This window comes from Oncorhynchus keta, chromosome 36 (genome assembly GCF_023373465.1).
Source record: "Oncorhynchus keta strain PuntledgeMale-10-30-2019 chromosome 36, Oket_V2, whole genome shotgun sequence".
In the NCBI taxonomy this organism is placed as follows: Eukaryota; Metazoa; Chordata; class Actinopteri; order Salmoniformes; family Salmonidae; genus Oncorhynchus; species Oncorhynchus keta.
The window spans coordinates 20,480,682-20,724,474 of record NC_068456.1 but is presented as its reverse complement, the minus strand read 5'-3'; the positions used below and the strand labels follow the sequence as shown (position 1 = coordinate 20,724,474).

Here is a 243,793-nt window from a genome sequence, read left to right as displayed (position 1 = left end):
GGTGAACCAGTAATGATCATGCTGTTTAATCAGCTTCATATGCTACACTTGTCAGGTGGATTATCTTGGCAAAGGAAAAATGCTCACTAATCGGGATGTGAATACATTTGTGCACAAAATGTAAGAGAAATAAGCTTTTTGTGTGTATGGACATTTTCTGGAATCTTTCATTTCAGCTCATGAAACATGGGTCCAACATTTTACATATTGCATTAATATTTTTTCTCATCGTATATTTGGCCACATGGTAACAGGAAAAAAAACAGGTAGTATGCACATGCAGGCCGCCTATAATGCCACCTCCATGTTACAGTTCTGAGGAAATTACCCGCATTCTGACTGGGGCGGGAAATTGAATGCACCCTCTGCGGAATCTCCATAGTTACAATACTTGTCACATGACACAAACACGTAAACAGAATACTAGCCAAGGCCTACAGTAAAATATTTCTTATTTATTTTGCTGTCACTGTAAAGCTAGGTATAGTTCTTCATATCTGTAAATATACACGTGTGTGGGCGATGGATTTTTTTTTATTTGCCTCAAATATCAAACTTTCCGATAGATATCGGGAGGAAGAACATTCCAATTAATAAAATCGACTTGAGATGGGAGCAAGCGCCTCGATATCTCTCTGTGTAAGTTTGAGTAATTTCTTATTTTACAAGTCCTACAGTGCAATTCAGTATTGGATATAGCTTGTTAGTGAATAAAAGACAGGCAAGTGAAAACTGAATTGTCAGTGAATGCACCAGCCAAATTGGGAATTCTCAGTCAGCTAACGTATATCTGTTTTAAAGGAAATACATTCAACGTTACGTAACGTCAGACAATTTTCCCATTAGAGCAGACACTTTGTTCCTCATTCCTCATTGTCTCTTAATTGTGGAAATCCTCACTAAAAGTCCTAATTGTGTAGGCTTAATGTTAATTAAGGGCAAGTTAAGCAGTAACCCAGAGATATTACACTTTAGCATGGCTTTCAATGGCTTGAATAAAGGGTAAAACCATTTGTAATTCAATCACTTTTTGACAGCATCCCTTTTGATTTAAATAAAACTTTCCATACACGTTTGCCTACGGAAAACAAGTGTTCAAAAAGGGAATTTTTGGGCCTGAATGCCAAGCATTCAGGAGATAAAGGTGCTCAAAGTTTAACCATTTTACATACAAACATACCATGAGACATCCATGTCTTCCTCGCTGGAAAAGATAAACAGTTGAGTTTGAAATCATTTAAAAGTTTACGAACAAGGTTGTCAAACTATTTCATCATTTATTCAATTATTATAATTTTTAAATAAAAGTATGACTTTTTTTAACCATAAAGCTGCAATATGTCACTTTTGGGGCTTCCCGATCAAATTCACATAGACATTTCAGTTCTAGATATGTCATTCTCGTTGAAATCAAGTCTAAGAGGCGTTTGATCTGTTTTATGTGCGCTGTTTGTATGCTTCCCGTTCTTACGTTTTGTTTTTGAATCTTCTACTTTTGGTTTTGTACAACAACTTCAAACAGCTGAATATGCAATATTTTTGGTTATTGAAAATATATTTCTCAGCGGTTTAGATGGTACAATGATTATCTACACTATACTTGCTTGTTTTGTCACATAAACTGAAATAGACAAACTATTAGAATTTTTGCAACCAGGAAATGGCGGAGCGATTTCTGCATAGTGCATCTTTAACATCAATTATCTAAAAACGGGTAAACTTTCATATTCGCATATGTTGTAACTTAGACCCTACTTTACATCATATGAGGTTTTCGTGTTGTGCCCGACATGGTTCACACAACATGCTCTTGAATAAAGGGTGGGTGTCATTTCAATCACAGAAATCAAATTCATAGAATGGACCTATCCCTTCAGACCCATACAATTTAACTGGTCCACCATTGGATCTCCAACCATCTTTGTGGTACCATTTGAAAGTAGACATTTTTCTTTTATTCCCATTTTAGTAAATGTGTCAGCCAAAACTTGACACCCACCCTGTATTCAAGAGCATGTTGTGTCTCAACGATTGCATTGCACAAAACAAAAACCTCAGATGATCTAGAATAGAGTCTAAGCTACAACATGGAAATATGAAGAAGAAAAAAAACATCTGCGTTTACGCGTTTTCAAGTAATTAACATTTAAGGTTAACATTTTTATCTGAATTTGATTTATAATTTTTTTAATTCAAGAAATTATACAAATAGTTTGACAACCCTGTTTGTAAGATTTTAAATTATATAAATCTCAACCTTTTATCTTTTCCAGTGAGGAAGACATGGATGTCTCATGGTATGGTAGGGTTTATGTCAAAAAGTGATTGAATTCAAATGGATTTACCCAAAATTAAAAATGAGGAGTTACAATAGTGGATAGGCCTGTGGGATACCTGACTCTACTGTGTTGACGACTCCATCCAGTTGCCTCTTATCCTAAGCCTTAGGAAATTTTTATTTATTTATTTTATTTCACCTTTATTTAACCAGGTAGGCTAGTTGAGAACAAGTTCTCATTTGCAACTGCGACCTGGCCAAGATAAAGCATAGCAGTGTGAACAGACAACACAGAGTTACACATGGAGTAAACAATTAGCAAGTCAATAACACAGTAGAAAAAAAATAATGATAAGAACGACAAAAATGCCTACAGCTTAAAGTTTTGGTGTCTTTTCTATGCAGAGCGACTCATCTGCTGTGAGAATTCGGAAGCACAATGCGAAGATCAGCCCTGAGCCGACTGTTCCAGGCCCTGACACCAGTCCTGTCTTTGGGGTAACCCTTGAGAGGCTGAGGGAAGATGGACAGCTTGTTAGTGGAGTGCCCCACATGCTGCGACACATGGTGGATTTCCTGGACAGAAATGGTAAGGCATCACACTGACACACTGACACACACACACACACACACACACACACACACACACACACACACACACACACACACACACACACACACACACACACACACACACACACACACACACACACACACACACACACACACACACACACACACACACACACATAACACACATGTTCACAGTCCTTCCCCTGCCCTTACTCCAGGTGTGCAGCAGAGGGGTCTGTTCCGTCTGTCTGGCTCTGTGGTAAGGACCAGGCAGCTGAGGCTGATGTGGGACAGGGGAGAGAGAATGGATCTGGTGGAGGAGGATGTCTCAATTGTGGCCTCCCTGCTGAAGCTCTTCTTCAGGGAGCTGCCCAGCCCCATCATACCAGAGCCTCAGCGCAAGGACCTGGTTCTCAGCCTCACAGGTATGGCGATTGACCCTTCGCTAGGGCTCGCCCCAGAATTTGGGGCTGCCAATCGCAGCGATCCAATAGAGCTCGCCAGCTTGTAGTCCTAAAAAATGGAAATGTAGTAGCATTTTCTACTTCTGGTTCTTTCAGCCATTCATATGGATGAATTGAATGGGCAAAGAATCGGGTTTTGGGATAAACACTGAAAATAAGGTTAACACAACCTTTTATACGTTTTGTTCTCTGAGATACGATCAGACAGTTAACATAAACTTTATGAATTATGAAGCCTTTTTGTGCTCTATGTGCTTGTTTTGATTACATAAATGCTTCAAAATTCACAAAAAGTGATGTTAGCTGATGAAAATGATCTCATAAAACAAAATGTATAAGATCTCCTAAACCTATGTTTACCACATACCTTATTTTCAGGATTTATCCCAAAACCCTCCAAAAACCACACCTCTATGGATAGTAACTGTTGTCGAGTCCGACATCTCGGACAAGCTCACTTTTTAAAAGCATGGAAGCAAATAGAGCCCCAGAGTAGGGGTGTCATAATACCCATAAAACCTAGCGGTCAAACAGGGAAATGGTTCCAATCGTTTTTTCCACCACTAATTTTTCTCATAGGGGATTTTAGAAACACTTAAAATAAGGGCTGTGTTTCGTGTAGGCTTACCCTGGCGTGACCTTTTGATAATTGTGTAAATTTCGGACAAGGTGACATTTATCGTGCACAGATTTGATCACCCGTATCTCATGCTATATACTGTATGTTAAATCCAGGTCACAGTTTCCATATGATATGTGTGTTTCTGCTAACCTATAGCTGACATAAGTAGTGAGACCAGGACACACATGGGGAAAATCACAGATTGTTAATCTATCACAGTCTGACTTTTAGTCCCCACTGGATGGCAGGAAGCTTGGGCCCGGTGATGTACTGGGCCGTACGCACTACCCTCTGTAGTGCCTTGCGGTCGGAGGCCGAACAGTTGCCGTACCAGGCAGTTATGCAACCCGTCAGGATGCTCTCGATGTTGCAGCTGTAAAATATTTTGAGGATCTGAGGACCCATGCCAAATCTTTTCAGTCTCCTGAGGGGGAATAGGTTTTGTCATGCCCTCTTCACAACTGTCTTGGTGTGCTTGGACCATGTTAGTTTGTTGTTGATGTGGACGCCAAGGGACTTGAAGCTCTCAACCTGCTCCACTACAGCCCCGTCGATGAGAAGGTATTGAATTTTGATATGAAGTGTTGCTAATGTTCATGTCAAGATTTTATTTTATTTTCTCTAGAATGTAAGAATGAGGCAGAGTTGAACGCAGCTCTGAAAGAGAAACTCAGCAGCCTACCTGTCGACAACCACAGCATCCTGTCTTACCTCCTCCACTTCCTGTCAAGGGTGGCCTCTCACAGCCAATCAAATCACATGCCCGTGGAGAACCTGGCCACAGTCTTTGGACCCTGTATATTCCAGTGAGTCATTGCCAATAGCAACTCTATTCATCTCATCACAGATCACCCCAGAGACATTTTCAGGGCATAGAATTTAGGCAAACATTACAAGGGGGAAATGATCAGTCATAATTGCTAGTTGTCTTAATAAAAGAGACTAAAACATTATTCCACTGTATTCAATTGGTTAGTAACCTACACAACTTTAGTCCTAGTTCAGGTTAACATTAGTTTATAACAATTAAACATGACTTGCAGTTCCAATCCTCACAGATTAAATCAAAGTTTATTGTGCTTACACAGTTTTGCAAATGTTTATTGCAGGTGCAGCAAAATGCTTATGGTTCTAGTGCCAACAATGCAACAATATCTAGCACTACAATTACAATACACACATAATCAAATAGTAAAAAAAGAATAAGAAATTAAGACATATCAGAACAGTTGCACAATTGGGAGCTCGAAAGGGTGGAGGGGAGTTGACACAATTGAGGAAATGGGTGTGGAGTGGGGCGATAGAGCAGTGGCCGACAGAAGTTCTTGTACAGCTGTAGTTAACCAGTTTACAGAGCTCTGTAAATAATCTCATGGACAAAAATATTGGTCCCTGAGCGAATACTCTTTTAACAAAGATAACTGTAAAAAAAAGTTTATTGTAGCTATCCGTTTGCTGCATCTTTCTAATGGCAATTTGTCCCACTCTTCAGCTGCAAACTGCTCAAATTCTTCAATGTTTGAGTGGTGCCTTCCACCAACTGCTGTTTTCAGATATTGCCATAGGTTTGTGATGGTATTCAAGTCTGGACTCATCGCTGGCCACTCCGGAACAGTCCAGTGTTTATTCTTGTACCATTCCTGGGTACGTTTTCTGTGTGTTTGGGTTGTTGTCCTGCTGAAAGATTAACAACCTTCAACAGAGACCCAGTTTTTGGACACTGAGTTGAAAACTGCACTCCAAAACACCTGCTACCGTAATTTTATGATGTCTTGCACATTCAAGGCCCCCAGTGCCAGACGGAGCAAAGCAACCCCACAGCATTATCAAACCTCCCCATGTTTGATTGTTCTTTTCTTTGAATGCTTAATTTGGTCATTGGTAAACATAGGACAACCCCACTGCTGAGACACAAGAAGCCCTATTGAACTTTGCAAAAACCCACCTAAACAAGAATTAAATCCTGGGGAAATGTTCTTTGGACCAATTAAACAAAATGAGCTATTTTTGGCAGTACAGATCAGTGATATGTTTCCAGATTACCAAATTAAACATTCAATCAAAATAACACCCTCCCTACAATCAAACATAGGAGAGGTTCAATAACAGAGTGATGAGTCCAGATCCCATCAAAAAACTATGACGAAATCTGGAAACAGTAGTTGGTGGAAGGCACCACAAAACATTGAAGAATTTAAGAAGAGTTGGCCAAACTGCCAGTAGAAAGGTGCAGCAAGCTAATTTATTTTTTAGCATTGCCAAAGGCTGTTTAACTAATTATTAGCTCCAGGTTGGCAATAATTTTGTCATTGCCATTTGTTAGAATTCTCTTCATTAACATAGTAAACTTAAGCCCCCCCCCACCCCCTCCCCGGGAAAAAAAATAGGTTCTGCAATGTTGATAATCCAATAACAACGTGTTCAATTTCCAATTATTTTAGAAGAAACAGAATTGTTTCTTGTCGTTTGCCACCAATGGCGGGCCCATGGAGAAGTTCACCGGTTTTGTGTCAGATGCTGACGTTGAACCCACGTTGTTGCACAATGTATGGCAGGTAGCCTTGGAAGAGTGCGGTGAAGTCAACGAAGATGGCATAGGTATTTGTGACCAGATATGATTGGTTTTCCAATCCATTAGTGGTACCAAACGGTCAATCAAATCGATTCCAATCAGCATCCGTTCAATTTCGATGCTAGTCACTTACACGGGGTGGATCAGTGACACGCTTTCGAAGTTGAGTTTAAGTAGGAGATGTTTGGTTAGGGGCGAGGTAGCTTGAGTGAAACCTCGAAGATTCGTATCGCAATGTTCTGTTTTCAACCAACGTTTTACAGAGTCCACTGCCCTTTTTAGTTCATCCAGCAAGGTTTCAGATATGAGGGAAATTGTCGAACCCGAATCTATCAGAGCGTGACAGGTCAAACAGTCCTCCAGGACTGTTCTACGGTATGGCCTGTTCGAGTTGGTTTTTCTCGTCATATCCCCAACAAAATGGAGTGGGTTGGGAGAACGGAGCGGGTTGTAATCTGTGTCGATTTTCAAGACAGATAAGTTACCCAGTGGGTCCTCTATCGGAATGGGAGAGGAATCATCTGTTGCAAAGCTGCTCATCATGTGCATCTCCACATTCGTATCCAAGTCTGTAGACAAAACCTGCGGGCTTGTGTCTAGAACGAGCGGTTCCGGGACAGGGATTTGAGTGGGGGCGGGGGTAATGGAAATGTTTGCGTCCTCTCGAATTTGATGAATTTCGGTGGACTTGGTTTCCAATGATTTTACGTCTAGTCATGCTGACTTATCCTTGTCATCCATGTCAGATTTCGTACGATGTAGTACATCTCTTATCAGAGCTTCTAGATAATTTCTGTTACCGTTTAGATCATTGAACACTTTGTTGCCCCTGTTATCCTTAGGTCCTGACCCTTTGAGAGAGTTAGGCGCAGGGGCATTTCGGCTAGGTTGATCTCTACGGGACCTGTTAGATTGGGGACGTTCCTCGTAGCTATTGTTACGGCGGTGGTTGTCGGGGTGGTGGTTACGTGGTAGCCACCCCCTTTGATCTTCATCTTTTACCCCACATGTCCCCGATGCAGCACCTTCTAATTCGAGTGATTGTTTACACCTAAACTCGAAATTCGAGGGGTCCGGGCTCTTAGCCCAGCTTGCTTCAAAAGCGGTGCTTGCAAGTTGTCGGAGCGTAGAGATTGGCAACCCAACGTGAGCAGTAGGGCCCAAGGATTTAATGAAGTTGGGAGACATGTTTGACAGGAACAGTTGTTTAAATGGCAATAGATCTTCCATTCCGGTTTCAGTGAGCATGCCAAAGTAAGCTGAACGAAGCCGGTGGTAGTAGGCTTGTGGATGTTCATTTCGAGCTTGTCTGCTATTGTTAGCCAACGAGCTATCGTGTTTGCGAGTCTCAGAATCACTGAATTCTATTTTCAAAACCGTGGCAAGCATAGTCCTTTTGCACGTGTTGCTCTTGTAGACGGATGAACCATGTCACGTGTCTGTTGGACGTTCGTTTCAAAAGGTAGAGCCTGTCTGCATTCGTAGCATTTGGGTAGCCATCCAAGGCGTCCTCTATGTCTGCTTAGTATGTCTCAGTGTCGTTTGGCTTTTCCGGAACGGGGTCAAAGAGGCGTACATTTTTGACGATTTTGTCTGTCGCAATGTCTGCGTTTTTCTCGCATCGAAATCTAACATTTCCAGCCCCTTGGTATAGTTAGGATTTGCATCGTTGCTGAGGTCAGCGATCAATCTTTCCATGGGTGAAGGTCCACTGATTGGAGGGGAAATGGGTGGAAACCCGTTTGATGGATTGCTCATTGTTATGATTATCAGTTATTTCAATTGACGTAATGTTTGGGTTTTTGAGTTGGAGGCTGCAAACACAATTTAACTCAGTTTGTCAACATCAATGAATCATCAAGACTGGGTCAGTAATGTGATTTGGTTATTACTGAACTTGCCTAGAAGATTTAATTCATTAAATCGATTTTAATGATAAATCTAACCTGTATAGGGTATTTGGGAATTTTAACATTAATTCACCTGAAAGAGTTGCTAGCTCTAAGTTAACATTGAAAAGTTGAACTATGTCTCATTGGTGTCTCATATGTCATCCATAGTGACAGGACAAAGGAATTTGTCTGTGGCCTGAGATTTACAAGGGGCGTGGGGGCAATAAAACCCCCCACGTCTTCAGACCCACAGATCTCTCCTCCTCTGTTGTGGTTGAGAGAGATAATCTGTAGGGTTGTGGTCTCCTGTAACCTGACCTGATCAAGACAGTCATGACACATCCCAAAGTTTCACATTCTCTTCCCTCCGTTTACTCTAAAGTTGTGCCATACACTAGGGAGAGTGGGGTAAGTTTAGCTATTTTTTTACATTCAGCATCACTACGTCAAGGGAAGTATAGTATTCTTCTAATATAGACATCTGGATATATTTCAAGATGTTGAGATAATCAGAATTCATGTAAACATAAAGGTTTAGAAAACATCGCTTGTCCAAAGAAAGTGGTCTCTTGGAACAATTTACCCGGGTATGAGGTAAGTTGAGCATAGGGGCAGGATAAGTTGAGCCGCCTTGGGGTAAGTGGGGGATGGTGTCCTGTGACAGTGGGTGATGGTGCTTGTAGGTTAATGTTTAATTAATGGAATGTGGTATCTTGCATATGTGGTATCTTGTATCTCTTAAATGTTTGCCTACATTCAGATATAGATCTCTCTGTTCAATATCACTTACCCTTGCCTTTCTTGACCAGTTGTCAGGGACAGGGATGTTGCTTTGATGTGCTAATTTGTCGGAAAGTTCTCTGCATTTGAGGCTACTAAGCCCATGAAACTGGTCCTTGAAATTGTTTAATGTTTAGCAAGCTCAGACTCCATGTCTTCAGATAAGACCTTGTGTTCCTCTGCTACTCTGTCATAGCCTCTCTTTCACACAGGTACATGTTGGTTTTCTTTTTGTCAATGTATCAGTGTCATTCAGTCTATTTATTAATCCTTGCTGCTGCTCCAATGGACTTCTTCTTCTCTCACTTCCTTGGCTGCTCTCTCAAGAACCTCAAGGAAGGCTAGGCCCCTGCTTGTTTTATGTTTGTATACACGGGGCATGATGATGTCTGCTCTGTAACATTACAAATGCACTTGAGTTCATATGTATGACACATTGCAAAAATACTAGGCATAAAACCAACAAAATGTCATCATCATTTGTATAGGCCATTGGCTCAACTTACTCTAATGCAGATATTTTGACTATATTAGCTCACACAGCTGCAAGGATGCACTTTCATGCTAGGTTTAGAACCTCATATTGTATCCTATAGAGACCCCAACTGATGTATAAAACAATCTTAAAACAATTTACTTTGGTTTAGATACAAGCATCATGAAACCTATAACAATAAATTAATTTGACTTTGAAAATCAGTTTTTTTGGACCTACCTACCTTACCACTCTTTCCATGTGGTTTCTTCCTTCACAGACACCCTGAAATGATGACCTCTTCCTAAATCTTTGATCACATGATTCATTTTGTGGATGGTTTCCTAGAAACAAGTGGTGGCTCAACTAACCCTTTGGCTCAACAAAGCCTACTCTCCCCTATGGTTCTGCTGGACCTGAGCTCCCCCAAAAAGATAGGTGGTAACAGCAAAAACATTCTAAGAAAAACAAAAAGACGTAAAAAGAAAATGTTTCCAGGTAAATTGATTGATTGGACTTACTGTATATACAGTGCCTTCAGAAAGTATTCACACCCCTTGACTTTTTCCACATTTTGTTTTGTTAAAGCCTGGATTTAAAATAGATTCAATTGGATTTTTTTGTCACTAGTTTATACACAATTTCTAAATTTGACAAATGAGCAAGGAAAAACTGAAATGTCTTGAGTCAACAAATATTCAACCCCTTTGTTATGGCAAGCCTAAAGAAGTTCAGGAGTACACATTTGCTTAACAAGTCACATAATAAGTTGCATGGACACAATAAGTGTTTAACATGATTTTGAAATGACTACCTCATTTCTGTACCCTACACATACAATTATCTGTATGGTCCCTCAGTCGAGCAATGAATTTCGAACACAGATTCAACCACAAAGAACAGGGAGGTTTTCCAATGCCTCGCGAAGAAGGGCACTTATTGGTAGATGGGTAAAAAATAAAAAAGACATTTAAGGTCCCTTTGAGCATGGTGAAGTTATTAATTATACTTTGGATGGAGTATCAATACACCCAGTCACTGCAAAGATACAGGCGGCCTTCCTAACTCAGTTGCTGGAGAGGAAGGAAACTGCTTAAGGATTTCACCATGAGGCCATTGGTGACTTTAAAAAAATTACAGAGTTTATTGGCTGTCATAGGAGAAAACTGAGGATGGATATACATCATTGTAATTACTACACAATACTAACCTAATTGACAGAGTGAAAAGAAGGAAGCTTGTACAGAATAGAAATATTCTAAAATATGCACCTAAAGTAATACTGCAAAAAATGTGGCAAAGAAACTACATTTTGTTAGGGGGCAAATCCATTACAACACATTACTGAGTACCACTCTCCATTTTTTCCGGATAAAAAGTAAACGGAATGGCAAAATCCTAGAGGAAAACCTGGTGCAGTCTGTTTGCCACCAGACACTGGGAGATTAATTCACCTTTCAGCAGGACAATAACCTAAAACACAAGGACAAATCTACACTGCAGTTGCTTACCAAGAAGACCCTGAATATTCCTGAGTGGCCGAGTTACTGTTTTGACTTAAATCTACTTGAAAATCTATGGCAAGACCTGACAAATTGTTGTCTAGCAATGATCAACAACCAATTTGACAAAGCTTGAATAATTTTTTTAATAATAATGTGCAAATATTGTACAATCCAGGTGTGCAAAGCTCTTAGAGACTTACCCAGAAAGACTCACATCTGTAACCAATGCCAAAAGTGCTTCTACAAGGTATTGCATTCTTATATAATGAGATATTTCTCTATTTAATTTTCTATAAATTTGCTAAAAAAATCTAGAAACATGTTTTCCCTTTGTCATTATGGGGTTTTTGTGTGTAGAAAAAAAAAATATTTAATCCCTTTTGAATTCAGGTTGTAACACAACATGGAATAAGTCAAGGGGTATGAATACTTTCTGAAAGCACTGTTCTAGACACCCAAAGCACTTTAATAGTATGGGGAAGCTTACCTCATACAACAGCAATGTGTAGCACCCACTTGGGTTACGCATAGCAACCAATTTGCACTAGAACACTCACTACACATCCACTGGAGAGTTAGGAATTAGATTATGTCTCCACCACTGCCCTTGGGCATTTATCTTAAGACTAGAGGGAAGAGAGCTCCATACTGGCCTTCTAACACCACTTTCCAGCAACATCTGTTCTCCCATCCAAGGACTGACCAGGACTGACCCTGCTTAGCTTCAGAGGCAAGCCAGCAGTGGAATGCAGGGTGTTATGCTGCTGGAATGTTCCTGCCCGGCATTCAAGTTGCTTCCTTCTGGAAAGGTTGGATGAGCTAATCATATCTCTGAAATGTAGGACAAGTGGAGGCTGTTGAAAGGATTTGTTTTTTGGAATTGAAAGCTCACGGTGAAAACTTTGGAACCGGGTCAAGTGTTCAGCAATCCTTGTTAAAAGATATTTGGCTTTACAAGATAATCCACATTGCTTTTAGAATTTCTTAGTCTGAACTGTGTTGATTTTAATTTTCCACTTAGTGTTACCCAACAAGTACTCAACACTATTTTACGTTCCATGGCAAACTGCACTACATGTTGAATTTCACTAGGGGGAACTATTAAGTAGATTCACATGACGCTTACCTATGTGTTGTTTCCAGTTATAAAGTTTTCAGCAGGGCCGGCTCCAGGCATAAGCCACATAAGTGGCCCCCATTTACTGGTGAGAGTTAGAATAGTAGAATACACAAGGTGCAATTTTGAAAATGTGTTGCGCATCACCAGTTTTATCTTGTTATGTCAGTCACTGACAGTCACTCAATTCGCCATGGTCACAGATACCTTTTTTTTTTAAAAGGTAGGGGAGTAGGTCAGAAAACCAGTTAGTATCTGGTGCCTCATGCAGCGCAACACAACTCCTTCGCATAGAGTTGATCAGGCTGTTGATTGTGGCCTGTGGAATGTTGTCCCACTTCTCTTCAATGGCTGTACAAAGTTGCTTGATATTGGCGGGAACTGGAACATGCTGTCGTACACATTGATGCAGAGCATCCCAAACATGCTCAATGGATGACATGTCTGATGAGTTTTCAGGCCATGGAAGAACTGGGACATTTTCAGCTTCCAGGAATTAAAAACAGATCCTTGCAACATGGGGCCATGCATTATCATGCTGAAACATGAGGTGATAGCAGCGGATGAATGGCACAACAATGGGCCTCGGGATCTCATCACGGTGTCTCTGCATTAAAATGGCCATCGATAAAATGCAGTTGTGTTCGTTGTCCGTAGCTTATGCCTGCCTATTCCATAACCCCAACGCCACAAAATTTGAGAGAAATGTTGTTTTTGTGCATATGGAACATTTCTGGGATCTTTCAGCTCATGAAACACGGGACCAACACTTTACATGTTGCGTTTATATTTTTGTTCTGTGTAGTAATCATGGCAGAATACCAGCCGGGCATGCAGGGGGTCCCATTGATTTTTTTAGTTTCTCTCACTCAGATATCATTAACATGGCATACATCCTTGCAAATGTGTAGAATTACAGGAAATTAGCTTTAAAACTGCACACATTTCCCTCTACCACACTGCAAAATTGGTAGAATTGCATGAAAAAAAAATGTCTCTCTGCACCATGTCAAAAAGTGTAGAATTGCAGAAACTTTGCTTTAAAGCTGCAACATTTTCTCTATTCCCATGGTAAAATGAGTAGAATTGCAATAAATGTACTTTAAAACATATATGTTTTTAAATCTCCACTGTCAAGAGGGTGGCCAATCAAATGTTTTCCCTGTGAGGTGGGGGGGCCCCCAACCAAATATGGCCGGTTCTGGTTTTTACTCTTGACATTGAATTGCATGGAGATGCAAATCTCATTTTACAGTAATGGTGTGAATGAAATAGTTGTAAATGGCATACAATCGCTGAGTCTTCATTTCCTCTGATAAGCACAGCATTTTACTGAACGTTTGGTCTCGCTCTCTCTGTACAGTGTTCCATCAGGGCCTAGGATGCTGGAAGAGCAGAGTGTGTGTAATGCCCTGTTGCTCCACCTCCTGAGACATCAATCTGTTGTCTTTATCTGTCCCCCGGACCTTCCACACCTGCCTCCTAGCCAGGACACCCCATCACCACCCCCACCCCTCGCAGCCCTGTCCCATTTTGAGGTGAGACATGATAATGAATTCCTTTCTCCACAGTGATTTGTACTATCTCTCCTTGGCGTCTGAGGATAGGCTTACAGAGGTTCATAATGTTTTCACTAAATTAACAATAGCCCTGACTCTGACCTTAAACCTTCAAATGCTGTTATCTTTAAGAAATGACAGGATATCCTGCTTCCCCTGACCCCTGTGAAGACAGGTGATGGGTTTCATTATGCATCATCCCACACCAGTGAACTCTGTTTACTTTGCAACAATAGATAATATCATACAGTATTATGGCATATTTCCACCTGAAACTTACCCCATTGTTTTACCATAAAGGCTCAACCTTTTGTGTTTCCACCTCCACGGCCCAGCTCCAGTGTCTCACAGGGCCATGGCCTCAGTGGACCTGCTCTGACTTAGAGCCAAGGCCAGGCCACTGGTACTTTTCAGCTGGCATTTACATAACAATGACTAAGCAACTCACAAAGGGGTGGCAGGTAGCCTAGTGGTTAGAGTGTTGGACTAGTAACTGAAAGGTTGCAAGATCAAATCCCTGAGCTGACAAGGTAAAAATCTGTCGTTCTACCCCTGAACGAGGCAGTTAACCCACTGTTCCTAGGCTGTCATTGAAATTAACATTAGTTCTTAACTGACTTGCCTAGTTAAATAAAGGTAAAAAAGCAACTGTCTTGATAATGCAGAGGTTGTTTATTCTGCTCGCCCCAAGTCTTTAGTGTCACACTCCTGATGGAAACAAAACCATTAGAGCTGACATTAACATAAACACTGGTGTGGGGTAAGTATTGGTTGGAAATTCCCCATGTAAGTCACATGCCATTGGTGCTTATACAGAAAAACCAAACATCTCCAATAGTATGTTTACATAGTAATCAAGCATCGTATAGTGCTGTGTCATGTACGGTAAGAGGACATTTCAGGGAGTAATGTGTCATTATAGTCCCGGCTGCAGGAGAGACTGGGGGGTCCTCCCAGCACCTCTCGGTCAGAGGAGAGTAACAGTGTGGGAAGGTTTGACGGAGACAGCACCACATCAGAGACAGGAAGTCTTACTACCAACACACCCAGAAAGGCATGGACGCCATCTAACCTGAACAGGTACAGTCCCCTGCATAGTATCACCTGGACGTCTCTGAAAGAGCCCATATGAGAGCCATTCGAGAGATGGAATAATATGAAAGTGTAGAGCCAGAACAAAAGTGGTTTTATGTTGAGAATGTCTACACAAGGTAAGCATACAGTGTACCCGGGATGTACAACATTCCTTTCTAAATGGCCATGCCAGGTATGTGCATTTATGCAGTAATATATGGAACAATCATGCCACATTCTCTGTTCATTGTTCTGGATAATTCAGTCACACATCTTTACAAGCTGTGTCACACCTCTTAGAACATATCATTTGCTATATAACTCTGCTTAACTCTGATAAATGGCTTACATCATGTACTTTTCACTTGTCAGCTGAATGTAAAACATTGTCATTAGCAATAACTGTAAACAAGCATTTCTGAACTTTGACCTTACCTCAATGCACACTACGAAGCATTTATATATTTGTATAATCCTTTTATGAACTTTGGTAATTGGTATTGCAAAAGATTCAGCTACTATTCCTGGTGTCCACACAAAACATGAAACATGACATAGTCCTTCTGTGGCTCAGTTGGTAGAGCATGGCGCTTGTAACGCCAGGGTAGTGGGTTCGATTCCCGGGACCACCCATACGTAGAATGTATGCACACATGACTGTAAGTCGCTTTGGATAAAAGCGTCAGCTAAATGGCATATATTATTATTATTATATTATACAGAATATTAATAGACAAAAACAGCTCAAAGACAGAACTAAATTAAAAGGCACATGTAGCCTACATATTAATACATACACACAAACTATCTAGGTCTAATAGGGGAGAGGCGTTGTGCTGTGAGGTGTTTTTTTATCTGTTTTTGAAACCAGGTTTTCTGTTCATTTGAGTATCTCTTTATGATGGGCAGACCTCTCCCCGTCTTTACAACCATTGAATATATACATTTTTGACCATGACAGTTTGTTCAACAATTTGTTCAACAGCCACACCATACATTACTAGAATCAGCTGAGGTCTACAAGTGAAATCAAATCAAATTGTATTTGTCACATGCGCCGAATATAACAGGTGTAGACTATACCGTGAAATGCTTGCTTACGAGCCGTTCCCAACGATAGAGTAAAAAAAGAAATATATAAATAATAATACAAATAATAATTTATGATTCCATTTGAGGACTTCAGTTATGTACATTATATAATTTTATGATTGTTTTGATAACTTTATGAGTGCAGTGTCTGCAGAAACCGAGGCCACTCCTGTGTGTGCCTGTGGATGTTAGGCTTTGGTTCCCTGGATGTTGTCACCAAGCTTGTTATGATGTCTGATCAGCACTCTGGCTCAGGGAAACATTTGTATGGTGTCAGTTGATTTGCTCTGACATTGGTCACAGGAAGTGTTAGAAAACCCTCAACTGACACACCAGGGCTCTACACTGACCTCTTTTACAAGGAGCACGTGTGCGCCCAAAGGGAAAAATGTAGACACACAAAAATATTTTAGGTAATAAAGCTAGAATCCTAATTTTTCTGGGTGCACGGGTGGTACTAAATAAAAATTCCAGGTCTCACAAATATATATTTAGGCACATATAAAATGGTCATATTGGGGGCCTCCTGAGTGGCGCCGTGGTCTAAGGCACTGCATCGCAGTGCTAGGAGTGTCACTACGGACCTGTGTTCAAACCGGCTGTGATCTGGAGTCCCATAGGGTGGTGCACAATTGGCCTAGCATCGTCTGGGTTAGGGGAGGGTTTGGCTGGATGGGCTTTACTTGGCTGATCTTGCTCTACTGATTCCTTGTGGCAGGCCGGGTGCCTGCAGGCTGACCTCGGTCACCAGTTGAACAGTGTTTCCTCCGACACATTGGTGCAGCTGCCTTCCGGGTTAAGTGGGTGGGTGCTAAGAAGTGCGGTTAGGCGGGTCATGTTTCGGAGGATGTATGATTCGACCTTCGCCTCCTGGGCCCGTTGGGGAGTTGCAGTGATGAGACAAGATTGAAAAAGGGGGTAAAATACAAAAAATGGTTGCACTATAGAGCCCTGACTTTGTGCAGTTCCAAAACTGTAAGTAGATCCACATACCATGCTGCACTACTGTATGGGACCCGGGTTGACATTTATTATCATGAGTCTTGTTCTGGAGGCAGAACTGAGTGGTTTCTTCTTAGCTGCAAAGGTTATAGTCGTGGCCAAAAGTTTTGAGAATGACACAACTATAAATTTTCACAAAATCTGCTGCCTCAGTTTGTATGATGACAATTTGCATATACTCCAGAATGTTATGAAGAGTGATCAGATGAATTGCAATGAATTGCGAAGTCCCTCTTTGCCATGCAAATGAACTGAATCCCCCAAAAACATTTATATTGCATTTCAGCCCTGCCACAAAAGGACCAGCTGACATCATGTCAGTGATTTTCTCGTTAACACAGGTGTGAGTGTTGATGAGGACAAGGCTGGAGATCACTCTGTCTGTCATGCGTCATCACTCTGTCACGTGTCCTGTGTTGTGCCAACAGTAAAGCATCCTGAGGCCATTCATGTCCCTCACTCACAATTTGTCCTAAGAACACAGCCATGAATAAAGAATGGTACCAACACATCCTCCGAGAGCAACTTATCCCAACCATCCAGGAACAGTTTGGTGACGAACAATGCCTTTTCCGGCATGATGGATCACCTTTCCATAAGGCAAAAGTGATAACTAAGTGGGTCGGGGAACAAAACATCGATATTTTGGGTCCATGGCCAGGAAACTCCCCAGACCTTAATCCCAAGCATTGATTATGCATGAATGGGCTGCCATCAGTCAGGATGTGGCCCAGAAGTTAATTGACAGCATGCCAGGGCGGATTGCAGAGGTCTTGAAAAAGAAGGGTCAATAAAAGCCTTTGACACTTATAAAATGCTTGTAATTATACTTCAGTATTCCATAGTAACATCTGACAAAAATATCTAAAGACACTGAAGCAGCAAACTTTGTGGAAATTAATATTTGTGTCATTCTCAAAACTTTTGGCCACAACTATATTGTCAACATTCATGAAAACAAACATTTGCTTTTTGGTCTTAATTTAAGGTTAGGCATTAGGTTTAGCATTGTGGTTAAGGTTAGAATCAGATTGTATTATTATTTTTTATTATTATTTTATTATTATTTATTAAACTATGTATTTTTGCCCATGATTTTGGAATGAGATGTTTGACAAACAGGTGTCCACATACTTTTGGTAATGTGGTGTATATCATCAATAATACTATTTATGCCTATATAGCAGTTGCAATGTCATCAACAGATATTGTTTCAATTCAACCCAGGGTTCAACTAAAAATAGACAATACATATAAGCCTAGGGTTTCAATTATATGTTTGATTCATGTCTCCAACTAAACCAAAAATAATAGTTAAAGAAAAGGATTAACATTTACATTTTAGTCATTTATCAGACGCTCTTATCCAGTGTGACTTACAGGAGCAATTAGGGTTAAGTGCTTTGCTCAAGGGCACATCGGCAGATTTTTCACCTGGTCGGCGCGGGGATTAAAACCTGTGACTTTTCTGTTCTGGCCCACGCTCTTAACCGCTAGGCTACCTGCCGCTCCCATTAATTAATCCAGTGGCTCAGATGAAATTATTCTGCGTTGTCAACCAAACATATTTCAATAATGTTTTGTAATACAGGAAATAGCTTAAAGATAAGGCTATCTTACAAACTAATGTAACAGTGTTTATTCAACCTTAAAATTAGTAACACATCCATGGCCACATTTTGAGGTTAGCCTCCTGTAACTATACATGTCTTCTTATGTAATCATAGAAAGCGTGGAAGTTCAAGATAGCATGCAAGGGTTGCAGGTCTGTGGAGATCTTCACAATTGCTATAATAATCTGTGCAGAATCTTGAACTACATTTATCACTTATACTATGTACTTTAATGTAATCTCAACTACAATCCAAGTCATTTGGCTCTGCTATTTGATGAAGCACAGTGATAACACATTAGGTTGTATAAATACGAAATATCTGACATTGTATTCTCGTTTAACCTTTTTTTTTATAGTTGAATGTGCAGATAACACATTTAGATGACAACTTAACCCAAAATCATATGTTGTTTTTCCATTGGAATTTGGTTGTGCTTTTAGATGGTTGAAAGCATAGTGATAACACATTGGGAATTCAACAAACTTCCTCTTGTTGTCTTTTTGAGTTGGTGAAAACATCAACATGTCAAGAAAATATTACCCAAACTTCCATGTTGAAATGGCATGGTGTGCCCAGTGGGAAGGAACTGCCTATAGTCTATCTTAATTATACTGTTCCTCTTTGGATTAGATACATTGAAATATGATGTCTTTACCGGATTACCGTTATCATTGGCTTCAGTTTTAGTGAAACATGCTTCTGCCGCAACACATTCATTTGACATTTGTCCTGGTTAACAAGTAGCTGAAAACGTGTTCACACTTACAGGTGGAGGACACATGCAGAGCCATGGAGAAAGAAATAAAATATATAGTCAATGAACCTTTCTCAATACATCCAGTGAGAAAGATAATGGACCTATTGGCATCTGTAGCAGACTGTAGTTTCGGAATTCCCCTCCTACATTAATAGGACAGCAAAAGGCGTAACGCTCGCTCACCAGGACGTTTCGGGCTTCAATGACCTTCAGATTCTTTTAAACTTGTCCAATAAAAGTAGGAATTTTTATTGGGTGAGCGAGCGTTGCGCCTTTTCCTGTCCAAAGATGTCTACACATTTGTAAGTTGCACCTCTACTCACGTTGGTTGAGCAACAACTTCTTTCCTCCTACGTTAATAAAAATAGTCTCTGCCTCACTATTGGAAAGTGTAGAAAAGTGGAAAATTACAAATTCGTTTCTAAGAAAAATATACATAATACAGCCATCTGTTCAAACGTAAGGTTTCCTCACCGAACTGAAGAGGCCTTGCCCCTTAGCAAGTGGAAACATCTATTTTGGAGACTTGGATGTGGGTGCGAAGTATTTTGGATGCAGTGAGAAAGGTTCATTGACTATATTTTTCATTTCTTTCCCCATGGCTCTGCATGTTATTAGCTATGAGCGATTTTGATTTTGAGCGGTGTAAGAGCTAGTAGGAAAGAGAGTGAGACCTTGCTGTGTGTTTCTGCATGTTTGAGAGAGAAACTGAGGTAGTCTTTCAGTTTCTCTCTCACACTCCCTCTCTCTCTCACTCCCAATCCCCCTGTCTCGCTCTCTCTCACTCCTTCGCTCTCTCCCCTCTCGATCTTGATCTTGCTCTCTCTCTCTCTCTCTCTCTCTCTCTCTCTCTCTCTCTCTCTCTCTCTCTCTCTCTCTCTCTCTCTCTCTCTCTCTCTCTCTCTCTCTCTCTCTCTCATTCACTCCCCACCCGTCTCTCTCTCTCACTCCAACTCTCTTGTTGACATACATTGTGAATGGATACAGAGAAGGACCACGGTTCAGTGCCCTCTCACTGAGGTCTTATAATGATACGATCTGATGGAAGCTTTACTCTTCACATAGCTCCTTGTAATGCTCTATTATTCCTGTTGTAAATCAAAGAAAGCTTTATTTAGACAACCGGTATGTACAATTCAATGTACTACACCAGCAAAGGTTCACGGATGGTTTACCTCTCAACTTGTGCCAATATCTGAAAGTATTTACTGAAATCATGTTAGTCTCACAGTTCTGTTTTGAAAAGTACTATTCATATATTTTGTTTATTCCCAGTCATCAAGGATATTTGATATATTCCTTAAATCAAATCAAATGTATTTGTCACATTCTTCAGGTGTAGAATAACAGTGAAATGCTCACTTGCAGAGAGAGAAAAACAGAAATAATAGAAAAATAATAACACGAAGAATAAATACACAATGAGTAACGATAACCTGGCTATATGCAGGGGTACTAGGTAATTGAGGTACTGTACATAAAAATCTAAGTAGTGAAACAATAAAAAAGCTATAATTTTTACTGTAGATAAAACTATACTAAATATATTCACATCAGCCAAGTCAACAAACAGGTCACTGACCAGGTCACTGACCATCTCGAATCCCACCGTACCTTCTCCGCTCAGAGACACACTCAAGGTACTAAACGATATCATAACCGCCATCGATAAAAGACAGTACTGTGCAGCCGTCTTCATCGACCTTGCCAAGGCTTTCGACTCTGTCAATCACCATATTCTTATCGGCAGACTCAGTAGCCTCGGTTTTTCGGATGACTGCCTTGCCTGGTTCACCAATTACTTTGCAGACAGAGTTCAGTGTGTCAAATCGGAGGGCATGCTGTCCGGTCCTCTGGCAGTCTCTATGGGGGTGCCACAGGGTTCAATTCTCGGGCCGACTCTTTTCTCTGTATATATCAATGATGTTGCTCTTGCTGCGGGCGATTCCCTGATCCACCGCAGATGACACCATTCTATATACTTTCGGCCCGTCATTGGACACTGTGCTATCTAACCTCCAAACGAGCTTCAATGCCATACAACACTCCTTCCGTGGCCTCCAACTGCTCTTAAACGCTAGTAAAACCAAGTGCATGCTTTTCAACCGATCGCTGCCTGCACCCGCATGCCCGACTAGCATCACCACCCTGGATGGTTCCGACCTTGAATATGTGGACATCTATAAGTACCTAGGTGTCTGGCTAGACTGCAAACTCTCCTTCCAGACTCATATCAAACATCTCCAATTGAAAATCAAATCAAGAGTCGGCTTTCTATTCCGCAACAAAGCCTCCTTCACTCACGCCGCCAAGCTTACCCTAGTAAAACTGACTATCCTACCGATCCTCGACTTCGGCGATGTCATCTACAAAATTGCTTCCAACACTCTACTCAACAAACTGGATGCAGTTTATCACAGTGCCATCCATTTTGTCAATAAAGCACCTTATACCACCCACCACTGCGACTTGTATGCTGTAGTCGGCAGGCCCTCGCTACATATTCGTCGCCAGACCCACTGGCTCCAGGTCATCTACAAGTCCATGCTAGGTAAAGCTCCGCCTTATCTCAGTTCACTGGTCACGATGGCAACACCTATCCGTAGCACGCGCTCCAGCAGGTGTATCTCACTGATCATCCCTACCTCATTTGGCCGCCTTTCGTTCCAGTACTCTGCTGCCTGTGACTGGAACAAATTGAAAAAATTGCTGAAGTTGGAGACTTTTATCTCCCTCACCAACTTCAAACTTCAGCTATCCGAGCAGCTAACCGATCGCTGCAGCTGTACATAGTCTATTGGTAAATAGCCCACCCAATTTCACCTACCTCATCCCCACACTGTTTTTATTTATTTACTTTTCTGCTCTTTTGCATACCAATATCTCTACCTCTACATGACCATCTGATCATTTATCACTCCAGTGTTAATCTGCAAAATTGTAATTAATCACCTACCTCCTCATGCCTTTTGCACACATTGTATATAGACTCCCCATTTAATTCTACTGTGTTATTGACTTGTTAATTGTTTACTCCATGTGTAACTCTGTGTTGTCTGTTCACACTGCTATGCTTTATCTTTGCCAGGTCGCAGTTGCAAATGAGAACTTGTTCTCAACTAGCCTACCTGGTTAAATAAAGGTGAAATAAATAAAAAAATAAAAAAATAACCAAATAATTGATTAAAACACACTGTTTTGCAATGAAGGTCTACAGTAGCCTCAACAGCACTCTCTGGGGTAGCATGACAACTTCTGGAGGATGTCCTCCAACCTATCAGAGCTCTTGCAGCATGAATTTACATGTTATCCAACCAATCAAAGGATGAGAGAATGAATCTAGTACTGAAAGCATAGGCTACAGCTAGCTAGCACTACAGTGCATAAAATGTGGTGAGTAGTTGACTCAAAGAAAGAGCTGACATCTTCTCTGAGGAAGACGTCAGCTTGATGTTGAAATGTCAGTCACCTGTTTGCATCCTGTACAATGGATTACAGTGAGCATAAAGGAATCAATCTTTACCTTTTTTTGTTGAGTGCTCCAACTCCTTTTTACCTCAAATTAGTAATTTTGGAAAATGTTCTTGGCAAGCCATTCTCACAATAGTTGAACAGTTTTTAACAAATTAATTTACTGAAAAATGAGAGACAGAGAGAGATTGTGTTTAATTTTTTCACTTTTATGTAACATTACTGAGGTTGTGGATGCAGCTAGCTAGTTGAGCCTACTCAAACACCCGGCTCGAACAGAGAGGGATGCTATGTTAGCCAGCTAGGTCTGGACATCCAACACTTGAACTCTTCCAAGTCAAGGTAAGCTTTTGGTTTTATTAATTTGTTGCCACTGGGGCCTGCCAGTGTAACTGCTAAACTGCTTGCTGTACACTGTGCTGCATGATTGTAGCGGGTTTACTAATGCATTAGAATCTAGTAGCTATGTTAGCTAAGGTTTGGCTTGGAAAGTTTTTTTTGCCTGGTCACAGCTGTTGTGTTGTGCACTGAAGTTCACAAGCAAAGGGAAATGGTGAGAGGAGAATAGCGCATAGATAATATAATAATAATAATAATAATATAATAATATATGCCATTTAGCTGATGCTTTTATCCAAAGCGACTTACAGTCATGTGTGCATACATTCTACGTATGGGTGGTCCCGGGAATCGAACCCACTACCCTGGCGTTACAAGCGCCATGCTCTACCAACTGAGCCACACTCACTCACTAGATGCGAGAAGGAATTGTACAACGAGCAAAGTGATCATGCTGTTTGTATGTGGCTGCTTTGAAAGTGAACTGTGTTTGTTACGACTTTTACTTCCTCTAGATAGTCAAGTTTGATTGTCTTCTCTTCACCCCTGATCATTCAGCTAATTCTATTGAAAAACTTTTCTTAAACGGAAGCAAACAGAACAAAAACGGGGATAAACATACCTGAATTTGTCCAAGAGGCACTTTCATTTGCAACTGTTTGGACAAATGATTACACCCTAGATCATCTAGATGCAGGCAAGAGTGCAAGGCGGTATTGAATGTGTCACTGTCTGTCACCTTGATTACTCAAGTTTTGCTCTCTGAAAGTATTCAGACCCCTTACTTTTTCCACATTTTGTTACGTTACAGCCTTATTCTAAAATGGATCAAATAAAACATTTTCCTCATCAATCTACACACAATACCCCATAATGACAAATCGAAAACAGGTTTTTAGATTGTTTTTGCAAAAAAACAAACAGAAATACCTTATTTACATAATTATTCAGAAACTTTGCTATGAAACTCAATTGATTGATCTATATAAGGTCCCACAGTTGACAGTGTATGTCAGAGCAAAAACTAAGCCACAAGGTCGAAGGAATTGTCTGTTGAGCTCCGAGATAGGATTGTGACGAGGCACAAATCTGGGGAAGGGTATCTAAAAATGTCTGCAGCACTGAAGGTTCCCAACAACCCGATGGTCACTCGGACAGAGCTCCAGAGTTCCTCTGTGGAGATGGGAGAACCTTCCAGAAGGACAACCACCTCTGCAGCACTCCACCAATCAGGCCTCCTCTGTAAAAGGCACATGACAGCCCGCTTGGAGTTTACCAAAAAGCACCTTAAGTACTCTCAGACCATGAGAAACATGATTCTCTGGTCTGATGAAACCAAGGTTGAACTCTTTGGCCTGAATGCCAGGAAACCTGGAACCATCCCTACGGTGAAGCATGGTGGTGGCAGCATCATGATTTTGGGATGTTTTTCAGCGGCAGGGACTGTGAGACTAGTCAGGTTCGATGGAAAGATGAACTGAGCATTGTACAGAGAGATCCTTTGATGAAAACCTGCTCCAGAGCGCTCAGGACCTCAGACTGGGGCGAAGGTTCGCCTTCCAACAGGACAACAACCTTAAGCACACAGCAGTAGCGGAGAGAACAGTCTTTAACTTGGGTGGATGGAGTCTTCAACAATTTTTAGGGCCTTCCTCTGACACCACCTGATATAGAGGTCCTGGATGGCAGAGAGCTTGGCCCCTAGTAATGTACTGGGCCGAATGCGCTACCCTCTGTAGCGCCTTGCAGTTGGATGCCAAGCAGTTACCATACCAAGTGGTGATGCAGCCAGTAAAGATGACCTCAATGGTGCAGCTGTAGAATTTTTGAGATGCTGAGGGCCCATGCCATTTTCAGCCTTTTGAGGGGGAAGAGGCATTGTTGTGCCTTCTTCACGACTGTGTTGGTGTGTGGACCATAATAATTCCTTAGTGATGGGCTCCCGAGTGCCGCAGCGGTCTAAGGCACTGCATCTCAATGCTAGAGGTGACACTACAGACCTGGTTGGATTCCAGGCTGTATCACAACCGGCCGTGACCAGGAGTCCCATAGGGCAGCGCACAATTGGCCCAGTGTCATCCGGGTTAGGGGAGGGTTTGGCTGGGGGGGCTTTACTTGGCTCATCCCACTCTAGCGACTACTTGTGGTGGGCCGGGTGCCTGCAAGCTGACTTCACTAGTTAGTTAAACAATGTTTCCTCCGACACATTGGTGCGGCTGTCTTCCATGTTAAGCGGGTGGGTGTTAAGGAGCGCGGTTTGGCAGGACACATGACTCGACCTTCACTTTTCTCGAGCCCGTTGGGGGAGTTGCAGCGATGAGACAAGATCGTAATTGGATCGCAATTGTATGTTACAGAATAAACATTTAAAATAATGATGCACATTCATCCGCTTAACACGGGGTGTAGAGCCTAACTGGCTCTAAGCAACACGTGAGTTTCAAGTTTGGGGAAGATAATTTTCACCATAAAAATGCGCCTTTATAATAAAAGCATTATATGCATAATTGCATTTGCGGTCACTTTTGATAATGGTGTTTTCCCGCTAATGGAACATTTGCGCTTATAGCCTTCTGCCGTGTGCGCATTGCTACGCTTATAATGTGAAGAAATAGCCTAATAGTTTATCACATTTTAAGCTAAACATTTTGATCTGTTGTGTCAGCCTCATTGGGTAAAACATTTTTTTTGATGCTAGTGGTTGTATTTAACTGTCCCAGACTATGTTTGGAAATATTTATCTATGGCACAGAATAGAACATGTAAACTTTTGTACTATGGGTGGATTGACATAGGCTAGTGCTTTTGCTGTTCGTTAGGGCTTCTCATCTTTTTGGCTGACGAAGAATTTATGTGGATAGTTCTTCCAATATCTTCAATATGCACCTCGGAATTGGATAAGGACTTGTAGCCTGTGAGACAGACCCGATCACGTGATGAAGAGCCAAGTGAGTGAGAGGTGCTCTGGAGCTGGCAGCACTCAGGGAGAAGGGAACAACGGCATGGATTTTTTTAGGGTGCATTACGGCCACACAAAGGGGATGCCGCCGGGAAATTTGAGGCATTATCAATAGCTTGTCAAATTGTGAAAGAGAGACTGATGAAGTGTGTTCAGCCTGCTCAAAAAACAAAGCAGAGCTCATGCCTTTTAAGCTACTTTTTTCAAATCATCATTAGAGTCGCATCATGCAGCCTTATAATGTATTAAAAATCAAAACATAAAGCCCAACGTTTGTAGAACAACTAAAGTTACATCAATAACTCTAAATTAAGCATATAGGAGTACCTATTTCTTTGTTAACCGCTCCAAACAGAATAGCCGCATGTGTGCACTCCCTCAAATCATTTGGAGAAAATATCCTTTCTATTTTATTCAGCCTTGTTGAATTGTATTCTTCAAACTATAAAATAATGCCACGTAATTCTAACCAAATCTCGTCTGCTAAATGAACTAGTGTAGCCCACAGCCATATGGCATAGCCAGATCAGGACCTAAAATAAGGACAACTCAGACTATGCTATTCTGTTATTCTGAAATAGATTACATTTTCTTATAATCCTGTTTCTTTAGACCTGTCTAAAATAAATTAGTTGTAGGTTATATTACATGGATTTATTCAACTTTTTAAAATGTAGTTGTTACAAAGGTCTTCATCAGTGGCTTGTAGGCTATGTGTGGAAGCCAGGATATGCTAAATGTGTATATGTTAATCAACGGTCAATTACCGTGAGACCAACAGTTATTTGCTTGACAATCACCGGCTGACAAAATTTTGTGACCGCCACAGCCCTAAATAAGGTCAGGTTGAAGTTGTGTGTGTTTGGGAAATCATGTGTATCAGAGGGTAACTGGACCATACTAGAACTCCCAGTGTCAGCAGTGGCCTCAATCCTCTGCCAGATAGCCTAGAGGGGTATGTAAATAGATTCAGCCGCGAGCCGTTTTTTGTCAGAGTGGATGGTTGGCGGGCCGGAACATAATTATAATAATTTATACACTGAAAATTCACCACAACTAAGCACAAAAAGAGGTTGTGTTTGAAAATAACAATAATTGTATACCTTGATTACATTGAGACATGATCACGTCTATTTTTATATTCACAGAAGTGCTTGGGAACAGATTTCCTAAATTACACATATTTTTTACTGAATTCCTGGTGATGTTAGTCTATTTTGACCTAAAATCCCCCCCAAAAATCACTCGCAGGCTGCCTAATTGCCGACCCTTGACCTAGATGCTCACTTGACACATGGTAGGGTCAACACAAAGAGTTCACCCTCTTTGTGCGTGTGTGTGGTATGTGTGTTGGTTTGTGTGTTTGGTGTGTGGTGGTATGTGGGCATGGTCGGTGTGGGTAGCTACCCATGCTCCCAGTCCACTGCCACCAGCCACCCTCTCTGGGCTGGTTGGGGATCAGGTTGTCAAAGGACAATTTAAAGTCAGACAACACCATCTGGAACTAGCAGGAATGACTCAGAGCTGGTGTTTGTGCTTGTGTGTTTGTGTGTGTGTCTTACCTATTGGCAAAGGAGAGTCGGAAACAGTCAAGTTGATATCACCAAGGATTTTACAGATGCCTCTCATTACACCAGTGAGAGGGGCTTTGTAAATAGATAAGATATCATCATGAGATACTTTATATTAAGGGAGGATATTTGTTATAGAGCTGTATCCTAGTCATTTGCATAATGATGTTGTGTCTAGATATGTGGATCTCTTTGGCTTTTCAGTATGTAGTTTTTAGGAGAATCCCTCTACACAGACTCTATATTATTAAATCCCTTCTTTAGGAGAATCCCTCTACACAGACTCTATATTATTAAATCCCTTCTGTCCCTTGTTACATTGCATTGAGGGTAGTACTCAGCAGGGATTCTGACTGAGGGTCTGGGTAAGAGGCGTTGCTTTCTCTCTTTCTCTTTGACAGCCTCTGACCTACTTCCACCTGGGTTTCACAGCTTATAATGGTTTACCCTGGGCAGCATTACCAATTGCTAATTGCGCTCTGAGGCGAGTGGGCCATCCTTAGTGTGTGCGCATGCACACTGTGTGTTTATGTGTGACTGGGTTGAGGGGGCAGTACATCAGATGTACTCGGCTAGTTGGTTAGTTAGTTGGTTGGAATTGGTTGAGTGTCCTAAATATTCTCCTGTGTTTTCTGCTTCAGCATCCCAGGAAAAAGTAATTGAGCTACAGTGCTTTGCGAGTAAAGACTGAATATTTACAGTGAATAAAACTTGTTTGGTTGCATGTTTAAAAATTGCAATGTTACACTGCATTCCTAAAAATGTAATTGTTTGTGTAATTACTGTCCTATTTTTAGATTAGGCTAGATGACTGTTCTTGAAAAAATTTGTAGGATGCTTTCAAGACATTCTAGTAGCATTTCTACAATGCATACAGTATCAGTCAAAAGTTTGGAAACCTACTCATTCAAGGGTTTTTCTTTATTTGTACTTTTTTCTACATTGTAGAATAATAGTGAAGACATTAAAACTATGAAATAACACATATGGAATCATTTAGTAACCAAAAAAGTGTTAAACAAATCCAAATATATATTTTATATTCTTCAAAGTAGCCACCCTTTGCCTTGATGACAGCTTTTTTACACTTTTGGCATTCTCTAAACCAGCTTCATGAGGAATGCTTTTCCAACAGTCTTGAAGGAGTTCCCACATATGCTGAGCACTTGTTGGCTGCTTTTCCTTCACTCTGCGGTCCAACTCAGCACAAACCATCTCAATTGGGTCAGGTCATCTGATGCAGCACCAGCATTCTCGTTCTTGGTCATATAGCCCTTACACAGCCTGGAGGTGTGTTTTGGGTCATTGCCCTGTTGATAACAAATGATAGTCCCACTAAGTGCAAATCAGATGGGATGGCATATCGCTGCAGAATGCTGTGGTAACCATTCTGGTTAAGTGTGCCTTGAATTCTAAATAAATCACAGACAGTGTCACTGGCAAAGTACCCCCACACCATTACACCATATCCTCCATGCTTCACGGTGGGAACCACACACGCGGAGATCATCTGTTCACCTACTCTGCGTCTCACAAACACACGGCGGTTGGGTCCAAAAATCTCACATTTGGACTCATCAGACCAAAGGACAGATTTCCACTGGTCTAATGTCCATTACTCATGTTTCTTGGCCCAAGCAGGTCTCTTCTTATTATTGGTGTCCTTTAGTAATGGTTTCATTGCAGAAATTCAATTCAATTCTTGAAATGTATAAAGCATGTACTTGGGCTACAATCTGAGGTGCAGTTAATTCTAATTAATTTATCCTCTGCAGCAGAAGTAACTCTGGGTCTTTCTTTCCTGGTGCGGTCCTCATGAGAGCCAGTTTCATCACAGGGCTTGATGGTTTTTGCGATTGCACTTGAAGAAACGTTCAAGTTCTTGAAATGCTCCGGATTGACTGATCTTCATGTCTTAAAGTAATGATGGACTGCTGTTTCTCTGCTTATTTTAGCTGTTTTTGCCATAATATGGACTTGGTCTTTTACCAAATAGGGCCATCTTCTGTATACCACCCCTACCTTGTCACAACACAACCGATTGGCTGAAACACAGGAAAGAAATTCCACTTTTAACAAGTCACACCTGTTCATTGAAATGCATTTCAGGTGACTACCTCATGAAGCTGGTTGAGAGAATGCCAAGAGTGTGCAAAGCTCTCATCAAGGCAAAGGGTGGCTACTTTGAAGAATCTAAAATATATATGAGTAGGTGTGTCACGCCCTGACCTTAGAGAGCCTTTTTATGTCTCTATTTTGGTTTGGTCAAGGTGTGATTTGGGTGGGCATTCTATGTTCTTTATTTCTTTGTTTCTGGCCGTGGTTCCCAATCAGAGGCAGCTGTCTATCATTGTCTCTGATTGGGTGTCATACTTAGGCAGCCCTTTTCCCTCCTTCTGTGTGGGATCTTGTTATTTTATTTGTGTGCAGATAGTTTGCACAACGAAGCTGTTTTGTTGATGTATTCTTTATTGTTTTTATCTTTTCTAAAGTTTCACTTCGTTAATAAATTATGTGGAACTCAAAGAACGCTGCGCCTTGGTCTCATCCTTCCGACAACACCAGTTACAAGGTGTGTCCAAACTTTTGACTGGTACTGTATGTTTTGCTACTCAGTTGAGTTGAATGAGGTGAACTCAGTGTGAAGTTGCTGCTGCTAAATAAAATAAGTAGGCTAGACCGGGTTTGGTTGTCACACTTTTTATTTCTCAGCACCAGTATATCTTACCAGGCTTTTTTCAGTATTAATAGAAAGACCAAGGTATTGGTTTGAAATAGGGAAAAAAAAAATATCCTCACATCTTATTCCAACATGGTGTTAGGGCTGGGCGATATGGGCAAAATATTATATCATGGTATTTAAAAAATTGGACGGTATGACGGTATTTTTAGTTTTTGAATTATAGTTCTACATTTGCTTAATAAGTAGTGAGTGATCCTAGGGTGGCAACACATAAACTCAGCAAAAAAAGAAACGTCCCTTGTTCAGGACCCTGTCTTTCAAAGATCATTTCTAAAAATCCATATAACTTCACAGATCTTCATTGTAAAGGATTTAAACACTGTTTCCCATGCTTGTTCAATGAACCATAAAAAATTTATGAACATGCACCTGTGGAATAGTTGTTAAGACACTAACAGCTTACAGACGGTAGGCAATTAAAGTCACAGTTATGAAAACTTAGGACACTAAAGAGGCCTTTCTACTGACTCTGATAAACACCAATAGAAAGATGCCCAGGGTCCCTGCTCATCTGCGTGAGGAGGCATGAGGACTGCAGATGTGCCCAGGGCAATAAATTGCAATATCCGTACTGTGATACGCCTAAGACAGCGTTACAGGGAGACAGGACGGACAGCTGATTGTCCTCGCAGTGGCAGACCACGTGTAACAACACCTGCACAGGATCGGTACATCCGAACATCACACCTGCGGAATAGGATGGCAACAACAACTGCCCGAGTTACACCAGGAACGCACAATCCCTTCATCAGTGCTCAGACTGTCCGCAATAGGCTGAGAGAGGCTGGACTGAGGGCTTGTAGGCCTGTTGTAAGGCAGGTCCTTACCAGGCATCACCGGCAACAACGTCACCTATGGGCACAAACCCACCGTCGCTGGACCTGACAGGACTGGCAAAAAGTGCTCTTCACTGACGAGTCGCGGCTTTGTCTCACCAGGGGTGATGGTCGGATTCAAGTTTATCGTCGAAGGAATGAGTGTTACACCGATGCCTGTACTCTGGAGCGGGATCGATTTGGAGGTGGAGAGTCCGTCATGGTCTGGGGCGGTGTGTCACAGCATCATCGGACTGAGCTTGTTGTCATTGCAGGCAATCTCAATGCTGTGTGTTACCGGGAAGACATCCTCCTCCCTCATGTGGTACCCTTCCTGCAGGCTCATCCTGACATGATCCCCTAGCATGACAATGCCACCAGCCATACTGCTCATTCTGTGTGTGATTTCCTGCAAGACAGGAATGTCAGTATTCTGCCATGGCCAGCGAAGAGCCCGGATCTCAATCCCATTGAGCACGTCTGGGACGTGTTGAATCGGAGGGTGAAGGCTAGGGCCATTCCCCCAGAAATGTCCGGGAACTTGTAGGTGCCATGGTGGAAGAGAGGGGTAACATCTCACAGCAAGAACTGGTAAATCTGGTGCAGTCCATGAGGAGGAGATGCACTGCAGTACTTAATGCAGCTGGTGGCCACACCAGATACTGGCTGTTACTTTTGATTTTGACCCCCCCCTTTGTTCAGGGACACATTATTCAATTTATGTTAGTCACATGTCTGTGGAACTTGTTCAGTTTATGTCTCAGTAGTTGAATCTTGTTATCTTCATATAAATATTTACAAATGTTAAGTTTGCTGAAAATATATGCAGTTGACAGTGAAAGGATGTTTCTTTTTTTGCTGAGTTAACATTCTGTGATTTCAGTGAGTCTTTCTCCATTCTGATTGTTTTATACTGTTCAATTCAACTTCAACCAAAACAAATTTCAGCACTTTTATCATTTCTGCTTTTCCTGCACTCAATTGTAGTGGTGGAAAAAATACCCAATTGCCATACTTGAGTAAAAGTAAAGATATGTTAATAGAAAATGAATATTATTATATTATTATTATTATTATTATATAAAATGACTAAAGTAAAAGTGAAATACTACTTGAGTAAAAGTCTAATAGTATTTGGTTTTAAATATACTTTTGCATCGAAAGTAAAAGTATAAATGATTTCAAATTCCTTATATTAAGCAAACCAGATGGCACCCTTGTCTTGTTTTTATATTATTTACGGTTGACCAGAAGCACACTCCAACACTCAGACATAATTTACAAACAAAGTATTTGTGTTTAGTGAGTCCTCCAGATCAGAGGCAGTAGATGACCATGGATGTTGTCTTGGCAAGTGTGTGAATTGGACCATTTTCCTGTCCTGCTAAGCATTCAAAATGTAATGAGTACTTTTAGGTGTCAGAGAAAATGTATGGAGTAAAAAGTACAGTATTTTCTTTAGGAATGTAGTGAAGTAAAAGTTGTCAAAAATAGTAAAGTACAGATACATTTTTTTTATTACTTGAAATTATTTTTTACTTAAGTACTTTACACCATTGTTAAATTGAGATAATTTCCACACTGCCACGTAGGGCTGCAGGATATGGCCAAATAATCTAGGATTCATTTTTAACCAAACGTTGCAATTGCGATTTGACTTGCGAATTAGAGCAAAACTGTTGGAATCATGGAAATATAATGACTATTCAAATTATATAGTTTTAATATAATAGTGGACACTTTGAAGACAGTGTTGTTTGAGATGACAACGAATTAAAATGCCAGGGAGGAGTTATTGTGACAGGGTAGGTAGGATCTAGTGTTGATAGGTGTTTCCTTAGGGGACCCCAAAGGCTTTGGCTACATTGCATGTTTTCTCTTAGCTACTTCATGTAGCTAACATATTCTTGCTTTGCATATTCCTCTTTGATTTAGAAGATGCTGTTGCACAAACAACATGCTGATTTATATCTACACCATCACTGATGAGGCTCGATTAGCTAGCTACGTTTGTTCTTACTCAGTACATTTATTAGCTAGCTAGCTTTCAGCATTAGCGGCTAACAATTAACGTCTCACAAGATGTATGGTAACTTGCTAAGAAAAGACAAACTAGCTGTTTGCTGATGTAAGAAACACAAACTAATATAGAACACCAGTGGATATATATTAAGAAGCAAATTGAAAACAGCATTGTTGTCATCAACATTGTTGCATGTGCTGCATTGACCACGCAGACTGAACGCAAGTGTCTCGTGGTTGAGGATCATCAAGTGCGCTCCTTGAGTGAAAGGGAGCGTGGCTAGGTCTGTGTGGAATGTGGCACATAGACAAATCGCGGAGAGAGATGACTCAAGTAGCGAAGTAAACTATAACATTTGCCATTACACAAGGCGTATCATATTTAACAAACCAAACATTAAAATACCGGTATAGAAGGTAAAGTAAAAACCCAAACCGGTCCCTGCATCAATACCGGTAAATCATAAAATACGGTATACTGCCCAACCCTACATGGCGTTATAAGCCATCAAACATACTCGGTCCACTTGTGGCAACCAGACCCATCGTGGGGTTGGTTGTCAGTGTTTGCTAGTAGCTTCTTCCTGTTGTAATAGGAAATTAACAATATAGTATCTTAGAAATAGCCTTCCTTTGATTTAACCATATTCCTAACAAAATTCTGCATTTTATTCCTTGATAATCACATGGCATTTTGAGTAAATTTGCCTGTGTGGGTGTGTGACAGAAAAAGAGGAAATGATGGGAGCTTTTTATAGCAGAAGCACAAAGGACCTTGGGATTTGTTGTATCCTAGCAGTGGCAGTGTCCCTGAACAATATGGTTACAATGGATTGGATTGTGACAAGGGTATTTCCATGTAAAAGGCCCAATGAGCACAAACAGCTCATTTGGTGTCAAATGAGCTAAGAGTCAAGACTATATATTTTATTTTATTTACTAAGGCATACTAAGGCATTTTTCAACCGTTTTCTATCTTTAAAAAATAGGAATAAGCAATGGCTGTTGATTTCAGGTCAAATGGATGGAAACAGATGGAAAAGGGGCCAGATTTTGCAGATAATAAGCATTATGTCCTCCAGCTAAACACAAATATCACTCGTACCTTTAACATTGCACTTGTATGATCCCCTCTGTGTAGTCCTGAGACTTTGGACATTGGCTCGCACCTCACCACCCACACACAGCACCTGATCCCAGACCTGTTGGAGGATGTTGTGGATGGAGAACCTGGCTGTGTTCTCACCTGCTCCACTTATCCTGGACCAGCTGGGGAGCCCAGCCAACAGGAGGAGGAGAATCCTGGACCAGCTGGGGAGCCTAGCCAACAGGAGGAGGAGGATCCTGGACCAGCTGAGGAGCCCAACCAACAGGAGGAGGAGGATCCTGGACCAGCTGGGGAGCCTAGCCAAAAGGAGGAGGAGGATCCTGGACCAGCTGGGGAGCCTAGCCAACAGGAGGAGGAGGATCCTGGACCAGCTGAGGAGCCTAACCAACAGGAGGAGGAGGATCCTGGACCAGCTGGGGAGCCTAGCCAAAAGGAGGAGGAGGATCCTGGACCAGCTGAGGAGCCTAGCCAACAGGAGGAGGAGGATCCTGGACCAGCTGTGGAACTTAGCCAACAGGAGGAGGAGAATCCTGGACCAGCTGGGGAGCTTAGCCAACAGGAGGAGGAGGATCTTGGACCAGCTGTGGAACTTAGCCAACAGGAGGAGGAGAATACTGGACCAGCTGGGGAGCTTAGCCAACAGGAGGAGGAGGATCTTGGACCAGCTGGGGAGCCTAGCCAACATGAGGAGGAGAATCCTGGATGTCTCAGGGGAAGGTGGGTCTCTGTGGTGCTGTGGCCCGTCCTTTATACCTCCTGAGCTTTCCCCTCTCTGTCCCAGAGTCCCTGGGGGGGATTGAAGGTGATGTCACTTAGTTACCCTCCCCCATATGACCCCTGCATCTGTTCACTTACTTTACATGCAGTTTATGAATGTATTAATGCTTCATTGTGATGTCCTTACTGAGAAGATCAAGGTGATCCACCTTATCCTGCCTGCTCAAGTCTCATTATGGTAAAGATATTGAGGAATGCACTTCAGCTTGGATATTTCTTCCTGAGCAGGACAAGGTCACAACAGGAGGAAGACCCAGCTACCTCCTCCAGCATAAAGGAGGAAGAGGACGAAGAGAAGGAGAGGGGCACAACCCCTTTAGCCATCTGTGGACTCATGGACAGTAAAGAAGACTATTGCCAGGTGTGTATAGAGTTCCCTCTCTCTTCCCCTACTCTCTTTCTCTCTCTCTTTCAATCTCCCCCCACACACTGGCTCTCTCTTTCAATCTCTCTCACTCTCCCTCTCTCTCTCTTGCTCTCTCTCTTGCTCTCTCTTTCCTCAATAACAATGCAAAAGGCATGGCAAGCGGTACCAAGTCTAGGACAAAAAGGCTTCTCAACAGTTTTTACCCCCAAGCCAGAAGACCCCTGAACAGGTAATCAAATGGCTACCTTGACTATTTGCATTGTGTGCCCCCCCCCCGCGAATCCCTCTTTTTATGCTGCTGCTACTCTCTGTTTATCATATATGCATAGTCACTTTAACTATACATTCATGTACATACTACCTCAATTGTGCAGACCAACCAGTGTCTGTATGTAGCCTCGCTACTGTATATAGCCTGTCTTTTTACTGTTGTTTTATTTATTTACTTACCTATTGTTCACCTAATACCTTTTTTGCACTATTGGTTAGAGCCTGTAAGTAAGCATTTCACTGTAAGGCCTACACCTGTTGTATTCGGCACACGTGACAAATGAAGTTTGATTTGATTTGAAAACAAATGATTGGTGATTCACCCTCAGCTCAACACACTTTAAGTGTATACATGTATTTACCACTCTATATTATTCAGTGATAGACTAGATGTTAACGTCACACATCCAGAGCTATTTCTAATCCACAGTGTTATTATGACGTGCAACACGGCTCCCTATTAAGCAGTCTATAGAAATAAATAACTAGCTAATGAGCAAAAGTGCACATTCGCTGAGATATGTTTGGTGAAATATGAATTTGTTAGAATGGGTAAATTGCAGCAATAATTTATGCCAATATTCTCAGAGTACATAATGGTATGGTATGTTTCATTTAATGAATCTGTGTACAGTCTACTGATAAAGACATTGTCCGTATTGGGTTTTAGGATCATGACCCCTCCAGCTCTCAGCGCGTCAGGTGTGTGACAGTGAGCTGGCAGGCTCAGGACACCCAGAACCAAGACCAGCACAAAAACAGGTACAGTGGGGCAAAAAAGTATTTAGTCAGCCACCAATTGTGCAAGTTCTCCCACTTAAAAAGATGAGAGAGGCCTGTAATTTTCATCATAGGTACACTTCAACTATGACAGACAAAATGAGAGAACAAAATCCAGATCACATTGTAGGATTTTTTATGAATTTATTTGCAAATTATGGTGGAAAATACGTATTTGGGGCTGTTGCTGGGCAACACGGACTTTCAACTCCCTCCAAAGATTTTCTATGGGGTTGAGATCTGGAGACTGGCTAGGCCACTACAGGACCTTGAAATGCTTCTTACGAACCCACTCCTTCGATGCCCTGGCGGTGTGTTTGGGATCATTGTCATGCTGAAAGACCCATCCACGTTTCATGTTCAATGCCCTTGCTGATTGAAGGGCATTAAAAAAAAGTTATTTTGGTTTCATCTGACCATATGACATTCTCCCAATCTTCTTCTGGATCATCCAAATGCTAGCAAACTTCAGACGGGCCTGGACATGTACTGGCTTAAGCAGGGGGACATGTCTGGCACTGCAGGATTTGAGTCCCTGGCGGCGTAGTGTGTTACTGATGGTAGGATTTGTTACTTTGGTCCCAGCTCTCTGCAGGTCATTCACTAGGTCCCCCCGTGTGGTTCTGGGATTTTTGATCTTGCTTGGAGCCCCAGATTGAGGGAGATTATCAGTGGTCTTGTATGTCTTCCATTTCCTAATAATTGCTCCCACAGTTGATTTCTTAAAACCAAGCTGCTTACCTATTGCAGATTTTGTCTTCCCAGCCTGGTGCAGGTCTACAATTTTGTTTCTGGTGTCCTTTGACAGCTCTTTGGTCTTGGCCATAGTGGAGTTTGGAGTGTGACTGTTTGAGGTTGTGGACAGGTGTATTTTATACTGATAACAAGTTCAAACAGGTGCCATTAATACAGGTAACGAGTGGAGGACAGAGGAGCCTCTTAAAGAAGAAGTTAGAGGTCTGTGAGAGCCAGAAATCTTGCTTGTTTGTAGGTGACCAAATACTTATTTTCCACCATAATTTGCAAATAAATTCATAAAAAATCCTACAATGTGATTTTCTGTTTTTTTTTCTCATTTTGTCTGTCATAGTTGAAGTGTACCTATGATGAAAATTACAGGCCTCTCTCATCTTTTTAAGTGGGAGAACTTGCACAATTGGTGGCTGACGAAATATTTTTTTGCCCCACAGTACAAGGCTTTTAGGGAAGATACACTTTTATTTGTGTCAACAGATATATTACTTTCATGGTAATATCAATCACATGCAAGGGCTGAGAGAGTGGCCAATACAGTACAGGAAGTAGGAGTAAGTTATTTTGGTAATGATTTAGGGAACAAGGCACGTGTTCTCTCACTGCTGGCTGCTAGCATTGATTTACTGGCTGATTCCCAGGCATCACCAAGCCTATCCCAACATTCCCATCAAATCAAGACCAGTCTTTCTAATGATTGACTATAATGACTCATATGGTATAATATAATTATCTCAACAGAACAATCAACTTTCAATGCTGGTGTGCTATGAAAGAACCCTTAACCCGATCCACTTTTTCACTTTCATGTTGAAAACAAACAGATGATTAAGAACCATTTGAGGAAGGTCAGCAGCAACAGAGCGGTGGTATCTCTGCTTGCTAGAGGAGAGGGGAAAACTGTACTGATCCATCTACTGCTCTTCTGACCCAACCCAAATGTAGCATCTTTAATTCGGATTGGAACAATTTTTTGTCTGAAAACCTCTGCCATGATGTAGTCTGCCATGATGTAGTACCTAGTCCAGTGGAAGGTACTGAATGGCAGGTACTGATCTTGGCTCCTGAAGAGTCCACAAAAACCCATGATCTTTACACCTGGACTGTCGAAATCGACACAGAGCTTAGGAAGTTGTACACTCTTTTTCCAGATTTACATCCACTGACATGCATAAGGGAAACCTGTATGATGTCATTGTAGGTACAGCGAACGTAGGACCAAGATTCCAAATAATGGACCGAGAAACGAACTAGCCTGATTGTCATCATTACAGCGCCACAGAAAAGGGATAATAAAACAATTCTACAAGACAATCGTAAATAATGTATTCAGTTTCTGAAGCATTATCCCTCATTCTTAATATATTCTTAGCCCACTTCACTAAATAGGTATTAACTGATAAGAATATAAGGACATATAATAATGTATTTGACTTCCTTAGCGCTTTTCATTACAAAATAAATCTCAAAGCGCTTCAAAAGCAATAACCAATAAAAACTTGTGACAAGGCTACAGCAATTGTAGCTAGGTCATACATAGTTGTGTAGAAACAGGAGTTCTAAATTTGGACCAGCCAGACAAATCTGTGGCAATGCCTTTTTCTCTGTATGTTGTTTTGAATTCAGCATTGGTGTCCTGCAGATCAGATTCTCTCCACTAGCTGAACTCAGTGCTGCAGAAGTAGGTTAACAGAACACAGCAGTGCCTACAGTCATGACTCGGATATGATTCCAGTCCAAATAACGACAGTCATATCTAGTCACGAGGAACATTCAGCCGTCACCCATTCAGGGTGGCACAGCACTGCCTGTAATGTACTGCTGCTAAATGCAGCTAAATTCTTAATTGATTTAACTAATTGTTATTGTATGGAACTAGATTCTTCATTGATTTAACTTATGATAATTGTAGCCATCACCATTAATTGAAAAGCAATATATTTTTTATCACCCAGGGCTCTTAGGCTGCATTTGTAAAGGCAGCCCAATTCTGATCTTTTCTCCACTAATTGTTCTTTTGACCAATCACATCCGATCTTTTCAAAACAGATCTTTTTCAAAACTGAAAAAAAAAAATCCTAATTGGTTGCCTGTGTAAACGCATCCTTCGTCAAAACCGCTTATGATAGTCAGATATTATGATATCCCATTAAATATTATTTTAATATGCCCATTCTGACCTGTAACAAATTGAATCATATAACAGTTTTATTTATTTACTGTGATAGCTTTGCAGTTGATTTCTTTCAACGTAAAATGTTTAATTTTCAGCATGGCTCGAATGGCCGATGGAATAAACCTGTCTGACTCTGAAAAGGTAACTATATCCTCTGAAAGTCAAGATAGTATTTCATTTATGACATGAGACACTATATCAAGGTACATCCTATAATTTAGAATGAGAAGAGTGACAAATACAATGACAAAAACATGATGTATGGTTATTTTTGAACAGCTCAGAATATAATGGTTCACTTCAGTTCTCATATTAGATAATGAGTTAATTAAAGATATGTGTCTTTTTAATTCATACTACAGTATATATTTTCTGAAGTGGAATACTTTTGCATTGGCTAAAGGCTAGTGTGTGTCCATACTGGTTAGTGTGTGTTAGCGTTTATGCGTGTGTATGTGTGTGAGTAACAGCCCCCTCCCTCTCATCTTTCTCCTCTCTGACGCACACGGCGAGCGGGAGGTTCTAGAACATCACCAAATCATGATGTCAAACGAAACAAAATGAACCACTCTTTCCCCCACCCTAGCCCATATTTATGCATATAAAGACATTTTATCCTAGTACTGCTGCTCACACTGAGCTAACAACGTCAGCCTCTGCTCTCCAGTTAGAATGCTCAGCCTCACAACGTTACCACGGAGACGCCCCCCCACATCATATACCCACACGCGTGGTTTTCCTGACGTTTCCCTGGCGCTATGAATAATCCATGTGGAGGAGAGCTGGAGCAGTAGAAGGATCACTGGGAAAGCAGACAGACTGGGAAAACACATATATGGATTCTACTGAATCAGGGAATAGAGGAGTGATAAGGAGAACACACAGTGATCCTACGCCCGAAGGGATCTCACCGTTCTGAGGAACCGGAGAACGCTGTCGCACACACAGGGATCTAACGACTGGGATCACATGTGGACCCAGGTCTGATGAAGCCAAGGAGAGAGCTGAACTGAGACGAGCCCCATTACGTGACCGTCTTACACTTTGATAACTGAGGTGTGGGGCACACGGACACAACACAGGATCGCTTCCCCTCAGGACAAGCCCAGGGCCAGCATCAGGCTTTCTCCAACCACCTTCTCAAACCTCTCCACCCACCCCAGACAGAGAGTCAGCACCCTCCCCCAGAACCATAATTCTGAAGACATGTTCTGCTTCTGTTTCCAGAGCCCCTCCCTCAAGCAGCAAGCTCTGGAGGCTGAGCTGTGCCCCTCGCCACCCGGAACCCCTCAGGAGCACCTGGATCACCCCCCTTGTACTAAGGACCACCAGAACCTAACCCCATCTCTCCACTCCCTCCCAAAACAGGAACAGGACATCATCAGTACCTCACTGACAGGTAGGAGAACAGCACCTTCTCTCTCCATATTTTTATAAACCCTCATCTCCTTGTGAGCATATTTGTTATTCTTGCACTGTGTGATATCTTGTACACTATGATATATATATAGTGCTTGTTTCAGTGAATGAATCGCATCTCTTCATCTGTCTTCGTTTGTCTTATGGTTGGTATCAGTCTTATGGTTAGTATAGTATCAGTCTTATGCATGATATCAGTTTTATGGTTAGTATCAGTCTTATGGATGATATCAGTCTTATGTTTAGTATCAGTCTTATGGATGATATCAGTCTTATGTTTAGTATCAGTCTTATGGATGATATCAGTCTTATGGTTAGTATCAGTCTTATGGATGATATCAGTCTTGTGGTTAGTATCAGTCTTATGGTTAGTATCAGTCTTATGTTTAGTATCAGTCTTATGGATGATATCAGTCTCATGGTTAGTATCAGTCTTATGGATGATATCAATCTTGTGGTTAGTATCAGTCTTATGTTTAGTATCAGTCTTATGGATCATATCAGTCTTATGGTTAGTATCGGTCTAATGGATGATATCAGTCTTATGGTTAGTGTCAGTCTTATGGATGGTATCAGTCTTATGGTTAGTATCAGTCTCATGGTTAGTATTCGTCTTATGGATGATATCAGTGTTAAGGTTAGTATCAGTCTTATGGATGATATCAGTCTTATGGATGATATCAGTCTTATGGTTAGTATCAGTCTTATGGTTAGTATAGTATCAGTCTTATGGATGATATCAGTCTTATGGTTAGTATCAGTCTTATGGTGAGTACCAGTCTTATGGATGATATCAATCTTATGGTTAGTATCAGTCTTATGGATGATATCAGTCTTATGGTTAGTATCAGTCTTATGTTTAGTATCAGTCTCATGGTTAGTATCAGTCTTATGGATGATATCAGTCTTATGGTTAGTATCAGTCTTATGGATGATATCAGTCTTATGGTTAGTATCAGTCTTATGGATCATATCAGTCTTATGGTCTAATGGTTAGTATCAGTTTTATGGATGATATCAGTCTTATGGTTAGTATCGGTCTAATGGATGATATCAGTCTTATGGTTAGTATCAGTCTCATGGTTAGTATTGGTCTTATGGATGATATCAGTGTTATGGTTAGTATCAGTCTTATGGATGATATCAGTCTTATGGTTAGTGTCAGTCTTATGGATGATTTCAGTCTTATGGTTAGTATCAGTCTCATGGATGATATCAGTCTCATGGATGATATCAGTCTTATGGTTAGTATCAGTCTTATGGTTAGTATAGTATCAGTCTTATGGATGATATCAGTGTTATGGTTAGTATCAGTCTTATGGTTAGTATAGTATCAGTCTTATGGATGATATCAGTCTTATGGTTAGTGTCAGTCTTATGGATGATTTCAGTCTTATGGTTAGTATCAGTCTCATGGATGATATCAGTCTTATGGTTAGTATCAGTCTTATGGTTAGTATAGTATCAGTCTTATGGATGATATCAGTCTTATGGTTAGTATCAGTCTTATGGTGAGTACCAGTCTTATGGATGATATCAATCTTATGGTTAGTATCAGTCTTATGGATGATATCAGTCTTATGGTTAGTATCAGTCTTATGTTTAGTATCAGTCTTATGTTTAGTATCAGTCTTATGGATGATTTCAGTCTTATGGTTAGTATCAGTCTCATGGATGATATCAGTCTTATGGTTAGTATCAGTCTTATGGTTAGTATAGTATCAGTCTTATGGATGATATCAGTGTTATGGTTAGTATCAGTCTTATGGTGAGTACCAGTCTTATGGATGATATCAATCTTATGGTTAGTATCAGTCTTATGTTTAGTATCAGTCTTATGGATGATATCAGTGTTATGGTTAGTATCAGTCTTATGGTTAGTATCAGTCTTATGTTTAGTATCAGTCTCATGGTTAGTATCAGTCTTATGGTTAGTATCGGTCTAATGGATGATATCAGTCTTATGGTTAGTATCGGTCTAATGGATGATATCAGTCTTATGGTTAGTATCAGTCTCATGGTTAGTATTGGTCTTATGGATGATATCAGTGTTATGGTTAGTATCAGTCTTATGGATGATATCAGTCTTATGGTTAGTGTCAGTCTTATGGATGATTTCAGTCTTATGGTTAGTATCAGTCTCATGGATGATATCAGTCTCATGGATGATATCAGTCTTATGGTTAGTATCAGTCTTATGGTTAGTATAGTATCAGTCTTATGGATGATATCAGTGTTATGGTTAGTATCAGTCTTATGGTTAGTATAGTATCAGTCTTATGGATGATATCAGTCTTATGGTTAGTGTCAGTCTTATGGATGATTTCAGTCTTATGGTTAGTATCAGTCTCATGGATGATATCAGTCTTATGGTTAGTATCAGTCTTATGGTTAGTATAGTATCAGTCTTATGGATGATATCAGTCTTATGGTTAGTATCGGTCTAATGGATGATATCAGTCTTATGGTTAGTATCAGTCTCATGGTTAGTATTGGTCTTATGGATGATATCAGTGTTATGGTTAGTATCAGTCTTATGGATGATATCAGTCTTATGGTTATGGTTTAGTATTTCAGTCTTATGGTTAGTATCAGTCTCATGGATGGATGATATCAGTCTTATCAGTCTTATGGTTAGTATAGTATATCAGTGATATCTTTATGGTTAGTATCAGTCTTATGGTTAGTATAGTATCAGTCTTATGGATGATATCAGTCTTATGGTCTTATGGATGATTTCAGTCTTATGGTTAGTATCAGTCTCATGGATGATATCAGTCTTATGGTTAGTATCAGTCTTATGGTTAGTATAGTATCAGTCTTATGGATGATATCAGTCTTATGGTTAGTATCAGTCTTATGGTGAGTACCAGTCTTATGGATGATATCAATCTTATGGTTAGTATCAGTCTTATGGTGATATCAGTCTTATGGTTAGTATCAGTCTTATGTTTAGTATCAGTCTTATGTTTAGTATCAGTCTTATGGATGATTTCAGTCTTATGGTTAGTATCAGTCTCATGGATGATATCAGTCTTATGGTTAGTATCAGTCTTATGGTTAGTATAGTATCAGTCTTATGGATGATATCAGTGTTATGGTTAGTATCAGTCTTATGGTGAGTACCAGTCTTATGGATGATATCAATCTTATGGTTAGTATCAGTCTTATGTTTAGTATCAGTCTTATGGATGATATCAGTGTTATGGTTAGTATCAGTCTTATGGTTAGTATCAGTCTTATGTTTAGTATCAGTCTCATGGTTAGTATCAGTCTTATGGTTAGTATCGGTCTAATGGATGATATCAGTCTTATGGTTAGTGTCAGTCTTATGGATGGTATCAGTGTTATGGTTAGTATCAGTCTCATGGTTAGTATTGGTCTTATGGATGATATCAGTGTTATGGTTAGTATCAGTCTTATGGATGATGTCAGTCTTATGGTTAGTATCAGTCTTATGGTTAGTACAGTATCAGTCTTATGGATGATATCAGTCTTATGGTTAGTCTCAGTCTTATGGATGATTTCAGTCTTATGGTTAGTATCAGTCTCATGGATGATATCAGTCTTATGGTTAGTATCAGTCTTATGGTTAGTATAGTATCAGTCTTATGGATGATATCAGTCTTATGGTTAGTATCAGTCTTATGTTTAGTATCAGTGTTATGGATGATATCAGTCTTATGGTTAGTATCAGTCTTATGTTTAGTATCAGTCTTATGGATGATATCAGTCTTATGGTTAGTATCAGTCTTATGGATGATATCAGTCTCATGGTTAGTATCAGTCTTATGGATGATATCAGTCTCATGGTTAGTATCAGTCTTATGGATGATATCAGTCTTATGGTTAGTATAGTATCAGTCTTATGGATGATATCAGTCTTATGGATGATTTCAGTCTTATGGTTAGTATCAGTCTCATGGATGATATCAGTCTTATGGTTAGTGTCAGTCTTATGGATGGTATCAGTCTTATGGTTAGTATCAGTCTCATGGTTAGTATTGGTCTTATGGATGATATCAGTGTTATGGTTAGTATCAGTCTTATGGATGACATCAGTCTTATGGATGATATCAGTCTTATGGATGATATCAGTCTTATGGTTAGTATAGTATCAGTCTTATGGATTATATCAGTTTCATGGTTAGTACCAGTCTTATGGATGATATCAGTCTTATGGTTAGTATCAGTCTTATGTTTAGTATCAGTCTTATGGATCATATCAGTCTTATGAATAGTATCAGTCTTATGGTTTAATGGTTAGTATCAGTTTTATGGATGATATCAGTCTCATGGTTAGTATCGGTCTAATGGATGATATCAGTCTTATGGATGGTATCAGTCTTATGGTTAGTATCAGTCTCATGGTTAGTATTGGTCTTATGGATGATATCAGTGTTATGGTTAGTATCAGTCTTATGGATGATATCAGTCTTATGGTTAGTATCAGTCTTATGGTTAGTATAGTATCAGTCTTATGGATGATATCAGTCTTATGGTTAGTGTCAGTCTTATGGATGATTTCAGTTTTATGGTTAGTATCAGTCTCATGGATGATATCAGTCTTATGGTTAGTATCAGTCTTATGGTTAGTATAGTATCAGTCTTATGGATGATATCAGTCTTATGGTTAGTATCAGTCTTATGGAAGATTTCAGTCTTATGGTTAGTATCAGTCTCATGGTTTGTATTGGTCTTATGGATGATATCTGTCTTAAGGTTAGTATCAGTCTTATGGATGATATCAGTCTTATGGTTAGTATCAGTCTCATGGTTAGTATTGGTCTTATGGATGATATCAGTCTTATGGATGATATCAGTCTTAAGGTTAGTATCAGTCTTATGGTTTGTATAGTATCAGTTTTATGGATGATATAAGCTCTCTCAGTATTCGCTTTGGGTGGGTGTATCTCATGCTTGCTAGTCGAGTCACGATGCACCAGGATGCAGTTGGAGAATTGGCCCATATTCACAAACAGTGAAGGAGTGCTCTTCTATGATCAGTTTTGTTTTTTAAATCAAGATGAATAGGGGGGGTGGCTGATCCTAGATCAGCACTCCTACTCTGAGACGCTTTGTGTATACGGGCGGATATATTTTGAATATAAAGTAATATACACTGAGTATACCAAACATTGCAGCCCCCCTCTGCCCTCAGAACAGCCTCAATTCATCAGGGCATGGACTCTACAAGGTGTCGAAAGCGTTACACAGGAATGCTGGACCATGTTTTTAATATTTTTTATTTATTTATTTACTTTTACACCCTTTTTTCCCCCAATTTCATGGTATCCAATTGTTAGTAGTTATTGTCTTGTCTCATCGCTGCAACTCCCATACGTCCTCCGAAACACAACCCAACCAAGCCGCACTGCTTCTTAACACAGCGCGCATCCAACCTGGAAGCCAGCCGCACCAATGTGTCGGAGGAAACACCGTACACCTAGCGACCTGGTCAGCATGCACTGTGCCTGGCCCGCCACAGGAGTCGCTAGTGCGCGATGAGACAAGGATATCCCTGCCTGCCAAACCCTCCCTAACACGGACGACGCTAGGCCAATTGTGCGCCGCCCCATGGGCCTCCCGGTCGCGGCCGGCTGCGACAGAGCCTGGGCTCAAACCCAGAGTCTCTGGTGGCACAGCTAGCACTGCGCCACCCGGGAGGCACTTGCTGGACCATGTTGACTCCAATGCTTCCCACAGTTGTGTCAAGTTGGCTGGATGTCCTTTGGGTAGTGGACTATTCTTGATATACACAGAAAACTGTTGAGCGTGAAAAACCCAACAGCGTTGCAGTTCTTGACATGCTCAAACCGGTGCGCCTGGCACCTACTACCATGCCCTGTTCAAAGGCACTTAAATATTTTGGCTTGCCCATTCACTCTCTGAATGGCACACATACACTATCCATGTTTCAATTGTCTTAAGGCTTAAAAATCCTTCTTTAAACTGTCTCCTCCCCTTCTACACTGATTGAAGTGGATTTAACAAGTGACATCAATAAGGGATCATATCGTTCACCTCGATTCACCTGGTCAGTCTATGTCATGGAAAGAGCAATTCCTAATGTTTTGTACACTCAGTGTATAATATAAAATATGCCATTTAGCAGACACTTTTATCCAATGTGACTTACAGTCATGCGTATATACATTTTACATATGGTATTCCCAGGAATCAAAACCACTACCCTTGTGTTGTGAACACCATGCTCTACCAACTGAGCTACAAAGGACCAAAGTGAAGGACTGAAGTGAAGTCAGTTGTTTTTGACATAGACTGACCAGGTGAGTCCAGGTGAAAACTATGATCCCTTATTGATGTAAATTGTTAAATCCACTTCAATCAGTGTAGATAAAGGGGAGGAGACAGGTTCAAGAAGGATTTTTAAGCCTTGAGACATAGATTATGTATGTATGTCTGCCATCCAGAGGGTAAATAGGACAGGTGCACAATTACATTGCTAGCTTTTCTATCATTTCAAACCTGTTGGTCTTCATTTAATTTATGTACTTTTACCACTGTTGTCTCTTTCTCTCCTCCCTCTGCCCTCTGTCAGAAGCTAGTCCGGTCCAGAGGCCCTCCGTGTCTCTCTCTGAGGGCAGTAGCAGTGAGTGTCTGATGACCCCTAGTCCCAGTCCTCTCCTTCAGCGTCTTGCAGTGGGTGACTGTCCCGTACCGTCCCCCCGCAGCCACAACCTCAGCTTGGGCCATCGCTTCAACACGGACCCTGAAATGGCCCCCTCCCCACCCTGCTCACAACACATCAGGATGTATGAGACTGTGTCCAAGTGTTGTGTGTTTGTGTTCAGTTTTTGTGTTTGTGTGTGTGAGGTGGTGCTGGACATGTTTGTACGGTATGTAATGGATAATGGCCATTTACCATTCTCGCTCTCCCTCCCTCCTCAGGGCTCACTACACAGTGAGGACTGAACCAGCAGAGGGCGCTAACAAGGCCCCATCGGTCACGACGCTCAACAGACACATCCAGAACGTGAGGAAGAGGATCAGACGCTTCGAGGAGCACTTTGAGCAAGAGAGACAGTACAGGGTGAGACAGTGAAACCGTGAAACATTATTTACAACCCCATTATAGCCCAGATCCCAACCTTTTAGTTTCTGAATGAATCCATGGTTTGACTGATGATGGTTTTAGTGAAGACTGTCTCATAAAGATAAAGGAATGTATTTTCTTCTGCTGAGTGAGAGAATCAAAGCCACAGACAGTCATATCTCCTCTCCCTCTATGCCAGGCCAGTTTAGACTGTTCAAATCACGCTCTCTTTCTATCTCTCTGTCTGTCTCAGCTGTCTGGGGCTGAGAAGCAGACTTACCTTCAGTTTCCTTTCCTAAAGCGCAAAGTCATCCCAATACCAGCTGCACAGAGCCTTTGGAAGATGAAATCCAGCATTTTTTGTGAAAATGTTGTAGATTTTCAAAAAGTTCAGCTACAAAGGTGCAGAATTATGGGGAATTACTCTCCTTTTATGCATATTTCACCAAGAAATGTCATACACATCAAATCAAATATTATTCCTGATAAAAAAAAACCCATTAAAATAAGAATATTGTTTGCAGAGACAGTGAACACAATTACACACATTTCTCTTCTGATGAAAACAATGCGTTATATTCTGTGAACACTTAAAATAGCTTTTTTCCCCCACTGATGACATTTAAAGTTTTGTGAAAGGTGTTCTAAGATATGCCAATCAGGTACTAAGGCAAGGCAATTATCAGAAGTTCTGTAAATGTATTCAAGCATTTGATTATTGCTGTTCTGCTATAGATACGTTTCAAAGCAGATCCAAAAATTGCTTGTAGACAAATGAGAAAAACTGTAGACCGATTCAAGGACAAGACTTCACCTACTGGACGTTTACAACCATTACACTTCTGTCTTTTCCAGGGCTGTACTTCTTCATCTAGTATAGCGCATATATTTAGTGTGGCTCCACCTAGTGTTTATGGACTGATAATAACGATAGGATATAGTTTGCCAGATACAGTATGATGAACATACTTTTTTCTATGTGTAATATATTAATGAGGTGTGTGTTGTTTTTCTGTGACAGCCAGCACACAATGATAGGACTGCCCATCCTGAGGTGTCTAGACTGATGCGGGACCTCACCAAGTCTCGAAAGCAGCTCAAAGGTGAGTCCTTGACGAGGTGCAATCAGATGTGTTTAGAAACCCCTGTGTGAATAGATGCTGAATGTAACACCAAGACACACCACTTGGTGGCTGTAGAATGTTGTTTATATTCGTTATTTATGTCATTTTGATGTTTTTTTCTTTGTGGAGGAAGGACATGTATTCTGAATCTATATTGATATTTGTATGGCTGTTGTATATTATCAAATGGAACCTGTGTAGAGCTGAAGCTGAAACAGTATGCAGAGGGGCTCAGAGAGCAGCACAAAGAGGGAAACACAGGGACATGCAGGTCCACAAGTGAACCCAAGGGGCCGATGGAACACTACCACAACAGTAACAACAAACCCTCACTGGAGGAGACCATTGATAGCCTGATGAAGAGACTGATGGAGAAACGAGAGGAGGAGGAACTGCCTGATAACATCAAGGTAAAACCCCACATAATGGTAATACGATGGAAATGTGCGTATAGGCTGTGAAAGGACCTATTCTCTAACAAAGATTAGGCTACTCTTGATTAGCTCAAATCAAATGTTATTGGTCACATACACATGGTTAGCAGATGTTATTGTGAGTGTAGCAACATGCTTGTGCTTCTAGTTCCGACAGTGTAGCAATATCTAACAAGTAATCTAACAATTCCACAACAACTGCCTAATACACACAAATCTAAGTAAAGGAATGGAATAAGAATATAAAAATATGGATTAGCAATGACCGAGCATGATAGGCAAGATGCAATAGATGGTATAGAATACAGTATATACATATGAGATGAGTAATGCACGATATGTAAACATTATTAAAGTGGCATTATTAAAGTGACTAGTGATCCATTTATTAAAGTGGCATTATTAAAGTGACTAGTGATCCATTTATTAAAGTGGCCAATGATTTCAAGTCTGTATGTAGGCAGCAGCCTTTCTGTGTTAGTGATGGCTGTTTAACAGTCTGATGGCCTTGAGATAGAAGCCATTTTTCAGTCTCTCGGTCCCAGCTTTGATGCACCTGTACTGACCTCGCCTTCTGGATGGTAGCTGGGTGAATAGGCAGTGGCTTGGTTGGCTGTTGTCCTTGATCATCTTTTTGGCCTTCCTGTGCTGTAGGTGTCCTGGAGGGCAGGTAGTTTCCCCCCCGGTGATGCGTTGTGCAGACAGCACCACCTTCTGGAGAGCCCTGCGATTGTGGGCGGTGCATTTGCCGTACCAGGCGGTGATACAGCTTGACAGGATGCTCTCAATTGTGCATCTGTAAAAGTTTGTGAGGGTTTGAGGTGACAAGCCACATTTCTTCAGCCTCCTGAGGTTGAAGAGGCGCTGTTGCATGTTTAGTTTGTCTGGAAGCAAGACGTGTAGTTCGTAATTGTCTGTAGACCCTGCGACATACATCTCGTGTCTGAGCCGTTGCGACTCCACTTTGTCTCTATACTGACATTTTGCCTGTTTGATTGCCTTGCAGAAGGAATAACTACACTGTTTGTATTCGGCCATATTCCCAGTTACCTTTCCATGGTTAAATGCGGTGGTTCACGCTTTCAGTTTTGCACGAATGCTGCCATCTAGCCACGGTTTCTGGTCAGGGTAGGTTTTAATAGTTACAGTGGGTACAACATCTCCTATGCACTTCCTTATAAACTCACTCACCGAATCAGTGTATATAAATCGATATTATTCACTGAAGCTACACGGAACATGTCCCAGTCCCCGTAATCAATCTTGAAGCGTGGATTCCGATTGGTCAGACCAGCTTTGAATAGTCCTCATCACGAGTACGTCCTGTTTGAGTTTCTGCCCATAGGAAGGTAGGAGCAAAATGGAGTCGTGGTCAGATTTGCCGAAAGGAAGGGCGAGGGAGGGCTTTGTATGCATCGCAGAAGTTAAGAGGACAATCAATATGCTGATAAAATGATTTTGCAGGTTTTCCTACTTACAAAGCATGTAGAGGTCTGTAATTTTTGTCATAGGTACACTTCAACTGTGAGGGACAGAATCTAAAACAAAAATCCAGAAAATCACAAGTTATGATTTTTATGTAATTAATTAGCATTTTAATATTTGGTACAGGAACCTTTGTTTACAATTACAGAGATCATACGTTTCGTGTATTTCTTGACCAGGTTTGCGCACACACTGCAGCAGGGATTTTGGCCCACTCCTCCATACAGACCTTCTCCAGATCCTTCAGGTTTCGGGGCTGTCGCTGGGCAATACGGACTTTCAGCTCCCTCCAAAGATGTTCTATTGGATTCAGGTCTGGAGACTGGCTAGGCCACTCCAGGACCTTGAGATGCTTCTTACGGAGCCACTCCTTAGTTGCCCTGGCTGTGTGTTTCGGGTCGTTGTCATGCTGGAAGACCCAGCCACGACCCATCTTCAATGCTCTTACTGAGGGAAGGAGGTTGTTGGCCACATGAGTTCCTGTATGTTGTTACAATTACACCACGAGCGTGAGGCATGAAACATATACGCCCACCCTTCTTCTTACCGGAGAGATGTTTATTTATGTCGGCGTGACGCAAAAAGAATCCCGGTGGCTGTACCGACTCCGACAGCATATCCCGAGAGAGTCATGTTTCCGTGAAACAGAGTATGTTACAATCCCTGATGTCTCTCTGGAAAGCAACCCTTGCCTTAATTTTGTCTACCTTGTTATCTCTGGATTGTAACATACTGGACATTAGCTAGTAATATACTTGGAAGCTGTGGGTGGTGTGCACGCCACCCACCGGAGGAGGGTGTTATTCTGTCAGTGTAATTGTGGTGTTGTGTATTAGTTTGGTTCTGGCCTGGTTTCTGACTGTATTACCACTGCTGTGTTCTTGCAGGAAATGACTCCAGCTCAGATGGCTGTGGAGAAGGTCACCCTGCAGAAGTGTCTGCTCTACTTTGAGAGCCTGTATGGGCGACCGGTAAGACTGCCCGGTGTTCCTTGTAAATGTCCTATTTTGTGTAGCTTCTCAATAATTTTTTTTTTTTAACCATGTATTTGTGTGTTTTCAGAGCACCAGACAGGAGAAGACTCTGATGAAGCCTCTCTATGATCGCTACCGCCAGGTCAAACAGCAGCTCCTGTGTTCACCCACCACCATCCCTGTCATCACCACCATAGTGAGTCTGTCTCACACACACACACACACACACACACACACACACACACACACACACACACACACACACACAGTAACTACAGTCTCTCAGCCTCTGTGCTCTGTTTCCCTATAGGAGGAAGAGGAGGGTTCTGATGAAGAGTGTGTGAAGGACAGCACCTGGCTACCTCATACAGCGCTGCGTTGTGTGTCTTCAGATGAGTCACTGCGTCTGCCGCATAGTGAAGTGCCCAATATGCCCCTGGTGTCACCTCTGGAGGAGATCAAAGGTCTTCAGCCGCCCAGTGTCACCACGGCAACACTGCACGAGGCATCAAGGTATTCTCTCCCAGGTGTAACTTCTCTCGCCAGTGCATAGAGGTTGATTTGGGATTGGGCAAGTGAAGTGTTGAGGCCTTGCTGTATGTATTCAGTCCTCTCCCTGACCACTTCTATTGTACTGTAGGTCAGAGTTACTGGAGCAGCTGAGGGTGACGCGAGCTGAGAAGAAGAGACTCCGTTCAGCTCTCCGAGCCTTTGAGGACCACTTCTACACACAGACCGGCCGGTAAGACTCGTTACACTTCACTGTTTGCTTTTCCTTTAATTTTCTTTTAATAAACTGGAACATTTGGTTTTCATAGTTCAACAACACCTTGTGAAAAATAAAATAAAACATCCACCAGAAGAATTCAGCAGAATCACAACAGCGTGATGCACATTTACTGACGTTAATACGACACAAAGAAGTACTTGAGAGACGGAGAGATAGAAACAACTGCTCTGAACTATACACATATTTTGTACATGTAGCGGTTTTTGAAAGTAAAATAAAATGTTCCGATTACAATACTTACTGTACAAAGTTATCTGAATAAGGCAACACAGGGACTATACCAGTAATGAAAGCTGCAGCTTATCTGAAATGTTAAGTTAGTATTTTTCTCTTCCTCGTCTTTAAAGGGCTGCCCAGAAAGAGGACCATGGGCCCATGGCAGAGGAGTACTGCGAGTACAAGAACTTAAAAGCTAAACTCCGTTTGCTGGAAGTCCTGCTCAGTAAACGGGATACTCCGAAGACTGTTTGAGCCTCCTTCACAGTGGGACTTATTTTGAAACAGTTTTTTTTGGCTCACTTTATTGGATAATTTTTTTTCCAGAACAAATTTCAAAGTGAGATACCGGTACTTCTGGTCATGTTTCATGCGATGCTTACATGGTGATGCACTTTAAATGACTTTGATGTTGACTGACTCTCACTTTGGTTAAGAGTGATGGCAAGATGATGCAAGAATTGCTGGGCCACATCCAGCTATTTTTAGTCCCTTAACAAGTCCTTTGTTATTCATGACAAATTATACTTTTTTCTGCAACTGATGTAGCGAGTGTAACACTTTCATTTTAAGGAAAAAAGAGAACAAATATATATCACGGTTAATGTTAGATAAATGTTATTTTATGCTATTCTAAGCTATTTTATGGCACTTTATTGTTACTTGCATTTTGTTCTTGCCAAACTAATGTCGATATAACAGGTACGTAACGTGGTCTACTACGTTAAAATGCTGCTCTTTGAAAAGTGCAATCTTGGCAAGGGGGATATGTCATCCGAATACACAATCCGACAATCCTGTAGAATGTTTGTGCATGTCAATCCGTTTTTAGTCCCACATTGTACTATGATATGTTAAATAGTTCATTGTTGATATGATGAATTGTGGCAATTCAAGTTATACATTAACCTTGGAAAAAAAATAACTTGTGAATGTTGGCATAGTGCAAGTTACTCAAATCTGTGTTTTCTCCTTTTTGTGTTTTTCATTCAAAAATGCAATTGTTTACTAGAATCAGAGCTCTTGACATTGTGCACTTCTGGTTTATATGTGTATATATCAGTAAAAAATAAATATTTTTTCACATTACTTTACTAAACACAGTTTATGGGTTCTTTATAACTAGAATAAATCAAACGTAACATTGCAGACGGGTAGCTATGGTAGAGTGAGACGTCACCGCCACATAACATTGCAGAAGGGTAGCTATGGTAGAGGAACTGACAGACTCAGTTTTCAAAGTCATGCTGTACATACTGCATCATGCTCTTAATGGTTACCAAGTAGTTCAACTTGATCTCCGAGTTAATATGCTTTTAGTGGCTGTTGCATTAGTATTGTTATTCTACAGCAAGTTGTCCTTTTGTGTTACCTTTGGGATAAAGATGATGACACTGCAGCTCTAAATTAGTACCAGTCTCTGCCGATAGAGGGAGGAGTAACTTAGATCTGTCGGATCTGAACCATTCGAACGCCTTCCAGGAGAGATGGGAAAACAGGAACACAACCATCTGTCTACCTGGACTGAAGTGAACAACAGAACATTTGAAGAGGTCAACGGGAGAAGGAGACGTTTGAAAAACAACAGAAGAGAAAATCAATGATAAAAGCTGTGTGAATACATGCACGGAACAATGTTTGGTTAGAACATTTAAAGGGATCAGTCAGTGTTAACTAGCGGTTTGGATGATGCTGACCAAGGCTTGTTAGGATCAGTCAGTGTTAACTAGCGGTTTGGATGATGCTGACCAAGGCTTGTTAGGATCCCACACTTCAGCTGTAGATCTTTCAGTTGGGGCTCCTCCCTCTTTTGCATGGTTTCTCTTCTGATCGGGACGGCGGGAGGGATGAACAGAATGCCACACTTTTGGGAGGGTGGTTCCTATGAGGTTGAAAAGGAAAATGGATGATGTGTGTGTGCGTATATGGACTGGGAATTCTAGCACCCTACCCTGTTGTTAAATGTCTTTCACAGTCTGGGTCCCTCTCCTGCAATGTTCTTCTTTTGGGAGGGTGGTCCTTTGAGGATATAGGTTGGGGTTGCGTGTGTGTACGTGTGTGTAGCACAGGTGCAGTCCAGTCTCCCACTAGCGTCCCACGCTGATGTTGCAGGTCTTGCAGCTGGGGTCCTTCTTGGCGTTGACGGTAGACAGGCTCATGAGCTGGTGCCCGCTGATCTCAGCCACCGTGCCCAACACCAGGTCTACGGGCTCTGTGTAGATCACCTCCAGGATCACATCCTGGGCGTGCCGGAAAACCAGTGCCCCGTCGCCCGCCTCCTCGTCCACCGTGCAAGTCAGGAAGTGGTTGTCGGTGATGTCGAGTGCTTGCAGCTTTGCCTTACAGAAGTCATCGCCGGGCGAGCCCTGTGGGGCCAGCACTAGGATGACGTAGTGGTAGGCCGTGTACATGCAGTAGAAGTCCCCGAAGTAGAGGTTAGTCTTGGGGTTGAACAGGGTCTCAGCCTGGATTTCAAAGCGTGTGCGGCCGTAGGGGGAATCCTGGGGGGGCTTGCCTGTGTTGAACTCTGTGTTGCAGCTGAAGTAGAGGCCCTTCAGCTTCCCGCTGATAGGTGAGCCATGACTTCCACTGTTGTCCTTCACTGCTGGCAGCATGTGGTTCCCATGGACCTCCCTGGAGAGGAGACATGGACAACTGTCTGAGTAATCACTATACTATAGCTTATTACAATAAATGTATCATTGATACAACCAGGGATTTGGGTAGCAGCTGAATCCTACTGAAAGCTTGTCAATGTGTCTCTTGACAACGCAAACATCCTATTCAGAAAGGATGCATTTCAGAAACAATGAGTAAAAAGACTGATCTAATCAATTTCATCTAGTTAATCTACTATAAAAATGATTTGCTCCTCAGTTTTCTCACTGGCAAACAGTGAGTTCTAGACAGAACTCAGACTAAAAAAACTGACAGATAGATTGTATTCGGCAAGATCTCTGGATGCCAACAAATGAATAGCAGAAACTTGAAAGCACCTTGTGAGGTTTAAATTGGCAGTCAGATATCCTATGAAGCAAATCTGAGCTCCAAAGGCTTCAATTATTGGCGTAATTACATTGCTAACACTTTAAAGGTTGCCATTATAACCATAATTGTCTCTTTGTCATGGTAACTATATAATTATTAAGGTCCCATTCGGGTCATCATAGGAAAGGCCTCATTTTACTGTCCTTGGGTGTATTGTCCACGAGATGAAGCCGTTTCTGTGTAGTTTTTCACCATGTTACACCACAGAGAAATGAAAATAAGAGAAGATAAAACTAAAGAACAGAAAGTGCTCTTATCCCCCAAGAAGAAAAAAATACAAAATCGGTTAACACATCAGCAAACAACTAAAAATACACCAGACTTCTCTCCTCTCTGTCTCTCTCCTCTCTCACACTCTGTTCCTCTCTCTTTCCCCCTTTTCCATCTTGCTTTCCAGTCAGGTGCTTGATACACACTCAGCTTCCTCTTTCATCAGAATATACTTTAAAAGGCTTTGTATCCAGCAATTAAAGCTGCTACGTTTTGAGACTTTGGTCCAACGCATGCAGTCATTGGGGAAGTCATTTGTTTCAGCAAACATATGCACAAATGGGAACCAAAAAAATTATACCTAGCTTGTGCAAGCTGCTGTTATATAAAATAGTAATTCAGAGGTTTCCTGACCATGGTACACTTCTAGTTCCAAATGCAGAAAATCCTATAGGTAAACAAATATCCGGAATGGCTGTTTTACCCAAATATAATCTGCTAACCCAGATACTTAACTTTTTGAATGATGCAATGTAAGCAGAGTTTTTTTTGTGGATTGGAGGCAGTTTTTTGCAATAATACCTTTCTGTTGAGCTTAGACTAACTCCCCCAATACAGAACTAGACCTACACATGCACAGCCTATACTATCTGAGTATAGGCTGTGATGGTAACACCAAGCCAGACCATCTGGACCACTGCCTTTGAGCTTTGAGAAAATACATTTTCAGTTACAAGGGAAGAAGGTACAGCAAAGGGTCATGTATTACGTGATTTCCCCGTATGAACCTGTTTTTACATACTGAATCATGACGTCAGAATAAAACTGTGCTGGCTGTTAGGGCAGCTGTGCAGACGTTCGTACGTACCTGGCCTGGTCAAAGTACTCTTTGTTTTGATTCCTGTAGAACACAGAGAAGCGCAGCATCCTGCCTGCGATGACCTCAGCCTTTTCCAGCAGCTGGGTTAGATGCACCGTGGAATAATCTGGAAACAGGGGTTAGGATTAGCCATTAATGAGAGAATACAGCATGTAGGCCTATATCAAATAAAGATAGAAGGTTTTAGGGATAGGCCAAAAAATAAATACTTTGTTTCCCCTGTCCCTCTTCTGCCCCCTGCCTTACCGGCGGTGGTGAAGTCGATGATCTCGCTCCACTCTGACACGGCGTAGTCTCCATCACTCTGTTTGGAGGCAGTCTGGACGGCCACGGTGTACTCCGTACGCGGGCTGAGGAACCAGTGACCCCTCACCGTCATGGGCAGAGGCACTGCCTTCGCCACCAGTTTGGTGGGGACATCCTGGACAGGGACACCGGCAGACAGAGCTTAAACTCAACATACACAAAGTTTACAACTCTACATACAAAACACAAACTCTGAATAAACACATTATTCACCGTTCAGCTGCAAAAGCAACATATCAGTAGTGGCCTCCTCACTATTGATACAGTATATTTTAATGCCACGCACAGACCAAAACACTAAATCAGCATAAATACAATGCTTAGTGTTAAAGGCCCAGTGCAGTCAAAAACATGAATTTTCTATGTTTTATATATATTTCCACACTATTAGGTTGGAATAATAGTGTGAAAATTATGATATTACCCTTTTACTGTAAGAGCTGTTTGAAAAGACCACCTGAAATGCCTGCCTGTTTTTGTGAGATAAAGTTTTGGCCTGTCTGGTGACATCACCAGGTGGTAAATTAGTTAATAGACGAATAAGAAAGAGTTCCAAACCTCTCTGCCAATAACAGCTAGTTTTCAGTTTTCCCCTCAGTCAGACCACGCCCAGACAGTTCCAGAACAATTCTTGCTTGAGAAATTGCTCTTTGCTATGAAGCTATTTTTGTTTATTTTTGACCATTTTAATTGAAAACAATCACAATAAGGTACTTCATTGTTACCGAGAAATTATTTGATATTGAGGGAAAAAAATGGCTGAATTTGACCTTTAAGCTGCATGAACGACATGTATAGACTCCTGTGGCGTTCCCCTTCCCCCATCTCCTCAATATTGATTTAATGTATGCCATGGAGCCTAGTACTTCCTGTCTATATGCATTAGCAGGACATAGATTGGGCCCGCCCTGCAATATTACACCAGCCTTGTGTAGCGACAACAGCAGTACATTAATGCACAACATTAGCCCTGCGTGCTGTAATGAAAATAAATGCATTCTATCTATGTATATTCACACAGAGAATGGGAAGAAAACCACTTCCTTTGGGGGGAGGCTTTTATGTTCACTCCACCCAGAATGTGAATGGGAGACTGATGAAATAGATCTGCAAAAATTTTACATTAGATGCATTAGATTAAAGGCTGAAAAAGCAGCCATATTTGTGCAATTAGTCTCTGCTAGCGCTGTGTGATATCATTCATGCTCAGGGCTTAATCTGTTAGAATACAAAAGGTTCCCTAGTGTTAGAGTGTGGGAGTGTCAGTTCTGCTTCTGAGCTCTGGTAAAAGGTTATCTACCCTTTGTTTACATTTCGATTCGAGTAATTTAGCAGATGCTCTTATCCAAAGCGACTTAAGACGATTCATCTTAAAATAGCAAGTACATTGTCCCACTTTAAAGGAGCTATCAGCAAAGTCAGAGATAACAAGCTGGAAAAAAGTAAAGTGCGATTGTTAGTTAAGCAAAAAAATAGTGTGGTGGGGGTGATGAATTATTTAAGATATACTCATTACGCCTGTTACACTACTTGTTTGGGGTATAAAGGTTACAATGTGGCTACATACTGGTTTGTGTTATAGCTCAAACTAAACAACTGGCCTTATCATGTAGAAATTATTTTATAGACAACTTCAGGCTCTAGGGAGTTTTTTCTAGCATCTGTTCTTCTGCATTGCTTGCTCTTTGGGGGTTTAGGCTGGGTATCTTAATAACTTTGTGCCCACTGCTGATGTGAAAAGGGCTTTATAAAATACATTTGATTGTATTATAAACTGCGTGTTCTTCCTTTGAAATAGCCTAGTTGTTGTTGTGTGCGTGTTAATAGTTTACCTTGTGTTTGAACTTGTTGGAGTTCTTGTTCTCTTTCTTGTTGAGATCGATGAAGTAGTGAGTGATACGTTCCTTGACTCGGGGCTCCATGTCCCAGCAAATCTTGAAGGAGTCACATGTGATGTTGCTGATCTTGATGTTCTGAGGGACAGGAAGCTCCTCCATCTCTACGATGCCGCTGTCCTGGGATTTATTGCCTGTGGCACAGGGACAAAGGGATTGGTTGGGCTTTAATGCTTAAGGAGATGAGAAATGTCTCAATGATATTTGACAATTTAGAGAACTACTGACGTTTTATTTTATTTGAGACATCTAATACATAAGAGGGGGCCTACAAACCCCTACAGGGAACACTTCCACCACTCGGCCGCCTTTACCGAAGAGCGGGAGCTCCACCATGTATCTGTTGTCATGGCAACGCTGCAATCCCCTCAGATTACAAGCACATACGGTATTAAATATTTCAAACGCTGATGATTATAGTGACTCAACCCAACACAGATGGATCTCTTAATAAAGCCTCGCTTTTCTCTTTCATGGAGGACATTTTTCTTTTGTCACACACAAAGAAAATGAAAGTAGATAGAAGATTGCTCTGATAAGCCTTTTGTTCAGGGTTTGTCAGACCATTTTCCTCTGTATCTAGTCCAATACTCCCTATTTTGAACAGGTGTGTGTAGCAAGGACAAATTCACAATTTCCTCACTAAATGCATGTTTAGACACCTTTTGGTGCTACATAATGTCTACGTGTTAATGAAAATGTCATAACACACACACAAAGACGCACAGGAATACAAATAGCCTTATACACCAAAAGTGAATAAGAGCTTTGTAACATGGCCATGAGAATCCACTACACACTAAAACACCTACTCAAGGCATGGCAACTATTTGTTTTCTGTGCAAGCTCTGAATACAGGAACTAAATACAGGAGCAAGAATGTGGAATTCTGGGGTAATGCATCAATTATCAATGGGAAAAGAAGCAGACCATGGAACGCCTATCTCAGACCATGAGTTTTGAGGCGAAGTGATAATTGAGTAACTCCACAAATTGGTTCATATGGAGTTTTTAAAAACATAAACCATATCATTCATACTGAGGTGATTAAACTAGGCATACAAAAATGGGTTTCTGTCAAGGGGCATTTTTCAAAACAGGTCTTTTACTCTGTGCTAAACAAACTTCTATAACCGCTAGGATATCTGCAAACACTGAACACTGGTTTGAGAAAATTAAGTGTTGGCCAACAGCAAAGCACAGAGTAAAACCCAACCAGATTTTGGATGGCTGTTTAGCACCCATCCCACACAGCCCAAGCCACTGTGCCAGAATGCTGATTTAGCTATTCAGCTGTTTACACTAATCCCACCTCATTAACCTGCAAATAGGCATACTAGAGGAATTACACTGACACTGGCATGGTACTACGACTGTGATAACGGTTGTCTCCCATAGCTATCTTAAAATGAATGCACTAACTGTAAGTCACTCTGAATAAGGGTGTCTGCTAAATGACAAAAATGTCAAATGTAAGCCTGGCTAATGCTGTCAATGTTTGCCCACATAACAGCATTACAAACTGCTTTCGTTAGCCTATGGCGATCTAATCACACAGAATTAGGTCTAGGCCTACTATGACTAAACTGTGATAATGCTGTGCTAAATTACTCAAAAGGTGTGGCAAATTATGTCCAACTAAAGGGACACACACAGCTCTGTAAAATATTATACCTTTGTTTCTAAAGAAGCTGATACCAGTAGGTAGGTACTTGCTGAGCAATATTGAATGATTGTACATTTACTAAACTAAATGGGTACCAACTAGTCAACCAGTGAATTACGTAGGCTATATCCTCCTGACAAATAGGCCTAAATGCATGATCCTTTTGATGTGATCCATCTTCACAGTCTGTGGAGGTTCTTTACTTTGTCTGGCCCTCTCCCCTGAGAAAGAGGGATAAATGGAAGCAGGAGGAGAGGGTCAGGTGATGATGAGATTAAAGACCTCCTCATTGCACAGAGAAGGTCTAACAGACAGACCGTGTTTGACGCAGCAGCTCCTTCTGCCTTCCTCTCCAAAAAGCCCTCCTGTGGGGCTGCAGTCTGCTCAGTCCTGGACCTAGATTCACCACACCAAAGCTACTGGTAACTAACCGTTCTGTGACTACACTATTACAGTCCAACAGAACGCCACTCATTATAAACAGCCTCTAGAAATGTAAACACAATTCAACCCATGTAATCCCACTCGGCCTAGAATATCATAATCCCAGTCAATGTAAAGGTGAGTCCATTGGTTTAATTCAAATGAAAATGTACAGCTAGGTATAGGCTTTACAATTTGCAGGATATGCCCATCCCCCAACATGGAAATGTGATGAATTTCGTATGAACATTTGTCCTCCAAGCTATGACAGTCAGCTAGCTAGCTAGAATGCAAGAACAATAATCTAATCTTCAATCCTATTTTACCTGTTTCCACACAAACCAATGAAGCAATGCAGGCGGCAGGCCAAGCCAAGTTGGGCAGCTAGCTAGCTATCTGCTCCAGTCCGGATGTAAGGAAATTAACATACGAAATAACTACCCAGCAGCATTTACACGTACTAGCTAGTTTGCAGGGTCCCACTAACGGACTAAACTTTCATCGTTTTACCTCTATATGTAAAAATGTAGCAAGGTCGAGCTTGTTAGCTAGCCATGTGCGATCAAAGCAGGGCACGGGTAGGCCTACTAAAAATAGTTAAAGTAACAAATGTGCTATTTACGTTTGTCAGAAGTGCAGTAATTTACCCCGCAGCTAGCAAGGTTGTGGCATGAAATAAATTGAGCTAACAAAACAAATGACTCAAATCAAAAAAGGGAAAGACAGAGAGCTGGACCTCCAAAGTCGACTGTATGAGACTACTTTTTAAAGACATTGATAAACAGTTCCAGCATACTTTTAGGCTGGGTATCTGTAAAGCACGTTGTGACAACCACTGATGTAAAAAGGGTTTTATGAAATATATTTGGCTGATTGACTTTGGGGCAGCGAGGGAACAGCTGCTGCGATCTGTAGTTGGGGCACCTAATCCATAGCTAGCTAGCTAAAGTAGTTAAGAAAATGTACATGTAGGTCTATATAAAATACGTTTTGTGTATGTTTGTATTGTGATCAGCAGCATGCTCCGTCTATACATCAGGTAGAGAGGCATTACTCGTATAATTCCCATCTTCCCTGTGTCTCTCACTCTCTGTCTGATCAGGGGCAGTATGTATTTCCTGTCGCCTCCTCATGCCACTGGCCACCAGTCACACTACTTGGCGCTGTTGGATACCCAAGACCCTGCCTCCCTGCTGCTGTGGGTCATCAGCCTCCTGAAGAGAGAGGATAAATCATGGTGAGAGCACATCTGTCAAATAATACACAACAGTAATTTCTAATTTCCTGTCTTTTCCTGTTGCTTAGTATCGGAATTTTTCTACATTTCAGGTTTGATTGAAAAAGTGAAAAACAGCAACATCCATCCATAGAATGAAGGTGGAGCAACAGTGGTGGGTAGTGCTCTAATGGCAGAAAGGGAGATACCTAGTCAGTTGTACAACTGAAATGTGTCTTCCGCATTTAACCCAACAGAATCAGAGAGGAAGAGAGCGGCAGGTGCAACCATCCCTTGGTTCTGCTGATCCCACCAAGTTCCACTACTGTGAAGAACTGTGTTCACTATTCATCTGAAAAGGTTTGCTCAATTATGTTTGAATTGATGTTTATATATAAAAAAATAAGTGAATAAATATTTCTAAATCCCAAAACATAACTATTATACGGTGTGGTTATACAGTGGGGAGAACAAGTATTTGATTACGCTGCCGATTTTCCTACTTACAAAGCATGTAGGTCTGTAATTATCATAGGTACACTTCAACTGTGAGAGACAGAATCTAAAACAAAAATCCTGAAAAATCACATTGTATGATTTTTAAGTAATTCATTTGCATTTTATTGCATGACATAAGTATTTGATACATCAGAAAAGCAGAACTTAATATTTGGTACAGAAACCGTTGTTTTCAATTAGAGATCATACGTTTCCTGTAGTTCTTGACCAGGTTTGCACACACTGCAGCAGGGATTTTGGCCCACTCCTCCATACAGACCTTCTCCAGATCCTTCAGGTTTCAGGCTGTCGCTGGGCAATACAGACTTTCAGCTCCCTCTAAAGATGTTCTATTGGGTTCAGGTCTGGAGACTGGCTAGGCCACTCCAGGACCTTGAGATGCTTCTTACGGAGCCACTCCTTACTTGCCCTGGCTGGATCATCCTCTGGATCATCCAGATGGTCATTGGCAAACTTCAGACGGGCCTGGACATGTGCTGGCTTGAGCAGGGGGACCTTGTGTGCACTGAAGGATTTGAATCCATGAAGGCGTAGTGTGTTACTAATGGTTTTCTTTGAGACTGTGGTCCCAGCTCTCTTCAGGTCATTAATCAGGTCCTGTCGTTTAGTTCTGGGCTGATCCCTCACCTTCCTCATGATCATTGATGCACCATGAGGTAAGATCATGCATGGAGCCCCAGACCGAGGGTGATTGACCGTCATCTTGAACTTCTTCCATTTTCTAATAATTGCACCAACAGTTGTTGCTTTCTCACCAAGCTGCTTGCCTAATGGCCTGTAGCCCAGCCTTGTGCAGGTCTACAACTTTATCCCTGATGTCCTTACACAGCTGTCTGGTCTTAGCCATTGTGTAGAGGATGGAGTCTGTTTGATTGAGTGTGTGGACAGGTGTCTTTTATACAGGTAACGAGTTCAAACAGGCGCAGTTACTACAGGTAATGAGTGGAGAACATGAGGTCTTCTTAAAGAAAAATTAACAGGTCTGTGAGAGCCAGAATTCTTACTGGTTGGTAGGTGATCAAATACTTATGTCATGCAATAAAATGCAAATTAATTACTTCAAAATCATACAAATGTGATTTTCTGGATTTTTGTTTTAGATTCCGTCTCTCACAGTTGAAGTGTACTTATGATAAAAATTACAGACCTCTACATGCTTTGTAAGTGGGAAAACCTGCAAAATCGGCAGTGTATCAAATACTTGTTCTCCAAACTGTAGGTAACCACACCGTGACTACAACTAAGTAACTAAGTCTTTGACCACACTACGCTGTTACTTTGGTGAGTAAAAACTCATCCTACCTACCCTTTAATGTTCTAATAAAACATAGTCGAGCAGTACCTAATTGATTCAACATTCATTATTTTGTTATCATTTTACTATACTGTATAAATGATAGAACGCTTGTCTTGCGTTGATGGAGCTGTCGGCCTGTTTGGCCCAGGCCTTGTGGTACTGTATCTGCGTCAGGCAGGACTGCTGTAGTTGAGAATTATAGGTGTTCTCCCAAGCTAACCTAGTGTGATGGTGATCCTAGCCTGAGGCCTAGAACTAGCTGGCTCCCATAATTAACATCAAGCAATGGTCACAGACAATTTGTGTTTAAGGCCTGTTCCGTTCGACAGGCTTGGAGGTCATTGGAATCAATATGCCTATTAGGTAATGGAGGCTGTGACGTAGCCTCTCAGATGGACAGGTTGCCTCCCACAATGTATTAATGTTCCAGCATACACCCTAGGTCTGGAATTTCCCAAACTAGCCCTGACTGCCAGACTAATGGTGAGCTCACATAGTAAGCATAATGATGTTCAGTGTTGGGGCATTAAAAAGGCATTTACCAATGCAGCATAACTCAGACAGCTCAATAGCTCATCAAACCCAAGAGAAAGGAAGCCGTGGAAAAGAGAATTATGCCTGGTGGGGAGACAAGGAGCGACATAGTGTATACATTATTTCAATTTCTGAAATGGCATGCAATATATTGGTCCATCATTTCAGAGGATTATAAATGAGTCTTGTCATACTGAAGGCTCTAAGCCAGCCAGCTGTCTGGTCTGTGAAGACACAGCTCACAGTTATGTCACCAGCAGATTGCAAGCTTATTCACACAATCCCAGAGGTGCAGCAAGGTGTTTATCACTTTGCCACATTTTGAAATAGAAACATTGGCATGATGCAGGTCTCAATGAAATCCGCATTGCCGTCTTTATGCAGTAGCTTTCAGAATAGAATCTGTCTGCTCTGTAAATAAGACAGAGGTTTGTAAATAAATACATGAACATTGGTATAGCAGGTTGCATTTAATTCATTTAATCTATGGCTCACAATCTCATCAGTTCCATGGAAGGCCAGGAAGCATGGCCAAGAATCACAGTTTGCTGAAAATGTGTCCTTTACTTTAAGCTTGTCAAATGAAACTAATTGAGTACTGCCCTTTAATTTGAGCGATTATGGTGAAGTTAAACAAAATCAACAATCAATACCAACCCACTTAACATACAGTGGGGAGAACAAGTATTCACCTACCAACCAGTAAGAATTCTGGCTCTCACAGCCCTCCTGTTCTCCACTCATTACCTGTATTAACTGCACATGTTTGAACTCGTTACCTGTATAAAAGACACCTGTCCACACACTCAATCAAACAGACTCCAACCTCTCCACAATGGCCAAGACCAGAGAGGATGTAAGGACATCAGGGATAAAATTGTAGACCTGCACAAGGCTGGGATGGACTACAGGACAATAGGCCAGCAGCTTGGTGAGAAGGCAACAACTGTTGGCACAATTATTAGAAAATGGAAGAAGTTCAAGATGACAGTCAATCACCCTCGGTCTGGGGCTCCATGCAAGATCTTACCTCGTGGTGCATCAATGATCATGAGGAAGGTGAGGGATCAGCCCAGAACTACACGACAGGACCTGGTCAATGACTTGAAGAGAGCTGGGACCACAGTCTCAAAGAAAACCATTAGTAACACACTCCGCCTTCATGGATTCAAATCCTGCAGTGCACGCAAGGTCCCCCTGCTCAAGACAGCGAATGTCCAGGCCTGTCTGAAGTTTGCCAATGACCATCTTGATCCAGAGGAGGAATGGGAGAAGGTCATGTGGTCTGATGAGACAGAAATATAGCTTTTTGGTCTAAACTCCACTCGCTGTGTTTGGAGGAAGAAGAAGGATGAGTACAACCCCAAGAACACCATCCCAACCGTGAAGCATGGAGGTGGGAACATCATTCTGTGGGGATGCTTTTCTGAAAAGGGGACAGGACGACTGCACCGTATTGAGGGGATGATGGATGGGGCCATGTATCGTGAGATCTTGGCCAACAACCTCCTTCCCTCAGTAAGAGCATTGAAGATGGGTCGTGGCTGGGTCTTCCAGCATGACAACGACCCGAAACACACAGCCAGGGCAACTAAGGAGTGACTCCGTAAGAAGCATCTCAAGGTCCTGGAGTGGCCTAGCCCTGTCTCCAGACCTGAACCCAATAGAAAATCTTTGGAGGGAGCTGAAAGTCCGTATTGCCCATTGACAGCCCCAAAACCTGAAGGATCTGGAGAAGGTCTGTATGGAGGAGTGGGCCAAAATCCCTGCTGCAGTGTGTGCAAACCTGGTCAAGAACTACATGAAACGTATGATCTCTGTAATTGCAAACAAAGGTTTTCTGTACCAAATATTAAGTTCTGCTTTTCTGATGTATCAAATACTTATATCATGCAATAAAATGCAAATTAATTACTTAAAAATCATACAGTGATTTTCTGGATTTTTGTTTTAGATTCCGTCTCTCACAGTTGAAGTGTACCTATGATTTAAAAAAATCCAGACCTCTACATGCTTTGTAAGTGGGAAAATGAATCTCTCAACTGGGGCCTTGAAACTGAGATACTCCTTTTGGTTCCCAGAACAGTGTTCTGGGCATCCTGACAATTGGTCTGAGAAGGATGTCACAGTCACCTAGACAAACCAAGATAGAATGAGAGGAGATGCTGTGTACAATTCAATGCTATTTCTTCAAACAACAACACTTTCCCTCACAGTATCAAATACATCAAACACGTGTTTGCCATCTGTTTGAAGCTATTCCATTCGCTCCATTCCAGCCATTATTATGAGCCGTCCTCCCCTCAGCAGCATCCACTGCTATGAAGTCAAAGTCAAAGCATTATAGGTGGTTGTAAATCCGGAGGTAATGTCTAAACAGACCATTTATTTTTGGTTCATTCTCACGCAGACTCCAACACAACACTATAAACACCAAGTACGATTCAGTGCAAGACTTTCAAAATACACTGGCAAGATAGCACAGGCTGACAGTGAAAGCGATAACATCCTACTAGAAGCGAAACACAAAGTTCTGTTCATATGGCTCCATACAGATACTGTGTGTAACGCATTACTCCAATCAAATCACAGGATAATTGAGCAACAAAAGAAAACAATCAAATAGGAATAAAAACAGAAAACAATGAGTAAGAATGCAGAGTGAATGACTACATTTCTTTTTAAATTATAATAATTCAGCTCTAAATATACCCAGCTGTTCTAGCAAATTCATTAAATCCAAAAGGCCTCTTAGGGGAGGATGAAGAGGTGAGTCATTGTGTTTAATTTACATAGAATTAGCATGTTTAACCAGAGTGAGAGGAAATTATGTTAAATCCCTCAACAGAATACTTTGGCGTAAAAATCTATATTTTATGGAACTGTTTACATAGCATTGTTGATATACGTCATTTATAATTTTTATCAAGACCCTTTAACCTAAATAACTATTTCAATTCCAACATAATTTTGCCCCTCAACTAGGTTACACAATCTGTTCACAGCAAAGGGTTAAATCCCCAGAGAGCTGGAAGTGCAGTGTCTGGTCTGGATGAGGTGGAGAGCAGCAGCAGTGTAATAAGCCCCATTTACACCTAGTGCTAACATGCTTTCTTTGTCCTGATCTTGTGCACATTCTGATTGTGCCCACATTTTGATACAGGTGTAGATGATTAAAATACACATTGTGTACCTCCGGAGGTAGTCAGGCACTGATTGTATCTGGATATCAATCAAGTGTAAACAGATCTTGATAGTCAAACCATTTAAATTATCATTATACCGGCCCCTAAAATAATTGCCAGGTAGCACCATTGACTTATGGCATCAATAAAATATACATATTACATTAATATTATTCTGAAATAATATCAGTCAAATAATTTGCATACAGGACGGTACCAGGAAATCTGGCCACAATGTGGACGGATAAGAGACACATTTTAACATTGACTAACTTTGTTCGGATTGAGCAGATCACAAAACCCACATTTTAGTGCAATGTGTAAACAAGGCTACTGCCAGACACGTCATGGGGCAACTGTCCACACAAAATATGTGCTCTCATGCCTGCTTACTCAGATGAGTTGTCAGAGTGCCAGGACAATAAATCATAACAAATCTTTATTCTGATTTGTAAACACCACTGGTATGGTATCAAGAGTATGACTCCATTTCCCCTTTCAGTTCCTGGATTTATCTCTTAAAGGTTTCTCCATGGTTTCCACTGGCTTTTAGGGGATTTGAGTCTAAGCCTCTTGTTTGGTGTTTTTAGTATATTTTAGAAAAACAAATGGCATCAGGCCGGAGATAATGTTTGGTAATATTGGGCTCTTGGGGAGGGGTCTTATAGCTGCTGTTCATTTCATTTAGTTGGTGCTGCTGAAAGACAGATGGTAGGCTCAACTCACACGTACACAGCCAGTGTCTGACAGTGAGGCTAGCTATGATGGTGTCACAGCTGGAATGGGGGGATGGCGGTTGGGAGGTCTCTTAGAGAACAGACACAGCTACTTGGTTAAGTTAAGGTCACCCATCCATCATGGTAACTTACTGAATTGGTGACCACTGGACATAGACGGAATACATTTATATTGAGATTAGACCTGGTTGGCACACATTTGATTTAGTAGACAAGTGGGCCTGAATTTCTTATACAGCATTCAAAATGGATGTTTGGCTTTTTAACAATATATAACGGCTCCTTCTGATGGTGATGTCAGTTCCAGTTATTTTGTTTCTCTATGCAGTTCTCAGAGCTCCTCTTGAGACAGAGGGGAAAGGCTCAGTTACGTGTGCCTTCTCACATACACTACATTGCCAAAAGTATGTGGACGCCTGCTCGTTGAACATCTCATTCCAAAATCATGGAGTTGGTCCCCCCCCTCCCCCCTTTTCTGCTATAACAACCTCCACTCATCTGGGAAGGCTTTCCATTAGATGTTGGAACATTGCTGCAGGGACTTGCTTCCATTCAGCCACAAGAGCGTTAGTGAGGTCGGGCACTGATGTTGGGTGATTAGGCCTGGCTCACAGTCTGCGTTCCTATTCATCACAAAGGTGTTCGATGGGGTTGAGGTCAGGGCTCTGTGCAGGTCAGTCAAGTTCTTCCACAACGATCTCGACAAACCATTTCTGTATTGACCTCGCTTTGTGCACAAAGGCATTGTCATGCTGAAACAGGAAAGGGCCTTCCCAAAACTGTTGCCACAAAGTGGAAGCACAGAATCATCTAGAATATCATTGTATGCTGTAGCGTTAAGATTTCCCTTCACTGGAGCTAAGGGGCCTAGCCCAAACCATGAAAAACAGCCCCAGACCATTATTCCTCCTCCACCAAACTTTACAGTTGGCACTATACATTTGGGCAGGTAGCGTTCTCCTGGCATTTGCCAAACCCATATTCCTAAGTTTGACTGCCAGATAGTGAAGCGTGATTCATCACTCCAAAGAACGTGTTTCCACTGCTCCAGAGTCCAATGGCGGTGAGTTTTACACCACTCCAGCCGACGCTTGGCATTGCGCATGATGATCTTAGGCTTGTGTGCGGCTGCTCGGCCATGGAAACCCATTTCATGAAGCTCCCGATGAACAGTTCTTGACATGACGTTGCCTCCAGAGGAAGTTTGGAACTCGTTAGCGAGTGTTGCAACTGAGGACAGAAGATTTTTTACACACTACGCGCCTCAGCACTCTGCTGTCCCGTTCTGTGAGCTTGTGTGGCCTAACACTTCGCGGCTAAGCCATTGTTGCTCCTAGACGTTTCCACTTCACCATAACAGCACTTACAGTTGCCAGAGGCAGCTCTAGCAGGGCAGAAATTTGATTAACTGACATGTTGGAAAGGTGGCATCCTATGATGGTACTACGTTGAAGGCCACTGAGCTCTTCAGTAAGGCCATTCTACTGCCAATGTTTGTCTATGGAGATTGTATGGCTGTGTGCTCGATCTTATTCACCTGTCAGCAATGGGTGTGGCTGAAATAGCAGAATAGCGGAATCCACTAACTTGAAGGGGTATATATAAATAGTATATATATATATATATATATATATATATATATATATATATATATATATATATATATTTGGGATTCCTCACGTTTGTGTTGACGATTAAATATTGATCATATACTGGATAATTTGATAGGTTTGCAGCACTAAAATAAATATGAAATGTAATGTTTTATAAATACATTGGGGAACATTTCCAAGAGAACTGAATGTATTGTATTTTTAGACAGCAAACCGTTCGTAAAAGCTTGGGCACAGTCCCTACATTTGAATAAGCCTAAGGAAATGACAGGAAAACACAACCTTGAAGATTTAAAATGATACTAACCCATCAAAACAACTTGCTTCAAGCTTTAGTCTGTCAAAGCAGAATAAACTACATGTGATGTTGAGGTATAAGACCTCAAAGCTGTCAGTGGTGTTAATGAGAATGCTTTTTCAGGAGATCATCCTGTCCTACACCTGATTTATTCTAAAACCATGGTTTAAACTGCTTTCATGTTTATATTGTTTGTCTAGTAGGTATGGTTTTATTGGTATCATGGCATTGGCCCTATTATCAATGACCCTGGATCAGAGATATTGAAATCTACATGGAAATAGGAGTGTTGAAAAACACAAACCCATGATGCTGATGTAGGCTATATCAAGCATCATCAAAGCCAGTGAAGAATTAGTCTGTCTTGGGAAAAGAGCTTCATACTAAAATTACAATGTTGTGTAACGGATGCAGACGCCTGATTATAACCCTGTCATTTCCCCTCAGGATCTGTAAAGTAATGACAGAGATTGTTGTGCTATTGTACTATAAACAATGGGCAGCTCAAGGACACTTAGCCACTATTTACCCAGTATTGCCTGACAAATAGGAGAGTGCTTGTTTGCTGCAGAGGGGCCAATACAGTACAAAGAACAGAGCTGGCACCAACAACTACGTACCTCAGAAGGTCCAGCGTTTACCATGACTAAAATTACAGCTTTTAAATCAGACCAGAGTTGTATAAGAGGATATCAACTGCATCCCACTAAGCAGCAGATGAGATAATGAACCAGTCCAAAGGATGCTGGCAGGGTCTAACTGTCCTGCTTGTGTGGTCTTGTGAAGACCACCATTGACTACACAGGCCCTAGACAACACCCCCCTATGTACAAATCAAAAGCTCAGTTTAAGATGCTCACTACCAACATCTTTCTAAAAACACATCTTTAGTATTTCTGTGACTAGGCCATACCTTATAGTTGTCATGTTATTATTGTCTTGTAATGCAATGAATGCATTGAGTATGTGTCATCTAGCATATTATGGAACAAATGGATCTGACCATGTTCATTCTCACTCTGTTGTAAAATGATCTAAGGAATTAGAGTGAAGGGTGTGGATGCTCCATCTCTGTCTACACACTCCTGTCTATGGGTGCAGCCATCTTTGAGCCCAGTCTTCCAGTGATCATGACTTGCTATTTTTTCCATTCAAATCAGCCATGGTAGGATATAGGCCTACACTTAGAGAAACGTAGCCTAGGCTAGGCCTAGCAACAGCTGGCCTCCATCTGCATGTATTTCTCCAAATGATCTCAATGTTGCAAAAATAAAAATCCATCCTGGTAACATATAAGCCTAGTCGGCGTAGGTCCTAGGCTACATCATGCATTTGACATCCAGTATTGAAATGTTCACATATAATTGTCATATTAAGCTACAATTAATAGGCCTGGTATCGAAATGTGAACTTCAACAAAGCCTTTTAATGATCAGACCATAGTGTTTGAGCCATTGTAAAGCGATGCCTCTGTAGCATATGTAAATAGTTGTCTTCTCAACCAGCCGAATCATCAAATCATGTCGCTTTTCTTAGTCAGAGCCTGTTAAATAATGCAATTCAAAGCTATCCTTGTATTGGGCTTGTGGATGTGGTTTCTGAAATGAAAACAGCTCTAACTGTAGGCTACTTCAATATGGACGATATATTTGGAATTTTAAGCTTTGTTCAGAGCTGTTCCAGGCAAGAATATCCTTATCTTAGTCTCTACCCATTGGAACCTGTGTAAAAGCGCTTTGTCGAATGCTGTCCACGTCCATGGTTCTGAAATGGTGAAACCTCACCGTTGCGCCAAATTGCTTTCCTAGGATGTTTCTGATATGACCATTTCGTTTTGTTGTGAAAACCTAAATGCATAAGCTCCATAGATAGGGTAGGTTATGTGAATAAAAATATGTGCATTGACGCCCTCGGCTATGCCGCTGATGCAGCAGCGCACCGGTCTCCATCCAATCCAGATAAACTGTAAACATGCCCATATTGTTACATTTTCATCATAAAATAAGGGCCAAACAGAAGCGTCATGCACTTCTTGGACACCTATATAGATATTGTGGCACTACTATAGGTGGCTATCATCTTTCATGATCTGATGTCAGGGAATCTTCTAATGCACACAGAATGAAATTTGTGGAAAGGGATGGGGGTGATCATTGGAATTACAACGCCTAAACTACAATTATTTTGCGCTTACCCTCTCGCTCGCATAACTGTATCGCATCCAAGCTGAGGTTCTTGATCATGCCCTCACACGGACTCATCGGGCTAGTTAGGTTGTGTCCCAAGTTTGGAACCTCCATTTCTGCAACAGAGCTGGGATGCCTATCCTGGAATCGGTGGAATTTCGCTGATTTTTGCCGCAGGACTTGCCTTCCTTCACATTCGGTGAAGAAAGAGAGGGAGAGTGACCGGTTCCCAGCCTCTTTGCTCTCTCGCAGCTTCACTCTTCGGGGGAGGGGGGTTAAAAGCGCGTCAGCAAATCGTCACGAGCGCATAGCACACTGCCGATTTGACTCTGCAACGTGATAGGAATAAATACTACGAAGATATGCCAATCCTTTTAATGTTTGGCTATATATATTTTTTTCCAATTAACAGGTTCCACGCGCGCGCTATTTTCAATGAAAGCCACAAGTGATTCGCCTATTCAGCCGCAGGACAGTGGAACATAAATAGCGGATTAGGGGCGAGGGAGCAATTTCTAAGGGCTTTTATGTAACCAGATTACACCTTAAACCCCCTACGGTTAAAACGCAATTTAAATCTCTATACACATTCTTTATTTTGCGTTCCGTTTCTTCTAACGTCAGCCAAACGAGGTGGTCCATATATATATATATATATATCCTTATTTGGAGCTCTCTCCGCGACTCGCGCTCTCCACAGGAGCGCAGGTGCAAGTGGCCCATGCGTTAATGAAGCGGTAACGACCCCTCACCTATCATGACAAGAAGAATAATGTATTTTAAACAGCCGTGGCCCATCTCTGCCACAATCCTTTAGCCACGGGCCCTTTCTTGAGTCTAACGTGACACAGGCGGGATTTACAGGCAAACAGATGGCGTCATTCTAAATGTATGAAGACTACACATTATAAATGTATTGATCCATGTAATTGCCTTGCGATGATTAATAATGACCTAACAGTGGTCACTCCCTCTCTCTGTGTGTGTGTGTGTGTGTGTGTGTGTGTGTGTGTGTGTGTGTGTGTGTGTGTGTGTGTGTGTGTGTGTGTGTGTGTGTGTGTGTGGCAGTATCTCTACCCAGTCTATCAGTGGGCCACAGTGACAGCAACGCCCACTGAGCTGGCTATAATGACACAGTCGCTCCAGGTCACAACGTCAAGCGCTGCTACTGATGGTGCTTTTAATACAACTGTGAACTCGGAAAAATAGGAGGTCAAATCATGATAATTATTTTCAGGTCGGAAAGTCGGAGATCGTGAAATGGCGCGTTCAAAACAACGTGGAACTCGAACTTGGAAAATCAAAACGATTTTTCACAGTCGGCGTTAGTTTTTTTCGAGTTCCTAGGTTTCTTGAACGCACTGATCTCCGAGTTGCCAGTTGTTATGAACACCGCATGATTAGTAGCCTTCAAAACATGAGGGTCAAGGACAGTGGTGAAGTAAAACAAAATATGCTATTGGCAATATTATTAAAATTTAACATTATGTTAATAGTTAATTCCAATAGAAAAACTGGAGGCCCTATGTATGATGATCGGCAGACATAGGTGTTTTCTGTCGAGCAATCTCCATTCTGAAAGGATACTTTGCGCTTCACGCGACATTAGAGCGCGGTGACACTTTGCATTTCACGGTTGGCTTGAGCGTCATGGGGTATTTGGACAAAGATGTGTGGTATCTTTTCAGCAGGCCCGGGCTGCTCTGTCTTCGTCTGCGCCGATACTGATAGGACTACTGAGTCACTCTGCTGAGAAGGCAGAGGAAATAACTGCAGCGTATATGTAATTTATACTCTTGGAAATAGGGAAGCCCTAAACCCCCCTACAGATACACGCAGGCATGCACACAAGGATGCGCGTGTGCTTGTAAACCCACACCGTGTGGAAACACAAAACAACGTCGCATGCCAATTCTTGCAGCAGATTCAATGTCAACTGAGGATATATAACTGTTCATAATGTAGGTAACCATGTCTATTATCAATGTGTTTCTGAATTTTGGTCCAATACCGGGCATATGAACACTTCTGGAGAGCTTTAAAGGACAAATAGTTTGCCTGCATATTAATGTGCATTCATTTTGAGGAGGATTACTTAGTGGGGTTATGGGCAGGCGAATTAAACATCCATAAGCCCATAATCACCATGGCAGTACAAATGCAGCACACTCTGATGAGATTCTAACGGTATACCGCACTCTGATTCAGTAAGGCCAGTCCTCCCTTTTTAGTAGCGAGATTAACTGTCTTAAAACCGACCCAGCGCTAGAATGAATCAGTTGGAGTGCATTTGATTTCCATAGGCAGGTCCGTTTTTTTCACGGGACCTCCTTTGTGTCACGTGCTTGGGCTTTCACAATTTTTTTCATGGGTGTATTGGTAAAGACCATAAGCAGCTCGTGAGTTTGAAGTTTGGGGAAGCTTACAAGTGTCATGACGTTGGCCTGGGTGTAGGTTTATGACAGTCATAAATACTTCTTCCCCCCTTTTTCCTCTCTCTACCCTACTGATGTTACATTTGCAAACCTCTTGGTTAACATAGAGATTCTGGGAACATCAGAAGGTGGGGGGAAATGAACTATATTCTGGTAATCCGACCAATTGAACATATGCTGTGGTACTTAATGAATATGATGTCAGTTCGGTTGTCATCTGAGACATTCTCATCAATGATAAGATGACATAAACTCTACAGTGGAAAGTCTACACATCAGAGTTATCGGATTCACATGGAATTGTTGTTCAATTTAAATGTTTGAATATGAAATTATTCGTGATGGGATGAAATGTGATTTTAGCTTCTAAAATGTGAGAATTGGGTTTTTCTAAGTTTAGGGCCCTGCTCAATCAGTGGCCCGCCCCTGTGAAGGGACATGGGCTATAAAACTTTTCAAACACGCCCTCCTCTCCCTTCCTATATAAATCCTTGACGACAATATAACCTCCTGTTCCAAGGATGTGAGGACGACGGTCCGATGTCAGAATGATTCAGATAATAACTACAGAACGAAGCCAACATCAGCGTGAGCTTTGGTTGCAAATGGTATGAATTTTGAACTCTTATTCACTACAGAAGTGATACCTCCTAGCCGTTGAGTTAGCAACAGCAGCTGCAAACGCAGGTTAGGAAGGAACAGACAGCGTATCCCATCTATCACACAACGACGTTACTACAACATATCCAATTGACCACAAAGGACAAAGGACTCGGTTTGGCAACACGGCCCTCCATCTACCACCAACCTACCGAAGCGCAGCTCAGAGTAAATATTTATTGCATTTTCCTTTTCCAAATGGGCGGTAATTTAGAATGCATAAGATACTGTATTTACGATAGCACAGTGTCGCCCTTTGTTCCTCAGTCTTCCCGCTCTTTCACTCAAACCCAGCCCCTTTTCTTTTGTGTAACAAGCTGTCATATCTGTTCCTTCCGCTTGGGACGTTTTCATTTATGATGTAATTTGTAATCAAGTTATGATTAATTATATGTATGTGTAATTCTGTGTGATTAGTTTGGTATTTAGTAAATAAATAATTAAACCCAATTTTGTATTGCTGATTCAACTTGTTAGCCAGGGTTCGTGAAGATAACCAAGAATTTACAATTTTCAGATGAGACTGAATTAAGGTGACGATTAATATTGACTGCTATTGGTGTAAAATATTACTAGGTCTTTAAGAGTTTATTCGGAAGATAACAGCTCTATAAATATAATGTTGTGGTGCCCCGACTCTCTAGTTAATTACATTTACATGATTAGCTCAATCAGGTAATATTAATTACAGAGAAATTATTTTATAGAATAGCATGTCATATCACTTAATCCGGCATAGCCAAAGACACGACACAAGTTATCCTACCATTTATACTGATCTGCGTGCCATTTATGATTATTTTTATATGCAAATTTGTGGAACAGTTTCATTTCAATAATAACTTTGTTTCTCAAAATCATTGTCACATGGTTAATCATAAAATCTGAAGTAAAATTATACAGTCTAAAATGTCAAATTAAACTATGGCAAGGACACTAGCCTCTGCCATATGGACACATTGCTACGCTATGATCCATTAGCGGCTAAATAAATTATAGCATAGAACTCATGGATAGCTTATAGGCCAATGCCGCAGAAGGCCTATAACTTCCATCATCAACTAAGTCAAATATACTGAACAAAAATATACATGTAAAGAGTTGGTCCTATGTTTCATCAGCTGAAATAAAATATCCCAGAAATGTTCCATACTCACAAAAAGCTTAGTTTTCAAATGTTGTGTACAAGTTTGTTTACATACCTGTTAGTGAGCATTTCTGCTTTGCCAAGATAATCCATCCACCTAACAAGTTTGGCATATGAAGAAGCCGATCATTACACAGGTTTACCTTGTGCTGGGGACAATAAAAGGCCACTCTAAAATGTGCAGTTTTGTCACACAACCGTTGCCACAGACGTCTCAAGTTTTGAGGGAGCCTGCAATTGGCATGCTGACTGTAGGAATGTCCACCAGAGCTGTTGTCAGAGAATGTAATGTTCATTTCTCAAACGTCATTTTAGAGAATTTGGCAGTATGTCCAACTGACCTCACAACCGCAGACCACGTGTAACCACATCAGCCCAGGACCCTCACATCCGGCTAATTCACCTGCGGGATTGTCTGAGACCAGCCACCCGGACAGCTGATGAAACTGAGGAGTTAAAAACTCATTCTGATTGACTGGGCCAGGCTCCCCAGTGGGTGGGGAGCCTGGCCCAGTCAATTGACTGATTTCCTAATATTAAACTTCTACAGATGCACAATCGAGAGCATCCTGTCGGGCTGTATCACCGCCTGGTACGGCAACTGCTCCGCCCACAACCGTAAGACTGTCTCAGTCTTAAATAATTTTCCACCGACTGTCTGTGCCTGTATTTCGGTTTCATGCTAGTGAGGGCCGAGAATCCACTCTCACATAGGTATGTGGTTGCAAAGGGCATCTCTGTCTTAACAGCTCGATTTTCCAAGGCAGGACACTCTGAGCGCAGCCCTATCCAGAAATCTGTCAGTGGCTTCTGATTAAATTCAATTTTCACAGAACAACTTGTTCAAATTTCGATGAGAATCTCTTGTTCAGATATCGTAAGTGGACTGGAGGCAGGACATGAAAGGGATAAGAATCCAGTTGTTTGTGTCATCAGTTTTGGGAAAGTACCTGTGTAATTGCGCACCCAACTCACTCAGGTGCTTCGCTATATCACATTTGACATTGTCCGTAAGCTTGAGTTCGTTTGCACACAAAAAATCATACAATGATGGAAAGACCTGTGTGTTGTTCTTGTTAACGTGCTTCTACACCTGCATTGCTTGCTGTTTGGGGTTTTAGGCTGGGTTCCTGTACAGCACTTTGTGACATCAGCTCATGTAAGAAGTGCTTTATTTATTATTATTATCATACCCTGTCATGGTTTTTGCACCATCAGGACAGATACCAACATGAGCAGCAGCTATGTTTGCCTACATTGTTAGTCGAATTCCCGCAAGAGAGTAACGGTTAATGTGATTGGATGTTAATTATTTGACCAGGATACCTGTATTTGACATCATGTTGTTATTTTGCTGAACACTAGATGGTTTAATTTGATTTTTGACAGTGAAACGGGCTACTCAGGCGTGAAAAAAACCTAACGTAAATGTATAGCCCAGTTGGAAAATATCAATGGACTGTTTTATAAATGTGAAGAATATTATTTATTTAATTTTATTTGGCGTACCCCCGACAGCATTACGCATACCCCAGTCTGGGAATAACTGAGCTAGACCTATTGCCACGTGCTGTTTCTCTCGCTCGGATGCTTTAACTGACATTGATGCGTCTTTCTGTTGGTGCGTGTCTCGGTCAAATATATTATTTGGACTGGCAAGGAGGAACGGTAGGTTGGGCCAGGCCCCCTAACGCCCGCCCATAACGCCGGCCCTGGCCAAAAAATATATCTCATTAAAATTGAAGGTTTTATTGCTCTCTCTACAGCTATTTGTATGAGAAAATTTGGGCAATACTACTCTCAAACCAAGCTATTAATTCAAATATAACCAAATACATACATGTGTAAACTGCCACATCATATCAATTGGAGTCCTACTACACTAGCCTCTTGAGTGTGGTCTAGACAAATAGTTTCTGTGTGTTTGTCCACAGTGTCAGGCCAGTATTTGTGAGACAATTGGTAATGACCCCATGTTGTTTAATTACAGTGCTTTAATTAACAGAGAAAACAGATTAAGACAGCATCTGTTTCGGATTTGTCTGTTTACATAACAATTCCATGTAATTAACTAACAGTTAAGTAATCTACAGCCAAACAGCCATTATAGCCTCTACTAGCTAAGTTAACTAACATGATTCTCTCGCTCTCACACTCATCTGCTTCTAGAGAGGAGGGAGATGAGGATGAGTGATTCTGCAGCCCTCCCTGCAGCCCCCTTCCCATGCTAACCCCTAGGGGGAGTCATCCTATGTTAGCATCAGAGCCTTACGCGGGAGGGGATTCCGCTGAGCCTTCCACACTGATCTGTGGCCACACCAGTCCATCCATCCCCTCTCCCTCCCCCTTTCTCCTCATTGCAGAGGCTCTTACTAAATGCACGCTTGCGTAACACAGCCGTGTGTTTGTGTGTCATATTGTCATATTGCTCACTCTGTGGCACATAGATCAGATCCCACTTGAGACCATGGTGACAGAGAGGAGAGAAACACAAGGGAAAAAAGGAGACTCACCAAGCCATAGTGTGGCGGCAGGTAGCCTAGTGGTTAGAGCGTTGGGCCAGTAACCGAAAGGTTGATAGGTCGATTCCCTGAGTTGCCTAGGTACAAATCTGTTGTTCTGTTAACCCACTGTTCCTAGGCTGTCATTGTAAATAAGAATTTGTTCTTAACTGACTTGCCTAGTCAAATAAAGTAAATAAAAATAGTAAAAAATATATGCTGGAGATTGAAGGCTGTGTGTGTTGGCTTTAGGCAGCCTGACATGGTTGGTTTAAAGAGGGATTGGGGTGTGTATCTAAACACCTATGTTTCTATGGACTGCTTTAGTTCCCATCACATCTTGGTCTCATCTGGACCAGAGCTAATCTGGTCCTTTCACACACTGTGGAGACTGGCAGGAGCCCAGCAACCGTACTCTAAGGGTGTAACACTTAACTGCCTCCCCTGGGGGTGAACACCGGACATGCAATTGGGTCACAGTCGTATTGTGCTGTGTTGTGACAGGGCCTGACCGTTTACCAACACAGTCCGTCCAAATGGTGGTAATGTGTGAGTGAAATGGAGCTTGTCATCGATTTGCAGTGAGCTCAGTCTGTACTGTTGGATTAATGGCCATGCACAAAGTGAGTTGACAGTGGTCATTCCATCCAAGTTATAAGAGGACATCTAGTAATAAGCAGCTATAAATAAGCAGAGAAAGATAGATGCAAGGAAGATTCCCTGCAAATAAATGCTTTTATCACAATGAGTTGTCGTGACGTTGTATTAGTTAATGTGATGACTGTTGTTCATCGAATGATTAAAGTTTCTAATTAACTGAATCAAGCAATTATTAACTCATTAACCTGGGGCACCATGGGAAAACTAGTTTTTGAGTTTCTATTTCCCAAATTAACTCAAAGAGTATCGGAATATCTATTTTACAACAGCCGCTAATTAACCAGTTGCCTCTACCAATCTTGTTCTGAACTTCGTATAGCCCGTGAATCTGCACGGACCCGGGTCTCACCAATGAATTCGTACCACACCAATCTTAGTTGAATATTTATTCACTAAAAACTAAAATGATGATAAAAGATACACATAGACAAAACACATTATAGGCTATTGATTAGAACTTAGTATAACGGGCCAACACACTATGGCGCGTGTTACCCACGATGGGGATTTCAATAGAGAAAGAAAAAAGAAAGTACACAAGAGAAACATACATTTGGGTGAATTTGTCAGCTATGCTATTCTAACCCTAGCCTTGCCCCAAACTGCTGCTCTTATGGGTCAGAATATAATGATGTAATTACGTGGGGATGATCTCTGAGGATTCTCTGCGTAGGCCTTCAGCTGTTCAATGACGCACTACTCCGGCGCACCTCTCTGAGAGTCCTCCCGATGTCAGTGTCTTTTTTGGCTTAGGAGTCTGTTCCCTCACCCTTTGCTCTGGAAGGAGTCTTCTGAGGACAGAGAGCTCTGTAGCTCAGAGCATAGGAATGTAACCCTTTAGATACCACGATTCGATGGGAGATGGAGGCTAGGTGGTTCGACTTGAATTCACCCGCTTAGACACAGCTACTCATCCGTAGCTTGGGTAGAAAATTATTTTTTTGTCCTCAAACTTGCGTTGCGTTCTGGGTTCATTGACGTTTTAGACCTTGCTGCAGCTGGGGTCACGTAGTCCTCCTGTAAATTTTATACTCACAGGTTGTATACCCTTGGGTCAGAAGTGGGCGTAACCACCTTTAGGGAAGTTCTCTGGGCGTACCAAGTTAATGAGGCAAGGTCTAGATTTTATTCAAATCCAATTTTAGACAACTAGCTTAACATTTCATCTTCCCCAAAACATTCTCTTTGATTTGGATATTTTACATTCAACGTACAATGTATAAACATCAAACATCTACTAGGAAAACACTTCACATTAATGTTTTCATAATAATGTCATCTATTAACCTTTAATAACAAAACAAAAATGACATTTTCATATTCCATCTATCGTCATGACCACTATTGTGGTTGACGGAAACCATTGTTCCAAAGTCCCTTTATTTAATGTTTAATGTTCTGAGGCTGGTTCTCCATAGTAACAGGACAAAGGAATTTGTCTGTGGCCTGAGATTTACCAGGGGCGTGAGGTGTCATATAACCCCCCCACATCTTCAGACCCCTAGATCTCTCCTCCTCTGTTGGGGTTGAGAGATAATCTGTAGGGTTGTTGTCTCCTGTAACCTGACCTGATCAGGACAGAGGGTATGAGTCATTCCCTACCTAGGATTGAATGTGGGAGTAAATTGAAATGACAGCATTTCAAACATGACTATGAATCATGAGGATGGTCTTGGTTTAAATTAAATGTAGACTAAATAAACATGACCTTGTCTTAGACAAATGTTACCCAACTCCAGTCCACCAGTACCCCCCACTGCACACATTTGTTGTAGCCCTGGACAAACTCACCTGAGTCAACTCATTGAGGGCTTGATGATTAGTTGACAAGTTAAATCAGGTGTGCTTGTCCAGGGAAACACTGGCATAGACGCTGAAAGGGCGACTTTGTGAGCCAGAGCTGATGAGGACAGAATCAAAGAGCACTGTTGCACAACATACAGTGATTTAACAGTGTTCAGAGCTCTGTGAAGCCAAGTGTGTTTGGGATCTTCTGACTAAACAATTTCATGGCCAAATCTGATTATCTGCTCTAAGAATTCTGGGAATTACATCAAAGGAAAAGGAGTACTGTAACTATAGTATCTAAATGCACTGCATAGCCTACTATACAGATTACATTGTAGTTGAAATGAACACCACCCAAATACCCATCTCCTTTCTGTCTTTCAGAGTAGTGGTCTGGTGTGGGTATGCTGCGGTTCTTTAAATAGTAAGAGCCAGGGGATTCATTGAACGCATCGTTAGATTGTAATTAAAAGAGCTTTAAGTCTTCATGGTTTCTTCTGTGATGCTAATGCAGCTTCTCTTTGGAGCAGCATTTCAAATGGACATTTTCACACAAAGAAAATGTTATTGTTCTGCCTGCAGCAAGGCAATTACCTGAAGAGAGTGTGAGAGACTTTTAGTACAACAATGTAATAACTCCCGCAGTCCTGCAGTCCATTATGTAATACTGACTTCAGAGTTAGGATTAGATATTACATTACATTCATGTGGCAGCTGCCCAAAATAACATATTACTGTTCTAAAAAACATACATCCTCATAGATGTTGCATAGATCATACAGAGCATTTCTACAACAGTCAGACATTCTGATAGTGAAGCTACTAAAGGTGACAAGAGGTGAGGTGACAACACTGTCTGGAAAGCCTTCTGTCTGTAACCATCCTCAGTGACATTTTGCGAGGGAGAAAGTATTTTTGGATGGCATCTTTTTTTCTCTTATTTTTAGATGCCATCACACCATCTTCATTGATGTCTACATGGCAGCACTGTTTCCAGGACAGAGAACTGTTTTCTCATGTTAATGACATTTCCAGGAGAAATTTCTTCCTCCTTACACATCCTCACAGAACAACCATTGGACATTAACTTTACATATAGATTTACATGAAAGGCAGTGATATATTGTTCAGCTCTCTCTCCCCAGCAGGGGATAATGATGCTTTATGAGATAACGAGGGGAATCATAGTCTACGCGCTATGCTTGTTCAGAAAACATTTCAATGAGGCCAGCTGTTTCTGCAGTGAATGGAGAAGGTCTATTTGCTTTGGATGAATGATTTCTACATCACAGAGCGCATACATCTGCTATGGGGAAAGTGGAGGGCAATGAATGTGCCTCAGACTGTTTTACATCCTCAAATTAAAATTAAATAATTCAATAGACTAAGCTAAATGAGATGTACCATAAATAGGACTTACATCCAAGAATTTGAAATGCTCACACCAATAAAAGGTTGAGCCACTATTTCCTCTTAGAAGCAATTTTCTGTAAAAGCCTAATAAATTCAAGGAGCATGTTCTAATAATAGCCATTAAGTAAAACTGAATGATTCAAATAAATGTTTTTCTGTAATTTAGCTCAATACACCGGTAGGCCTTGTAGAGGAGTTTTGTTACTGTAGTGCCCCCTGGAGGAGATAAACACATCTAAATATTCAGTCAATAACAGATGGGATTTACATAGTGTTTTTTTCCACCAGGTGCCCAAAGGGCTTTACATTACATGCAGCAGAAACTCCCTGCATCCACCACTAATGTGTAGCACCCACCTGGGTAATGCCATGGCAGCTATTTTGCTCCAGAGAGCTCATCACACATCAGTTGGAGCAAGAAAGAAAGAGTGATACAATAGATTGTCAAAGTGGTAAAGGGTAGGTATATAGCCAAAACACAATACAGCTGAGAATGTAGCTGTGACCTGACTGGAAGGGTGATGCATTCAGTAGAGAGTAGAACAGCGCACCCACCATTGACCCTAGGGCCACTTAATTACATGGGAATGGATTACATTTGCCAGCTGCTGCTCCTCCCTCTCCCTCCTCTCTACAGTGAATCTGAGGGAAGAGGGAAAGAGAGAGAAGGGGGCGGAGCGTTACATTGGAGAGACAATACATTCCTTATTTAGTACGGTGGTGATACAGGCAGGATGGTTGGTATGGGTTAGTGTTTCCTAGTGCTCTGTCGATTCACTCTCTGGGATTAGATAGATCCTGCCTCGGGATTAGTGGACATGTCCGTTTTTATCACCAAATCGGACATACCAAGAGTTGGATTTATATTCCAGATTATGAGAGTGGGCCTCACACAGGCTTTCCTCAGCTATGGTTACCATAGTATTGTATCAAATTCACCGTCTTCACATATTGAATATCACTCTTCACTATAACAGTCAAAATGTATGTGCTATGAACAAAAACAAAAGGAAACATTTTACTGCATACATTTATTTCCTTTGTAATAACATTTGATAACTCCTCAAACACTTTTTATCTGTACTATATTTACAGATTTTAACAACAGAGCTAAAACAATGTCCTGCTCAACAATCCTATCAACAAAAGGAAAATAGCTATGGCAAAAGGCAATATCACTCCTTAAATTCTTTGTGGAATATTTTTGGAACTGTACCTCTCTCTCACAGGAAACTGGAGATATACTGCTAAAAAACAAGCATGGCTGCACAGGATAGAAACGCAAAGCAATACATACATCAATTCCTTAGTGGTTTACATTCATTATAAATGTTGACCCATTTGATCTATCGCAGTACAAAGTAGACCCCTTCAAATGTATCCCTTTGGGAATAACAAGGACTAAACACAAACATGAAATAACGGTTCTGTAAAAGGTGTGGGGAAAGGAGGTCGGCGTTAAACTGATTGCAAATGACTCTATTAAACTAGATTAAAAGGCATCAATAATTCTCACTTTAACATTCACTTGACAGAAAACAATCTCTATTGCCCTCCAAACAGACGAATGACCAGAGGCTTTACAGAGGACGAAAACAAACACTGTCGTCTGCACTGTAGGTACATGGGTCGACATAACTGCACTGACATAAATCAATGCTGAACAGCTTCAATATAGTACCATTATAAAGGGTTAAACAAACCCCATATTTCTTTGTGGAGTAACAAATCCCTTTTTATATCCTGTCTCTTTTTAAAATGTCTAAGAAAATGAACCACTACACTACTGGTCGGAAATGACAACCGTGTCAGAATATGTTATATTAATACAACAACGACATTGAGAATGGCTCAAATCAGTTAGGAAAGTGGTATAGTGTAAACACATGATACAACAGAGGGCCAAGAGAAAGCATGCAAAACGAAAAACAAATGACTTCTCTCTGTGCGTGATTACAGAACGGTTGATGCTAAGAGTGATGTTGCTGCTGTGCGGAAACAACATTTAAGAACAATTTTGACATGCAAGTTGCTTTGAAATGTTCTCTCCATCTACTTCAACACTCTGAACCTAGAATCTAGTTTGAAGATTGAGTGGCCTCTAGACTCACACCCTGGGCTCTACATACAGGTCACTGCATTGTCAGTCAAATGCTGTACCATCTACCAACAAACGGTCTGCACATGAAGATGGTGAGTACTTCACACGAACACTCTGTATATGATAGAATGCAAAAAGACTCAACTTCCAGGCTTAATCTGGGAGTTCAATCGGAAGCAGTTATAGCAAATACACATTCCAGAGTCAGCCAACATTAACAAAAAGGTATGAGTATACTGTGCCATTATATGAACCCAAACATAACACAGCGCTCAGAGTGAGCCCATCCTTTGATAAGCAGCACCACTGCACACATAACAGTTACTGTTACTTCATCAAAAATAGCTTTACAAGATTCCCGGATATCTGATTTCACAACCGATACTGACAATTGTATATTTCCACTATAGTCCATTTAATCTAGAATAAATGTTATGTAGACTTTAGACTCCTCCATGAGGACACAATCTTGGTAAATGTCGAGAAACGTGTCTAGGCTAGGGGCTGTCATATGAAACAAAGTTGAGTTTCCACCGACGGTGTGGTGTACCCCCAGGTGAGCAGTAGTGTCCGCCCTTTTCTGAAAAATGGCAATATTCTAATATAAATGATTCCCTGCTGAGCAATTTACTGTAGAGAGAGAAGTAAAGGCATTCTATACTGTAGTAGTGTGGAGGCATTCTACATTGTAGTAGGTTCTTGCTCTGTTCGCAGCTCTAAAGGCAGTCCAATTGAATGGAAAGATAAAAGCACCCCGTCTGGGAATAGTGACTGGTCTCCTGAATCAATAGAGGAACACAGTGGGATTCAACATAGAGTAGAGACCACCGAAAGGTTAACAGGAGACATAATGACAAGGACTAAGAAAACCATAGGAGGCCAACAAACAGAATCACTTCTGACAGATTGCGCTCCCTCTATCTGCTGCTGTCTCATGGCACAGCCTGACCGCTCCACAGATTATGGGGCAAAAGTAATTATCAAAGAGACTAATAATATTCAAATGACAAACCATAGGAACTTATTCATGACTGTATAAAATAATGAAAATACAAAAAAATACATGTACACTGATTATCATTAAAACCTCCCCCCAAAAATTATGATTTAAAAAAATAAAATAAATCATAATGCAAATACAAAATCATAATTGTCTAAATACATATGACCTTGACAGACTGCTGCCCAACTACTGGTGGATACAACACTGACCTTCGTGGAATGTCCGTCAATCAAAACACTGAGGAGTCAAAGGTCATTTCTCTAGGTTCCGTGTTTAGTTGATGATGTCACTTGGGCACTTTTACCTTTGAACTTTAACTTCATTCCCCCATCTCACTAAGTGCTTACATTTGGCTTGGTACAAATACATCTGTGCTTTGAGTTAATACAAAATGCATAGGTATTCCAATATGAGGAATCAGGCTTTCACAGGCAAAATTCTAGTATTGTTAAAGTGCATGTCATTGATACAACAGCATACTACGAATGCAGACGGTATCAATGTAATTATTTCGTACTAATCATTTGGCCTGTTCCCTTCAACAAAAAATGACAACTATTAGACAGTACCTGTCCTTCATAACTAGTCAAATACCCTTCATGTGTAGATACTCCACAAAAACATTTTTAGCACTATGTGGAGTGAACACTGGACTTTCTATACCACTGAGATCTCTTTTTTGGCACTTCTGGTTAAACTATGGCTTTTTGTTACCCCCCCCCCCAAAAAGAGTTTAACAGTCATTGTTAAGCATAACATGGAGGGTGGACCACTGAGACCCAGAGAGGCTGGAGACTGGGCTACAGAAGCCCAGAGAGAGGCACTGAAGGCTGGGTCTCTGTCGTGTTAGGTTCTGGGGGAGTGGAGTTCTACCACCGGCCACTGACACTGGCCATGTCAGCGTGGAACTGACGAGACAGACGCCCGCTGGCGCCCCCTTCCAGGAAGGAGGACCTGATAGGAGGCTCAAACAGCTTCCTTCGGTTCTTGTTCAGTTCTGGAAAAGACAAAAAGAACATAATACTGTATAATTGCAATTGTTTCAGATATGTTCAATAACATACTATGTTTATTCATCAAGAGTCCGACAAGTCAATTCAAACTGTAAACAAAATTGGAGGGAAAGTACATCTTTGAACGTCAACAAGACCTCTCTTTGAACGTCAACAAGACCTCTCTTTGAACGTCAACAAGACCTCTCTTTGAACGTCAACAAGACCTCTCTTTGAACGTCAACAAGACCTCTCTTTGTGACCCATTGGTTTGCCAGGCCGATCACCCATCTACTGAACACAATTATTTAAAAATGTGTCAATAAAATGGTTCAGCATCTTTAAGTGAGGAGAGAAGGGAGTGTGTTCCTGTTTTGGAGCTCACTGACTTCTTCAGCAGAGATTAGAATTGATCTGAGCTTGGCAACGGAGTGCAGCAGTGGAACCAACTCTCGCATTAAGCACTTCTCAAAACAGAACACAGACCACCTCCCAAATTCAATGTGACCCCAACTGCATCAGTAAGACAGACTCCCTCCCTCTACCAACCTCAACTTGACCCCTTACTGTATCAGTAAGACAGACCACCTCCATCTCCAAACCTCATTGTGACCCCCTACTGCATCAATAAGACAGACCACCTCCATCTCCAAACCTCAATGTGACCCCCTACTGCATCAATAAGACAGACCACCTCCATCTCCAAACCTCACTGTGACCCCCTACTGCATCAATAAGACAAACCACCTCCATCTCCAAACCTCATTGTGACCCCCTACTGCATCAATAAGACAGACCACCTCCATCTCCAAACCTCACTGTGACCCCCTACTGCATCAATAAGACAGACCACCTCCATCTCCAAACCTCAATGTGACCCCCTACTGCATCAATAAGACAGACCACCTCCATCTCCAAACCTCAATGTGACCCCCTACTGCATCAATAAGACAAACCACCTCCATCTCCAAACCTCAATGTGACCCCCTACTGCATCAATAAGACAGACCACCTCCATCTCCAAACCTCATTGTGACCCCCTACTGCATCAATAAGACAGACCATCTCCAAACCTCACTGTGACCCACTACTGCATCAATAAGACAAACCACCTCCATCTCCAAACCTCACTGTGACCCCCTACTGCATCAATAAGACAAACCACCTCCATCTCCAAACCTCAATGTGACCCCCTACTGCATCAATAAGACAGACCACCTCCAGCTCCAAACCTCACTGTGACCCCCTACTGCATCAGTAAGACACACTACAAAAATGAGCAGCAAACTTTGATATAGATATGATCCCTTCTCTCTAATACAAAACCATGAAATGATCATACCTGCGATGGTACAAAACATGTTTTAAGTCCTATTCTACAGGAATACATAAATATTCATATATTCAATCAAAATGCCACTTCATTGAATCATGTTCACTTCTGGTGGAGGAAAATGATTACTCCTGTAGTTCAGCATTTATAAACAAGGATTAGTTCATGTCACAACAAACATGTGGGGCTTTTGTTGCCTTGGAACAGTATGGAAGGATTTGAGCTCCTTTCTGTCAGTCAAAAAGAAAAACACGATTTGCACCACTGAAACCAATGGATGGCAGTAGAGATTGATTGCAATGAATGTTCAGCTATGGGGCCTGGCTATAGTTGTACCACAGCCCATAAGCTCGCTGGCTGTCAGACTGGCTGCCACTCAGGCAAGTGGCAGAGCCAGACAATAGAGGCCTAATGAAAATAGAAGTCAATTTCACACTGCCACCATCAGCAGAGGTTCTGGCACGGCCCGACCCCCCTCGACACTTCTGACAGGAGCTATTATCACCACATACAGCCCAGCAGGACCAGTTTGATCGCACACATCATTGGAACACGCTTATACATACGCACACACACACGTTTGTACATTACCATAGTCATTCACACCTGAGATGGCAAGCAGCATTTTCCTGCGTGCTCCGAATGTGGTGATACCCAGCTCTTTCAGGTCCTGGTCTGTCAGAGTGAGGAAGGTCTGGAGATCGATCTGAAAAGAGTGCATGTTCACAGTCAATATCTTTATTATGCCACTCCACACTATACACCAGGGTTCCCCAACTGGCGGTATTAGAAACATTTGGGATTTTATTTGGCCCACCCAAGTTTTCTGAGCAAATAAATAATACTAAAAACACCAGAAAATCATCCACTCAAGAAGAAATCGAATTGATGATCCCTGTTTTACACTATAATAAATAAATATATATATATATATATATATATATATATATATATATATATATTTTACAATAAAAATCCCCCTTTGCAACATAAAATAACTAATGCCCATCCCTTATCAAATATTTTCCATGTACTCTAATATCAATAAAGCTATTAGTTGTATATAAATATAAGTCTAGTCACTAGCCCATGAAGTCCACTGCATAATGTTGCTAAAAAGCTTAGCCTTGCTGCAACAGGCAGCAAAAAAGCTTAGCCTAGCTGCAATAGGCAGCTAAAAAGCTTAGCCTAGCTGCAATAGGCAGCTAAAAAGCTTAGCCTAGCTGCAATAGGCAGCTAAAAAGCTTAGCCTAGCTGCAACAGGCAGCGAAAAAGCTTAGCCTAGCTGCAATAGGCAGCTAAAAAGCTTAGCCTAGCTGCAATAGGCAGCTAAAAAGCTTAGCCTAGCTGCAATAGGCAGCTAAAAAGCTTAGCCTAGCTCCAACAGGCAGCGAAAAAGCTTAGCCTAGCTGCAATAGGCAGCTAAAAAGCTTAGCCTAGCTGCAATAGGCAGCTAAAAAGCTTAGCCTAGCTGCAATAGGCAGCAAGAAAGCTAAGCCTAGCTGCAATAGGCAGCAAAAAAGCTTAGCCTAGCTGCAACAGGCAGCTAAAAAGCTTAGCCTAGCTGCAATAGGCAGCTAAAAAGCTTAGCCTAGCTGCAATAGGCAGCTAAAAAGTGTAGCCTAGCTGCAATAGGCAGCTAAAACATTGAATAGCACCATAAAAAGGACAGATCCATCCATAAATTCTAGCCAAGGCTTAGGGTAGCATATCTCTACTATACTGTAGTCAGCCAAGCAGGGATGGATGAAGGCTCCTGCTCCTGTGTTAATGTGGTTAACCCATGCTGCATTTTACATTCACATTTTAGTCATTTAGCAGACGCTCTTATCCACAGTGACTCACAGTTAGTGCGTTAATCTTAAAATAGCTAGGTGGGTCAACAACATCACAGTCATAGTACATGTTTCCTCAATACAGTAACTATCAGCAAAGTCACAGCTAGTATTTATTATTTTTTTTATTTAAAGTTGCAGTTTTAACCAATCAGCATTCAGGATTAGACCCACCTGTTAAGCAATAAGGCACGAAGGGGTGTGGTATATGGCCAATATACCACGGCCAAGGGCTGTTCTTAGGCATGATGCATCACGGAGGGCATGGTTACAGCCTTAGCCGTGGTATATTGACCAAATACCACAAACTCCTGAGGAGCCTTATTGATAATATAAACTGGTTACCAATGTAATTAGAGCAGTAAAAATAAACGTTTCGTCATACCCGTGGTTTTCAGTCTGATTTACCACGGCTGTCAGCCAATCAGCATTTTCTAGCCCTGAATGCTGATTGGCTGACAGCGTTGGTATATCAGACTGTATACCAAGGGTATGACAAAACACTTATTTGTACTGCTCTAATTACAGGCCTTATTGCTTAAATAGACTAGGTATTATAAAGGATTTGTGAAGGCTTCAGTTATGGTTCATTCTAAGTGGGACATACAATTAACTAAATGACAAGTCATTAATGACCATTATGCTACTTAACAACAACAACAATTATATACAATTTAACCTATATGCAGTGGTGTAAAGTACTACTTAGTAGTTTTCTTGGGTATCTGTATTTGACTATTTATATTTTTGACAACTTTTACTTTACTACATTCCGCCCCAAAATATACACTGCTCAAAAAAATAAAGGGAACACTAAAATAACACATCCTAGATTTGAATGAATGAAATATTCTTATTAAATACTTTTTTCTTTACATAGTTGAATGTGCTGACAAACAAAATCACACAAATTATCAATGGAAATCAAATTTATCATCAACCCAATTGAGGTCTGGATTTGTAGTCACACTCAAAATTAAAGTGGAAAACCACACTACAGGCTGATCCAACTTTTGATGTAATGTCCTTAAAACAAGTCAAAATGAGGCTCAGTAGTGTGTGTGGCCTCCATGTGCCTGTATGACCTCCCTACAACGCCTGGGCATGCTCCTGATGAGGTAGCGGATGATCTCCTGAGGGATCTCCTCCCAGACCTGGACTAAAGCATCCGCCAACTCCTGGACAGTCTGTCGTACAACGTGGCTTTGGTGGATTGAGTGAGACATGATGTCCCAGATCTGCTCAATTGGATTCAGGTCTGGGGAACGGGCGGGCCAGTCCATAGCATCAATGCCTTCCTCTTGCAGGAACTGCTGACACACTCCAGCCACATAAGGTCTAGCATTGTATTGCATTAGGAGGAATCCAGGGCCAACCGCACCAGCATATGGTCTCACAAGGGGTCTGAGGATCACATCTCGGTACCTAATGGCAGTCAGGCTACCTCTGGCGAGCACATGGAGGGCTGTGCGGCCCCCCAAAGAAATGCCACCCCACACCATGACTGACCCACCGCCAAACCGGTCATGCTAGAGGATGTTGCAGGCAACAGAAAGTTCTCCACGGCGTCTCCAGACTCTGTCACGTCTGTCACATGTGCTCAGTGTGAACCTGCTTTCATCTGTGAAGAGCACAGGGCGCCAGTGGCGAATTTCCAATCTTGGTGTTCTCTGGCAAATGCCAAACGTCCTGCACGGTGTTGGGCTGTAAGCACAACTCCCAGCTGTGGACGTTGGGCCCTCATACCACCCTCATGGAGTCTGTTTCTGACCGTTTGAGCAGACACATGCACATTTGTGGCCTGCTGGAGGTCATTTTGCAGGGCTCTGGCAGTGCTCCTCCTTGCACAAAGGCGGAGGTAGCGGTCCTGCTGCTGGGTTGTTGCCCTCCTACAGCCTCCTCCACGTCTCCTGATGTACTGGCCTGTCTCCTGGTAGCGCCTCCATGCTCTGGACACTACGCTGACAGACACAGCAAACCTTCTTGCTACAGCTCGCATTGATGTCCCATCCTGGATGAGCTGCACTACCTGAGCCACTTGTGTGGGTTGTAGACTCAGTCTCATGCTACCACTAGAGTGAAAGCACCGCCAGCATTCAAAAGTAACCAAAACATCAGCCAGGAAGCATAGGAACTGAGAAGTGGTCTGTGGTCACCACCTGCAGAACCACTCCTTTATTGGGGGTGTCTTGCTAATTGCCTATAATTTCCACCTGTTGTCTATTCCATTTGCACAACAGCATGTGAAATTTATTGTTAATCAGTGTTGCTTCCTAAGTGCACAGTTTGATTTCACAGAAGTGTGATTGACTTGGAGTTACATTGTGGTGTTTAAGTGTTCCCTTTATTTTTTTGAGCAGTGTATGTACTTTTTACTGACACCCATACATTTATCATGACACCCAAAAGCACTCATTACATTTTGAATGCTTAGCAGGACAGAAAATGGTCCAATTCACACACTTATCAAGAGAACATCCCTGGTCATCCCTACTGCCTCTGATCTGGTAACTCACTAAACATAAATGCTTTGTTTGTAAATTATGTCAGTGTGCCCCTGGTTATCTGTATATATATATTTTTTAAATGGTACCGTCTGGTTCGCTTAATATAAGGAATGTACTTTTAATACTTACATTTTAGCAATTACATTTACTTTTGATACTTAAGTATATTTAAAACCAAATACTTTTACTCAAGTACTACTTTACTGGGTGACTTTCTCTTTTACTTGAGCCATTTTCTATTAAGGTATCTATACTTTTACAAGTATGACAGTTGGGCATTTTTTCCACCAATGCCTATGTCAAATCAAATCAGTCCAATTTCCTACCAGTGTGAAAACTTGAAAATAGCCTACTTCACGGTCAACAGTGACAGCGCTGATCGTATCAGACTTTAACCGTTGTTTGATGAAGTAGATTTGGTGAACAAACATGTCTAGCACTTTATCCACATAATTGCTATTATGTAACTTATCAGTTAAAGGTTTTAATTAGAATGAGGTTATAACGTTAGTTAACGAAATACACGTATAAAGGTCACCCAAAGCGCACTATACAATAATTATTTTATAAATGCATTGAGGCTACACCATTTCTAGCCTAGGCAGCTCGAGCACTCTGGGCTTCGTGGGCTACAACATTTCTATACATGCTTATGCTATTAAACAACTTTCAAAATCTATTTTATATTTTAATATGATGTTTCAAATAAGTGTATGTATATCTTAATGTTAGTTCACGAAAAGCATTTGATTTATTATAATTTTTTGCTACGGCGGCTATAGGCCAGTACCTCCTGTTGTTGGAACACGTCTGTGTATTTCCCCAGGCCCAGCTTGCTGAACAGCTCCGGCAGGTCCGACCCTTTGAGAGAGGACTGGAGACTGCAGCCATTGCTCCCGGTGACCGAGGAGATACAGTCCATGTAGTTACTGCTGCTCAGATAGTGCTCTGCAGCTGTCAGTCAGAAGCATTCACAGGAAGATGAGAGAAGTCAATGACGTTTAAAGTAAATAAAAATAAATAATTAAATAAAACTTTTACCCCCTTTTCGTGGTATCCAATAGTTACAGTCTTGTCTCATCGCTGCAACTCCCGTACGGACTCGGGAGAGGCGAGAGGTCGAGAGCCATGCGTCCTCCGAAACACAACCCAACCAAGCCGCACTGTTTCTTCACACAATGCCCACATCCAGGTTAACACCAATGTGTCAGAGGAAACACCATACACCTGGCAACCGTGTCAGCATGCATGCACCCGAGCCGCGACAGGAGTCGCTAGAGCACGATGGGACCAGGACATACCTGCCGGCCAAACCCTCGCCTAACCTGGATGACGCTGGGCCAATGGGTCTCCTGGTCGAGGCTGTCTGCGACAGAGCCTGGACTCAAACCAGGTTCTCTAGTGGCACAGCTAGCAACTGTGATGCAGTGCCTTAGACCACTACCCCACTCAGGAGCCCCAGACAGTCAATATTAAAGAAGATTTTCATAGACAGTTATCATTGCAAAAAAAAAGATTAATTCAACATAAAATAAACCCTTCCGCATCTTGCTGCTGAAACGTTGTTGTGACTGAGACATTTGTATCTATTAAAGCAAAAGTATGCCATTTGATAGTCTTTAATGTGTGCAATACAAGCCAAGATACTGTAGAATAAATGTGTGCTTCTCTATAGCATTACCAGTAATGATTGGCTTTGATGATAACAAATCATTTGATACAAGGGTAAGAACATGAGTTGGAAATGAACAGACGTATCTGGTCTCTTCAACTTTGCTAAGTGCAGGTGTGTAGGAGGAAGGAACACTTAAACACATCTACTCCCACACACTTATACACATTTTAATGAACAAGGCAATCTTCACACAGCATCTGCTGTTCAAGGTTAGACTTTGTTCCCTTTCTTTCTTACGTCATCATCATAACTTTCTCGTCAACACTTTTGAGAGAGTTGACTGAGTAGGTGTGTTGATTTTCTTCCCTTTCTCTTTCTTCTCCTTTTGATTTCATTAAAAAAAAAGTTCAGACAAATATCTGCTGGGTAGCTCACCAGATTTGTTCTGCTTCCTCTTGGGACTGCTAACAGACGCTGGGAATTCGGCGTGGTTGACAAGACCGTTCCCAACCCCGTTCCTGTCCCTCCAGTTGTCAGAATCACTGCCGTTGCCCACACCCTCTCTGCTGCCGGAGCGGGACAGGGACAGGGGGGAGCCCTGGGGGAGAGAAGGGGGATATCAGATCCTACTGATAGATACATGGGCTGCAGTTATAAGCTCTCAGTAATGGTTCAATTCAGATAACTTTTTTGCTTTACAGATGGATCTTGTTTTATGTGTATTCATTATGATGTTTCATATTAGTCTTCACGTAAAGCTTTTATATCAGGTATGTTAGTAAAAACACATTCTCTTCAACAGTTGAGTGCTCCATTTGTGTTTACCTCATAGTCAGAGTTTACCTCGTAGGTGGTACTCATTGTGGGTTTGTAAGAAACGTGGTTGGCCCTGCGCAGCTCCTTGATGGTCTCCGCTGGCATGGACTTGGAAAAACCCAGACCACTCCACGTGTTAGTTGGGGTCCGTACCTCAGTCACAACAGGCTTCTTCAACATAGCTGGACACAGACACAGATAAAACCTCTGTTACCAGAAAGGTCTGAAAAAAATTTACACGGTATCCCTTGAGACTAGACAGGAACTGCCCGAAAGATTGACACTTACCTTTGGTTGCTAACAGCTTTTTCTGTTCATATTCAAGCGCCTGAAACGGAGAGGAAGGTCAGTGTCAGTTTTTCTACCTGTCATATTCACTTGAGCCATCCGCTGATATGTGAGCGCGTGTATGTGAGAGAGAGAAGTGGAGTTGGAATACCTCTAGTTGTACCTGCATGTTGGCAAAGGAGGAATGTGGTGCCAAGCGGATCCTGTCCCTTTCATTCTGCTGTGCTGCCCTCTCTGCTGCCCTCTCTGCTGCCCGCTCACTGCCCGGCGCCCTCTTATCCGTCACAGGGCCGTCTGAAGCACTCGACTCTGGGTCTGACAGGAGGCAGTCTGAGCTGTGGGGGGGGGACAACAGAGAGCTACGATCATATTAGAAAAACAGGTACAAACCCCGTCACAACAGAGAAGCTTTCAGCACAGACAAGACATACAGGACAGTCTATTTACTATTATTTTCTTACCAACCAAACAAACATATTTTATAAAGCCCTTTGTATATCAGCAGTTGTCACAAAGTTCTTTCATTTTCTATTCTATGAATGTATGAACCGGAATGAACCCGGAAAAAGTGAACCGGAATGAGTTCCAGTCGTATTGTCGTACCCTTTAGGTATAGGAATGAAAGAATGAGGACTTCTATAGTCTTACTGTAGCTCTGGACAGACATACTGGAGATGGGAGTTCTTGGTCCCCTGGAGGAGCTCCACCGCATGCCGTTTCCCTGACGTCTTACAGGAAGCCAGCATCTGTTTTAGCTCGTTCCCATTGGCTGAGTGAGATGGGCTTCTGGGCATGCCCACTTCCACAAAGGTGTCAGAGCCTGGCAGAGAGAAAGTAAAAGAGCATATGTGAAGAAACAGTAACGTGGGATATTATATTCCTTCCTTCGTGAGTTAATGAAGTTAGTCAATAGGCTATATATCTGACTGTATGTGCTATTATACTCTTTACATTCTTGTATCATCCCTGTGCTTGACAACCAAGTTTTTGTTCTTCCAAAGCAACCTTTTCTTTCTCGAGTGCCTTGTTGCTCAGCTTTCCATCGTCTGTCATGTATACATTTCAGTACATTGTTTGCACCTGTAAGTCACTCTGCATGATGGCTTGAGCGTGACTAAATGTAGCTGCTAAAACATACAGTTGGCCCCGGTGTTAATAAAAAACAGAAGCAGTCTAATGAAGGAGCTTTTCTCTTCTTTTCCCACTCTTCCAGGCAGTAACCCGGCCTGCAGAATAGGATCTGTGTGTGAGAGTGTAGGCCTCCTCGATATGCTTTTATTCGGTTGTTTCTCCCTGGGCTTGATGGTTATGGGGAGCAGAGCCAGTTGGAACAGGATGGAGAACACAGGAGGAGGTCAGGGAGAGGAAACAGTTACTACTGTGACCAGCCAGGCTGGAGGCGGAGGCTGGGGAGCCCACTGAGCTCCAGTTCCAACAACACGGGAATGTGAGGAGCGTGAGAGCTAGGCTACACTCAAACCACACATGTTAGAGACGCAGGAAATTAGGGACCTCAACCACTGGAATACCAGCCATCAATGTCACCCTGCTGCAACCTTAGAAAAGTTGTTTGAGAATAGGGACTGGACCGCATATTGATCTACGTATAAGAACAAGACAAATATATTGTGGTAAAAATTCACTTACAGGTAATAAGGCCAAATACCAAGGCTGTCTTTTGAGTATTATAAACCTTTTTAAAGTATAGCCACAAGAGTTACACATTTCCTTGTTGTCTGTAGGTGCGGTGTGTACGTGTTACCTTCGTCTTGGTTGGACTTGCTGGAGCGAGGTTCTGACTGGTTGTGTACGCTGGCCTCCTGAACTGAGTCACACTGGTTGGGGTTCAGAACTGTGTCTGCCAGAGATGCACTGGACATCCTTCCATAGACTGAGCCAGGGTGCTACACACACACACACACACACACACACACACACACACACACACACACACACACACACACACACACACACACACACACACACACACACACACACATGTAGCCCTATAAAGAATACTCACTATAGGCAAGGTATACATACATTCAATGTAACAGTTAGTGAATATGTGTCTATAAAAATCCGCCACCTTTACATGTCCATTCATGGTACAGGGACCTTTGGAGCAGTCAGGGACTCCGTTGGTCTGCTTGTCGATCGGGGCGAGGCCGGGGGGAGGGGAGGGAGTGTTCTGGGTGTACCCCTTGACCCCAGAGAGCAGGATACTGCTCAGAGTGGCCTGGGCTACAGGGTGCATCATCAACTGAGACGAGAAGCCTGGACACATGAGGGAGGAAATTCCTTGGTGTTATCGTAACACTTTCATCATATCAATCCCTTCTAGCTATTTGTGATCAAGGTGAGACCCAAAGGTGTGAGATTGTGAGCAATTGTGCACCAACAAACTGTAACTTACCTTGTGTGCTGGTGAGAGAGCTGGGCCACAGTGAGGGGGAAGGAGACGGGGGGTTCTGCAGGGGGCTCATGGAAGAGTTCAGACTGTTGAGGACAGAGTTTGGAGCCGGGGAGCTACTGAGGGAATGGGGCGCTGACGGCCCCAGGAGGCCTGGAGGAGAGAAATACACAGTATAAGACTGTGTCTCATTACAGTATCACTCTACAATTAATTTCTTCCCACACCAGTAATAGATATTATTACACACTACCACCATCACTCATCAAATCCTTTCATATCAGTGGTCAGGATTGAAATAAGAGACATTTGAGAGAACTGGGCCTTTGACAAATATAACTCAACACAGTCAATAACTTAATGCTAAACTATGCTACTTTCAACCCAAACATATCAAAGCAGACTGAAACAGGTTTGTGGGTTTGACAAACGGCTCATTTGACTCCAGAAATAAGGCTTGGATTTCTCTGGCAGGCTGAGCTGTAATCTGATGGAGAGGGATGTAGTAATTAACTACAGGCCGAGCTGTGGAGGCCCATATCTTACCCATGGGCCTTTGGGTTCATACTGTACACCCCAGGAAGAGATGGCTTAAGCAGGACAATCATTCACACTGTCAATGTGGTCAGTTTCCAGACATAAACCTCCTACACACAACAGTTTATCCCATGATACAGAACTCCCGATTCATTCTGTTTGTCTCTTATTTATTATTGTCATTTTGTTTCCTTTCACAAGATAACAATAAAGTTGGATTTACATATTACACTCAAGCCTCTTTTTCAATCCCTAATCTATAAACGTGTGTGGAAAAGGGCCTTGGGTTGACCTGGTTCATTTTATTAAAGAACTCTCATAATGGTGTAAGAGGCTGATGTAAAGAGAACTCCATTACCCAGACTGCTCAGCCCCAGGCCAGCTGAGGCCAGGATGTCCAGGCCGACGGGACAGATGAGAGTGGGGGAGGGGCCAATGGTTGAGGGGGACAGGGCTGATGAAACTCCGTTGCTCTCCAGACCCAGCAGAAACTTCCGGGCCTCGTACATGTTCACTGCATTCCGCTCCACACTCTTTACGATCACAGACTGGGAAAGAGAGAGTGGAAGAAAGAGAGAGACAGAGAGACGAAGGAAAAAAGAGAAAACGAAATGGCAGGTTGTTGTCAGCATGAAATGCACTTCAGCAACGTAATTAATTGTTTCTTTAATGGAATGAACAGTGGAATCAAAAAGGGATTAGTAAAATGTCAAAACATAATTTTTTATAAAGTGGTTCATTTTAATTCACGCGTGAGAAAGCTTAAGGGAGTTTGGAAAGGATATTCAACTTTCTCCAGTTCCAGCATTACCATTAAGAGTGCTTAGAAAACAGTGAGGAATAAAGAATGAACATGCACACAAATCATTTCTGGGGCCCTAAACTTGCCAAAGTTGGTCCTGCCAAATCGAGTCCAGTCACGATTTTTCTGTCTCCACACCCTCCTTTATGGAGCAGCCAAATAGCCAGAAGCAAAGCGGTGTTTGGAAGGCCGTTTGGATTAGTAGTGTCACCTCGTTAAAGAAGAGAGGTCTGGGTAGGGCTGCGTTTACACTGGCACCACACCACCGTTTCCCACTGGCCTGTCTGGGTTTGGGCATCATGCCGGGCACACTGAGGAAAGGGCACCTGGCGAAGGTGGTTAGGCTGGGACCCAGCAAATTTGATCTGCCTACTATATTGTTTGGATTTATGACGCAAGGTGCTTTGTAGTTAGGTAGGGCTGGGAATTGCCAAGGACCTCACGATACGATATTATCACAATACTTAGGTGCCGATAGGATATGTATTGTGATTCGTTACGGTGATTTGTTGTTCCAAACATATTGCTCACCATATGTCTGCTGGGGAGAGATGAGAGCCATGAGAAAACGAGTTTTGACCAGTCAGGGAAATAAAAGTGCTGGAAACATGTTGGCTCACTATTTAAAAAGAAGATGAGAACAAGCTATAAGATGAGAACAAGCTATAAGATGAAAAATACCGGAGTCTTAGAGTCAAATATCAATATATTGTCCAAAAATAATATCGCTCTGTGAAACTATCGATTTTTTCCAGCACTATAGTCAGGGCCAGGAAAAAACCTTGGATCTTAGCTGTAGCATTACCCTGGTAAAGTAGCTTCCTGGATTTGTGTTAAGGCCACTGTGTAACATACTAGATGTCCACGTTTTAGTGTGGTACCTTGCTGGGCTGCTTTGGTTTGGGCTTGATGCTGATGAAGACATCCAGCTGCTCCATCAGAGCGGTGATACACTGGGGCTCCACCTCGATGTCCTCTTTAATGTCAAACATCAGCACCAGCGGTAGACAGCCCTGTGGAACACACACATCATCATCATCATCATCATCACGTTCCATGAAACAGACCCTTGTTACAGAACTAACACTCAGAGAGAAGGCTCCGTTTAAAAACCACTACTTGAGAAATTCCAAAACAATTGACCAAAAAAGCCTGTTTTGCATGATCCCACCACAAACTCATTCCTACGTTATATTCATCTGAGCGATAGAGAGGCCTTCCCATTGTGTGTAATTAAACTAGTTGGGCCAAGCTGGTGGTGACAGGCTGGGGCCGGAGCTGTAATTTACAGTCTGATGGTCTAAACATGGCTCTCTGTGGGGGAGGCTCATCTCCTCGTCAAATGACTCGGTTCTCCCAAGGCAGACCAGAGGGGCCTCTTCTTGTGTGACCCCATGTCCAGACAAAAAAAGGTATGTTTACAAAAGGACTTCTGCATTTTTAAAGAGTATTTGGGCAAAACTGCCACAGACAAAGGACATCAACACTAGCATAGCTGCCTTATATTATGATTAATGTTACATTAAGCAGGATGCCAAAATCTTTAAATGTAATGTCTTTGACATCTTGCTCAGCAAATGTTTTTACCCAAAGACAATTAAATGAATAACATTTGACCAAGACACCCACATAGCTGAAAGTGTCTTGGTCAGGGTCAGAACACAATAAAACTCTTATTCAACAGAAATCCATATGCAGGGTCATTCTCCAACAGAAACAAGGCAATTACTTAATCTATACAAACCAAGCATGGACACATACCATGAGGTACTGGCGCGCCACGCAGACAGACTCGATGATTCCTTGGATGTAAACAGTAGATTTCTTCTGGGGGCTGTTGGGGTCGGGGAAGTGGATCTGGGCTCCTGTCCTCTGGGTGATGTGCTTGATGTTGCTGCCGTTGCGGCCCATCATGAAGAGGTGGTGCTGGGGGGCGATGTCCAGGTGGGTACTGACTGAGATGGCACTGGCCAGGCTGCCCGCCAGGTGCTCCAGCAATATGGCAGTGCCTCTCTGGGATGAGATGAAAATCAATCAATAAATATATCAATACAATCAGTCAATCTGCAGAATCTAGCAATATTTATATTAGTATTTTCTTGCAGTGTGCAGACAATAGCAAAGGCTAGCTTTTTCAGACAGAAATTTGCATGCTGTCGCTCTAACTCCAAAAAGTTTTGGGACACTAAAGTCCATGGAGATTACGAGCACCTCCTCCCAGCAGCCCACTGCACTGAGGCTAGAAAACACTGTCACCATCGATAAATCCACAATAATCGAGAATTTCAAGAAGCATTTCTCTACGGCTGGCTATGCTTTCCTCCTGGCTACCCCAACCCCGGCCAACAGATTTGCACCCCCTACAGCTACTTGCCCAAGCCTCCCCAGCTTCTCCTACACCCAAATCCAGATAGCAGATGTTCTGAAAGAGCTGCAAAACCTGGACCTGTACAAATCAGCTGAGCTAGACAATCTGGACCCTCTCTAAAAGTATCCGCCGCCATTGTTGCAACCCCTACTACCAGTCTGTTCAACCTCTCTTCGTATCGTCCGAGATCCCTAAAGATTGAAAAGCTGCCGCGGTCATCCCCCTCTTCAAAGGGGGTGGCACTAGACCCAAACTGTTATAGATCTATATCCATTCTGCCCTGCCTTTCTAAAATATTCAAAAGCCAAGTTAACAAACAGATCACTGACCATTTCGAATCCCACCGTACCTTCTCCGCTATGCAATCCGGTTTTCGAGCTGGTCACGGGTGCACCTCAGCCACTCTCAAGGTACTAAATGATATCATAACCGCCATCGATAAAAGACAGTACTGTGCAGCTGATCTGGCCAAGGCTTTCACTCTGTCAATCACCACATTCTTATCGGCAGACTCAACAGCCTTGGTTTCTCAAATGACTGCCTCGCCTGGTTCACCAACTACTTCTCAGACAGAGTTCAGTGTGTCAAATCGGAGGGCCTGTTGTCCGGACCTTTGGCAGTCTCTATGGGAGTATCACAGGATTAAATTCTCAGGCCGACTCTTTTCCCTGTATACATCAACGATGTCGCTCTTGCTGCGGGTGATTCCCTGATCCACCTCTACGCAGACGACACCATTCTGTATACATCTGGCCCTTCTTTGGACACTGTGTTAACTAACCTCCAAACAAGCTTCAATGCCATACAACTCTCCTTCAGTGGCCTCCAACTGCTCTTAAACGCCAAATACCTCCTAGGTGTCTGGCTAGACTGTAAACTCTCCTTCCAGACTCATATTAAACATGTCCAATCCAAAATTAAATCTAGAATCGGCTTCCTATTTCGCAACAAAGCCTCCTTCACCCACGCCGCCAAACATACCCTCGTAAAACAGACTATCCTACCGATCCTCGACTTCGGCGATGTCATTTACAAAATAGCTTCCAATACGCTACTCAGCAAACTGGATGCAGTCTATCACAGTGCAATCCGTTTTGTCACCAAAGCCCCTTATACCACCCACCACTGTGACCTGTATGCTCTAGTCGGCTGGCCCTCGGTACATATTCGTCGCCAGACCCACTGGCTCCAGGTCATCTATAAGTCTATGCTAGGTAAAGCTTCACCTTATCTCAGCTCACTGGTCACGATAACACACACCCGTAGCATGCGCTCCAGCAGGTATATCTCACTGGTCTTCCCAAAGCCAATACCTCTTTGGCCACCTTTCCTTACAGTTCTCTGCTGCCAATGACTGGAACGAATTGCAAAAATCTCTGAAGCTGGAGACTTATATTTCCCTCACTAACTTTAAACATCAGCTATCTGAGTAGCTAACCGATTGCTGCAGCTGTATATAGCCCATCTGTAAATAGCCCACCCAATCTACCTACCTCATCCCCATATTGTTTTTATTTACTTTTCTGCTCTTTTGCCAGTATTTCTACTTGCACATCATCATCTGCTCATCTATCATTCCAGTGTTAATTTTCTAAATTGTAATTACTTCGCTACTATGGCCTATTTATTGCCTTACATCCTCACACCATTTTCACACACTGTATATAGACTTTCTTTTTTCCCTATTGTGTTATTGACTGTACGCCTGTTTATTCCATGTGTAACTCTGTGTTGTTGTTTGTGTCGCACTGCTTTGCCTTATCTTGGCCAGGTCGCCGTTGTAAATGAGAACTTGTTCTCAACCAGCTTACCTGGTTAAATAAAGGTGAAATATATATTTTTAAATGTCCAGGCACTCTGTTCAAAGGAGCTAGCAAAGGTCAGCGACTGTGTGGACAGCACTCTCAACTAAAGTTACCGACTGGGGCAAGGGAAAACTCAGTAAAAAAGGAGATTCATTTTGCACATCCAAATATGGCAAAAGTGCAGGAAGAAAAAACAATGAAAAGAGTGTTCACTCTCAGCTAGTGAACCAACAACATTTCAACCATAGTTTACACCACAGTAAACCACTGTTTTTCAATGCCACCTGGCAGCCAACAGAATGGTCTGATTCTAGGCCTCTGCAAACAATCATTGGATGAATTAGAAGGCCTTCTGATGGAACTCCAGCCTGAGGCCAGCACAGTAATCTACAGTGGCTTTGGCAGACCCCTTTTACAGAGCAAGGTCTCTCACTACATAGCATACATACTCCCCCCCAAAACCCCAGCCCCAATCTGGCCAGCATCCCAAGTTAAACTGACCCCATCCACTAACTCCCCTAGGCTGGGTTGTACTGATGGCTAGAGTGCGGGTGGGTCAGTGTTAGGTGGGTGGTGGGGGTGTTGGGTTGAGTGGTGAGAAAGGCTCCAGAGCACCAGCCACAGCTCTGAGACCCAGGGGAGAAGGGGAGAGGAAGAGAGAGCTCCAGACAACTTATATTAGACATTTACTTGCTCATGGGCTAGAGAACAGTGCTTGGTTTTAAAGGCAACAGTACTGTAATTCCCACTAGGGAGCTGACCAAGCAACCCTCTGGTCACAGCAGTCCACTTCTCGAACCACTAAGCCCCAACCCCTGCTGTTCACTAAGTACTGTGGTATGTTGGGGGGTAGATGTGAGGGGTGTTGCTGGGCCTCACCTTGACGGCACTAGAGTTGTTCTGGGAGCCGCGGACCACTCCGGTGGTCCCATAGAGACGTGTGGGGGGCTTGAAGGAGACGGTGAGGTTGTATGTCTGGGAGATGTGCTGCACTGTGGGAGAGCCTGGGTCAGGCTGCACGATGGCTGGCAGCTCAAACGACAGAACCAGAGGGAGCAGCTCCTGAGAATGATAAAGATTAATACATTTACATTTACAGACCAATAGAAAGAGTGTGTGAGGGAAGGGCGAGAGAGAGCGAAATACATGCAGTCAGAGGTGTAAAGTAAATAAGTAAAAATACTACTTATGTTGTTTTTGAGGGATCTGTAGTTTACTATTTATATTTTGGACAACTTTTACCTCACTATATTCCTAAAGAAAATATGCACTTTTTACTGCCATACATTTCCCTTGCACCAAAAAGTACTAGTTTGGAATGCTCAGGTAGGACAGGGTTGGCATGTACACATCTACACAGACATTACATGTCCCACTTCAGCCGGGAGTGGCCAAACATGGCATAGAAATGTTTTAACTCAATAAAACCACTGACTGCTGTCTATCACAATGGGTTCAACTGTGCCAGTACTCAGTAGGGACCGGCGGCGTTAGGCCCTTCATCACACACATGCTACAGCAGACTTCCATTGGGAGCTGATTAAACATACAGTACAACACTGTAGTAGCAGATCATGTCTGCTCCTAGACAGTCTGTTCATACTCAGACTGTGAATGTTAAGGTAAAGTCACTAAATAATAAATCAAGTCAAGTCATCACAGAGAACAGAGACTAAAAGTGGACTCCATCACTCAAATCACAGCAGTCATTCAAACAGCCTAGATGGAGGCCAGGAGAATTTGCTGACAAGTTCATACATACACATAAGTCTACTCATGTATGCACACACACACACACACACACACACACACACACACACACACACACACACACACACACACACACACACACACACACACACACACACACACACACACACACACACACACACACACACGGCAGACTTATCCAAACACTCAGTCTTGGGCAGTGCGCCATAGCTTAGGCTGCCAGAGAAGGACAAACAGCATGAATTACTCCGACCAAAGAAATGCACCCATGATTAATCCCATATGTTTCTGGGCCTAGTTTTATATCATGTTGCAGGAGTTCCACTGTAAAGTCAGAGCCAATGAGTATGGAAACACAGAGTGGACAAACAGAACGGCCCAACCAGGCGCTCTGAATGAAGAACAGCTTAGATAGAACTACCATAAACTTTTTAAAACAGGTCTTCCAGGCAACTTTAAGCTTAATATGTATTCAATCTAGAGGTGTGAATGAGTCAAGCAGACAAAAGGACAGAAAGGAAGACATTGTTTAAAACTGTATAACGACTACACAAAGACTAAATACAAACAAAAACGTTCATTATACACAATCAAGTTTAAGGGTACAACTCAATCTGAGCCTTCCCTTTAAAACAGCCAGAAGACCAACGTTCCGGGACAAACAAGGGGTGTTCCACATCTGCACTACAGGGAAGGGAAAACCCATCCAATCCATTCAATCATTGTTTTGGTCCCAGGCAGAGACAGATGAGGCCACCCAGGATCATGTACTGTTAACCAAAACAGCAGAGGCTGCTCCGGAACAAACAAACTATGAAAGGTCGTCTCTAAACCCTGCTGCTAGAGGATAGTGTATATCGAAGTGGCGCCGATTAATTAATTTTCCTACATTTTTTTATGGCAGCCAACATCAGTACGAAGCAGAGTAGGGATTTTATTTGGGTGGAGGGTTGTTGGATGTTTGGGTTAATGGTAGCTGGGTAGGTGTTAATACCGTATGTGGGTTGGCTGTACAGGTGTTGTCATATGGTTGGGCAGTATGAAAATAATATGCCAAAGGGTACAGGTGTGAATAGTTGTACTGAGTGGCATGAGTAGGACAGGGTACAGGTTTGGGTAGTAGCTGGGCTGCTGTTTGGGGCGAGGGGTGCTAAGTGATTAGGTGGACTGGTAGAGTGTGGTTGCTAGGTGTTTGGCTTCGGGAGGCGAGGAGTCCTGCTTGGACTGACAGAAGCAGGCAGGATGTCAGAGGAAAGTGCTCTTTGATCCTCCCCACTCATCCGCTGGCTGCGTGTTCTTTGGAGGGTAGAACAGATCATGTGGCTATTACAGCTTATTTTATAAACCCCTTCCTACAACAACGGTACCCTCAAATGCTACTTCCAAATTCCATTTGTTAACTTTTTTATCAAGGAAGTGCATGAACTGGGTTGCGCCCTGTTGTCTGTGAAAACACACTCTTTCGTGCACTCTCTCGCACTCAGCTTATTTGTCTTGGTCCTCTCAGAGAGGGAGCACGTGCGTGCAAAGAATTGTGATGGCGGAGAAAAAAGAGGAAGGTCTGGACCGCAGAGGCTCACACGAGTGGAATGGCCCTCCTTCCTCTGAGATGGATCAGGAGTTCTACCAAGCCAGACGCACTGTGTGCTGGGCTTGAACCGGTTGCTCTGTACCCTGTTCCACATGGTTTACGGCCAGAGCATTACCACAGAGTTCACAGGCTCCACAGCTAACACATGCAGTTAAAAGACAACTAAATGATGACTGTAGTGACACATGCTTACAATAACAGCCTGTTCAGAATTCTATAGCTCAGACCTCAGAGAGACCTCCATAGAAATGACCTCCAACTTACTCTGATTTTGGATCGAGCTGCCTCTACCCCTCCTGGCTGGCCTGCAATGGACACCTGTTCAGATGGACAGACAGAAGTCATTGTTATAGTTTAGCTATTACCGTTACATCAAAACTGGAATCTAAAGCCGTGAAAAGAGAACCTTTGGCAAAATGTCCATTTAGTCCCGTCATTCCCATTTCCTTTACATTTTAGTCATTTAGCAGACGCTCTTATCCAGAGACTTACAGTTAGTCCATTCATCTTAAGATAGCTAGGTGGGACAACCACATATCACAGGCATTGAAAGTAATTTTTTCCTCAGTAATGTAGCTGTCAGTAGAGTCAGAGCTAGAAGGAGGGAGGGGGTGTCAAGTACAAGTGCTGGCTAGCTGTATAAATCCCCCCCCCATTTTTTTTTTTCATCACAACCCGATCAGAATAACCCCATAAAGAGGAAGGTGGTTTGGAGACTCTTACCATCTTTAAGAACCCAGAACCAGCCATTGCCTTTCATCACTTTACATCCTGACTGTGGGCCTGTGATTAAAATAATTATGACATAAATAAAATAAAAGAGATAAAAGCCTTTATTAGATATCCTGCCAGCGGTTCGATAATCTCTCTCCTCCTCTCTCCCTTTTCAACCCCTTCATCGGTAACTCACCATAACGGCGCAAACCAGGCTTTGGCCGACAGAGCCATCACTCCGGACTAAATTTAATCAGCACTTCTGAACAAATTAAGCCCCAGTCTTTAAGACTAGCTGGTAACAAAAAAATATTTAAAAAAGAAATGCCCATAGGAAAAAAATCAGAATAACTCGATCTACAGCAATACTTTAAGTATATATATATATATATATATATATATATATATATATGCCATTTAGCAGAGTGAACCACAAAAAATATTAAACACATAAGATACTTAATGAGTGACAACAACAATATATAAATGGTAACTTTATCCCATTCCTTAATAATATCAAAGCAGATCTAATTAGATGGAATAATCTTCCCAGAAATCTTACAGGTAGAATAAACCAACGTTTTCAGACTTATTCTCAGTAATACCGATCAACCCACTGAAGCCATTCTTTAAAAAAGTATACTCGGTCATAACAAACTTTATATGGGCGAATACAACTCATAGAATAACAAGGAAAGTTTTACATCCTCCCAAGTCAGAGGGTGGTTTTAACCTTCCAGACTTAGAATTGTATTAACTCGCCACCCAGAGCTTTAACTTGTGACATATTGTTAAATGCACTAAAGAGGAATAATGGGGTACATATTGAAGATGCACATGCTGAATCTTTTCACGTCTATCTTCAAAGGATAAAGCTAAGAACATTAACAACCTCAATCCTTGGATAGCTTTTCAGAATTCGCTGATAAATTGGTCCACATGGAAAACTAAAGGCATAGATACCGGAAATGACTTGGTAACAGGAAATACATTTATTAAAAAGCAGTTTTTGACTGACCAATGTAGATATTTCCAAATACATTGCAACATAAAAGTTTAATATCACAACATTTATTTCAAAATCTTTTGTATATCCAATCAATCTTGAGGGAATCCTATTTGAGTCAGAATAGGATGTTCATATGATAGGTAAGATATACAAAACCTTGCAGAAATCATATCCAACTGACAATCTGTTAGAAAACATAAACTATTGGAACAAAGACTTAAAAAGAGCTGATGTTGTTACAAGATGGAGGGAATGTTGTAACATATCTAACCAAATTACAGTTAACAAAAATGTATTCTTAATCCAGTATAAACTACTGTAAAAATTCACAATTTCTACAGCACAAGGGCAGAGTCACCTCTTAAGTGTAAAACTAACAATGATTCATTAATCCATGTCTTCTGGGAATGTTAGAAAGTCCAAAAGTTATGGGCGGAGTTCGAAAGTTGGCTGTCAGAAGTATTACAATGTAAATATACTTTGAATCCGTCTGTCTGCATATTTTTAAAGACATGGTATATGAGGGGGCAGTGAAATACCCAATGGGTTGGAAAATACTTTTCTCGAAAATCATCTTGAAAAAACGTTTGCCTAACTGGAAATCAAACAATCCTCCATCGTTAACAAAATGGAAAAGGTCAAATGCGTTATTATCTAAATGTTGAAAGTGCTTGAGCGACGGAGAGAAACAAAATGGTGTAGTTTGAGGCAATGCGGGCGCTGAGGGCGTGAGGTGGTGGGTCTGGGCAAGTGTGATTTTGTTGATCTTTGTGAGCGTTTGTATGTTTTGTATTGTTAAAAAAATTATAATCATACAACAACAAATAAATTGGCAGCTTGCCTCCTCCAGAGGTGGATGTAAATCGGAATTACAGCTGGTTCCTACTGCTCGTCTATTCAATCCAGCCCAAACACACTCGCTTCCTATGTTGCAGCCAATCAAAACAGAAAAATTACAACGGCTCTCTGCAACATGGCCACTGAATGCCACTCTAGCAACTAGCAACTGGGACATACTCAAAAACAGAACACGTCTCCTTCCTGAGCGGTATGACGGCTGCGTGGTCCCATGGTGTTTATTCATGTGTACTATTGTTTGTACAGATGAACGTGGTACCTTCAGTTGTTTGGAAATTGTTCCCAAGGATCAACCAGACTTGTAGAGGTCTACAATTATTTTCTGAGTTCTTGGCTGATTTCTTTTGATTTCCCATGATGTCAAGCAAAGAGGCACAGCGTTTGAAGGTAGGCCTTGAAATACATCCCCAGGTACACCTCCAATTGACTCAAATTATGTCAATCAGAAGCTTCTAAAGCCATGACATAATTTTCTGGAATTTTCCAAGCTGTTTAAAAGGTACAGTCAACTTAGTGCATGTAAACTTCTGACCCACTGGAATGGTGATACTGTGAACTATAAGTGAACTATTCTGTCTGTAAACAATTGTTGGAAAATGACTGGTGTCATGCACAAAGTAGATGTCCTAACCGACTTCCAAAACTATAGTTTGTGAACAAGAAATTTGTGGAGTGGTTGAAAAACGAGTTTTAATGACTCCAACTGAAGTGTATGTAAACTTCTGACTTCAACTGTATACCAGTTCCATGTGGTTAAAAAAAGTAAATACAGCCTGTGCAAACAGAGAAGCCATGACAGTCCCACACAAATGTGATTGGTGATGGCACAGCACATGAACTAGTATTCAGTCTATCAGATCCAGTATACATTGTTAATTGTACATATACGATGGTATCGCTCTCTGTACCTGGTTGCTCTTCTCCGCCTGGTTGTTGCGGTTGGAGTCTGGGAAGTGGATGTGGCAGCCCGTGTCCTCCATCACCTTCTTGATGTTGTTGCCTCCCTTGCCGATGACGTGGGAGTGCTCTGTGTGGGACACGTCCATCTTAAGGGTTACCCTGTTACTCTGCTGGGGAAAGGAAGGAGGCGGAGACACTCTTCTTAAGCATGGCCTGCCAGACAATGTTCACTTAATAGTGAATGATATGATAGAAATCTAACATGCGTAAATATTAAATTCTATACCAACATATGACTATAAACCATGACAATATTGTGAATATTGACACAGCTTAAATATTGGGGCTCCCGAGTGGCATAGTGATCTAAGGTAATGAATCTCAGTGCTTGAGGCATCACTACAGACACACTGGTTCGAATCCAGGCTGTTTCACAACCGGACATGATTGGGAGTCCCATAGGGCCGCGCACAATTGGCCCAGCGTCGTCCAGGTTTGACAGGTGTAGGCCATAATTGTAATTAATAATTTGTTCTTAACTGACTTGCCTAGTTAAATAAAGGTTAAATAAAACATTACAAATATATTGACATGGCTTGAATGCTCCTCGGCTAATATGCAAATGGGCCAGAATAAAACTAGACTATCAGTCTATAATAGTAGAATGACTTTGAAGACAAATATGATGCATCTCTTCCACCCACACCCACGGCTCTGGTACAACACCACTGCCAGGCAGATGGGTCCACCACGAGAAGCTAATACCAGTCCCCAATGCTCCACTTAGAGGCGTGAGGAATATAACCAATCACATCCAATTACATGGAGCTAAAGCAGATAAGCCTAAAAGTATGTTGTTTACAAATGTTGTTTAAAAAAAAGTTTCATTTGACAAATCCATTGATATTAATGCCAGCTAATCATAGTTGTTTCATATTCAACTCATTGGGGTGCAATATGTAGCCAATCATGTGGTGACCATGTGCTAGAGGTCTTCACGGGTCCTAAAAGTTGGACCTGTTCTGAAATGGACCCTATATGCATACATTTATTAAAAAAATATAGAGACCCGTTCCGAACAGACCCAAGGACAAGTAGGCCCATTCCGTAAAGACCTGGTTGGATCCAGACCGGGTCCGATCCAAGTGGAGGAAGCAGCAGAAAAGTCATTTAAGCTACTTTATTTACCAGAGCTGATACAGAGTGAGAGGAGGGAGGGAGAGGTGCCACTCTGATTTTATTTTTTATTTAACCTTTATTTAACCAGGAAGGGCTCATTGAGATTAAAATCTCTTTTTCAACAGCGCCCTGGCCAAGATAGGCAGCACCACGTCATTACAAAAAAATTACAGACAGACAACATGAAAAACTACAAGTAACCTAGTAAAAACCATTGAATTCACAAGAGTATAAAACAGCAAATTAAAAACATTGACAGGTCAGGGAATCAGCCTCAAAATCCTTCATCAGTGATTTAAAAACACCAATCGGGACAAGTTCTTCCAGTTTAAAATAATTTTGTAAGGTGTTCCAAGACGATGGCGCAGATTACACAAAAGCCCCTTTTCCAAATTCAGTTGGGACATTTGGAACAGTTAGCAGGATCAAGTCCAGCGAACGAAGAGAGTACCCACCACCCAGCTCGAGCTGGCGGGGAGGGGCTGTACTGTAAGCGAGTGACACGGAGCAGAGAGGGAGAGACCGCAACCAACGAAGCTGACTCGCGCTATAGTAGACTAATAACTGCCATGGCTAGGTTATTTATCATCAAATATGATTACGTATTATCGGTCGACTGCATCAAACCAGAAGCTAGCTAACGTTAGCTAGCTAGGCTAATTGAAGATGCAGTGCATACGCTCTCTCATCCTACAGTTACAAATATTAACTCCACTTAGAATATTCTCCCTCCCCTCCCTTCCTTCCCTCCCTCCCTTCAGGACAAGTCAGTTAAAGTTACACATAACCGTGACTATCAGATCTGACCCATACGCGATTTGTGAAGCCCTCGACCGTGTGCAGAGAAAATACTTTGGCGTGTTATGATAAAACTCGCCCACAGGGGGTGCTATGGTGTGCCCATTTTGGGATGAGGATGTTTGTTGCCATAGAGACAAGACTTGCACCATGCTAAGCCATTACACACTCAGGAAATTAAGCACTGGCCACCTTGGTGGCAAGTCATATTACAAGTCTGAGATTCTCAAATTGAAGAGGAAGCAAACCAAGGCTTTCTAGAGCATGAAATAAGACACTTATTGGATCCATCTGTGTCTACCATCCTCTAGTTGATCATTTAGGGAGGTCAGTGTTGGTGTTGCCATGACAACAAAACAAAAACCTTTCCATCATTCATACATACCTTTGTGTCGAGGACTGACATGATTCGGTCTTTGGCTTCCCTCACGTTGTCTCTCTTTCCACAAACCTTAATGTGCGGATCTGGAGAGAGAGAGAGAGAGAGAGAGAGAGAGAGAGAGAGAGAGAGGTTCAGAGAGAGAACAAAAAGAGACAAAGAGAAAATGGTGGAGAGATCAAGATCTCAAGAAGAGACTATTTGAACACCTTTTCCCAAGCCTATGAGTTGATGGGATCCGTTGTGACATCAAATAAAGCACTACCGTAAATGCTCCTTTCAGATGTGATGACTCTCAATATAGGCTCTTACACAGCAATGTTGTATTACTATCAGTCAGACAGTACTGGATACAAAGACAGAATAATGACCCCTTAAATTAGCCCTGAGATAAAGGCAGTCCCATGTGTTTCACTTCCATCCTACAAACCTCATCCAGTCGATCAGTGCCAAAGGCGTAACACTGTTCCTCTGTCTGTCTGGTTAAATAAATTAAGTCCTCCTCCAGTTGTCAAACACCAAGGTTGTGTCCTTTGAGTCAAGCTAAACTAAATACTATCTAAACGGCTACACATGTGTCTACTACATCACAACTGTTCAGTTCAAAAACTGCAGAGAAAATGTAAAATATCTGCACATCATAATACATTATCTGGGCAAATATGTCAATTATTTGAGTAAACTGCACTTGTAGAGACCCTCTCAGCTCTTGTACAGCAATTCACAACATAAATACACAGTGCTGCTAATGCTTATGGCTGTAGAGTCCATCTGGGCATGCAGCGAGCCAGCTCCTAGGAGCCCCACTTTCTTGACTGTACGGAGGGGCAGGATGTCAGTTTAGCGCCTTCCAGGAACCCCCCTCCCCACACACTCAACCCAAATAGCTCCGATTTACTTTGTATACTCCTAAAGAAGAAAATATTTATATTCAGAGTTTGTTTATAAACTTTACACTTTATAAAACCCATTGACATTGGTTGGGTTTAGGAGATTTTAGAGGTAATGAGCAGGGAAATGCAGGTAAAACCGTATAATGTAGAACAGAAGAGTTCATTCAAATGTAAACTATTAATGAAACCATCATTCAAATAAATAGAACAGTCCGTTATTGTATCCTGTGCTGTATAGGCTGAACACCACATCAAAGCTCCAATTACACAACCAAACAGAAACTCTCCATAGAGTCACAAAACAAAAACTAAGAGGAAAGCACATGAACTGGCCCTGGGCCCTACTGAGGAGAGATCTGGGTTGGCTAGGCTCTGGAATGCTGCTGCAGGGAAGTGTTTAGGAGCCTCAGTGTTCCATTTTTTAAATGGGCCTGGGGAGGGATTGTGGGAGCAGTGGAAGGCCGTGTGGATCTCGTCAGTGCGACATGGGACCTCCGTGGCCTCAACGCTGAAGCAAGATCACAGAAGAGTGAAAAGAAAAATGCTGTGAGACAAAAAAACGAAACAAAAACAACCCAAATGCCTCAAGTCCACATTGGGTTACATCAAGATAGGAGTGGGCGCAGTCAGACGGAAAAACATAGCAGTATTAGAGGTGACTGACACAGCTTTGGTTCAAGGAAACATTCCAAACACACAGCTGTGACAAGAGACTGAAGTCCACATCTACTTCCCCTGGTGGCATCTAACCAGCAGAGGGCGTGTTGGCCTTCCACTGGCCTAACCTGCACATCTGGTACTCATTCGTGGGGCAAAATGAGTTTTGCTATGTGTGACGTTGGAACACCCACACATTTTTTAAGTGAGCGGTGTGTACTCATATGATTGACTGTGGAACACCTTAAGTGTTAATTTGGCACACAAAACACCTAGAAAAGCAAAAATATGGCAATACAGCTAAAAGGAAAAGTCTTGGTAGTTGACACTTGACAAAAAAAAATACAATTTGACCCCTCTGCTTACTGGCAAATACTTTTTTCCAGCATGGGCTTACACAGTGAAGTATCACACAAACGCTCAGAATTTAAGTAAATTTGGATCTAGGTACCTCTTTAAAAACATCTGCAAAATGACTGAAAGACGAAGAAAGATTGGTGAAAGAATGGCGGCTGAACAAACATAAAAAGTTGGAAGTCGAGTTCAGGTTATTGGTCTTGCTGCTGTCCCGATTTCCCGAAAAGCAAAACATTTTCCAAATGATTCCAGCGTGTAAAGAGTGCCTGCCTTGACCGAATGCCATGAACTTGGACTACTTGCACAAAAGATAAATACAGTGCCTTCGGAAAGTATTCAGACACCTTGAATTTTTACACATTTTGCTACGTTACAGCCTTATTCTAAAATGTATTAAAATAGTTTTTTCCCCCTCAATCTACACACAATACCCATAATGACAAAGCAAAGAGGTTGAGAAATTATTTTTTTACACATAAAAACTGAAATATTACATTTACATATGTATTCAGACTCTTTACTCAGTACTTTGTTGAAGCACCTTTGGCAGCGATTACAACATCAAGTCTTCTTGGGTATGATGCTACAAGCTTGGCACACCTGTATTCGGGGAGTTTCTCCCATTCTTCTCTGCAGATCCTCTCAACCTCTGTCAGGTTGGATGGGGAGCGTTGCTGCACAGCTATTTTCAGGTCTCTCCAGAGATGTTCGATCGGCTTCAAGTCCGATCTCTGGCTGGACCACTCAAGGACATAAAGAGTCCCGAAGCCACTCCTGCATTGTCTTGGCCGTGTGCTTAGGGTCATTGTACTGTTGGAAGGTGAACCTTCACCGCAGTCTGAGGTCCTGAGAGCTCTGGAGCAAGTTTTCATCAAGGATCTCTCTGTACTTTGCTCCGTTCATCTTTCCCTCGATCCTGACTAGTCTCCCAGTCCCTGCCGCTGAAAAACATCCCCACAGCATGATGCTGCCACCACCATGCTTCACCGTAGGGATGGTGCCTGGTTTCCTCCAGACGTGACGCTTGGCATTCAGGCCAAAGAATTCAATCTTGGTTTCAACAGACCAGAGAATCTTGTTTCTCATGGTCTGAGAGTCTTTAGGTGACTTTTGGCAAACTCCAAGCAGGCTGGTATGTGCCTTTTACTGAGGATTGGCTTCCGTCTGGCCGCTCTACCATAAAGACCTGATTGGTGGAGTGTTGCCGAGATGGTTGTCATTTTGGAATGTTCGCCCATCTCCACAGAGGAACTCCGGAGCTCTGGTCACCTCCCTGACCAAGGCCCTTCTCCCCCGATTTCTCAGTTTGGTAGGGCGGTCAGCTCTGGGAAGAGCCTTGGTGTTTCCAAACTTCTTCCATTTAAGAATGATGAAGGCCACTGTGTTTTTGGGGACCATCAATGCTAGGGTGGCAGCGTAGCCTAGTGGTTAGAGCGTTGGACTAGTAACCGGAAGGTTGCGAGTTCAAACCCCTGAGCTGACAAGGTACAAATCTGTCGTTCTGCCCCTGAACAGGCAGTTAACCCACTGTTCCCAGGCCGTCATTGAAAATAAGAATATGTTCTTAACTGACTTGCCTGGTTAAATAAAATAAAAAATGCTGCATAATATTTTTGCCACCCTTCCCCAGTTCTGTGCCTCGACATAATCCTGTCTCGGAGCTCTACAGACAATTCCATCGACCTCACTGGCTTGCTTTTTGCTCTGACATGCACTGTCAACTGTGGGACCTTATCTAGACAGGTTTGTGCCTTTCCATATCATGTCCAATCAATTCAATTTACCACAGGTGGACTCCAATCAAGTTGTAGAAACATCAAGGATGATTAATGGAAACAATATGCACCTGAGCTCAATTACAAGTCTCATAGCAAAGGGTCTGAATACTTATGTAAATAAGTATACATTTGCAAAAATATTACAACAAATTTTTAAAACTATTTTCGCTTCATCATTATGGGGTATTTTGTGTAGATTGCTGAGGATTTATTTAATCAATTTTAAAATAAGGCTTTAAAATAACAAAATGTGGAAAAAGTCAAGAGGTCTGAATATTTTCCGAAGGCACTGTATGTCTAACCTCTCCAATGTTGATTGGAATAGAATAAAGCCCTACATACATTTCTAACTTTGATTACATGTTGCCTGTGATCACTGTCAGAACTGAAGAAGCAGGACACAAATATGTTTTCCTAAAAACTCACGGCCATAGGCCACTTCAACATAAGGAAACTACTACATGTAGTTCACTACTACCCCAACACTGATGTTGGGTGACATTTAACTGCCCAACTTCATAATGAGTAGTCCAAATGAAATATTTTCCTTGATCACGAGGCTCGGTCTGACCTTCAGTACTACAGTAGGTGCTGTTGATCTGCTCTACCGTTCTTTTATATTGTCAAACTTCTGACGTCTTTCATAAAAAATGTTTTACATGTGTATATTAAAGGTGTAAGTCACCACTCTGTGGCTATGTGTCGGGAGTAGTGATAAAGACCAAAATGGTGTTCAAAAAAGCCTACCCAGGAATGAAGTCTTCCATTGTCATGCAAGGATGTATTTAATTAACTGATAGGTTACTATATTGCATATTCTGAACAGAAAGTGTATCGGTCAAATGGGAAACAACCAAGTATAAAATAATGTGAAAACCAAACACACAGTTAAACAATAAAATGCTGTCAATTCAAAACATATCCTAAGATGGATAGTCAGAGCATTTCCCCCTGGTCATACATATAAATGTGTTAAGGACATTAGTCATTTATTCTCATGGTGACATGTTCTGGTAAAGTGTAATATGAGCCTGCCTGCATCTCAGAGATACTGTTCTGCTATGAATCACCTGACGGTATATTGACTCTGGTCTTATCACACTGGTGCAGGTGGTAGTGGTGCTGGAGGTGTTAAGGCCTGCCACTTTGATGGAGAGGCTGAGGGGACCTGCACGGAGGCCTTGCAAACAACTCTCACATTTGCTCATGACTCACAGGCATTACGAGGGCAGAGTAAAATACTACAAGAGTCGCTTTTCAGAGACAATGGCGACACATCATGATTACATAAAGTGAGACAAATAGTTTGAGTTTTAGCAACCCCCAATTTGTAAATGATTGACTTTCATAGACAGCTGGTGATGTAAATGGTAGTTTAATGTTCAAAATATCCAAGACATAAGAGAGTGGAGAAGCAGAATGGAATGGGGATCCAACATTTTGTCTCTAGTAGTTGTGTTGATGGCTAACCTCAAACTCACAGGTGTAGGCTATCCAGTCATTCTGGGTAGATTACAGGGTTGATTATAGTACCAAGACGTACTCTCTCCCCTCTGGTTGTGAAGCACATATGATCACAAATACATGTGTTTTTCTTCCAAAAGGCACAAAAATGCAGTGCATGCACTCATGAGATAACTGGAAGACATTAGTGGAAATTGTTCATGCCTCTTCTTGGTTTACGTAACACTAAAAGGCTGACACCCAACAAATCATAGGGCGGAAATTAAATGGACAAACTGGTCTCTCAATGGAAATGAGATTTGTGAATGAACTTGGGAGTATGGGTGGGGCACACTCTAAATCAACTGGGGGTAGAAGAGCTGTTAAAAAAGTTTCCAGGAAGTTACATCAAGTTTTGGAATTTTACATTTGGCATGAAGACACACTGGCATTCCCTTGAGGACAACAAAGAGGGCAGGTCAAAACCAACCTTCCCCCAGACAAGCTTTAAATAGCTGTAGTGTTTTAATGGCAACAGAGCAGTGGAACAACAGAGCAGTGGAACAACAGAGCAGTGGAACAACAGTGCAGTGGAACAACAGTGCAGTGGAACAACAGAGCAGTGGAACAACAGAGCAGTGGAACAACAGAGCAGTGGAACAACAGTGCAGTGAAACAACAGAGCAGTGGAACAACAGTGCAGTGGAACAACAGTGCAGTGGAACAACAGTGCAGTGGAACAACAGAGCAGTGGAACAACAGAGCAGTGGAACAACAGAGCAGTGGAACAACAGAGCAGTGGAACAACAGAGCAGTGGAACAACAGTGCAGTGGAACAACAGTGCAGTGGAACAACAGAGCAGTGGAACAACAGAGCAGTGGAACAACAGTGCAGTGGAACAACAGAGCAGTGGAACAACAGTGCAGTGGAACAACAGAGCAGTGGAACAACAGAGCAGTGGAACAACAGAGCAGTGGAACAACAGAGCAGTGGAACAACAGAGCAGTGGAACAACAGAGCAGTGGAACAACAGTGCAGTGGAACAACAGTGCAGTGGAACAACAGAGCAGTGGAACAACAGAGCAATGGAACAACAGTGCAGTGAAACAACAGAGCAGTGGAACAACAGAGCAGTGGAACAACAGAGCAGTGGAACAACAGTGCAGTGGAACAACAGAGCAGTGGAACAACAGAGCAGTGGAACAACAGAGCAGTGGAACAACAGAGCAGTGGAACAACAGAGCAGTGGAACAACAGTGCAGTGGAACAACAGTGCAGTGGAACAACAGAGCAGTGGAACAACAGAGCAGTGGAACAACAGTGCAGTGGAACAACAGAGCAGTGGAACAACAGTGCAGTGGAACAACAGAGCAGTGGAACAACAGAGCAGTGGAACAACAGTGCAGTGGAACAACAGAGCAGTGGAACAACAGTGCAGTGGAACAACAGAGCAGTGGAACAACAGAGCAGTGGAACAACAGAGCAGTGGAACAACAGAGCAGTGGAACAACAGAGCAGTGGAACAACAGAGCAGTGGAACAACAGAGCAGTGGAACAACAGAGCAGTGGAACAACAGAGCAGTGGAACAACAGTGCAGTGGAACAACAGTGCAGTGGAACAACAGAGCAGTGGAACAACAGTGCAGTGGAACAACAGAGCAGTAAAACAACAGTGCAGTGGAACAACAGAGCAGTGGAACAACAGAGCAGTGGAACAACAGTGCAGTGGAACAACAGAGCAGTGGAACAACAGAGCAGTGGAACAACAGTGCAGTGGAACAACAGTGCAGTGGAACAACAGAGCAGTGGAACAACAGAGCAGTGGAACAACAGAGCAGTGGAACAACAGAGCAGTGGAACAACAGAGCAGTGGAACAACAGAGCAGTGGAACAACAGAGCAGTGGAACAACAGTGCAGTGGAACAACAGTGCAGTGGAACAACAGAGCAGTGGAACAACAGAGCAGTGGAACAACAGAGCAGTGGAACAACAGAGCAGTGGAACAACAGAGCAGTGGAACAACAGAGCAGTGGAACAACAGTGCAGTGGAACAACAGTGCAGTGGAACAACAGTGCAGTGGAACAACAGAGCAGTGGAACAACAGTGTAGTGGAACAACAGAGCAGTGGAACAACAGAGCAGTGGACCAACTCAGCCATTATATGCACATAACTTCTAACTCAAGGGCCCTCAAACAAACTTACAAATTGGTGTAAAGTCTGAAATGCCTGACCAGAGAGAAGAGTAAGTGGTCAAAATATGAATATACTGCTGTGACCTTTTTCTTGATTAGAAAAATGACTTAGGGGGGTCTTTCAGAGGGAAAACAAGCAAGCATATGTTGTCCTTGCAAATAAACTGACTCATACTCTTCCTGTATAGACATAATCAGCATATATCTGTCACAAACAAACCTAAAGACTTACACCCGGAAATGAAAAAGCAACAGTGGAGTGAATTGTAGGGCAGTAAACAGGAGGGATGTTCATTTTTATATAATTACAGCTGATCTGTATCTCTAGAATCAAAACAAACATTCACCTTTTTTGGACTTGGCGCCGATCTTCAGTTTGGAAGGCCACGCTATCTGTGTTTTGGTTTCATCCATGACCTGAAATAGATATTGGTCATATTTAATAAAAGGAAAAAGAAAGTGTTATTACATATCTTAGTTCAAAAGTACAGAAATGGAGATCAGCAAACCGATAATTGCGCCATAATTCTTCTTGAGTGCCTATACTGTAGTCTGTTTAGATGACCAATTTTACATGACAGATGTACGAACACAAAAGTTAATCACGCAGCTGATCAAATTATGCAAGATTTTACTTCAGGGTTAAAATAGATTATTTTAAACATAAGAGATCCAGCCTCACTTCAAATAAACAGTATTAAATGAGGACCACGTTCTTGTCAGCATTGGCCAGAAACAGTCACAATTCTGCTGTTTTAATGGCTGATTGAATGTGGCTTGAAGCTTGTCTAAACTTGGGACAATGCCTCACTGCCTTACACGTCCTCTAACCTCTTGCCATGCTGACTTTGAAGAGCACCTACGAAGAGAGGTCTACCATCAACAATTTTCTAAAAAGGCCTTGCACTCTGAAGGAGAGAACGTGCGCGAAAGTCAAACTCAAAAAAGGAAACTGGAGAAATGAACCAGAATGGTGGAGAAATGGTACGATCAAGCCAAAACGTGCCTTTTGATATAAAAACTTACTGAAACAAATGTTTCCCGGCGGTACTAAGTGACGAAAAAAGCTGACATCTACATATTTTCTGAAGTGGACTGGGTTGTTGGTTTAGGAAAACATGAAACGTGTCAGCTGCATTCTGTGAGAGCCTGTTGACTAGCCTACCCATTGTAACCAGGAGCATTTGCACGAATGTGAAACAAAAAAGTACCCCAAAAAAAGAAAGAGCAAAGTCCGAGAGGACAGAGTATGCTATTCTGAGGTACTACACTCCTCATCCACACGCTCATGAGGCCGCTCACCTTCGCCTAACTTCCTGAACATTGACTGGGGATCACACAGTTAAGCCCTGAGAAACACAAACCATCTGCATCGCCTTATGGAGACCTGCTGACTGGTGGTTCACATTAGAAATGAATATTTCTCAAAACCATTCATCTCCAAACCACAGAGATCTGTCCTTGTCCTCAATTTCCTTGTTTTTACAAAAGGTCCTGTCGTGATTGTTTGCTTTAACGCGTACCGGGGGCTCGTGTTTTTGGATGGAGAAGGAATGAACTGAGACTGGCTTGGACACGTGAGCGCCGTATGACTGCTCCCTCATGCAGTATGAAGCTGATCCATGTTTTTCCTGGGCTTCAGTGGTTATGCAAGGACCTCACATGGAAACCCATGCAGAGAGGGACATCATGCTTACTGTAAATGTCCCTGTCTATGGTCAGGATTGTACAGTACTTACTCATTAGAGTAACTGCCACATTGCTGGATCTATGGTCCCTATTTATGTATTGAACTGCATTTCTAAGAAGAATACTAAAGAACAGCCTTCATTCTACAATTTCCTATCTTCATGCAGCACAGTATTCATAGGGGAAATGTCCAAATTCCTCCATATGTTTGGGAAGTGGGCCTGCATGGTATCCTCTAAACACCCTCCAAACTGACTGATTTTCCAGCACCAGTCTCAAACACCAGTAGGGCAGTGCTAGTTGAACGTGTGCATTTTCACGCCGGTATTCCACACTGTTAAAGACCACTGATGGTTGAGCAGACGGCCCTTCAAGCCTCACTGAGTTTCTCAAACATACTATAATCACACAAATATGGAAAGTGAAGTGGAGCATAAAGAATGGCTTCATAATAGTGGGGTAATTGCATGCCTCACAATCTACTTTGAGCTTGCAATAAGATTGACAAAAGATATTGGTCCGAGTTATTGCAGGGCCCCATGTAAACATGCATAACAATATTGAATTTCAACCATTTGAAATGATGTAGTCAATTCAATTGCAAAGGTAAGATTTTTTGTACCTGTGAAAAAGTAGCCTATACAAAATCCAACTCAATATCTGGTAGGAGTTGGGCTTAGTTATTCATTTCCAGTGTTAACAAATCACAGATAGAACTATGTGGATGCATCAGTCCATGTAGCATCATTGATTGTAGAGCCTATTCACAATACAAACGCTACAAACTTATGTTTTGGAAGAAAAAAAACCTACTATTTTTATGAAAAGTCTCAATTTAACCTGGTTGTTACGTCTCTGCCTTCTTCACTGAAACCAATAAAAACAAATCCACTACAGTATTGGCAGCCAAAAAAAGGCTTCCACCATATATATCACATTCCTACAGTATAACAAATGTGTCTTGTTGAGTTGCATTTTTCCCTTTCTCACTAAAGACCTTGGCTCATGTTACTGGTCTTGGGTATTATCTTCATCTAATAGCAGGAAAAGCCCCTGCCAAGCTGGAGTTCTCATGAAAGCCCTTGGCTGTGGCACTTCTAACCATTTTACAGGATAATACCAATAAAATAGAGATCCAGGAAGGTAGTCTTTTGGGTGAAGGGAAAATAAACATCATTTTGGATGTATTTCCTTCCTAACGAACAGAATTGAGCAGTTTGTTTTCTGAATTGGACAGATACTAATTTATCAGATTCTAACATGCTAGGACTTTGTGGAAACAACGTTTTGCTTCCAACTATGAGGATGACATGGTATACAGTTGACCTCTAATAATCGTGGACTCCGTTGTACCATTTTACACTGGAAAATGTAGCCCCAGGGATATCCGAATCCAAGATTTGCATCAGAGATTTATCTCCGTTTCTCTCCCACATTGTCTTCATCATGATACACAAGTTAGCATCTTATCATACATTTTATATGAACCCCCCATGTACTTTTCTTCCATAAACACGTGCTCCCACTCAACTGTATAACTAAAACACATCTCTAGAACATTTTGTTCTTCAGGAATTTCGGCTCTGATCCCCTCCCCCATTTGGACCTTTCCCTCCCCAATTGTATCAGTCTCATGAGCCAATAAAATGGGGTTTCTGCTTTTTGTCACCGAGGTATTCATCTTAATTCCACAAAATGATTGTCCCGGTGAAGAAACCCAACTCGTCTTTTTACTCCATGTGGCACTTTTAAGTTCTTCAGCTACACCAGTACATATGTAATGCATTTCTACCAAAATATTGACATTGGCAAAACTACAAACAATCCAGGAATGGCCAGGGAATGGGCTATGATCAGATACTGTGTGATATAACATGATAAAATGGATACAGGAATTGTATAATGTCACATAGCAACATGCAAGGCAACACAATAGTTATGAGATGACGACTGCCCGTTGTTGCGTCTAATCAGGAAATGTATGCCTCAGAGTAAAGGCCTGGCATGTTTGGAAAGCCAGCTATTTACAAAGCAGTGCAGAACCCTATGAAAGTGATGTCAAATGATTGAAATTGTGATGAACCAGACACCCTTGTGTTTATAGAGGTATATGCAATTATATAGTTTCCAAAGTCCAAACTTTATGGCCCATTCAATTTATTTCTCTCTATAGGGTCTTGTTCAGGAACTTTCTTCCTCTTCATAGTTGCTGTTCTTGGCAAGGCCATACAGATGGGAGTGATTTCAGACAGACCACACACCATTTTAAGGGTGGATGGCGTTTATTTTTATGAAGGCGCCAGCAAATACCATTCAAATGGGTCAGATATTTGCACAAATTAGGTTAACTATACATTTAATGTTCCACTCTTTAGTCTTTCTACTACCACACCCTTTTCAAATAATGCATACGTCTAGCGTTATGATCAGTTTCATAACAAGTTATGATGATTGGATCTTGCAGGAGGTGCAGTTACATACTGTAACCCAAATCGAACAGGATGTCATTATGGCAATGTCATAAAAACAGCCACATGTGCTCGGTGCATGTGAGTTTATACAAGTGTGTGTGTGTGGCACGATGGCAATCAACATGGATGGAGTGGACTTTCTTCCTGTATCGCATTGGTGCAGCTGTGGATTCAGATTGTGTGTGTGTGTGTGTGTGTGTGTGTGTGTGTGTGTGTGTGTGTGTGTGTGTGTGTTTTAGAGAGAGACAGAGAGGTTTTAGGAAGGTAAAGCGATGTGGGCGGGAATTGAGAGATAGTTCTCCTGTTTCAACAGAAGCTGAGAGCAGAGGATCTTAGTTAGTGATCCATCCACGGTTTTCATCCAATGAGATTGATCGGATGAATTGAACGTGTGCCAACAATCCATGTGCTAACTCTCACAAGCTCCATTATTTTTGGGGAGAAGACATTTACCTTAAGGCACTCAACTAATATGTGCATAGTTTAAAAAATAATCCAAAATGAAAAGCTACTGCACAATATCTTCCACTGTTTCAAACCAGAGATTATACAAATAGTCTCGTTAGAGTCATTGAGTTTCAGAGTGTTTGTACTTTAAGTATTTTTCAAAGTAAGTCATTTATCTTTTACTTGAGTTTTGAATGGAGCATTGTATTTCGCTACCTTTTTAAAATCATCCGTTACAGAGTACAATTTTGGAGGCTATCCATAATAGATGATTATGAGGGCATGGAAAGATTGCTAGTCCTTTGGAGCCAGAAAAAACAAACATTGTTTAATCATTGCCCAATCAAATCCAAATTTCACACATTGTGCCAATACAGGGTCAATCAAATCAAGCTGTTAATACAAACTGAACGATGATGGGTCGAAAGATTTTCAAAAAGTCAGAAAGAACTTAGTTTAGTTTGAGACATATCGTGAAAGGGAGGAAACGTTTTAATTTAATCAGAAGCCACTGCCAGATTTCTGGATTGGGCTGCGCTCAGAGTATCCTGCCTTGGCAAATCGCACTGTTAAGACACTGATGCCCTTTGCAACCACGTACCTGTGTAACCGGTGTGAAATGGCTACCTAGTTAGCGGGGTGCGCGTTAATAGCGCTTCAATCGGTGATGTCACTTGCTCTGAGACCTTGAAGTAGTTGTTCCCCTTGCTCTGCAAGGGCAGCAGCTCTTGTGGAGCGATGGGTAACGGTGCTTCTTGGGTGACTGTTGTCGATGTGTGCAGAGGGTCCCTGGTTCAAGCCCAGGCAGAGGCGAGGAGTGGGACGGAAGCAAAACTGTTACATATGTGAGAGAGGATTCTCGGCCCTCATTAGCATGAAAACTAAATACAGGCACAGACAGTGTCTGGAGAACTTAAGACTGAGACTCTCTCCAATACAACCCAACATTGCAGAGTGATGTGCATCCTTTAAAGCACACCCTTCTCATTAACCTATGGTGGGTTACTCACAATTTTCGATTAACAAATAAGGTTTTATAAGCCAGTAAGATGGTTATATAAAGAGCATTGATTATTATTATATTATTATTATTTGTGCCCTGGTCCTATAAGAACTCTTCGTCACTTCCCACGAGCCAGGTTGTGACAAAAACTCACACTAATTTTTAGGTTTAATAAATGTATCGTATAGTGTGTGTGGCAGGCTTACAATGGCAACAAACAAAAAAACATTTGAGAGTGCGCTGACCCTGTGCTAGAGGGGGTACGCAGCTGGAGGTTGAATGTTTGAAGGGGTACGGGACTATAAACAGTTTTGGAACCACTGCTCTAATGAAACAGACAGGGAGTGCGGCTCGACCCCTCAACCTTCAGTCCCGAAGCCCAGCGAACCAGCGACGGTTCCACAAAAGCATGCTCAAGTGTGCGCTCATAAACCAGGGTCGCTACACTACTACCTCCATGCTAGACCTCACAGGACACAGTCTTGCAGGAGCGCGCTCACCGGTCAAGCACACGCTCTGTCGTGGATGTGAGGTCCGATCACTTCCGACACCAATATATAGTACTGGAACAGGCATGGAGTGCAGCTCGAAACCTCAACCATCTGGCACCAAACCCAGCGCGCCAACTACTCTGCCACAAAAGCGCTTATAAATCAGGGTCGCTGCAATACGTTACTGTTAGCCTAGTTGTCTAGCATGCTAACATTAGCAAACTATCCTTGCAGTTAAGGTAGCTACATGGCTAACCACCATCTGATGATGATAGCTGTTATAGCTAGCACGTCGATTATGACTATGTGTGGTGGTGGCTAGCTAGCCATGTAAGGTATCTGGGCTAGCTAACAACATTAGTCTAACATCCATAAGTGACGTAGCGAGCTAGCTAGTTAACGTTGGCTTGCTTGGTCATGACATTCAGTATCTAGAGAATCCTAGGATTTTTTTCTATGTACTGTCGCTATTTTGTCTGTGTAAATTAGAATACCGTTCATCTAAAAGCCAGAGACTCAGTAAGTCTAACTGTGCATAATATACCTGTGTGAGTGTACACAGTAGGTACAGCTAGACATGGACTCATCTCAACATTAGACAACTTTTTAGGTCTGAGAACAACTGACAAAGGTCACTCTAGTCACAGGAACTGGGAATAATAACAATGGAAAGTCTGTTTGGTCTATTATAATGTCAGTGATATGATTAATTAAGTTGCCACATGAAGCAGAATTTGTTGAAATATTCGGTGTATTTGACACTACAGATTTGGTCTATCTGAAGCATCATCTTGACACAATGACAGAGGTTGAGACAGAGCAACAGAGGCAGCATTCATCTGATGAAGAAGGTGCCGAGAAGGTCACAGGGTACAGGGGAGCTGGATGGGTACCTTGCTTGTGTGTCAGACAAGATGAACATGCTTCATTCCTTTCCATACGTAAAGAAGCTGTCCCTCAAACTGAACACAGGCCTGCCTGCCTCTGACGCTTGTGAGTGTCTTTTTAGCTGTGCTGGACTGCTCTTTATTGCAAAGCGAGCACGGGTAAACTCGATTCACAAAATCAGGCCCTGATAAAACTGAACAGCAAGTTCAGAGAAACGTGACGGCGTTAGAACATAACACCTGTGTTTTTGCTCAAGGAACACTACATCATCTAAATGTACTCTCTCTGTAGCCTATATATAGTTAATCAATCAAATACAATATCTATAGCCCCCAACATCGATAGCCCCTTCTCTACTCCAGGGGTTTTTTCTCCAGATGTACCTTGCTGCAACTCAAGCAATAAAATGAACTTAGCTCATACTGGTACATTACTTTTCTCTTATTTTTCCAATGTATTGCATGGAAAATATCATGTGTAACAACGTTCAGGTAACCTTAGCGAAATTAGCTATAAAGGTCAATGTTTTTATTTTACAAGTTACAAAATTACCTTTACTCTGAGCTACTTTGTACTTTTACTTGAGTCGTTTTTTTTATACTAGTAGTTTGCTTGAGTAAAATTTCATTAAAGTAACAAATCAGATCACATTTTATTGGTCACATATTTAGCAGATGTTATTGCGGGTGTAGCTAAATGCTTGTGTTCCTAGCTCCAACAGTAACAGTACTTCTAGTGGAGTAGGATATTTCAGTACTCTTTTCACTTGTTACAACATAAAAAGTGACTAGGTATCTACAGAGTAACAAACCAATTTAGATGGCTATCGGATTGCTGCAATGGACACCTCACAAAGACATCACCGATTGCTTCACTGCAATGTGATGACTCATTTTCACCTTTTCTCCAATTTCTTCCTCACTCTATCCCTCTAGTTTCTACAAAAATGATCTAAATTGTTTTCCTTTCACACTAGCTTAGCAGCACAAAACTACAGGGCTGCGTTGTACTCCTAAACAAATGAAGTAGAATCCTCCTGGCCTCAGATCACAGTGAATCAGTGCTCGTATATCAAGCTGGCGTTGTTTACAGAACCACAGGCGAGGGATAAGGAGGGAGGGACTGGCTCAGCACTGAAAGACATTTGACAAAAGCCTCCACTAAAGTTCTATGATCCATAGTCTACCATTCCAACTCTTCACGGTCCGAAATTAGATGGCCTAATAGCCTGTTGAACTGTTCAATGGTCCATGGTCTTTGAGTTAAAATGTCACCCGTCTTTCAGATAGGGAAATCAGTGGTCAGTAAAGATCCCATGGCACTTATCGTAAGAGTAGGGGTGTTAACCCCCGGTGTCCTGGCTAAAAATCTAATCTGGCCCTCATACAGTCATGGCCCCCTAATCATCCCCAGTTTCCAATTGGCTCATTTATCCCCCTCTACCATGTAACTATTCCCCTGGTCATTGCTGTAAATGAGAATGTGTTCTCAGTCAACTTACCTGGTAAAATAAATATATTTTTTAAATGCAGTTCCACATTTTATTATAGCTAATCTTGGTTACCCAGAAGTAAAATTCGCACAGTCTGTCAATTCCTGTTTTACACACATAATCTGTCAATGAGAGATTATATAATAGCCTACACATAAAGCATGTTGTCCATCAGTCAAATACACCAAAGATCCATATAACAATACATTACAAATGATTTAATACAGTGATCTGAGTGGGAAACAATGCTTGGACCCAGCATGAGAGCTGGCCTGGACTGAACGGAAGACGAACAGACAGTGAGTAAGAGGGTGATCTACCACAGGCAAATCCCTGCAAGTGTTTAGTTTTTTTCTTTGCAAACTGCTTTCCTCAAAAAGACAATGTGTGTGAGTGTAGGGGAGGGGTGAGAGAAAATCATTGTGTGTGACATATGAGGAACTTCATAAATTTGTGTGTGGTGCATGGGTGTGTTTGAGGAAGGAAAGGGTCAAGTTACACTTTACATTTTCATCAACTTCAAGGTAGTCCACACAAACCTCATACATTTTCTTTCAAATAAAGCGATCTCTACAATGTTTATTTTACTGACATTAATTGGGTCTCTGTGGTTGTCATGCTATCGGAGGAAAATTAGACCCATTTGAACGGAAATTCTTCAATAAAAACATCACTGTCTGTGTTACTAGTCTTTTAACTTCTGACAGGCATCCATTGGAATGGAGAGTTGGCGTAGGGAGGATTGCATGTGAACTGTGAAGACAGGGCCGTGGCTTTGGAAAAGCATGATTGGCAAGCCAAGGCACCACCTACATTTATGTCAGATACGTTTAATTGAATGAGCTTCATATTTACAGAGACAAAACATGTCTAGAATTTATGGTAAAAAAAATGATGGGATGACGCATGGTTTGCATTCTTGGTTTTGAAATGGCTGTAGGGACAGTTAAATTGCTTCCTGCTTTGACATTTAAATAAACTTGCCTCAAAACCAGACAAAGAATGCCAACTTAGTATGTTAATGGACTTTAATTAACTATGTGGAGGAAGTTCAAACATTTCAGTAAACAGCACTTTAGACAGGAGCAGTGCATTCAAACACTTTTCCATTTTCTTTCAGGCAATTACTTAGGTTCCTATGCAATAGCATAGAGCAGACTAGTACAAACTAAACTGAGTCTTAGAAAAATAGGAAAATATTTAATGCTAACAAAGTATGACAACAAAACAGATGAATGTGTATAGTGTATGAATGCGTATTGCATCAGTCTCTGTCTGTACATTCCCTAATTGTGGAGAGTGGTCCATTTTTGGTCTATCGAATGTGCAGCCTCAGCCTGTCAAACACATGCCTGACTAGTGCAATGTCCACAATAATATCAGGTACAATAGTTTCAACAAAAAGTAATACTAACTTATCTGAAAGTCTTTGTTCTGTTATCAGGACCCTATTAGGGGAACACCTGACACTTTCTCTAATTTCACCACCTGTTCTCCTCTGGACATCCAAACACAATAATACAGACTCGAGACTTACCTTCTGAAAGAAGTCCTCGCCACCATTGACTCTTCCCTCAGTTGCCGCTGTAGAGGAGAGGAAAAAGGAACAATTCATGAAACCACCAACTGTTAAATATACAGTAATGTATAACATTCACAGAGCCAAATCACGCTCGGGTTAACTAATGTCCTGAGAATGTGTGGATAACAGGACTAAATCCCCAAAAGTATCTCATTTTTGGATTTAGAAAGAAGTCAAATTCATTCTTGATAAATCTTCAAATTAGATACAGCTTCCTTCTAACAAATTGCTGAACTTTGTATAAAAGGTCTCAGTGCTATACTACCATGATGGGAGATCCATCTTTTTGGGATATTCACACAGTTTGACAGACAATGTCTGTGGTATCATAAGGGTGGCATTAGAAATGTTAGCTACAAGAGAAATTACTGACATATCTGGCAGAGCACATGCTTTTGTAGGGAGATATCCCTGAGTACAACAACTATTATTTTAAATACTTGCAATGAAAAAAGAAATACTCAAGACCTCGGTAAAATATGGCACGGAACAGTTTCCTAACCACAGTGAATACAATACTTTGTTTATGATTACAGATACATCTACACATCCATTTGTCTGGCCTGTGGCTTTTCTGTTGATGTAAAATACATAGTTATTCTCCTGAGTGCATTCATATGTTCATCCGTCATTTAAGGCAGTTGATGCAAAGCTGGTAATGATGCGTTTCTCTATTTTCTTGGTAGATTTACCACATTTTCAGAGAAACTGGGTCAGGAGCACCACAGCACTGGTGTACAGTGATACATATTGGCCTTGGTGTAATGACAAGAATGATGTTATGGTTAAGGGTAATTCCACAGTAAAAGAGTGACAGACTGATTTTTCACTTCAAAATCTTTGTCAAGCAAACCAATGATTGCAAAGTTAAACAAACCATACAATCCTATGCACAAGGACTACTTTTAACAATTCCCACTGAACATTTTACAAAACACATTTACTGGAAGAACAGTGCATATGCAAAATCTGGTAACAGAATTTTGGTAAAATCTCCCTCTTTTTTTACAAATAAAATTCTTAAAATAAAGTGGTGATCCTAACTGACCTAAGACAGGGAATTTTTACTAGGATTAAATGTCAGGAATTGTGAAAACTGAGTATTTGGCTAAGGTGTATGTAAACTTCCGACTTCAACAGTATGTATGTACAGTGGGGAGAACAAGTATTTGATAACCTGCAAAATTGGCAGTGTTTCCTACTTACAAAGCATGTAGAGGTTTGTAATTTTATCATAGGTACACTTCAACTGTGAGAGACGGAATCTAAAACAAAAATCCAGAAAATCACATTGTATGATTTTTAATTAATTAATTAGCATTTTATTGCATGACATAACACATTGATAGGTGATCAAATACTTATTTTAGTGTTCCCTTTATTTTTCTGAGCAGTATATATATATCTATCTATCTATATATTACACTTTTTTTTTGTTTTGTTTGTAATTTTACCACCTTTTTCTCCCCAATTTTGTGATATCCAATTGGTAGTTACGATTTTGTCTCATCGCTCCAACTCCCAACAGGCTCAGGAAAGGCGATGGTCAAGTCATGCGCCCTTCGAAACATAAAAAGCAGCGCGGCTTGGCTGGTTAACACCTGCTCGCTTAACCTGGAAGCAAGACGCACCAATGTGTCGGAGGAAACACCGTTCAATTGACGACTGTAGTCAGCTTGCAGGCACCCGGCCTGCCACAAGGAGTCGCTAGAGCATGATGAGCCAAGGAAAGACCCCCGGCCACACCCTCCCCTAACCCAGACGACGCTAAGCCAATTGTGCGCTGCCCTATGGGACTCCCGGTCACAGCCGGCTGTGACACAGCCTGGGATCAAACCCTAATCTGTAGTGACACCTCAACACTGACGTAGTGCCTTAGACCGCTGAGCCACACGGAAGGCCACACTATTTATATTTGACAAATGATTTACTTTTTACTCAAAACATTTTCCTTGACACCCAAAATGTACTTGTCACATTTTGAATGCTTAGTAAGAAAATGGTACAATTCACACACTTCAAGAGAACATCCCTGGTCATCCCTACTGCCTCTGATCTGGTGGACTCACTAAACACACATGCTTTGTTGGTAAATTATGTTGTCTGAATGTTGGAGTGTGCCCCTGGCTATCTGTAAAAAAACTAAACAAGAAAATGGTGTGGTTTGGTTTGCGTAATATAAGGAATATTTTATTATTGATAAATGAGTATATTTTAGCAAATACATTTCAAACCAAATACTTTTACTCAAGAAGTATTTTACTGGGTGACTTTCCCTCGTCATTTTCTAGGTATCTTTACTTTCACTCGAGCGTGACAATTGGGTACTTTTTCCACCACTGCTGCTCAGCTATGGAAACCCTTTTCATGAAGCTCCTGACAAACAGTTTGTGCTGACGTTGCTTCCAGAGGCAGTTTGGAACTCGGTAGTGAGTGTTGCAACCGAGGACAGACGATTTTTACGCGCTACGCGCTTCAGCCCTTGGTGGTCCAGTTCTGTGAGCTTGTGTGGCCTACCACTTTGCGGCTGAGCCGTTGTTGCTCCTTGACGTTCACTTCACAATAACAGCACTTACAGCTGACCGGGGCAGCTCTAGCAGGGCAGAAATGTAACGAACTGACTTGTTGGAAAGGTGGCATCCTATGATGGTGCCACGTTGAAAGTCACTGAGCTCTTCAGTAAGGCCATTCCACTGCCAATGTTACCCCATGGAGATTGCATGGCTGTGTGCTCGATTTTATACACGTCAGCAACGGGTGTGGCTGAAATAGCCGAATCTACTAATTTGAAGAAGTGTCCGAATACTGTTGTATAGTATATCTGCTCCAAATTAAGATTTAAATATGTCTGCAGAAAGAATGGGAACTCAACTATGGTGTCATGTCACAAATCAATTTTGGTTACTGAACTATAGTAGGTGAAGTGGATTTACACCCAGTTACAGAATTGCGGTAATGGAATTTCATCATTGGTCCCTAATCTGTACTACACAGAAATGCATCATTATGGATATGAATCCATCATCGTGATGCATCCTGAATAGGTACACAAAAGGTAGAAATATGTAGTACATATTTGGGTATTATTATACACACTGGCTATTATTTTAATGAGTTCCACCACTAAACAAGACCAAATTTGGTTAGTCCCGACCAAATCTGAACCAATCAGTCTACGGCCATGTTTCACAAGTTGAGATCAAAATACATCACAGTAGAGTACAGTACAGTAAAGTTCAGTACAGTATAGTTAAGTAGAGTAAAGCTCAGTACAAATGCAAAGTTTGGTAAGAGAATAATGGAACAAACAGCACAAACCATCATTCTGTTGCCTTGTGTTTTTGTAACGTTTCAGTGGAAACTGTAATTTGCGCATAGAGTTGTATGGTTTGTTTAACTTTGCAATCATTGGTTTTTGTTTGACATACATTTTGAAGTGAAACATCTGAGTCTCAGTGTCACTCTGTTAACGTGGAATTGCCCTCAACCTAGCCCAATGTTCTGTTTAGTATTACCCCTGGAGAGAAATGCATTATCTATAGAAAAATGACTGAAAAGGTCAACATTCAGAATGATTAACTGGCTAGAATTGGTCCATGGAAACACACAGTATGTGTTCTTTGGAAAAAGACTGCAGGACAATGTCATATAGTATGTCACCATGATTTGCTATTGAAATTAAAGTACTTTTGCTTTCTTGATATCAACACAAATGTAGTTAATGTTGTGGAGGGGTTGACAACATGACAGAATATCAATATATAATGATCCTGAGATTGATCCAGGTTGGTTCCCTACAACCTAGCCACAGTTTCAACATGACAGTTTCATTAGACTTAGACTTAAACCTTAATATGCAAACATGTGCAAAGGCACTTCCTTCATTCTCCAGTCAGGATCACCATGAGTTGCATAATGTGTGGTAAAATGCAATACTAGTGTCTTGACATGATTTGAAGGGAAAAATGGATTTAGCTTTCCTTTCTCAACATAACATGTCCTGGGTAAGCACAAATGTAATCATTAGATAGGGAACAAATGACCCCAACTGGTGGTGTTTTTAATGTCCAGACTAACTGGCCCTTGGCAATGGAGTAATGCCTACAGAAAGTAAGTTTCACACATCCTTGTACTTACTCCCCCGCAAACACGTCTGTAAATGTTTCACACATCCTTGTACTTACTCCCCCGCAAACACGTCTGTAAATGTTTCACAAGAGAGCCTGCTTCACTCAGAAGAATGTGACCCATAAATTTCACATGAAATACTATTTCTACACTCACAGTCCCCGACGAGTCTGAAATTGGAAAACAAATTAGATTACTTACAGGGAACATAATTTAAAAAGAGAATACCAAAAGGTTAATGATGTTTGATGTTTCCACAGAAGTAGGAGCAGGTTGGGGCCAGGGGTCAGGAATCAGGACGTCCTGTGGGAGTTACTGGTCATTGTGGATGAGGAATGTGGTGAATCAAACTGTTGAGAGGCGGGAGTATTTCTATTGGAAGCCCAAGGGATGAGGTGGATGAAACAACCTAGTTGGGCCACACTAGGAGATTGGATGATACTGGGCTAGCATGTGTGACTTTGGGAAAGATTAAGCCTCTGGTCGTGGGTGGGTAACATACAGTACCGAATGATAACTTTCAGTTGGTTGATTTCTATACTGTCAAAACAATATACACTTCACCAAAATACTAACATTGTCTTAGCTCTGTAGGTTGTTATGGGACAATAGAGACATGCACAGCAGCAGGTGTACTTTAGCCTAGCAGCTCTTCATGACATACAGAAACGAGAAAGAAATAAAGCATACAAAAACACTGTTCTGTCATGTTCTCAATGAGACAATTTGTTAATCAAATCTCAATGTCTACAACATTTTATTTTTTATTCAAGTGGTACAATCAGAATTTACAACAGGGGTCAAAACCCAGGCCCTGGTAGAAGGAAAGCCACTATCTCAGTGACAGTAACTATATTATCATCAAGTTTGCAGACAATAAAACAGTAGCATGATTATGGCCTGATTACCAACAATGACGAGACAGCCTATAGGGAGGAGGTGAGGGCCATGGTGGAGTGGTGCCAGGAAAATAACCTAACGTCAACAAAACGAAGGAGCTGATTGTGGACTTCAGGAAACAGCAGAGGGAGACTGCCCCTATCCACATCAGTGGAGAAGGTAGAAATCTTCAAGTTCCTCTGCGTACACATCACTGATAATCTGAAATGGTCCACCCACACAGACAGTGTGGTGAAGAACGCACAACAGCGCCTCTTCAACCTCAGGAGTCTGAAGAAATTTGGCTTGGCCCCTGAGACCCTCACAAACAGATGCACATTTGAGTATCACTGCCTTGTACGGCAACTGCACCGCCCTCAACCACAGGGCTCTCCAGAGGGTGGTGCGGTCTGCCCAAAGCATCACCAGGGGTACACTGCCTGCCCTCCAGGACACCTACAGCACCCGATGTCACAGGAAAGCCAAAAAGATGATCAACCACCCGAGCCACGGCCTGTTCACCCCACTATCATCCAAAAGGCGAGTTGAGTACAGGTGCGTCAAAGCTGGGAGAGAGACTGAAAAATAGCTTCAATCTCAAGGCCATTAGACTGTTAAATAGCCATCACCACCCGGTGACTCAACCCTGTACTTTATAGAGGCCGCTGCCCTATATACATAGACATGGAATCACTGGCCACTTTAATAATGGAACACTAGTCACTTTAATAATGTATACATACTGCTTTACTCATCTCATATGTATATACTGTATTCTATTATACTGTATTTTAGTCAATGCCACTGACATTGCTCATCCTAATATTTATACATTTCTTAATTCCATTGTTTTACTTTTAGTTTTGTGTGTATTGTTGTGAATTGTTAGATACTACTGCACTGTTGGAGCTATGAACACAAGCATTTCGCTACACCCACAATAATATCTGCATGTGACCAATAACATTTGATTTGAAACGATGCAAAACTGCTAAACAGTGTGCAGCAACACTGTTTTCTGAAGATGCTGGCAGGCAAAGATGAACAGATGCTTGGACATAAAAGGCCTACCAATCATACAAGTGGGTATGTGTTGCACTTCATCAGCTCATTCTCAGTGGATGAATACAAACCAAAGTGTTTTCCTAATAATAACATTAACACATGTACTGTATATGGAACGCAAAACAGCATTTCCAGCTAGAGGAACTGAAATGAATCTCTTGGTGGAGTATTTATTTATTTTTTATTTAACTAGGCAAGTCAGTTAAGAAGAAATTCTTATTTACAATGACAGCCTAGGAACAGTGGGTTAACTGCCTTGTTAAGGGGCAGAAAGACAGATTTTACATTTTTCAATTTGAGGTTTCGAATATAGCAACCTTTCGGTTACTGGCCCAACATTCTAATCACTAGGCTACCTGCCGCCCCAGTATGAGTGGAGACAGTGGTGTACAGATGTAGGATCTTAATCTTTTTTTAAATTTGACCACCCTGTCGCAGAAAAACTTTTCTGCAATGCAGAAAATGTAAAACATGTAGTATATTTGCGGTTTAAAAAGGCTTCTGAAGTTTATCATTTCAGACTTGATTTTCCCCAACAAAAATGTCCATTAATTATAATCCCCAATCCCTGTTGCTGCAGGATGATTTTCCTGCTTTAGCAAACATCTGTAGAAGAGGACATGAGGGCTATGCAAGGAGTGAAAAACATCCTGTCAGCAGATGCATGGCATGAAGACATGCCGTGGGAGAACCAGGGGAGTGACGGGTGGGCGCCCCGTGAACCTCTGGGGTTTGTTATGGGGGTGGAGAACATCAGTACTTCAGCTGAGTCTTACATGTCAGAGCTGCCTAAATCAGTTGTTTTAGATTGGCGTTAGCCGTCTTGACAACCTTGGATATGCTGATCTGTTATGGCATACTTGTGACAGCATAAAGTAATATTTTATCATTATATGCCAGCGCGTTACATAATAATAGAACATCTCATGAGTTTCATATTAACATTGGCACCACTATGTACTGCAGCAGGCAAGAAAGGAGGAGGAATCTATGGGTTTCAAAATTGAGACCTCGGAGAACAAACGGGATGTTGCAAACAATATGTCTGGGGTGTTTGTGAAATATGGAACAAAATATGAAGTCAATTTATGAGTAGTAATCTATGTTGCCATTTCCCAAAAACCATCAAATAGGATCTAATGAATCAAACCCACACACCCATTAGTTCAAAACTTAGATACTATATACACTTCACCTAATCTTAACCAAGGCATCCATCCTGTCACTATAAAACAGCTCCTGGAAGCAGTATGGAGGATGCAGCCTGGACAGATGCATTTAGCCTGGTTACGAGACAAGATGGCGCCGATAGAGATGGCAGCTTCGCTTCTAGTCCTTAGGAAACTGTGCAGTATTTAGTTTTTTGATGTATTATTTCTTACATTGTTAGCCCAGAAAACCTTAAGTGTTATTAGATACAGCCGGGAAGAACTATCGGATATCAGAGAGACGTCAACTTAACAGCACAACCAGCACTACGACCAGGAATAATTTTCCAAAGCGGATCTGTTGTCTGCATCTCCCAGGGAATTTGAACTGATTCCAGAAGCCGACCCAAAACAACGTCGCCGGACGAGAGAGTGCCGGAGCGGTCTTCTAGTGATGCTTCGGATGCGCGCACAACACCCATCACTTCTAAATATATTACTCGCTAATGTCCAGTCCCTAGTTAACAAAGTCTACGAAATCAGGGCAAGGGTTGCTTTCCAACGAGATATCTGGGATTATATAACATACTCCGTTTCACGGAAACATGGCTAGCTTGGGACATGCTGTCGGGAGTCAGTACAGCCAATGGGATTTTTAGTGCATCGCACCAATAGGAATAAACATCTCTCCGGTAAGAAGAAGGGCGGGGATTTATGTTTCATGATTAACGACTCATGGTGTAATTGTAACAACATATAGGAACTCAAGTCCTTTTGTTCACCTGACCTAGAATTCCCCACAATCAAATGCCGACCGTATTATCTCCCAAGAGAACTCTCCTTGGTTATTGTCACAGCCGCGTATATCCCCCCGCAATCGGATACCAAGACGGCCATCAAGAAACTTCACTGGACTTCATGCAAACTGAAAACCATATATCTTGAGGATGCATTTATTGTAGCTGGGGATTTTAACAAAGCTAATTTAAGAACAAGGCTACCTAAATTCTATCAGCATATTGATTGCAGTACACGAGGAAGTAACAAGCTCGACCATTGCTACTCTAAATTCTGTGATGCATACAAGGTCCTCCCCCACCCCACTTTTGGCAACTCTGACCATGACTCCATCTTGGTGCTCCCCTACTATAGGCAGAAACTAAAACAGGAAGCACCAGTGCTTAGGTCTATCCAATCGGATTCCACACTTCAAGATTGCTTCGATCACGTGGACTGAAATAGGTTCCGGGTAGCCTCAGAGAACAACATTGACGTATATGCTGACTCGGTGAGCGAGTTCATAAAGAAGTGTATAAGAGATGTTGTACCCACTGTGAATATTAAAACCTTCCCTGACCAGAAACCGTGGATTGATGGCAGCATACGCGATGGCAGCAAATCACATACCACCGCATTTAATCATGGCAAGGCAACTGGGAATATGGCCGAATACAAACAGTGTAGCTATTCCCTCCATAAGGAAATCAAACAAGCAAAGTATCAGTATAGAGACAAAGTGGAGTCGCAATTCAACAGCTCACACACAAGACGTACAGTATGTGACAGGGTCTACAGACAATCACGGATTACAAAAAGAAAACCAGTCCCGTCGCAGACATCAACGTTTTGCTTCCAGACAAACTAAACATTTTTGCGCGCTTTGAGGACAATACAGTGCCACCGACACGGCCCGCTAGCAAAGACTGTGGGCTCTCCTTCTCCGTGGCCGAAGTGAGTGAAATATTTAAACGTGTTAACCCTCGCAAAGCTGCCGGCCCAGATGGCATCCCTAGCCATATCCTCAGAACATGCGGAGGAGACCAGCTGGCTGGTGTATTACTGACATATTCAATCAATCCCTATCCCAGTCTGCTGTCCCCACGTGCTTCAAGATGGCCATTGTTCCTGTTCCCAAGAAAACTAAGGTACTGAAAGTAACTGAAATAAATGACTATCGCCCCATAGCACTCACTTCCGTCATCATGAAGTGCTTTGAGAGACTAGTCAAGGATCATATCACCTCCACCCTACACCCACTTCAATTTGCTTACCGCCCCAATAGGTCCACAGACGATGCAATCGCCATCACACTGCCCTATCCCATCTGGACAAGAGGAATACCTATGTAAGAATTCTGTTCATTGACTATAGCTCAGCATTCAACACCATAGTACCCTCCAAACTCATCATTAAGCTTGAGTCCCTGGGTCTTGACTATAGGCCGACCAATTAATCGGAATGGCCGATTAATTGGGGCCGATTTCGAGTTTTCATAATCGGAAATCGGTATTTTTGGGTGCCGATTTTGCCGATTTAAAAAAAAAATTATAATTTGTTTTATTTATTACCTTTATTTAACTAGGCAAGTCAGTTAAGAACACATTCTTACTTTCAATGATGGCCTAGGAACGGTGGGTTAACTGCCTTGTTCAGGGGCAGAACGACAGATTTTCACCTTGTCAGCTCGGGGATCCAATCTTGCGACCGTACAGTTAACTAGTCCAAAGCTCTAACCACCTGCCTCTCATTGCACTCCACGAGGAGCCTGCCTGTTACGTGAATGCAGTAGAAGCCAAGGTAAGTTGCTAGCTAGCATTAAACTTATAAAAAATATTCAATCATAATCACTAGTTATAACTACACATGGTTGATATTACTTGTTTATCTAGCGTGTCCTGTGTTGCATATCAATGCAATGCTGGGGGATGATTTAACAAAAGTGCATTTGCGAAAAAAGCACAATCGTTGGACGACTGTACCTAACCATAAACACCAATGCCTTTCTTAAAATCAATACACAGAAGTTTTTTTTTTTTTTAAATCTGCATATTTAGCTAAAATAAATCCAGGTTACCAGGCAATATTAACCAGGTGAAATTGTGTAATGTCTCTTGCGTTCATTGCAGAGTCAGGGTATATGCAACAGTTTGGGCAGCCTGGCTCATTGCGAACTAATTTGCCAGAATTTTACATATGACATATGACATAACATTGAAGGTTGTGCAATGTAACAAGAATATTTAGACTTAGGGATGCCACCCGTTAGATAAAATACCGAACGGTTCCGTATTTCACTGAAATAATAAACGTTTTGTTTTCGAAATGATACTTTCCGGATTCGACCATATTAATGACCAAAGGCTCGTATTTCTGTGTGTTATTATGTTATTATGTTATTAACTAAGTCTATGATTTGATAGAGCAGTCTGACTGAGCGATGGGAGGCAGCAGCAGCCTCGTAAGCATTCATTCAAACAGCACTTTTGTGCGTTTTGCCAGCAGCTCTTCGCAAGCACAGAGCTGTTTATGACTTCAAGCCTATCTGCCTAATGGCTGGTGTAACCGATGTGAAATGGCTAGCTAGTTAGTTGGGTGTGTGCTAATAGCGTTTCAAACGTCACACGCTCTGAGACTTGGAGGAGTTATTCCCCTTGCTCTGCAAGGGCCGCGGCTTTTGTGGAGCGATGGGTAACGCTGCTTCGAGTATGGCTGTTGTCGATGTGTTCCTGGTTCGAGCCCAGATAGGGACGAGGAGAGGGATGGAAGCTATACTGTTACACTTCTTATAGTGCCTATAAGAACAACCAATAGTCAAAGGTATATGAAATACAAATGGTATAGAGAGAAATAGTCCTATAAATACTATATTAACTACAACCTAAAACCTCTTACCTTGGAATATTGAAGTCTCATGTTAAAAGGAACCACCAACTTTCATATATTCTCATGTTCTGAGCAAGGAACTCAAACGTTAGCTTTTTTACATGGCACATATTGCACTTTTACTTCTCCAACACTTTGTTTTTGCATTATTTAAACCAAATTGAACATGTTTCATTATTTATTTGAGGCTAAATGGATTTTTATTGATGCATTATATTAAGTTAAAATAAGTGGTCATTCAGTATTGTTGTAATTGTCATTATTACAAATAAATAAAATAAAAATCAGCCGATTAATCGGTATCGGCATTGAAAAATCATAATCGGTCGACCTCTAGTCTTGACCCTGCCCTGTGCAACTGGGTCTTGGTCTTCCTGACGGGCCACCCCCAGCTGGTGAAGGTAGGAAGCAACATCTCCAATCCACTGATCCTCAACACTGTGGCCCCACAAGGATGCGTTCTCAACCCTCTCCTGTACTTCCTGTTCACCCACGACTGCAAAGCCATGCACGCCACGAACACAATCATCAAGTTTGCAGACGACGCAACTGTGGTAGGCTTGATTACCAACAACGACGAGACAGCCTACAGGGAGGAGGTGAAGGCCCTCGGAGTGTGGTGTCAGGAAAATACCCTCTCACCCAATGTCAGCAAAACAAAAGAGATGATCGTGGACTTGAGGAAACAGCAAAGGGAGCACCCCCCTATCCACATCGACGGGACAGCAGTGGAGAATGTGGAACATTTTAAGTTCCTTGGTGTACCTATCAAAGACAAACTGAAATGGTCCACGCACACGGACAGTGTGGTGAAGAAGGTGCAACTGCGCCTCTTCAAACTCAGGAGGCTGCAAAAATGTGTCTTGTCACCGAAAACCCTCACAAACTTTTACAGGTGCAGAATCGAGAGCATCCTGTTGGCTGTATCACCACCTGGTACGGCAACTGCACCGCCCACAACTGCAGGGCTCTCCAGAGGGTGGTCTACACAAGGCATCACCAGGGGCAAACTACCTGCCCTTCAGGACACCTACAACACCCGATGTCACAGGAAGACAAAAAAGATAATCAAGGACAATAACCACCACTGCCTGTTCACCCCACTTCTATCCAGAAGGCGAGGTCAGTACAGGTGCATCAAAGCTGGGACAGAGAGATTGAAAAACAGCTGCCTACCTACAGACTTGATATCATTGGCCACTTCAATAAATGGAACACCTGTCACTTTAATAATGCCACTTTAAGAATGTTTTCATATCTCACATTACTTATCTCATTTGTATATACTGCACTATCTATTCTATACCTGTTAGATACTGCTGCACTGTCGGATCTAGAAGCATAAGCAATTCGCTACATTCGCAATAACATCTGCTAACCATGTGTATGTGATCAATAAAATGGGATTTGATTATGTGTACAGAGCGAGAGATGATTACATTCCTCTTACCCTCCAAAACAAGTAAATAGTGTTGGAGCTGTAGAATGATGGCCTCATTTGACATACGATGAAATCAAAAACAAATTATCCTCTGTAGCGCCATACGGTCAGATGCCGAGCAGTTGCCATACCAGGCGGTAATGCAACCAATCAGGATCCTCTTAATGGTGCAGCTGTAGAATTTTGAGGATCTGGGGACCCTTGCCAAATCTTTTCAGTCTCCTGAAGGGGAAAAGGTACTGTCGTGCCCTCTTCACAACTGTCTTGGTATGTTTGGACCATGATAGTTCGTTAGTGATGTGGACACCAAGGACCTTGAAATTCTCAACCCGCTCCACTTCAGTCACATCAACATTAAGGGGGGCCAGTTTGGCCCTCCTTTTCCTATAGTCCACGATCAGCTCCTTTGTCTTGCTCACATTGAGGGAGAGGTTGATGTCCTGGCACCTCACTGCGAGGTGTCTGACCTCCTCCCTGTAGGCTGTCTCATCGTCCATCGGCCTACCACAGTCATGTTCTCTGCAAACTTAATGATGGTGTTGGAGTCGTGCGTGGCCACGCAGTAGTGGGTGAACAGGGATTACAGGAGGGAACTGAGCACGCAACCCAGAGGGGCGCCTCTGTTGAGGGTCAGCATGGTGGATGTGCTGTTGCCTACCCTCACCTCCAGTTGCAGAGGGAGGTGTTCAGTCCCAGGGTCCTTAGTGCCCTCCAAGCGCATCACTAAGCTATGGTGTTGAACGTTGAGCTGTAGTCAATGAACAGCATTCTTATGCAGGTGTTCCTTTTGTCCCGGTGGGAAAAGATAGTGTGGACTGCAATAGAGATTGTGTCATCTGTAGGGGTGGTAGGCAAATTGGAATGGGTCCAGGGTTTCTGGGATGATGGTGTTGATGTGAGCCATGACCAGCCTTTCCAAGCATTTCATGGCAACAGATGCAAGTGCTATGGGGCAGTAGTAATTTAGGCAGGTTCCCTTGGAATTCTTGGGCACAGGGACTATGGGGGTCTGATTGAAACATGTAGGTATTGCAGACTGGGTCAGGGAGAGGTTGAAAATGTCAGTGAAGTCACTTGCCAGCTAGTTAGAGCATGCTCTGAGTACCTGTCCTGGTAATCCGTTTGGCCCTTCGGCCTTGTGAATGTTAAAGTTGTTAAAGGTCTTACTCATTATCGACTATGGAGAAAGTTATCACACAGTCGTCCAGAACAGCTGGTGCTCTCATGCATAGTTCAGTGTTGCTTGTCTCGAAGTGAGCATAGAAGGCATTTCGCTTGTCTGGTTGGCTTAAGTCACTGGGCAGCTCACGGATTGATTTCCCTTTGTAATCAGTGATAGTTTGCACGCCCTGCCAATATGGATGAGAGTCAGAGTCAATGTAGTAGGATTCAATCTTAGTCCCGTATTGATGCTTTGCGTGTTTAATGGTTTGTCCGAGGGTGTAGTGGGATTTCTTATAAGCGTCCGAATTAGTGTCCTGCTCCTTGAAAGCGGAAGCTTTAGCCTTTAGCTCATTGCGGATGTTGTCTGCAATCCATGGCTAGTGGTTGGGATATGTACTGTGCGTACAGTCACTGTGGGTATGACGTCATCGATGCACTTATTAATAAAGCCAATGTGGTATACTCCTCAATGCCATTGGATGAATACCGGAACATATTCCAGTCTGTGCTAGCGAAAAAGTTCTATAGCTTAGCATACGCTTCATCGGACCACTTCCTGTGATAGACAGCTACGAAGAATATAGATTAAAACTCTCTCGTTAGATAGTGTGGTCTACAACTTATGATGAAGTATTCTAACTCAGGTGGGCAAAACCTCAAGACTTCCTTAATATTAGAGATCACACTGCAGAACGGAGGGTAAAGGCCAATTATCCACTCAGCGACAGTCTTGCCAGGCATCTGGCTTTACGACCTCTGCAACAGCGTCTCCTCTGCATGCGAATGACCAAGATTTGGGCCTGGTCCGGGATGAGCAGTATATCCTTTGCGTACGACTCATTAAAGAAAAACAAATCCTTGTCCAGTTCGAGGTGATTAATCGCTCTTCTGATGTCTAGAACCTTATTATGTACAAAAAAAGCACAAACAAATCTAAGGATGATGGTTGGAGTTTTTTGGAGCATGAAAAGTGAGGAAAACCCAAAGGCACCATCTAAATCACAATACCTGGCGAGACAAATCCTGGTGGGGCAGCAGTAACAGAGTGACTTAAGCACAGAGCTCTTAGGACATTGGGGTGTAGACTCTAGAGCAAGGCTTTGGTACTCACAGTATGTTTATGGACATTAGAACTAAAGCAGAACACAAAACTATCTTTGCTCTGACACAAACAGGAAAATATACTCTGACCAGTAATCACTGGTTTAAAACGGTAACCAGTAATCACTGGTTTAAAACGAGAAAAGAGAAGGACCGTTGTAAATTAATACAAGATAAATGCTTATGTGGTTAAATTACCAACAGACAATATATCACAGAGACAAGGAAATCACTGTCAGCATATAAAGACCGAGGTGGAACTGCCTAAAGCTGTAGCCAAATTGTTTTTGTTTTGAACCGCTGTCCAAATTTCAGGTTTCCAAAATGTCTGTCCAAACACTCTTGCATGTACTTGTGAAAGTGAGCTGGCTTTAAGTCCTTCGACCAGCTGTGTGAAATAGCCCCTTAGGACAAGTCTGAATGAACTACTACCACTCCCAGATAGAATGGAGTGGAATATAGCGAGAGCAGGATGTTCTTACCATGTTTCTCCACCCACCAGATGCTCTCAAGCAGAACACTATGAGCGTCAGCACATCTCAGCTGATTCAACATGGAAATGACAGTACACACGGGGGAGTCTTTAAAAAACACACACACACCATCTGCATGCATGCCCAAACCGCGCACGCACCACTTGAGTTATTGCTTAAGACAAGTTTGGTGAAATCATTCACCATTTAGAACTGTGCAGCACGCAATACTACGCCTCTTGAATCTTGCCATCCCCATCAATCTCTCTGAGAAATGGTATGACAGTGGGCGGCATTAAGATTGATCTAGCTCTATAAGAGAGGACCACTGGAATGTTTAGACGATAAACAGAAGGATGTGTTTAACACTAACGATTTCTGCCAAAAACATTATTTTTCATTGACAAGCCTGTTTAAATAAATCAACTCTAAATGAGCAGGATGAAAGCTGTGATGTTTCCATCCAGTATATCACCTTTCAACAGACAAGTTGCTGGCAGCACTTGAGAAAACAGATATGGACAGAGCACTATTGAGTCTTCCTCTATGTGGTCCTCTGGCAAACCATCACACAGGTTAGCATCCATTCACTAAACTTCAGTTCCTGAGTAGCTCTCGACTCCCGCACTATCCACATAATCGTATCTAAATCAGTAAGGACGGAAGGACCCAGGAAGTAGTAGCTACAGCCAAACAAGTTGTCAACAACCTCCGGTCACTGCTGCTGGCCAAATGTTGGAGAGGCTCAGAGAAAAAACATTATATCCATGGCCATGCCAATTTCTTTTAAGCCATGCATATTTGTTATTTCGTCTGCTGTTGTGGGACCTCTTAAATTCGTAATCACTTATGCACTTTGTAAGAAAGGCAACAGCTGTAAGAAAGGCAACAGCTCAAACAACCCTTATTCTTGTGTTCCTGTCCAGAACACAGGCTGCTGTCGTCTCCGAATGACTTCTTTCACAGGAGAAGAAGGCATGTGCAGTTGCCAGGCAACTGTGAAATAATAAATGAATAAACAAACTCCCAGATGTGTAATGTTGCAGTGGAGTTGACAGACTGCCAGTACTGGGCCCGTATTCACAAAGCGCCTCAGGGTAGGAATGCTATTCTAGGATCTGTCCATACCATCTTACTCATTATGATCTAAAAGGCTAAACTGATCCTAGAACAGCACTCCAACTGTTGAGATGATTTGTGGATATGGCCCTAGAAAATAAAATATGATACAGAAAGCTTACACAACTCACAATCCATAAAACACTAGACAGTTTAAGACATACCACATAAACAGTTAATAAGTATAAAACACACTTAACAAATTGGTCCTTTTTCTAACTAAAAATACAAGTCAAATAACAAACAAATAGGAGACCCAGACAAACTAATTTACAACCACTGAGTCAGTCTGTTGGTTTAATTGCTAAGTAGAGGCATTAGAATGAGGTGCAGGAATGATGCTTTATCACATTGTGGGCGTCTACCCGTCTCCCCCCATTGGTGAATTGGGGGTGAGTTGTTGCAAACTTGCCAGAAACATTTCACAACCTAAGTATTCCCCTTGTACCTGGTATGTAGCGTAAGAACCTACTCCAGAGGGGCTGGAGAAGTCGGTTTCACTAAAACAGACGGAGACAGTACCCTAAACACAGCTAATAGCCGACAGTAGAATTCATATACCAAATTCACTCACATAAATAACCAGCTTTCATCTACACTTTTTTTTTTGTTTGTTATCTGAATGTGTGGGAATTCATTCCTTGATGACTTTGACGAACGGCATCCACAGTCCACACAGACACAGCCAAATCAACAAAGTAACTAAATTGGGGCCTTTTTGAAATGACCAGCGTCCAGCCAACTCCATCAAACTAAACATGATGTTTCTGTTCCCTTTCTTTCCTTTTTCCTTGATCCCATTGAAGAATATTCTAGCAACAGCCAGGACCAGGTCCACCAACCAAGAGCATTCTCTCCAATCAGGGCATGTGGAGAAAAAGCAGATTGTACTAAATGTTGAATGAAGTGAAAGAACAACTAACCACGAAGCGAGGTTCTTTTAAGATAAACACAGCACTCAAAGGGGAGAGAGTGGTAGTTCAAAAAAAGTACAATTATAGCAGCCGCAAACCAGCCAGAATGTAAATCTACACTTTAAAGGTGCAGAAGAAAAAGAGCTCTAGGTGAAGTAAAAAAATATTATTAAAAATAATATATATTAATTTCACAGTTTCAGAAGCAGAGAAATGGGTCAGAGAGCCCGAGTCAAGTCGGACCGTTGAAACATGATTCCAGGTTTTATTTCGAGTAATGACATGCAGGTTTTTCCACAAGAAAATACCTCAATTATATTAGAGCTCCTGAACACTTCATCATGCATGGGATAAAGGAATTCAATGTGTAAGCAAAGTTCAATATAATTGTTAAATTGTATCAGGATGTTTCAGAAAAGGTTGGAAGAGAGGGGAGCTTCAGTATACAGAGAGGGGAGCTACAGTATACAGAGAGGAGAGCTAGAGGATACAGAGTGGAGAGCTAGAGGATACAGAGTGGGGAGCTAGAGGATACAGAGTGGAGAGCTAGAGGATACAGAGTGGAGAGCTAGAGGATACAGAGAGGAGAGCTACAGTATACAGAGAGGAGAGCGAGAGGATACAGAGTGGGGAGCTACAGTATACAGAGGGGAGCTACAGTATACAGAGAGGGGAGCTACAGTATACAGAGAGGGGAGCTTCAGTATACAGAGAGGAGAGCGAGAGGATACAGAGAGGAGAGCGAGAGGATACAGAGAGGAGAGCGAGAGGATACAGAGAGGAGAGCTAGAGGATACAGAGTGGAGAGCTAGAGGATACAGAGAGGAGAGCTAGAGGATACAGAGTGGAGAGCTAGAGGATAGAGAGGAGAGCTAGAGGATACAGAGAGGAGAGCTAGAGGATACAGAGAGGAGAGCTAGAGGATACAGAGAGGAGAGCTAGAGGATACAGAGTGGAGAGCTAGAGGATACAGAGTGGAGAGCTAGAGGATACAGAGAGGAGAGCTAGAGGATACAGAGCGGAGAGCTAGAGGATACAGAGCGGAGAGCTAGAGGATACAGAGTGGAGAGCTAGAGGATACAGAGTGGAGAGCTAGAGGATACAGAGTGGAGAGCTAGAGGATACAGAGTGGAGAGCTAGAGGATACAGAGAGGAGAGCTAGAGGATACAGAGTGGAGAGCTAGAGGATACAGAGAGGAGAGCTAGAGGATACAGAGTGGAGAGCTAGAGGATACAGAGTGGAGAGCTAGAGGATACAGAGTGGAGAGCTAGAGGATACAGAGGGGAGAGCTAGAGGATACAGTGGAGAGCTACAGTATACAGAGAGGGGAGCTAGAGGATACAGAGAGGAGAGCTAGAGGATACAGAGTGGAGAGCTAGAGGATACAGAGTGGAGAGCTAGAGAATACAAAGTGGAGAGCTAGAGGATACAGAGTGGAGATCTAGAGGATACAGAGTGGAGAGCTAGAGGATACAGTGGAGAGCTACAGTATACAGAGAGGGGAGCTAGAGGATACAGAGGGGAGCTAGAGGATACAGAGGGGAGCTAGAGGATACAGAAAGGAGAGCTAGAGGATACAGAGGGGAGCGACAGTATACCGAGAGGAGAGCTAGAGGATACAGAGGGGAAAGCTAGAGGATACAGAGGGGAGCTACAGTATACAGAGAGGGGAGCTACAGTATACAGAGAGGGGAGCTACAGTATACAGAGAGGAGAGCTAGAGGATACAGAGGGGAAAGCTAGAGGATACAGAGGGGAGCTACAGTATACAGAGAGGGGAGCTACAGTATACAGAGAGGAGAGCTACAGTATACAGAGAGGAGAGCTACAGTATACAGAGAGGAGAGCTACAGTATACAGAGAGGAGAGCTACAGTATACAGAGAGGAGAGCTACAGTATACAGAGAGGAGAGCTACAGTATACAGAGAGGAGAGCTACAGGATACAGAGAGGAGAGCTACAGGATACAGAGAGGGGAGCTACAGTATACAGAGAGGGGAGCTACAGTATACAGAGAGGAGAGCTACAGTATACAGAGAGGAGAGCTACAGTATACAGAGAGGAGAGCTAGATGATACAGAGGAGAGCTAGAGGATACAGAGGGAGCTACAGTATACAGAGAGGGAGCTAGAGGATACAGAGAGGGGAGCTACAGTATACAGAGAGGGAGCTACAGTATACAGAGAGGAGAGCTACAGTATACAGAGAGGAGAGCTACAGTATACAGAGAGGAGAGCTAGATGATACAGACAGGAGAGCTAGAGGATACAGAGGGAGCTACAGTATACAGAGAGGAGAGCTAGAGGATACAGTGGAGAGCTACAGTATACAGAGAGGGGAGCTACAGTATACAGAGAGGGAGCTACAGTATACAGAGAGAGGAGCTACAGTATACATAGAGGGGAGCTACAGTATACATAGCGGGGAGCTAGAGGATACAGAGAGGAGAGCTAGATGATACAGAGAGGAGAGCTAGATGATACAGAGAGGAGAGCTAGAGGATACAGAGGGGAGCTACAGTATACAGAGAGGGAGCTAGAGGATACAGAGAGGGAGCTACAGTATACAGAGAGGGGAGCTACAGTATACAGAGAGGAGAGCTACAGTATACAGAGAGGAGAGCTACAGTATACAGAGAGGAGAGCTACAGTATACAGAGAGGAGAGCTAGATGATACAGAGAGGAGAGCTAGAGGATAGAGGGGAGCTACAGTATACAGAGAGGAGAGCTAGAGGATACAGTGGAGAGCTACAGTATACAGAGAGAGGAGCTACAGTATACATAGAGGGAGCTACAGTATACATAGAGGGGAGCTACAGTATACAGACAGGGAGCTACAGTATACAGAGAGGGAAGCTACAGTATACAGAGAGGGGAGCTACAGTATACAGAGAGGAGAGCTACAGTATACAGAGAGGAGAGCTACAGTATACAGAGAGGAGAGCTACAGTATACAGAGAGGAGAGCTACAGTATACAGAGAGGGGAGCTAGAGGATACAGAGAGGGAGCTAGAGGATACAGAGAGGGAGCTAGAGGATACAGAGAGGGGAGCTACAGTATACAGAGAGGGAGCTACAGTATACAGAGAGGAGAGCTACAGTATACAGAGAGGAGAGCTACAGTATACAGAGAGGAGAGCTAGATGATACAGAGAGGAGAGCTAGAGGATACAGAGGGGAGCTACAGTATACAGAGAGGAGAGCTACAGGATACAGAGAGGGGAGCTACAGTATACAGAGAGGGGAGCTACAGTATACAGAGAGGGGAGCTACAGTATACAGAGAGGAGAGCTACAGTATACAGAGAGGAGAGCTAGATGATACAGAGAGGAGAGCTAGAGGATACAGAGAGGGGAGCTACAGTATACAGAGAGGAGAGCTAGAGGATACAGTGGAGAGCTACAGTATACAGAGAGGGGAGCTACAGTATACAGAGAGGGGAGCTACAGTATACAGAGAGAGGAGCTACAGTATACATAGAGGGGAGCTACAGTATACATAGAGGGAGCTACAGTATACATAGAGGGGAGCTAGAGGATACAGAGAGGAGAGCTAGATGATACAGAGAGGAGAGCTAGAGGATACAGAGGGAGCTACAGTATACAGAGAGGGGAGCTAGAGGATACAGAGAGGGAGCTACAGTATACAGAGAGGGGAGCTACAGTATACAGAGAGGAGAGCTACAGTATACAGAGAGGAGAGCTACAGTATACAGAGAGGAGAGCTAGATGATACAGAGAGGAGAGCTAGAGGATAGAGGGAGCTACAGTATACAGAGAGGAGAGCTAGAGGATACAGTGGAGAGCTACAGTATACAGAGAGGGAGCTACAGTATACATAGAGGGGAGCTACAGTATACATAGAGGGAGCTACAGTATACAGAGAGGGGAGCTACAGTATACAGAGAGGGAGCTACAGTATACAGAGGGGAGCTACAGTATACAGAGAGAGGAGCTACAGTATACATAGAGGGGAGCTACAGTATACATAGAGGGAGCTACAGTATACAGAGAGGGAGCTACAGTATACAGAGAGGGGAGCTACAGTATACAGAGAGGGGAGCTACAGTATACAGAGAGGGAGCTAGAGGATACAGAGAGGGGAGCTACAGTATACAGAGGGGAGCTACAGTATACAGAGAGGGGAGCTACAGTATACAGAGAGGGAGCTACAGTATACAGATACAGAGAGGGGAGCTACAGTATACAGAGAGGGGAGCTACAGTATACAGAGAGGGAGCTACAGTATACAGAGAGGGGAGCTACAGTATACATAGAGGGGAGCTACAGTATACAGAGAGGGAGCTACAGTATACAGAGAGGGGAGCTACAGTATACAGAGAGGGAGCTAGAGGATACATAGAGGGGAGCTACAGTATACAGAGAGGGAGCTACAGTATACAGAGAGGGAGCTACAGTATACAGAGAGGGAGCTACAGTATACAGAGAGGGAGCTACAGTATACAGAGAGGGGAGCTACAGTATACAGAGAGGAGCTACAGTATACAGAGAGGGAGCTACAGTATACAGAGGGGGAGCTACAGTATACATAGAGGGAGCTACAGTATACAGAGAGGGGAGCTACAGTATACAGAGAGGGGAGCTACAGTATACAGAGGGGAGCTACAGTATACAGAGAGGGAGCTACAGTATACAGAGAGGGAGCTAGAGGATACATAGAGGGGAGCTACAGTATACAGAGAGGGAGCTACAGTATACAGAGAGGGGAGCTACAGTATACAGAGAGGGAGCTAGAGGATACATAGAGGGAGCTACAGTATACAGAGAGGGGAGCTACAGTATACAGAGAGGGAGCTACAGTATACAGAGAGGGAGCTACAGTATACAGAGAGGGAGCTGCAGTATACAGAGAGAGGAGCTACAGTATACATAGAGGGGAGCTACAGTATACAGAGAGGGGAGCTACAGTATACAGAGAGGGGAGCTACAGTATACAGAGAGGGGAGCTACAGTATACAGAGAGAGGAGCTACAGTATACAGAGAGGGGAGCTACAGTATACAGAGAGGGGAGCTACAGTATACAGAGAGGGGAGCTACAGTATACAGAGAGGGGAGCTACAGTATACAGAGAGGGAGCTACAGTATACATAGAGGGGAGCTACAGTATACAGAGAGGGGAGCTACAGTATACAGAGAGGGGAGCTACAGTATACAGAGAGGGGAGCTACAGTATACATAGAGGGGAGCTACAGTATACAGAGAGGGGAGCTACAGTATACAGAGAGGGGAGCTACAGTATACATAGAGGGGAGCTACAGTATACAGAGAGGGGAGCTACAGTATACAGAGGGGGAGCTACAGTATACAGAGAGGGGAGCTACAGTATACAAAAGGCACAAACACTTTATCACATACTGTATTGGCATAATGTCTGCTTGCCATGATGTTGAGGAGCAGAGTATAGAGTGATGTTAAAGCTCCAATTGAAAAAAACATTTGAGTAACATTATACCAAAGTTTATTCAGGTTTACACCACATACTTGACATACTTTGAGCTCCCTCATGATGAGTCACTGTAATGCCCTCAGTAAACACCACTTAAAACAGCCCATTAGTTTAATAGTATGACTATGGACTGTGGATATGAACCCTTTCAAGGTCTAACAGTATGTGGTTCTGGAGGTTGAAACAGTCCTGTGTTCTCCTACAGTAGAGAGTGGTGGCTGCAGCACATTCCCCCACACAACACTCACTTCCTGTCTGAAGCTCTTACTCAGCACCCAGGAGGAAGACGAGGATAGGGGCCTATACCCATACACTATTTCAGGACAGAATGTGGACGTGCCGCAGAGAGAAGACCCTTTTTCTGCTTTTCGACCCAGTTTGTGCTTCTTTCCATCCAGGATCAGTTTTACATTGCCTTCAATGTACTCAGTTCCATCCCTACTGGGGGACAGAGTGTATAATGTTGCAAGGCATAGCCTACTTGGTGACATTGTACGGTTAACAAATGCCGTTTGTTTAGGATGCATGAGAATACTGAAGTAAACCTGTAGGCTACAAGGTAGCAGCAAATCTGCACGTTTATCATTTGTTTTCGAAGAGCGTTTTTACACCTCAAGGCCAAGATACAGCTACCCAATAATTGTCAGGTAGAGGTTTAGGGGAGGGAAACAAAATGTTTCAATGAAGAAAATTATTAATTTAATTACGGGGGGGTGTAGTTAGTTAACTAACATATAGTCTATACTGTAGGCCACCAGAAGTCTATACAAAGATTTCACTTAACTTCAAATTAACAATAAAATGTTGTTAGGAAAAAGGTAACCCCAATAAACAATGGCCAGTTGAGAGAGTCTCCAAAACACATGTTTACCTTGCTTGTAACTATGGAAACTACACATACATGGACATATTCACACACATTTGATTTGGAATATATGACTAAGAGGAAATGTTTTCCCACACTTTAGTTAATAAACTACCAATCTCATTAAAATTATATTTTTTATGTGACCAGAGGATCATAAAGAAGTTTCCACTTCATTCAAGCTTTCCTCCTGCACCAACAACGCACAAGAACTTGAGGTATGCAGACAGTTACTGAGAGATTTTTGCAAACATTTACAGACTTAAAATCATTAACTCGACTCTGTCAATAGCCTCGGTTTTTCGGATGACTGCCTTGCCTGGTTCACCAATTACTTTGCAGACAGAGTTCAGTGTGTCAAATCGGAGGGCATGCTGTCCGGTCCTCTGGCAGTCTCTATGGGAGTGCCACAGGGTTCAATTCTCGGGCCGACTCTTTTCTCTGTATATATCAATGATGTTGCTCTTGCTGCGGGCGATTCCCTAATCCACCTCTACGCAGACGACACCATTCTATATACTTTCGGCCCATCATTGGACACTGTGCTATCTAACCTCCAAACAAGCTTCAATGCCATACAACACTCCTTCCGTGGCCTCCAACTGCTCTTAAAACGCTAGTAAAACCAAATGCATGCTTTTCAACCGATCGCTGCCTGCACCCGCATGCCCGACTAGCATCACCACACTGGATGGTTCCGACCTTGAATATGTGGACACCTATAAGTACCTAGGTGTCTGGCTAGACTGCAAACTCTCCTTCAAAACCCATATCAAACATCTCCAATCGAAAATCAAATCAAGAGTCGGCTTTCTATTCCGCAACAAAGCCTCCTTCACTCACGCTGCCAAGCTTACCCTAGTAAAACTGACTATCCTACCGATCCTCGACTTTGGCGATGTCATCTACAAAATTGCTTCCAACACTCTACTCAGCAAACTGGATGCAGTTTATCACAGTGCCATTAGTTTTGTCACTAAAGCACCTTATACTACCCACCACTGCGACTTGTATGCTCTAGTCGGCTGGCCCTCGCTACATACTCGTCGCCAGACCCACTGGCTCCAGGTCATCTACAAGGCCATGCTAGGTAAAGCTCCGCCTTATCTCAGTTCACTGGTCACGATGGCAACACCCATCCGTAGCACGCGCTCCAGCAGGTGTATCTCACTGATCATCCCTAAAGCCAACACCTCATTCGGCCGCCTTTCGTTCCAGTACTCTGCTGCCTGTGACTGGAACGAATTGCAAAAAAAAAATCGCTGAAGTTGGAGACTTTTATCTCCCTCACCAACTTCAAACATCAGCTATCTGAGCAGCTAACCGATCGCTGCAGCTGTACATAATCTATTGGTAAATAGCCCACCCATTTTCACCTACCTCATCCCCACAGTTTTTTATTTATTTACTTTTCTGCTCTTTTGCACACCAATATCTCTACCTGTACATGATCATCTGATCATTTATCACTCCAGTGTTAATCTGCAATATTGTAATTATTCGCCTACCTCCTCATGCCTTTTGCACACATTGTATATAGACTCCCCTTTTTTCTACTGTGTTATTGACTTGTTAATTGTTTACTCTGTGTAACTCTGTGTTGTCTGTTCACACTGCTATGCTTTATCTTGGCCAGGTCGCAGTTGCAAATGAGAACTTGTTCTCAACTAGCCTACCTGGTTAAATATATATATATATATTTTTAAACTGGTTATCCATTGACTGCCAATTCAAGATATTTCAATTTGACCATGTCATTTAATTTAGAAGTAGGGCACCAAAACAACTTGTGATAATCTGCAACGGAGGCAATGCACGGGGGGCTTGTAGTACCATTTCTATTCAGCTCATTATTTCCATATTGCTCCAGAAAGGAACTGTGCTAAACAAAGTGAGTGTTAGTGGATATAACCTTCTAATGTGGTGATGTACGGTGGAGTCATCATGACGTTTCTAATGTACCCACTGTGTTTCTCTCAGACAACAACCCTTTTCTCCTCAAACTTCAAATCTTACACACGTTCTTCAGCTCAAAGCCTCAAAAACAAACGGCAGGGGAAACAGACAAAACAGAGGACACTGTAAAAGCCATTGTATCCTCAGCCCCACTTATAGTACACGTTATAGGAGATAATGTGTCCGATAGTAAAAACAGACCTTTGACCGATAGAACAGATCTGTGTGAGTGTTGGCGAATATTGACATACAGTTGAAGTCGGAAGTTTACATACAGTACACCTTAGCCAAATACATTTAAACTACATTTTCACAATTCCTGACATTTAACCCTAGTAAAAATGCCCTGTCTTCGGTCAGTTAGAATCACCACTTTATTTTAAGAATGTGAAATGTCAGAATAATAGTAGAGGGAATTATTTATTTCAGCATTCATTTCTTTCATCGCATTCTCAGTGGGTCAGAAGTTTGCATACACTCAATTAGTATTTTGCAGAATTGCCTATAAATGGTTTAACTTGGGTCAAACGTTTCAGGTAGCCTTCCACAAGCTTCCCACAATAAGTTGGGTGAATTTTGGCCCATTCCTCCTGACAGAGCTGGTGTAACTGTGTCAGGTTTGTAGGCCTACTTGCTCGCAAATGCTTTTTCAGTTCTGCCCACAAATGTTCTATAGGATTGAGGTCAGGGCTTTGTGATGGCCACTCCAATACCTTGACTTTGTTGTCCTTAAGCCATTTTGCCACAACTTTGGAAGTGTACTTGGGACCATTGTCCATTTGGAAGACCCATTTGCGACCAAGCTTTAACTTCAACGGTCTTGAGATGTTGCTTAAAAAAAATCCACATCATTTTCCACCCTCATGATGCCATCTATTCTGTGAAGTGCACCAGTCCCTCCTGCAGCAAAGCACCCCCACAACATGATGATGCCCCCCCCGTCCTTCACGGTTGGGATGGTGCTCCTTGGCTTGCAAGCCTCCCCCTATTTCCTCCAAACATAGCGATGGTCATTATGGCCAAACAGTTCTATTTTTGTTTCATTAGACCAGAGGACATTTCTCCAAAAAGTACAATCTTTGTCCCCATGGGCAGTTGCAAACCGCAGCATGGCTTTTTTATGGCGGTTTTGGAGCAGTGGCTTCTTCCTTGCTGAGCGGCCTTTCAGGTTATGTCGATATAGGACTTGTTTTACTGTGGATACAGATACTTTTGTACCCGTTTCCTCCAGCATCTTCACAAGGTCCTTTGCTGTTGTTCTGGGATTGACTTTTCGCAGAAAAGTACATTCATCTCTCGGAGACAGAACACATCTCCTTCCTGAGCGGTATGATGGCTGCGTGGTCCCATGGTGTTTATACTTGAACAGGGTACCTTCAGGCATTGGGAATTGCTCCCAAGGATGAAACAGACTTGTGGAGGTCTACAAAAATAATTCTGAGGTCTTGGCTGATTTCTTTTAATTTTCCCATGATGTCAAGTGAAGAGACACTGAGATTGAAGGTAGGCTTTGAAATACATCCACAGGTACACCTCCAATTGACTCAAATTATGTCAATTAGCCTATCAGAAGCTTCTAAAGCCATGACATAATTTTCTGTTATTTTCCAAGCTGTTTAAAGGCACAGTCAACTTAGTGCATGTAAACTTCTGACCCACTGGAATGGTGATACTGTGAATTATAAGTGAAATATTCTGTCTGTAAACAATTGTTGGAAAATGACTTGTGTCATGCACAAAGTAATGTCCTAACCGACTTGCCAAAACAATATTTTGTGGAGTGGTTGAAAAACGAGTTTTAATGACTCCAACCTAAGTGTATGTAAACTTCCGACTTCAACTGTGCATGGGAAAGAGATGCTCATCTGTCATACTGTATATTTCAACACCATCCGGATACAGGCTTAATGGATTTTATAGGGAGGCTTGGAAAGAAGTCACACTGCAATGCAAGCCAAGAGGAGGCCTACATTTGGCTATTCAGATAGGACTCATTACTTCACTAAATGAAAGCTTACACACATTCCTAACAGGTGTTTTTTCACTCTAAATGAAGTCTTCCAAAACTTCTCAATAGTAGAAGTTGAGATGGGAGATGTTATTTGAACCACCTTTTAACATTAGCCAGGCTTCATGCAGGACCTTTCCCTTTTGCATAATGCAGGTTACACAAGTTTCCAAGCATTGGAGGCCAGAGATACCGTCACAGCTGATAAAACCTGGAGTGAAAATATACTGAAGTTCCCACACAATGATTTAACTATAGGCCAAACTCTGGGCTGTGTCCACTTCAGGACACCGAGTCCCACATCAACAAAGCCCTCTCCTCCAATGAAAACAGATTTTACAGCGCTGACGGTAACACGCAATGACCAATAAAAGCATCCTAAACAGGCTTGGAGTTAAATATACAGTATATTGGTTAATTATGCATTAAAAAAAACAACCACCCAAGGATGCTCTTACTACTGATGAAGACGGAATGTTTTAAAAAATATGTCTGCAAGCCCTATGGGATAGAGTACGTCCTTCAACTCTTCGAGAATAGAGAAAGTCCATTTTTTTAAAAAGTCTAATGCTGTTTCATGGTTGAGGTTGCACGATCACTCACTCTGAACCACTGAGAGAATCTTCCAATTGGCTTATTCATCCCCCTCCGCTCCCTTGTAACTATTCGCCAGGTCATTGCTATAACTGAGAATGTGTTCTCAGGCAACCTACCTGGTAAAATAAGGGTTCAATTCAATTGAATCTCAATTGGATTTCCTTAATTCCGCATGACATATACTCCCTCCTCTCCTCACATCCTTTTGAAAAAGGTAAAAGGTAAATCGAGGAGGCGAAGAAAGGAAATGTGGAAATAAATGCACTTGTATGAAATTGGACTATCCTTCTCCACTAGAATGTCATTAGGCTAATGACGTTTAAAGAACTGGAATCTCCAAGTACCTGTGTAAAGTGGTATAGAATTTTGAGCTAGTTGAGCTAGACATTTTATAGATAAAATGATAAACATACCCTTTTATTAAATGTGTGCATGCATTTCTCATCTGAGAAAACAAGTTGTTTCAAAACGCATCCATGGTAGGATACACCTGAGCATCTTCCCCCGGAAGAGGCAATTGAGGGAGAGGAGCAAACTCCTCTGTTCCTCTATTAACGAATAGACACTCTCCTTCATGGCCACCACTTATAGGTTTACCGGGTCACGGAGGACTCAAGGAGAGAACAGACTTTTGCCCAATTGAGAAAGGCCAAAGACTGACCACAGACAAAACAAATAGTAATATTCACTTCATGCCACTGGCTGAATGTTAACATGGAGACATCCTGCCATGATCATAGAAACTACTAGAAAACAACATGTTAAAGAGATGGTCACTGCCACACACGCGCAACCTGAGGTAGGGGATACAGGGGATACAGTACACACATCACACACACACACACACACACACACACACACACACACACACACACACACACACACACACACACACACACACACACACACACACACACACACACACACACACACACACACACACACACACACACACAGTATGTGCAGAAGACTTCAGTTTAGGGACAGCCTCTGGTTAAGTTGTTTTCCTGGAAAAGGAAGGGATGACATGGAGCTTTAAGGACTGTAGAGTAGCACAGCAGCAACGGGGCCACAACCACGAGGAGCTGGAAGTGTGGGTGAAAGAGAGAGAAAGACAGACAGAAAACCTATAACAGTTTTTTCTTCAACTTCAAAACACAGAACTACAGAGCAGGTTTGATAAATGTGCTCCAATTAAACAGGCATTTTTATAATAATGTCCACCCACACAGATCTGGATTATCCTGGGCATACACAGAGGAGAAGTTCGGAACAACATTCATCAGAGGTCAACTTATTATAATCAAAATAGTACTGTAATGAAAGGAAAGATTATCAAGGGAGAGTAGATCAATCTGTAGCCCACTGAGTAGATATCCAACAGGATGAGAAAGAAGCGTCAAGAGAGACAAAGACATGGGTTGTCTTGTGTCAAGCTGAATAGGAAACCCATTGTTTTGCATGATATCTCAGCTTCCATGGGTTGTTTTCATTGGGTTCATTATCTCCTGTTGTTAATGTTCCCTGTATGGCCTTGTTGGGCTGTTTCTCCAGCTGATGGCAACTCACAGTCTTCCTGTGGGATTGATAGTCTTCAGTTACATAACGCTGGTTTCTTCTTCTACAAGATGCGTTTTGCAATAACTGATGAGAATCTCACCCTTTACATTCCAAGGGACTTATGTCAGTCGTTCAACTGTTCAAAGACATGACGGTGACAGAGATTGTGCTGGAGTAGCTACGAATGGGAATACAACTTTATCACCATCTGGAAAACAGTGGGTGCAAATACGCTTTGTATCTCAGACAGATCATTGACTATAGGTTTGTACAGTACTGCACATACAGACTACATGAGATATTGACAAAATAGTATTCTTAAACACTTTGAATTAGGTTAAATAACCATAAACAACGTGGGCTTTTGCATCGTTATAGGTTACCAATGACCAGGAAATATTTTCAGGTTGGTTTGGTTTCATCGATAGAAGTGTTTTCAGCTATTGAGGTATCAGAACGTAAAACTTCAGCGATGACCATAACACGTGCTCATAGCGACTCCTATTGGTCGAGTCGTGTTCATGATTCTCAACTGCTGACCATGGCACAAACATTATAGATGCAGGTGAGGTGACCGAGACTTCAGTCAGAATTGAATGACTAGTTTTGCATAAACAATTGTACCGTGTCTAACGTTTGTTTTAATTAATGTAATATTGAGGCAACTTTCTATAGAAGACGATGCCCATTCTAGAAAAATACATGCCATTGATTACATCTCAATACCAACCGAGCAGAGGGAACCACAATGTGTCATTTGCTTTCGGTGATCAAAAGAAACTACAAAGAAATGTTTCAAATTATGGCCAAAATTCTTGGAACCGGACAGTCTCCGAAGACATCAAAAATAAGTAAACGAGCGACAAAGTAACATCAGGCCTACACATTCCCGGACAAGGTAGACACGAAATATAGACAAATAATGTTCATGGGGAAAAAACTGCAAATACCATATGAAGTGGGAAAATTTGTTTTTGGAAGCATACAGTTGGCATAGTTCCCATTTCCATAACAAAGGAATGTTTTAAAATGTAGTCAAAGTTTTCAAATGTAGCAACACAGAGCACCATATGCCTGTGATTTTTCTTTAGGCCTACCTAATAACATGATTTCCAGTTTCTTGCGGTCCACTCGAAATCTCTCCTCCGTCCACTCCGGGTCTGGTAAGGCATGGGGTCCGCTCAAGTCATCCTCGGAGCCGGCGACCGGGGAGTCGGTACTGCGCTCGCTGTTCGAGCCCTGGTCGGACTGTTGCAAGTATCCGCTCAAAGAGTCGCACTGGGCAGCCATTGCGCTGCGCAGAAACGTTTCCAGTGGCCACTGCGTTTCGAACTAATTGTAAACTACCAAGTTGTGGATTGTAAAAGCTACTTCCCTACATTTATCACTTCGAAATTGTGTTCAGACTCATTGTTGCGCAGTGACTTATTCCTCGACCATTTCCTCGAGCCCCCTCTGATGTCCTCATAGAGTACCGCTCTAAAAATAGTCTGATCTACAGTTTATTTTCTGAGTCTAGAGCACAAGTAAAAGTTTCACGTGTCAGGCACAACTCGAAGACGTGGGACTCCTCCCAAATGTAGTTTATGGCATTCCTTCCCATCATTTGTCCAAATTAACCCTTTTCAGATCATCACTATTGACTATCAGGTATGAAAAGCATAGGCAGTGGTGGAACAGGTACCCAATTGTCATACTTGAGTAAAGGTAATGTTCCCTGATAGGAAATTATTCAAGTAAAAGTGAAAGTCAACGTGTAAAATACTACTTGAGTAAAAGTCTAAAGTATTTGGTTTTAAATATACTTAATATTTCTTATATGAACCAAACGGCACAATTTTTTTTTAAATTCATGGGTATCCAGGGTCACACCAACATATCGTTTTTTTCGCTCATCAATCTACACACAATACCCCATAATCACAAAGCAAAAATAGGTTTAGATTTTTTTCCACATTTATTAAAAATTGAAAACGGCCATGTCACATTTACATACACTACTGGTCAAAAGTTTTAGAACACCTACTCATTCAAGGGTTTTTCTTTTCTTTTTACTATTTTCTACATTGTAGAATAATAGTGAAGACATCAACACTATGAAATAATACATATGGAATCATGTAGTAACCAAAAAAGTGTTAAACAAATAAAAATATATTTTATATTTGAGATTCTTCAAATAGCCTTGATGACAGCTTTGGACACTCTTGGCATTCTCTCAACCAGCTTCACCTGGAATGCTTTTCCAACAGTCTTGAAGGAGTTCCCACATATGCTGGCTGCTTTTCCTTCACTCTGCGGTCCGACTCATCCCAAAACATCTCAATTGGGTTGAGGTCGGGGGATTGTAGAGGTCAGGTCACCTCATGCAGCACTCCATCATTATCCTTCTTGGTAAAATAGCTTTTACACAGCCTAGAGGTGTGTTGGGTCATTGTCCGGTTGAAAAACAAATGATAGTCCCACTAAGCCCAAGCCAGATGGGATGGCATATTGCTGCAGAATGCTGTGGTAGCCATGCTAGTTAAGTGTGCCTTGAATTCAAAATAAATCACAGACAGTGTCACCAGAAAAGCACCCCCACGCCATAACACCTCCTCCTCCATGCTTTACGGTGGGAAATACACATGCGGAGATAGTCTGTTCACCAGCACCTCGTCTCACAAAGACATGGTGGTTGGAACCAAAAATCTCCAATTTGGACTCCTGACCAAAGGACAAATTTCAACCGGTCTAATGTCCATTGCTCGTGTTTCTTGGCCCAAGCTAGTCTCTTCTTATTGTCGTGGTTTCTTTGCAGCAATTCGACCATGAGGGCCTGATTCACACAGTCTCCTCTGAACAGTTGATGTTGAGATGTGTCTGTTACTTGAACTCTGTGAAGCATTGATTTGGGCTGCAATTTCTGAGGCTGGTAACTCTAATGAATGTATCCTCTGCAGCAGAGGTAACGATGGGTCTTACATTCCTCTGGCAGTCCTCATGAGAGCCAATTTCATCATAGCACTTGATGTTTTTTTCAATTGCATTTGAAGAAACGTTCAAAGTTCTTGACATTTTCTGTATTGACTGACCTTCATGTCTTAAAGCAATGATGGACTGTCATTTCTCTTTGCTTATTTGAGCTGTTCTTGTCATAATATGGGCTTGGTCTTTTACCAAATAGGGCTATATTCTGTATACCACCCTACCTTGTCACAACACAACTGATTGGCTCAAATGCATTAAGAAGGAAAGAAATTCCACAATTTAACTTTTAAGAAGGCACACCTGTTAATTTAAAGCATTCCAGGTGACAACCTCATGAAGCTGGTTGAGAGAATGCCATGTTTGCAACGCTATCAAGGCAAAAGGTGGCTACTTTGAAGAATCTCAAATATAATATATATTTTGATTTGTTTAACACTTTTTTGGTTACTACATGATTCCATGTGTTATTTCATAGTTTTGATGTATTCACAATTATCCTACATTGTAGAAAATAGTAAAAATAAAGAAAAACCCTTGAATTAGTAGGTGTGTCCAATCTTTTGACCAGTACTGACCCTTTACTCAGTATTTAGTTGAAGCACCTTTGGCAGCAATTACATCCTCGATTCTTCTTGGGTATGATGCTGCAAGCTTTGCACACCTGTATTTGGGGAGTTTCTCCCATTCTTCCCTGCAGATCTTCTCAAGCTTTATCAGGTTGGCTGGGGAACGTCGCTGCACAGCTATTTTCAGGTCTTTCCAGAGATGTTTGATCGGTCCAGGCTCTGGCTCAGCCACTCAAGGACATTCAAATCAAATCAAATTGTATTTGTCCCATGTGCCAGTGAAATGCATACTTGCAAGGCCTTAACCAACAATGTTTTAAGTAGGTAAGAAAAATGTGTTAAGTAAAATTAAATAGAAAATAAAAGTAACAAATAATTAAACAGCAGCAGCAAAATAGCATTAGCGAGGCTATATAAAGTGGGTACCAGTACAGAGTCAATGTGCGGCGGCATTAGTTAGTCGAGGTAATTGAGGTAATATGTACATGTAGGTAGAGTTAAAGTGACCATGCATAGATAATAAGCAGAGAGTAGCAGCAGTGTAAAAGAGGTAGCCCTTTAATTAGCTTTTCAGGAGTCTTATGGTTTGGGGTTAGAAGTTGTTAAGAAGCCTTTTGGACCTAGACTTGGTGCTCCAGTACCGCTTGAGATGCAGTAGCAGAGAAAACAGTCTACGATTAGGGTGGCTGGAGTCTGACCATTTTTCAGACTTGCCCCGAAGCCACTCCTGCATTGTCTTGGCTGTGTGTTTAGGGTCATTGTCCTGTTGGAAGGTGAACCTTCACCCCAGTCTGAGGACCTGGAGCAGGTTTTCATCAAGGATCGCAATGTACTTTGCTCCTTTCAACTTTCCCTCGATCCTGACTAGTCTGTAAAACATCCCCACAGCATGCTGTTGCCACTACCACCACGATTCACTGTAGGGATGGTGCCAGGTTTCCTCCAGACGTAACACTTGGCATTCAGGCTAAAGAGTTCAATCTTGGTTTCATCAGACCAGAGAATCTTGTTTCTCCTGGTTTGAGTCCTTTAGGTGCCTTTTGGCAAACTCCAAGTGGGCTGTCATGTGCATTATACAGGAGTGCCTTCGGGTCTGGCCACTCTCCCTTAAAGGCCTGATTGGTGGAGTGCTGCAGAGATAGTTGTCCTTCTGGAAGGTTCTCCCAGTCTCCACAGAGGAACTCTGGAGCTCTGTCAGAGTGACCATTGGGTTCTTGGTCACCTCCCTGACAAAGGCCCTTCTCCCGATTGCTCATTTTGGCCAGGTAGCCAGCTCTAGGGAGAGTTTTGGTGGTTCCAACCTTCTTCCATTTAAGAATGATGGAAGCCACCGTGTTCTTGGGAACCTTACATTTTTTGGTACCCTTCCCCATTGATGTACCTCGGCACAATCCTGTCTCGGAGCTCTACGGACAATTCCTTCCTGGCTTGGTTTTTGCTCTGACATGCATTGTCAACTGTGGAACCTTATATAGACAGGTGCGTGCCGTTCCAAAACATGTCCAATCAGTTGAATTTACCACAGGTGGACTCCAATCACGTTGTAGAAAAATCTCAAGGATGATCAATGGAAACAGGATGCTCCCCGAGATCGATTTCAAGTCTCATAGCAAAGGGTCTGAATACTTACATAAGGTATCATTCTTTTATTTTTAATACATTTGCAAACATTTCTATAAGCCTGTATTCAATTTGTCATTATGGGGTATTGGGTGTAGATTGAAGAAAATAATTTAATCAATTTTAGAATTAGGGTTTAATGTAACAGAATGTGTAAAAAGGGGTCTGAATACTCTCCAAATGCACTGTAGGTAGGTTTATTTAATTAATTTGACTAGGTTTAATACATTTACTTAAGTTCATTACAATGTGTATTTTATTTATGACTCAATTCCATGTCACCGATGAGATACAGTAAATTAACCGTACTGTAAGAGAATGGCCAGAGGAAGCATTTGAGTTCTAAGAAACATTGAGGAAGCAATTCACATTCTGAAAAAACAATACAGTAACAAAACTACACAATGGCCCAACACCACCCCACAAGAACCACTTCTGTAAGAGTTGATACACTGAGATAAAATGGAGAATTTCAGTATAGACAGTTGAGTTGCCTCTGTGGAATTGAAACATTTAGACAATATGCTTCATCTCATTTATATATGTAGGCCTACAGCGCTATTCCACAGCATACATACAGGGAGACTGAACAAATATTATGCATCTCTTATTAGGCTTTAATTCAGATGTTGAAGTTCATAGGGTCAACTTTCATCCTTACGTAGGACTAGTGGTTGTCTAGATGGATACAGCTTTGGTCAAAATTGAATTTTAGTAGGATAATTAATGTAGAAAGTTACTTCATGTAGCAGGTGTGGAGAATTACTTTGGTAAGGAAAAGGATTACATTTAGCCAAAATACCAGCCCCCCCCTCCAAAAAAAAAAATCTGCTTTTGATGTCAATTTGACAAAAGCCCTATTCCATCTAGACATCCCATCTGAAAAATCAGAACGCACTGTCATAATTAAACCTGATAATAGCATGTATTTTTATATATATACATTTCAGCTACTAACTGTAGAGTTATAGATTTGGGAAAAACAAGGTAACTGTGTAATCCATGTGTAACCTGCCAGATTATAGCCCTAATTCGAATTTGCATTCAATTGAGCCGTGCTCCTGTGTAGTAGGTGAGAAGAGGTAAATGCTGTCATCTAGTGGTGAAATACAGAATGACATGGGAAGAATTTGAATTCTACTGCCCTAATCAAAAGAAATCCTAGCCCAAACCTCCAGGCACTTGTGCAGATCTAAAATAAATAGGTCTCCCTAGAATAACAATAAAGACAGGATCTTTTTTTTTTTTTTTTTTAAACTTTTTAATGCAAAATAATAAAAATAGATTCAGTATAGCTTTATACTACACAATAAAAATCTCTAAAAGGAGAAAAAAAATATAAGATGGAGGGGGTGGAGTCATAATTGGTCTGTTTTTTTGTATGGGTCATCTCAGAAATAACTCAATAATAAGTTATATAACATTGGGAACGTCAAACAAAAGGAAAATAATGACTTCATAGCATAAAAGCAGTTAGTTTGGGGATAGAAAGTGCTTCCCATATACAACACTTCTTCTTGAACCAGTGTGGATGAGGGGTGGCAACAGTACTGTTTTCAGAAGTGTCCATGAAGTTAATTTGCTTAAACCTCTTCCGTTGTCTCAAACTTCAGTCCTTTACATTGCATACTTTTGAGTCCAATCTCTTGCTAATCTGTTGTACCTGTAAAAACAAAATAAAATGTAAACCAGGTTTAACAAAGACTTATTGAGCCATTTACAGCCAAATCTTACATTCAGCCAGTCTGTTTTAAGCAGCCATATCATTATACAGTAGATACAGTATCTTGGAGGAGTGTGTACTTTCAGAAGAGATGTTTATTCTATAATTGACTACATGCTGTACACATGAAAGGAATGTCATGTTCATATATTTTTCCTGCTAAAAGAAGAATGGTGTGCATGTGTGTGAGAGAGCGTGTAAACGTACTTTTCTTTGTCCTGCTTGTAGATGTGTGCTATGTCTGGGACTAGGGGGTCATCTGGGTTTGGGTCACATAGCAAAGAGCATATGGACAATAAAACTGGAAGAACAAAAAGGCAGGGATAACCAGGATGAGTTTATTTCTCAATTACACCAGCAATAATAGTCATGATCAATATTGTCAAGCTTAACAGTTGGAGAACAAATCAAACATTTGAGATGCATTTTTCAACTAACTTTCATGAGGGTACAAAAGACACAGAAAAACAAGTTGGTTTACAAACCACACATGTAAGCCAGTTTGTCTTACCTTTTGAAACTGTAAGTGCTGGGGACCACTGTGACCTCAGGATGTCCAGACAGATGCTACCATTACTGTTTATGTTTGGGTGATAGATTTTCGTTGTGAAGGCTACCTATGGAAAGAAAATACATGGAGAAAAAGAAAGTCAGGCATTCATACTGCATGTGGTTTAGGGTACTCGACACCTAGGGGAATATTGTGTAACAGGAGCTGAAGAGGTATTTCTAACCTTTGGTGGTTTGAAGGGATAGTCTGTTGGGAAGTGGATGGTGAGGAAGAACACTCCTCCCTGATATGGGCTGTCAGTCTAAAAGAGGGGTGAAAGGTTCCTTGTTAAAACAGTGCTGTGAACCATAAAGTGACACCCAATACTCAATAGAATGTTAAAGCCCACAGTCAGCCTCCCTTTACTTGTCATTGTTTACAGTAACAGAAGTGTGATGGGGGTTTACTGGAGGTGACACACATCCAAGCAACTCCGTTATAGTAGGCTATATAGTAAGACAAGGAGACTAACACATGTTCCTTTGGTGCAAGAAGTTTGAGCTTATAACAATGGGACCAAAGCAGAATAAATAGCTTCCATCAGAAATCAACACAATATTGACACACTTGTCTACTAAAGATTTAGAAACAATGAGAATTTAGAAAAGGTCTTACAGGTCCCATGATTGTGGCTTGCCAATGAAACACTGTAAAAGAAAGAAGAGACATTAGATCACATCAAATCATATAATTATTGACAATAATAAAATACAAAATGGCACCAAAAGGAATTAATCGACTGAGGTCAATACCCCTTCATTTCCATATGCATCAAATTGTATTTCTGCATTAATTAAGGTGGCCACAAAAGCTGTAGTGAAACATACAGTCCTCTCCAACTGGTCCAGCTGAGCATTGAGCAGGAGGGTCCCTTTGCAAGTCATGTAGCTCCTGTAAAATAAAATTAAATGTAGAACAATGAATTATGCACAGGGGGAAAATGCCATACATATAGTGCATTGTCTACCCAACAATGTTGTTAGCTGCTTTGACAAGTCAGTCTTGTGGTCTATATGGCTTTATACGAATTCAAGTAGCTAGGTGACATGTTGTCCTGTATGTTTTACATGGTGTAGTGTTTGACAGCTGCTGCTTTCTTGGCCAGATCTCCCTTGCAAGAGACGCCGTGTCTCAATGTTTTTTTTCCTGGTTAAATAAGTAAACAACAAGGTACGTAGCTAGCTACATATATAACTAGGAATTGACCCCCATATATCCATAATTTAGCTACTGCTGAATTTCATGAATTATATAAATGCGCATTAACGTTAATGTTCTGTTGAAATATACACTGAAAGTAAAACAAGTAAAGATAGCTACAATAGCCCACTCGTGGTGATGAGGATTCCAGAAGCGTTTTTATTCATTGACAGACAGGAATAACCAGAAAATCAACATAACTAGCTTACAAGTTCGAGTAGCTAACAGACCAGTTGGTTAGTTAATTTACGAGTATCTAACTAGCTACTGTAACTAGCTAGTTATGGCGTTGATACAATTCACTTACCTAGCTAACGTTACACCGATAACTAGTTAACTTAGTTAGCTAACGTTATTGATTGACTGATGATTATGCTGGTAGGCCAATAGCCAACAGGTGTAATTAACGTTACTAATATTAGCAAGCTTTTATTTGCCAGCCTGACAAGGTAAAACATTAACAGTTAGTTTATTGTTATTATTGCTGCGATGAAAGTGTTGTATTTCGTTGGTGCGGAATAACGGACAAGTTAAACCATTGTTGACAAAGTAGCCAAAGGTTTAGCTAAACAGGTAGCTAGCGAACGTTACATAGCTACGCAGCTAACGTCCAAAGCTAAAATGAGCTAGCTATAGTATGCTATCGTGGAATTTTGTGACAGGACATCGACCAACCGTTTATGAACATGACGACATTATACAATTAATGGGCACACTCACCTTCTGTATTCTTTTCAAAGCCATGTCAGCCCTCCTGAGTTAGGTGTATGGCGTTAACAGTGAAAGCTGTCAGTTGTATGCCTGTATCTCTGCCCAGCTCACCAAAATTTGTTTCTAGAAATTTGCGATTTCTTTTGTTTCCGCTTTTTGTTGGTTTTGACTAGAGAGGATACGGCTTTTGTCAGATTTGACTTTTCGTAACAGGTTAGGAGACCATGTTACGCAGCAGGTTTGGGGAATTAACATATGCGGTTATGATAATTACATCAAGGTTACGAAATTGGTTAGCTAAAATCCCCCAAATGTTTACTTTTGACGTTAATTTGATAAAATCTGTATCCCTTCTAACCATGACCCTTTTGGCGAGGACTCAAACTACTGTGCATTCTGGGGATTTGAGTTTTTACGTTGAACATCGGCCTGTTAAAGTGACAGTACACTCAAAGATTACGATAATAAATGGTTTATCTGTGGCACATTGCTAATCTCTCGCGGACAGATGCACGTAACATAAATTAAAGGGATAGCTACCAAAATTACATTGGTTTCCTTACCCTGTAACCAGTCCATGGACAAGGCATGACCAAATATTTTTAATAACTAAACCAAGATAGACCACAGCCTGTCATTTCAAATGAGAATAAATTAGCCTACTGTGTAATGTGTGCTTGTGCAATAACTCAATTTGCCTTTCCACGCCTTTTAAACAACTCAATTGGAAATTTGAACAAAGGGTAAAGTCTACAAAACGTAATCCACTGTTCGTAACAGATTATAGTTTTGGGAGGAGAAAACTGTTTTACATTTACATTTACATTTAAGTCAAGAGCAGACGCTCTTATCCAGAGGTTTCATCAATGAGAAAATTTGCAGAATGTCGGCCAAAATCCATTTGATTCCATCTTCTCCCACTGTCTGCCACTGGTCTTCCTCTCACTACCATATTTTGTAGTGAGTTGAAAAGCCAAGCGGACGCTTCACATTTATACATTCAGTGAAATATCTGTCTCATTGTTCTGTGGTATGACAGCAATCTATGCTTTAGTTTAGTTTCGCTGGGACTGTTTCCAAATGCTAACGTTTTGTTCAAATCATCTACAAGTAACTTCGTTGACTTTTGCTTCACAATCAATTTGAAATACTTTCGGATGATTTGAACATGACGTGAACAATGCTAATATCGAATACCAAATAGCCAATCATATTTATTTATGCACCATCAATCTACTGGGGTGATGCTTTTCCACACAACTAGATACAATGATATTCTCATAGATTGTTCCTAACTGAGTTAGCCTACTACATTAGATCTCTGCATTTGTAAGAATCAATCAAATAAGGCATGTTTAGTATTCCAAAACTATGTCTGGTTGTTGTCTAGCAGTAATTCTGATATCGTTGCACTAGTTTGGGCAGTGTTCTGTCTTGAACCACCAGATGGCTCTAATGTTCTTGACTGCGTGACTACTGAACTGTGGATCATCCTCTAAAAAACATAGACATCTTAAATAAAAGTTCAGAAGTGCATAAGGGGTGGGGGGCGTCTAAACTGACATATGGAATTGTTTAAGATGGTCATACTATGGATCATTTAACTATTTGATTTGTAATTTTAAGAGCCCTTTAGGTATAGAAAAAATACATATAAGAAAATTATTTGATAAATTATTGAATTTGACCTTTATTACTATAGCCCACAGAAATGCACTTAATAACACAATTATAAATTGCAAAAAAAATACAAAAAACTCATAAGAAACAAGGTTTTGAAGTGTTTGTCCTATATCGAGGAAATATAAGAAAGCTCAGGAAGTATATATATATATATATATATATATAGATAGATAGATAGATAGATAGATAGATAGATAGATAGATAGATAGATAGATAGATAGATAGATAGATAGATAGATAGATAGATAGATATAGATATATATATTATAGATATATATATATGTATGTATTTTTTTACACATATTTAACCCCTTTTTTTGTTGGCACAAAACTACCTCCATATGTCCGTCCATAATGTTTTTAAACCAGTACCTTCAGACAAGTCCCGTGACACATATTTGTTTGTAGCTCAAACGGACTTCAGACGAGTCCCGTGGGGCTTATGGAAGTCATGAATCAAAATAGAGAAGACCATCGTGTTCGTGAGAGTCTCATCTTTCTATAGAGTGCCATGTTAGTTACGGACGTTTTCCTGAGAAGACCAATTTTCAGGTGTCTCCTGGTCTGACAAACAGTGCTGTAGCTCTGCAACTTTCCACTGCAGATAGGGAAGGCTGCATAGGTGGATGCGCTGGATTGAGATGCAGCCCATGCAAAAAAACTGAAATCTCTATCTCAGACTGGCAAATGTTATTATGTTACATAGATTGAAGCACGGGTACATCAATATTAATAAGGGGAAGGTAATCCAAAACTAACTGAAAGTAATCAGATTATGTTACTGAGTTTGGGTAATCCAAATGTTACTTTGCAGATTACAATTTTGGACAGGAACTGTAACTTGTTACATTTATAAAGTAACCTACCGAACCTAGGTCTTGGTGTAGCACATGTGGATGTGTGAAACTCACTCCTCATTCTGAAGTGCCACCAAATAGCTAACTTTTTGATGTTGCCGACTGGTAAGACGCTTTGTGAGGGCGTTCACATGTGCTAGCAAGGCAGATGTCCTGGGTTCGAGCCTCGGTGTGAGCCTCGTCAGGAGGATGTGGTACTTGCTAAGCAAGCAGCGTGATGTCTGTTACATTCACACGTGGGGAAGAAGAAGGCAGGGCATATGACACATATTATACTTGCAGGGTTTTCTCACGGGATGGGCTCCAGTTCTTAGAAGGGACCTAAAGGGGCCCTTGGTTGACCCGGCCTGACTTTCTAGTGAATTCTACTGATAAGGCGTTCAATATAGGGAGATCCCCAGTGACATCCAGTCAATACTGCATAGAGGCAGTGCTTGACTTGGACAGGAGCTCACCAGAACTGAGTACAGGCACCTCAAATAGATATGGAATTATGGGAGAGGGAGAAAGGGTTATAGAAAACTATTCTGCTTGATGAAAGGAGAAGCCCCTTGATATGATTTTACACCTGCATTGTTTGCTGTTTGGGGTTTTAGGCTGGGTTTCTGTACAGCACTTTGAGATATCAGCTGATGTACGAAGGGCTATATAAATAAATTTGATTTGATTTGATTTGATATGATTGTAGACAAACTGTTGGTGGTAGATTGCCAGGTCTAGGTATTCTGTGTTAACTGCATGTATTAAAATGAACATTTATAGTAACTTGCTATCCCGAGAGGACATGTACCATAAACATTTCTATTGAAAAGTAGTAGTGGATTTATACATGCCAACAAATGTATCATATGGATTGAGAGTCTTCAGGGACCAAGAGTCGGTGCCACAAAAAAAACAGCGTATCAGATACTTCTGTTTTTTCAAAATAAATGATGAGCATAAATGTTCAGCCTTTGAAAAAATGTGTTCAAATATTAAAACTGATTCGATGTAAGGTGAGGTTGAGGAGAAATACGAAAGTGAGATGGAAGAACCGGATTTGGGTTGGGATGAGAGTGACACATGAGTCTTGAAGCTCATTTCTTTGCAAATCCTTTGCGCTCTGACAGTGGTGTACCACCCAGCCAACGATGCTGCATCAAATGAGGTTGGTAATCATTTCTGAATATTCAAGACTGAGTATAATGCATTATTTTACCACAGCAGCAAACAGGCCTTGAAGACAAACAAGAGTTTGGACACAGTGTCACCTAAACCTGAAAGATATGCATACTGTGCATGCATAATGAAGTGAAGGAAGATGTTTTGTAGGCTACAGATGAGAATATCATTATTAGCTTTATGACATTGGCCATCCAATTAATGGCCTAAATGCTAATCAGATATCTCTGGGCTATGTCAATATGATTAACATTCTAGCAAGGTAGGCTAAAAAATACAAATTATAATGACTATTGAATATGCAAAATGTCACAGTATGTAACAGAAATATAAACAATACATAAAGAATACACAGATACATTTATTTATAGGTTTTGGTGGGTACTCATTACACCATTACATGTAATTGACCAAATGTGTATTCCCAATTCATCATCATCATTAGCATCATTATCATCTTCAGTAGTATGCCTGTTTCTCTGCTCAGCTCACCAAAATGTGTTTAAAGAAATGTGTGACCACCATTACTGTTTTATAACAACAACACAGTGCTATTTCAATCTGACGGTCCCCTGTAAATGTGCCAGATAGGGGTTTGGATTCCTTGCACGTGATTGGTCATGGATCGATGCACGTTCACGTTATTCTGTGGGTGCCGCGCGCCCGTGCTTTCAGCATCATTTTGGAGAAGAGGGAAGCGGTAACAACCAAGTCTGCATCGAATGCCTGTCTCTAACAATTGCCAATGAATTATCTTCGAATTCCTATGTCTGCCAGTTGACATAGCCTAACATATCACACGCACTGCACACCAGTTCTGCAAAGAAACAGGATATTCGCAGGCTGTGCGTTTTTTCAGGTAAATCATCAAAGAACGATTGCTTATTTACATATTTTCCTTTTATTCACGATAGATCGAGACAAGTGATCAAGGGAGCGGGCTTTATGCTGTAGCTGTCCATGGTACTGAAATTATAGGAGTCTTGGCTTGATGGAGACACTTCATTGACTATTAACTATGTAATGATGGGAGCTAAGGGAAGACTATGATATTTACATATGCTATGTATTTTGGAATAATCCTTGAAAGGATGCGGTGGGTGTCGTTTGGGGCGAAGATTAGATACGGAACCTCGGATGCACACAAAATTGCCCTCGATCATTTCTCACCGTTTGTAATGAAAGGGTTTTTTGTATACTTTGTATTCACGTTTTGTATTTCAATGGCACTAAATTAAATGTATTTTACACATTGTTCTTTACTTTCCCTTTGAGAAACAACCCGAGCCTATTTCGTTAAGTCCACAACATCCACTGTTTTTGATTTAGAGCTTGCCTGCACGTTTTCTTGCCACCGTACTGCCTTTTCGCATCTCAGGAGCTATTGAATTCTCCAATGTCAATAAGCACGATAGCAAGGCATAAATCAATAAGGCCTTTGTATAAGCTTTCATTAAATCTCGATATTGTGCATATGTTAATCGGGTCGAATAGTGAAGGACTGTGTATAATGGTAAAATATTAAATGATGAGGAGGAGGAGGAGAATGATGGTGATGATTATAATAATGATGATCACATCACTGTAATTACTGCTATTTGTACTGAAATTAACCAGCCAAAACATTTAGTTAATACATCAATTAGTTGATGATATTAACATTTCTACCATGTTAGCCTATGATTGGAAATAGACTCACTGACATCTAATAGGTCATTTGTATGCACTCAAAGGATTCTTCTATTTTGTATGTAGCTTAAAGGTAAGGGACATTTTGTTCCTGTAGGATTCCTCTTTAATGTTTCCATGCCATAATGTTCTCCCCTGTCCTATCTCTCTGCTTCAGCACCTGAGCATTACTGAGGCTGTTCACCCTACTGGATCATGGCACAGACCAACAGTGTGGGGAGCAATGGAGTAGCCGATGAATCACCCAACATGATTGTATACAGAAAGGTAAGGTGTGCAGAACAGTGTTCAAACTGGGTGAAAACCCATTCAACCTCAGTGCACTTTTTTTGTATGCTGCACTTCAGTAGCGATAAGACACCGTGTAGGCTGTTACAAACCCAACGCGAAAGGACACACATGTACAACTAGAAGGCTTTGACTCTACTGAAATCCATGTCCTTGATTTGGTTTTGTAGCGACAGCTAGTTACAGGTATGTGGCATCGAAATGAGTGTATGACGGGGGTGTCACCATGTGCACTGATGCACATGACTGTACATAAATGCAAACATGCATATAGACACGTGTACTTGCATGCAAACACACTCAGGTTACATGGTCTGGTTTGTTCCAGAGGCTCTGGTTGTGTATGTATGACATTCAGCCATTTTAACCAGTTGAGTTACACATTTTGGAGCAAAAGGAAGGAAAATGCATTAGAATGTCTAGTATGTTGTCAATGCAGTATTTCTTTAGATTCAGCTGTGAAATCTATCTAGTCCATCAGTGCAACTCCCCACTGAGAAAGAGAAATGTATTGATGATCTGTAGGGATATCTTATTAATATATTCTTACCTCAAGCTACAAAATAGCTTGAAAAAATATAATGAAAAGTAGGCAGAACAATGAGAATAACTTTTTTTGTGTATTTTACTCAGTGAATGTGCATGTGCATGTGATTTAGCATGATTTAACATTTTTCATAGCTGCAGAGTATATGGCTAGTGGGGATTTGGATTCAGCTCACTATTTTGTTTTGTTTTATATGGAAGAGAGTATGTATTTGTTTATTTGTTTTGTTTTGTATGGAAGACAGTATTTATTTGTTTATTTGTTTTGTTTTGTATGGAATAGAGTATTTATTTGTTTATTTGTTTTGTTTTGTATGGAATAGAGTATTTATTTGTTTATTTGTTTTGTTTTGTATGGAATAGAGTATTTATTTGTTTATTTGTTTTGTTTTATATGGAAGAGAGTATCTATTTGTTTATTTGGCTCCCCATTGGCTTTTGCTGAAGTAGCAGCTACTCTTCTTGCGATTCACAAAAAAAACACAAAACATGACAAGTAATAAAACACTGATACACTGATAGACAAGGACAGTCACACACATTTACAATACAACCATATACAAACAATACAACAACAACAAAATATGTGTTAGAGTGTGTATGTTTGTGTGTGTGTTTGTGTGTGTCCCCTCACAGTTCCCGCTGTTCCATGTGATGTTGTTTAATCCTGTTTTTAAAATGTTGCTGTTTGCGTGAATAATTAGAAATGGAAGGGATCATGACTCTGTATAATACTGTGCAGTGCCATTAATTAGTTTTGGACTTAGGGACTTTGAAATGACCCCTGGTGGCATGTCTTGTGGGGTATGTGTGGGTGTCTGAGCTGAATGTTATTTGATTATGCAGACAATTTGTAATTCTCATCACATTAATATTTCTCATAAAAACTTGAAGAGTAGCAGTTAATCTCTTGTCAACCCTCAACCAAGAAAGACTGTCATGCATGTTGTTGATGTATATTATATATTATTATATTATTGTTGTTATTTGCAATGGACCAAAAGCCCACTTACTAATTGCACAGTAAAAATGACTTGTGTTTATTGTTTTCTGTTAATATTATTTGCCAGGTTAATGGCAGAACATAAGTGAAGAGGCAGTAGCTGGGGTTTTGTTTTTCTAAATTATTCTCTGACACATCTTTTTAGCAGAGAGGTCAGATTACTTACATTGCTCTGTACATTCAATACTGAGGTTAAATGTGAAAAATGAGGTCTCAATTCAACGTGAAACATATTATGGTGCACTGTAGCTCTTTGTCCCTGGTCAAATGAAATCTCAGTGTTTTTAGGGAACTGTAAGAATTTACTTCTACTACCAGGTACTCTCCATAGGTAGATGCTTTCAGATTGTGTGTAGGCAGTTGGAAACAAAATTAGGTGTAAAAATGACAGAGATGGGCTCAATTGAATTCTAAGGAATTCTGTAGGTAAACAAATGACATATTTTGTGTGAGGACTCAGAGGAAACATGGTTCCCTACTATTTCAATCAACTCTCCGGTACACGTATCATTACAACTTGAAGCTGATCCTTAGAGACTGCCTAACAGTCACAAACCTCTGGGTCTGTGAATTCAATCACATGTGCGAGCTGTTTGTATGTTACCACATAATCAGAGCAGGAAAGGCTCTGTCTCACGTTGTCAAATCCATCAATAAAGTGATCATTTTCCCATCACAGACCCTTGTGGTCTGTTCTCTATCGGGGTTTCTTCTTCATTTCATTTCCTTCACCCATCAGTGGATTTTCACATTTCCTCTGCAACAGCTCTTGTTTTCTATTACAAAGCAAGAAGAATGTGGGGAAACTATTCCATGTATTGTCTTTCATAGCTGTGGGATGTTGTGCTATATTTACAGTCCTTTTAGAGAGATTTGGTGGAAGTTTCTCCTTTCATGCTGTAGCTACATGTGAAAAACAAAGGTACTTGTACTTAATGTCCTCCTTATACTGCAGCCTCCTACTCCACTGGAAGAGAATGGCATTCAAAGTTTGACTATTTGAAAATGGGCAAACACAAAGAGTGAGAGGGTTGGGTGGGTATATTTGAACGGATTTGTTATTCCTAATTTGGTTGGGAGGGGAATTGTGTTACTTATTCGATTAAATAAAGGAAGCGGTTTGGAGAAACAGTAACAAAGACTCCCGGACCTATTGATTTGTGGACTTTTTGGCAACTCAATTACAGATATGATGTTGCTTCCTTCCTTCCGCTATTGATCTCTTGAACTTTCATTTTTGTCAGGGTAAAACATTGTTCTGGTAATGGAAATAAATTAGCACCAGTGCATGTAAAATACATTTCTAAGCAAACTCCTTTCACATGGCTGAGATATCATTCATAATGTATTACCAGATCTATTTCTCAGCTGTTCTATGACTGTGATCTTCCCTGATCTCATCTACTCTTCCATTCGGTCACTTCTTGACTGCATGTGGCCGCTGAACTGCTGGATGACCCACTTACACTTCTGAACAAGATGGTCAATGCAGAGACTTTTCTAAGCGGCCTAATGGCACAGACACACTGGTAGCGTTAGTTGGCCGAGAGTCGTTAGCACATGGTTTCCCAAACTAGGGGTCGCCTGATTTGAAAATGGGGCAGCAAGAGAAATTTGAGCTTGGTTCATAGAACCGGGGTTACGTCAGTAACCTCCAGTAGCTGCTTGATATGATTGTAATAAACAGAGCGGTTTCTGTCTTCTTCCTACAAATGTGTCTCTATCTTTTGAGTGTTTTAAGCTACAAAATATTATGACCCCTTCACTAAAAGATCCTCAGGAACACGTATGAACATACTTTTCCCCTCTAGTTTGCCAACAAGCCGTTAGAACCGAGTGGACAAGAGCAGGCAATAAATCAGACTTCTTGTCACGACTTCCACCGAAGTCGGCTCCTCTCCTTGTTCAGGTGGCGTTCGGCGGTCGACGTCACCGGTCTACTAGCCATCGCCGCTCCACTTGTCATTGTCTTGTTTCCACGCACACCTGGTTTACATTCCCTAATCACACTACTTATATGTTCCCTCTGTTTCCCCCATGTCTTTGTGTGGAATTGATTGTTACATGTTTCGTATTATGCGCCAGGCTGGTTTTTCCCCAGGTACCGTGTTGAACCCGAGTGTGTTTAATTGTTTAACTTCTGCATTATTTTGACTGTTGTCGCGCTTTGCACCTTTGCCATTTTGGCTGGAGGTTTTTGACACAGTTGCGTCCGTCTGTTGTTACTTCTGCCAATTAAAGTGTGCGCCTGATCAGAACTCTCCGCTCTCCTGCACCTGACCTCTTACCAGTAGCGCACAACCTGACACTTCTATACAGAAGGTCATACAACATTATTGCCTGATAATCTTCTGAACTTCCCAATACCTTTCTGATGAATTTCAGTCACTTCAAACCATACTGTCTTCATACTGTAAAAAATACTGTCAGACTTATTTGTAATAGACTGTCAAAGCCCAAATTAAAAAAGTAAACATTGGCCGTTGATCACATAACCTTTTTTACATGGTGGGGTCGTGAAAAATAATTTATATTAAAATGGGGTTGCGGGCCAAAAATGTTTAGGAACCCCTGACTTAGCACCTCTCAACACAGTGAAGTCCGTAATTTGTAATCCGAGTGCAAAACGATTCTACATCTAGAATCGCACGAAAATGACGGCAATCAGACGCCTACCGGCGGGGTGTACGCTATTACACTGGAAGGTGAAAATGTCCTAGTTGGCCTGCATACTCACCAGACATGTCACCCATTGATCAGGTTCGGGTTGCTCTGGGGCGACATGTGAGACAGCGTGTTCCAGTTCCCGCTAATATCCAGCAATTTTGCACAGCCATTGAAGAAGAGTGGGTCAACATTCCACAGGACACTATCAACAGCCTGATCAACTCTATGTGAAGGAGATGTGTCCCGCTGCAAGAGGCAAATGGTGGTCACACCAGATACTGACTGGTTTTCTGATCCACACCCCTACTTTTTTTAAAAGGTATTTGTGAATTTATTATTTATTTATTTAAATTGACTGATTTCCTTCTATGAACAGTAACTCAGTAAAATCTTAGAAATTGTTGCATGTTGCATTTATATAATAATAATAATATATAATAATATATATAATAATAATAATATATGCCATTTATATTTTTGTTCAGTATAACAGTAGGATGATATCATATATGATGATATCATATAATTTTTAATCAAATCTATTTATCAAAAATGTTTCAGATGATCATCCTTTGAATGTTCTCCTGACGTTCACTAAAATGTTGTGCACAACCTCTGTAACAACCACCACAGAACCTTCTCCAAAAGTTTGTATATTTGTGTAAAACATTTGCCTGATGTTGCAAGAACGTTCCTATAACACATTTAATCTGTTCTTTAATGGTTCCCAGAATGCTTCACTAGGTTATGGGAACAGTCTGATGGGAAGATTGTGGAGACATCACAACAGATATGTTCCCTAAACACCATAACTGTCCATTTGCGTGAATTTTTCTACAATGTTTCTGTTAGTGTGCAAACACATTTGCCTGATGTTACAAAAACACTCACAGAAAACATTTAGTCTGTTCTTTAATGGTTCCCAGAATGTTTCAAAAGGTTGTGGTAACATTGTGGGGACAGGACAAGTTCCCAAAATGCAAAAACTGTCCAGTTGTGCTGACATTCAGATAATGTTTGTTTTATATTATTTTGATGTTACAATAATGTTGACAAAGCAGCCTTTCTGAGTTCTTTAAAGGTTCCCAGAACATGTAATTAGGTTGTGGGAACAGTGTGGGTACATTACAAAACACAAAATATGCTCAGTTGTGATGACATTCACACAACGTTTAAGTTAGGTTGCACATACATTCCCTTAATGTTGTAAGAATGAAATAAGTATTTTTTTATGATCTTCATAGCATATTTGTTTTAGGTTTCATATTCCATTGATGTTCACACAATATACAGCTTACCTTGATATGGAGGTCCTGAGAACATTTCAAGAACATTTAGAAAATGTTAGATTTAAGTTTGACCTAATCTTACCACAACATTCTCAGCATGCAAATTAAAGCATAAGAAATCAGATTGGAATACAGCCCTGTTTTGTTTCTCTCCAGATTGCATGGCAATTTGCATTTGAGGACTGTGTTGTAGGTGATATAGAGACACATGGCATTTTCATTTTATTCATAGGACATTTGAACAGAATTTAATTATGCAAGCACATCCATATTTTTTACACTTCAGATGTTGACACTTCATACGTTGACAATCTGCACGTGAGTTTTAAACTTGCAAACCCCACATGTGATTAAGAAAGAAAATCATAAAATACAGTGTTACAAGTACACAGCATATGAAGAGGATGGGAACATTTTAATAACTGTTCTGTGTCCTGATTGACCATATTTTACAAAAAAATAAAATAACAAGGCCACAGCTTTTTGTTTCATTAGGTTGTGGGAACAGTCTAGTGCTTACATTGTAGGGACTACAGGAGGCTGCTGAGGGGAGGACAGCTCATAATAAAGGCTGGAACGGCAACCACATGGACACCATGACATTCTGATAACCTTTAAAAAAACAAACAAAATGTGTTCTGGGAACATTCTTGTAACATCAGTTGAGTGTTTTTTGCACCCTAAAATAAACATTTTATAATAATCTGCACAACTGTACAGTTTTGGCATTTATGGAACATATATTTTGTGATGTCCCCACATTGTTCCCAACAGACTCTTCCCACAACCTAATGAAACATTCTGGGAACCTATAAAGAACAGATTAAATGTGTTCTAGAACCGTTCTTGCAACATTAGACAAATGTTTCATACAAATATTCTATAATCATCACCCCGACTGGACAGTTTGTGTTATGAGAACAATGTTCTGGGAACTGTTACGTTCCCCAGTAAGGAAACTAGAAATTGTTGCTCAAACAGAAAGGGGAACTAACAAAGAGTCACTGACAACAACCAAAACAAAACAGGCGGGTTTTTAGGAGGGGTTCTGAAAGACACTCATGGGGGTGTCCACTGAAAGCTGCATAGCAACAAAAGCTGGGACCTAAAATACACCCACCATGAGCACCCACTAAATTTGCCCACTAAGAGGCAAACAAAAGATAAACCCACACCAAACCAAAAAGACAATAAGCAAACCAAAAAGGTCGTAACCGGCCGTGACCGGGAGGTCCGTGGGGCGACGCACAATTGGCCTAGCGTCGTCCGGGTTAGGGAGGGCTTGGTCGGTAGGGATGTCCTTGTCTCATCGCGCACCAGCGACTCCTGTGGCGTGCCGGGCGCAGTGCGTGCTAACCAAGGTTGCCAGGTGCACAGTGTACCCTCCGACACATTGGTGCGGCTGGCTTCCGGGTTGGATGCACGCTGTGTTAAGAAGCAGTACGGCTGGTTGTGTTGTGTATCGGAGGACGCGTGACTTTCAACCTTCGTCTCTCCCGAGCCCGTACGGGAGTTGTAGCGATGAGACAAGATAGTAGCTACTACAACAATTGGATACCACGAAATTGGGGAGAAAAAAGGGGTAATTTTTATTATTTTAAACTTTAAAAAAAAGAAGACAACTGGAGCACCTTGGAGCACCTTGGCCAGTACAGGTTAAACACCTTCCCACTAACCAGCACAGGTGTAACACATACTGACTAACAAGGTGAATTATGTGTTAGAGTTGCCCCTAGCTGTCAAAAAAGTAATAAAAAAGAAAATTGTGCCATCTGGTTTGCTAAATATAAGGAATTTGATGTAGAGAATTTACTTTTACTTTGTACTTTTACCCAAGTATGACAATGTAGTACTTTTTCCACCACTGTACTTAAGTACATTAAAATCGGGTACTTTTGGACTTTTACTCAAGTAGTATTTTTCTGGGTTACTTTCACTTTTACTTGAGTCATTTTATATTAAGGTATCTTTACTTTTACTCAAGTATGACAATTGAGTACTTTTCCACCGCTGCCTGTAACAGAACCTTCGCAGAATAATTTTCTTTATTCATTCGGTAATCAATTTCTTGCACAATGTTATCACAGTCATGCCATTTCTAAGTTGTTTGAAGTCCCTTTTTCAAAATCAATTGTAGGTCATCAAATTAATTTCCTGTAAAGATTTTCATGAGATATTGGTCTCTGCTCACTATTTTAAGGCATCCAATAAATATACACTTTCTGTAATCTGGCCAGGGAGAGTTTTACTGCTGATAGTGGATGGAGGTTTTACAGGGACTCCATTGGGAATAACACTCCATATCCTCTCTCAGCTCTTGTCGTTTACTTCTAATGAAAATGGATGGAAGAGGGGTAGAGGTGTTGACCTGATTACTGTGGAGCTGTGTGCCGCTTTTCCTCCAAGCATATTAATAGCATGCGCTGTGATTACCTGATTTATTCACAACACTCCTGGCTGACACTTAAGTTAGAGCATTTCACTGGGTTAAAGCAAACGATCAAATACGAATAGAAGATACAGTATGCAGCATCTCCTTTACGATGCACATACTTCAATTCGTGGTGTTTTCAGGCACAACCCAATCATTGCCTACTCCCTGTAATGTACTCTTTCCAGTCACATACAGTATAAAGCATCTGTCAATATCGCGGTTGTGAGTGTGGTTCTCTGAGTTTGGTTATGTGCTATGATGAATAATGCTCTGCTGCGTTCTGTATGTGGGACAAAAGCAGCCCCGGTGAGGCGCTCATAGTCACACAGAGGATAGAACAACATCCTCCTCCAGTAGGTGTGTGTGTGTGTGTGTGTGTGTGTGTGTGTGTGTGTGTGTGTGTGTGTGTGTGTGTGTGTGTGTGTGTGTGTGTGTGTGTGTGTGTGTGTGTGTGTGTGTGTGTGTGTGTGTGTGTGTGTGTGTGTGTGTGTGTGTGTGTGTGTGTGTGTGTGTGTGTGCGTGCGTGCGGGCGTGCATGTGTCTACTCTAGATGCTTATAGATGCTTAGATTGATCTGAAACATCACAGTGCTTTCATTGAATACAACGGGTGCCTGTCACCAAAATGGCTTTGGAAAGGATGAACAACAGATGAAAGGTTGGGGCTCTTTCATAACATTTGAAACACCTTTGATATTATTGGTCATGCATATCCATTATTTTAACCTGTATGTCAATTATTTGAGTACCCACTTAATCACTTTATAAGCCCGTCCATGCCAGGATTTTAGGTAAGCTTTTATAGCTCTATATAATGGCTGGATCTTTAGTTACTAGGTTTTAAAACTTTGTGTATTTACTTCTCAATATTTGCTAAATTGTCTCTCTCAAATGGTTCCCAAGGTCTGCTTCAGCTGTGTGAGTGACTGTTTGAGGGTGTGAGTGACTGTTTGACGGTGTGAATGACTGTTTGAGGGTGTGAGTGACTGAGGGTGTGACTGATTGAGGGTGTGAGAGCCTGTTTGAGGGTGTGAATAGCTGTTTGAGGGTGTGAGGGTGTGAGTGACTGTTTGAGGGTGTGAGTGATTGTTTGACAGTGTGAATGACTGTTTGAGGGTGTGAGTGACTGAGGGTGTGACTGTTTGAGGGTGTGAGAGACAGTTTGAGGGTGTGAGTGACTGTGTTTCTTTTGATTTGCATTTTTTCTGTCTCTTTAGCCAGAAGCTCGAATCTGCAGAAAAGGTTTTTCAAGCGGCCTGATCTTGTGTTGTGTGTATGGCAGTTCAGGCTTTTGTTTTTCATGTCTTGGCAGCCAGTGAGTGGAATGGTGAGTTCTTCTCTCCACTCTCTAGAGTACGTGTATGACCATTAAACACACAGCTGAGCAAATGTTATTGTATGATTCCGTTATTGTTATTCTTACTTAATATTGGTCTCATTTATATTATTGTGCTTACAAACCATATACAGCATGTGTGAATGAATTACACTATCGATTATTGATTTGTTGATTGATGAGAGCATACTGTGGTGAACACGCAGGGCATTATGTAGGAACAAGCCTATAGTTTTGCCTCTGCCATGGTAACACAGCTGTGTAAAACAAATCTTGTCTACAGATATTACAGTGAATCATCAGCTGGGTATCAGGTCTATTCAGACCCTTGCAATTGTACATCATATGAAACGGAGTGAAGAGCTGTGAAGTGCCAAGCTCCCCCAAGCAGCATTCAAATTCATTCAGTGAGAGGCTCATTAATTGGCAGATCCGAGGAATCTTTGTGTGAAGCCCTTTGTGTGCTATGTAGGCCAGCGGAAATGACTACTGCCCACATTAAAAAATGCTATAGTATACTATGGTTAAATACTATAGTATTCACTGTATTGTTTTTGTGGACTTAACTGTAGTAATCAATGTACTGTTTTTGCGGACTAAAGTCTGCATAAACACTTCAGTGAATACTGTACTATTAACTGTAGTGTTGCGGACATGACTGTACTATACTGTATCATTTATAGTTTACTATAGTATAAATACTGTGGTAAAAAACTAGTATATACAGTTGAAATCGGAAGTTTACATACTCTTAGGTTGGAGTCATTAAAACTCGTTTTTTCAACCACTCCATAAATTTCTTATTAACAAACTATAGTTTTGGCAAGTCAATGAAGGCATCTACTTTGTGCATGACACAAGTAATTTTTCCAACAATTATTTACAGACAGATTATTTCACTTAATTCACAGTATCACAAGTTGACATACACTAAGTGGACTGTGCCTTTAAACAGCTTGGAAAATTATGGCATGGCTTTAGAAGCTTCTGATAGGCTAATTGACATAATTTGAGTCAATTGGAGGTGTACCTGTGGATGTATTTCAATGCCTACCTTCAATCTCAGTGACTCTTTGCTTGACATCATATGAAAATCAAAAGAAATCAGTGAAGAACTCCACTTTTGTAGACCTCCACAAGTCTGGTTCATCCTTGGGAGCAATTTCCAAACACCTGAAGGTACCACGTTCATCGGTAAAAACAATAGTACACAAGTGTAAACACCATGGGACCACACAGCCGTCATACAGCTGAGGATGAAGATGCATTCTGTCTCCTAGAGATGAACGTACTTTGGTGCGAAAAGTGCAAATCAATCCCAGAACAACAGCAAAGGACCTTGTGAAGCTGCTGGAGGAAACAGGTACAAAAGTATCTATGTCCACAGTAAAAATGAGTCCTATACCGACATAACCTGAAAGGCAGCTCAGCAAAGAAGAAGCCACTGCTCCAAATCCGCCATAAAAAAAAGCCAAAGCCAGCTTTGCAACTGCACATGGGGACAAAGATCGTACTTTTTGGAGAAATGTCCTCTGGTCTGATGAAACAAAAATTTAACTGTTTGGCCATAATGACCATCGTTATGTTTGGAGGAAAAAGGGGAGGCTTGCAAGCCAAAGAACACCATCCCAACAGTGAAGCTTGGGGGTGGTAGCATCATGTTGTGGGGGTGCATTGCTGCAGGAGGGACTGGTGCACTTCACAGAATAGATGGCATCATGAGGGTGGAAAATTATGTGGATATATTGAAGCAACATCTCAAGACATCAGTCAGGAAGTTAAAGCTTGGTCGCAAATGGGTCTTCCAAATGGACAATGACCCCAAGCATACTTCCAAAGTTGTGGCAAAATGGCTTAAGGACAACAAAGTCAAGATATTGGAGTGGCCATCACAAAGCCCTGACCTGAATCCCATAGAACGTTTGTGGGCAGAACTGAAAAAGCATTTGCAAGCATGGATGGCCTACAAACCTGACTCAGTTACACCAGGTATTTCAGGAAAAATGGGCCAAAATGCACCCAACTTATTGTGGGAGGCTTGTGAAAACATTTGACCGAAGTTAAACAATTTAAAGGCAATGCTACCAAATACTAATTGAGTGTATGTAAACTTTAGATGCACTGGGAAATAAAAGCTGAAATAAATCATTCACTCAACTATTATTCTGACATTTCACATTCTTAAAATAAAGTGGTTATCCTAACTGACCTAAGACAGAGAATGTTTTCTAGGATTAAATGTCAGGAATTGTGAAAAACGGAGTTTAAATGTATTTGGTTAAGGTGTATGTAAACTCCCATCTTCAACTGTACTATAGTAATTACTGTAGTGTTTTTGCGGACATCACTGTAGTATTTATTACAGCGTTTTAAAAAAATTATCTTTGACATAGCAGTGGAGGCTTTGGCCTTGAGGAAGCCTACTGGACAAAATACTAAAAGAGCACATTTTCTATAACCTGTAGGTAGATAGGACTGAGGTCTGAACGGATATTTCAGAGCTTCTGCTCTTTTCTATAACCTGTAGGGAACACAATATATGATCTACTGTATACTGTAGTGTTTTTGCGGTTTTTAGTATACTGTAGTATTTATTATAGTATTTTACAGTATACTACACCATTCTATAGTAAGTACTACACATGATTGAGGTATACTACAGTGTCTAGTATAGTATTCAACAGTATGAATTATTAAGTAAGTAGTATTTTAGTTTATCAAAGTAGTTGGCTTTTGTAGTAGTATTTTATAGTAAAAACTGTGGTATGTTTTCATGTGGGTGTATATGAAAACATACAACCTCTAGTTCAAAAGGGATGAAAATATATTTCACAAGGAAATAGTGATTTTGATGTTGGATTGCTGGATTGCGTAGGCATTTCTGTCTTGGTGTTTTTCCACTATTGCATATAAGGCTAGGACTCATACAGATGTAAGATCTTAATTTGATCACCCTGTTGCAAGAGAATTTTCCTGCAATGTCTGGCCTTCCTGTGTGTCTCAGGTCGACTCTGTGTCTTCCTGTTGGACGTGTCTGACAGGCGTCTCCATCCTCTTGTTAAGCTTCGACAGAGCCCCCAGACTTTACAAAGCCTATACAGATGTAAGATCTTATTCCGATTTTATTTGATCAACCCGTTTCTGGAGAACTTTCTAAACATCAAAGTGTATTTAAGGTTTAAAAAGGCTTCTTAAGTTTTTGTAATTTCCACTGAAATTTCAGACTTGATTTTCCCTTATGAAAAATGTATCAACCCCGACAAAAATGTCCATGAATTATAATAATTAATCCACATAATAGTTCACATATTCTGTTGCTGGAGGATTATTTTTATGCTGTGGCAAACTGGCTCTAATGAAGATGCTATGTCTGTATGACATCAATCCTAGAAATTATATCTCCTGCTGTTTATGAAAATGGAACAGCTTGAGTTTGTCTTTATAGTCTATGCCAAATGTTACTCCAAAAGTAGGACATTACAGACCACTATCAGTAGATTATGAAAGTATTGGTAAAATATGTATCATTAATCCTTGGCAGACTGTTGCATATTACTGACGCACCAAATACAGAATGGCCTGTACATCTAGATTACTTCCCTTGCTGGCATGGTATGGCAGTGGGAGTGTCCACACATTTGGCCATCTCTCATCTCTCTCCTGTGAAAAGCCTAGCCTTTTTAAACCTTAAATACACTTTGATGTTTAGAAAGTTCTCCAGCCAGTTGGCTAGCACTATAATCATACTACACTGTATTTTCTTCTGTATTACACAAGGGGCTGAGGACGTCTAGGTATTAAAGGGATAGCTGACTCAGGGTCTCGTAGGCCTTGTCTGTCTGTCTGTCTGATTCATTTAATTACAACTCTCCATCTAATGGCAGATTAGCAGGGTCTGGCCACACCACTGATGAGCTTAATGAGCTCAGAGATGGTCAGCTCTTAACGACTGCAGGGAGAAAAACTGACGGATTGGCTTAACTGTGTCTCTCTGCTTTCCCCTTAGATCTCAGATGTGTCGGTGTGTCCATCCTGCTTCTTCTCTCTCGCAATGTTCTTCCTTTTATTTATTTCACTCGCTCTCCTCTGTTTGCTACCACCTCATCTCTTCTCTCTCCTTTCTCTCCTTTCTCTCTCCCTCTCTCTCTCTCTCTCTTCCACTCTCTCTTTCACTCTCTCTCTACCCCCCAAACCCAGTATGGAGTCCTACCAGCAAACCATCCCTCTCTCTCTCTCTCCTTTGAAGTCCAGAGAGAGAGAGAGAGACAAAGAGGGAGCGAGACAGAGAAAGAGAGTGAAAGAGAGAACGAGAGAGAGAATGTATTGAGGTGCTGCGTAGCATAATTATTTTTCCTCCCATATGAAATGTTGATTCACCCACGATTCACAGCTTTTTTGGTAGGAACACTCTAAATAAGCATGTTATGTTGCAGTCACATCAAAACTCTCTGTTATTCGAGGGGATTGTCTTGATTCTGTTCTATGATGATGTATTTTTGGAATAAGTCAGTCCTCCAACCAAACAAGGTTTGTAATAACTAACAGTCAAATTAAAATAAATACTGTATTGCATCATGCCTATGACAATTACATTACTAATTACCATACATATTTCAGTGCTTATTTGTGACCTCAATATGGAGTCACATTAGTCATAGACCAGCGGTCACAGCTCATCGAGTTGTCTCCACCTGCAACCCAGCTCACTGCTTCATGCCATTAGTTCAGCTTGGCAGCCATAGCCCGAGCTCACCTCACCAGTCTCCATCTTGTCTCTCTGTGCCTCTGCGTTGTCTCTGTTCACCCATAGAATGTCTTGCTGTAATAGTATTTGTGTGTTTTTCTGTCCGTACATGTACCATGATTTTGATATTAATAATGATGACAATACTAGTATTACAAAAGCCAACTAACTACTTTACTACTATTACAAAATCCAACTACTTTGATAAACTTGTACTTATATTGGGATTTTCATTCTCCAGTCTATGTATTCATTTGATAAATTCATCTTCCAGCTCTGTTAAAAATGAACCCTTATAATTGGTATCAAAATTACTTTTCTTACTTTCATTAATTTAACATGGTGCAATTAATTAAAGCCTCCCTAGTTAAATTAATTGGTAGTGTGCAACTCTGTCCAAATCCCTAGAAATTCTCCTGAAGCTATGAAAGAGACTACATTCAGGATGGTTAAACTGTTGCAGAAATGCTCCAGGATGTTTTCAAGACGTACCCGCCATAGGAAAACGCAAGTCATTCTTCTTGTCATTATTTTTCTCACAGAGTGTTTCAGTCTCCCTGCTTTGGTTATCTACTAATTGGAAAGTGACATTCCTGTGGACAATACCAGTGTCTGGAAAAGTTGTGCTTTTTCACTCTTCCCCACTCTCCACTGGGATTACTGATGGTTGCATTCCCATGACAACCAGCCCTCAGTCAAACGCTATTATCTCCAACACTTCAACAGGGTGTCCAACAGATCTCTGGCTAACTGAGGGTGTGAGGAATGTGTCAGGGTTTGTGTGTGTGTGTACAGTATGTGTGTATGTGTGTGTGTGTGCTTGCCTGCGCCCAGAAGTGCATGCAATGATTTCCCAGTTTCCCACATAAACACTTAAAAATAACAACCAAGCTGTAACCAAGCTGATGAACAACCAATTAAACAGTTCTCCAAGATAGAGGAGAAGAGAAAGACAGAACCCTGTCAGCAATCCTTCAGTTTGAGACAAGGGGCCACGTCTTACCGAGCTGCCTTGTACAATGCCATATAAATCAGATGTACAATCCTCTGTCTGGGCTTCCTGTGTGTCTCAGGTAGACTTTGTGTCCTCCTGTTGGACGTAGCTAACAGGCTTCTCCATCGTCTTGTTAAGCCTCTACAGATGCCCCAGACTTTACAAAGCCTATACAGATGTAGGATCTTAATTTGATCACCCTGTTCCAGGAGAACTTTCTAACATCAAAGTGTATTTGAGTTTTAAAGAGGCTTGATTTTCCCTTACGAAAAATGTATCGACCTCTACAAAAATGTTAATGAATTATAATCCACATAATTCACATTTCCTGTTGGTGCAGAATTATTTTTCTGCTGTAGCAAACTGGCTCAAATTAATATCCTACATCTCTATTTCCCCCTGTGCCAGAGATAACCGGTAGATCATGTATTATCCTCTCAGTACAGTGCCAGCGGGAGCTGATGGAAGCATGCAAACCTTGCAGAGTAAAAACAAGGTTGATTCTTAAGCAGTGCATTAGGAGATGGTAAGCTATTTTTTTGTGCCTTACTATACAAATGTAGGATCTTAATTTGAGAATCTTAATTAAGATACGGCATTTGTAGATTGATTTGGATTCTTTCAGCTATCTTGCTTCTCCTTTGTCCTTTCATGAGTGTGTCAAATGAATAACTGGAAGGATGTTATTGATGCAACCTGCATCAACAGACCATCACAAGCCCTCTTGCAAGTATGTGAATGTTCAATATAGATGTATCAATAGTGTGTATCAAAACGCTTATGATCTCCATACAATTTTAGCATTATTTTGCCTGTCAGTCTATGGTTATTGGCTGTGTGTCTGTCCCATCTGACTCTCAGTCCCTCTCTGCTCCAGAGACAGGGATGTGGCCTGGAATGCCCGTTAGGATCCAGCTGCTTCCAACTCATTGGTATTTGGGAGACAGAGCGTTCCCGAGCGTCTGTTGCACGTGCAAAGGAGGGGCTGGGCTGGGCTAGAGATGCTCTTCTCTCTCTCTCTCTCTCTCTCTCTCTCTCTCTCTCTCTCTCTCTCTCTCTCTCTCTCTCTCTCTCTCTCTCTCTCTCTCTCTCTCTCTCTCATGTTATCAGGACCTAAAAATAGAAGCCATCCCCCCTCTCCCTCCACTCCCAATGCATCTGTGTTTTCCTCCACAACCTCCCTTCTTCTTCTTCCTTGTATTTTTTTGTCCACAGATGAGACTCTTCACATGTTGAGAACTTTGGACTATAAGGTTCTATCTGCATTCATGTCAAAAAGAAGTTATTGACCTAGCCTTGTTCTGTTCAATGTTCTCTACCGATATAGCCCAATTTATGTTGTTAAGTTCAAAAGAATACAAGATAAAAATTGCTGACACCATTCAAACCAATGAGGATTCAGAACGTTAAAGCCAATTATCTCAGAATCATCTTTTTGCAGATAGAACCTTATAGTCCCAAGCTCTAGATGTGAACCCGGACTATTTAGACTGTAGTTACACACAGTACTTGCCTCAATTTGAGTGGAGCCATACTTATTAAAACTTACTGCTGTGGTACATTTCCTTGATTCACATGATCAGTAACTGTTAAAATGCATCCATCTCTGAATCTTTAAACTGGGTTAAAGTTTGATGAACTCCCCCCGCTGTGTCATAGCTAATCAGCAGATGCTAACCCCCAGGATGCACTGTGGTTGGTGTATATGGATGTAATACCCCGTGCTGCTACATCACATCATTATAAAACTGGATTTGATGAATAGATTGCGCTCTCATAGAATACAAGAGAGATGAACGCATACAGTAGTATCAATAATAGAAAATACATTTACAGGCCAGGGTTAACTGTATGTATTTGTTTTGTGAATACCCTCATAAACATGGTCATGGTCATGTCATGTAGTTATATTCTCTGGTTTCCTTCTCATCAGTATCTCCTGTGGCTGAATTGTCATCAGTGCAGCTCAGCCAGCTCAGTTAAGACACTGCAGAAAATGAGTATGCATCTTTTATTTTTTACATTATTTATTAATTTTCAGCAGGCTGTTTGAGTGATGAAACCACAGTAGGTGGGCAGCGTTATACGCTCTCAGTGGAATTTGTTCCAGCACACGACCAACCTTGGCTTAGTCATTTCGCCCACCGTCCGCCCACTGAGAGACACAGCGAGAGAGGCCTTGCCCCAGGATCTCTATCCCACTATCAGCCAGATAGACAGCCGTCCAAACAGCAGAAACAACAGAGAGCCTAGACTCAATATTACAAACCATAGACCCATCAACAGACACCTTAGAGACAGCAAAGGAATAGAAACAGAAAGAACAACATACAGATACAACACAGACAGCATTGGACATACCGGTATAAACAGTGGCTGTAAAGGCAGACTTAGCAATAGAAACAGTTACAATGGATCAATGGCTGCAAAGCCAGCATTAGAAACATCAAAATTGATTATTGGGAGAGTAACTGAAACAGCAGTATCAGGGTCGTTCCACCAAATGAGGGCCTTTTGCATCCCTTTGATATTTTAAGTAGAAATTAAGAGTTTATTTCCAAAACGCTATATATCCATTTTCAGAAATGTTGGTAAATGAGCTTTTATTGTTTAATGAACTTATGAAAGAGACTGGTATGTTTTTTTCAGTATCTAACAATGGCATCGGGTGGTTCAGTGACAGACATGTATTTGTTTGAAATCTATCACTTGATGGTTTCATTTCAGAGAGACAAATAATGATAATTGTTTGCAAAACGCTATATATCCGCTAAATAACTACATTTTTCTTAAAGAACTGTTCAAATGATACATTTGTGACATTAATATTTAAAAACATGTTTTAAAAAATGAATCAATAGAGTAATATGAGATCTGTACTGTATGTAAAACATTTTTGTAATTTTTGTAATTTACAATTAGTGCATTGATCTTAAGATAGCTAGGACAGATAGCTAGGACAGACAACCACATATCACAGTGAAATATACAGGATACGAACATTTCATTCCAGCTAAACAATGGAAATATGTCTCCCGAGTGGTGCAGTGGTCTAAGGCACTGCATCGCAGCGCTAGCTGTGCCACTAGTGAACCTGGTTCAAGTCCAGACTCTGTCGCAGCCGGCCGCGACCGGGAGACCCATGGGGCGACGTACAATTGGCCCAGCGCTGTCCGGGTTCGTGGAGGTTTTGGCCGGCAGGAACGTTCCTGTCCAATCGCGCACTAGCGACTCCTGTGGCGAGCCGGGTGCAATGCACGCTGGCTCTATCGCCAGGTTTATGGTGCTTCCTCCGACACATTGGTGCAGCTGGCTTCCAGGTTAAGTGGGTGTTGTGTCAAGAAGCAGTGCTGGATTGGGTTTCAGTGGACGCACGGCTCTCGACCTTCGCCTCTCCCGAGTCCATTGCAGAGATGGGACAGGACTGTAACACATCAAATCAAATGAAATACATGTTTATTGGTCACATACACATATGCAGATGTTAATGCGAGTGTAGCGAAATGCTTGTGTTTCCAGTCCAGCAATGCAGTATTATCTAACAAGTAGTCAAAAAATTCACAACGACTAACAATGTAAGGGGATGGAATAAGAATATGTACATATAAATACTGTATATGGATGCTCGATGGCCGTGCGGCATAGTCAAGATGCAATAGATGGTTTAAAATACAGTATATACATATGAGATGAGTAATGTAGGATATGTAAACATTATTAAAGTGGCATTATTTATAGTGACTAGTGATACCATTATGTAATCCATTTATTAAAGTGGCCAGTGATTTGAGTCTGTATATTGGCAGCAGCCTCTCTATGTTAGTGATGGCTGTATAACAGTATGATGGCCTTGAGATAGAAGCTGTTTTTCAGTCTCTCGGACCCAGCTTTGATGCACCTGTACTGACCTCGCCTTCCGGATGATAGCGTGGTGAATAGGCAGTGGCTCGGTTGGTTGTTGTCCTTGATGATCTTTTTGGCCTTTCTGTGGCATCGGGTGCTGTAGGTATCCTGGAGGGCAGGTCCTTTGCCCCCGATGATGTGTTGTGCAGACCGCACTACCCTCTAGAGAGCCTTGCAGTTGAGGGCGGTGCAGTTGCCATACTAGGCGGTGATACAGCCCGACAGGATACTCTTGATTTTGAATCTGTAGAGGGTTTTGAGGACCTTCTTCCCCACGCTGTCTGTGTGGGTGAACCATTTCAGTTTGACTGTGATGTGTACACTGAGGAACTTAGAACTTTCCACCTTCTCCACTACTGTCCCATCGATGTGGATAGGGGGGTGTTCCCTCTGCTGTTTCCTGAAGTACACGATTATCTCCTTTGTTTTGCTGACGTTGAGTGAGAGGTTATTTTCCTCGCACCACACTCCGAGGGCCCTCACCTCCTCCCTGTAGGCTTTCTCGTCGTTGTTGGTAATCAAGCCTACCACTGTAGTGTCGTCTGCAAACTTGATGATTGAGTTGGAAGCGTGCATGGCCATGCAGTCATGGGTGAACAGGGAGTACATGAAAGGGCTGAGAATGCATCCTTGTAGGGCCCCAGTGTTGAGGATTAGCAAATTGAGGATACCGCGAAATTGGGGAGAAAAAGGGGTATAATTTAAAATATATATATATATATATATATATATATAACAAAAAAAAGTAAAAATAATACATAAAAATTACAAATAATGAAAAAAAGTCTATGGAAATATAGTTTAGCAAAAAAACACATTTTAATACAGAACTAAAATAGATTAATAAAAAAATCTGAAAACAGTAATATTCTACACACACACACATGAAGGTACCCATCCATAAGAAATCATTTCTGGTGAAAAAACACAAATGTGACAAATTGGTGGATGTAGCGTTTTGGAAATTAACTCTTCAAATTATGCACCAATAAGCAAGTTATATTCAATGAAGTGCCCTTTAAAGGAAATATTCACCCATTTTGAATGTTGTATTGTATTTGTGCATCCCTGAGCGATGTTCTGTCGAATCCCGGGGTCATTTCATGTTTTCATGTCTATCTGAGATCTTTCCATTCACACAGGCAGAAATACAGGGAGGTGTATTATAATGGTGGTGGGGGAGGGGGGGGAGAAACCAGCAAAGAAATGAGAAAGCGACCTGGCATAAAACTCCTGCCAGGAATATCTCGCCTGTTAATCAGACAAAATGTCAAACGAGGATAAATGCTGCCGTTTTTCCAGGCAGCAGGCCTACCTCACATCCATGATTCACAGCTCAGCTTCCAATACAGGGATAGGGAATGGCAGGATTATCCCTGGGGAGGGGTGAGGGGGAGAGAGAATTCAACAATCCCCTGTAGGTATCCTGACATTTGGCTTATTCCCTCTGGACTCCAGCTTCGATCAACCACATCCTGTGAGCCTGGTACAGTAGCCCCAGGGAGTCACAATCCTCTCTCTCTCTCTTGCTCTCTCTCTTGCTCTCTCTCTTTCTCTCTCTCTTTCTCTCTCTCTCTCTCTCTCTCTCTCTCTCTCTCTCTCTCTCTCTCTCTCTCTCTCTCTCTCTCTCTCTCTTTACTCTCTCTCTCCCTCTTTTCTCTCTCTTTCTCTCTCTCTCTCTCTCTCTCTCTCTCTCTCTCTCTCTCTCTCTCTCTCTCTCTCTCTCTCTTTACTCTCTCTCTCCCTCTTTTCTCTCTCTCTCTTTCCCCCTCTCTCTCTCTCTCTCTCTCTCTCTCTCTTTTCTCTCCCTCTCCCTGAAAGCTCACACGTAGGAGAAATGGGGGCAGCATGTTCCAAACGCTTGCCTTTGATGAACATTCACTGGTTTGAAAATTCAAAGGGATGGGTGATTGACTGTAGAATAGTATAGGCCTTGGTATATTTTTTAATTTGTATTTATTAGGATCCCTATTAGCTGCTGTCAAGGCACTCTTCCTGGGGTACAAACAGGATTAAAACAATTATATCACAACAAAAACACAACAGCCCACATCATCAATAAAACAATGCATCATACACTACTTCATTATATTATTACTCTCTTATTACAAACGTACGATATAAAATGGATAATACTACAATACAACAACATTACAATGTGTGCGTGTGCAAAATGAGATTTTACTGCTTGCTTGAGTTCCGTGTAGTCATGGCTCTATGTAGTACTGTGCAATTCCTAGAGTCTGTTCTAGACTTGGGGACTGTGAAGAAACCCATGGTGGCATGGCTTGTGGGGTATGTATGAGCATCTGAGCTGAAAATAATTATTCGAAGCAGAATAGGAACGTTGGTGTCTCCGTCGGCAACCACCTGGAACACAATCTATATTGAATACAGAGTGAGAACGCTATAGTCAAAACCCTCTTAGATATCACACCTGTATATTATTAACTGTGAACTGGGGTAGAACGTTCAGACATGTCGCTCTTTCACTCATTGTCTGTCCACTTCAGGATGTTGTGTAAGTTCATGTTGTCAATTCAAATGGCACTTTTTAGGGGCCAGAGGGGAAACACTGTGTCGAATGAGGGAGAGTTACAAAAGGAGACAAAAGAAGAAAAGAAGAGTTGAATTGCTGTGCCCACTGGGTTAGATGAATTGTTGTGCCCACTGGGTTAGAATGTACTATTCATTTTATGGTCCATTACAGTGTCTTCAAAGGGAAAATACAATGACAATGACGTTATGATAATGATATCGTTTACTGATGTGGGCGAATGTTGCTTGTTCTTCCTCATGTTTGTTGTGGCATAACTCTTCTACAAATGGATAGTTCCCTGAATTGGTGTGACAAAACAGAAGCCTCTGGAAGTGAGCCTCTCATTTGCATGGCTAAGCGTCTCTTATCCGGGCACCATTTGTACTCAGGCATCTGCTCTTCATGTTCTCTAGCCCCGTCCTGCTGTGAGCCAGAATGCAGCCTCTTCAGCATGACTGTGCTCCAGGTTTACTAGTACCTACGAAAGGGAGGAAGAGAGAGAACCAAATACTGCCAGTCATGTGTATGACTGTTTTTACAGTTCCAGTTACAAAACCAAACTCCCTTCTCCTCCCAGTTTTCCCGGTACAGGGGCTCTCCTTCACAGGACCTAAGTATCCTCCCACTCCCTCTCCGTCTCCTGTTAACGACGGGCAAACTGTGATGTCGTTGCAGTACTACGTCTTCCGATGTTGCCTTAGTAACAAAGAGACATAGACGGAGAGTGGTACTTAAAATTCACGTCATTCTTGCACTAACCTTGTCTCTAGGAGGTCAATAACTTCTCCCTCCTGTCCTGAAGGTACTGGCCATTTCAATGTCTGTCTGGCATGTGTTAATATTCCACTGTGCCAGTTTATGGGGGACGGGGATTGGGGGGTGGGAGGGGGAGGGTTTCTTGGAGAGGCAGTAGTGTATTTTTGGCCCTTGGCATCATTGCTTTTCTATCTTTATTAGTTGCAGAGGCAGAGCAATATCAATATCTGTGTAACCAGATACTTCACTCAGAATACCCAGTTTAGATGATGAAACAGTAGGCTAAGGCAATGCAGAGCGAATATTTTATGATGACAGCTTCATGTGTAAATGTAATTGATATTAAATCTGAAGATGTCCGTTATAGCATTGGGACATTATAACATGTCATATATTTCTATTTACTTCATATTTTGAAAAGTTGGACACTGAGTGGCATTATGGAATATGCTGAATGAAGCTCATCGGTCGATTGATAGACATACAGAATATTATTGTGACACATGCAGGGTATGCAAATATGATGATCAAAGTAGTTGATTGGTTTTCTATTTTTCAATAATTTATCATTTGTGTTTTTTGATGATGCCTCTCTCTCAAACAGTAAGCTCATATCACTATGTTTGACGGTTCTCTGCGAGAAGGATGAGTTTTAAGCCTGATATGTTTCCAAGTTAATTGTCCTGTTGAAATGAGGTGAAAATGGTTACTAAAATGTGGGGGATTGAATCTAGAAAGATATCTTATGAATAAAGACCATTTTAATATCTTAGTTCAGCACACCTTTATAACATTGGCTATTAAATTAATAATATATTTCTCCATATAATTTACACTATATGAGGTTGAATGTACATTTTTTTTATTAACAAGGGCATGGATGGATTTAGCTGATAAAGCCACCAAGTCAGAGAATTGATCTATTCACATTTGACTCTATTCTCTAGATCTGTTCATATATGGCATGTACATTTGAATGAGGATCTCAAACAAGCCTATGTTCTGTTTTTGCCTAAGGCATGAGGAGAACATTGTGTTTTTGGAATGAGTCCATATTATGCAAACGCATCACACTGTTCAACACTGTGTTTCTTATTTGCTTGTCGACATAACTGTGTTTTCACTCAAAATGCCACAAATCATGCCTGAGGACTGTGAGCAATTCTCTGTGTAGTGGATGATTTAAAAATGGAACGGGAAGAGGAAGTGTCCATGACCAATTCTCACTCAAATCTGCATTAAATCTGCCTGTATGCTCCATAATGTGTGGTGTATTTATTGTGCTGTATGTGTGACATGCAACAGTGTTGCCTTTCTAGAACACTGTGATAGAAGTGTGTAGTGTGTAACTATAACTGTGTAAAAATCTACACTTGTGTCCTCCTCAGATAACACTAGCTGGATAATTCCATTCCCCTCAGGATAAGCAGTTCTTAAAGCCCCATAATACACTAAATGCACAGCTTTCATTCAAAATCTGCAATCATGGTGATGCAGTATAAAACGTAAATGTTTACAAGATAACACAAACCTGCCACAATAGGCCATTGTCATTAAATGGGCAATTCATGAAGCTTCTGTAAAGCCCTACAGGAGCAGCAGGCCCACTGTAAGGAAATGAAAAGCTCCTCCATTATTCTCCTCCGTGATGGATGATTGTCCCATTTCCATGCTGGTGATGCTGTAAAAGAAACCCACTCTTTCCTTTCTCTCTCTTTTCCTGGTAGCGAGCAGTTCAAGTGAGTAGATGTATGAAGCAGAGTAAAAAGTTTAGTGCTTCATTAAAAAGTGAATGTTTGTTCTTTTGTCTCAAATGCTCATTGGCGCTCCTTGACAATTCTGAGACACATTATGCACTACAGATGTAGGATCTTCATATGAGCCAGTTTGCTACAACAGGAAAATTATACTGTAACAACAGGAAATGTAAATTATTATGTGGATTATAATTAAGGGGAATTTTTGTGTAGTGGATGAATACATTTTTCATTAGGGCAAATCAAGTCTGAAATGTCAAAGTGGAAATGACAAACTTTTAAAAACTCAAATACAACAAGTTTGCATTTCTAAGCAACAAAAGAGTGATCAAATTAAGATTCCACATATGTAGTTGGAATAGCAAAGTGGTAGCCTTTATTATATTTGGAGCTTTTGTTAGTCATTCCATATTTACATACTTGTGTTCAGAAAACAGGCAATTCGCTGTAGAAAGGCAGCGAGGTGTAGTTCTAGGCATTCAGTACAAGAGAGAAACACTCTTCTTCATGATATGTACTCAGAAAAAAATGTTCAGTGGGAGGGAGAGACAGTGTGAAGTATCGATCATTACTCTGTTATCCTGCCGATTAGCTCAGTGAATCATGTAACTAAGTTCTAAAAAGGTGTCAGGATGTTTCATTTCTCAATGTGCCTGCTGTCATTTAGCTACTGTATGGATAATCTATTGGCATTGTGAATACTGGTAGCAGCTGTCTTTTACCTAAGGATCTCTGTTGTCATAGTGACAGTTCTTTGTTAGAGACTTGCTCAGAATGATCTGATGAGAGCTGTTCAGCAAAGCGTTCGATCCTCTGTCTGTCTGGCAGCAGTTGCACCCGTTGAGGAGGGAGGACATACACGTTAGATAGGCATCTCTGTTACCCCATACTCTTTATACTCTATACCTGTGTTCTTTCAGTCCATTACAAGCCAATTACTCAATAGGTTTTGGCTTCAGGGAACTTGAAATAAGGCAAGCACTTTTTGTAAGATTCTCCATTTTCTCAAAAGATTTGTGACGTGCATGTCTTGGTTGCCCTGGTGAATTGATTTTAATAAGGACTTGTGTGTTTACATATCTATATTTGATGCAGTTGTATTTACTATTCTTGATAACAGAGGTGTCTGCTCTACTCTGTTCCATATTCTATTTCAGTTGAGAAGTTGGTACATCCTAGGTTGCTGTGCTACTGTGTCCTGCAATTGCAATTATGTGTTATTTTCATCAAATACTTAGGACAACAAAACAGTCCATTGTGACTTCAAATGAAATAATCGCCTTCAGTGGAGGCGGTAAAACATTTAAAAAGTGCAGATAGCTAGTTTATCCTACTGTAACACCCTGCTCAAACAGAGGGGATGCTATGTTAGCTAGTTGGCTAGGACTATCCAACACAACACTGGAAGTCTTCCATGTCAAGGTTAGCTTTTGGTATTACTAATGTATTGCCACCGGGGCCCGCTGGTGTTAATGCTTACTGACTGTACACTAACGCTACTGCATGATTGTAGCGGTTTTACTAATGCGTTAGTTCCATTAGCTATGTTGACTATGACGTTACTTTAGCTAATATGTGGACAACAATGTAGGCTGTGTGTAGCGGTTTGGCTTGGAAAGTTTTTTTCGCCTGGTCACATACAGCTGAGGTGTTGTGCATTGAAGTCCACAAGTGAAGGGAAGAGGTGAGTGGAGGAGAGCGCATAACGTAGATGAGAGAAGGAATACAACGTGGCTGTTATGAGAGTGAACTCTGTCTATGCATGATCAGGGGTGTATTCATTCTGCCGATTCTGTTGAAAAATGTATCTTAAACGGAAGCAAATGGAACAAAACGGGTATACATTTGTCCGGTAGAAAATCTTGTTTGCAACTGTTAGACTAATGATTACACCCTATATCAGCTAGATGCAGGCAAGAGTGTGCAAGGCGGTATTGAATGTCACTGTCTGTCACCTCAAATTTGTCTCTCGACCAGTGTGCACCTGCGTTGTAAACTTTCATTCATAGGCTAGGTTGTAGCAACCTCATGATGGGTATAGAGAAAATTAGAGTATCATGTTGTAGCCTAAACCTATCGCTGTTACATTGAACTGGGTGAATGGAATATGAATGAAAGTCATCCAATATGCTGTAATAGAAATAAGGCCGTCCACCCTCATCTTAAACTGCACTGACTGCCATTGGACGTATCTGAAGATTGAACACCATTTCTCAGTAAGTACCTCTATTTTAGACTATTGTACAAAGATCCAGTGCTTAGGTAATGGTAACTGAGACTAACATGGCAGTCTCAGGTACTCAGCCACAGCATTTTTGCAAATGTCCACTGTAAGAATAACATTATGGTAATGTTGCTGTGAAGGGAGGCCTTCAGGGGGTGCCTGCCATCTATATCTAGAAGGGGGGCTGAATATGACAGAGTGGAGTTATGAATATTTATTGTTATGTGTTTACCCTTTATTCTATTGGTCAGTAGATAAATCAGTATCATAATCCATATTTCATAAATTGACAGTTTTTTGTATCAGGAATCAAGGTAAGACCCAAGGTGCAGACCGTATCGAAGTAACAATGTTTATTACAGCAACAGGGGCAAAGGTACAGGAAGGCAGGTAGGCTCAGGGTCAGGTCAGGCAGAGGTCAGTAATCCAGAGGTGGGGCAAAGGTACAGGACGGCAGGCAGGCTCATGGTCAGGGGCAGGCAGAGTGGTCAGGCGGGCGGGTACAGGGTCAGGAGAGGCAGGGCTAAAAAACCAGGAGGACGAGAAAAGAGAGACGGGAAAAGCAGGCGCTGAATACAAAACAAACAAACAAGACGACCTGGCTACAGACAAACAGAGAACACATGTATAAATACACAGGGGATAATGGGGAAGATGGGCAACACCTGGAAGGGGGTAGAAGCAATCAAAAAGACAGGTGAAACAGATCAGGTTGTGACATATATGCATACTTTCATCATTACACTTTGATCCATTATTCTTAAGTATGTGTATGAATAGGAGATGTAATGTTATTATGTTGTGCTATCATTTGTTCTGTCTTTGTTCCCTCTCTCTCCTCCCTCATCACAGGTGACGAGCTGTACCTGTGACCAGTGGGAATGGTTTATAGTAGAGTGCTATGGAGTGGGGCTTGCAGGTCTCCTGGGTTCTGGGCCTGGGAGAACATGAGTGAAGGTGTCTCTGCAAGGAGGCCTTCTTATTGTGTTTGTTATTTTCAGTCTGAGGGCCATGTATTTGTAATAAATATCCCTCAAATGTTGCATCAGACAATGTGGTCCTGCGATTCCTTTCATAGATACAGTCTATGAAAATCCCTTCCAGAGGACAGCTGCCAGAAGAAAATATTTACGGAGTGTAGTTGTCAAGATACTGTACAGACTGATGGGGAAAGTCGACGAGGCACAGGGAAGCCAGTCAAATTAACCAAATGCAATCAACGAGGGTTGAAAATGAGCTTTTGTAATCAACACTAACCAACAAACCCTAATGGTTACCAATTAGTTATCCTATATGATACAGTATATGGGAAGTACATTGAAGTCTATAGAGTAGAAATAGAACAGCAGGCATTGCATTGTGTCTGTGTGTATGTGTGTTTACGTGTGTGTATATGTGTGTGTGTGTGTGTCACATTGTTACATTGTATTTATTTATGCCAGAGGGCTACTTTGGGATATCTTTTGGCATCCATCCGTGAAGGCTGACGGATCCGGGCCACGCTTCACTTCACTCTGTCCTGTCTGTTTCTAGAAATAGGGCCTTCCGCCAGGGCACCTGAGCCATAGCAATGCTCCAATCCTGGAGAGTTGCGATGCAGATCTGCCTTTCTGTGGCATGTCTGTTTTTATCCAGGTTGTCATGTCACATTTCTTTTAGGTTTTAGCTTGAAGGTGTGATTCAGTCATCACAATGTCCTTTTATATTTCTCTGATGTCTTTTTTGTGACATCTTGTTTTGTCCAGTTTTTTTAAAGACGCATAGGATGGGGAAATATTAGGCAGACACTTTGCTATTAGGGTTGATAAACTAAATTATCACTAATCCAGTAACATAAACTGACATTGACATGAGAAGTGTCTGGTTGAATCAACGTTGTTTCCATGTCATTTCAACGAAGGGACGTTTAACCAACGTGGAATAGACCTTGAATTGCCGTCTGTGCCCAGTGGGTCACAGAGGCAGAGCTGTGTCACAGAGGCCATTCACAATAGCAGCCTTTTCCGGCCACTTTCCCCAGTCTCCTGACTATATTTCCACTGATCATTTCTAACATTATGTCTTCTCTCTTTTCTTCCAGATGGAGGACGTAATAGCCCGCATGCAGGATGAGAAGAATGGAATTCCTATCCGCACTGTGAAAAGTTTTTTATCCAAGATTCCAAGTGTTTTTTCAGGTAAACATCTTACCTAAAGCTTGTGTTGTAATATATTGTAAACAGTGAAATGGTAATGCCAGCTAATAAAGTCTTCTGGCTTCTGACTGACTTGGGAGAGCTGTCCGTGGTTGTGAAACCCATACACCTAAACCAGAGATGAAACAGAATACCAAAATTAATCATAATGTTGCAGGGAGCTGTGCAGAGTTCTGAAAAGAGAACCTAGAGTTGAGAAACGACACTCAAAACTGAACACAATGGAAACTTGAAGGCTAGATAGCCTTGTAAATGTGTCTTGTTCTCTTTAATACCTTATGCAAAAGTGGAGCATGCATATTCCTTTTGCAGGGTAGCAAACAACAGATATGAGTTGCCATTATTCAGGAAGTCACTAGTGACCTTGCCTAGAATACGTATACAAGCAGAACAGTTGATGTAATGTGAGTGGTGATCCTGGAACAGTAAAGTACTCTGGAGCCAAGATGAAGTCCATAGAAAGACTAAATGAACAGCACAGCCACAGGATGAATGGAGGAACTGTTTTGTTCAGTCTTATTCAGTGCTGCTCAGCATTCAGTTAAAATGAAATGCCCCCTATTTAGTAGTAGCTGCAGTACAATAGTTTGTTAATTGAGTCACGTATACACTCCCCTCCATATTTATTTAGACAGTGAAGCTACATATTTTAAATACAACTCTATACTCAAGCGTTCGGAATGTAAGATAAAATGTTTGTATGAAGCGACAATACAGAATGTCACCTTTTATTTAGGGTATTTTCATACATACATGCATACAGGCATACATGCATACAGGCATACATGCATACAGGCATACATGCATACAGGCATACATACATACATACATACATACATACATACATACATACATACATACATACATACATACATACATACATACATACATACATACATATGCATCATACATACAGTGCATTCAGGAAAGTATTCAGACCCCTTGACTTGTCCCACATTTTGTTACGCTACAGCCTTATTCTAAAATTGATCAAATATGTATATTTTCTCATCAATCTACACACAACACCCCATAATGACAAAGCGAAAACAGGTTTTTAGAAATTTTGGCAAATATATTAAAAACAGAAAACAGAAATACCTTATTTACATAAGTATTCAGACCCGTTGCTATGAGACTTGCAATTGAGCTAAGGTGCACCTGTTTCCATTGATCATCCTTGAGATGTTTCTAAAACTTGATTGAAGTCCACTTGTAGTGAATTCAATTGAATGGACATAATTTGGAAAGGCACCCACCTGTCTATATAAGGTCCCAGTGTTGATAGTGCATGTCAGAGCAAAAACCAAGCCATGAGGTCGAAGAAATTGCCCGTAGAGCTAAGAGACAGGATTGTGTCGAGGCACAGATCTGGGGACGGGTACCAAAACATGTCTGCAGCATTGAAGATCCCAAAGAACACAGTGGCCTGCATCATTCTTAAATGGAAGAAGTTTGGAACCACCAAGACTCTTCCTAGAGCTTGGAAGCTGAGCAATTGGGGGAGAAGGGCCTTGGTCAGGTAGGTGACCAATTGTGATGGTTACTCTGAAAGAGCTCCAGAGTTCCTCTGTGGAGATGGGAGAAACTTCCAGAAGGACAACCATCTCTGCAACGCTCCACCAATCAGGCCTTTATGGTAGTGGCCAGACGGAAGCAACTCCACACAAAAAAGCAAATCCCAGCCCGCTTGGAGTTTGCCAAAAGGCCCCTAAAGTGTCTCAGACCATGAGAAACAAGATTCTCTGACTGATAACACCAAGATTGAACCCTTTGGCCTGAATGCCAAGCGTCACCTCTGGAGGAAACCTGGCACCATCCCTACAGTGAAGCATGGTGGTGGCAGCATCATGCTGTTTTTCAGCGGCAGGGACTGGGAGACTAGTCAGGATCAATGGAAAGATGAACAAAGCAAAGTACAGAGACATCCTTTATGAAAACCTGCTCCAGAGCACTCAGGACCTCAGACTAGGGCCAAGGTTCACCTTCCAACAGAATAATGACCCTAAGCACACAGCCAAGACATCGCAGGAATGACTTCAGGAAAAGTCTCTGAATGTCTTTGGCCCAGCCAGAGCCTGGAAATGAACCAGATTGAACATTTCTGGAGAGACCTGAAAATAGCTGCGCAGTGACATTCCCCATCCAACCTGACAGAGCTTGAGAGGATCTGCAGAGAAGAATGGGAAAAACTCCCCAAATACAGGTGTGCCAAGCTTGTAGCACCAAGAAAACTCAATGCTGTAATCGCTGCCAAAGGTGCTTCAACAAAGTACTGAGTAAAGGGTCTGAATACTTATGTAAATGTGATATTTCTTTTCTGATTTAAATTTTTTTTTTTGCTAAAATGTATAAAAAACTGTTTTTGTTTAGTCGTTATGGGTTATTGTGTGTATATTGACGAGGATTTGCAAAAAAACAATTTAATCCATTTTAGAATAAGGCTGTAACGTAACAAAATGTGGTAAAAGTTCATGGGTCTAAATACTTTGCCGAAGGCATACATGCTGTCATAAAATTACACTATTTTCAGAATAGCCTTGTAGCGGATTACCTCACACATCTCACCATTTTAACCTCCTAGAAAGTGAGTCATTGCTGAAGGTGTGAATTTTACTGGGTGTATTAATGATGGTAATCCATGATCAATCTTATCTGGATATGCTAATGCTAATTGGCTGTTATCTTACAGTTTTCTGTAAATGCTATCAATTTTCAAAACAGTGGACTGAACTTTGTGGCCTTTTGCAAAACATCAAATGAACACAACAGATGCTCTTGATGAAAAAAAGATGAACACAAACATTTCTCTTGAGACTAACCTGACAAAACAGAAAGTAACCCTGTCTTAAAATAAATCCCAGTTGATCAATACATTTTATTTGCAGTCGATGATCACAATTGGACATACAACAATTAAAATGTGCAGAATTATGGGCAAATACTCTCCTTTTATGCATAATTCACCAAACAATTTCATACACATCAAATTGAATATCATTCATGTTCAAAAAAGAAAATGGAAAGTAAGCACATAGTGTACAGGATCCAATTCTCATCACAACACATGTTCGTGTATTCAATACATAGGCTGGTCTACTCATAGGTTTTTTGACTTTCCATCAGCAAGCAGAAACACAGCGTTAATTCAAACAGTGCTTCCCAAACTGTGGGTCGTGGCAGGGTTAAATGATTTGTGCATTACAACACAACAAATGTACATATACACACTTGTAAACATAAACAACAAAAAATCAAATATAAAGTATGTAGAAAAGATACTGGACCTATATATTTTTCAAATAATAAGAGGATTGCTGAAATAGTAGTGGGCCGGATTCAAACCCATGCTGCAGCATTATATGTGGTCTTGTGGCAGCAGCTCAGACTACAAGACCAACATAGTTCACAATATTTTCTCTTCTGATGAAAACAACGTGTTGATATTCTTTGAACAAACACTTTACAGGGAATTTTGTATTCATTGATGACAATTGTATTTCAAGTTGTGGAAAAGTGGGTCTAAGAAATGCAATCCATATACAACACCAAGAAAATGATCAGACATTCCGAAGATGTATTTAAGCGTTTGATCATTATTGTTCTGCTTTGCGTTAGTTTATCCACAGTTTTTAATCCACCTATTTTTCTGAAGTTGTGGTAAGACGTGTCGAGTCCTCAGGAGCTCATCTCAGAGACAGGGGAAGAAAGAGACAGGTGTGGAGAGTCACTCCATCTCTTGGTGACCCCGCTGATCCCTTTTCTTCACTTAATACATTCTGTCCATCTCTTACACCACACATAGAGAGGAGAGATGGAGAGAGAGACACAGTGATAATAACTTTTCTATCTAAGCCATGTGAAAACCAGTGGTTGAGCTGGAGTGTGAAGATGGCTTGAGGCCAGATGTTGCACTCAATATTGTGGGCTGTTAAGATTATTTACTTGTAAGATCATTTTTATTTACGTGCACTAATGATGGCTTTAAATCCATTCTAAATATATGGCTCTGATATGTACTAGCCATGTTGTCCTTAGCATTAGTTAGACAGGTTCTGCCATGACTGTTCCAGCCACTATCAGGGGTGTAATTTGTATGAATGAGAACAGAGGTAGGTGGTTTCTAATGGTAATAAAAGCATAGTGTGTTGGACTGCCAATTACCCAGCCACATGCTAGGAATTTGCATGTAATTAATGGGCCAACTCTGGTGTATTAAAGGGGCAATCTGAAGTTCAAACAATAACAAAAACAAACATAACACCTGTCACGTTCTGACCTTAGTTCTTTTGTTTTGTCTTTGTTTTAGTATGGTCAGGGCGTGAGTTGGGTGGGTTGTCTATGTTTGTTTTTCTATGAGTTGGTATTTCTGTGTTTGGCCTGGTATGGTTCTCAATCAGAGGCAGCTGTCAATTGTTGTCCCTGATTGAGAACCATACTTAGGCAGCCTGTTTTCACCCTTGATTTGTGGGTGACTATTTTCTGTGTCTGTGTGTTCCACACGGAACTATTTCGGTTTTTGTTATTTCACATTGTTATTTTGTATTTTTCTGTGTTCTATTAAAAGTATCATGAACACTTACCACGCTGCGCATTGGTCCTCCGATCCTTCCTACTACTCGTCAGAGGAGGAAGAAGACCGTTACAACACCAATGTTTTGCAAACAAACGAGGGAGGGGGCTGGAGAAATGTAACCACTCTTAAATCCATAGATACAGCTTTGGATGCAAGGACTGACCGTCAATACTATCCAAATTATAGTTTTAACTATGCTGTGAGAGTATGCAATGTTTATTTAAAATAACATTGTTCACAAACAATGGAGCAAAACAAGCTTAGATTTTGGGTTGTGATGGGGTATGACAGTTGAACTAAGCTTATGAGGCATTTATACGTTATATTCTTCAAGAATTAGTGGATACATATCATTGATATATAAGTCCACAAATAGATGTAGCAATCCCATTTTGCCCCTTTAATAATGTCTATAGTTTACATCACTGGGCTAAAAGGTGGTGTATACAGTATGCTTTGGGTGTATTTATGTGTGTGGTTTTCCATTCTAGGTTCTGACATTGTACAGTGGATGATCAAAAACCTGAATATTGAAGATCAAGGTAATGCATGCTTATTAGTGTCCTATTATGTATCCTATTATGTGACACTAGATATGTGAAACAGTGAATCATTCACAGTTAAACTACCGTTCAAACGTTTGGGGTCACTTAGAAATGTCCTTGTTTTTGAAAGAAAAGCACATTTTCTTTGTCCATTAAAATAACATCAAAATTGATCAGAAATACAGTGTAGACTTTGTTAATGTTGTAAATGACTATTGTAGCTGGAAATGGCAGATTTTTTAATAGAATATCTACATAAGAGTACAGAGGCCCATTATCAGCAACCATCACTCCTGTGTTCCAATGGCACGTTGTGTTAGCTAATCCAAGTTTATCGTTTTAAAAGGCTAATTGATCATTAGAAAACCCTTTTGAAATTATGTTAGCACAGCTTAAACTGTTGTGCTGATTAAAGAAACAATTAAACTGGCATTCTTTAGACTAGTTGAGTATTTTGAGCATCAGCATTTGTGGGTTTGATTACAGGCTTGAAATGGCCAGAAACAAAGTACTTTCTTCTGAAACTAATCAGTCTATTCTTGTTCTGAGAAATGAAGGCTGTTCCATTGCGAGAAATTGCCAAGAAACTGAAGATCTCTTGTACAACACTGTGTACTACTCCTTTCACAGAACAACACAAACTGGCCCTAACCAGAATAGAAAGAGGAGTGGGAGGCCCCGGTGCACAACTGCGCAAGAGGACAAGTAGATTAGAGTGTTTAGTTTGAGAAACAAACGCCTCACAAGTCCTCAACTGGCAGCTTCATTAAATAGTACCCGTAAAACACCAGTCTCCACGTCAACAGTGAAGAGGCGACTCCGGGATGCTGGCCTTCTATGCAGAGTTGCAAAGAAAAAGCTGTATCTCAGGCTGGCCAATAAAAAAATATATATTAAGATGGGCAAAAGAACACAGACACTGGACAGAGGAACTCTGCCTAGAAGGCCAGCATCCCGGAGTCGCCTCTTCACTGTTGACGTTGAGACTGATGTTTCCACCCTTATTCTGGAGAAGTTCCTTTTATGTTGTATCAATTTAACATGTCAATGGCTAATTAGAATCATTGTAACATAGTGGAGAACTTTGTTTCTCTAAAACCTCAGTGTACAGTAAGTAGCAGGCTTTTCTAAAGCAATAGATTTTTAAGACATGTATATACTGTAACCTAGTAGATGCTGCCACTTTAGGTCAGGTCACTCAGAGGGAAGCTTTTCAATGGCGGACAAAGGGAGGCAATAGGCATAACCCCTATCACTGATTTAGAGGAGAGCTCGTGTGTGTGTACATTCTGTTGCATGTGTTGGGATGGATGGGTCGATTCCCCCGCATTAGTGACACATTTATCACTTTCTAACACAAAGCTGACTCAATAGTACTTCATAAACCACGCATGGACTCTGGAGCACTGGAGAACTCTCAAAAGGGCTGTAGCCAGGGTGAAATACCTCAGCAGGAAACAGGTTCAGACTGAAAAGGGTAGAGCTCTGAGTGAAACCTTTTGATTGCTTGACTTCAAGGGGTTTGATTGAGGAATCTCACTTTACTGTGTCGTCACTGACAAGGTCTCACAAGAGCAGGAAATTGCACTGAAACACAGTTTCAGCCTGAGAGAATCTTGTTGGAGGCCGCAATGGTCCTGTGAGGAAAGTTTACATTTGGTTACAAATGTTATAGAACACAAATGGACGGTACCAATACACCCATAGCCACATACTAGTACAGAAATGACCTCAAATTAATTATGATCTCCAGTCTGCAGGGTATTTAGGAGGAAGTGTACATTTGAATGGCTCAGCCATTTTAAATACTATTACAGGGCATACGAGTAGAGTCGGGGGTCATAAAGTCAGACAGCTGTAGTTTAAGTAGGGAATAACAATTTGAGGATACTCTTCCCAAGCCAGACACTAATTTCTATTCCAGGTTAAGAAATAATATTTTTTATTTTCCTGTTTCATCCTACGGAGCAGCTGTATACTTCTGGGTATACCACAATTTGTGGTAATAAATGCATGATTTAGGGCTATGTGCTAACAATCAAGAAAGTTGTTAAAAGTAAAGAAATATAAACATTGAGTAGACTTAAGTTATTTTGGGTGGGTGAGTGGATTTGTCTTTAAGCCTGTTTGATATCCACAGTGTGTGAAGCTCTAACCAGACATTAATTTAGATGAATGTGCAAATCCACTCTCAGAATGCTTGAATATATGCAATCTGTGTGTAGTCTTCTGAAGGGAAGCTATCTGGCTCTTTCTGTAATTGCTATATCTCTACAGTATGTTGCTGTTTCGCTTCACAACATTGCATCTAACATGCAGACTAACAATCTCACACAAGCACAAAATGCATAAACACACACAAATCCACATGCAAAGACGCAAATACACTTGAAGGGCACTCACATTTATCAGTAAACATGTCTTTAAACATGAATGAGTGATAATTTATTGATGCATAGCTGGGTCTTACATACATTCTAGATACAGAGAAATAGTGATAAAAATAGAATGGGTTTAATTTTACATTAGGAGAGGTGACAAGGGTATGGTATATGAGGTAAACATCCCCATCGGTACTATACTGACCTCATTTACCATACCCCGGTGAAGGGGGGAAGTGAGGTGTGTCAAAGGGGACAGTGGGAATATTAGGGGTGTTGTGGTGGAAAATTATAGGATTTTATTTGTGTTGTCCAGTGGAGGCCCTTCACCTGGGGACCCTGATGGCTGCCCACGGCTACTTCTTCCCCATATCAGACCATGTACTCACACTGAAAGACGATGGCACTTTCTACAGGTTTCAGGTACAGTGAATTCATAGGCTGCATAGCTCCTATGTGTACTATAATGTACTCCTACTGTCTACCGTATCTGATCCAATCCATATCAGACCATACATGGAGGACTAGGATTCATATGTCTTTATTGAGCGCTTATCCACAGGGACTTATGGGCTTTATATTTTACACCTAATCCAGTTATATTGCTGGATGTTTTACTGAGGCAATTAAAGTGCCTCGCTCTAGAGAAATAACAGGGATTTTAGTCAGGTGTCTCTGTTTTTAGATCAAGGTGTCTCTGTTCTTAGATCCAGGTGTCTCAGTTCTTAGATCAGTTATTAGATTAAGGTGTCTCAGTTCGTAGATCAGTTATTAAATCCAGGTGTCTCTGTTACTTGATCAGTTGCTAGCTCAAGGTGTCTCAGTTCTCATATCAGTTCTTAGATCAAGGTGTCTCAGTTCTTAGATCAGTTATTAGATCGAGGTGTCTCAGTTCTTAGATCAATTAGACCCAGGTGTCTCAGTTCTTAGATCAGTTATTAGATCCAGGTGTCTCAGTTCTTAGATCAGTTCTTAGATCAAGGTGTCTCAGTTCTTTAGCTGCCTTGTCCCTCACTATTTCCTCCTCACAATCATTGTTCCCAGACCCCCTACTTCTGGCCGTCAAACTGCTGGGAACCAGAGAATACAGACTATGGTAAGTGTGTCTTAGCAGTAGTGAATAGTTTTACACAATGGAAGGCTGTACAGAGCATTGAATTTAACCATCAACATGATAATATCAACATTTATTTTATTTGTGTAGCATCTGACATGCAGTACATTGTGGCCCAAATGGCTTTGCAGAAGAAAACAGAACCATCAATGGTGGTTTGTTCATTTCATTTCAAAGCAGCGATGGATGTTGTTAAGACCATTTTACATGCCACATGGTACTCTGGTTATGGAATGACATCAATGTTGTGGCCTAGACTGCAGCTGATGCAGAAAGGGTTTGGCAAAGTAAAAATGTTATCTGTAAAACAGCATCTGGTCAACAGTAGTTTTCTCTGTTTTCTGATTGATTTGTTCTTCCTCTGTGTTCTGTGCCCCAGCCGTTTACCTCTGCAAAAGAACAATGCAAAACAAAGCTCGTCTGGAGCTGGCAGACTACGAGGCGGTAGGTCTTCTCTCTTCATTGTCATTGTCTCTGTAGTGTGTTAGCACTAGCATCCTTAACATTGATATCAGCCTGTATCTTCATCTCTTTAGTATGTTAGCACTAGCATCTGTAACTTGCCTAGTTTAGTGTTAAGGATGCTAGTGCTAACATACTAAAGAGATGACGATACAGGCTGATATCAATGTTAAGGATGCTAGTGCTAACATACTAAAGAGATGAAGATACAGGCTGATATCAATATTTTGTATTTTTTTATTTAACTTTAATTTAAGTAGGCAAGTAAATATGTTAGCACTAGCATCCTTAGCATTGATATCAGCCTGTATCTTCATATCATTAGTATGTTAGCACTAGCATCCTTAACACTGATATCAGCCTGTATCTTCATATCATTAGTATGTTAGCACTAGCATCCTTAACACTGATATCAGCCTGTATCTTCATATCTTTAGTATGTTAGCAAAAGCATCCTTAACACTGATATCAGCCTGTATCTTCATATCTTTAGTATGTTAGCACTAGCATCCTTAACACTGATATCAGCCTGTATCTTCATATCTTTAGTATGTTAGCACTAGCATCCTTAACACTGATATCAGCCTGTATCTTCATATCTTTAGTATGTTAGCACTAGCATCCTTAACACTGATATCAGCCTGTATCTTCATATCTTTAGTATGTTAGCACTAGCATCCTTAACACTGATATCAGCCTGTATCTTCAAAGTGAAAACCTTTTTTCTGTTGCTATTATTGTGTTATTATATCATGTCATGAGATAAGACAAATCATTATTTGGCTAGATTTACTATTTGGATTTTTTATGGTCATTGTTGTTTCAGGAGAGCTTAGCGAGGCTACAGAGAGCATTTGCCAGAAAATGGGAGTTCATATTTATGCAAGCAGAAGCACAAGCAAAGTAAGTTTCCAAATGAAACAAATCTACTATGTGTTGATGAGTGTTAAGTTGATCACCACACTCCTACTCATTATAACGGATGTGCCATCATCTCTTAACTACCATTTCTCAGCAGTTTCCTAACAACACCACATTTTAGGCAGGGGAAGTGTCAAAGAAAAAACATGAATATTACATATGGTTTTGTGAAAAGACCTAAAAAGTAATTGCTTGTACTGTGTATCCTTTGTCCTCAGAGTTGACAAGAAAAGAGATAAGATTGAGAGGAAAATTCTCGATAGTCAAGAAAGAGCGTTTTGGGATGTGCACAGACCAGTGGTGAGTTTATTGAGCTTTTAAAATCTCATGCTACAAGAGTTACACTATCTCCATAACATAAAACCTAGCTACAAGGTTTGGCCAAATTTTCCACTGGAGAATACAGCTAACTGGAGCCTAACATGCTGTCCAAACCGGAACTTTCATTAGGCACACCTGTCCCCTGTTCCCGCTGATTAGTACTTGTATAAGTGTGCCCTTTGGTTTCCATTGGGCTGTCGATTATTGTTACAATGTCCGTTGGTGCATGTGAGTACCTGTGCTGTGTATTTTGGCTTTCGTGCCATTGTGGATTGTGCCGATGATCCTCACTCTTTTGTTTGTTCACCCACACCAGAAGCGATCAGGACATCAAAACAAACTCTAAACCAATTATAATAATTTGGGGACATGTCAAAAAGCATGAAACATTTATGGCAATTTAGCTAGCTTGCCGTTGCTAGCTAATTTGTCCTGGTGTATAAACATTGGGTTGTTATTTTACCTGAAATGCACAAGGACCACTACTCTGACAATTAATCCACAGATAAAACAGTAAACCAAATTAATTTCTCATCATCTCTCCTCCTTCCTTCAGGCTTCTTTTTCTTCTTTGGACTTTATATGACGGTTGGCAACCAATTTTATGGTGCATTACTACAACCGACTTCAGTGCGGACCTCAGTTAATCTTTCAATCACCCATGTGGGTATATGCTCCTAAAAAACAATGAGGAGATGGGAGAGGCCGGAATTGCAGCGCGTTGATCGTCACAAATAGAACCAATTTCTATTTTAGCGCCTGGCCATGCAGACGCTCGCTGACGCGACGTGAGCGGTGTGGTCAGCATGTAAGGGATTGATTCAATCTGTATCACTTAACATTTCAATCGCGCTATTGCGTTGCAGTTAAGTTAATTTCCGATTGAGTGGACATATGTAGCATTTACTGCGATTGCAGTCTCCACGCTATATCGCTGAACTTCCGCAATACGGATTGAATCGAGCCCCTAACTTAGTATTTCTGTTTGTGGATATTGTGGTGTATTGTCATGCATACCATGCTTAGAAATACCCATTGTCAAAAACCTACATTGATCTTATCTTAGAAATTAAAAATACATGTAATGGATTTTATTTTAATTATATGTTTTTTGTAAATGTTAAATAACTTAACCTGTGCTTTCTTCAGTCTACAAAGTAATTTATTTCTCTATTCAATGTGAATAATGTTTAATATGAATAATGTGAGGGGTTTGATGATCGTATTTTTTTTTGCCTGGTAAAGGCAGAGCTTTTTGTCTTTCCTCTTTGCCTGCCATAATATCAAAATGTTATTGAGGTACTGTCAATTCCTAAAAAATTATGTATTCACCTGCAGCTCTCCAGTGGTCTTTATGACCTCATCATCCATTCAGACACACTTCCTTCTTAGTAAATCTTCCACTAGGGAACGGAGCCGCTTCCCTGGAAAAATCCAGCTCCATGAGCTTAATTGGAAAATAACAGGATCAATTCATGCATGCTTGGAACATTATAATCAGGTTCCTTTCTGATTTCACAGCAGCCTCGTCAAACCAATTAGCCACCGTGGTCCTGGAGGATACCTTAATTGTGCCCCTTGTTTGATCATGCAGGACGTACAGACAATATGTTTTACATTAATATTTTACTAGATCATGTTTGACTGAGTGTGTCGCAAAGTGCAATAGAAGAAGCTGTTTTTCTGGGTTCCTTAAACAGTTCCCTAAGCAGAGAATGCTCCCTGAAGGGCTTGTTTTTCTTTGGTTAATTTCTGTTGCTCTCCAGCCCGGATGTGTAAACACAACAGAAGTCGACATAAAGAAGTCCTCCAGAATGAAAAATCCCCAAAAGACAAGAAAGGTGACTTTTTCTATAAATCCATTAATTCTGAATAACAGGTCAACTGAAACACTGTTATTTTAAAATATTTGATTTTGGGTGGGTTCTGATTGTCTCTCTGTCTCAGTCAGTATATGGGCCTCAGAATGATGTGCGAACCCACAGCCCCACCCACACCCCTGCCCCAGAGGCCAAGCCAGCGACAGAGGAGCAGCTACAGGACCAGGTAATGTAGAAGCTGCTGGACTTCCAGGGTAGTTTCTCTTGCATTGCACAATGTATGTTTGGAAGGAAACTGTTCTTTCCAAATTTACATTTAAGATGGTAACACCGTTACTGTCTTGTCAGTTCGACCAGTTTCCAGAAATTCACAAAATATTGTTTCTCCATGTTGTTCCAGATCAATTATTGGGGAGGGCAATTAGACAGACATCGACTGAAAATGTCCAAAGTGGCTGAGAGGTGAGCGAAGTTCTCCGTCTCTTCATTCTCCCCCCAATTAATCCCTTCATGAACTCTCTAAAACTTAATGTAGCCAGTAATTAAGAGCTTAGACAACCTTGAAAAGTGTTTAGCCCAAACAATACCTGCTGTGTATCATCAGCACTAAGCCTAATTGTAATTTCTTGTGCTGTTATGTAACACTAAACAGAGATTCCCATTCTCAGCTGCCTGGGTTACACACTATTGTGTTAAAGCAAAGATACTGCATCACTTCCTTCTATCTTCAAGGTCAAATACTGTGTAGCATTGATGTTAGTCATATCCTGAGTTCCCCAGAGCGCACAATACATTGTCACATTTTCTGTAGACTCTACCTGCCTGAACTGAAGAGTAAGGTGTCTTTCTTCCCAGTTTGTTGGCCTATACAGAGCAGTATGTGGAATATGACCCCTTCATCACGTCGACCGACCCCTCCAACCCCTGGATCTCAGATGACACCGCAGTATGGGAGCTGGAGGCTAGGTGTGTCTTTTTCAAGTTTATTATTAAATCTCTGTGGTTATTCTGTGTTGATTTACACTGGTACAAGTAGTAAGTGATACCAGTAAATGATTTGTGAGTTGCTCTGGATCAGACCATCTCCTGAGGGATGTCAGGTAGTAATCAAAGTATTTGTAGCTGTGTAGTGTGGACTGTGTACTGTTAACTGTTCACTGAGGTTTTCCCTCTGTACACTGTGATGTCTGACTGTGTGTGTCTCTCCCTAGTAAGGAGCCAGGTCAGCAGAGGGTGAAGAGGTGGGCGTTCGGCATCAACGAGGTTCTCAAGGATCAGGTGGGGAGGGAGCAGTTCCTCAAGTTCCTGGAGTCTGAGTTCAGCTCAGAGAACCTGAGGTAGGGGATACAGTACACACACACACACACACACACACACACACACACACACACACACACATTTAACGCACATACACCCCACTATGCACGCTCCCACTTCTTTTCTCTCCCACACAACCTATCCTTGCACTTCATTCACGCTTCCTGTACTTCCTCGTCTGGTACTTGTCTGAACTGTTTTGCCCAGAGCGAATCTTCAGGTCAATCTGGTAATGTAACTAAGTGAGTGTTGTTATTATCTAACAAAGTCAGAGGTGGAATTTAACACCTAATTGGTCACATTAATTACCCAAAAATTAGATGTGATGTTATCACCATTAGAGGACATAACTGAGCACTGAATTTATATTTCAGACAAATATTTTCAGACAAGATCTGTGCAGTACATATCCAGAAATTCCATAAGAAACCATGTTGGGAAAACGGCTTATCCTGGACAAGACATGCACAAGCATTCAAATGTACAATATGTTGCTTGTCCTATATTAGCCCAAATAGTGATAGAGTAAGACAAAAATAGAAGGGTTCAAGCGATCATGTTTATAGTTAAAGGGAAAATCCACTCAAAATTATATTTTGGTATTTTGTAATTAGTCCACTGTTGATACAAAATGTTTTGTATGTCTATCAAGGCACAAGGCGAGACCCTGATACAGACACAGGAGGCAGACGGTTTGAGTCTTACAATGTTTATTAATCCAAAAAGGGGTAGGCAAGAGAATGGTTGTGTACAGGCAAAAGGTCAAAACCAGTTCAGAGTCCAATAGGTACTGAAGGGCAGGCAGATTCAAGGCCAGGGCAGGCAGGCGGATCAGGCAGGCGGATCAGGAAAGTAGTCCAGAGTCAGGCAGTGGTCAAAACCTGGAAGACTAGCAAAAGAGAATATAAAAGGAGTACGGGGAAAAACACGCTGGTTGACTTGACTAAAAATACAAGATGAACTGGCACAGAGAGATAGGAAACACAGGGATAAATACACTGGGGAAAATAGGCAACACCTGGAGGGGGTGGAGACAATCACAGAACAGGTGAAACAGATCAGGGCGTGACAATGTCAGCAGTCAACTTTTCAAGATATTGGACTTTCAAGAAGCAAAGTGTCACCGGCCTCATCATGATGATGATGATGATGATGCCAAATACAATACTGTGTTATTCCCTGCCCCCATGTTGTGTCTTGCAGGTTCTGGCTAGCGGTCCAGGAGGTAAAGAAGAGGCCCATCCGGGAGGTCCCGACCCGGGTTCAGGAGATCTGGCAGGAGTTCCTGGCCTCTGGAGCTCCCAGTGCCATCAATGTTGACTCAAAGAGCTATGACAAGACCACCCAGAACGTCAAGGACCCTGGACGCTATGCCTTTGAGGACGCACAGGTAACACTGTAGTAATATGTTAGTGAACTGTAGGGTAATTATAGGCAGGTTACTGACTTATGCCTGTCGTGTGTTTGGGATATCAGCTGGATAAGCTGTTGAGTACATTTATCTCCACAGACAGTTACAACATGACCATCACTGTGGTTGAACCATTTCCTTGTGGTTGACAGGATCACATCTTCAAGCTGATGAAGAGTGACTCCTACAGCCGCTTCATCCGTTCCAGTGCCTATCAGGAGCTGCTACAGGCCAAGAAAAAGGTAAGGTCTTCAAAGAATAAACATGGCTGTGTACACTGCTGTTCTCTGACCTGCCCTGCCTAGGACCTGGAACAATGACATTGGTGCCTCCAGCAGTGAAGGAATAACTATTGTAGCAGCATTTTCACATGTAAAGAAAATGCCTCATAAGGTGTCTGACCTATAACGATGGTTGTGATAATGGGGTAATTAAGCAATAAAGCCTGAGGGGGTGTGGTATATGTCCAATATACCACGGCTAAGGGCTGTTCTTATGCACGACACAAAGCGGAGTGCCTGGATACACTCCTTTGCCGTGGTATATTGGCCATATACCACAAACCCTCAAGGTGCCTTATTGCTATTATAAACTGGTTACCAACGTAATTAGAGCAGTTAAAGTAAATGTTTTGTTTTACCCTTGGTATACGATCTGATATACCAGGGCTGTCAGCCAATCAGCATTCAGGGATCGAACCACCCAGTTTATAATTAACATGATAGTTCATTCATGATTTTCTATGATTTGGCTTATGTTTTGTGTTTTGTCACATATCACTGTATAATTCTCATCATAATCACATCAGCATATCCTTATCTTTGCTATTATTTTTCAAAGGGCCTCTCCTCACAGTTCAGTTTGTTTCCCATTACTTCACTTTTTGGTTTCAGCTCTGTCCTTCTTTTCTGGCTTTCCCTTTCTTTTTCGTCTTTTTTTTGTTAAGTATGGAGGCATTCAGGACCGCAGAACTTCATTTGAGAAATTCACTCGAAATGTGGTAAGAGGACATGGATTTTTCTGGTTGACCAACGGGCCTGTTCAGATAAAGCGTATCCACTGCTTTATCACTCTCTCCTTCCCTCCGTCACCTCCCCTGGACACGGGCATGGTGGCGTTTCATGACCATCTTTTTCAGGGCCTTGTCAACATGTACTGTGCCTCTCCTTTCCTTCCCTTTTGACTTGTATGTTGCAGTTATAGCACCAAGTAAGCTTTTCTAAGAGTTTTGTTAAAGGAATTATTGTGTTTCATTTGAGAAATTAGCCTATACAGTGTCTTCAGAAAGTATTCATACCCCTTGAATTGTTGCAAACAGAATGCATGTTTAGGAATATTTTTATTCTGTTCTGTCAATTAGGTAAGTATTGTAGATAACTACAATGTTGCTGATCCATCCTCAGTTTTCTCCAATCGCAGCCATTAAACTCTGTAACTGTTTTAAAGTCACCATTGGTGAAATCCCTGAGTAGTTTCCTTTCTCTCCGGCAACTGAGTTAGGAAGGACGCCTGTATCTTTACAGTGTCTGGGTGTCTTGAGACACCATTAATAACTTCACCCTGCTCAAAGGGATATTCAATGTCTGCTTTTTTTATTTGTTTTACCCATCTACCAATAGGTGCCCTTTTCCGAGAGGCATTGAAAAACCTCCCTGGTCTTTGTGGTTGAATCTGTGTTTGAAATTCACTGCTCGACTGAGGAACCTTACAGATAATTGTATGTGTGGGGTACATAGAAGAGGTAGTCATTCAAAAATCATGTTAAACACTATTGTTGCACACAGAGTGAGTCCATGCAACTTATTATGTGACTTGTTAAGGACATTTTTACTCCAGAATTTATTTAGGCTTGCCAAATGCTGTAACACAACAAAATGTGGAAAAAGTCAATGGGTGTGAATACTTTATGAATGGCACTGTATATTTCATGATTAACTGATTAATCAGACGTTAATTAATAAAAAACATATTTATTCAACAATGGTAGTTAGACATTCATCATTCCATTTCAAGACTTAGATGCAATAGGAGCATAAGCATATCTGGATATAACCTATACATATTGGTTTATTATTCTTGTGAAATCATGTTTTTGTGTAGTTTGATATACAATGTTGCATTTGTTAACTCCTCTGAAATTTAAGGCTGGTTTTAATCCGTATAGCAGAAGATCCGCAGTAAAATGTAGGTAATTTCCTTGAGCCCACATACAGTTGAAGTCGGAAGTTTACATACACCTCAGCCAAATACATTTAAACTCAGTTTTTCACAATTCCTGACATTTAATCCTTGTACTAATTCCCTGTTTTAGGTCAGTTAGGCTCACCACTTGATTTTAAGAATGTGAAATGTCAGAATAATAGTAGTAGAGATAATTATTTATTTCAGCTTTTATTTCGTTCATCACATTCCCAGTGGGTCAGAAGTTTACATCCACTCAATTAGTATTTGGTAGCATTACCTTTAAATGGTTTAACTTGGGTCAAATGTTTCAGGTAGCCTTCCACAAGCTTCCCACAATAAGTTGGGTGAATTTTGACCCATTCCTCCTGACAGAACTGGTGTAACTGAGTCAGGTTTGTAGGCCTCCTTGCTCGCACACACTTTTTTGTTCTGCCCACATATTTTCTATAGGATTTAGGTCAGGGCTTTGTGATGGCCACTCCAATACCTTGACTTTGTTGTCCTTAAGCCATTTTGCCACAACTTTGGAAGTATGCTTGGGGTCATTGTCCATTTGGAAGACCTATTTGCGACCAAGCTTTAACTGAGGTCTTGAGATGTTGCTTCAATATACTCACATAATTTCCCACCCTCATGATGCCATCTATTTTGTGAAGTGCACCAGTCCCTCCTGCAGCAATGCACCCCCACAACATGATGCTACCACCCCCGTGCTTCACGGTTGGGATGGTGTTCCTCGGCTTGCAACCCTCCCCCTTTTTTCTCCAAACATAACGATGGTCATTATGGCCAAACAGTTCTATTTTGTTTCATCAGACCAGAGGACATTTATCCAAAAAGTACGATATTTCTCCCCATGTGCAGTTGCAAACCTGGCTTTGGCTTTCTTATAGCGGTTTTGGAGCAGTGGCTTCTTCCTTGCTGAGCGGCCTTTCATGTTAACTCAATATAGGACTCGTTTTACTCTGAATAAAGATACTTTTGTACCTGTTTCCTCAGCGTCTTCACAAGGTCCTTTGTTGTTGTTCGGGGATTGATTTGCACTTTTCGCAACAAAGTACGCTCATCTCTAGGAGACAGAAGGCGTCTCCTTCCTGGGCGGTATGACGACTGCGTGGGCTCATGGTGTTCATACTTGCGTACTATTGTCTGTACAGATGAATGTGGTACCTTCAGGCATTTGGAAATTGCTCCCAAGGATAAACCAGACTTGTGGAGGTCTGCAATGTATTTTTTCCGAGGTCTTGGCTGATTTATTTTGATTTTCCATGATGTCAAGCAAAGAGGCACTGAGTTTGAAGGTAGGCCTTGAAATACATCCACAGGTACTGGTCTCCAATTGACTCAAATGATGTCAATTAGCCTATCATAAGCTTCTAAAGCCTTGACATCATTTTCTGGAATTGTCCAAGCTGTTTAAAGGCATTGTCAACTTAGTGTATGTAAACTTCTGGAATTGTGATACAGTGAATTATACGTGAAATAATATGTAAATAATTGTTGGGAAAATTACTTGTGTCATGTACAAAGTAGATGTCCTAACCGACTTGCCAAAACTATAGTTTGTTAACAAGACATTTGTGGAGTGGTTGAAAAACGAGTTTTAATGACAACCTAAGTGTATGTTAACTTCCGACTTCAGCTGTATGCAGCGTTTACTGTGAACACAATCTCCGCGAACGTGGGAACATTGCCTTTACATTTTTGTCAAGATCTTTTGTGATGCTTCTGCAATGCAGATTGAATCCAGCCTTTAGAGGAGTCAGCTGAGCTGTTAGAGGACAGAGGCATGTGACCTCTCCTGCATGTCTCACATTTTGGTCCCTGAAACCAACCTGCCAAAATGTCCTACCTCATTCTGTGTTCTCTCCTTGTCCCCACAGAAAAGTAAGAACTTGTTTTGAAGGATTTTACATCCAGGTAATAATTCCAAAACTCAGTGCAGAGTGTTACAGTAAATTGCATGTGGTTGCTCATCTCACTGACTTTCATCCTCTCTGTGTTCTCCCTCACATTTTTGCATGGAGACAGCTCTTTTGACAGCTCTTGATGTAAACTGTATTCAATGAATGAACTTTACTCAGATGAAGGAACCTACAGCATGTCTGACATACGGTATAACACAATAACACAGTATGATGCAAAATCATGTTGTACACTTGATGCCCATAGGATGTCAGTATAATCCAGACATTACACACTTTCGTATTCCGACCAGGTAGAACTCTCACTCTGCACAGACATTTCCACACGCTAGATTACAGGAGGATATTAGAGTGGATCTTAGATTACAGTAGACAATTGATCTTATTCTCCTTATTTTTCTTTCTCCATCCCTCTTCTTCTCCCAGGGGAAATCCCTTACATCAAAGAGGCTGACCAACCTTGTGCCATCATGCTAAAATACAGCCACTCTGCAATATAGAGGACCATTTCTACGTCATTTCTACGTCATTTCTACATCATCGCCGTCTGCTTTCCACTCAGACGATGAGCAGGGCAGTACATCAGATGTTGCATGTCCAAGGAGAAGGCTTGTTATTTCTTTTACTTGATCTATATCTACTATTGGCGAGGACATTCATTTTGGGGCAGGTAGGCATTTTAGGACAGACATTGAGACCGGATAATGCCTTTACAGAAAGTCAGTGTCCAGTTACTTCCACCATATCTGATGGACACGCGTGTTCCTCTCCAGCTGAGCTAATGATGTCAGAAACTTAAAAAATTAAGAAACGACAGCTTAACAGTAAAATCTAATAAAAAATATTATTACTATACAGTTCACGATCTGTAATCACACCTACTTTTGTCACGCTAAGGGAAGTGTTGTGCAGTATGCATATATATAAATGATTATGTTTATTTTGCATTGCTTTTATTGCACTACAGTAATTGGCACAGTTTTCATTACATGTGTAAAGTCTCATTCAAGCTGCTGTCTGTTGTCTTCTGTAGAACGCACCTCTTTGTTACTCTCTCCTGCATTTATTTTTATACCATATTTAAAGACACTTAAAAATGTATTAAAGTTGTCCCTTTATCTGTTTTCACTGTCCTGGTAATGAATCAATACATTTTGTAATGACTAGCAAGGAGTAGATGAACATACTGATCTGGAGGCATTGTTATGATTATTGTCACTGATCTGTCTGCTAAGGGCACAGACTGTCATCTGCAGTTTAGGTGTTGCCACTAGATGGTGGTAGATTTAACAGAGCATAACATACAGTAGTTTTGGGTATCCGTTAGATTAGAACTGGTCTTCGCTTATTTGACTATAATTTAAGGGAATAAGTTGTACATTTGCAAAAAAAGAATGCTTTGTTTGTTGATTTTGTTCAAATGTGTAATTTGTTAGCAATTTAGACATTTTATTATACTGTACAAAATATGCTACCACAAAAAGTAAGGGCTCTATTCAATCCGTATCGAGGAAGTTCAGCGTTAGTGTGATGGACATTCAAAGGCAATTTTCCCGCTTTTAGCGGAGACTGCATTCACCGTAAACACTGCGTATGTCTGCTCAATCAGAAATTACCTTTACATTTCTAGAGCCCTGTGGGCTCGATTCAATCAGTAGCGCTGAAGATCTGCTTTATAGCGCGATTGAAATTGAAAGGTCATTTCCGATTGAGCCGACATATGCAGCATTTACCGTGAATGCAATTTCCGCGAAAGGCAGGAACATTGCCTATGTCGCACTATATCGCACCAGAGCGTGGGTGTTCTGCCCTACGAAGTGAATTGAGCCCTAAGGCTTAATGGCTAATATCACTAACAGAGTTTTACAAAACATAACCTTGTCAGTTCAGGTCAGTCAGTTTATTAAAGCCATGAGAAACCATGACTTAAGATATTAGTCATAGTATGGACAAAGACTGAGTCTTGAATTCAGCTGCTATAGTTTCCTGCTATTCTCTACTGGTAGGATCAGATGGTAATTGTTTAGACAGTGAAGTTTTTTTTGAGGATGTTTCAGATCTTTGACGGTGAATGACAGCCAGTGTTTTTTGTCTCAGTTCCAGTTCCCAGTACATCATTGTCTTTCTTCTTTATACCTAAACCAAAATAATGGGAATGGCAATTTCAAAGGGTTCTGTTGACATGTGAGTAGGCAGGAGTAAGAATGATTTATGGATTATGTGATTTCACACACCCATGTTTGGGAAAAAGGAACAATGTGTTGTGGTCTTATGAGAGTCTCAGAGAGAGCTGAGATGGATGTGTCAGATAAAAGTTTCCTTGAACCGGTCTTTGTTTCTTTGGTGGTGTGTGTTGAAGGCTTTCAGTGGTACTGGAACACCTAATCATTGAACCCACCTCATGGCCAAGGGAGAAGAAAGGTGGATAGGTGGAAAGAGAGAGTGAGAGAGAGAGATATTAGTATGAAAGTGAAGGAGAGACAGGGAAAGTGAGGGAGGAAATTGCGTGAAGGGGGCGATAGTGGGAGAGCAAGATGGATTTGGGGTTTCAGAGTACGAGAGGGAGTGATAGAGTGAAGAAGGGAAGAGGGAATGAGCAAGACTGACAGGGGATTCCAAGAGTGGAGAGTCAGCAGTGAGTATGTTTGTGGAAACAGGAGGGAGGATAAGTATGCAGAGAAACAGAGAGGGTATGGGAGAGAGGTGAGGCTTGGTTTGATTCATGTTGTGGTCAGAGCCAATAGAAAGCCCCCATCTATGTCTAGGGGGAAGCAGAAGTGCGACTCCAAACCCAGCTGGAAACACACAGAGACACCGAACTAGAATACTGAGACACAGAAACCCAATGGCATAGAAAGACAGATTACAAAGAGAGGAGAAAAATATATATACATATTTTGAGCTAAATATGGATTATTAATAAACTCAAAGATACAGACTCAGTGGAGAGAAACAGGACCACAGACCTTGGGACACTCAGCTGAAAGTCCACCTCGGGTACCCCTGCTGTTCCAATGGAAACCAACACCAGGATTCCCTCTACAGGACCAGTAAGGGTGGACAGCTACCCCTAACTGAGACAGGATCACCCCACTGTCCTGGGACACTGTGGCAAGAGGTACAGTCACTGTCTTCCTCCTTCTGTTCATACAGTAGTCTTGGTGGCTGGTCAGTTATTCAGGCTGGAGAGCAACAGATATAGAGGGTGAGATTCAATCACAGGAAGAATTTTCCTGAATGTTTATGGAAGTGAGTGCTTTCAGTGAGTTAATGGGTGTGTGGGTGATTGTTGATTTGGCTAATGAATGAAAGACTATTAGTGATAAATTATTTGGCTTGTGTAGGTGTGGGTGAAGCTATAGCATTAAGGTAAGAATGTAACTTTGTGTCACAGTGTAAATCCATCAGTGTGTAAGAGACTGTAGCCTTGTTTAAACCTGGTGCTAACATGGGTCATTTGTCCTGATCTTGTCTGAATTCTGATTGTGCCCACGTTTCCAGAAATGTGTCTACACATGGTATTAAAATGTGTGTTATCCGCCCACCGTGTCTGCATTGTGACCAGATTTCCTGGTCCCTTCTTTTACGCACATTTCACAGATAATCTATCAAAATAATATGTATTTATTTATTGTAAGATACATATTGATGTAGTCCGTCAATAGTGCCACCTGTCAATGCTTTCAGAGAGTGGAATAATAATGATTGAAATGGTTTCTCTGTCCAGATCTGTCTACACTTGTAAGATATCCAGACACCATGCATGTCTGACTACCTCTGGAGGTGGACAGGATGATCTGATCACAATCAGATCACAATGTGTCTTTTGATTGTCTACACCTGTCTAATAATGTGGGCACAATCAGAACGTGGAAAATATCAGGAGTAATTATGCAAGTTAGAAGCAGGTATTAACGGGACTTGTGAATATGTGAGAGACAGATGAATTACATGTGTGGGTGAGAGTTTGCGTGTTTAAGCGTTGTGTGAGTAGTGAGCTTGGCTTCTGATCCGATTCCCCGCTCCGGTGACGGCTCCACCTTGGACTGATAGCTCTGATTCCAAAGAGGATTTAGGCAGGACACATCTTTGTCCTAATATAAACCCTTTGATATAAACCCTTCCCCACTCTATTATTTCCAGTTTAATCCAAAGAGCTTTTTGTTAATTAATATTAGATTTAAATTTCCGAACACTGTATGTTTGTAATATTGGAACAATGCATTTAGCATGCTATTCACCTGCTATTAGTTCAGGGTGGAAATGTAAGACATGAAGGTGTGTCTACAGATTAACCATATTTATATTTCATTCCTTCATAATTCCACCGCCTTTACAAGCAAAGGAAACCATGAATAACGTCAGGCGAACCTGACAGTTCCAAGTGGAAAAAGCATTTAATTTGCGATTGAAATAACAACATTCTCGTTGCACTGGAATTTATAAGTGTTTAAGGATCTATTGAAAAGAGCTAAATGAGTATGAGTACACCCAAGCTGTAGGTTTCTTTTAGACCTGAATCTGCCGAGTTGATTTTTTGAATTTCTCCTTTTTATTATACAATTTGTATCATATTAAATATTAGCCATTATCGGGAGCCAACATCAGTAATACCCCCAAACATTTATAGCTGTCACTTTAGTGTTCGTTGTCTTCAATTTGTAGTTTACATTTTGCATCCTTCCATTCCGTTGACCTTTCTCTGTCATGTCCAAGTTGTTCCTGAGGGTCGCTATTAGTGCATAATGTTAGGATGACGTTGTGCAGTAATTTGGAACATGTAGCCTGTTTGAATCATTATGGAACTCAGACCACACCTACTGTAGCAGGTTCAACAACGACTGGACGGTTGATATACAGTTCCATGATTAGTGAGGATTAAGGTAGATTTATAGGATTATTGTTCAACCCCTATTGGGGGGTCAGGTGCTTTCGGAAGATGGGCAGGGACTCTGCTGTCCTAGCTTAACGTGGAAGCTAGTTCCACCATTGAGGTACCAGGACAGAGAAGAGCTTTGACTGGGCTGAGCGGAAGCTGCCCTCCCTTAGGGTTGGGAGGGCCAAGAGACCAGAGGTGGCAGAAATACTGTGTACCTAATTAAACATACACAGTATTTAAAGGAATGGATTACGATAAATGTAATGAAAACCCTATTGAATGAAAACTCCTAGAGAAAATGTGTTGGCAAGCACTTGGGAGTGTTTTCAGCGGTTGAATTACATTTGCGCGCAAGGGAACAACGCCTGCAAAACCCGTTACTCAATTTCATAAGGTAATACCAGCTGGTGAGAAGTGGGTAGGAAAGGCGTGCGTAAGAAAGGTGTAATTTCCTAAATTAGAATCGGGTCCTATATGAGCCATGTTACAATTCCCACCATGTGAGTTAACCCTATTGGTGCGATGTGTAGGGAGTTAGTCTTTCAGGCCAGCAAGCCGGGTATACTTCCCTGCCTGGTCATTCTCTACAATATGTTGCTCTCACTCTGTGTGTCTACTGTTAAGTGCGGGGTAAATATCTCTACTAATACCTAGGGGGATGGAGAGCAAAGTGCCTCTCCTAACTGCTGGAGACTTGGAGACCAGTAGAGCATCTCTCAGCTGGCAGTAATTATGAAAATGGATTGTGGTGACAAATGGCTGTCCAAACAGCTCAGGGGCATGTTGGCGTTGAACACATTCAACCCAAGCTCCTCAAAATGCACATTTTCACAGTTAATGAGCCAGAAGAGGCCAGTTTGGGGAAATGCAAGCCACACATGGAGATAATGAAGTCCAATGTAATTGCCTTCATGTAAAAACACAGAGTTTTGTTTTCTGTGTGTGAGCTTTGGCCTGTTGAATTGAATACAATAATTGACGTCAGTTATCCTGTTCTTGTCATTGCTAACACTTTATCTCAGGGCCCATGTGGAAGGTACTGCTTTGAGCTTATTGACTGAATAATTAGCAGATTGCATTATTGAAGAACCCTTGACCTAAAATGGTTGATCTGCTACGATAGAGGCTCTGGTACTTTGGTACAGACGGAAAGTTCATCCAAGTGTAGCCGCCCACTGCGGTCAGTAAAGCTCAAGTTGCCATTGGCAATTCTTACTCTGGGAGATGGCTATCCCAGTTCTGTTTTTGGAGTCCATTATTTGTAGACCTGAGGTCTGAGACGGTTCATTCAAGCGTATAGAGCCTGGTATTTGTGGTTGTGATATAACATGCAGTGGCCCTGTAAGTGGACAGATAGCATGGTCCAGTTCAGCTCTGTCTCACCGATAATACAAAAACCACAGTCTCCCTCCGGCTCAGACTCCATGATGATTGGTGAGAGAGAGAGTCAGGGGGGTGGATGAGGGGGGCTGCAAGCAGTAAAGTCAGGGCTAAAGAGTTTGTTTTGTTTTCCAACAGTCTCTCTGTACACTATCATTATCCCCCCACTTCCCCACCCAACCTCCAAACCGCAATTTGTCTTGCTGTGAGATTGATGACGATAGCTGGCAGGGTCATCTGTATCATACTTAGGCAAAGTTTGGAAGTGGAGAAGGACTGAAGCACTGACTGTATAACATATCTGTCATCTGCTGTGTACACAGTCAGGATATCCCTCCAAACCCTAGGGCCTTTAAACTCACCAGACCTGGGCTAGTCGTCTTAACTAATGAAGAGGAAAAACTTTGCAGGAAGCCCACTGTGTTGGATTGAGTGCATCCATTCTGATCAGTAGTCACTGGATGTTTTTAGGGACAAAAGCATTTGTTTAACTGGTGAGTAGATCATTGAATGATGGAGGAGGGTCATGACATTGACATGCAGTGGGGACAGAAGGAAACATCATCATTACATTTGACCCCGTGTGGTCAAGTGTGTGTGTGTGTGTGTGTGTGTGTGTGTGTGTGTAAGAGATGTGTCCTTATGATAGAGTTGAGCCAGACTTAGTCGTGCGTAACTTGAACTTTCACAGAAATCTCCTACTGACATCAATGCATGAATTATGTAAACATTCTTATCACACATCAGTTGCTCTGGAAGACACTGAAGAGGTGAAGTTTATCTCCCCCTTGTCCTTCTCATGACCACCATCATCCACCATCCATTCAGTCCACTCCTCTAAACCCTCCACCATCCTCATGGTTCCTGGGTATACCAGTACCTAGCCCTCCACTATCCTCATGGTTCCTGGGTATTCCAGTACCTAGCCCTCCACCATCCTCATGGTTCCTGGGTATACCAGTACCTAGCCCTCCACCATCCTCATGGTTCCTGGGTATACCAGTACCTAGCCCTCCACCATCCTCATGGTTCCTGGGTATTCCAGTACCTAGCCCTCCACCATCCTCAGGGTTCCTGGGTATTCCAGTACCTAGCCCTCCACCATCCTCATGGTTCCTGGGTATACCAGTACCTAGCCCTCCACCATCCTCATGGTTCCTGGGTATACCAGTGCCTAGCCCTCCACCATCCTCATGGTTCCTGGGTATACCAGTACCTAGCCCTCCACCATCCTCATGGTTCCTGGGTATACCAGTACCTAGCCCTCCACCATCCTCATGGTTCCTGGGTATACCAGTACCTAGCCCTCCACCATCCTCATGGTTCCTGGGTATACCAGTACCTAGCCCTCCACCATCCTCATGGTTCCTGGGTATACCAGTACCTAGCTCTCCACCATCCTCATGGTTCCTGGGTATACCAGTACCTAGCCTTCCACCATCCTCATGGTTCCTGGGTATTCCAGTACCTAGCCTTCCACCATCCTCGTGGTTCCTGGGTATACCAGTACCTAGCCCTCCACTATCCTCATGGTTCCTGGGTATACCAGTACCTAGCTTTCCACCATCCTCATGGTTCCTGGGTATACCAGTACCTAGCTCTCCACCATCCTCATGGTTCCTGGGTATACCAGTACCTAGCCCTCCACCATCCTCATGGTTCCTGGGTATACCAGTACCTAGCCCTCCACCATCCTCATGGTTCCTGGGTATACCAGTACCTAGCCCTCCACTATCCTCATGGTTCCTGGGTATACCAGTACCTAGCCCTCCACCATCCTCAGGGTTCCTGGGTATTCCAGTACCTAGCCTTCCACCATCCTCATGGTTCCTGGGTATACCAGTACCTAGCCCTCCACCATCCTCATGGTTCCTGGGTATACCAGTACCTAGCTCTCCACCATCCTCATGGTTCCTGGCTCGGCTGTTCTATACTTCATTACCTTCTGGTCATAGACACAGCTGCCCAATAGATTACTGTGAACATTGGGACAGTTTCATTGAGACAGAGAGGTTAACAGGGCAGAGCGCCATGACCCAGGGTCAAGAGCAGAAACTAAACAGAGACAGAAACCCAAAGTAGATCATGATAAAGTCATTGTCCCAGGTCCAATTGTGTTGTCCCACGTCCAGGAAATGGAGAAGGGATGCACAATTTGCACAGCAAAGACGTCTTTCAGGGAATTGGGGCAGCCAATGGCTTTGGAGGGCTTTTGGTCCGCATTCAGAATTCTTACTTTATACTGTATATGCAATTCAAGAACAACATCTGTTGCAAAGATTTTTGAGTGACTGACAAATTGTACTGGCATTAATACAGATACATACCAGTCATTTTCTTTCCCAACAAAGGTATTCAACTTAAATCATACTTCCTTTTACCAGTAAAAATCAGAAAGACAAATTCTAAATAACTTTATTTTTGGATTACATTGTGAATTGTATGTGTGTGTGAGCGTTTAGGCATGTGTTTATGTGTGTTTATGGAGAGTTTCATCTCGGTCTCACATCTGCCAGTCGGCAGTGTGGAGAGAGACACAGACAGAGCAGTTTATAGTGCTCATAGGGCTTAGGGCTTGGTCACAGAGTGGGAATGGAGACCCACAGGGTACTCTTCTCCTCCCCTAATAACATTCAGATGGGCCTGCTAATGCATGTTTACATATCTGCGGCATAGTTCATGACTAGAGTAAGCAAAGCCCTAATTATTTTACCCGGCGACGAGACCAATAAAATCAACTTCCTTTTCTCGTTATGGGTGTTTAAGGGTTTCCTTTGATGGCAAGACATGTTTATTTTTGGAAGAGTTCTGTAGCTGAGAAGAAAGCAAATATAAGTATTGACACAGACGTTGACAAGATGATCGATTGATTAACTCAATGATGCCTTAAAGGGCAGAGTGAAGAGGAGGGGGAAGTTCAATGTGACATGTGAACATTCACACACATACATAGGCTAAACACCAAAGCATACACACACAGACGGAATGCTGTTACACTGGAATAACTTCAAGGATTGAGACATACCCAGTAGATTGAGACATACCCAGTAGATTGAGACATACCCAGCAGACTCAACCTCGCTTAAACCAATACATTCTAGTCACAGTATAGTCACTGTTTATGTACAAGGCTCAATCTTAGTTTTGTAGCACTGAAACTAACCTTTCTGTCTAATTTTCCCCAGAATGTTTTGGAGAATCACTCTCCCGGTCCTACTGGCTGGGGTGCTCTGCGTTGCCACAGACACCAGGAAGCCCCGCCCCCAGGGCTCCATCCCCTCACTTTTCAAGTCCAAAGGCAACCTGTCGGAGCGTCAGCGCCTGCTGCCGCGGAAACCCGAAGTCCTTTCGTCAAGTCGGGAGGCCCTGGTGGTCACGGAGCGCCGGTACCTCCGACGTGACTGGTGCAAGACACAACCCCTCCGCCAGACAGTGAGCGAGGAGGGCTGTCGGAGTCGTACGGTGGTCAACCGCTTCTGCTATGGCCAGTGTAACTCCTTCTACATCCCCCGCCACATGAGCCCTAGCTCAAATCGAGGCCTGGGGTCCGGCCGGAAGAACCTCAACAAGGCCCAAGAGCCCTTCCAGTCCTGTTCCTTCTGCAGGCCGCACCGCATCACCCAGCTCACTGTGCAGCTGGACTGTCCAGGGCTGCAACCAGCCTTCCGCCATCGCAAGGTGCAGCGTGTCAAACAGTGTCGCTGTATGTCGGTGGATGTGAGTGGTAACGGAAAACTGTGAAGAATTCTTTGGAACCAGACCATGACAGTCACCATGGACACTAATGTGACTGTGAAAGTGAACGTTAACATGAACATGAATACCGTAGACATGACAGGGGACAAGCTAGTAGTACCTCTCCCCTATATTGGACTATGCTGCATTATCACTTTGTACACAGGTCTACTGGTCACACAAAATGAACCCTACAGGTACTGGTAGTACAGAGTGGCCCATCTATTAGCCCGTTGACTACATGGACAGCTGTGGTAAAACTACAAATTGCAGACATAAATGGATGCATTGCACAACACCAACTGAAGCACATACATGTTTCAGTTCAACACAGTCAGTCATATTAAACAACTGGGTCCTTGGACATTTGGAACATATAAAATCATAAGCACAGCACCAAGTTCTAGACTGAAAGTGGAGCTCTTAAGCTGCCTATGGCATGCTGTGGACTGGGCTTACCTGGGGGAACTGAGGCTTCAGACTGAGAAATAGGGCTTCAGACTGAGAAAAAATAACCTAGTCTGTCTAAGTATCTGCCTGTGGATTTAAGAGCCACCTGTGAAATAATTGACACAAATATCAAGCTAGCCAGTAAAGAAATGATATTACTATTTTATGTATAACTGTTGTACTATAAATATATATGTATATGTCAAAGGATAAGTAGCTATAAATATATATAAAATCTATTTCATGTGAAACATCTGTGTGGTCTGAATGCAAATGTTGTGGCAATAAAGGATATAGTTGACTAATGATGTTTGAGAAGAATAGGTTCGACAACTATTCAGATAAAGACTTTCAGGATGATTCATCTTCAATAAATAGTATTTTATCAGGAACAAAGGCGTTATCGCAAATGGGGACACAGTCACCAACAGCTCTACAAGGCTCATACAGAACATAGAACAGGAAAACAATTCAAACATACAAATCATACAGGATATGTCACATACAGATTGCATATCATTTTACATGTAATGTGGATAAGGTTATTTTTTTAAGTTGTAATATTATTTCAATATGTAGCTATGGTTCCATAATAACAAACAATAGAGGATGATGTGAAATCCTCATGACCTACTAAATACCTTGGTACTAAATACCTTAGCAGCTAAACTCAAGTCATGGTTAAGTTCATGATTTATTGCATAAACTACAACTGTACATCACGTATCATCCTTCTATGAAACTACAGTGTATGATAAACTGATTATTGTCACAATGTAAGTTTTCACTAAGCAGGTCTGGTTTCCATACAGGTTGTAATGTAGATTAATTGAATTGGCTCATTTGTCATTAACTAGCTCAGTGTGCTATAAAGGCACTTGACTTGCTGTCTGGTAAGCAAATATATATACAAGCTCACTCTTGTTCTCCTTTTTATACTGGAAGGCAGTGCAGGGATGGATAGAAATGGCTTATTGAAACATGATTGTCTTAACTGGTGTCTTCTATCAAATGCTACAGGGGATAGGCTGGATACCAGAACATGTGTGTCGCACTGTAAAACGATGCATTTCTCATTAAAATGGCATCTGTCCAAAAATAATGAACTGTTTAATTAATTCTACAATACTTACTTTGGACTTGGGAGAAATCTCTCATTGACAGATAGCGCCAAAGCATGGTACAGGGTTTATATCAAACTTTCCAACAAGTATGTTGGGCATACTTACATGTATAACCAGTTGGATGACAGAAATAAACTATTAAAAAAAGAAAAGAATCATAACATATTTTTAAATACAATAGCTAAAAAGACATTTCAGATTGTGTTGATCTCACTTGTGCAAACTTTTCCTGGGTAAGACTTCTCCAGTCCATTGGCTCAGATCTTCTGACCGAGTTTGGCTTTCTGTGGAATAAAAACAGATGGAAGTGAGTTTCAGACATTACAATGGGGCACATAAATGAATTCACCCCCGCATTTTGACACTAAAATAAAGTGGTAACGGGGGTGGAGGGGGGATTTCTACAGAGATTTTAAAAACTAGGAGTGAGAAGGGGGAAAATACAGTTGTAGGATCTTAATTTGATCACTCCTTTGTTGTTGAGAATTTTCCATGCAGATGAGCTTCGTGATTTACATAAATCGACTATTCATTAAAATCCTATTGCTGCATGATTATTTTCTGTGACAGTAAAGGTCAAATTAAGTTCCTACATCTGTATTTTATGGGGAATAAAGAGACAGAAGATATACAGAAAGCGGTTAGGAGAAAATGGTTTAGGAAGAAGGAAAAAGAGACTTAAAGAAAACTCACTATTCCAGAGGACTGTTTGGGTTTGACGCTGTACGAGACCTTCTCTCTGGCTTGTTTGAAAACCTCCTCTGCCGTTTTCAGTCTGAAAAGACACCACTAGTTTCAGCCATGCATTTGTAATATACACACACGCTTGCATTTGAAATGTACCTTCTCCTAGAAATGGAGATAAGGTATGTTTGCAGTAGTAAAAGGTCAGGCAACTCAGCAGTGAGGTTTTCCAGGCAAGGTTTGGGTCTCTGCTGTTTATACAGGAGAAAGTTATGGGTGACCAGTTCCAATGTTTTAAGAAGCCCATTTCTGATCCACTGTGATGATAGAGACAGGTTTAAACCATTCAGTGGCCTGACTCTCAACACTGCACACTGTGTAAAAAAATAAAAAATAATATTCTAGACCAGTACATTCACATGTGTGCGTGTTTGTCCAAATTTGGTATGCCTTTGTAGTAAGTCAGGTTGGGCGGGGGGGCTCTACATTTCCCAATTGTCTAGATGGTGGTAGGCCAAATAGGTAATGATTACAACTTTGTTTGAATCATTTCCCGCAAATTAACAAAACACAAGACATTACTTTTTATTTTTACAAGTACATATCACAATGTAATCTACATCCAGCAGAACGAAACAATTAGCATTTGTTGACTTTTCAAATGTTATCTCCAAAACCATCAAACCACTGGAAGCTAACAGAATCGCTCATGTGTTCTTTTCATTATTGGGGTTATGAAACCGATCTGGGTCGTTTCAACTCTTCTCTTTCTTATCTTGTCTATGAATTTGAATGACTCTGATAGGATCTAATAGTGAACATGTGATGCATGCTATTGAAAACTCATGTTTGGGGATCATTCATTCCAACACTGAAGATTCAACACTCATCTATGGCAAATCCTGACTTTCTGCTTGATATTTACCTCACAGGGTAGGTTCAATAGAAATATGAGTATATCTATATGAAGCAAAATGTAAGTTTGTCTGATACATTTCCCTTCTACGAGATTATTACATAAAACATGTACTGCATTCTGGGATTAATGGTGTTCGGTTGCTTCAGCATCCTTGGTTGTTACAACACACAGCATTCTCTATTGTTTCAAGGGGAGTCGAAGAGCTCAAGGTGCACGACATTTGACCTCAGTCAAGGTGCTTTATTCTCACATTAAGCCGACAGATGGCTTCACATGGCTTGTCAAGGTAATGTGCTTGGTGTGCTTGAAGGTGAATGTGAAACAGTAGGTTCCTTGTGTTCCAGGGAGATATACAGTGCCTTCGGGAAAAGTATTCAGACCTTTTCTAAAATTGATTAAATCGTTTTTTGTCATTAATCTACACACAATACCCCATAATGTCAAAGCAAAAATAGGTTTTTAGAAATGTTTGCTAATTTATTAAAAGTGAAAAACTGAAATATGGCATAAGTTATACGTTTTCAGACCCTTTACTCAGTACTTTGTTGAAGCACCTGTGGCAGCGATTATAGAATCGAGTCTTCTTGGGTATGATGCTACAAGCTTGGCACACCTGTATTTGGGGAGTTCTCCCATTATTCTCTGCAGATCCTCTCAAGCTCTGTCAGGTTGGACGGGGAGCGTTGCTTCACAGCTATTCTCAGGTTTCTCCTCAGATGTTCGATCGGATTCAAGCCTATGCTCTGGTTGGGCCACTCAAGGACATTCAGAAACTTGTCGAGAAGTCACTCCTGAATTGTCTTGTCTGTGTGCTTGGGGTCGTTGTCCTTTTGGAATGTGAACCTTCGCCCAGTCTGATGTCCTGAGCGCTTTGGAGCAGGTTTTCATCAAGGATCTCTCTGTATATTTCCCTCGATCTTGACTAGTCTCCCTGTCCCTGCCGCTGAAAAACATCCCCACAGCATGATGCTGCTACCACCATGCTTCACCGTAGGGATGGTGCCAGGTTTCCTCGAGACGTAACGCTTGGCATTCAGGCCAAAGAGTTCAATCTTGGTTTCATCAAACCAGAGAATCTTGTCATCTCATGGTCTGAGAGTCTTTAGGTGCCTTTTGGCAAACTCCAAGCGGGCTGTTATGTGCCTTTTACTGAGGAGTGGCTTCCATCTGGCCACTCTACCATAAAGGCCTGATTGGTGGAGTGCTGCAGAGATGGTTATCCTTCGGGAAGGTTCTCCCATCTCAAAAGAGGAACTCTAGAGCTCTGTCAGAGTGACCATTGGGTTCTTGATCATCTCCCTGACCAAATCCCTTCTCCCCGATTTATGAGTTTGACCGGGCGGCCAGCTCTAGGAAGAGCCTTGGTGGTTCCAAACGTCTTACATTTAAGAATGATGGAGGCCGCTGTGTTCTTGGTGACCTTCAATGCTGCAGACATGCCCCCATCCAACCTGATAGAACTTGAGAGAATCTGCAGAGACTAATGGGAGAAACTCGTGAAATACAGGTGTGCTCAGCTTGTAGCATCCATTATAAATACAATACAAATAAACAATCCTGTCTCGGCGCTCTATGGACAATTCCATTGACCTCATGGCTTGGTTTTTGCTCTGACATGCACTGTCAACTGTGGGACCTTATATAGACAGGTCGGTCTCTTTCCAAATCATGTCCAATCAATTGAATTTACCACAGGTGGACTCCCATCAAGTTGTAGAAACATCTCAATGGAAACAGGATGCACCTGAGCTCAATTTCGAGTCTAATAGCAAAGGGTAAATATATATATTTTAATAAATGTGCAAACATTTCTAAAAGCTAGTTTTTGCTTTGTCATTATGGTGTATTGTGTGTAGATTGCTCTTTTTCTTTAATCCATTTTAGAATAAGGCTGTAACGTAATAAAATGTGGAAAAAGTCAAAGCTCTGAATACTTTCCGAAGGCACTATAGTAGTAAAAGTAGACATGTAGATTTGACATGTACCGTACAGTCGACCTGTGGTAGGTCTGTAGAAGTTCAGAACATATATTGTACAACCCTCCCCAAAGAAAGACCCAGCAAAGAGTGGCATTCATTGAATAGGATGGACTCAATACACATAAAAGAACTGCAAAACACTGCTTGCACCAATCCTTACCGTTCCTGTAACCTCAGTTTGTTTTCCTTCTTCCAAAGATCTTTGAAATCAGTGGAGAACTCATGCCACACAGAAAACAGCGTGTTGGGAGAGACTTCCTTCTCGCCCGCCTTGGCCTTGACTGAAAAGAACATGCTCAGCTCCAAAAAACTGAGGATAGAGAGAACAAAAACATTACATCAAACCCAAAATACACAAATTACAATAGTAGATTACAGAAACACTAAGTTATTGTGAAACCTGTAGGCTTATAATAAATATGTGAAATGTGAAAGTTAATCTTGAAAAAATAAGAGCATTTCAGAAAAACACTTGATATGGAAGTATGCTAAGTAAAGGTGACTGGGCATTTCAGAACACAAAGAAATACTAGAATGTATTAGCTGGCACAATCACATTCTTTCCTAACTCAATAACATAAAGTGATATTATCAATCTACACAGAACATTCCAAAGAAAGGGAGAGAGAGAGACAAACACACAAAGAAAGGGAGAGAGAGAGAGACAAACACATAAAGAAAGGGAGAGAGAGAGACAAACACATAAAGAAAGGGAGAGAGAGACAAACACAAAGGGAGGGAGAGACAAACACATAAAGGGAGAGAGAGACAAACACAAAGGGAGAGAGAGAGACAAACACAAAGAAAGGGAGAGAGAGAGACAAACACAAAGAAAGGGAGAGAGAGAGACAAACACATAAAGGAGAGAGGAGACAAACACATAAAGGGAGAGAGACAAACACAAAAGAAAGGGAGAGAGAAACAAACACAAAAGAAAGGGAGAGAGAGACAAACACAAAGAAAGGAGAGAGAGAGACAAACACAAAAAGGAGAGAGAGAGACAAACATAAAGGGAGAGAGAGAGAAAACACAAAGAAAGGGAGAGAGAGAGACAAAACAAAGAAAGGGAGAGAGAGAGACAAACAAAAGAAAGGGAGAGAGAGACAAACACAAAAAGAAGGGAGAGAGAGAGACAAACACAAAGAAAGGGAGAGAGACAAAACACAAAGAAAGGGAGAGAGAGACAAACACAAGAAAGGGAGAGAGAGACAAACACAAAGGGAGAGAGAGACAAACACATAAGGGAGAGAGAGAGACAAACACAAAGAAAGGGAGAGAGAGAGACAAACACAAAGAAAGGGAGAGAGAGACAAACACATAAAGAAAGGGAGAGAGACAAACACAAAGAAAGGAGAGAGAGAGAAAACACATAAAGAAAGGGAGAGAGAGAGAGACAAACACATAAAGAAAGGGAGAGAGAGAGACAAACACAAGAAGGGAGAGAGAGAGACAAACACGAAGAAAGGGAGAGAGAGAGACAAACACATAGAGAGGGAGAGAGACAAATACAAAAGAAAGGGAGAGAGAGAGACAAACACATAAAGGGAGAGAGAGACAAACACATAAAGGGAGAGAGAGAGACAAACACAAAGAAAGGGAGAGAGAGACAAACACATAAAGAAAGGGAGAGAGAGAGAGAGAGAGAGACAAACACATAAAGGGAGAGAGAGACAAACACAAAAGGGAGAGAGAGACAAACACATAAAGAAAGGAGAGAGAGAGACAAACACAAAGAAAGGAGAGAGAGAGACAAACACAAAGAAAGGAGAGAGAGAGAGACAAACACAAAGAAAGGGAGAGAGAGAGACAAACACATAAAGAAAGGGAGAGAGAGAGAGACAAAACACACAAAGAAAGGGAGAGATAGAGACAACACAAAGAAAGGGAGAGAGAGAGAGACAACACAAAGAAAGGGAGAGAGAGAGACAAACACAAAGAAAGGGAGAGAGAGACAAACACATAAAGGGAGAGAGAGAGACAAACACATAAAGGGAGAGGGAGACAAACACATAAAGGGAGAGAGACAAACACAAAGAAAGGGAGAGAGAAACAAACACATAAAGAAAGGGAGAGAGAGACAAACACAAAGGGAGAGAGAGAGACAAACACATAAAGGGAGAGAGAGAGAGACACATAAAGGGAGAGAGAGAGACAAACACAAAGAAAGGGAGAGAGAGAGACAAACACAAAGAAAGGGAGAGAGAGCGACAAACATAAAGGGAGAGAGAGAGAGACACACACATAAAGAAAGGGAGAGAGAGAGACAAACACATAAAGAAAAGGAGAGAGAGACAAACACAAAGAAATTAAGAGAGAGAGACAAACACAAAGAAAGGGTGAGAGAGAGACAAACACAAAGAAAGGGAGAGAGAGAGACAAACACAAAGAAAGGGAGAGAGAGAGACAAACACATAAAGAAAGGGAGAGAGAGAGACACACACATGAAGAAAGGGAGAGAGACAAACACATAAAGAAAGGGAGAGAGAGACAAACACAAAGAAAGGGAGAGAGAGAGACAAACACAAAGAAAGGGAGAGAGAGAGACAAACACAAAGGGAGAGAGAGAGAGACAAACACATAAAGAAAGGGAGAGAGAGAGAGACAAACACATAAAGAAAGGGAGAGAGAGAGACAAACACATGAAGGGAGAGAGAGAGACAAACACGAAGAAAGGGAGAGAGAGAGACAAACACATAGAGAGGGAGAGAGACAAATACATAAAGAAAGGGAGAGAGAGACAAACACATAAAGGGAGAGAGAGACAAACACATAAAGGGAGAGAGAGAGAGACAGACACATAAAGGGAGAGAGAGAGACAAACACAAAGAAAGGGAGAGAGAGAGACAAATACAAAGAAAGGGAGAGAGAGAGACAAACACAAAGAAAGGGAGAGAGAGAGAGACAAACACATAAAGAAAGGGAGAGATAGAGACAACACAAAGAAAGGGAGAGAGAGAGACAACACAAAGAAAGGGAGAGAGAGAGACAAACACAAAGAAAGGGAGAGAGAGACAAACACATAAAGGGAGAGAGAGAGACAAACACATAAAGGGAGAGGGAGACAAACACATAAAGAAAGGGAGAGAGAGACAAACACAAAGGGAGAGAGAGAGACAAACACATAAAGGGAGAGAGAGAGAGACACATAAAGGGAGAGAGAGAGACAAACACAAAGAAAGGGAGAGAGAGAGACAAACACAAAGAAAGGGAGAGAGAGACAAACACAAAGAAAGGGGGAGAGAGAGACAAACACATAAAGGGAGAGAGACAAACACAAAGAAAGGGAGAGAGAGAGACAAACACATAAAGAAAGGGAGAGAGAGACAAACACAAAGGGAGAGAGAGAGAGACAAACACACAAAGGGAGAGAGAGAGACAAACACAAAGAAAGGGAGAGAGAGACAAACGCATGAAGAAAGGGAGAGAGAGAGACAAACACAAAGGGAGAGAGAGACAAACACATAAAGGGAGAGAGAGACAAACACAAAGGGAGGGAGAGACAAACACATAAAGGGAGAGAGAGAGAGACAAACACACAAAGAAAGGGAGAGAGAGAGACAAACACAAAAGAGACAAACACAAAGAAAGGGAGAGAGAGAGACAAACACAAAGACAGGGAGAGAGAGACAAACACAAAGAAAGGGAGAGAGAGAGACAAACACATAAAGAAAGGGAGAGAGAGACAAACACAAAGGGAGAGAGAGAGAGACAAACACACAAAGGGAGAGAGAGAGACAAACACAAAGAAAGGGAGAGAGAGAGAGACAAAGACAAACAAAGGGAGAGAGAGACAAACACATAAAGGGAGAGAGAGAGACAAACACAAAGAAAGGGAGAGAGAGAGACAAACACATAAAGAAAGGGGGAGAGAGACAAACACAAAGAAAGGGAGAGAGAGACAAACACAAAGGGAGAGAGAGAGAGACAAACACATAAAGGGAGAGAGAGAGACAAACACAAAGAAAGGGAGAGAGAGAGACAAACACAAAGAAAGGGAGAGAGAGACAAACACAAAGAAAAGGAGAGAGAGAGACAAACACATAAAGGGAGAGAGACAAACACAAAGAAAGGGAGAGAGAGAGACAAACACATAAAGAAAGGGAGAGAGAGACAAACACAAAGGGAGAGAGAGAGAGACAAACACAAAGAAAAGGAGAGAGAGACAAACATAAAGGGAGAGAGAGAGACAAACACAAAGAAAGGGAGAGAGAGAGACAAACACAAAGAAAGGGGGAGAGAGACAAACACAAAGAAAGGGAGAGAGAGAGACAAACACAAAGAAAGGGAGAGAGAGACAAACACAAAGAAAGGGAGAGAGAGAGACAAACACATAAAGGGAGAGAGACAAACACAAAGAAAGGGAGAGAGAGAGACAAACACATAAAGAAAGGGTGAGAGAGACAAACACAAAGGGAGAGAGAGAGACAAACACATAAAGGGAGAGAGAGAGACAACCACAAAGAAAGGGAGAGAGAGAGACAAACACAAAGAAAGGGGGAGAGAGACAAACACAAAGAAATGGAGAGAGAGACAAACACAAAGGGAGAGAGAGAGAGACAAACACAAAGAAAGGGAGCGAGAGAGACAGACATAAAGAAAGGGAGAGAGAGAGACAAACACAAAGGGAGAGAGAGAGATACAAACACAAAGGGAGAGAGAGAGAGACAAACACATAAAGAAAGGGAGAGAGAGAGACAAACACATAAAGAAAGGGAGAGAGAGAGACAAACACAAAGAAAGGGAGAGAGAGAGACAAACACAAAGACAGGGAGGGAGAGACAAACACAAAGAAAGGGAGAGAGAGAGACAAACACATATAGGGAGAGAGACAAACACATAAAGAAATGGAGAGAGAGAGACAAACACAAAGGGAGAAAGAGAGAGACAAACACACAAAGGGAGAGAGAGAGACAAACACAAAGAAAGGGAGAGAGAGAGAGACAAAGACAAACAAAGGGAGAGAGAGACAAACACATAAAGGGAGAGAGAGAGACAAACACAAAGAAAGGGAGAGAGAGAGAGACAAACACATAAAGAAAGGGGAGAGAGACAAACACAAAGAAAGGGAGAGAGAGACAAACACAAAGGGAGAGAGAGAGAGACAAACACAAAGGGAGAGAGAGAGACAAACACAAAGAAAGGGAGAGAGAGAGACAAACACAAAGAAAGGGAGAGAGAGACAAACACAAAGAAAGGGAGTGAGAGAGACAAACACATAAAGGGAGAGAGACAAACACAAAGAAAGGGAGAGAGAGAGACAAACACATAAAGGGAGAGAGAGACAAACACAAAGGGAGAGAGAGAGACAAACACAAAGAAAGGGAGAGAGACAAACACATAAAGGGAGAGAGAGAGACAAACACAACGAAAGGGAGAGAGAGAGACAAACACAAAGAAAGGGGGAGAGAGACAAACACAAAGAAAGGGAGAGAGAGAGACAAACACAAAGGGAGAGAGAGAGAGACAAACACATAAATAAAGGGAGAGAGAGAGAGACAAACACAAAGAAAGGGAGAGAGAGACACACACATAAAGAAAGGGAGAGAGAGAGACAAACACAAAGAATGTAGAGAGAGAGACAAACACATAAAGGGAGAGAGAGCGACAAACACAAAGAAAGGGAGAGAGAGACAAACACATAAAGGGAGAGAGAGAGAGAGACAAACACATAAAGAAAGGGAGCGAGAGAGACAAACACATAAAGAAAGGGAGAGAGAGAGACAAACACATAAAGGGAGAGAGAGAGAGAGACAAACACATTAAGGGAGAGAGAGAGAGACAGACACATAAAGGGAGAGAGAGAGACAAACACAACGGGAGAGAGAGAGATACAAACACAAAGGGAGAGAGAGAGAGACAAACACATAAAGAAAGGGAGAGAGAGAGACAAACACATAAAGAAAGGGAGAGAGAGACAAACACAAAGAAAGGGAGAGAGAGAGACAAACACAAAGACAGGGAGAGAGAGATAAACACAAAGAAAGGGAGAGAGAGAGACAAACACATAAAGGGAGAGAGACAAACACAAAGAAAGGGAGAGAGAGAGACAAACACATAAAGAAAGGGAGAGAGAGACAAACACAAAGGGAGAGAGAGAGGCAAACACA

The 243,793-nt window shown here is 41.6% G+C and overlaps 8 protein-coding genes, 1 long non-coding RNA gene and 1 other non-coding gene across 26 annotated transcripts in view; 4 read left to right on the top strand and 6 right to left on the bottom strand.

Moving 5' to 3' along the window:
* Positions 1 to 383: 383 nt before the first annotated feature.
* On the top strand, positions 384 to 53,354 carry LOC118369413 (protein FAM13A-like). 3 transcript variants are annotated; one of them, XM_052498649.1, is made up of 20 exons: positions 384 to 639; positions 2,684 to 2,867; positions 3,070 to 3,276; positions 4,563 to 4,743; positions 13,642 to 13,816; positions 14,760 to 14,917; positions 34,440 to 35,123; positions 35,412 to 35,544; positions 36,491 to 36,582; positions 39,625 to 39,670; positions 40,757 to 40,928; positions 47,514 to 47,724; positions 47,861 to 48,002; positions 49,027 to 49,108; positions 49,331 to 49,539; positions 51,936 to 52,019; positions 52,111 to 52,218; positions 52,333 to 52,535; positions 52,663 to 52,764; positions 53,160 to 53,354. In XM_052498649.1, exons 1-20 carry the CDS (start codon positions 610 to 612, stop codon positions 53,281 to 53,283), a joined length of 3,327 nt encoding a protein of 1,108 aa, XP_052354609.1. In that variant the 5' UTR covers positions 384 to 609; the 3' UTR covers positions 53,284 to 53,354. The 3 variants fall into 3 exon arrangements, with proteins under 3 accessions (XP_052354609.1, XP_035609681.2, XP_052354610.1); XM_035753788.2 differs by having other exon boundaries at positions 47,511 to 47,724; XM_052498650.1 differs by lacking the exons at positions 36,491 to 36,582; positions 39,625 to 39,670 and having other exon boundaries at positions 47,511 to 47,724.
* Positions 23,522 to 23,597, bottom strand: trnat-ugu (transfer RNA threonine (anticodon UGU)). The gene has a single exon. It is a non-coding gene; the product is annotated as a tRNA-Thr (tRNA).
* LOC118369784 (phytanoyl-CoA hydroxylase-interacting protein-like) lies at positions 52,785 to 73,509 on the bottom strand. Of its 3 annotated transcripts, none has more exons than XM_035754477.2 (5): positions 73,050 to 73,509; positions 59,305 to 59,501; positions 57,413 to 57,587; positions 57,155 to 57,272; positions 52,785 to 55,662 (listed from the first exon to the last, which is right to left on the bottom strand). In XM_035754477.2, exons 1-5 carry the CDS (start codon positions 73,153 to 73,155, stop codon positions 55,116 to 55,118), a joined length of 1,143 nt encoding a protein of 380 aa, XP_035610370.2. In that variant the 5' UTR covers positions 73,156 to 73,509; the 3' UTR covers positions 52,785 to 55,115. The 3 variants fall into 3 exon arrangements, with proteins under 3 accessions (XP_035610370.2, XP_035610371.2, XP_035610372.2); XM_035754478.2 differs by lacking the exon at positions 73,050 to 73,509 and adding an exon at positions 62,544 to 62,672; XM_035754479.2 differs by lacking the exon at positions 73,050 to 73,509 and adding an exon at positions 61,783 to 61,922.
* Positions 59,508 to 64,259, top strand: LOC118369786 (uncharacterized). Of its 2 annotated transcripts, none has more exons than XR_008095142.1 (2): positions 59,508 to 61,455; positions 62,559 to 64,259. It is a non-coding gene; the product is annotated as an uncharacterized LOC118369786 (long non-coding RNA). The 2 variants fall into 2 exon arrangements; XR_008095141.1 differs by lacking the exon at positions 59,508 to 61,455 and adding an exon at positions 61,907 to 62,034.
* Positions 73,510 to 84,661: 11,152 nt separating the features above from the next.
* Positions 84,662 to 161,731, bottom strand: LOC118369412 (protein bicaudal C homolog 1-like). 8 transcript variants are annotated; one of them, XM_052498645.1, is made up of 21 exons: positions 161,252 to 161,731; positions 130,561 to 130,607; positions 120,890 to 120,959; positions 113,226 to 113,305; positions 110,872 to 111,033; positions 107,647 to 107,700; positions 104,940 to 105,122; positions 101,649 to 101,900; positions 100,769 to 100,900; positions 99,444 to 99,633; positions 98,552 to 98,701; positions 98,225 to 98,412; positions 97,898 to 98,039; positions 96,784 to 96,955; positions 96,299 to 96,470; positions 96,136 to 96,175; positions 95,875 to 96,029; positions 95,467 to 95,629; positions 94,207 to 94,370; positions 89,666 to 89,780; positions 84,662 to 87,746 (listed from the first exon to the last, which is right to left on the bottom strand). In XM_052498645.1, exons 1-21 carry the CDS (start codon positions 161,442 to 161,444, stop codon positions 87,619 to 87,621), a joined length of 2,952 nt encoding a protein of 983 aa, XP_052354605.1. In that variant the 5' UTR covers positions 161,445 to 161,731; the 3' UTR covers positions 84,662 to 87,618. The 8 variants fall into 8 exon arrangements, with proteins under 8 accessions (XP_052354605.1, XP_052354606.1, XP_052354607.1 ...); XM_052498646.1 differs by having other exon boundaries at positions 89,681 to 89,780; XM_052498647.1 differs by having other exon boundaries at positions 89,681 to 89,780; positions 110,872 to 111,030.
* A 3,590-nt stretch (positions 161,732 to 165,321) lies between these two features.
* Positions 165,322 to 169,830, bottom strand: LOC118369783 (ubiquitin-conjugating enzyme E2 D4-like). The gene is made up of 7 exons (XM_035754476.2): positions 169,504 to 169,830; positions 168,411 to 168,474; positions 168,199 to 168,230; positions 167,768 to 167,845; positions 167,545 to 167,650; positions 167,241 to 167,334; positions 165,322 to 166,973 (listed from the first exon to the last, which is right to left on the bottom strand). Exons 1-7 carry the CDS (start codon positions 169,525 to 169,527, stop codon positions 166,928 to 166,930), a joined length of 444 nt encoding a protein of 147 aa, XP_035610369.1. The 5' UTR covers positions 169,528 to 169,830; the 3' UTR covers positions 165,322 to 166,927.
* A 4,052-nt stretch (positions 169,831 to 173,882) lies between these two features.
* On the top strand, positions 173,883 to 224,865 carry LOC118369780 (regulator of G-protein signaling 7-like). Of its 5 annotated transcripts, XR_004822674.2 has the most exons (20): positions 173,883 to 174,055; positions 175,043 to 175,152; positions 203,445 to 203,541; positions 208,627 to 208,677; positions 211,378 to 211,484; positions 212,106 to 212,157; positions 212,555 to 212,619; positions 213,464 to 213,540; positions 213,777 to 213,858; positions 215,646 to 215,720; positions 215,827 to 215,925; positions 216,100 to 216,161; positions 216,555 to 216,665; positions 216,911 to 217,036; positions 218,220 to 218,406; positions 218,580 to 218,669; positions 219,374 to 219,427; positions 222,495 to 222,531; positions 222,643 to 222,726; positions 222,963 to 224,865. XR_004822674.2 is itself a non-coding variant. In XM_035754472.2 (19 exons), exons 2-18 carry the CDS (start codon positions 175,081 to 175,083, stop codon positions 222,513 to 222,515), a joined length of 1,428 nt encoding a protein of 475 aa, XP_035610365.1. In that variant the 5' UTR covers positions 173,883 to 174,055; positions 175,043 to 175,080; the 3' UTR covers positions 222,516 to 222,531; positions 222,963 to 224,865. The 5 variants fall into 5 exon arrangements, 3 of the variants coding, with proteins under 3 accessions (XP_035610365.1, XP_035610367.1, XP_035610366.1); XR_004822675.2 differs by lacking the exon at positions 219,374 to 219,427; XM_035754472.2 differs by lacking the exon at positions 222,643 to 222,726.
* Positions 224,866 to 224,965: 100 nt separating this feature from the next.
* On the top strand, positions 224,966 to 233,602 carry LOC118369782 (gremlin-2-like). Its single transcript, XM_035754475.2, has 2 exons — positions 224,966 to 225,654; positions 231,981 to 233,602. The coding sequence occupies exon 2, from the start codon at positions 231,982 to 231,984 to the stop codon at positions 232,534 to 232,536; it is 555 nt and encodes a 184-aa protein (XP_035610368.1). The 5' UTR covers positions 224,966 to 225,654; position 231,981; the 3' UTR covers positions 232,537 to 233,602.
* LOC127916467 (uncharacterized) lies at positions 229,620 to 230,748 on the bottom strand. The gene is made up of 2 exons (XM_052498248.1): positions 230,738 to 230,748; positions 229,620 to 230,625 (listed from the first exon to the last, which is right to left on the bottom strand). The coding sequence occupies exons 1-2, from the start codon at positions 230,746 to 230,748 to the stop codon at positions 229,620 to 229,622; spliced, it is 1,017 nt and encodes a 338-aa protein (XP_052354208.1).
* Positions 233,603 to 234,244: 642 nt separating the features above from the next.
* Positions 234,245 to 243,793, bottom strand: part of LOC118369779 (formin-2) — a 58,962-nt gene continuing 49,413 nt past the window's right edge. Inside the window, 3 exon segments of the mRNA XM_035754471.2 lie at positions 234,245 to 234,388; positions 234,798 to 234,879; positions 237,847 to 237,996. Coding sequence (XP_035610364.2) covers positions 234,362 to 234,388; positions 234,798 to 234,879; positions 237,847 to 237,996 — 259 coding nt within the window. The 3' untranslated portion in view covers positions 234,245 to 234,361.

Excerpts from the sequence above, each read along its gene's own strand:
- LOC118369412 (XM_052498640.1), bottom strand. The coding sequence starts at position 161,444 with ATGGCTGCCCAGTGCGACTCTTTGAGCGGATACTTGCAACAGTCCGAC. Across the intron at positions 113,306-120,889 it reads CGGCGCCAAGTCCAAAAAAG|ATCCGCACATTAAGGTTTGT; the intron begins GTGAATGTTTGT and ends CTCTCTCTCCAG. Across the intron at positions 98,040-98,224 it reads CCATGAATGGACATGTAAAG|CACCCTGGCTCAGTCTATGG; the intron begins GTGGCGGATTTT and ends GTGTGTGTGTAG.
- LOC118369783 (XM_035754476.2), bottom strand. The coding sequence starts at position 169,527 with ATGGCTTTGAAAAGAATACAGAAG. Across the intron at positions 167,335-167,544 it reads AGCACTTACAGTTTCAAAAG|TTTTATTGTCCATATGCTCT; the intron begins GTAAGACAAACT and ends TTGTTCTTCCAG. Across the intron at positions 166,974-167,240 it reads TACAAGCAGGACAAAGAAAA|GTACAACAGATTAGCAAGAG; the intron begins GTACGTTTACAC and ends TTGTTTTTACAG.
- LOC118369780 (XM_035754472.2), top strand. The coding sequence starts at position 175,081 with ATGGCACAGACCAACAGTGTGGGGAGCAATGGAGTAGCCGATGAATCA. Across the intron at positions 175,153-203,444 it reads ACATGATTGTATACAGAAAG|ATGGAGGACGTAATAGCCCG; the intron begins GTAAGGTGTGCA and ends CTTTTCTTCCAG. Across the intron at positions 213,541-213,776 it reads CAAGCAGAAGCACAAGCAAA|AGTTGACAAGAAAAGAGATA; the intron begins GTAAGTTTCCAA and ends CTTTGTCCTCAG.
- LOC118369413 (XM_035753788.2), top strand. The coding sequence starts at position 610 with ATGGGAGCAAGCGCCTCGATATCTCTCTGT. Across the intron at positions 14,918-34,439 it reads ACGCCATCTAACCTGAACAG|TCCTGAGACTTTGGACATTG; the intron begins GTACAGTCCCCT and ends CCCTCTGTGTAG. Across the intron at positions 49,109-49,330 it reads GTCTCGAAAGCAGCTCAAAG|AGCTGAAGCTGAAACAGTAT; the intron begins GTGAGTCCTTGA and ends GAACCTGTGTAG.
- LOC118369782 (XM_035754475.2), top strand. The coding sequence starts at position 231,982 with ATGTTTTGGAGAATCACTCTCCCGGTCCTACTGGCTGGGGTGCTCTGC.
- LOC118369784 (XM_035754477.2), bottom strand. The coding sequence starts at position 73,155 with ATGGAGGTTCCAAACTTGGGACACAACCTAACTAGCCCGATGAGTCCG. Across the intron at positions 59,502-73,049 it reads ACAGTTATGCGAGCGAGAGG|GCAATAAATCCCAGGACAGC; the intron begins GTAAGCGCAAAA and ends CCTGTGCCACAG. Across the intron at positions 57,273-57,412 it reads CATCGACTTCACCACCGCCG|ATTATTCCACGGTGCATCTA; the intron begins GTAAGGCAGGGG and ends CCCTGTTTCCAG.